Here is a 288,358-nt window from a genome sequence, read left to right on the forward strand (position 1 = left end):
TATAATAGGTCACTTGATGTATTGTAGACAATGTATGTGTTATAATAACATGCATAAAAAACTATGAAAATGATATTTACCAAAAGCCTTGGGTCAGTTGGTTTTTAAGAAGCAATCCTACTACAAGAGATAAAGTTGAGAAACAAAAGTCATCTATGCATCAGGTCCTCCTACCATTGTCAAGACTAATCATTTTGTCCAACATATATAGTAGGAAAACCCTATTAGGTAGAGGATAATTCCATGCCTCCAACTATTGATTTCAATTTCAATCTCTTAGAACTATTTTCTTGATTAATCACATCTATACCAATATTACTAGTAGGTCTATCTAGGGGAAACAATTCTATTATCTTGTTTATGCATACACCTTATGTAAGCTTGAATTATTAATTCATGTTGTCATGAATTGTATTTTTAAGTTGATCTAATAGCAAAAATTTATACTCCTAAGAGAGATGATATGGTTATGTCTTTATCTATTTCCTCTATTGGTTGTGGAGAGCTTGGGAGACTATTGGAGATTTTTTAATAAGAGTTGTTCTTGTAGGTTATTGGTTTATGCGTTGTGGATGTCCTTGAGACTACATGGATTCACTTCTTTGAAATGTTGTGAGTGGATTGGTTATAAATTTGACATTATATTTTGCAGTGGGAGCTTCTTGGTATATATGTGGTAGATATTTCTTTTGAGGCTTGTGATTTCAGGTTACAGATTGACCCTGTGCAATGTATACAATAAGTGGGAGATTGTTGAGATAATGGGTGTTGCACACATTGCATAATATTTATTATGTAATGTTGCACCTAGATGGACATGCAACATGTAAAAATTTCCATGGGATATAGTTGATGAGTCGTATTGTAACATTGTGATAATGTTTCATGTAATTATTTAATATTGGGAAAAAGAAATTAAATGTCCAATATTAAATGTGGGGTTAGTGGGTTAGGTAGCACATGGTTTATGCAATATCATTTGGTGGTTTTGTGGGACTTGCTACTATATAAGTAGCCACAAGGGTAGTTGTAGAGACAAGACAAAAGGCAAAAAGGAAACAGTCAAGCAAGACAAAGCTTGAGAAGTTAGCCAAGGGAGCATTTGTGAAGGTTAGAAGCATGGCATATGATGTATGGATTCATGCTTGTTCACATGGATTGCTTGGTAGTGGCTTTGGCTTTAAAAGCTTCTATGGTTGTATTGTAATAGTATTTTTGTTGAATAATACATTGTGATGGATGCTTTTGGAGGTTGGGTTTTTCCCTCAATGAGGGTTCCCCAGGGTATATCTTGTGTCACATTTTGTGGCTATGTTGTCTATTCTCTTGCATGTAGATTTTAATTGCATGTTTATTTATGGGTTATGTGGAAACAATTATATTCTTTGTTGCAAATTTCTTTATAGGGGATTGCCATCACCTTTTGTTACCTTGTTGTCCTCATTTTCCATGTCATCTTTCACCCCTGTGCTAACCTCTATCATATTATGCAGCTGTTTGGTATTATCATTTAATCCTTTGATAATATTGAAGCTCTGAATAATAGTGTTGTGGAGAGAGCTCTCCATACTTTCCATTCTTTTTTCCACCTCAGTAACCCTGATATCCAGTTTCCTTATTTTGCCAATCCCGTCTTCCCCTTCCTTCCTTTCCAAACCTTGCAACCTATTCTTTATCTCCTCTGTTTCATGAAAAATCCACTTGATAGATAGGAAGTTGTCCACCATGTTGTTTCAGGCATTGTTGAGGAGATTCATCTCCATCTCCCTGGCATTGTCACTGAGAATCACCATGGCTAGATCAATAAGTTCCTCCAAATGAATTATGCAATCGTTACCCTCCAAGACCTTGGGCTAGAGAGTTTCCCTCACAATGCCCATTTTTGTAATCCGAGTTTCAAAGTTTCTCCAAATTGTTTTCTTGCCTTTAGAGCTGACAATACAAGTGGTTTTTTTTGTGTCATAATCCTCATTTCTCTCCTCCTGGGCATGGAGAGGGGTCTCTTGTCCATTACCAAAATCCTAATCTACGTATATTTCATTGCCCCTTCTCCTCTTGGCTAGGCTTTCCACCTTCCTGCAAATTGGGGCCTTTCTAGTTCTCTCATCTTTCACATTATTCTCCTCCTTCGCTTCCATTCCCTCATCCCCTTCATTATAGTCCTCAGAAGAATTAACCTTAGACTTAGTAATATTATACGCCGAGCCTTTCCCACCCTTGATTATATTCTTTTTGGGATCACTTTTCTTCTTGTTTTTACCCAAATCCTTTATAATCTTGGCCACCTTCTCTTCATCATTTGAATGAAGCCCAATACTATCCTCAGCGTCAAACGAGAGATAGGATCTTTTCGTGTCCTTCGAGGTCTCCACTTTTTGGGCTATGGATCTGCCACGGGTTTGAGCCTTGAATTTTCTCATAAATCAGTAACAACATGCCCTCATGGAAAATCGAGTTAGCATAAGATTTCTTCTTATATCCCATAATATTCTTATTTATAGAGAATAAGAGGTAGTAGGGGATGGAGATCTTAGTGCTATACCTGAAGTGGTTAATGATGAAAAAGTGATGGGTACAAACTCTATCATACCTGGTATCCAACGTAATGTAAGATATGATCGCCCTAAGAACGAACCTCCATAATTTTTTTATTGAAGCTAGTTCATAGTATGCTCCCATCTTCACCAAATCCTTCATCTCCTTGGCATTCTTGGCAAAGTTGAGAAGGAGACATTCTTGCTCATATAGTTGAGAAGGAGACATCTTCATGAATGTTGGGATACTTATGCAATATGTTTTATTGATCTGTAATTATCAAATTTCAACATTTTTCAACTATGTAAGGGTGCTACCCCCCTGTTTGGTAGCACTTACCTATTACAAAAAAGTATAGGATGTTGTTATGCTATCTTAACTTCCTTACAAAAGTCACATAGTTTTTGTATGAAGCAAAATTATTACAAAATCATTTATTCTTCTATAGAATACTCCACATCATTATTGATTTGTGTATAACATATTTGATAGAGAATATCAGTTTGTTTTTATGTTACTACAAGAATATAAGAGGTAACTTGATGTATTGTAGACAATGTATGTGTTATAATAACATGCATAAAAAACTATGAAAATGATCTTGGCATTTATATATTTACCAAAAGCCTTGGGTTGGTTGGTTTTTAAGAAGCAATCCTACTACAAGAGATAAAGTTGAGAAACAAAAGTCATCCGTGCATTAGGTCCTCCTATCATCATCAAGACCAATCATTTTGCCCAACATATATAGTAGGAAAACCCTATCAGGTAGAGGATAACACCATGCCTCCAACTATTGATTTCCATTTCAATCTCTTAGAACCATTTTCTTGATTAATCACATCTATACCAATATTAATAGTAGGTCTATCTAGGGGAAACAATTCTATTATCTTGTTTATGAATCATACACCTTATGTAAGCTTGAATTATTAATTTGAGTTCTCATGAATTGTATTTTTAAGTTGATCTAATAGCACAAATTTCTACTCCTAAGAGAACTCTTTTTTATTGGATTAAGAATAAGACAATGAAATATACAACTTAGAATATAACAAGGGAACACAAACAAACACATGAAATTAACGTCCTTTAAAGAAATCACTCATCTAGCAACACTTAAGCAGCTAAAAATGGTTAACATTAAAATATTTATCACACACACACACAATCTTGGAATTTGACAGTCACCCATGCCTGTCATGTGTAATTTTTATGACGGTTTGATCATGTCAATGCCTTTCATTTTAAGTTTTATGATAAATATTGATTATCAAAAATCAATATTATATAAGTATGAATTAATAATATCTGTAAAAATCTCATATGACAAGTTTCTAAATTTATACATTTTATAAAATAATATAAATTTCTAGAAAGTAATTATAAATTAGCTATATATGTCAACTTAAGAAAATTTCCAAGTTTATACTTTGCATACTAATATGTAGTAAAGTTTATATACTATGTTTTAAAAATATTTGCTTATAATGAATTTTGATGTTTTGTTGATAAACTTAAGTATCATATTTACGGTCTCATAAAAATTTAACCTTTTAACCAGTAAGGTCCAACAAATTTGCTGCTTATCGTATATGATTTAAAAGTGAAAAAAACAGCCAATATGGCCATCAAATTTCAGGCCTATTTACACATCTTTTGCATCCATATAAACCACTTATAAAACCCAACAAAGTCAACAAACATCATAAACTATGATAGATTTTTCAAACCCTTCATTCTAAAGCAAGCACTTATGTTGGGTATAGCTTCATTTGATTGCATCCCTTGAAAAAAAGGAAGAAGAATATGAGTAAACCAAATTCCAAGCTTCTTTGAAGGGACCACATCTTGTTCTTCCAGAATCCATGTCTCTAGAAATACCAAGTACCTCATTCCCCACAATTGACGCCGTGAAAGATAAGGGAAAAACCTTATTTTCTTTTTTTTATTTTAAAAACTAGAAGAAGCGCACTGTTTAAGCCAGTTGCAGCCAACTGTCATAAACAAAGTACAGCCAACCATAACTATTGTGGTAACCACACGTCCTCTGCAGTAAGTGAGGTTAGGTAAAGACAAACTCCACGTACCAACCGGAAGATGAGCTGTCAAATGATGTCGACAAAAAACACGATGAATAAGTAATGCTGACGTGTCAGAAGTTCCCGACAAAAAACACGATGAACAAGTGATGCTGACGTGTCACGCGGCGGACCGAAGCCCGGAACGCCAACGGAACGGGAAACCGCGAAATCTAGCTGTTGGTGGGAACGGCGTTTTCAAGAAAGAAATCCGTTGGTTTGTCGGAAAGTTATAATGATTGCACGTGCTTTGCTCATTCATACGTTGGCCTTCACCATTAAAAAAATGGGTTTTCGGATTCGTAAGATTTGATTCAAATTTAGTTAATGTGGAAACGGTAAGTCCGCACGTGAAACAGCATCAATGCTTTTCTAACAAATCGGACTAATGATGTCTCTTTCAAATTTATTTATTTATTTTATTTCATTGAAAAATGTTTTTTATTCCCTCTTTTTCATGGATTCCCCAACTTTGGATGAATTTATAAATACTTTTTGACAACAAAGGTTTGAAGTATATAGTTTGTCGTAGGCCCAAAGTGAAGAGCACATTCTAACTTCCTAGGTGTTAGGATACACTAGAGAACAAATACATGTGAGGGGGTTCCCACCAAGGCCAACTACAGTGGTTTTTTTGGCTAGAGGGCACTGGATTGACAAGATGGGCTAACTTAAGTAGTTATTGATTACTATAGAGCACATCATGATTGAGTAGCTTAAGATGGGTTAACTTGAGGAGTTATAGATTATCAGAGGGTACATCATGATTGAGTAGGTCTAAAGTTTAAGAAGTACTACATCAAATAATGCTTGCTTCTCAATCAACTTACCAAACATCAACCAAGGTGGTAAAGGTGTCAAACTCCCACACACCCCAATATTCTCTTTTCATTAAAAGCAACAACTTTTTGTCTTTGAGTGTTCAATTTATTTGGCATTTCTTTGGTGGCTTCAATGTAAAGAAATCAAGACACTTCCTTGTAAAGGGAAAGCTTACCATGCTATATTCCTTTCAATGTTCCAACTCAAGGTCCTTTTCAAAATAATACTTTTGGGGCATATCTTATTTTATTAATAATTATTTTTTGTCACAACTACTTAAAGAGTTATAATCAAGTAGTGAGAATGTTTACTTTTTATTGTAGATAAAAGTTTAAGATTGTAATGTTAAATTTTATGGCAAAGTTAAAGTGGTGATTATTCTTTTTGTTTTTTGTTTTTAATAGTAATTTTTAAAATTGTTATATGAATAAAAAAATATTTTTAGTAAGATTTCAATTGCTAATAAAATAAGTAATTATGAGTGACATAATTAAGTATATAATTTGAAGAGTGTCATTATGAGTGGAGAGTGATAGAACATTGTAGTGGAGTTGTGCATCATGTACATTTGTGTCAAATCCACTATAGTTAATTGGGATCAAATGTGATCAATCTAAAATAAAAGTTCCAAATTTTATTAATAATAATTGTTGGTTACAACTTAGTGTTTAATTGTTGTAATTAAGTGATTTGAGTGCTGAGTTTGTATTATAGACATCTAAGTTTCAAGTCTATACTGATATATTTTAAGGTGGAGTTAAGTGATGACTCTTAAATTTAATATTTGTATTTTAGTTATTGTTCTTTATTAAAGTTTTAATCTAAATGAAACCACTTAGTAAGATCCTAATCTCAAGTGAAAAAAAGTGATTATGACTGATATAATTGTCTTTGCTTTGAAGAATGTCACTAAGAGTAGAAGTGCTAGAGTGTTGTAGTGGAGTTGGACATCATGCACATTTGCTTCCATTGAAGTTAACTAAAATTAGATGTCAACAATATAAAGTGAGAGTTCCTTTATGAATATGAAGTTCTCTTTGTAGAAGTTGAAGATACTTGTTATTTGCACAAAAAGACACGATTAAGTATTTAGAGTTGAACTTGAAATAAGTAAAGTATACAAAAATAAGTAACAATACATCATAGTTTTCACCAAAACAAACTTGAAGCTTTTTAAGGGGTTGAGAGAAAGTGGTTAAACTATTGGATTTTCAAAATGGAGATCTAAGTTTAAATTAGAAAAAAATAACATCTAAAGGTGAAACTTTAAATGGTAATTCTTGATCTTCTACTATTTGGCTTTTAGAAGTGATTTCTAAGTTATTACTCTTAAGGAGTTAAGTATTGAGTTATCGTAACTACCTAAATATTTGTATCAATTGAACCAATTTCTCAATCGAGTTATAATTATAGAGGAAAAAAATCAACAAATAACTTGAGGCCTAGTTGGTGGGAGGTTTCATAAACAAGATTATGAAATACTTAAAAAAGAGAGTAAGATGGGCTTACAAGTCCATTTATGGAGGAAGATATCACAAAAAGTCGTAGAGATGGTGAACCAAGGGAGACAATATAGTGAACATAATTAGAAATTTTTGAAATTTCCCTTTCATGATTTAACAAACTAGGAATGGGGAGACAAGAGGAAACAAAGTTGTTAATAGATTGATAGTTTGAAATGGGTAAACTTTTTGGCAATGAGTAAACACTACACAATAGCTTTAGACTAAAGTTTATATTGTATTTTGTTCTTAATTTACATTTAAATGACGTTTTCACATTTTATCATACTATATGATATTTTATTATGAATTAGCTATGTAGTAATACTTTAATCATTTTCAATCCATATTTCATGTAATGCCCCGCCAGGGAACCCAAAAAGAATTAACCTAAAGTTTTACTAAGTTTGCCAAACATTTTTTTATTATAAAAAGATAATAACTTAACAACAACAAATATAATATAGTAGAAGCAATAACATACACATAAACACATACCATAAAACATATTACATTTCTTAAGGTCCCATGACATTGAATCACATTTAAGTTTAATTAATACTAAAACCAATATACAACAATTCCACATTAAAGAATAACTACAAGTACGAAATCTATTTAAATAATATATAATTATCTCGAATGCCACTTGGCAATAATCAAAATGCGTAATCATCCACTGTACATGTCACAGGATATGAAAGGCTGAAAGAATATACATCATAAAATAGATTACATCATTTCGTAAGATCTATGAGATCAAATACAATACATAAGAGTACAACCATCCATCATACTATAGAAGAACAAAATGAAAGGAAATAGAGAATAGGAAACTCCAACCATGACATCAAACTGTCGAATCTCAATGGTAAAAGTAAAAAACACAACCACCCAACCTCATGAAACCTAAATGGTCGACTCCTATCGTGCTGAGGAGATAGTCCTCAAATCCCAAACAGAATAACAATCCCAAAAGTCAAAAGCAACATCTAGGTCAAGAAAAACTTGAAAGCAATCTAACTCAAGGTACCAAGACATAAATGACATCTAAACCCAAAGGCAAAAATGCCACGTAGGAAATTTTCTATGTAAGTGGGCAAGTGTCATCACATGAACCAACTTTAAGGTTACTTTGGCAGCCTAACTGGACTCTGACCCCCTAGTACTTTATGTGGCAATAGTATCATTTCATACTGACAAGGCATACTAACGAAGCAAGGTCACAACCAAGCATCCTCTCTACTCCCATTCTAGTCTGTACTAGCACTTGAGGCATGGGCGAGGAAAAATAATGACTCTTGTTAATTTAGTTTACTCTCATTTAATGAAACATTATCACTTATTAAAATAACCTACAATGCGTTACCTAGGTAGCCTCTTTAGGGCTCTGGCCTACATTGCAAGCCACTTCCCAACATGACATATAGATAACCTACCCTAAGATTAGTAAAAGTAGTAGGTCCCATATGACCATAAATCATACATCAGTTCTTAAACAATCAATTGGAAAGTACTGAAAACATCAGTGATCAAAATCACAGATTTCACCAAAACAATCATCCTAATAGGACTAATTCAAAATCAAGTACACGTATACAAAACCATGACATAGCCTAAAAACCATTACTCATAATCACCTCAATCCTATACAAGCAACTGGGAAGCAATCCAAAGATAACTGATCGAAGACTCAAAGGTTATATTAGAAAAGTCACACCATTCACCTTAGTTCCACATAAGAACACTAAAAAGCAATAACAATCAATAGATCAAACTCATCATAGAAACACGTGACATATCACCAAGGTTGGGTATAAAAAATCATACACAAAACATCATCATGACAAAACAAACTTCCTAAGCCTCTAGTAAACAATTCTGATTTGGTCAAGGAACTAAGTCAACCCCAAACCCAACACATAAGAAAACATACAATTGATAGTGTAATTTCATAGTTTTTATTTGGTTTTGAAAACACACAATTTTGGTTAATAGTAAGGTTCAAGTTTTCATTTCATTGTAATTTTTCATTTTGATAAAGTTTACCATTTCTCATATAAAAGAACCCATTTTTACTTTTAAATTATAACACATTATTACCATTAACCTCTGAAAATAAAAATGCCTCTATTAAATATCATAAAACATATCTAAATAATAGTTATTAAATTATTAAAATAATAATTATCAATTATAAATATAATACAAATTATCAATAACTATAATCATTAATTTAATAATATAATTAAATTAATTTACATTTATTAAATAACATTTAATATTAATCTAATAATTAACAATTATTTAAAAAGAACAATGTTAATTATATTAATCAACCATTACAATTTAAAACTATATTTAAACATTTATAAAATTTAATAAATTTTAAAAATATTATATTAAATAAATATTAAATAAATTAAAATTACTAAAAAAAAGAAGCGTTTATTCAAAGGCCTACTGACCTAGCCTTTAGGGTTGCCGGTACATGGCTAGTCATAGTAGCCTGTTGCGATTGCAACAATGTACTACTATGTCAGCAACAACACTTGCTACATGCACATTAGCATTGTTGTTGGCCACCGTAGCAAGGAGAAAGGTGGGTGGGGGGTTGGTGGCCCCGTCCACCAATTTATATATATATATATATTTTAAAAAATTGTTTATTGAAAGCAAACAAAACAACAAATCTACACCACCCCCCCACCCCCACAAATTTTTAATTTATATTTTTATAATTAGTAGAGTAATTATAAATTATTGTGCTATATATATATTGACAATTTTCCATTCCAATCTGATAGGGAAATTAATTGTAAACAATTAAATTTGCATTTTAGAAAATTGACTTCTTTTCCAAACCCTACCCGTTTTTAAAAAAAGCATCTTATTAACAAAATGAGGGTTTCTAAATTCTTAGTACTCATGTACTGATAATCTCAAAATGAAGAACAATTAAGATTTATGACAAGGGTTTCAATTTAATTAAATCGTTCATAGACGTATTTGAGAATAGAGAACCATAAATTTCAATGCAAGGGTTTCAATTTAATTAAATCGTTCACAGACATATTTGAGAATAGAGAATCATAAATTTCAATTCAAGGGTTTCAACCAAATCTACAATTCTGAAAATAGATTTATCTAGACATGAAGAAGATGAGAATTTGAAGAACTAAAAACCACTATACAAATAAATCCACAAGATCCTACCTAGATCTGATGCTAAGACGACAAATGCATAGAGCACACAAATAATCCCCTTTTTCTGAAACTCTTCTTCTCCAAAATTGCTCCTCCAAACCCTGATTTCTGAGAAATGAACTCTAAATTGCTAATAAAGAGTTTTTCCCCAAATTTAGGGCTTTGATTGTGCAATCACACCAAAAACATTTTACCTTTATTATTTAATTACATCTTAATTTTCATGCACAACCTTTTAGCCATTTAATTAAAATATCTTTATTAAATAATTTTCTTTCTCTCTTTAATTAATTCTCGAGACATTTTTGATAAAAATATTTATTGAGTAATAATAATATTTAGCATTTATTTAAAAATAAACTCTTAAATATATTATTATTAAATTAAATTAATATTATTACACGCAAAATTAGACTTTAACCAAATCTTTAAATTTAATTCTTTTATTTAATTAATTTCTCAATTAATTAAATATAATTAAATATCAAAATTTTCTTATAAAATATCCATTAAATTAAATCATTATTTATTCTTTTAATTTGATTTAATTATAAAAGAAAATAATCATAGACCCACAAGACTGAAATGAAAACCCAAAATAAAGTACAAAATACTAGATCAAGTTCAAGTGCTAAAATCATGAATTTATGTCACTTGACGAATTCATAAGGGTAGACAACTCATATAACTTGTCCTACTTTCTACGACAACTGGCTTAAGTGTAGGATTTGGACTCAAGAATTATCTCCCCTCTTTTACCATTGAGATACTACGATAGGGTACACTCATCCTGGCAATTCAGGAAAGTCGATGCACGGTACCTGCAATCTGCATAAAATCTACACATGTAGATACACATATATTCTAAACTAAACAGATAATGATGGGAAGTGGTGCATTGTGTGTAGTGCCTACCCCTAGTTTACTTTTCAGTTATTATTGCCAATCTCTTTAGGCTATCTTTATGATTATGCTTGATGATCAGTGACGTTGTTTTCTAGATTGTTGGATATTGTTTCATATTCAGTTGATACACACACGCACACACACACACAAAGGGAGAGAGAGAGAGAGAGAGAGAGAGAGAGAGAGAGATTTCAGTTATCTCATGATTGTTCGATGATGATATATATGTTCATGTAGTGACTTTCAATTATTTAATGATGTTAGTTAGATGAATGATTTATATGTGTTTTCTATGGATACTTACTCCATACTTGAATGTGTATGGTGTACGTGTATGTTTTCTTTATATTTGACATTTCTGATGTGGTTGAGGAAGGGAGTTATAGTTACCTGCTAGTCAGGATCTACAAGATGCACCGCTTCTGGCCATTGCCTATTTAGTTTGGAATATATGTGTTTGTACATGTGTGGATTTTATGTAGATTGCAAGTACTGGGTATCGATTTCTTTGAATCGCTGATGAGCGTATCCTATCGCAATATCTCAATGGTAAGAGAGGGGAAATAACTCTTGAGTCTGAATCCTATCCTTAAACCATTTGTCCTAAAAAGTAGGGCAAGAATCTGAGTTGTCTACCTTCTGAATTCGTCATATGATGTAAATTTGTGATTATAACCCTTGAGTTTGATCTAGTATGTTGTATTTTTATGATGGTTTTCATAGTTCATCTTGTGGGTCTATGGTGTTTTTCTGTTAATTAAATCAAAATAAAAGGATATTCAATGATTTAAGTTAATGGAAGATTATTAAGATAATTCAACATTGGGGAAATAACTCTTGAGTCTGAATCCTATCCTTAAACCATTTGTCCTAAAAAATAGGGCAAGAATCTGAGTTGTCTACCTTTTGAATTTGTCATATGATGTAAATTTGTGATTACAACCCTTGAGTTTGATCTAGTATGTCGTATTTTTATGATGGGTTTCATAGTTCATCTTGTGGATCTATGATGTTTTTCTGTTAATTAAATCAAATTAAAAGGATATTTAATGATTTAATTTAATGGAAGATTATTAAGATAATTCAACATTTATTATATTTAATTAATTAAAAAATTAATTAAATAAAAGAATTAAATTTGAAGATAAAGTTATAGTTCTAATTTTGGAGCGTAATAATATTTATTTAATTTAATAATAATATATTTAGGAGATCATTTTTAAATAAATGCTAAATATTATTATTACTTAATTAATAAATATTTTTATCAAAAATACTTCGAAAATTAAATAAAGAGAGAAAGAGAAATTAATTTAATAAAGATATTTTAAATTGTAAAAAGTGTGCATGTATATTTAAAAAGTAATAAAATATTAAAAGATATTGATCAACGAGTTCCCTCTCATGATTGCACAATCAGAGTCCCAAATTTAAGGGAGAACTCTTTATCAAAGATGGGGAGTTCATTTTTCAATTGCCAAGTTTTGGAGAAGCATTTTTCAGAGAAGGAAGTTTTCAGAAGAAAGGGGGTTTTCTTGCATTTTTCGTGGGATTGCATGTTTATGTTTTAGCATCAGATTCAAGTTGAATATTGTGACTAATTTACACTATAAGATTTCCATCTTCCAATATTCTATTTGCTTCGTGTTTGGATAGATCTGTTCTCAGATATTTGTAGATTCGTTTGATATCATTGATGAAATCTTATTGTGAATCTTAATTTATATTTGTATCGAAGTTATTTGTGTTTGAGGAATGAAGTTTTTGAAACCCTCGTTCGTTTGAATTTTAAACAGATGGATTTTGGATTAAAAATCAAATTCTAGAATGTAAATTCGAATGTTTTATTTTATTTTTTCTATCATAGTTTATTATCACGTTTTTATTAAAAATTAAAGAAAAAGAAATATATTTATGGGGAGGGGGGACATTTGTTTTGTTTATATAAAACAAAAAAATAAATTTATATTGTTTGGGGTGGAGCCACCAAACCTCCACTCCCTCTCTCGCAGCAGTACTCTGACGTGGTTGTAGCAATACTACCTGTAGTAGTGGCCATTAATGGCAGGCCAACAGGCTTTAAAACACATTGCCTTTAACTTATTTATTTTTTAATTTAAAATTTAATTATTTAAATTTTAAATTATTTAAATTTTAAGTTATATAAAATTTTAATTCATGTACATTTTAATTTAATTATTAATATATATTTTATTAATAGTGTTCTTTTAATTATTAAAGTATGTTAATTTATTAAGTATTTTCTTTTAAAAGATATGCTATTAAAAATTATATTAATTTAATTTAATTATTAATTAATTTATTTTTTAATATGATGCTAGAAAGGAATTGATGAATGAAATTGATGTTATTATTTAATATTGTTAAATGATCACTAGTTAATTATCTACTAATTATCACTTAAATTTATGATCCTTATAGAGATGTTGGTTTTTGTGTATTAGTGATAATTGGGTGATCGAATTTAAAAGTGAAAATGGGTTCAATTATATGGGGATTTTATGAACTTTATCAAATCAAAAAATTACATCAAAAACTTTCAATGAAATGAAATCTCGAACCTTACTGTAAACTCAAATTATGTGTTTTCAAAATCAAACAAAACTATGAAACTACAATATTAGTCATACGCTTTCTTGTGTATTGGGTTTAGGGTTGACTTAGAGTGTTGACCAATTTCAAGATGTTTGCCAGAGGTCAGGAGTTATTGTTTTGCTAATTACATATGTTTTCATGATTTGGTTTATGTATACTTTCTTGGATTAGCCCTATTAGGATGATCATATTAATAATACTTTTATTTTGACTAGTGCTTTTAGTGCTTGTCAGTTGCTTGTTTAAGAAGTGATGTACAGTATGTGGTCTTTTGAGATCTTTCTGGTTTTGTTGAAGCCTAGGGTAGGTTATTTGTATGTGATGTTGGGAAATGGCTTGCAATGGAGGCTGAGGCCCTAAAGAGGCTAACAAGTAACCCATTGTAGGTTATTTTAATAAGTGATAACACTACATTAAATGAGAGTAAAATGAACTAATAAGAGTCTTTGTCTTTCCTCGCCCATGCCTTGAGTGCTAGTATAGACTAAGATGGGAGTAGAGAGGATGCTTGGTTGTGACCTTGCTTAGTTAGTATGCCTTGTTAGTATGAAAGGATACTAGTGCCATGTAGAGTCACTAGGGGGCTGGAGTATTGAAAGGCTAGTTGGGTAACCTTAGAGTTGGCTCATCCGAAAGGAGAAAATTCAAGGTACCAACTCAAAATATTTTAATGATGATGAGACATGCTAAATCATGTTTTAAAAAGGGAATCATTTGGAGTTATGCGGAACCCCCACCGTTTCATAATAACATGTACGAATTACACAAGCAGAAGAAAGGCAAAGTTAAACCCAATAACACGAGCATTAAAGCTCTCATCCTTAGCAATTTTTTCATCTTTGAGCTCTACAATTCTATTAAGGGTTTAGGGTTAGAGAGGCATAATATCGCAATGGTGGGAGAAAGGATTAGAAGGGAGCCATGGGGAGAAACAGAGAGCTGGAAAGAAAAAGGGAAGGTTTGGAAAAAACTCCAGAAGGGCGGCATAACTAGCTTCATGGAGAGGCTCCATGATTTCAACGCGGGGGTTACCAAGATTATGGTTGATAACTAGCACAACGGAAAGGTCAAAATTGATGGTGTCTCCCACCAAATCACAGAGGGTCTCATCGCGGAGGTGACAGGCTTCTCCCAGGAAGGCATGAGCTTCTTCAGGGATAAGAAGATGTCTACCAATGCTGTCAACGCTTTCGTCAAGAATGACAAGGAGAAAAGAAAACTGGTAAAGATAGACACCTACTATGACATTGAGTCCATCAAGAAGTTCTGGGGGCTTGTTCTGAGGATCATCATAGAGTATGTCACTTTGGAGCCCAAGTTTGATAGAATCAGGACCCATCATTTTGTTTTGCTTAATCATTTTAGACATAAAGTGAAAATCTCCTTTCCTTTCTATATTTATACTTCTATGAATAAGAATAAAGAGGGTTACAAGAAATGTCTTGTCAATAACCTCGCCCTTCATGAAGGTCTTCTGCTCCTCATTTTTGAGTTTTTGAAAACCCAGACAAGAGTCAAGTCCATTGGGGTTTCGGGTGGCTCCTCGGAGGACACTGCCAGCTCAAACTCAGGGGAAGTGCGCGTTGTGAAGTCTGTCAAGTTTGAAACCCCAAAAGCCAAACCCTCTCCCTGCTTCCCTAGCAGGAAGAGCCCTAGGTGCCCTCCCCCTAACCCCCCTACCCCTCATCCTAAGGAGTCTAGTGATGAGTCGGATACGAAGTCGGAGGAGGCGGATTCGGTGGCAGAGAAAGAAAGTGAGTTGGAAGACGACAAGGAGAAAGATAATGACAAGAAGGAGGTGACCCCCTTGGTAACCCCGGATAACCCCAAGAAAAGAAAATTGGACTAGACCCCAACCCATGATCATCTCAGTGACTACGCTGATTTCCCCCCCAGCCTTATTGCGCCCACCTCCCCCCTGGAGGTCCCCATTTCGCCCCTAGAAGAGATGATAGAAATCATGGTTGAAAAGGGGGGGGAGGCCATCAGGAAAAATAAGAGAAGAGCCTGGAGAAATTTCAATATGGATAGTGTCAGTATGGGCATTGTTAGAGAACCTGCTAAAATCCAGGTGTTGGGGGATCTCAACAGTAGCACCCACTATGATGAGCTCCTTGACCCGACTCTTCTGGTTCTCTCTGACAATGTTCGTGAAACGGGTTTCAACTTTCTCAACAATGCAAAGAATAGCCTAATTGACAATTTTCGCTCCATTAAGTGGCTTTTTCAGGAAATTGAGACTCTGAAGAACAGGTCTAACCAGACCAACAATAGGGGGGATGTCAAGGATCATGAGGCCAGAGGTAGTAAAGACCAGGTGGGCAGCCAGGAAAAAGATAGAAGCCAAGACCCCAGAGACAATCAGGAGGACAGAATCACCCGGCACAAGCAGAAGGTCCAAAGGCTGGATTCCATCCACCAGGTTGTGACTAAATAGATTGTGGATACCCTCCATACCGTGAATGAAAACATTGTTAATTTGGGGGACTATCTGACCAATGCCGGTCTTGTGGGGAACGTGGAGTAGAGTACAGAGCACGGAACTAGCCGGGAAGATCCTCAAAAAGAGACTGGAATCCAGGAAAGTCAAGGGGACCATATGCATTTCCTCCCCACGATCTAGGAGGAAGAGGCCAACCAGAAGGAAAGTGACGCTGTAGAAACCTTGCAGGCAATGGAAAAGAAGGGACACTAGTCTGCCCGCCAGGCTCTGTTCTTGGCCTTTGTTTCTCAAGCTTCGGGCCTTTTTGTTTTTGGCCTTTTGAGGCAGGTTTCTTTTTTTCTGTCTTTTCTACTTTAAGTTGTTTTATGCTGTAAAACATTGGGTTTCAGGATCCCTGTAAAACCTATTTTCCTAATCAAAAACCTTAGAGTTGGCTCATGTGATGACACTTGCCCACTTGTATAGTAGATTCCCTATGTGTCATTGTTGCCTCTAGGTTTAGATGTCACATGTGTCTTGGTACCTTGAGTTAGATTGCTTTCAGGTTTTACCTTGACCTAGATATTAATTTTGACTTTTGGGATTGTTATCCTGTTTGGGACTTGAGACTATCTCTTCAGTGCGGGGGGAGTGGACCCTTTTTGGGTTACCACAAGGTTGGGTGGTAGTGCATTTTACTTTTACTATTGAGATCCATCAATTTGATGCCGTCATTGGAGTTCTTTGTTCTGCATTTCCTTTCATTCTATCTTTGTGTACTATGATGGATGGTAATACGTATTGTATGTATTTTATTTTATGGATCTTAAAGAGATGATGTAATCTATTTTATAATGTATATTCTTTCAATCTTTCATACACTGTGACCTGTACAATGGATGATTGTGCATTTTGATTATTGCCAAGTGGCATTGAGGACAATTGTATATTATTTAAATGGATTTGAACTTGTAGTTAATCTTTAATGTGGATGTGTTATATATTGGATTTAGTATTAATTAAATTTAAATGTGATTCAATGTCATGGGATCCTTAAGTAATGTAATATGTTTATGTGTTTCTTATGTATGAATGCATGTTATTGCTTCCACTATTTTATAATTGTTGTTATATGTTATCTTTAAAAAAAAATGTTTGGCAAACTTAGTGAAACTTTAGGCTAGCTCTTTTGGATTCCTTGGTGAGGCATTACATCATGTAGATCCCAACTAGTAGGTGACTATGAGTCCCTCCCCCAACCATATCATAAATATCACACATAAAGTAAAAATATAGGTACACCATACACATGCAAGTATGGGGTAAGTATCCATAGAAAACACATACAAATAATCCATCTAACTATCATCATGAAATAACTGAAATCACTGCATTCAATCATCATCGAAGAATAATCATGCACACATGAAATAACTAGTACCAAAGTAACTCATCATATAATCAAATGAGTATGAAATAATATCCAACGATTTGGAAATCAAATGCCACTAATCATCAAACATAATCATAAAGCTGGCCTAAAAGAGTTCAACAATAATAATTGAAACGTAAACTAGGGGTAGACACTACATTTCATCATTAGTGGTTTACAAGATATCATTTCTTACTATTCTACATGATCCATTTTACATTAATTGCATCTAAGTGATTCTCACCTATCTCTTATATATATTATTATCCTTAATACTCATTACATCTAAATGACACAAAAATATATATTCAATTTGATTCAAATATTCTTAACCATAACATTTCTCCCAAGTTCAAATCTAATTAACTTTTTATTCTATTTACAAAATCTTTAACAAATATTATACATTATAAAGTATTTAGTATAAGAGTCCCTAGGGGAGACACATCAATAATGGTCCAAGGTCCAAAAATTGCTCATATTGACCCCTCAATAACCATTTAATTAAATAATTTTACAAACACCAATAGTTGATCATTATGTACTCATAGTTGATCATTTTTTTTCAATTTTTGTTTCACTTTTGTGATTCATGATTGGCCCATTTGTGAACCACTACTAGGACATTTGTGCAAGGCTATTGGGACATTTGTCCACACATACTAGTATTTTTGAATGAATGGGTGTTGGTGCTATGGGGGTCACATATCAGTTGACACTTTGAAATGACCATTTTTTAGTTGCATTTAATGACTCCTACAATTTGCATCATTAATACCAAGAAGCTGAAGCTTTACCCTGAAGCAGTTAAATCACATACAGAGACAACAAATCATCAATATCTAATATACCATTTAGAAGCTATAAGCATGCAAAATTGGCTATAGCCACTATTAATACTTTTCTCCTATCTTTTATTTATATTCAGTAATATTTTATTATGAAAAATTGTACTCTGTTTTATCCATTCACATTGAATAATGTTTTCCTATTCACTTAATGCACCATAAAAATTGAATTATTACATTGGAGCCAATAAATGACAACCATATGACTGTTCCTTAGAGCACCTTTTAAAAAATATACATGCCCTCGTCATTAAAGCATTTCGCTAATTTTTAAATGGAGGATGTGAAAACCAAATGATAGTAAGGGCATTGGCCAAATAGCAAAATATTTGCACTCCTATAGCTAGTGCCACAAACATTTCACCCCCACTTGCTAGACATGTCAGAATAAGACTGTGCAATGATTTTTTATGAATGATTTTAGTTTTTAACTTTTATTTTCTTTTTTCATTTTTAGATTTGAAAGTTTTAATGTTAAAAATATGATTGTCTATTTAAAGATATAAACTTAGGAATGCAGATTTTTTTATTTTAAATTATTTGTTTAGTTTTAAAATTGATTATAAATTAGTTTTAATAGTTATGTATTCTAGTATATTAAGTTAATCTTTAAAATAAAAAATACAAATACAAATCCACAAATAAAATAATATATTTCTTAATCTTTTTTTAAAAAGGTAAAAAAATTACTATAATGCAAACATTAATGTGGATGGTTAGAAGGAGCAGAGGAGTAAATATAGGCAAAGAAGCGAATAACAATGGGCATAGCTATCCTCCCTACAAATTGCACCATTGACTAAATTTCAAGAATACAAAAACACAATGATTTAAAAAAAAAATTCAACATTTGATCTTCATGATCTGTATATTTTGTGATCGAAAACAACAATATTTTTGAGAAAATTTTGCTATGTTTTCGTGAATCTGAAAAAGAATCATGTTTGAATTTTTTAAATCTTTGGTACATTTTTTCTAGAGATTAGCCAACACCAATACCGACAAGTAGCAGAGATAAAACAACACAAACTTAGGAACCAAGTAGTGGGGCAAAAGGATACCCAATAGAAATGATCAAGGAAACTTCTAGGAAAACTGCAATAGAAACCAACATAAAGAATGACCAAATCATTATACAAAAAAATATAGGGAAAGAGAGAAATTCCCCATTAGAAGCTACAAGACAAAAAAAAAAAGGAGTAATTCCAAAATAGAAGGTGTTTGCCATCGAACAAAAGAATTTGGGCTGATTGGAATCAACCAAGAGCTACCACTCTCACCAAAATTTGTAGTCACACGATCCCTATCACAGATGTGTGCCACAAAATCCTTAAGGAAGAAGTAGGTGAGGGTTCTCAAGATTTTTTCAGAAATCTCAATGAGAACAGAAAAATAACAGAGGAAAAAAATCTGGTGAAAGGGAAAAAAGGACAACAACTGATTCCCAAATCATGGTCCAAGCTTGTACAAGGAAAAAAAATCAATATTATGATTGAATATGAGAATGGAAGACATCTGCTCAAAATCTCAAAGAGAAAGCCCTTTTGAAGAAGTGGGGAGGACCCTAGCCAACATTTTGGATAGACTCAAAATGGGGAGAGCAGGTGTTAATTAGAACACTCCCAAATGCCTTCTACCTAATCATCATGAACTCTTCACTTAGAAAAAAAAAAAAAGTGTTATGTCAGACCACTACTCTATGTCACTATTAATCCAAAAGGATAGATTTCCCCCTAGATGCCTCTTTAAATTAAAAAAATGTGGTTAAGAGATGACAATTTTTTTTACATGGTAAAGGATTGGTGGTCAAATACTTCTATACCATCGAGAAACAAAGCATTCATTAGAAAATATCAGAAGCAAAAACTCAAAACATGAAATTAGGAACACTTTGGAGACATCTTCAAAGAAAAGCATGTCCTAGAAGGGAATTTGGAAGATTTGAGCTATAAACTTTTAGCTCAAGGTATGGATGAATTAGATTGTGCCATAGAGAAAGATTTGATGGAAATAATAGGGAAATCCTACTTCAGGAAGAAATTCACCTAAAATAGAAATCAAGGGAAACATGGATAAGAGAGGGAGATTGTAACACTAAGTATTTTCACTATTTGGTAAAGACTTGAAGGTTGATTAACAAGATCCTCATAATAACTTGGGAGGATGGATTACTCATAGAAGACCTGAAAGAAATTAACAAAGAAGAAATAATCTTCTATAACAATTTGTGGAAAGAACATTCCACTGACAAAGATTTGGGGAATGAGGAAATCTTACAAGTCGTCCCAACACTAGTAGAATTCTGGCAAATAAATGACTACGTGACTAAAACTTTTAGTCACAAGACTAAAAATTTTAGTCATGTGACTAAAACTGATTAAATTTGAGTGAATTTTACTATTTATAAGTAACTAAATAAATGACTAATTTGGTCAAAGAAGCTGACAACAACAACTTGAATCTTCCAATTTCAATAGAGGAATTACGCAAGGCACTCTTTGGCTTAGGTGGAATAAGGCCCCAGGGCCAGATGACTTCCATGCCTATTTCTATCAAATATTTTGGGATGTAATGTCCAAGGAAATATTAGAAGTGGTTGAAGAATCAAGAAAAATTGGATTCATTCTAAAATATTTCAATAATACTATGGTTGTCCTCATTCCCAAAAAATAGAAATCCAATAAACTTGAGGAATTCATACATGTTTCCTTGTGTAATAAAGCATACATAATTGTTTCTAAGGTGGCTACAAATAGGCTTAAACTAATCCTAGGGAAGTTGATATCACAAGAGCAAAGCGACTTCACTCCAAACAAAAATATTGTTGATGGGATTATCGTGGCCCATGAAGTCATTCACTCTACTCGATCACATAAGAGAAGAAATGATTATGAAATTAGGCATCTGAAAAGCTTATGATCAAGCATATAGAGCCTTTCTCATTTAAGTATTGGAAAAATTTGGATTTGGCAAGGAGTGGCTGAAATGGACCAGAGGCATGATCAATATCTACAAGGCATCAATCTTGGTGAACATGAGCCCCCAATGATTTTTTGAAACTTCACGTGGATTACAACAAGGTGATCTAGTTTTACCCTTCCTTTTTTATTCTACTGGCAAAAGTTTTGGGCAGACAGATTTTTGCTGAAAGAGAAAGCGGTCATGGAAGGGGATCAATATAGCAAGAGGGATAAAGAGCGTTACTCACTCCCAATTCGCAGATGACACCTACTTCTTTGGATTTGCATCAATGGAGGAAGTGTGAACAATAAATTTTTTTTTGGATGCCTATAGCCAAGCTTTAGGTTAGTGCATTAATTGGGAAAAATTAGAGCTATATTCCTATAAAACATAAGCAAATTCCCAACAAAGCATTGCAGGACTTTTGGGAGCTAAAATTGGAAAGTTTCTCAACAAATTTCTTGGAGTTCCCCTCTTTGAAGGATCTTGCAAGCCACACTCTAGGAGGATTTGATAGAAATTTTTAGCTCAAATTTGGAAGGCTAGAAGAATTGGTGACTAACTCTACCAAGAAGAATGGTAATGATCAGAACTATAGTATTGGCTATGCGAATTTACTCCATGACATGTTTTTCGATTCCAAAGAAGGTAATTTCAACCATTCAAAGTGGTATTCAAAAATTCTTGTGGAGTTGAAGTCAAGATCAACATAAGATTGGTGGTTGACTCTAGCAAGCAAAATGCTAATGATCAAAACTATAGTATCAACTATGCCAATTTACTCCATGGCATGTTTCCTAATTCCAAAGAAGGTAATTTCAACCATTTAGAGTAGTATGCAAAAAATCCCTTTGGAGTGGAAGGCAGGATCAACATAAGTTGCTACTGATGGCATGAGACTCTTTGTGTCAACCTAAGGGATTTGGTGGTGTTGGATTTCACAACTGGAAGTTTCTCAACATGGCAATGGGAGCAAAATTTGTCTTAAAAATCTATTCCTGGCCTGAGAAAAGATGGGTGAGAATCCTAAAAGAAAAATATTTGGACAACCAAGAAAGAGAAAGGATCCTCACAATTGTGAATCCAAAATGGGGCTTGGTACTGTGGAACTTTCTTCTCAACTCATAGAAACTGATTACAATCCACATCAGTTGGGAGTTAGGAAATAGTGGTAAGGCTGAATTCTGAAGGGAGTCAAGGGATGGTCATGAGGTTTTAGATCAGAAAAAAATCCCATATAGTATTATCAATGCCACAACCCAGATATGGGGGACCAAAGCTAAAGACTTCATTGATCTAATGGTATCACCAATAAGCAGGGTTGTCTAATACAAAGACATGTTTACACTAGGATTTTCAAAAGAAAACCAAGCTATTCTAAAAAAAATCCTTGAAAGTTGATACTTTCCACTATCTAGGGATAAGGACAAAATATTTTGGTGTGGCCCTAAAAGTGATAAATACTTGGTCAAGTTTGGGTATACATTGTTGGACAAAAAACATTTCCATTTGGAGTGAGAAAAGTGTCTATGTTGGAATGATCAATGCCTTCCAAAAGCTGGTGCCTTCCTTTGGATTGTTGGTAACAAGTAAGCTCGCATGGGTGATAGGTTGAAAAACATTGGGTATGCTAGCCCCTTTAGGTGCTTCCTTTGCAACAAAGAAGAAGAAACAATCGATCACCTATTCCTCACCTGTGATTATGCTTAGAATGCACGGCATTTCATTTTTCAAAGACTCAATTGGCAAGGGATCATGCTACATAATATCAAGGATTGGCTAAGGTTTGGTCATCTAGGATCACAAGGTCAATATATTCCTCTATCTGGGAAGTAATTCTTGGTAGTGGGCCAACATCCCTCAAAGGATTGGTGACATGAATTAACCGCCTCTTGTGGTTCTATAAGACTATTGGTTGTATCGAGCATTGATAGGTAAATATTTTGGTGCAACGATAACCCTGGCCTTTCTAAAAATTGGTATCAGAGCTTGGTCATAGGTTTTAATCTTGCAAGCCATGACAAGTGATGCTAGGAGGGAGATTTTTGGTAGTGGCCAATATCCCTCATAAGATTTGTGACATGGCTTAACTACCTCTTGTGGTTCTATAAGAATAATAGTTGTATCGAACATTGACAGGTCGATCTTTTGATGCAATGACAACCCTGGCCTTTCTAACAATAATCCCATCAATCACAATATGGGACCTATGGAAATATTAAAATAGAAAATTATTTCAAGAAAAAGCTAAAGATTTGCAAAGGTTCTTAGGTAGAATTAAAAATGCAATCTCTAAACTTGTCTCAAATGCCACATCAAAAACCAATCCACTCAAATTTCCTTTCAACCTCCAAGATTCTCAGATACAATGAAGTTGGCCACTAATCAAATATAGACCCATTAATTGGTTTGGGGGGTCTAAATCCTATAAAAAAAGAGAGAAACTCTAACATGGATGGCCCTGGAATATGGATGGATCAAAGTCAACTTTGATGGTGCAAGAAAGAAAAATTTGGGACCATTGAGAACATGGGTAGTTTGAAGAAATGAGGAATGCAATATATTGGTAATTTCCATAAAAATCCTTCTAGATGGCACAAAAAACCAAGTTGAATGTGCAACAACAGTAAAGGCTATCTTTTTAGCTCTTAAATTGGGGCCCAAGAAAGTCCACGAAGGTGATTCTTGCTGAGCGGTCATTTTGCATGATGCTAACAACATCTCTCAAATCTCTCTCTTAGAAAACTTATCAATGACCAATTCCAAGGTTTTGCATGGCTATTTTCCAACCTCTTGGGTAACTCAATTAAAGATACATATGAATGTTCACAAGGAGGCCTTTGCTGGTACCTGCCAATTCTGCACAACTTTGCTAAAACTTAACCAGAAAACCAATATATTTTTGTATTTTTTATTTTATGATGAATATAGTTTCTAATCAATGCAACTATACGAATTCCTATTTTAACCAAATGTTCAAAAACTGAGTGATGAAGATAGAGTAACGAGATATTTAAAGAAAATTACTGAAAGGGAAATTCGTAATGGATATAAGCTAGAGTAACAACACATTTGCGAATTAAATTATCAAAAGGATATTGATAGTAAACCAATGAAATTAGGAGCAACTCTTCCTCAACTCCACTAATGCAATTGTTGATGAGAATTTCAATGAAAATCGAAAGATTTTTCACGATTCATCAAATAATCTAGCCGCAAAAAGTGTGCTCACATGAGACAAAATGCTATGTAAGAACAACAGTGATCCTTTCTCCAATTTGTTACAATAGAGAGATTTGATAACATAAGGCAAACACTATAATTAGAAGATCACACAATTATAAAAACACAATAAAACCATTAGCTCCATTATCCTTCATGAATATGAATTCACAAAAAATAACACACTCCAACAAGATTTACTACACTTAGAATGGGAGCACCAATAACATTTATTATTGCATCAAAATATCAGCCTAGAGTACATGTTACATCCATGTATTTCAAAGAAATCCTCTCCTCCTTTCATGTTAGAAGTGAGAGATCTTCTCATACAAACATTATATTAAAAACTAATAAAATAAATCTAATTACATACAAATTGACTCTCTAAATGGTTCTAAGTAGGTCTCCACCCTTTTTTATATCAATTCATGGGTGCATGAGCCTTTACATGGCTTAAAACAATAATGTGAAGAAGAAGATAAGAAGAGAGAAGTCATGAGATGATCTAAGAGTCACTGGGACTTCTAAAAACCTTGGCCTTCTTTAGGTGTTTTTGGGAGTTGAACTATCATCAAAAACACATTTTTGATGCATGGAATTCTCAAAAAATAGCAACTAACAGTTAACTGTTGGTGCACTACTTCATCTTCAAAATTTTTGACACACCTCTTGATTTTGTGCACCTTCTAAAAAGTACACCTTCTGAAAAGCACACTTCTAGAAAAATGCACCTTCTAACAGGATCAAAACATACCAAAATTTTACTAAGCATCAAAACTCAACTTCCAACATCTAGGCTTTCTTCCCTTCAGACCAAAATAATGTTTGGATGTTTGTTCTTGAACTTTTTGATAATCATCATGATTTACTTAGCTTTAGTAAACCCAACGACTCATACTTATCATGCACCACCTTGTGGTACTTACTTATCTCTATCCTAGTATCCACAAAATCTTCCAATTTGAAATATGACTCTAGTAATGCTTCTTTTGTCTTAAAGATCTATCTAGCACTGTCTTCATATGAAGCGACCTTGAATAATGCTTTGAATTGATGCATGACTATTTGTACTAAAGAGAGTTGATTCCTTGCCTCATCCTCAAAACTCTCTAGGCTAGCAGTATTATAATACTTATCCACCTCCAAAAATTGCACCCCCACTTTATTCTTTATTTCTTGAATATCCTCATATAATCCTTCCATAAATTTATTACCCATTGACACCTTCTCTATCCAATCATCTATCTTATCCACCTCTTCTACCATATATATTTCCATCAACATCCAGTACCTCTACCCTTTGATAGCCTTGCAGATCATCGGTCTAGGTACGTACTTCATCCATTAGCCCAAAATCTTGGTTTATTATTGTAACTATGACACCACCTTTTGCAAGTGTCCAAAAATGAATCAGTTTCTCCCAAGAATTGTCCAGTCTTTTTTCTCTCCAAAGAAACCCCTAGAGAAATCTATGGGTGATTGGGGTCTATCAAACCCACTATCTCACTTAATTATCCCCTAAGTAGTTCATTTTTTGTTCTCAAAACCAAGATCTTTGACTCACCTTTATCTATGTGTGAAAATACTAGATTAAGGTCTATGGTGATTTAAACCTTAGTTGTATCCACTGTGGGCTTTCCTAGGACTATATATTTCATCTAATAGTCTTTCGAAGTCAATTCTTCTATATCATCATGAAGAGGTGGAATGATAATGTGTGCCAAAAGATCTTCACTTTGATTCTTCATGATAAAGCTAATGTCTTGGCATCACCCTTGGGTGATTTAGGCTTTCTGACCACTTTTATTAATTCCATCATACCCTCTTCTTCAATAAGCTCCACATGTCTTATTTGTTGACTTAAAACCTCCCTTGTTAACCATGTTGGAGTTGTTCCCATAGGTGACATATTCTACATAGAAGACGTAGGTTCCATTGCTGGTCCTTTCCCTTTATCACCTCATTTTGGTGTTTTCTTGTGTTGAGGGAGGACTACAGACTAAAATTTTGTATCTATGTGAGTTGAAACCTAGCCTCTATTCTAAGATGAACTTGTTTCCCTTTCTCAATAATCTATCCTTCTTCTAATACTTTGTCAATATGTAACTGGACATACTCCCCTTCCTTTAAGGTTTGACTTTCAGGCTCTACTATCAGAGGAGGTAGGGCCACTGATTCTTTCTCCAACTAAAGAGCTACATACATGACATCTTGTGATGGTGGAGGAGGTATACCAAGAGGGCCTTTGGGTAAAGGAGGCAATTATTCCCAATCTTCTCCCAACAACTCATTTTGAGGGGTATCCTGTATCTTCTTGCCTACCATTTTGATTCCCATTGGCATGAAATCAAAGTCCAAAATGTCAAAGACATCAGTTCCTTCACCTCCCATCTTTGTTGTCCATCCCTCTCATTCTTCTTCTGAGGCCTCTACATGGACATGCTCTCGAGGAATAGAAGGTGGTGTTTGATTCAAACTCCTTTCTTCTTATGCATCCCTCTCTGAGAGGGTTCTCTTATTGAGTGAAACATATTTAATTTTCTCCCCCTCTTCTTTGTCTTGTACCTTGGGGATGGTTTCTAGAACCTGATGGGGAGGCCTCTTCTAGGGATGTAGGGTCTTCTTGTATGGGTACCCCTTCCTCTATGAGTAGAGCATCTTCTTGTGTGGTTGGATCTTCTTGGGCTTTCTCTTATTGGTCTCCTACTTGAGTAGCCCTCTTTCTATTCCTTCTCTTCACCCTTTTTGTTTGAAAGTATTCTACCTCCTGTTCATGTTGATGCACTATTTTTGGTCTTACCAGTGACTTAGAAGTATATGTAGGGAATTTGATCTTAGTTCCTTTTCCCTTCTTGGGTCAAGCAGTGGATTGTAGGGTTGGGGCTTAAGGAACTGGGTCCAAACGAAAAGGTTTCCTAATCCATTCCCTTGTCAACTCTATAACACGTTGAGCCCTATGATGAATATCATCATTCTCTTCTTGCTTGATTTCTATATTCATAATGGGTTGCTTGTATATCTTATCCCTGTTGTATAAGGGATCCAACACCTTAGGGGAGTCCTTGTTCCATTCTTTGAGGGGTATTTCTAGGTTAAACACCTTTTTTCGCAAGTTGTAGAATAATTCTACAATAGTCCCTAATTTGGAAATCGTAGTCATCTACATTATTCATCCAATGATCTTCAAGTACCATCTTAGGTATGAAAATTTTCCCTACCAAGTGTTGTACCATTCCAATGTTGTCAAAGTATGGGCGAGGTGATTAATAATCCTCTAAAGGATACTGGTCCCATTTTGAGTCAAAAGTAGAAATTTCATGCTTTTGTTTGACCTCAAAATCCCTAATGGTGATTGGCCAGACCCATGTCTTCTTATGTTGTTTTCTCACCCTATCATAAGTAGAGGTTAATTTCCTTGCTATCTCTAATAACAGTAGTCTATTTGATGGGTATCGTGGGAGCTTCTTTGGGCAGATGAGAGTACTAGCTACCTAGATATAAGAAAATATGTTAAACTAGATGAAATAAGCTCTGATTTGTGTTATATGTGTTGTTTTTTCTATCACCATCATCTTGGCATAGTCTCCTTCTATAAACCAAATAATGAAAAATATGAATCCATCATTGACCAACCTATATTCAGGACTTTTGAAGGGGAGCTTCTTCTTCACGAGTTGGGGATAGACTATGTATGACCAGGCATTTGCATCCTGCACATGCTTCCCTTCCTAACCTGTTGACATATCAGTCAAGTTTTTTTATTAGTGACACACACTTATTCAAATTTTGTATAGCTACCAAGCTCATTGAACAATTTATAGTTTTTTCCATGTAATTCAATAGCCATCGAGCTCTATAGTTGCTACCAAGTCTTTTGGACTAATCTTAGTGGTTACCAAGTAGATTCAATCAGTGTGAAGTTCATCAGTTCAAACCATGTATTTCAATGTATACCAAGTTTATCAGTGGTTACCGAGTTCACAGTTCATGTGATGCCAAGCCAATGTTAACCGAGCATTGTAGTATCTAATGAGTTTGCAGTTCATGTGATGCAAAGCTAGTGTTAACCAAGCTACTTCATGGTAACCAAGTAATTTAGTGTTTTATGAGTTTCACAATATCTATCGAGTCACTAGTGCAAATTGAGTTCAAGACTACTTGAAAGTGATTGGTATAGATCGAGCTTCTACGTTTACCAAGAGCATGATGATACCAAGCAATGTTAGTGGATGTCGAGTATCAAAACTTTACCAAGTCAGTCTTTAGAACCCAAGTATCTTCATGTGGGCCAACTCTGTAATATTTGTGTTAACTTGTATCATGGCCGACTTTGTGATTTTGTAATTTGGATTGGTATATATATGTAATGTATTGTATCATATCCATTGTCTGTAAGTAAGAGTGAGAATACGAATGTGAGCATATGTATTGTAATGTGAATTTGGATGCAAAAAGTTCAAGTTATGAATGCAGCAGATAAAGAATTATAAAGGCCATATCAGTATAAGGAGGAAGCAAATTAGAGATCTGCTACTTCATCCTAATAGGTGAACTAGAGAAAAACCTCTAATAAGGTAGACCTAACCATCTTTTATAAACCTCTAACCAAGTGCATACTTCATTGTGTGTTTGTAAATCCTCTCACAAGGTGGACCTAGCAATCCTATTTTCTCCTAACAAGGCAGATCATCATAAGTGATCAATGTAAGCCTTAACAAGCCAACTTGATGTTGCAGTACTAAAGTTTATGGGTATCATCCCTACCCCAGTTTTACTTTCTATTTGGAAGGTTTCTAGGTCATCAAATCATTGTGTTCAAGTGTTGTGGATGCTTTCATGTTTTCAGTTTCTCATGCATGCAATTAGATTAGATGTGATGAATTAAGTGCTAATTGATTTATTGGATTAAGAATTGAAATTGTTAAAGTTTTAGAAGTTACTAATTCACCCCTCCCCTCTCAATAACTTAGCATAGTCTTGAATATTTCCAACATAACCAACCCCAAGTAATTTGTGGGTCTTGCTGCTAGAAGACATACTATGTAAGAGGTCATTCTTTACTAAAATAAGATTTTCATCCAAATTGTCACTCAGAATCGTGGCCCAATCAATTGGCATATTTTGCCTTCTAATGGTCTCTATGAAGTGTACCATCCACATTTCTAAGTGAGCAGTTGTAGGGAGGACCATCGCTCTACTCATAAGGACTATAGAGTAGCCAATGTCAGTTATCTTGTAACCTCAGGTCATATCAACCTTTCCACTTCTCTAGTTCAAAGGTATCCTATCAATGAGGTACTTTCCTTATACTGGTTATTTTTCTTCAAACTCATTTTCTCTATACCATTTATCCTCCATATCATAAGAGATCTATAAGTATTGATCTACCTGTGGTAGATGGAAGACCTTCTTAATGTTTTGAGTCCTGATGTCTAAGACAACTTCCTTGGTCACACTTTTAACCACTTTCTCTTCTGGTACATAATGTTGTGCTAGAGTCATAATCAACTCTGATGACTGGATTGATATCAGATGAGAGGTTGCATTCACTAGTTCACTTTTGATCAACACAAATACCATAGTCGATCTCTCCTTGGGCTTTTTTCACAATAGTAGGAAGGAGATCTAATCAATATGTCCAAGCTTTGTGTCTTGGATTTCTGAGAGCTTATCCCCAAATCTAGATTTCTTGGGTTCTCCTTGATATTTGAAGGCAACTGGTTTCAGTGCAATCTTCACATCCATAAGGGATGAACATGATGACATTTTTGGCACAAAAGAGAAAATTTAGTATTTATTAATGACTATAAACTAATACGACCTTAGAAAGGTGACCTAACTTATAAAAAACTAACAAAAAATAGATCAAATTTCCAAAAACTCTAATAGTTTCTAAGATGCACACTTGTGCACCTTGCACACATGGTACACATACACATGTGCACAAGTTGTACAATGCACACCTTTATGATGTGTGAAGTGTTTCTTTTTAAATATAGTACGCATGTGTGCAACATGTGCACTTTGATGTGCATGTAGGAGGCTGTGTCTTTGTGCATAATGCCCATGTTGTGAGAGTGTGCATGTGCGCATGTGTGCACCTTCATTTTACCTTAGACAAAAGGTTGAATTGGTGGTGCAAAGTTGCAAAATTAAAGATATGTGAAGCTTGGAGGGGTGCAAAGGTGCAAAATTGGAGTGGCTTATGTGAACAAGTGAATAGTTTGATGGGAGGGGGGTCTTATTTATAGGTGGAGGCTCAGGAGCGTGTGCACCTCCCAGGTTGGAGATGAGTAAGCAAGTTGCGCAATCAGGACACATCTACAAGTGTGCAACTATGTTTTTTTAAACATTTGAAGAAAGTTTTTTATTTTTCTGTCCTTTTGGAAGTGCTTTTACTTTCTTGACTGGATCCATAGAGGAGCCTGATTAGGTGCTCTAAAAGGGGTCTCATGGTTCAAAAGAGGGGGTTCCCATTTGAGTCCAAAATAGGGCGTGTGTTTTGATAACCACAACAAATGCCCTGACAAAAGGGAAGAAATGAAAAATTCATTTCTTCATTAGCAAGCATTCTTCTAATTCATGTCAATTGATAGCTTGATTTTTGACATTACAACCAGCCTTTAAGTACTTGGAAACTAGAAACTCAGAATTTCAAATTTCCATGCTTAGTGTGTGTCTAGTGATTCAATTCCTTTTGATGGCTCTAGGTTCCATCCATCGTGAGTGTCTAGCAACATGGAAATAATCTTTCAGTAATTAGAAAAAACATTGGAAATCCCTATAAACCTGTTATTAATCATTGTATGACTAGATGAGAGAATCCGTTCAGAGGGCTCTTAACAAGTTATCAATTTCTTGTCTTTGAATCTTGGGTAATCTTCTTAGATTTTTTCGTGGAGCTTGCATGTTTCCACTTGATTCTTCCTTTAAGTATTTTGTTCATTATGTAGAATAGGATAGCAACTAACTTGCTTAGTGCTATATTTGATTACCCTTGCAAGTGTTTGGAATCTTGTGTATGATGCCATTATGATTTTTTCTTTTATTTTCTCATTCTTACCCCAACCACATTTAGATTGCGTTGCTGAGGCATTGGTGTTCCCTTTCTAGATTAGTTTGATAACTCTTGCATTCCTCTTTTAATGAAATTTTTGGGAGGACTCTCATGCCAAACAATGATCTGTATAGGTCTTTGAAGACACCCTTTATTTGAACTGGTAAGTTTTGAATTGTCCCTTGCTACCATCGACCTAGATTTGAAGACACCCTAGATGATCAATTCTTTAAATTTTTAAAGTGTTGAGAGAGATCAACTTAGATTCTAACTTATAAGGCTAGAAGTCCTTTATGACTACAAGTGACACTTGTATTTTAGTTGGTACAAGAAACAAAGTTATCCAAATACTTTAACTAAGAAATACCTCTTCCCAAAATAAAGACCAATTGGGATGGTCTTGGTTACCGAGGAGAATCCTGATCATAGCTTAACCCCAAAATAAAAAATAACCTAAAGCAAACACACATAACTTAAAGAAAATACATGACTAGAAGTAAACACATGTCACATTTTTTTCTTTTAGGATTCAAAATAATGTTTCAAAAATTGGCCATTAACTTGTAATGGAACCAATTCCCCTTGTAAACTACTTTTCCTAAAGGTGTTTTCCCTGAGAATCTCTGTAATCTAATAAGGACCAATCCACAAGCATTGAAACTTGGGGTTTTTCTTTTTCCTTATCCCACACAAGAACAAAGTTTGAGATTCTAAAGGATTTGATCATGGATCTCTTGTTGATTTGGAGGATATTTTGATAAAAATTTGAAGTATCTCTAGATCTCCCATAATTAGCACCATGTCAAAGTTCTCAGAATTCTAAATCTGACACAACTTGAACGGGCTAAAAAGGAGTCTGTATGCTCGAGTTATGGCCAATCAAAGTTGGGTCAAACCTTGGACCAGAGGCAATAAAAAAGGTGAAATTTGGAACTCTCCAAAATAGGGTCAGGTCAACACCAATTTGAAGATCTCATCGAGAGGTTTTCAAAAATGTTTGTTTTGTCAAAAATGGAGCTTGGACGCAAAATTTATGCCCAGTTAAAGTCGTGGTCAAATAGGCATATAAGGGGTTGACCAAAAATAGACATGAAATTTTAACCATCTCCAAATTAGTTGAAAATGGCATCAAGTTGAAGGTCTCATTTCCACGATTCCAACGCCGTTCATTTCGTCGAAAAAAAAGTTCGTTGGCAGGAGTTATGGATGGTCAAAGTTATCATGTTGACTAGTGATGTGGTAGGTTTGTACGATGATGTCAGCATGGTGTATCAAGTGAGGTGGCAGAGCATAGTCAGTAGTGACATGGCACTACATGGAAAAAGAAAAAATTGGTGGTGCCACGTATATGGCAAGCAAGCCCACGTGGCACTTCGGTGTGATGTCAGTGGTGTATATGTGGCACGTCAATAGTGCCACGTGGCACCTATGTGGTGAGACAATTTGTTTCATCAAAAAATTGCTCGGATTTGAACTCGTAACCTCCAAGCACTAAGTCTTCAGCCAGTGGCCGTTGTGTCATTGGAAGTTTTCACAACTATCTGTGCCTACATTTTATTTAAAGATATCTTTTGAGTGGCCCGACTAAAGGGGACTGTTGGTAGGTTTTGAATCCTCAACCGATAGTCTGTCTAAAATATGGGGGGTCGTCGTGCTATTTGTGTGATTTAAAATATATATGGCGTGGGTTATATTTAACCCATAACAAACCTACCCCCCTTTTAGAAAAATAGTTAATTTGTTAGGTGGTTATTATTTTTTACACCACAAATTTGATAAGGCCAAATCCCCTAAAATGACTAGGGGGTATTTTCAAAGGGGATTAATTAAAAGGCCTTATTTTTATATTTTTTGGTTATGGCCTATTTTAGGAAAAAAATTATGTATAAAAGAGAGGGGTATTTTTCTTTCAGGCCATTTTAGAGAGGCCATTCCAGAGGAGAGAATTTTGAACATTCCGGAGAGGTCATTCTAGAGGAGATTTTCTGAGAGCCATTCCGAAGAAAAGATTTTTTCAAGAAGCCATTCCAAGGGTACTAGCCATTCTAGGGGCACTCATAGTGCACTTGCATTTTATGTAATGATGTTCTATGTCTATAGTTAAACCTTTTTAGGCAAAGTCTTCCTTGCTCTTCAGTAACCAGTCTTGCACCTTGAGAGCTTTCATACAAGATGGTTCAAGTCGGCATATGTGCAATGACTTTGTGGATGGACTATAGCATGTTGTAAATCAACTTTTAGAGCATCAATTATACATCGGTCATGACTCAAAGACATAGTCTGCTTAGCTGGATGAACTCCAAAATCAAATTGGTTCTCTTCTCTCTCCATTCTCTATCTCTGGTGATATAATTCTCTTTTCTATTGATCATGTCATTTTTAATATTTGATGTCTTTTCAATTATACATTAGAAATTAAGTATTTGTATACCTTTATGCATTTTCACTAGTATATAATTGCCTAGATCATAATTAGATCAAGTGGTATCAGAGCTAGTTTGGCAAGTGGTATACAAAGTGATTGCAGTTGTACTTTTCACAATGACATTAGAAAGGGAAGAATTAACTCGATCTATGATGGAAATTATTCACTCCATCATAGAGAAAGTGGAACTACTCATTCAAGACCATCAAGAAGAAGATAAGAGAGTCTAGAAATTGGAAGAAGCTAATCACCATCTTCGATTAGAGAATGCAAATCTTTGAAGGCTTCTAGAAGAGGCTAATAGGCAGAAGCAAAGCTTGCATGAGATGTTTTGAAGGGAGAATATTGAAAGAAGTCCTCTTCATTCAAAAAGTGTTGGCATGTGGGCATTGAGCCTGTGATCAGAAGGAACTTCTTCATACTCTCCACTCACTCCACCTGGAAGTATGAATGCTTTGTCAACTATGAAATCTTCACCAAAGCAAGGATTCCCTTGTGGCCATAGAAAATGGCCTAGTTATGGCTTGAAGGAGAATGCAAGCCATTGTGCTTTTTGTGAAAAAATGGAGTACTTGAGACAGTTCCAAGCCCCTACCAACCACAGTGGTTGGATAGAGGTGTCTTCAACATCAGAATAGGAGTAGGAACTTGAACACCACTCTATCGGGAGATTTTAGAAGCACACTAAGGGCATCGGTAAGAAACTAATGTCCAAAATGGGGTAAGCGGCAAAGGCTTGGGCATCCATGAGAAAGGCATGACCCATCCTCTTGAGGCAAAGCAAAGACCTTGAAAGAAAGGATTGGGATACATAGGAATTGACAAGAACTTCGAGGCCTTGTTGAAGGAAAATTCCTTGGATAATGTGGAAGCTGAGTCTTCTCTAAAGAAAAAGGTCAATATGCATGAAAGGATCAAGAACTTCTATGACCATTTTCAGATAAGTGGCCATTGGATAGACAAGTGTTGGAAGTTGTACCTAGAACTTCGACGCTCTCTTAAGTTCATTGCAGAATCTAGTCAGGCCAAAGCAGACAACGTAGGATTTGAGGTGGTACCTGACACCACCACGCAAGAGACCAAGGCACAAGCAATGCTAGTAGTTTCCACCACTCCTGAGGCAATCCTAGTGGAAGCACAACAGAGTAGTGAGAAACCCAAGGAAGGAGGTTCCTTTGAACAACTCCATAGGAGTTGGGAACAATTTTCAGCTAACTAGTGATATCAACTTTTGGGTATTACCTCTTTAGTAGGGTAATTGTTGATAGGAAGCTAGTGTGTTTATGAGTATATGACTAAATAAATTTGTATGTAATGAAGTTGTATAATCCTAGGGATGAGATGTTTTTATGGCTATTTAAAGCCATGTCTCTTATAATCCAAAAAGGAGAATACTTTGAACTTCTTATTGCAGACTTTGTTTGGTGTGAGGCTCTCTAGAAGAAGCACCTATTACAGCTAATGTGAGTCAAAATTGCAAAGAACAACTAGCTAATTCCTTAAAGTTATTTGCTTTATGATTTGGTTAAAAATGGTCAGTTGATGACTGATGTTCCTATAGGTCTTTATCATAACCTTGATGCATATACAAATATTTGGAGCTTTCTAGTGATGTCATTGGGTAGCCATTCCAAAGAACAAAGGTGAAGGAATGTTTCAAGCTGAGGCTTTTTTACCATCGCTCATGCAGTTTCCAAGAAAGAAGAAGCATCAAAAGTGACTAGGTTGGAATGTAGACGTGAACTACCATTGTAAGAAGCACTGAGTGACAGGTTTATCATGCTCAGTTTTTCTTCTTACTTTATGGTTTTTTTTCAAGTTCTATTTAAACTGTATTCCTTTTCTTTAGAAGTCCTAGTATGACTTAAGTACGAGTCCCGACATTGAATGTTTTCATGATATTGTCAAAATGTAAGACCCTGAGAAGGTAGAATAGACAATATCGAGGCACAGGTGCATTTGACCAAGACCAAAGGCTAATTCAAGCATTGTAGTGGAGCTTCAAAAATGGCAACAGAATTGAGTTCAGTGACAGGGGAGTTAAAGGTTCTACTGTATACACTTTTGGAGGACCAAAAGCCTTTTCAGTGGGGAGGTTTGATCCAGAGGATATTTTCATCAACAAATGAAGTATCTCCAGATCTCCCATAATTAGCACCATATTGAAGTTCTCATAATTTTGAATCTCACACAACTTGAATGGGCGAAAAAGGAGTTCGTACACTCAAGTTATGGCCAGTCAAGTTGGGTCAAACCCTGGACTGGAGGCTATAAAAAAGATGAAATTTGGAACTCTAAAAAATTGGGTGAGGTTGACACCAATTTGAAGATCTCGTCGAGAGGTTTTTGGAAACGTTCATTTCTTCAAAAATGGAGCTTAAACGTAAAAGTTATGCTTGGTCAAAGACGTCGTCAAATAGGCATATCAAAGGTTGACCAAAAAAAGGTGTGAAATTTTGACCATCTCCAAATCAGTTGAAAATGGTATCAAGTCAAAGGTCTCATCGCCACGATTCCAATGCCATTCATTTCGTCAAAAACGGAGTTCGTAGGTAGGGGTTATGGGTGTTCAAAGTTATCAGGTTGACCAATGATGTGGCAGGTCCATATGATGATGTCCGCATGGCATATCAGGTGACGTGGGAGAACATAGTCAACAGTGACGTGGCACTACATGGAAAAATAAAAAATTGGTGGTGCCATGTGTATGGCAAGGAAGCCCACGTGGCACCTCGGTGTGATGTCGACAGTGTACATGTGGTATGTCAGTGGTGCCATGTGGCACCTACGTGGTGGGACAATTTGTTTCATCAAAAAATTGCTTGGATTTGAACTTGCAACCTCCAAGCGGTAAGTCTTTAGCCAGTGGCCATTGTGCCACCAATAATCTTCACAACTATTTGTGCCTATGTTTTATTTAAAGATATCTTCTGAGCGAGCCAACTAAAGGGGACCGCCGACAGGGTTTGAACCCTTGATTGGCGGTCAGTCTAAAATAAAGTGGGTCATTGCACTATTTGCATGGTTTAAAATATATATGGCACAAGTTATATTTAACCCATAACAAACCCGCCCCCCTTTTAAAAAAATAGTTAATTGGTTAGGTGGTTATTATTATTTTTAACCACAAATTTGATAAGGCCAAATCCCCTAAAATGACTAGAGGGTATTTTTGAAGGGGATTAATTAAAGGGCCCTATTTTTATATAGGGGGATTTTTCTTTCAGGTCATTTCGGAGAGGCCATTCTAGAGGAGATTTTTTGAGAGCCATTCCAAAGAGGAGATTTTTCTAAGAAGCCATTCCAAGGGCACTCAAACTGCACTTGCATTTGATGTAATGATGTTCTATGTCTATAGTTAAACCTTTTTAGGCAAAGTCTTCCTTGCTCTTTAGTAACCAGTCTTGCGCCTTGAGAGCTTTCATACAAGATGGTTCGAGTTGGGATATGTGTAATGACTTTGTGGATGGACTATAGCATGTTGTAAATCAAATTTCAGAGCATCAATTATACATCGATCACTCAGTTGAGTTAGACCCAGAGACATAGTCTGCTTAGCCAGATGAACTCCAAAATCAAATTGGTTCTCTCCTCTCCCCATTCTCTATCTCTGGTGATATAATTCTCTTTTCTGTTGATCATGTCATTTTTAATATTTGATGTCTTTTCAATTATATATTAGACATTAAGTATTTTTATACCTTTATGCATTTTCACTAGTATATAATTGCCTAGATCATAATTAGATCACTTGTTGAACCAATGCTTTATGAAAACTTGATGTTTTGACATATGTTCTAAAGTCGATGTCCTCTTCTCGTCCAATTCCAAGAGATTCATTAATCTGATTTAGATCTTGTCAATATCCTCAACATATCCTCTTGTAAATTTCAGCACTAGGATCTTGAGGTTGAGTGGAAATATTGTTTCTTGGCCATAGATTAGTATATATGGGGATGTGCCTAAACCATTCTTTATCCTGACCCTGTTATCAAATTCTTGTTGGTGGACTCAACTACACCGTTCCCTTGTGTATAATAATTGGATGAGAATTTGATTATGAATAGATTCTCCAATGCCCACTGAATAAAAAAATTGATACAAAAGATGACTCATTATCACATACTAGGAAGAATGGCATTCCAAACCTAGTTACAATGTGTTCTTCGAGGGTGTTAATGACCACTTCTGCTATACAATTTATGAAAGTTTCAGCTTTAGTCCACTGTGTGCAATAAAATATAGCTACTAGAACAAACATATTCCCTATTGATGATGGTGGCTTTACAGGCCCAATGAAATCTAGCCCCCACTTGGTAAAGAGGCAAACCTCAAAAACTAGTTGTAAAGGCATGGATGGGTTTCTTTCCCTGTTAGCACTTATTTGACAAACGTGACAAGATGGTACGTGTTCATATGTGTCTTTGAAAATAGTAGACCAAAATTATCCCAATCTCAAAATTTGATGGGTTGTGGCCTCCATCGATTCATGTCCAATACCATACTTGTCATGATATTACTCTAGTACTTCCCTTAGTTCTTCATGACCTAGACACTTCAAGTAAACTCCCTCATAAATTTTCTTGTAGATTTTTCTATCTTGAAGTATGTAGGACTCACATTTCATTTTTCCCCCTCTACGTTGAGAAGTTGTTCATCCATTCAGCATATTGATTTTGTAAGAGGTAGAATACAATGTCTTGGTACCAGATGTCTGTGATTACTCCTTCATTAGTGTCCATTTGAGACACTATGCTTTGTTCTTTGTTTTTGGATATCATCTTTGTTAACCCCTATCCTCTTACTAGCTTCATCAGTTTAAGTTCTAAATCAAATTCTTGTAAGATGGACATCCATTTTCCTCTTGTTTCCCCTAACATATTCTACATTAGCAATGATTTGACTACAGGATTTGGTACAATAGCATATACCTTACTCCTGAGTATGTAGTGGTGCAATTTATTGATTTCTTTTAGTAGGGAAAATGATTGTTCATCTAGATTGGGATAATTTAATTCAACATTTTTTAGTGGGTAACTCATAAATGTGATGGGTCTTTCATCTTCTTTATCTTTATTTTGTGTGAAGATACCCGCACATGAGTGTTCTAAAGCAAAAGAATAGACTTTGAAAGACAATTCATAATCAGGACTCACAAGTACTAGAGTAGTAGAAATGACTACTTTGATTTCTTCAAAATATTTCTTGACTTTTGGAACCCAGTCAATTTTTGCTCGTTTCTTTAGTAAGTCATTGAGGGGGTGAACTATTTCGAAAATTACACTAATGAACTTATGTAAAAAAAAATCTTATAAAGTAACTATGGTGGATAATGTTTATATTGAGATAATATATGAACTTATCATATTTGGTTGCAGCTATGTGTGCATGCCTAAAGATATCTCTCTTGCCAAGAGGGAGTGTTGAAGTTTGTAGCTATATTACAGATCATCATATCTAATTTCATGAGATAAAATATGTTTGTTATGACTGTTATGGTCATCTTCAACTCAAAGAGATATTTGTAATTATACTTAATATTATGCAAAAGACATGTCATATGTCATGTGTATGGAAATATGAAGGGTTGAATATGTGGGAATAAGAAGGGTCTTAATTTTGGGACTCAAAGTGACATTCGGATGAAAGATGAAGATTGTGATGCAATATATTTAAGTGATTGCTTAGTATATTGTAAATCAATCAAGTGAAATCCTTGTACTATGAATACTTATTGATCAATAAAATAGGTTTTTATTGGTGTGGTTGGGTTTTTCTGTTCAAGTGGAAATGTTTTCCCAGGACTTTTGTGTATTATTTTTCTCATCTTTTGTTGTTTCTTTCTATTTTAGGGCCAAAACATTAACACTACCGAGCGTATAAAACTCATTAAATTTTCACAAATTAGATGGAGGCAAAATTTTATATTATTATGTTCTTTTCTTTATGGTTTTAGATTAATTTTAATAATCTTACTAATATTCTCATCATAGATGGATGTTTGGGGAAATTCACTTGCAATATCTAAGAACATCATATATTCCACAAACCCTATTGAAATAATAAAAAGGACACAAACAATTAATAAAGAAATTATTTATTTGGCATACATGATACCTCAAACTATTGATATAAAAGAGAAGGAGAAACAATTGAAGCAAAGAGCATAAAACCTACATAAGGAGTCATGAAATCTTTAATTATAACTTAAGGTCATTAGTGGTTTATATTTTATACTTTTTTTATGTCATAAACTAAAATATGTGTTTTTTTACAAGAATTTGTATGTCCTCATGAAGTTGGTGTCCATGATCAAGGTAATGTGGGTAGTTCAGGTGATGGCCATATTCTACACATACACTAAATCATATTTTTACATGTTCTTGTCCTTTTGTTAATGTGTTATTGTTCATATATTTAATGTGTTTTTCTTTAGGTGGTGTGCATGTTCCTCTATAGTTGTTGCATTGTCTAATCCCATCATCCCCACTTATATTGCTGATTGCAATGTCGACAACACATAACATGCATACATAGACTGTTGCACATTATATTAACCCTAGAGTTGGTAGATCCCTCTTATTCTCTCTCTTTTGTTATGTATGTATTTCCCTTGAAGTGTTCTTTCTTGGGGGCATTCATAATGGAAACATTTCCTATAGTAGGACATGTACCTGAGGATGTAGAGGCCACTAGTGGTGATGTCATAGAAGCATTTCTTTCATCTTCCCATATTACTAGTATAGTAATGTTTTCAATACTTTAAATATTTTCTCCCCATAAAGATAGAAAAGGTTCCAAGTACTTTAAAACTATTATTATAAATAGTCTAATTATAATTTACTTATTAATCACTCATTTAAGACTAATTATCCCATTATTCTTTTTTAGGTAATGATATTTTTTTTAATAAAAATCTAAATGAAATTGCATTGGATTTCTTTGGGCTCATCATACATAAATAGTGGAGCGAGGAAGATAAAGTTAAAAGGGGAACTCATTAACTATTTGGCTATGTTGTAAAAAAATGACACATTTTACAGTAAAAAAGATGGGACATATCTAAAGTATGTGAGGGACCAATATAAGACACATGTAGAAAATAACAAAAAGTACGAGCATCACTCCGTGATTTCAGAAAGGGAGTGGAAGGACTTGATTTTAGATGCAAAGAAGAAAGTTGAAAGGAAAAAAGGGCATACACCACTAGGAACAGGAAGGTATGTGATACTATTAACAATGTAATTATGTACTAATTACTCTTATATCTATATAATATAACATATTTAAATCCTTTCATAGACTTCTCAACACATCAAAGGCAACTACAACTAGACTAGAAAAGCATAGGCAATACAAACTAGGCTCTGGCGGTAATACGAAAGTTTTCACATGAATTATAAGTATCAATAAATTAAATATTATATCAAAATAATAAAATTTCATGCTAATATTTAATATTTAATTAATAAAACCAAAATTCATGATATTAAGAAAAAAGAAGGGATTTGAATTGAATAGAGTGTCCATAGAAGATGGCATAAAAATTGCCTTTCAAGAAGGCTATGGAGTTGTGGTTGAATGCCTAAAAGGATTGGGTGGAAAAACACAAGATTCTGGTGCATCTTCAATTAGGTAAATAAGAAAAATAAAATTATTTAAAGTGAATACTTGAGCAATAATCTATTCATTGTTAATTTCCAATATAAAGTGACTATATTTATTGTAAATAATCAAAGCAATGATAAAAATGCACATGATATCAGACTGCAATATATTAAGGGTGGAACACAACTTGCACTAATGAAGGTTGTGGTGACCATCTAGATGCTAGAGGTATTCATGTGCTAATTACTTTTTTATGTAATTATAAATACACTTAAACATCTTTAATTGAAATTAGTATAGTAATTGATGTAACCTTTCTTATTTTTTTAGAGCATGTAGACTGTAGTGACCAAGTTGAGCATGAATCTGAGTAGGAAACATTAGGAACATGATGTGCTCTCATCAGGTAAAGAGGATCAATGTTATTTCTTTAAACAAATTTGATGGAATTGTATTGATTAATGTAACCTTTCGTGTTTCAACTTGAAAGGTTTTAGTAGAGGGTACTTAGCACAATGAGGATGAGGCTAGAAAAAATGATCAAGAAGATGGTGTGGCCTCATCAGGTAAAAAGTTCCCTTGTAATGTTCTTTTAAATAATGAAATACTTGTAACAAAAAAAAATGAATTTAACTCACTTCTTTGTTATTTTAGTAGACATCCTTTGCATATGCACCCTCATCATGAGTATAGGAATAGGACTACATTAAGACCACTAGAAGATGACAAAATAACTGAAGAGGGGAAAATTGGTGAAGAAAATAATGCCCCACTTAGTCTTTACCTAGCTTCAAAATAAAAATGATTCTAATATTATCATTTGTTAATGAATGGATTTTGTATTACTAAATGTAATTACGTGTTAATGAATGTTAGAGAAGGATACGAGTTAATGAATGTTGACGAATGTTACATGTTAATGAATTCTATGTGTTAATGAATGTTAATAAATGTTATGTGTTAATTATGAATATTATGTGATAATGAATGAATGTTATGTTTTATTAATGGATGAAAGAATGACTAAATGTTAGATGTTAATGGAGAATTTATAGTGATATTAGTGGGGGGAGATGGGCCAAATGAGCTTCCACCTTCACATGGTCGGTCTTGTTAAGTAAAGAATATTAAACTATTCTTAAAACAAAAAGAATCTAAACAACGTCATGCACTTTTCAATATTTCATTATGCTTCACTGTTAGTCTATTGAATAATATGTATTGAATCTTAATTACATGGTCAATCAAATTGTTAATTCCTAAGCTATATCATGCAAGTTAGTCTTGTGTTGATCAAGAATTGATTTACTCGATCTATAGATAAATATTTTGATATCTTTCTTTCTTTTGTGTATGCATGGATTCATTTCATTTTAAATAGGCCAAATAATATTATACAACATATACATAATCTCTTGTCATCAAAAAGATCATCCATGATTTCTTTAGCTGAAGGTGTTAGACAAGTAGGAAATATTTTGTTGAAGGGTTAATTTTGTTCAATATAACATTTGAGTAATATTCTAGTTACATGGAGATCAAAAAGTTGAGAATAAGCTAGTTTGTATGTGTGTTAAGAGAAAATTTGTGTACTTATCAACATGAAAATATTGGGTTGCATTTCTCATTTGGTTTTAATGTTTGTGATGAATTTTGAAAATTTCAAGATTTGTTTCAGAAAAATAATGCTACTAATACTAATGCATTGGGAAATATTGTTCTTCTAGATGTAGGTGTTTATCTTAAATGCTAGGTTTGACTCATTGGAGCATCATATGAAAGTTTCTATATCTTCTAAAAATACTTCCATGTTCATTTGCAACACACTTCCAATAAAGTATAATATCTACAATGCTTTAGAGAGTGAATAAATAGTCATCTATTTTGGCTAATATAAATTGATATGCAATCCTAAAACATTGTAATCTATGACACTGTGTCTAGAAAGACTTTAATTTTCTTTGTATGTTCTAGGGCCTCCTTTTTTAATGCTAGTATTGCTGCTAAGTTATTCAATTGGCCACAATTGTTTCTTCGTTATTTCATATTGATGGTGACCACTTGACTATCCAAGCTTCTATCTCTTTAAATGACTCCTTCTAAGATGATAATTATCCTCTTGCTTCTCTTATTACCTTCTTAGGAGTGTGTTGCAAAACCTCTCACCCTGTGCTTGCAAATTCCTTTGTGTAATGCTCATATTGAGCTCCACCCTTTTGTGGAGGATATTTACATTCTTCCTTGTCAATCTATTGCCTCTACAAATTCAAACAAAGTATTTCTTGAACTATTGTTGGTCGACAAAGAAAATGTCTTCTTCGTCATCTTTCCAAACTCAACCTCAAGTGCTTGAAAGTTCAACTCACTCTTGCTATGGGGTTTTTTTAGTTATTTAAATATAATGTAAATGGTTTGTCTAACAAATTGCTTAAGTAATCTGATATTATCTTGTATAACCTTGTCCTTGGGGCTTTTGTTAGGGAGTTGCAATGGGGGTGTTAATAATTTACAATTCATCTATGGAATAAAATTAGGCCCTTTCATCTTTCAATTTACAATGTGAAGACCCTAACTATAATGTCCATGTAAAGGTTTACAATCATTAAGTGTCAAAGTGCAAAAAGTTGCACAAATATTGCATAAAGGGAAGATGAACTGTCATTAGTAGTTTAATGGTTACAAACTCACAAGATATATTATAAAGAGTCTTGTTATTGTGGAGCATGTAAAGGATAGTCATTTTAAAGGTGCGCATGGAAGCAAAATTGAGACACCTCTAATCGTAAGAGAAGTTTCCAGTAGGAACATGGTGTAGATAGTCATGTTGCAATATATGTATAGACTGTGATGAGGAGAAAAAAAAAATTTACAAAAATCTTGTGGGATCATGGAGATCATATCCAAACCTTGCAAGGTAACATTCATTGCACCATGTAAACAAAATGTAGAGGCACAAAAATATCAAGAAAAATCAATTACCATACCCTTAAGGAAATATCGTAGTCACCATTCCTTTGGTCACACAACCTTTTACTCTTCTTCTACCATAATTATATTATTAGTAACCCTATCAATTTCATGCAAAGAAAATATGTAGTAACATGTTCACCAAGTCATACAATGCAAAAACCTTCCGATGTCTTGACCTATCATGCTCACCTCTTTGTCAACAACATTTAGTCCTAAATATACATATAAAGTAACAAAATTATCCTCCTACTGTTCTAACTTTCACTGACTTTCTCTTTACTTTTTCATTGCCACAATACACATTCCAACTCTTTCAATAGTTATAAAACATAGTCAACACATCAAAATAATTTTTGTTATTTATGTAATTTCAATGATAATTCCCTTCCTAAGCAAATACTTTATTATACTAATAAGAATTCTTTGTAATGTTGGGTACAAGAAGGTTATGAAATTCACTCATTTTACACAATCCTCAATCCCTTTATGAGACAACCTTCAATTCATGTTGTAGTGTCCATCTATATTAACTTGAATAGACTTCAACTTTATATCCAATTTACAAGTCATTTAGGGATTAAATAAAATCAAAACTTCCATGTATAAGGTAAAGACCATTAAAATCTATTGTCATAGATAAATAGGGAATTACTTTTATTGTTTATGATGTAACCATTAAGTGTGATACCAAGTGCTCTTGAAAGGTACATGAATATGCTTTAGAATAATTATCCTTTACTCGGTTTATGAGGTTTGAGTGACAATTTTATGAAAAAAAATCATTCTCTCACCTTAGTCCACGACCAAAGATATAAATGATTTCATTGCAGATTATGCTCATTATACTAAAATAAAATAATAATTTAACCCTTCAAAAAATTCTTTTACTAACAAACAATGCTTAAAATCAGAGGGAACTCATGATGACACAAAGCCAAGAAAAATGAAGAGCGAGAGAGAGAGAGAGAGAGAGAGAGAGAGAGAGAGAGAGAGAGAGAGAATGTTTACTTACTCTAGACAAGAACATGATGTAGAAAGTTTGCTTGTAATGCATTCATAGACCTTTCAAATATAGTTTGTTTCTTGTTGATTTAGTATGGCACATGGAAATGTGGCCACACCCTAGCTAATGCTATCACTCTTAACTTGTAACAAAACCATGATATCACATACCAATACTGAGTTGTGCATTTTATTAGGAAGATAATACTATGATTGAATCTTACAAACTCAAACATTCTCCTAGGATCCTAATGATCAAAATAATTTTCTATCATCTAGAGGAATATTTCATCTTATGAAAAACAATAGTCAATATGATCCATTGACCCAATCAGAATCTCATATGTTCAATCAGCCTTCATTATCGAACCTTAACATATATGATAGGCTCCTTAATCCTATCAAGTGAGGTAGTCATGTTGTATAACTCAATACATCATTCAACAATCATTAATCCTTGAAACAACTATTGATTTTTCATCAATAGGTTTTATCCCTTTGTCACAAGTTTGCAAGATAAAATTCCAACTCAATAGTCTAATGATCAATCAATTTAATGACATCATTACATGTCTATAACAAGTCTTAAAATATTGGATTTTTGTGAGTACCTTGTCTTTGGTTTAGGGCATCTGAGAGCTTGCTTGGATATGACCAAATACTTGAATGACAACATCCTTCTACATTACCATGTGAGTGTGGGGGAGGAGTTCCCTGTGGAGCCCAAAATGAGAATCATTTTTCCCATGAAGTATGGACATGAGGCATCCCTTGATGACAGAGAAGATAAGATTCAAACTACCTAATCTAATAAATTGTAAATGCATAAGTTGATTTAGATGAAGTATTTAGGGATTATGGTTATAAATATTTAAAAAGTTGACATAGATGAATGTAAGATTTTAGCATATTGAAAATAATAGAAAAATAATATTTTAGATATCAATAATTGATTTGTTTGGTTTCAAATTTGGAGGGCTATTAATGATAAAGATAATGGATTTTGGAAATTATTTTTATATCATATAATTTAAATTTTGATTAATATCAAAATTATTATTTTTAAAATAATTTTATGGGGTTTTAGAATTCTAACAAACGTACCAAGAACATGCATCGATGAGAGAGTTGTACCTACAACAAACAAAATGTCATAGGTATATAACTCTCATTGCTACCTATGCTTGGTTCATTCCTCAAAATTATAATGAACACCTCCACAAAATGGACAAGAGTGTTGAACTTGTGACATTTGTTTCATTGCAAGCACACCACTCTCGTTGGTGCCTATGCTAGGTAATCTTGTCGAAATTCTGATGGTTACCCATTAGATTTTGTTATTTTTTAATGACTTAAATCCTCCTTTTCTAACTCATTTTCAACACTGTACTCATCAGAATTGTGATCCATAAATGTTCATTAGACTTTTTGATGAAATTTTAGCAATGAACATCTTCGCAACTCATCAAAATTTTGACATTTTCCTATCAAAATTATGATTAATGCTCATAAAAAAAACTAACCCAAATGTGTTAGTTAAAGATGGGATTTGTTTGAATTCAAAGGTTGAAACTAAAGATGTCAATGGAGCTTGCAAAGGTGAATCTTGGGTTAAGATATGGGAGAAGTATTAGATCGGATTTAGAAAACTAAGACAAGGATTCTTGTATCCAGGCCAAACCTAAAGACAAGAACTGGATTTTTAGAAAAAAAATGAATGAAGATGATGAAGTGATTTAGAACAAAACTAGAATTATTTTCAAAGATTATTCATAGATGAAAGTATTTAGTTTAAGGATACTTTTTCTTTTGTTGCTAGAATTGAAGTTGTTAGAATATTTCTTGTTTATACAACTTCCAAAGATTTCAAAGTCTATCAGATGGATGTCAAGTCTACATTTTTGAATGGTGAATTGAAAAAAGTTTATGTTAGGAAACTAGATGATTTCCTATTCACTAATTAAATTAATATGGTTTTTCAATTGAAGAAAGCTTTGTATGTCTTCAACCAAGCCCCTAGAGCCTAGTAAAAAAGATTTGATAGGTATCTTCTAAGGCTTGGATTTAACAAAGGTATTGCTATTAGTAACTTATATTTCGAGATAGATCATGCTAATATATTGATTATTGAAGTCTTTGTTGATGATATTATTTTTGGTGGGAATGAATTTTGAGTAAAGAGATTTCAAATGAGATGCAAAAAAAATTTGAGATGTTTATAATTTGTGAGATGAAACTCTTTGTTGGTCTACAAGTTACTCAATCATAAAAGGAATTTTTATGGCTCGGTCCAAATGTGTGAGAGTTGTTGAAGAAGTTTTGTATAGTAGATTATAAACTAGTTGGTATGCCTATGTTGATTGTATGTGAGTTAACTAAGGTTGATGAACCCCCTAATACAAATCAAACTAGGTGCATATCTATGATTGGTTGATTTTTATACTTGACTCAAATCATACCTAATATTATGAATGTTCTTTGTATTGTTGTTAGATTTCAAGAAGATTCTAAAGAATATTATGTTGTAGTTATTAAAAGAATATTCATATTTTTAAAAGGGATAGTTGATTGTGGCCTATGGTATCCTAAAGATGATGATTCTACCTTTAGTGTTTTCACTGATGGCGATTCGAGAGGCAATTCAGATGATAGATAGGGTAAAAGAGGTGGTGCATTTTTCTTGGGAAAAATGTTAGTCTCATGGTTAAGAAAAAAACAATATTACATTTCACAATCTACTACAATGGTGGAATATGTTGGTGTTGTTTTTAATTATACACAAGTAGAATAAATGTAGCAGATTTTGAAGGATATCATAATTGAATATGATAAGTATTACCATTTCCTATGACAATTCAAGTGCAATTAATATGGCAAAGAATATAGTGTTGTATTAAAAAACAAAGCATATATGTGTCAAATATCATTTCCTATAAGAGAAGGTTAATAAAAAGAAATTCACATTAGAGTATGTATCTACTAAAGAGAAAAAATGCATATATCTTCACAAAGCTCTTGCCTAAGGATACTTTCTAATATCTTAGAGGTAAGCTAGAGGTGATTGCCCCTCATGATGAGAAATAAGATGTATTCATATGCATCATTCTAGTGATCTTACTGGGATATCTTAAGTCTAGATTAATGCTTTTGTGGCTACTACTCAAATGGAGTAGTTTGTCTTTGGGTTTATCAGTTTGTCCTGAGGCACATATGTTTGTTTAATTTTTTTTACCTTAATGGTTAAGTGCATATATGTGAATTTTTCATTAATGTCAAAAGGGGAGAAATATTCATGTGAAAAACATAGTGCGAGCATAAAACAAGATATATGGGACAGAATTGTTAGAGAGACTCTAAAAGATAATATTATAGATATTGATTGTAGTATCGTTGATTTTATTTCTTTGTGCATTGATTCTTTTTCACACCATATGTTGTCATCAATGTCAAAGGGGAATAGTTGGAATATTGTGCATATATGTGCTGACATTGATATTTTGTCATTGATGTCAACATATTCCTATTGTTTCAGACAATCTTCTTGTGATGTTCAATTAAATTATTTGTTTGGTGTGACTATTATATGAAGATTAAATGTTGCAAGCATATAATTGGATTTAGGGCTGTCTGTAGTTTATTCATGCCAATTTACGGAGGATCACACAATGATTTCAGTGAGCCATTAGTTTCTATGTTGACACTTGTATTTTTGGATGTCCAGTGGCGACATTGTTTTCAATTTTTGTTCCATGAGGTTCAACATAGCAATATTTTGGTATGCGGATCTATGTATTGTGTTTGGCAAGACTAATGTGTTTCCTCAATTTGATTGGTTCATGATTTTGAGGTTCGCAAGCAATATTTCTTGTTTAGCAAAGGTTTCCATTAGTGTTTTTTAATTATTAATTCAAAGATGGTGATGAAATCTAAGATGGAGTTATAGTGAACATTACTATGGCATTTCATGTTGCTTTATGATATTTCTAGATCATTTCCTATTTGTGTTGTTGGGTTGCATTGATTGGTATGATTGAATTTGATGATTTTTGAGATCTAATGTTCTACATGTTCTTGGTAGACATGATAATGTAGCATGTTGTGAAGGATTGAGACACAATTAATGGTAGTGTAGCATTTCAAGGTTGAATTATTGGATCATTTCTATGTTTTAGCCAACATACATTGGATTGTATTGAATATTGTAAGACGGCTTATACTTTTTTGATGACGTGGTGGTAGTTTAGCCAAAATTGCTTATTCTCTCAAGGTTGATTAGTTGTCTATATGCAAATTTCTCCCTTTGTAGATTGTGTGTGAATGTCTATGTATGTGAGGTCGTGTATGAGAAGAGGTATGAGTGGAATATACAATTAAGCCCAAGATCTGATGTATTATATAGGTACTTCAATGAAACTAACCCTAGCATATTGAAGATGATATTATTCAGCTTGTAATTTGTGGATTGTTGTCCATGTGGATTGTAGCCCATGCAATTGTTTTAAGGTGGTGTGCCTTCCTCTAGGTTGTAGCCCTTATTATATTTGAGTATTGAGCTCTAGGAAGTGTGCTCAAATACATGTGAATTTCATTGTTATACTCCTAATAGGGTATAGTTTTTTTAATTGAGTACATCATCTTGTGTGTTACATTCCCACTATGACTCTTCCCCTAACGAGGTTTTCCACACAAAAGATTATTGGTGTTATATGTTTCTAATGTGTTGTGGACCTATGATTTAATGTTTATTATTCACATTTGTGGTTTAAGGTTAAAAATAGTTATAGTTTCAAAAGTTGGATATGAGTGATTTACCACCACTCCTAGTTGTGTATGTTATCTTATATGTATCAAGATACTCTAGAGCTTTTGATCCCCGAAGATCAACTCACCTAATTCCAATAGACAACCTTTATTGGTCAATGTGTCTATGACACTATTTGTTTCCCTAAAGTGATGAAAAAATTGTGTGAGTCAAAAAGGGGGAGGAGTCCCCAGATTTCATTGGGGATGTAATTTATTTTCTAGCTAAAGTCTTCAATTTTTTTGAAGACTACGATAATATTTAATGAATCACCTTTAGTTACTAAGTTTGCAACCTTATGAGCAACTACAAGCTTAACACTCTCTAGTAGATCCCTAGCCTAAACATATGTCCTCTAAAACCCTAAATGCAAGAGTCCACAAATAAGACCACTTGAATTCCTAAGGACAACACCACAACCCAAGATGATTGGATTGCCTTTGGAGCCACCATCAAAGTTAAACTCGATATTTTTGAGAGGTGGAGGCTTCAATCTAATCTTTTTTCTCTTAGCTTTCTTGGCTATGTTTAAGAGAAAATTAGCTTTGAAAGTTAGTTGAATGTGTTCCAATCCAGAAAAAATATTAGAGTCTGAGGAAGTGAAACACGAATTTGGAAGACAATATACATTCACTGATTTAGATACATAAGCTACTTTTTTTTAGTTGTCACCTCAATGGAACAAAACTCATTATGAATCTTTCTCCTATTTCTTTCCCACCAAATGTTTTAATATAAAATTGATAGGGCTACTACCCAAATAGAAGAAGAAAACATCTTGAAACATAAATGGTCATGAATCACAAACCACACAAAGTTCATCACCAAGGAGGGTAAACCATTGATTTTTTCCTTTAAGTAACTCCCAATGGGATGTGGCAAAAGGGAAATGGAATAGAATGTGATTATTTGTCCTGACATGGATTTTACATAACATATAGTCAATTGCAATAGTTATACCTGTATATGAGTAATGTTAGTATGCTAATAGAAACCAAATTTAAATAAAGCTTCTACAAACTAAACAAAATTCATAAACTTCAAGATAGACTAAGATGAGCTCTCAATTGAAAATATGAGCCATTAATGGGCTCTCTCAATGAGAAGCTCTCTTGTTGAGTGGCTTTATCTAAATGGATAGGATGTATGCTCAATATGCTTCCAAAGGCTTCAATGGATGATTGTGGATTTTTGGTGTGGATAGATGGCTTTAGTATGGATTTGGCTCTCAAAATAGCATTATAACTTTACTTCATGGATTGTGTTATTTTGCAAAGGGGAAGGATCCAATTTATAGGCAAGAGGCTTCAGGGATTGAGGGCTAAGATGCAAGGATGGGAAAAAGCTCATGGAGGGCTCAGATTGCATGAGAAGAGAGCACATGGATTGTGCTTCCTTACAACCAATCAAGGAGTGACACATGTCACAGGGTGAGAGGATGGAGGAAAGGGGAAGGATGAGTCAACAAAGGAGGCTCAAGGGATAAAATCTTCATAAAGACCCTCATAATGACTTGTAAGAGCAATAAAAGGGCTTGGAAGAGTCATTTATGGCCTAGTGAGCTTCATAAAGTTTTGTGGTTGAAGATATTTGTGAGAGATACCATGAAATTCGAATTTGAGGGTTTAGGGAGGTTTTAAGCTTGCTTAGGGTTGTAAAAATGATTAGAGGAAGGGTTAGAGATGGCTTAGGACTAGGCAAGTGGATGGCAAGTGGATTGCAATTAATGAGGGTGGGTGAAGGAGGAGATATTTGTTAACTTTGGCTTGAGTTAGGAAGTCTTAACCCATGTTTAGGAAATGTGACAAGGTTAGGAGGGGATTAGGATTAGGGTTAAAGACATCTTCTAGAAGAGTCTAGGCTTTGGATGAGGATGAAGACTTTCTAGAAGAGTCTAGAACTTCCTAGGATAAGATTTTATAAAATAAATAAAGTTTTATTTATTTCAAGGGTTTGGGTTGAGGAGATATTTATTAAAATATTTTTAATAAACATGAGGATTAATATTTAATCTTGATTAAATATTTTGAGTTGGGATTAGGGGTAGGAAATGATGAGATTAGCCTTTAATCAAAATTAAAGAAGGATTAGAAGATTTTGGAAGAGGTTATTGGTCTTAAGGAAATTGGCCAACTTTTGGGAAAAAATAAATTAATTATTTATTTTGGGATTTTTGGTCAATTTATTAATTAAATAATTAATAAATAAGGAAATAATGTTTAAATAAGATTTAAACATTTTTGGGAGGGATTTCTTAATTAAATATTTTTAATTAAGATAAAGGGATTTAATGGCATAAAAATAAATAAATTAATTAAATAATTAATTAATTAATTAATGATGATGTCATCAAGAATTTTTTAGAAAATAAAAATACTTTATTTTCTAAAGGTTTTTTAGGTGTCTACATTTTGCCCCTCTTTGATGTGATGCCGCAAGTGGCATGACATCAAAGATAAGAAAATAAGATGCCCAAGGCTAGAGCAGAAGAGGAGAGAATGGACTGTGAGATGCCCCCTCAAGAAGGCGGTGGGGAGAGAAAGTGAGGCTCAACGACTTCTTGAAAAGTACAAGAATTCGAGATGAGCAAGAAGACTCAGATTTTCTTAAGAGAAGAGGTTTGGTTAGCTCAAACTCTCACTACGGGAGAATGATAAAGGGAGAATCAGAGGCACAAGAGGAAGCAAGCTTAAGATCTCAAGGATTGCAGAGGATGAAGGAGCGAAGCGCTATAAAAGGAATCCAGGATGGGGAGATGGATGAGGGGATTAAAAAAGCTGATGCAACAGGATTTCAAAGAGTCAGATTGGCAGAAGATGGGTTTCAGAGATCCCTAGGACTAGGATTGTGGATCTCGAAAGATGAGGCTTGGTCAATTGATTTGGATTGGTGGATCCCTAAGACTAGGGTTGTGGATCCCTAAAGCTAAAGGTGAGGAGTGATTCAAAGAGATATTGATGCATAAGCTGGGGTAGGAGAGACGGATGCTAGATATGGATGGGGGATAATGGAGATGAAGGAAAACCATTGAAGCTTTTTGAGTGGGGGGATACTTCAAAGAGAAGTACCACCATGTAGTTGAGCACTAGATTTTCTATAGGACTGTTGGTTAATTGCCAAGGTTACCAAGAACATCAAGGCCTTTTCACCAACTATCCAGAGGACTGACGAATTGACTCAAAACAAACACGCAAGGATTGCCCCAGTATCACACATGAATCCCAGAGGAAGCAGTGTGGAAACGACACTGGGTAACCCACAAGCAAAAAAGAAAACAAGCAAAAGACATGATCAAGACTTTACGCTCTGATTGCCCCATTCACAGTATACCATGATATGGAAGATCGTGGCAACCTTGAGGAGGGAACAAGGAGATTGCTTGGAAAAGATATTTCAAGACGCAATAGGGAAGAGTCCAAATCAAAAGAAAGCGAAAATCCAAAAGAGAACCGTTTGCCAACGAGATGGGTAGGATGAGGTACTAACGGACCAAGATCAGACATGAGGAAAGCTATATCCTGAAAGGACCTATCGGAGAGCACCTAAGCTGGTGGATTTGGATGAGTGATGCATCTGGCAAGCTGAACTAAGAAAGATAACACTTTGGTGATAGGAAATCTAGCTACAGGATGCATTGGAATAGCTAACCAAGGTGTGCGATGGGTGCAAGATGCTAATCAAGGACGAACTGACACGAATGCTGGATAGATGCAATGGTACTAAGCTAAAGAGGATGTACAAGTTGACAGACCAAAATATTTACAAGTGAGCTAATCAAGATATGGTACAAGCTAACGGACCAAGATAGTTACAAGCAGGCAAAAGCTCAGGATGATAGGATAGCGGGATGGTTCGATGTTGTGCAAGATGTGAAAGCTAAGGGTGGGGTGATAGCGAAAGATATGGATTTGGTAGGATGCATCCAATGATGATGAGATATTTTGTGACCAAGGATAGCTAGAGGAGCAGGATGAGATGGCTGGATAGGATGGTAGATAGCTAGGATTATGATGGATATAAAGAGATGACATTGGGTTTGCATGAGGATAGCCTAGAGCTAGATACTAATGACAAGGGAGGATGGACAAGACAAGATCTCCAAGGAATATAGTGCCCCCAATCAGAAGATAACATGCGGAAGGAGGTCTTATGATGGATGTGATAGGATTGAAGCTAGGATGGAAAAAGCTAAAGGGGCTAGGGAGATGGATGATAGTTGAGATGATTGGCTGAAGCTGCATAAGATTAGAGGATGGTGTGAGATGGAAGCTGGAGGATGGAGGATAGGTGGATAGATTGGAAGATGGAGTTGGATGTCAAGAGATGACCAAAAGCATGAGGGTGATAGGCTAAGTTGGGGATGGCGGGATTACGCATGACGCTTGTTTGCCAAGTTTTCATCATGGTACTTGTCCAAGGCGCTTGAATTGCCAAGTTTTCACCAGTGGACGCTTTATTTTTCTTTTCTTTTTTGACTTTTTGACTTTGGACTTAGCTGGAATGATTTTTGCTTTCTTCAGCTATTTTGGCTTTTTTGGGATTTTTCACTGGCTGTTGGAATGTTCAATTTTGTTGCTAGTTGTTGGTACACCGAATGTGTGATTTATGCAATAGATCGGATTAGATGGGATTGATGGTAGGAGATGGAGGGATGAAAATGCTGGAAAGGAGCATGAGATGGGGATGCTTGCAAGAGCAACATTGGCACATGTTGGAACGGGTGTGAAAAGAGCATATGGGGGATAGATGGTAGATGCGGGCGTGATGGAGGATTTGTGGAAGCATGCTTGGGGATATAGGCACCCAAGATGGAGTTAGGAGATGGGGGACATGAGTCACTAGATGGGGGATTAGCAATGGTGGATGCCATTATGCATTGGGTTTCAACTTTTTTCTTGGGGATCCACATGGTTTTGGATTTTCTTTTCATAGGCTTTTGCATTGTTTTGCATTCTTTGATTGGATTTTGCCTTTTTGGAGTATGTCTTTTAGAATAGACATATGATTGCCTAGGATGTGGATTTTTAGCTTTATGCATTTTGAAGTTGGCATTCACATTGCCGTGGTAAGCTTTGGGAAGATGGTTAGGAGAAGCTTTGTGAGATGGAGAGGATATGAAAGAGCATGTAGGGGGATGATGATGGATGATGTGCCCTGATATGTGCCTTTGTTGATCTTGCATAGAAATGGATGGAATAGGATTTTTATGATGGCTGATAGGAGGATGGAGGATGGTATATTTTGGGACATGGGGACCCAAAATGGATTTAGCGGATGAAGGGGGGATATGGTAGGTTGTTTTGGGTTGCAAAGATGGTGGAGGGGGGATAACATAAGATTTCTTGAAGGAGTGATGGGAGGCTGGCATGGTGGGCTTGGAGATAGGCTTGGTTTGGGGGTGTGGTGTACCAACACCTTTAGATGGTGAGCCTTTGGATACATATCCAAGACCATGAAATCCTAGATTTTTTTGCGCAATAATAGGCTCTCTGATTCCTTGCTCTTGTGGTCCTAAACCTTGACCTTGATAATGCCATCAATTGAGCATTTGAACAAGCTGAGGAAACTTTTTGCTTGCAGAAAATGGTAGAAGTGCTTTATTAGGTGTATTGCAATGGGGAGATACTGTTCTTAATTCTTCTGCTGAGAGAGGGCCACTGTGGATGAATGTAAGTGAACCAAGAGGGTAGATTATAGATGGTGGAATAGCTTGGATAGGTGGTAAGATGGAAGCATGGAGCGGGGGAGATGGAAGGATAGGATCTTGATGTAGCTGGTGGGATGACAAGATATCTTGTAGTGGAGGAGATATGGCTCGAGGTTTTGGAGATGGAGGAGATGGTGACTGCACTATGGATGGAAGACATGGTACGATGATATCTTCATTTATGCTTTGGGGGATGTCAACATGCTTTTGGACAGGATCTTGATAGGATTGGTTTGGAGTGGATGGTGAGATAGGAGGTGAAGGGATGGATTCTTCAAAGGCAGCGAATGGATAGATGGGAGATTCAGTAGTGGAGATGGGTGAGTAGAAGATGGATGCATAAGGGTCATTACGAGAGATTTGGGAAATGCTTGGAGGTGATGTGGATAGGATTTGGAGGGATTTGATAGGTGGTGGGATTTTGATGCTTGCGAGAAGTGGAAGGATTTTAAGCAATTTGATGGATGGTATGGGGATGATAGCTATGGGAGATGGAGGTGATATTATAGATGGGGAAGCTTCATCACTGACTACTTCACATGGTTGGATTAGATGACATGGCTTATCGATTGTTGGAGGCAACTTTTCTTGTATTTCCTCTAGGAGATTCCTTGGAGACTCGTGTGTCGAAGGTGGAGGTGGATTGACAGGAATAGCTAGTGTGATGGGGGTGGAAGATTGGAAGCTTGGTTGATGGGGTGATGGAGGGGAAGCTGGAATATCAGATGGCATGACTAGATAGTTTGGAATAACTCTTGGATTTTGGGGGATGCTTGGGGGAATGTTTCTAAGTCTTTCAATATACCCGTCATAGTCAACAAGATTTTCATCATCATTGGAATAGGAGGTGGCGGAAGCAAGGACAATGCGACCAAACACATCATGATAGGATTGGTACTTCATGCTTTGATGATGAGTTTGATGGGGATGGGGTCTTGCGTATGGATGAACACGGAAGCTCATGGTTGGATTTGGGTTAAGCACAGATTTTGGATTGGTTGATGAAAGATTTCCTAGGGAGAGTCAAAGTTGCATGACAGACCTAAGGAGGATTGGCTGGAGATTTTTGGCTTTCCTGTGGATGGAAGACTTCAAGGGCATGCTGTCAAAAAGTGAGATTTTTGCTTTCCTATGCGCTAGATTGGTGGAGATTGTGTCAACCTAAGAATAGACTAATGATCCTATGGGCATGACACGAGATTGATCACTTGTGGATCCCAACCTTTAGCTCAAGGTGATGAGGGATAATAGGTGACAAAGCTAGATTACCCTAGACAAAGCTCTATCAAAAGGATAACCGTGGTGAGGCTGGTGGATTGGTCGGATTGATTGGATAACAAATTTTAGCAGAATGACAACAACTCTCTAAAGGCTTGGGTGTGATTTTGGATTGGGTTTCTAGCTGGCTAGGGGGGGATGATTTGGAGAGACTTTGGATTTGGGATTGTTCTAAAGCAAGTAACTAGATAGATTTGGTTGCAGTGGGGGAGCTTGGATGATTTTCTGATGAGGCAGTGACTACGCTAAGTATGCCTTGAGGTGGGAGATTTTTTATTTTTTGGAATTTTGACCAAAGTTGGCAAACATTCATTCAAAAGCTATGAACAAATAAGCAGACAAAAGTTTTGAGCAAGCACGTCAAACACACCAACATCCTAGGAAGCTTTCTACAAGGATGAAATTTGTTATAGCTAGGGAGTCCTCGATATACGCAAGGTACGTGAGGCCCAAATCCGTAGATGAAATCAAAAAGATGTCACATAGCCGAGAGGAGCGGTAACCCACTTCTCCTCTTTCACTTCTCAAGGGTATAAAGTTCCTTGAGGCTTAGCCCGAGTGACAAAATTTTGATCCCAAGAGAGGTGTCTTTGGATTCACCTCCCGATCTTTATACTCCGTCGGAACACTGGAGTTGAGGTCATCCCAAGGGGTGATGAAATCCCCAAGCAGGCCTTCTAAAAATTGTAAAACAAGACCACATACATGATCTTGGGCTTTAAAAGACACGCGTTCATTCCAATTGATGATTTAAATTTTGTAAGCTATGATTGAAGACACTTGTGATTATGGCATACAATGTTCATTCCAATTTGACAGCGTCATTAGCATAATGAAAGTCGAGAGATCGTCAACATAAGAAATGCGAGAGCCATTGAAAATGCGTCAAAACCATGCGATGTTCATTGATTTTTAGGCATTCAAGATTGAGTGTGAGTTTATTTTAAGCCCAAAACAAAGATGTGTGAAACTCGATTGCCAAGCGCGCGCCCGGAGGCCCTCTACGTCAATAGTTGTTCAATTTTAGTGCCCAAACTTGAAGTGTGATCGATTTAATCTAGAGTTTTGGTCATTTAAATTTTTTGATAAAGTTAAAGCAAACGTTCAAAGACCAAGTGAGTGAGTTAGATTGTGAAACATTTAACACCTTTTTCAAGTAGACCACTCCCCATAAATGGTGCTGAGATTGCAACCAATGGTTGAATTGATGGGTGATTAGAAAAGAGGTGAGTCCAAGAAACTACTCAAATTGATTTTTGAAAATTTGTATTTAACTTAACAAAATCTCTTAAATATCCAAAAATCAAACTTTACCTAAATTGCATGTGGAAAAGAGATTTGTTTTGTTCAATTTTAGAAGCTCCAAATGAAGTGTTTGATATTGCAATGGTTAATTGATCCTTGGCATTCAAGATTGGATTTGTTGTTTTAATCATGCATTCAAAGAAAATTTGATTTTAATCCATGGCATTCAAGAGTGTGTTTAGCAACATGCATTCAAAGACAAGTGATTAAACATTCAAGTTTTTTCCTTTGAGCATTCAAGATTGAGATTTTGTGTGTTGTTTTAAGAACTTTGAAGTGCTTTGTTTTAACCTTAGATCATTCAAGATTGTTTTGGATTCAAAAGTGAAAATGACTCTTTGGACTTTGCTTTCCATTCAAGATTTTGTGTTCTAGTTTGCATGTTTTAAGCCCAAAAATGATATTCCTAGATTGTTTTGATGCATGAAAAACCTAAGAAACATTCAAGATTTTGCAACAAGACATTTGTTTGGAACAAATAACAAAAGTTTTAGGACTCTTAGTTTTCATGAGATTTTTAAAAGAACTTTAAAATATTTTCAAATGAGGTTCATTTTATCCTTGATTGATGCTTTGAGTTTGATTTAGATTTTAGTGTGCACTTAGTGTTGATTTTGAACCGTTTGAAATGGAAACTTGAAGTTCTTTTTAAATTCCCAAAAATGAAGTGTTCCTAACTTTGCATGAATGCATCTAAAACCTTGATGTTGCAAGGATGCAAATGATTAGATTGGTTTAGTTTCACTTGTTAAAAGATTTTTTTTTTTTGCAAATTTTTAATTTTTTAATGGATTTAAGTATGATTTGGGGGTTCATTTTAAGCACTAAAAAGAAGTGTGTATGATTTTTCTTCCTTAAAAAAAAAAATGGCCAAGATCTCCCACAAGAAGAAGAAGAAGAAGTAGATGGAATAAGAAGAATATAGACAAGAAGAGGAAGAAGAATTCCAAGTGCTTTGTCTACCTATAAGCTTGAAAAATCTGCAAATACTATGAGATAGACTATGAGTTCCTTTGTCTTCTTCATGCTCATGTGGACCTACAAAACCAATTTATACAATCCTACCAATCACAAAAATAAGCAAAATTAGCCAAAATCAGCAAATGACATACAAAACTTGACTAAAAAAGCTAATGAAGATGACCCATGCGGGGTCCCACCGGGCGTGCCAAAATGTATATGAGTAATGTTAGTATGCTAATAGAAACCAAATTTAAATAAAGCTTCTACAAACTAAACAAAATTCATAAACTTCAAGATAGACTAAGATGAGCTCTCAATTGAAAATATGAGCCATTAATGGGCTCTCTCAATGAGAAGCTCTCTTGTTGAGTGGCTTTATCTAAATGGATAGGATGTGTGCTCAATATGCTTCCAAAGGCTTCAATGGATGATTGCGGATTTTTGGTGTGGATAGATGGCTTTAGTATGGATTTGGCTCTCAAAATAGCATTATAACTTTACTTCATGGATTGTGTTATTTTGCAAAGGGGAAGGATCCAATTTATAGGCAAGAGGCTTCAGGGATTGAGGGCTAAGATGCAAGGATGGGAAAAAGCTCATGGAGGGCTCAAATTGCATGAGAAGAGAGCACATGGATTGTGCTTCCTTACAACCAATCAGGGAGTGACACATGTCATAGGGTGAGAGGATGGAGGAAAGGGGAAGGATGAGTCAACAAAGGAGGCTCAAGGGATAAAATCTTCATAAAGACCCTCATAATGACTTGTAAGAGCAATAAAAGGGCTTGGAAGAGTCATTTATGGCCTAGTGGGCTTCATAAAATTTTGTGGTTGAAGATATTTGTGAGAGATACCATGAAATTCGAATTTGAGGGTTTAGGGAGGTTTTAAGCTTGCTTAGGGTTGTAAAAATGATTAGAGGAAGGGTTAGAGATGGCTTAGGACTAGGCAAGTGGATGGCAAGTGGATTGCAATTAATGAGGGTGGGTGAAGGAGGAGATATTTGTTAACTTTGGAGTTAGCAAGTCCTAACCCATGTTTAGGAAATGTGACAAGGTTAGGAGGGGATTAGGATTAGGGTTAAAGACATCTTCTAGAAGAGTCTATGCTTTTGATGAGGATGAAGACTTTCTAGAAGAGTCTAGAACTTCCTAGGATAAGATTTTATGAAATAAATAAAGTTTTATTTATTTCAAGGGTTTGGGTTGAGGAGATATTTATTAAAATATTTTTAATAAACATGAGGATTAATATTTAATCTTGATTAAATATTTTGAGTTGGGATTAGGGGTAGGAAATGATGAGATTAGCCTTTAATCGAAATTAAAGAAGGATTAGAAGATTTTGGAAGAGGTTATTGGTCTTAAGAAAATTGGCCAACTTTTGGGAAAAAAAAAATTAATTATTTATTTTGGAATTTTTGGTCAATTTATTAATTAAATAATTAATAAATAAGGAAATAATGTTTAAATAAGATTTAAACATTTTTGGGAGGGATTTCTTAATTAAATATTTTTAATTAAGATAAAGGGATTTAATGGCATAAAAATAAATAAACTAATTAATTAATAAATGATGATGTCATCAGGAATTTTTTAGAAAATAAAAATACTTTATTTTCTAAAGGTTTTTTAGGTGTCTACAATACCAAGGCTTACAAGCCTATTACTGGTCAGTAATATTCCACAACCAGTCATCCACAAAAATGAGCCTCCCTTGGAGAGAACTTTAAAATCCCAAAAAAGCCTAAATCTTTTAGAAAATAGTATAAGATCATTGATAGCAATAACACGATAGCCTTGTTTAACTAAATGATCCCCACAAGGAGAAGGGGGCCATATAAGTTGATCCTAGTAGTCCTTAAAATGGATAGTTCTCTCTTGAAGTATCTTTGAAACCCTATATTTCTAATCCTTCAAAATGGGAGTGATTGAGAAATATTTCCATGCAGCTTGTGGAAAAAAATGGGTACTTCTAATAGTGAACTAGATTTTTATTTTAGATCCCTATAGAGTAGACATAACTTCTGACCTCAATTGAACTAAGAGGAGGAAAACTATTCCTAGAATCACCCCAGAAATGTGCTTTTGCACCATCATTAACAATTTGTCTAAGAAAAGAAAGAAACAACTCTCCATTTAATCACGAAGTTCCACATGTGGGAACTAGTAGAGGAGTTAGATATGGAGAAACTTATTTCCTGACAATTATCATCCAAGTACTTACTCTTTAGGATGGTACCCCACTTGGAATGAGGGTTTGAAAACATTTTCCATATTAACTTAGCACCCAATACCAAGTTTTGGCACTCAATCTTGTGAATTCCAACGCTCCCTAAATCCTTAAGAGTGCACATATTGTCCCAAGATAAATAGTGAATCTTTACTTGTAATTGTTTGGTCCCTTTCCAAATAAAGCCTTTCAATTTTGACTCGATGGACTATAAAATACACTTATAATTATGCCTACTTCAAATAGATTCAACGATGAGATCCCAAAATAAACCTTTGTTTATGCCTCCAAATAACAAAAACAATAGAACACCAAGATATGTACTAGGAAGGGGTTATCTCAAAACCCCAAATCTCTAAGAGAATATATCCAACCAACAAAGGACAATTCACAAAGAAAAGTTTAGATCTTTCAGCATTGATTTTTTTACCCAAACTAAGACATGTTTCTCTTAAACTGGTTTCCCAACCAATGAGGTATCATTTGCAAATAGGGTGTCACATTGATATTTGAATTTGAAAATTTAATACCTCTCCACATGTTATCATTATGAATAGCTACTATGAACCGACTTAAAGCATCTACTATGATAATAAAAATATACAAAAATAGTGAGTCTCCTTACCTAATACCCTGAAATGAAATGAAGAATCCACTTTTTTTCCATTGATGATAATTGAGAATTAAGCCCCAGATATGAGAGGAAGAATCCATTTACACCACTAATATGACGAAGGAAAGTTTTGTCCACTCTATCATATGCTTTGAGCATATCTAGTCTAGTGAGCATTATCTACATTTTTTTATGTTGTTTGATTGTATGTAGAGTATCATAAGCCACAAGGACCCCCTCCATTGTATCCTTACAATGCACAAACCCCCCTTGCTCTTGCGAGATAATTTTGGGAGGGCTAATCTTATAGAAATTTCCCTAGAGAAAATTTTGTATAATGTTACAAAGAGAGATGGGTTTGAAGTTAGTGAATGAGAGAGGGTTGTTTACTTTAAGAATGAGATCAATTACAACATTGATGATATATTTCAGCATATCCCCACTTTTCTTGGACTCTTCCAAAGCCACCCAAACTTCAAAACCAATCAAATCCCAACATTTTGAAAACAACAAAGGAAAAAAAGTCATTTGGCAAAGGGGCCTTATACATTCCCATTGCCAAAACCACAAACCTAATTTCTTTTATTGATAAGAGTCTCAAGGGAGCAACATTATCCAATTTTGATAGTAGGTGATGGATCTTTAATAGCAACTCATTCATGCTAACACCCACCAAGGCTTCATTTTGTTGTTTTGCAACAAATAGAGTGAAAAATAAAAGCAACCCCTCATTTTGTATTTCAGCAGGATCCGTCAAAATTCTACCATAGGGGTCTAAAATTTGGCATATTGTGTTTTAAGTAGCTTTCATTTTGGTTATGACATGAAAGAAAGAAGTGTTTCTATCTTCATCCTTAAGCCATAACTCCCTAGATTTATGGCTCTGTAGACACTTAAAATTGTCCTAAACACTATATTAATTCATTTAATATGGCCTTTGACATTATAATTAATTAATTATATTTTTCATATTCTGCTACTTATTTAATTAAATTTATTTAATTAAATAAGTTCACTTTCCTAAGGTGTTTAAATTTAATTTAAATACTTCCATCCCTAATGTGTTGAATTTATTTAATGCATGATCCTCCATAAATCCCCTTTTAAATAAATTCCAATTTATTTATTTCCCTTCATCTCATTAAATTCTCTAAACCTATGATTAAATTAATTCTTATTTAATTTAGTCTTAAACCTAGCCTAAGACCTAGTCTACACCCATCACTTTCATCCTACTAAGCCTACCCACTACTTAATCCCACTTAATTTTCCTAATCACCTTGCTAAATCCCCTTTTAATCCTAAGTGTGTGCTAACACATGTGTGAGGAAACTCACACTTCCCACACCCCTCACACTTCTCACACCTCTTACACATTTGTCCCCCTTCACATGAGAATCAAGGTGTCTCACACATGTGCAAGAAGCCTTGATCCTCCACACCTCTTACACCTGTCATTGAACCATCACATCAAAGGTTGCTCACACATGTGTGAGCATCTTCTCCCTTCAAATGGTCAAAAACCCTAATCCACATAGAGTCCACTTGGCCTCCACCTCATGGATACCTCATTGATCTTGAGAGATCCTAGCCCTTCATCTTACATTGAATTTGAACTGTCAATTTCATCTCATTTCCTATAAAAGAAGAACCCTCTCCTCATCTCCATAAGCACTATCTACTCCATTGTTGTGCTGCAGGATTTGTGAGCAACCACATACCCTAAACAACAACAACATCAACACTTCTTCATTTTGGGGAGGTTTGCATGTGTTGTATTGAGTATTTTAAGTTAGCTTCTTATTTTTATTTCAATACATTTGCATGAATATGTAGGAATAGGTTTAGTTGCTTATTGTTTATTCCTTAGTTACATTTTATGCAATACATTTTGGCATGCCCGGTGGGACCCACTTCACGGGTTCAAACTAATCATCTAATGTGTTTTTGAATTTATTTGTGAGTTTTCAAGCTTGTAGGTTGAAGAAGCACTTGGAGATCAAATTTTACGAAGAGCCTCTAAACAAGCAAAAAAGCTCACCATTGTGCTTAAAGCACACAATAGTAGTATTTCACCATATAACACTCTAACATATTGCTCGTTTTATCATTTTCAAGTTGCAAGAGTGTATATGCATTGACTATGTTTTATTATTTATGCAAAAAAAAAAAAAAAAATCTATGTTTGTTGAGAAATAAATAGGTAAAAAGTTTGTTTTATTTTATCTTATCTTATATATATATATATATATATATATATATATATATATATATATATATATATATATATATATATATATATATATATATATATATATATATATATATATATATATATATATATATATATATATATTAACAATGTATATACACACACACACACACACACACACACACAAATCATCAAAAAAAATGTTCTCAAAGTCTAAATAGGAAACAAATTTTTTTTTAAAATTAAAGTCATTTTTTTTGCAGGTTAGCACCGCAGGCACCACCACTAGCGGCACTCGCAAGTGCCACCCCACAAAACCTCAGCCCCCGCTCCCCTGCACCTCCCTTGGCCCTACACCTCCCGCGGCCTTACTCCTCCCTCGGCCCTACACCTCCCACAACCTCTGCCTCCACTCTCCTGCGCACGTCGTAGCTCCTCCCTCCCCACTCGACCGTTGAAACCCTTGCCACCTGCGCTGCTCGAATCCCCTTACTGCTGCCACTTGACTCCTCATGACTGCTTTGCTATCCGTGCCACCATCACTCAACTATCTGCACCTGCATCTCCCCTTGCTACCGCCCGTAACCCTTGGCTCGCCATCGATCCCCTTACCCGCGCTGCTCCCTTCACCCACCCTACTCCTCTACTCGCCCCTCCACCTCCACCCGCGAACCACCATCCATGGACCACCACCTATAGGCCTCCTATCATTCCACCTCCACCCACGGACCACCACTAAACCACCATCCATGTGGCCTCCTTTGATGCTGCCATGTGGCACCCACTTGGCACTTTTTCTTGATAGCTTACACGTGGATTCCACGTTGTAGATAGGGCATTTTTCTTTTCTTTTTTAAATAAAAAAATTTCCCTGTGACATCCATCTAGTCGTCAAATTTAAGCCTATAGGTTGCTAACATCATCACTGCATAAGTCTTCCACATGCTCTTCTAGACCATAAGGAGTAGCATTCAATTTTTTGCTCATAACTTGAGCATTCGGACTCTGTTTTCGAAAAATGAAATATCACTAAAAAGCTGATTCTAAGCTCGTCATGATGGTTTTGATTTCATTAGCTTTTGACATTGTTTAGATACTTTTTTTTTTCTGTCAAAGGTTGAACTTTGTTGTTAACATTTTCATTGTAAGGTTATTTCATGTTTGTCATACATTTTTGATGCCCTAACTTGTGGTTTTGCAGGGATATTTTCTCACTCGTGTATTAAAGGTTAGAGAGTTCTAGAAATCACTAACCATATTTCTTGCAGGTTTTTCCTTAAATTTGTTTTGGAATAAACTTGTATGCTTAAACACTTGTCTTTGAATGCATGTTGAAATTAAATTCAAAATCCAAACACACTCATGAATGGTTAAAGCTAAAACAATTGAATTCAATCTTGAATGCACTGTTAATTGAACAACACCTTTGATTTGAAATGAATGTTTCAACACAATCTTGAATGCCATAAGGAAATTGAACATTTTAGTGGAATGGATGATAGCACAATCTTGAATGTCTAAGGATCAATGAACATTGCAATGAACATTTCGATTTGGTGCTTAAAACAAACACTCACTCAATCTTGAATGCATAAAAGAATTGATTCTTTCCTTATCGAATTTTTTTATGTTGACGATGCTCGATTTAGTTATGTTGGCGAACTCTTGATTTTTTATGTTGACGATATTGTCAAGTTGGAAAGAACAATGCATGATTAAACACGTGTGTCTTCAAGAGTAGATTACAAAACTTAAAGCTTCATTGGGAAAGAAAAAGTGTCTTTTAAACCTCGAGGCCACTTACATATTCTCTCCTCTTGTGCCTTCAGGTGATCTTGAGTGCACAAGAAATAAGTGTTCTTGTTTTACACTTTTTAGGAGGCTTGCTTGGGGATTTCATCACCCCTTAGGATGACCTCAACTCTCACATTTTGGAAGAGTATAAATATTGGGAGGTGAAACGAAAGACACCTCTCTTGGAAGTAAAATCTTGTCACTCTTGGCTAAGCCCCAAAGAACTTTATACCTTTGGGAAGTGAAGGTGAAGATTTGGGTTACCGTCTCCTCCCGACTGTGTTGCATTATTTTCTTTCATCTGCAGATTTGGGCCTCACATATCTTATGTATATCGATGATGCCCTCTAGTTGATCCTTGTACATCCTAGTTGAAACCTTATAGGATTGTTGGTGTGTTTGATGTTCTTGAGTGTTTGAAACCCTCCCCAATTGACGGGTGTAATGCTCAAATCTGCTCTCAAAAATGCTAATGATAGCTCAAGAAATTTCATCAAACAATTCACATGCAAGGGACATATGACTGATATAGTATTTCAGCTAGCTTTAAATGACTCTTTCTTCAATTTGCATCAATGAGAATCTTGTGCTAGAAGACTACAAATAGACTACACAATGACCTAACATGAGTGTGCTACTAATTTTGACAATATTCAATGCATATAAATGATCTAAGCATGAGAAATGAATACCTACAACCAACTGGCATTTTTACAAACAGTTGGTATGCAAACTAACTAGTTGATAAATAATGATATTGAATTGCTTAAATGACACCAACAACTATTATCTTCTTAATTGCAATGAAATTTCAAATATAATGCTCATGAAATATAGCCAAGACTTTTGGCATTTACATGGATTACAAAATGACAATGCTGCTATAATGCACACTTACAGCTGAAACTTATAATACCCTAAAAACAATACTAACAAGAGAACCTGGTTATAGATGGGTGTAATAATTTTTTCCAATGCTGCTGTTTTGCTTTTCTGATTTTTTTTTTCGGATCTTCTTTTTGAACTGCTTTTACAGATTGCTTTTTCGGTCTGCTTTTTCAGTTCCGCTTTTTCAAACTACTTTTTTGTATCTACTTTTTCGAACTGCTACCATCTTAAATCTCAAGACCACATCTTTCAATAGCGTCAAGATTTCCAGCTTGAAGGGATTTCATCCTTCAAACTATTGAGACATAATCTCTAGAAAAAATTTCAATTTCTTTGATATTTCCAAGCATACTTAAAAGAAGCTCTTCCATTTCTTTTATAGTGTTCTCACAAGGGCTCCATCCTTCGTTTTCTTAATGTGGGATAAAACATAACTCCCTTTATGTAACTTATGTCTCCAATGTGTTATAAAATAAAGGAGACTCTTTTAATTTAAATATTTCCCACAAACTATAGTCTATGCATTAATAAAGTTAAATATTTAAATTTAACTTTATAAAATAGCTTTATCAATGCATAACAAATTTTATCAGTGATAAACAAGTCTTCTTGTCGATTTTAAACAATTACCATTGACATATCGTTGCCGCTGGATGTCCGCCCATGCCCAAGATGACTTACTATAAATAGTAAGTATGCCCAAAGTTGCCTCAAAACCCCTTAGAAAACCCTGCAACTAAAACTATCTAGGCCAAATGGCCTCTAAGTCTCTTTAATGTCCTAGTTAGCTTACGGGACCGTGGGGAAATAGGCTAATGACAATATCATGCTATGAATGCTAAAAAGGGGACATTAAAAAGGGGACACACCGTCTACACTTGTATATATTTCATTGTTTGATTTTGCATTCCAAATTTGAAAAAACCAAAAAACATCATCTAACATAAAAATCCAAAAAAATCATAAAAGTTGAAAAATCCAAAAAATCAAAAAAACAACAAAACAGGTCTTGTTTTAAGTCCTCTTAGTCAAGTTGTCCACATCAATTCCACATCACTTCTTCTATCCATCAAATTCATCACCATCATGCATCTCTTATCGTAATCATTCAAACCATTCCTCAAAGTCTTCATTTTCTCTATTCATCCAAATCATCTCCTCATCTTCTTACTCATTCAATCAAATCCATAATCTTCATCCTAGTCAAGATTCATAATCCAAATCAAGATCAAATTTCCTCAGCCAATCTCATAATTCATCCTTAAATCAATCCTTCAAATCATCATCCTTCTAATCCAATTCCTTCTCAAATTGATTCATTTCTAATCAATTCTTAATTCAATCCATTTACATCTTCACCCACAATCAATCTTTCTAATATCATCCATTCAAATCTTCTTCTAATTTAAATTTCCATAAAATCTTCTACTTTGGACTTAGGAGCACCATCATAATCCTTGGACTTTAATCCTAGTTATCTTGAATAACCCAAATCTTATCAAGGTTATCTCAAACCTTCATCAATATCAAATCAAATCAAATCCAATCACATCAAGTCAAATCCAATTCAAATCAAGTCAACCAAAAAACCAAAATTTGCTCCTAGTCCCATGTTCATATTTCATCCATCATCAAATATTTCATCATGCTTCATCTAAGTTCCATGGATACAAATTCGCTTAATCAAATGGTTGAAGATCTTCAAAGGAAATTTGGAGTTATAACTCCCATTCAACCTACATATCAAATCACTCCTCAAAACTTCAAATCCAATTCTAATCCATCTCATATTTTCTATTCTTCCTCTACCTTTGACAAGGCAAATCCACCTCATTATCCTTCATCCACATATGATTCCATCCATAGCCCACACAATTCCTCAAACATAAATGTCATTGCCAAAGAAATTGAGGAACTAAAGAATTATGTCTTGAGCCTAGCAAATCAAAGGAAAAAGTCCACCTTCCATGACATATGTCCTCTTCCCCCATGTTTCGAAGACCATAATCGTCATGTCCCATCCAACCCAAATCTTCCATGTAGTTCCTCATACTTCTAGCTTAATGTCAAAAACCATCATCCCAATCCCCTACCCATACCTCCACCTTCACACAATCCTGATCCTCCAAAATCAACATCATCCCCACCATGTTATAGGTTTATCTCACTAGAAACCTTGGCTAAGTACAAAAATAAAAATGAAGTGATCCAATCACCCAAAGTCATACACCCAATTTCATCTCAAGACCTTCCTTCAAAGCATGCCATTATAGATTCCCCTTCTCCTCTAGATCCAAGCATTTCTTCATCCCATTGTTCCCTTATCCCTCAAGATCCATTTATCCCTCTTAGTCCATCTCATGATCCCCTTCCTAATCAAGATCAAGACATTCCATGTAACACACACATTACCGATTCCACTTTGTCTCAAGAGTTAGCATCCGTAGATCCTCCACTCCATCCACTAATACTCCTCCATGTCAAGGTCAAATCACTCCATCTCATAGTTCCATTCCCTCCACTCCATTATATGATTCTATCCCATCTCATGAGCCACTCATTCCACCACGTGATCCTTTTTTAAGTCAAAATCAAAGTAGCCCTTTATTTTCCTTTCATGATCCCACTCCATCTCAAGATCCTATTATCCCTCATAATCCCCCTTGTGATCCTAATCCTCCACATGATCCTATCACACCTATCCAATCCACTCATGAACCCCATATACATAGACTCGCATCTTGTGTTGAAAATAATAAGTATCCCATTGAAGAAATAATGTCTCAAGATGTTGGTATGCCTTCCACTCCTTCCAAATCCAAAATTCCTCCATCCAAACCCAAATGTTCCCACCATCCATATTCTAAATCCATGTTGGGCCTTATAAGCATATTCTCATTCCTTTGTCATTACCATCCATTTTGGGTCCTTATGTTCCAAAGCCAAACCTTCCATCCATTTTGGGTCCTTACATACATCCATCTACCATGTCTAATTCTTTCACTTCATCCCCTCATATACCTATTAAAGATGAACAAAGGCACACATCCTTGAATTCCTTCCAATGTTCACCATCCATAAGCTCTCCATACCATATATCCTCATACACCCCTACCATGGCCAATGGAAGCAAGTTGGATGCCAACAATGAAGTGAATCAAGCCACAAATATGCAAAAATCGAAGGATCAACATGTCCCCTCTAAAAGAAATGTCCAAGAAAAGAAAAATATGATCCAAAACAAAACTAGAAGGCCACAAAGGCTAAAAATGAAAAATAAAAAAAATTTGTGGATCCCAAAGCTACTTAATGTAGCAATGAATCTCAAAGAAAGATTCAAAATAGCATCCAATTTTGCTAATCCAAAGGCTTCCCTCATTCATAAATCATCCAAACTTCCATCTTCCATCCCCATTTTGGGTCCTTATGCCCCAAAATCCACCATCCTAAATCCATCATCTCCTTCATCAATTTTGGGTCCCTATATCCGAAAATTCAAACTTTCTCCTACATATCCTCCAAAATTTCCTCCTTTCCATCACCCTTCAAGGTGTGTGTCAATGATGATCTTTCCACCTCCTTCATCCACTCATTCACAAGTCTTCCAACATAGCATCCATCAACCATATCTTCCTCCCAACCACTCCACCCCCTTAATCCAAACCTTTTCATAAGTTCTTAACCTCCATTTACCAATCCATTTCAATCCTTCTTTTCACTATCCTACCAACATCTATGAGAAAATAGTAAAAAAAATTCCTTGACAATAATAAAGAATGATAAATAGATATCAATGGATCCCATCCATGCAACTAGATGCTGGAGTCCTCTCTTTGTTTTCCTTATCATGTATCCATTATCTTCCAATTCCACTTATCCTTCCATTCACTTATCCTCTTCCACTTGCACTCTACACTGGGGGCAAGCTCCATCCATATCGCACTGCCTTACATACTTTCATCTACCATTCATCATCCTTTTCCATCTTTGATCCTGAATCTCACTTTCCTTTCATCCATCCATTTTCTCACTTGACATATCCCTTGCACATTATCCATACATTATGCTATATACTTCCATCCACTTTCACGTATTTGATCTTGACATCCTATCCATGTCTTGCATCCCATAGTCCTTGTCATGTTCATTTCCTCCATCCTCCATCCATACTGCTACATAATTCCATACTCCTTTCATATGTCTTTGGTCTTGGTTATCCCATACCTTTCCTCCACTTCATATCCCACATTTCATCCATACTCTTCATATCATTATCCCTATTTCATACCCTGTCTCCCATATCCCATATTCATTCCCCTTCCATGCCCATGCTCGTGATCCATACTAGAGACACAACAACAAACTGTTCATCCATGCTTTGGAGATCCATGTGCCTTCCCTTCCTCCATACAATAGCCTTCACACCATCTTTCCATTTTCATGCATCCTTTCCCACCCTATTTTCTTCCATTTTCCTATCCTTGGTATGGGGCATTTGAACTCCTTTGAAACATGGTCCTTGGCTCCCCATTGACTAATACCATATCCTTTGGTCCTCCATATTATTCCTCCATTCAGATATCTCCACCCTTACCATCCATTTACCATCCCTTGGTTATCCCTTGTCATTGGTTCTAATCTATTCCATCTTCCATCAATTTTTACTTCTTCCAATCCATTCAATCAAATTCATTTATCTTCTATTTCAATCAATTTTCCCTTTGTCTAATCCTTTCACATCAAATCAATTTATATTCTACTCTAATCATTCTTCATCCTATCAACATCATTCTTCCAATCTCATCCAAGTTCATTCTTCCAATTGCATTTCAATTCAATCTATTCATCCAAATCTTCATAAAATCAAAAACATCAAAAAAAAAAAAATCTCAATCAATGTGCAATCAATACTAATCCAATCAATTCAATCTTGCAATCCTGTACATCAGTCCTTAACCAATCCATCAATTTGACCCAATTGGTTGATAATCCATTGACCCTATTTGAACATCATCATGGGATGTTTCCTTCCCCATTCTTGGATGTGCATTATCGTTAACTTTTTCATCCTTAATCAATAATCATCAATCAATCCATTAATTGGTTTTCAGCTTGACTAGGGGCAAAATTTTGGTTTGCTTTTGGTTTATTGTGCATGATTGCTTGTTACTTGTATGTATTAGTATTTTCTACATTTATCATATTCTTTGCATCCTATTGTCCCAAGGAATCATGGTCTTCCATATCATGGTTTCATAAGGCATATGGTTGTATTAGACCCCTTTTTATCACGTACTTGACACATTGTCATCTTGGTTCCTCATACCTTGGTGCATAGTGTTGAATACAATATCAAACTTAGGTTATTCACACCCTTGCAACATAACTTTATCAATCTTATCATTTTCCACTCCTATCCATTTCAAGAGAACATTTGTGTTCTCCTAACCCGCATGTCCTCTCGAGGGGGCATACCATTCCACCCTCGTCATCCTTCTGTGACTGGGGCATCACGCTGCTAGTCTTATCCTTCCATCCACTATATTTTATTTTTCTTTGATATAACATTACCAATGCTATATAAAAGAGAGGCAAAATGTAGACACTTAAAATTGTCCTAAACACTATATTAATTCATTTAATATGACCTTTGACATTATATTTAATTATTTATTTATTAATTATATTTGTCATATTCTTCTACTTATTTAATTAAATAAGTTCACTTTTCTAAGATATTTAAATTTAATTTAAATTCTTCCATCCCTAATGTGTTGAATTTATTTAATGCATGATCCTCCATAAATCCCCTTTTAAATAAATTCCAATTTATTTAATTCCCTTCATCTCATTAAATTCTCTAAACCTATGATTAAATTAAATCTTATTTAATTTAGTCTTAAACCTAGCCTAAGACCTAGTCTACACCTATCACTTTCATCCTACTAAGCCTACCCACTACTTAATCCCACTTAATTTTTCTAATCACCTTGCTAAATCCCCTTTTAATCCTAAGTCTGTGCTCACACATGTGTGAGGAAACTCACACTTCCCACACCTCTTACACATTTGTCCCCCTTCACATGAGAATCAAAGTATCTCACACATGTGAGAAGCCTTGATCCTCCACATCTCTTACACCTGTCATTGACCCATCACATCAAAGGTTGCTCACACATGTGTGAGCATCTTTCCCCCTTTGAATGGTCAAAAACCCTAATCCACATGGAATCCACTTGGCCTCCACCTCATGGACACCTCATTGATCCTGAGAGATCCTAGCCCTTCATCTTACATTGAATCTCAACCGTCTATTTCATCTCATTTCCTATAAAAGAAAAACCCTCTCCTCATCTCCATAAACACTATCTACTCCATTATTGTGCTGCAGGATTTGTGAGCAACCACATACCCTCAACAACAACAACATCAACACTTTCATTTTGGGGAGGTTTGCATGTGTTGTATTGAGTATAGTAAGTTAGCTTCTTATTTTTATTTCAGTACATTTGCATGATTTCTCCATGTCTTTCATATTTGAGATTTGCATGAATATGTAGGAATAGGCTTAGTTGCTTATTGTTTATTCCTTAGCTAAATTTTATGCAATACAGGCTCCAATAAATTTCTTACCTCAAAAGAATCTCTTTAAATTCCTTTTGAAGTCTTTTATGCTTGTGATATGACTACGAGTGAATAGCCGGGTTGAGAAATCCTTTATTTGTTTGATCTAATTGGAATGCAATTTTAGGCTTGGCAGCAAAGATATTTTTTAAAACATATATATTCCATGCTTCGATGATTCTTGAGATAAGGGGTAGTTTCTTGTTAAGTTGAAAAAATCTCTAGCCTAGAATTACATGAATTAGGAAAAAAAAGAATATCTAAACCACATTTTTTTGAAATTTAAAGGATGTACATTGGAGTCTTTTTAAGGAAATTGTTGTAGAGGACATTTGAAGAGGGGAGTGACTTGGCCTGAAAAATTTAGAATTTGCGAGTTGCAAAGACCATAGTTTGAGATCCACTTTCGATTGACAAAAAACCAAACAAGCCTTTCAACAATGTGCATGGACTGGGTTCTTTTGTTTTTTTTCATATGAATTGACCATTATTTGGAATTCAATCCACCAACCCATTATTTGACACAAAAGCCTAAGATTCTAACACAGTGATCAAGTAAGGAATTCTACCACAAATTTTATCTCACTTAAGATGGCATTGAACTCAACACCCAAGAGAATTAAGACATCTGAATAAGCAACATAAGTTGAAGACAAGGAAACCCGAAGTAGTATTTTCCTCATGAAAGAGTTTGGACCAACTTATTCAATTAATAATAAGCTTTGAGAGTGTTGGTGCACCCTAATCATTTAAATGAAGAGACCTATTTGGTTTGTCAATCTCACAGGCACCAATGTGTTTTGACCCTTCCAAGTGTCTTACGTTGGAGATGTTTCTATAACCACCTTGTGAGCTTAGGTCTTTTGAACCTATTGTTGGTTAGCAGTCTGAGAGGGAGTGCAAAAGCTAAGAGTGTGATAACACACCACATTATCATGTTTTGCATACAACATCCGTGGGACGCAAAAGAGAAACTGAGAATATTTATATGTCCTCCATTTGTAGCCATAATATGAATAAGTGACATGCTAGACCTTTGAGTTCCATGCTCGGAAATAAGGCTATAAAATAAGGAGGTCGAAGATTGTTGAGTTTCTAAAAATTGTTACAAATGTAAAAGCACTATCAGGTTGGTATGTGTTTTCCAAATGTAACCTCCCCTTATATTTATAAAAGACTGAGAGAATAGAAATGTCCTTTCATGAGACATGTCTGTTCATTATCATAATTAAACTCTCACATACATACAGACATACATACATATATTGTTTATCTGAGTAAAGCTACAAAATATCAACACTCCTTAGCTAGGGAGGATAAACACAAGACAGATATCACACCATTGGTAATATTAGGAATGACAAACTTTAAGGATATCTTTGATAAAAAGATATCCACCATTTTGATATCACATTTGATATCATGAGTATTGGCCTTCAAAATATATGATATTCACCGAATACTCTAAGTAATGGTCTCCTTAATATCAACATATGATATTCACCTTTTTTATATCACATTTGAGTATTGGTCTATAGAATATCAACATATGATATTCATCAAATACTCGTTGAGTAATGGTCTTTAGAACGAGATGCAAGATGTTCACCAAGTATTGTGAGTAATGGGCTCCATAACATCAAGTTGTATGATATTCATCGCATACTTTGTGTAATGGCCTATAAAACATCAATTTGCATAACATTCACCATATAATAAAAAATGTTTATAATTCTCATAATGCTTACCATATAAACATCAAGCATACAAAGTATAATCTATCATGATCTGCATAGATATTGAAAGATATCCATCATAACAGAAAATAAAAGTTATTGTAAGATCGTCACCTTTCAATAACTTTTTGTAAATACAAATGACATCATTTGAATGTCCTCACTTCCTCATTAAGTACACAGGGGATAGGCCCATTAAAATGACATAGTCACAAGGTATATACATGAATCACAATCCTGTTGACTACTACAATTTATTGATCACAATCATCGAAGGTTTGACTAAATCACATTCTCTATCTACTCCCTCTCTTACAAGGTTTCCTCTACGAAATTGTCAGTGTCCCTCCGAATCTCAATCTCCCTCTTTCCTTTGGTAATGTTTTCTTAAGGCACTCTTTCCATGTGTTGACGTGTCTTTTCTATATTATTCTCTCTCCTTATCCATCAATATACAAGGCAAGGCGGGAATTCCCATAAACCACTTACCAAGTTATGTATTTGCTCCTAATGGGACACACCAATACTTCTCAGTTGGGCTCCAATCGTGCCACCTTTCATACTACACTCCACGTCATTTCCTTGAAGTTTATTTTAGGTCCACCCAATAAAAAATTGCTTCTTTTCTCCAATGGCTCTTCTATTTTGTGTAAATTCATGTGTTTGGTTAATCTAAAGAGACTATCATCTATAAACTTTTAATTTTATTGCCCAACTATATAATAATTCTTACTATAGTCGTGCAACCCAAAAATTGCTTTCTTAGCAATACGACAATGGTTTTAGTGCTATGTGTGGGTGAAATATATAGAGTTGTAGATTGATTTATGAGTCTATAATAATCGTTCATTACAGTGCATTGTGTTTCGTGATGTGCATCCGATTGTCAACTTGAATTGTAGGCTAAAGATTTTTGAAAACTTGCAGTCTTCTTTACACAAACCCTAGCTTCTATGTCTGACGACTTCTCCAACATCAATAGACATCATCCCTATGAACTGAGACTGAATCACCAAAGAGGTAAAAAAGTTGTGTCGGAGCAATTTGATGTTTGATAAAAGCTCACTGTTGTATTATATATGTTTCAAATGTGTCCCATCCAATGCACTACAAATCATTATATTTGTTACAAATATCTGCATGTTGGAAAGACCTGGTGCACAAAGGTGGACAGAAGATAATTCATTTTACTCGCTACATATTTCTAATTCTAAACTCAATATGTGTGATCGCTTTTTTTTTAAATCATGCCATCTTACTCATCCACGGTGATATTATAAAATTAACTCATTTCAGATTATCATATTCATCCATACAAGCATTTGTAATCTTTAAAGTCTTCCTGAAAGATATGACATTTGCCTCTACTTATTTGACTATTCAAGCAGTAGATAGAGAATCATAAACATTCCATAAATAATTCATTCACTTTTGCCCAGCAAACGACCTGCTCTAATACCATGTTGAGTTTCTAAGGAATGCTGAAAATGTAATAGCACTACCATGGTTGTATGTGTATTCCAAATGCAGCCTCCCCTTATATCTATAAAAGAGAGAGAATAAACATTGAAGGGACATGCCTACTCATTATCATAATTAAACTCTTATGAGATGTAGCAGGGCGACTAATGAGGAGGGTTTTCACGCTGAGCTCTTCAAGCTCGGTACCACGATCCTGGGCCCTTATCTCTCTACACTATTTAATAGAGTGGTTTGTTTTGATTTTCTCAACTCATAGTTGAGACACGTTATTCACCCGATCCATAAGTCTAGGCCGGCCTTCAATCTCGAAAACTATAAGACCATCATGATTGGGCATACATTTGCCAAACTTTATACTACAACATTGACTACTAGTTTATCCAGTGAGCTTGACAGGAGGAATTGCAGGGCTAAGGGTCAAGCAGGGATCAAGGTAGACTACCAGATCATGGATCATATCTTAACACTACGGGCTATTATCGAGGAGGCTCAACACCACTCAAAGAAAGTCTATTGTTGTTTTGTGGATTTTCGTAAGGCTTTTGATTCCATCCCCAGAGCGCACTTTTTAGAGACTTAGGGATATTGGTATTTCTAAGATCTTACTGACGGCTATCATGAGGTTATATGAGACAATGGTTTGTAGACTCAAGACCACAGAGGGCCTCTCCGAGCCTATCCAGAGCACCATTGGGGTGAAGCATGGCTGCCCTCTCTCGCCCAACTTGTTCAAGATCTACATTGATGAGCTCGAGGCTTTTCTCAATGACTCCTCACTTCTGGGTGATGGTTGTCGTCTACACTAGGTATTGATCTCCATCCTTCTCTTTGCTGACGATGTGGTTCTTCTTGCTTCTTCTGTTGAGGGTCTCCAGAGGCTTTTAGATAGACTTGCATCTTTTTGTGACATGAGACAACTGGTCGTGAACCTTAAGAAGACTCGTCTTATGGTCTTCAACGGTTTGAAGACCTCACATCTCCACTTTCCAGGGTCGGGAAGTTGAGATTACATCATCTTACACATACCTTGGGGTTAAGTTTTATGGATCTCATTTCAACTTGAGATCAACCATTCAGCCTTGGATCAGTAAAGGGTTGGGTTCCCTTGCCATGCTCGAGAGACAATGCTTCAGCCACCACTTTCAGGACACATCATCTAAGCTATCCCTCTTGGATTCCTTAGTAAGACCCACAGTGCTCTATGGTTCAGTGGTATGGGGTCCTTCCCTTCTAGACTCGGATTGGACCATGATCGAGCGTACCCAGACTCTATTCCTCTGTCGAATTATCAAATGTCATAGATCTACCCCCACAGTGCTATTTTGGCTGATTTTGGAGCTCACCCATTCAAGCTTGCAACCATTTTTTACTTGATCTAGTTTCTCCACCATCTTCATGGCTTTGCAAACTCGACTGAAGGCCAATACAGACACCCTTACTTAGCCTACTACTCTTCAGTTGCTATTGTAGACTCTGATCTAGCCACTAAAGCCCGGTGTTGGTATGCTTAAGCTACTATCCTGTTGAGTTCAGTTGGGATCGACATCGACCGTCTCCCTCCCTACTAGTTCTCATTGGATGCTTCTGCTCATCTCCTCCCCTCTCGACACAAGTTGAACGGGCATGTCAGACTTGACATCTACAGGCAATATATTATACAGACCCGAGTTGATCCTCCAAGGGGACTACAACCGAGGATGGCTTTCTACACCAAGCACTTCTTAGATATTCAGGATGGGATTATTGTACGCCCTAAGTACTTACACAGATATTGGACACACACCCTACATATCTCCCTTGGTTCCTTCAGGGTGGGCTCACGCCGACTCTGGATCCAGGTCAATCACCATATTGCTAGAGAAGATCGGGTGTGTAGTCTTTGTACTTTAGAAGAGGCACAATCTGAGATCCATTTCCTTATCAAATGCCCCATATACTATGAGATTAGAGGGAGATTTTATTTTCTATTTAGAGATTGTAGATCCCTCTTGGATTTTTTCAAGTACACAGATCAATGTTGCATTGCACTCTATCTCCATAAGTCATTACAGCTTCACAACCATACTTTACAACTATCATTTCCCAAGAGTCAAACCCAAGCACAGTTTATTACAACCTTCTTCTTGCCCTTAGCTCTAGCTCAAGGTGTGAAGCGACCATGCACTTTCCCTAACACAAGCCATTCCAAATATGTGATCTCTTCGCTAGTGACACTCCTCTCTAGCATTCAACCTCACCACAGGGCCTTTGGTAACTGCCAACCATATCAATTGTTGTTGGACTTTTTCCCTTTGAGGACGGATACCTAATCTTTTATGTGACGTCTCCTACTTTCTTCTTCATCTATTGTACTTGTTCTTTTGTGGACACCGTTTGGTGCTCCATTTGTCAACTATCTTCTTGGTGTAAGCTTCCAGTCCCATAGACCCAACTTGTGGTCTTTTGTTGGACATTAATAAAATTATCTTATCTTATACATACATACGTGTGTGTGTGTGTGTGTGTGTGTGTGTGTGTGTGTGTGTGTGTGTGTGTGTTAATGTAATTTCTCCGAGTAAAGCTATAAAACATCAACAAAGAGAAGGGAAAAATCTCCCAAGAAGAGGAGATGCTGACAATGTTGCTTAAGACCACTGATGGGGGGAGAACTCAACATTGTATAGGCAAACTCTTCATAACATTCTAATACCTTGGAGCCATGTTTAGTAAGACTAGGTTTCTCTTGGAAAGGGACTTGCATAGAGGGGCACCAGCCAACTAGGGAGGGAGTGCACAACTTTGCTTGTGCTGAGAAGTATTCACAAATTGGGATATTTTTACCCATATTTAAATTGAGAAGAGAAATGACCCAACAGATTTATGATCACATGGATTTTGATTGGGTCATCAATAAGTATCTTTTGTTTCTACAACCCATAAGGAGTAGAAACCAAAAGTTCCACAAGACATTTTTTTTCCAGTTCCAAAAGAGCACAAAATCTAATGGGCAAATGTGGTTGCTCAAAAGGTCTTAGATAGTGTTTTAGAAAGATACCTACTTGAATTGCCATTGTTTCAACCACCTCCATATCTCTAGGCTCTAGGGAAGATGAAGGTAGTGAAAACTAGAACAAGGCAAACCTAATACTATTAGCAAAAGGATCAAAATGTCGTGTCCAACATTGAGAATGAGAGCCAAATCCTGCCATAAACTAGGCTTTGTGGTTTTTAACCAAATCCTTGTCTATCTTGTTTGAGAAAACCACAATGAAAAAACTCAACCCATTGTCTACATAGAATACTTCATTAACATTTGACCACAAAGTAGAACACCATTCAAGAAGATTTGAGATAGGGGGAATCCAATTCGAAAACTTAAATATTAATGTTCTATCGGAGAACTCTAAAACTTAGGGCTAAAGGAGATATTTGGACAGTGTTAATCTCAAACTACTGTCATCAACAACTGACCCAATATTTTAAGTGGCACTTTTGATGGACCATGATCCCACTCTCAGGTGTATTTGCATGGAAAAAGGGCTTTCCTCTACCCTCTCCCATTTGCAATGATGATGCTTCTTTGATATCTTCCTCGATGTTTTGTTAAAACTCAAGCGATCACCAATCATCTTAGCATCCCCAGAGAGAGGCATAATCCCTTTAAAATATTTGGTAGGAGGCACCTGTCGTAAAAAAATGTACACTTGGAGATTTCCTGGCCCTAGGGATTTGAGGGGCCTCCATTATTTGAAAAGGATGGAAAGACACAAAATGCATGAGGGAAAGGAGCGGAACCCAACACACCTGGTGCATATGAAACATGAAAAGAATCCTCTAAGGAAGAACATCTGCTAGAGGTCATTTCCAAAAAGCCCCGATGCCCCTTTTGGTCTGCATACATCAACCCATTTCTTGTTTTAAAACGCCCATTGAGGTATCCAAGACCCATATTTAAACCCCGCGACTGGTTTGATCCTCTAAACACCCTCTGAACACAGACTGATGTCGAGAATCAGCCTAGAAATCACAAGAACTGCTTTGAAGCTTCATAGGGTATGCAAGTTTGCCCATTAAGGGCCCTTTCCACTGCCCACAAACCATTCTGAAATTGCTTGGGATATTTCAATGGTAAAATGAGTTGATAACACAAAACTGGGAAGAGAACATGATAAGTTTTCTTATCAACATGACAAGACTCCAATTCCAAACAGAGCAATGTATATTCTTAAATGTATAGGGAATATAATTGATGTTAAACATAAAGAATGATCACTCCTTGTAACCACCATGTCCCATGGAAAGACTTACTATTGAGTTACATGGCAGCCAAACATTCTGGAATGTCCTCTGTGCTTCCAAGAGGCATTGAACTGTGAAAAAATTAACCTGTGCAGATTTACTCTTTTATTAAACAAAATGGAAGAGTTGTAGATTGTCTTCTATGTTACAAATATCACCCGTGGATAAGAAGGCAAAAGCTGTTACATGAGACATATCCACATAAACCAATGACAAAAATGTTTTACTCATCAGTCCACTGGGATGAGATAAATGGATTCATCGCCTCGGGATTAATGAGAAAATTTGTGAGTAAAAGAAAACAAATATTATGTACATAACACCAAAGTAATCTGAAAAGATATCTCTAGATCTTAATAAAAATTTGCCGATGCAGATTACACTCCACATTTAATACATTCCCTTAAACACAGGATTTGTACGACAGATACTTGGCCCATATTCTTCATAGTCTGCCTTTGAATGGCAAGCCTGTATTACACACATCAAAATTGATCAAATTTCATTTGCATAGGAAATAGTCAAAGACTCTAGGTAGAACTTAAAAACTGTTATCCATATGCTCCTTAACATAATATAGACAGAGCATTAAATAATGATCTAGGAAATACCGTATAAAATTCTGGGGTAGAAGCAAGGACAGAACCTCCAAACCAAACTGCAAACCGCTGGATTGGATGACTGACAACATTCACTTCCACTGCTTGCGACTGCCACAGTATATCAAGAAGAAATTAGCACAGAAAATAAGCAAACAGTCTGATAGTAGCATGATAGAGAAAATAATGACTTACTCTCGATTCACCGCCAAGTTGAGCTTCTGATGCAGCAACTCGAGAGTCCACAATTTTTTTGATATCACGCTGCAATCGTCTTTGGAAATCCTTGAACATAGTGGAACCTCCTGATAATACAATATTCTGCTTCCATGCAGTGGGAGATTAAGTCAAGAAAGAAAGAAAATGAATTCAATACACATTAACCTTTCATATCTACGTCTACAAGAAAAAAGATAGATGTAGGCTTTACAACGAGTAAATTATATAGCCAAAAAAGGTATGTAGTTAAATCTTGAAGTCAGTTCATTCTTTCTGGCTAATGAATATTGACCTTGTACAAAGCACGTCTGGTGTCAATTGGCGATGATTGGATGCACCTCTCCACTACAACAGGCAAAGGGGTAGCAAAATCACTACTGTAGATCTCTGGATGAAAGAACACCTGCAGATTTAGATGAAAAAGTCATTCAATTTTAGATACATTTGCATGCCGACATTCTTAATTAGGGTTGAAAAGCTCCTACAGTACACGAAGCTGGAATAAAATCTTTTAATTATAAGCATGCCTTGTAATGTCCAAATCAAATCAAGGTATACTAAATAAAAACTTGTGAACTGATAAAAGTAAGTATTCTAGATAAGTCAGATAAAACCTAACACATTTTATGGTGTATTAATAGAAACATTCAACAAGATCTCCACAGGTTAAAATTATCAAAATTAATGCCTGAAAGGGAATCCTTAAAACAAGAAATGAGAAAACTATCAATCGTATTCAGAAAGCAAGAAAGATTCAGCGCTCAGTTTTACCATCTAAAAGCCTGGGCTCAAGCATTTGAGAATGCATCAAGACCCATAATAAAGCATTCATAGTTTCCCTTTATTATGGAACGACATGGACACAATATATCAAAATGCATCAAGAACCTTAACAACGTGTCAAAGATAACTTTGCTTAAACCCATGTACCATCAAGATATCTCCCCTTCCCTAATTGACTGTCCCATCAATTTTAGAGATATCTTATTTGCATCTGCATTATTCCTTCTGTCCTGAAAGCGTTTCAGGTTTATTTTGGCTTCTCGAGGACATGACCACTTTTAACTTATTTATTTAAGTAGAGGAGGACAAGTGGCATAGTAGGCCTCTGGAGGCTGACCTAGTGTTCCCATTGCATTAACAGGCATGTTCAATCTACTGATAATGTCACAGGGACATCCTCGTGTACTGTGATCAACATTTTGAATAACACAAAAAGAAATATTGTAAAGTAATTTTAAAATAGGAGACAGCCATTTCTAACATTATTTTCATGATCAATGGTAATAATAAATATGATTGCTAATACATAGGATACAATCCCCCTTGATTACATTTATCAATCAATACATGCACACACGATCCCATTCTCATATTTCAGTTTCTCACTCAACTTTCAAGTTCAATATTTGATGGTCAATGTCCAATTTATAGATGTTTACAGTATTTGAATGCTCAGGTGTTTAGAATATTTGAACATATTTTAAAAACTTAATTATATGAATGAAAATCTAAATTACCGTTCAAATCCCAATGTGGATGTGAGAACCCAATACATGGATATGAGGAAAAAATTGTGGGGGTTCGAATGCATTAGGATACGTGTGTGTGTGTCTGTATTTAAAACAAACACACACACACATGTATACAAAAAATTTAAGAAATATACAGAATTAAAACATTTGATAGTATGATAGTTCATCAATGCTCAATACCAAATCCCAAAAGTATAAAATGCCAATCGATAGTTTACAATTATTCAAATAAGCCATATCATATATGTCTATGTTCATGATTCCAATGAAAATCAGATAATTGTTACAATTACAAAATGTAGTTCATGATCATCAATCATCAAGAGGATTATCAAAAAAATCATCATATATTGGATTTTCATCTTGAGCAGCCGCAAATTCAGGATCATTTAAACCCAAAGCAGTTCTGGTCACACTAAATGCACCATGTGCAGGGATGTAGTCATCATCATCATAAGCTGTAGTGAGTCTAGTAAGATCCTCAATGGTTGCATCCAAGTTGGCACATTGAAGGGCTACATCCCAAATCTTTACTATCCCATCCTCGCAGTGTTCCTCTTTTCATGACAGAAGACGCAAGTTGGAATGAACATAAACCAAGTTTTCAGCTTTTTTTGAACCTAACCAGTTATGCTTCATTGAGTGTATAGAATATGTACTCCAATTCCACTCAGTGTTAAAAGAACTTACAATTTGGTTAGTTTGCACAAAATTAAAAAATAAAATCAGCAAAGTAAATTAAAGAATGTCAAGTACTAAACTGTAGAATGCAAGTCATAAAAAAGAAACCAAAAACAGTTAAAACTTACTTTATGAGAGGATCTTGATTGCAAGAGGTTAGAGGCACCCAATTTTTTTACCATGGTTAGAGGCTAAACCTTCTATAGTGTCATTCTCATGCTTTTGTATTGTAAGTTTTACTTCATCTAACATTGTGTCCATCCCATCATATACATCCCCCAAACAAGGTGCATTTGTATCAATGAATCAAAGCATGGTCATGATAAGCTCAATGAATTCCAATACATATTCCACATGAGCCCACCAATTGCCATCCAAGACCAACGACTTGACCTTTTGGCCCCTCTTTGAATGTGAAGCCTTCCATTCACCCAATTGGTTGCAAATAGCCACTTGACCAATGCCTCTCGCACCTTTAAAAGTTGTCTCATAACAATAGTATGAGATGCAAATCGGGCCTAAGAAACCTAAGTTAATAACAATATCAGTATGTATATAAAACAATAAAAATAATAAATACTAAGCAAATTCATATACAAATTGAGAAATGAACATCTCATAAATAAACTGAATTTAGTATTTACCTTAAACAAATATATTGATTGTGACATTTGGTGGTTCATTACAAACATCTAAATCTTCTTACCCTCTTTGTATCTTTGTTTCACCCACTTTATTTGAGTGCATCACCAAGTTGAGAGAGTGTATAGTGCATGGTGTTCAAAACATGTGCTCATATCTCACCTCAACCAAAGCACCTGTAACCCTCTAATTTTTTGCCTTGTTCGCGGTTACCTGGACCACATTCTTACTACCCACCATCTCTATGGACCCGTAAGAATTTTCGAAATAAATTGTGCATCTTTCACTTCCCCATCACAATCAACTGCCCTCAAAAACATCAATCAATGGAGGGTTTTTGGAATCTTGCTATCCATTGGAAACAATGGAAACTCCTGAATCAATCCAAGAATCTCTAATTGATTGAAGGCAGGTCTCTATAGAATTCCTCTCCCTTTGCAAAAAGGTGGTATGCACCTTTTCAAACCCAAGACTTGTGAAACCAGCCAGTGCACTATTGATTGCCAACACTATTTCCCACCAATATGGTAAGTGCACCAAGTTGAAAGAAAGACCATCAACACAGAGGCAACATGCAATCTCTTGTTCATCAATGCCTCTTGCCACTATTTCAAATACCTTGTGCAATGGACCTCTTTCAGAGGTGATAATTTGTACTTCATCTTAAACTTCCAATATAGCAAGAACGGTTGTTTGGATGCTGTAAATGGAATTAGTGGATATATTTATTATTTTTCTTTCCACCTCAACCACTATAAGCACTTTGTTTTGATCTTAGAACCAATTTATCAACCAAGACTTGTGAAACCAGCCAGTGCACTATTGATTGCCAACACTATTCCCACCAATATGGTAATCTCACCAAGTTGAAAGAAAGACCATCAACATAGAGGCAACATCCAATTTTTTGTTCAGCAATGCCTCTCGCCTCCATTTCAAATACCTTGTGCAATGGACCTCTTTTGCGGGTGATAATTGTACTTCATCACGATTGTTTGGAGGCTGCAAATGGAATTAGTGGGTAAGTATATTATTTTTCTTTCCACCTCAACCAGTGTAAGCACTTCGTTTTGGTCTTAGAACCAATTCATCAACCTCCTCTTGTTCTTTTATAAATTCTGCTATTTGTGTAGGAGACAACCTCTTCTTATCTAGGTCTGGACATGTTCTCATCCCTTTGCCAACAAGGCCACCCATAAAATGAAGTTTCACTCAAGAATATGAGCTATTTTTTAGTTTACTATAATAATTACACTTCCAAAAATATGCCCCACCTCTTAGAACCTATGAAATTTTGTGTGGAGATCATATATCATTTTTGAGTTTCTCATTTCCTTCCCCACCCATAGAACTTTCTCCAGCATTCCTTCTTCAAATCTGATTTCCTACTATTATAAGAAATTAACTAAATTTAAATTAGAAAAAAACTAAGAAATATAAGCATACATATGTAGAATAAATATACAAAAACATTAAGATGAAGAGCTAAACTTGTTTCTTTATTTCTTTCAAAAACAAAATTGGAAAAGCACTTGAAAATTTTCATCCCAAACTTGAAAAAAAATTATTAAAAGGCTCAAAAATAAGGTCAAATGCTTACCTTAGACACTTAGGTCTCCTTTGTAGAAGCTATCTAGCACCCCATGAATGACCCCCTTCGAAAATAATCACCTTCCCTTCAGAATGCCAAATACGGAAACCAAATGATAAGAGAGCACAATAGCATACTAAAAGATATGTTATAACAATGAATGTTAAAATATGATCAATTTTTTCATTGCTGTAATTTGTAATAGCACTGTGGATATTTTTTGTGTTTTCCAAGTTACCATACGAATATATATATATATATATGTGATATAAAGAAGCATATCTCTTGAAGGGATATGTCTCTTTAATATATTGACTTACATTAGTTATAGTTATAACACAAGTAATATATCCTCAATATATTATAATGATTATATAACAAGATATTATATATACATATATAGCACTCTTACTATAAGTTAATAATTCCATATATAATACTGGTCATATATTATTTATATATCTCATATATTTAATATAATTAATCCGACAAAATTATAACATTAACACTCCCTCTTAATGAAGACGAATAAAACACATAGATGTTACACCATAGGTAATATTTCAAAAATAATACATATAGGAAATCTTTGATCAGAAGATTTCCAATATATGATATCGTATAAGTATTGGCCTATCAAAATATCAACACATGATGTTCACCAATTACTATTTGATATCATATTAGGTAACATAAGTATTGGCCTAGCAAAATATCACTCAAATGATATTCACCAAGTACTCAATGTAGTAATGGCCTATCAGAATATCAAGGCAAGATATTCACCAAGTACCTAAAATATATCTATACAAACAACTTGTAGATAGTCAAATTAATGACATCTAACAGCTAGTTGTTGATTTATAAGATAAAGCCTTACATGATTTATTTCAACATTTACACAACATGTATATCATGATACAAGTTATTGTAGGGTCGTCACCTTTCAATAACTTCTCCAAATACAAGTGATAATCATTTGGAAGTCGTCACTTCCTCATGATATACATAGGGGAAAGACCCATACACACATGACATCGAAAGTTCACATGAAGTCACTATCATGTGGTGTTGTCATGACATCCACCATCGATCATATGAAAGAATAAGGTTTTCACATCAAACTTATCTCTCATAGAGAAGAATGTATGACAAGGGATTTCAAAACTCCCTCTGAATCTGAAACATATCCTCTATCTACTCCCTCTCTTTGTCCAAGGTTGCTTCTAATAAACTATTATGCTCCCTGGATCAACAAGGATCCATCTATCTAGTAATGTTACGGTCTAGATATCCTTGGTTCACATAAAACTTCATCCCATAAATCATAGTCCTTTTAACTATGATAATTTTCTGATTAGTGGAGAGACCATCTCAGCATAGTCTACTCCTTCTGAACCAATATGACCAAGATTCTTGGAAGCAAACTGAGACATGTCATCTATCTACTCCCTCTCTAACAGATGTGCCAAACTCTCTTTTGTTATAGAAAGGTATTCATATTTGGTGGCACGCCTAATGTGCCTTTCTTCTTTTCCTACAAGAACATCCTCAGAGACATGGGAAAAGATCAAGGCAAATGACTACTATAGCACAATATAGAAATCCAATTAAGAGAGAGAATACAATGAGAAGATAAATGTAATACTCAAGGCTAATCAATACTTAGCTGCACGTCCTTCATACAAGTTGCTTCAATAAAGAGCCATGTTCTCAAATCAAAAAATGCTTTCTTAGATTGTTTGAGAGACATCTCCTCTTTTGAATCATCTCCTCACTAAGGATAGCTCAAATTGGAACTCTGAAGTGTCTCTTCTCCAATTCTTCCCTCTGAAGATGGTTCAAGTAGGAATGAAACATATGTTATAGTTCCCCCACAATGTAAAATTCTCACTTATTTCATTATGCAGAGCTTTCTTGGCATCCTTGTGACCATAAAATGTTTGTTAAGATCGCAGCAAGCATATATTCCAGATGATAAAATATAACACTTATATTAGGAGTTTTGAATTGTCATAATTTTCCTTAATAGTATTGATGTATTTGAGCACTTATGCTAGGTAAGGAGATCAAAAACTCACAAAATTATGCATGCAGCTTGGTCATAGCTTGACAAAGGCAGGAATTTTCAGAGGCCAAAATCCTGCAAGTTATAATTATTCTCCAATTTCAACTCAGTTTCTTTGTCAATTAGACATCATGCAGTCCATAATCGATCCTCCTGTGAGCTGGCCCATGGAAAAACTTGAAGGACGAGTACACCAGCCATCCATAAATCAAACACACTGTCCTCAAATCATTATGAACATAAGCCTTCTTATCTCATATTCCATAATATCAAATCCTGACTTCTGAATATCACTATTTGCTATTAAATTTGACACGTCCTCCATTTAAATATGTATACATTAAATACATTTAGCTACTGTAACTTCCTTTGCTTTGAACCATTAATTTGTTCATGACTTCTCAAGAGTGCTCTCTCTGTCTCAAGCCTCGATATCTGGGAAGAGGACTCTGTTTACATCCACAATGTGCACTTAAGCAACAACTACTTCTAATACCTTATAATCATGGACTTTGTCAACTTTTTAAGTGTACCCACATGCTATGAAATTCAAGGCTTACTCAATATTTACGGATACTTATGTCTCTTTCTGATGACATGACTGCATGATATGGATGTGAGAGTTACTGCCATGTAATATATGATTTGTCTCTGCCTCTTTAATTATTTGTTCGATGGTTTCTGTTCTGACTCTACTGATTGTCAGTCACTCTTGCCTCATCTTATGGTTCTATCTACATCGCTCGTAATCAAACACTTGCTGACGCCTCTAATCGCTATCTTGTCCCATTAAAATCTCTCCTATGCGACATCAAAGATGATCCACTCCAGATATATTATGCACTACCCATCTCCAAATCGCAACATTGGTCATATCCTTGGAATATCATGCAGATCCTCAGCATCCCAATTCTGAGAGCATCCCAAGCAGTCCATGATTCCTCCAAATCATCAAGCATTCATTGCTTTGGCTTACCTAGTTTGACATGCACAAATCAGAGCAAGATGTGCCTCTCCAGTTGAGCAATTTAAATTTAGTTGGAGACTTCCATTGGATTCTCTTGTCATATAATGTTACATCTGCCTATTTGCAGGTGCCCTGAATATACTTTCTGACTTTCCAGGGGATGAAGATTACGAAAACAGTATCCAAATTACTTAATTAATTTTCTCCAAGATTAAATGCAGATACTTCAAATCTCTGTGATGTTGTTCATCTCAACTATTTCTCCTGTTACTATCTATTCTCACGCCTCTAAGAATCAATGCTACCTGTCAACGAAGGAAGTTTGTAAATTTTCTACAACAGTCGAGCACTGAAAATATGTGATTGGGAGCTTGATAGTAGTTCATGCACATTTTGCTAATATTCCTATCATTCTTGCATTAGTAATTCAACATCACAGTCGCAACCATAGATAGACATCACTACAGAAATAAAATATAGTCATACTTGAAGCATCTAAGAACTATGAAGATCATGGCATCATAAAAATATAGAAACAAAAACTCCCCACAGGAATTTGAGTGTTCGTTTATGGTAGAGCTTATGACGGGTTGGAAATTCCTTGATGTAACTCCTTTAATTATAACCACGGGTCCCCTCCTGCAAATCAAATAATGCATTTTCAATTGGAATATTCAATTTTCCTCCCAATTTGGTATGTGTCGACAATCCTCAATGTTTAATCGCTACCCTCTCTGTGTACTCTCTATGATTTTGTACACCTGTAGACATTTAATGTGTCCTCTAAATTGTCAGTGCGATAGTTCAATGTTGCATCCTCCAATGTAAAGCAACATAGGATTACATATTCAACTATGATCCCATCTAATAACAAGGTTTCTTTAACTCAGTTACTCCACATGTATGTAGATAATCCCATCAATGTTGATATTTCTGTAATAATAACTCTTCTAGGATTGCAACTCTACTCTAATACCATGTTAAAGTATGATCAATTTTTTCATTGCTGTAACTTGTAATAGCACTATGTATATTTTTTGTGTTTTCCAAGTTACTATACGAATAAATATATGTGATATAAAGAGGCATGTCTCTTGAAGAGACATGTCTCTTTAATATATTAACTTACATTAGTTATAACACAAGTTATATATCCTCAATATATTATAATGATTATATAACAAGATATATATATATATAGCATTCTTGATATAAGTTAATTATTCCATATATAATATTTGTCATATATTATTTATATATCTCATATATATAATATAATTTATCCAACAGAATTATAACATTAACAATGAATAACCTAACCTCATAAAGGGTCATTTTAGGGTTTCGTGGAAAAATATACAGAAGTGTTTTAAAATGCACATGTTTTAATAAAAAGGCATTGTTTTCACACCCTGTAGATGCATTTACTAGATGCATCCCCACTCCACATCTAGGTGTACACGAAGGTGTGAATTCGATAACGTAGGTATTTCTAACATATTGTATATAATTTGGCTTCCACAAAATCTAGGACAAATTTTGCTAACCCGGAAATTCATTCCCACCATCTCAAAACTCGCTAGAAACCAACTAGAGCTTCGTAAGTTAATCTACCAGAAGACTACCTAGAGTTAGGTGGGCAGATATAGAAGGATCAAGGGCCAGCCAAACTAGAGGGGAGGGAAGAGTTTACCGAGTCGCCCGTCTACAAGGGCTTCAAAGGCCAGATGGTTATTTGGAGATAACTACACTTAATTCTCTACATAACATGAAGAATCTAATAATAGCCCCCCAACCACCCAAAACTAATTGGTACAAGGTGGGCGGCCCCTCCATTAACTAGGAAGAAGTTCTAGTCACCCTACAATTCTATGGTACCCCCACCCAACCCCCCACTTCAATAGATGTTGTTTCAAGTGCCCAAAAGCCAAATAGCTGCCCTTCTACACTTGGAGGCCATGGGATTATGGGCACTACTGCCTAAGCTTTCAAGCCTAAAAACTTTCAAGCACATAACTTGGATAAAAATTTCTAACTCTATGAGCTATGCTAAACACAATTCATTACATAGGCAAGCAAAAAATAGAAAACTAACCCAAGTTAAGATGCATGTTCCCGTTTGTACTGTCCAAGATCTCCTCTTCCAAATAAGGAGTTTGCATTCCCAATGCATGGCAACATTTAATCGAGAAGCCAATGTGTACTTCCGTTTGTAGGTACATGTGTTCCATGGACAACTTCCAAAATATTCGGCACTAAATGGCTATTATAGGATCAATAAGGCTTGTCAAGGCCACATCAACTGAAGGGGCACAAAAATGTGTTCAAAATTAACTAATTTGATTTTCTTGCCTTCATTCAATAACTACAAATTACCTACATGTTTTTGCATTGTGTCTTGCAGCTTCTTAAACAACTATACCTGGTCAATCTATATCTCCAATTTCAGATTCAGGGTTGAGAGTCCATCATAACTTAAGCTTTTAAGCTTAGGATTCTTTTATGCTTAATCTTCTTTGCCTGTTTGCACTCCTTGCCACTTCATTTCTAATCAGTAAATCATAATTCTCTAAGTCATCGGAGCCACGGATGTATTTCACACAGCCCAAAGCTACTTTCTCTAGAATACTCAAAAGGGAGACAGTTAAAATACCACCTCTACCATGTATTGGCACAACCATTTTCCTCTTGTTTCTATTTTACGTCCCCTATTTTCAGCTACCCCAAATTTGATCTTCAGTATTAATTTATTACCTGACAAATTCAATACACTTGCAATTCTTGAGAGTTTTAGATTTGACAATCTTGTGGTTTCCATCGAAAGCTATCATTTTTTGATGATAGAGTTTCTCAATTCACTGTTCTTTTTGGAGACATACAACACATTGTCATCCATACATTTCACTGGCTTTTCTGTCAAAAATTTCACTATCCCGTATTTTTGCACATCTTTCATTTGTGCAATTACTGTTGTCCACTTGGTTTTCTCTTTCTCCCAGGAAACTATTTCTATTTCCAATTCTTTGCTTACTGTAACAGCATCCCCATATATTTTGTCCAGACCAGTAATGTAGTCAGCACCTTCTTGCATGACGGATTCCAACTAGTCATCAAAGATTTCTGCAATCATTGTGTTCCTTTGGATCTGATCTAGCATTTTCTGGTTTACTGGAGATTTGGGATTGAAGGGCAGGGGCATTTGAGTTAATGGTTGTGAACTAGGATGATGAATGGTGTCTATGTACTCATCATATACTGCAAAGCTTGCTTAAGCTCCTCCTTATCTCGCTCGTCCTTCCAAGTTCTAGAAATTATCTCCTTTGTAGAGGATTCCAATTGCTTAACATCAAATGCTCTTGACATGACCCCCAGACCAACTATTTCAACTACAAAATATTTGGAAGAAGCCTCTTTTGCATCCTTGTCAGTTGTGTGCCTTGCTACCTCTATTATCTAACACACTCAGTCTTCATCAGATTCCATCATGGCTTCCATTTGGAGTATTTTACATTTTGGTGTCTTCCCTAGACGCTTGCTTACCATGTCATCAATTGGTGTTGAGATAGGCACCACACTGTCTTTCTTACTTATAGAAGGCTCGAACCATTTCGGGGAACCCGAAGAATCCTTACAAAAATAACAAATGGAATATTACTCTCAATACAATTAAATCGCTCCCCAAGAGACACAATTGGTCAAGAAGGCAGTCATATATATCGTGAACCGAAGGTAGAGGGGAGGAAGAAAAGACAGGAAATTGATAAGAAAAATCACACAGACTTTGGCGGAAGGAATCGATTAGAGACTAGAATAAGGAATATCTGCATTGACGGGTATCATCACCTCACCATAAGACACTACACATCAGCAAGAGCCATTACACGCAAGTCAAGAAGATATCTCAGTGTCAAACGTTACTCATCGTGCGGAAGCCATCATACACAAATTAAAGGATTTTCAGATGAACCAAACAATAGAAGTTCTTATACGATTCTACTACCACAGGTGAAGGAAGGAGCCAGAGCCGAATATTCAGACACACATAAAGAAGTACGCTAGTAATCAAGATTTATTCAGCATACAAAGAAGGCTTTCACGCTGCTTGCCAACAATTCAAACTAATACACTAGTCAAAATTTGTGATTTCTAATTACACACCAACAGTAGAAGTCACGTAGGGAGAGAAACCAAGAAGATAAGCCAAATACATAACAAAGAGACTTAATGTCTGCATCCAAACCAAGACAATAGAACAGAGGTACATAATTTATCATTAAGAAACCTGGGAGCACCTGGGTAAGGAACATCAGAATGTCTAGTTTCTTTAGAGAGAAACTCAAAGTAAAAGACATTCAAATAGATGTTGAGATTCTGAATAGGAATTTTGAGAAGGATTCATTTTTGAATCCTTAGAGACAATATATATTGTAGTGGTCAAACATATGCATATGTCAGAGATGAGGGCCTTGGTAGAGGTGGGATCTTTACCAAGTGATTAAATCAAAGATCCCAAAAGAGGCCCTAGGAAGATACTCCTTTATGACGATTACTTAATCGGGAAGTAATTCTCACTAGAGGGTTAGGTGATTTGAAAGGAGTTTCTTCCAAAGGATTAGGAAGGGTTATACAGGGTAGTCTTTATATTATTAGTTTCATGTTTTGATGTAAATTTCATATATTTTCCATTATACTAACGATTTGATGCAAATTCCTACTTTCAATCCAAATCTAGACAAGGGAACATTACAGTGGTATCAAAGCATAATCCTGCCACCTTGTGGATAAAGGCTTATGCAAACTTACAAGAGAAGAACGAAGACAACACTGAATGATTTAGCAAATGAAGTAAGGTCATATATGGAGCAAACCAACCAAACCAATCAAACTCTATTAAACCAAATGGAGAAATCAAATCAGGCTCTCTTACAAGCCTTACAGAACATGGGAAATTCAATCAATAATTTAAGAAATCAACCAATCCTAGGGAGAGATGCTAGTTCAATCCATTCGGAAAATAATAATATAACTTCAAGTTCAAGTCTGCCCCAACCAACATTCCTACCTAGAAGAACAAACCTAAGAGAAGAGAAAGGGGTAGAGCAACTCTTAATTAGCACGGAAGATATCACAAGAGCATATACAGCCCTAGAGCCTCACATTCGAGAAGCAGTCTCTTTTAGGGAATTTTGTGCAGACAAAAGAAGAGATATACCTAGAGGTTACATAAATGAAGAACTTAAACGCAAAGTAAGCAAGGTCGCAATCCCAACCTTTAATGGATCAGGGGAATTGTCAACTCATCAATGGTTAGAAAAACTTAATACATTCTTCATCCTAAACCCCATGACAGAGGAAGAAGCCCTCCAATTCGCCATAATCCTTTTGGGATGAGCAGCCCTCCAATTAGGTCAATGTGAAATCTTATGATGAGTTGTCCCAAAAACTCATAAACCAATTTGATGAGAAAGATACTGAATGGTACTTCCAAGAGTCGACACAACTTAAGCAAATAGGAGCCCTACAAGAATATGTAAAAAAATTCTAAGAAATTTCAGTCATGGTCCTTGATCTATCCTAAAAGAGGCTCACATGGATGTTTCTAGAAGGTCTGAAAGAATCTACAAAAACTGTGGTAAAACTCCATGAGCCACAAAATCTAGAAGAAGCTATAAGGAAAACAAAAATGGTTGAATCTAATAATAAGGAAAGATCCCCAAATTTTCCCACCACAACATTCCTCCGAAGTGAAGGAATCAGTAAGGATTACCAAGATAAACCATGCTACTTATGCAACAAACCTTGGAGCTTTGGACACAAATGCCCTCAAAGAGAAGTACTAATCCAGAAGAATTTGTGCTTTAAATGTAGGGAGCCTTGGGGACGGGAGCACCGATGTAAAAGAGGACAAGTAAATCAAATTGAATAAACAAATAAGAAAGCCAAAATAGAGAAATCAGAACAAGGAGCACTGGCGGTCATATCTCAAGATGAGAATAGGCATTTCCATATCAAAGGTGTGCTTAAGGGACAAAAGGTGATTGTGCTAGTGGATATAGGAGCCTCTCATGATTTTATCAGCAAACACTTGGTCACAAAAAGAAGGTTAAAAAATCAAGACTTTTAAGGTTTTAGGGTCAAGTTGGCAAATGGCACCCTAGATCATTGTAGAAAGATGGTTACACAAGTGGAAATCACCACTAACAAACATGTAATTAAAAGGAACCTTTATGTAGCAAACATACAAAATGATGTCATCTTAGGAATGCCTTGGATCAACACCCTAGGACGTTTTATCATGGATGGGCCAAATCTAGAGATATGTTTCAAACATGAAGGGAAAGACATAACACTAAGAGGCATGGCCAATGGATCAGCAAGGGTAGTATCTTGTAATAAAATGGAGAAAATATTAAAACATTACCAAGGAGAAATGATAGCTCAATGTATGATCTTGGATAATAACACCACTAAAGAGAAAACATTCCATGTAGAGATTCAACCCATCCTTGAGAGATATAAAAAGGTGTTTGATGATATAACTCCTGCACTTCCCCCTAAGAGAGGTTTTGAACACACCATTGAATCGGAAGGAGCAAAACTAGTAATCACTATGCCATATAGGCATCCCTACAAATATAAAGAAGAAATAGAGAAAACTATCAAGGAACTCTTAGAAATGGGACATATACAACCAAGTAGCAGCCCATTTGCATCATCTGTGGTATTAGTAAGAAAGAAAGATGGAACTATGAGAATGTGCATTGATTATCAAGTATTGAATAAGAAGACTATTAGAATAGATACCCTATCCCTAGAATTGATGAGCTAATGGATGAATTACATGGCGCTTGTTATTTCTCCAAAATCGATTTAAGATCAAGATACCACCAAATCAGAATGAAAGAAGATGTACCAAAAACAACATTCAAATGCCACGACGGACATTTTGAATTCCTTATACTTTTTCTTTGGGCTCACAAATGCACCAACAACTTTCCAATCCTGTATGAACCATACCTTTAGACAGCAGCTACGCAAATTCCTTCTCATATTCTTTGATCACATTCTCATTTATAGTAAGACATGGGAGGAACACCTAGAACACATCAAGGAAGTCCTTAGTATTTTAGAAAGAGAATCTCTATATGCCAAAATCTCAAATGTGAATTTGGACTTAAGGAAATACTTTACCTTGGACATAAAATCAATGAAGGAGTAAGTGTGGATGAAGAAAAGATCAAAGCTATCAAGGAATAGCCAAAACCAAAAACCCTTACACAACTCAAAGGATTTGTGGGATTATGCAGTTACTATTGAAGGTTTGTTAAAGGATTCTCAAAAATTGTAGCCCCTCTTACAGACTTAACCAAGAAAGGAGCCTTCACTTGGGATGACAAAGCACAAGCAGCCTTTGAACAACTCAAAGTCATTATGAGTTCATGCCCAGTATTGGCCATACCAAATTTCTCCATACCATTTGAACTATAATTTGATGCCTCAGGAGATGGAATAGGGGCAGTACTAATGCAAAGGAAACATCCTATAGCTTTTGAAAGCCACAAACTCACAGGAGTTGAAAGACATTATTCAATTTATGATAAAGAGATGTTGGCAATAATGCATGACTTGGCAAAGTTTCGACAATATTTAGTTTGTGGGAAATTCATAGTCAAAACAAATCATAATAGCCTACGCTTCTTAAATCAGGGGATCTAAACGACAGACAACAAAAATGGGTGAGCAAAATTCAAGCCTACAATTTTGACATAGAGTATGTTAAAGGAGTGAATAACGGGGCAGCAGATGCCTTATCCAGAAGATCCCACATCAACCATATTTCTTTTCAGGTTGGAAAGATGATATAATAGTAGATTATGTAAAGGATCAAATTACAACAGAAGTAATGGAAGGGAAGATATCCAATTGAGATTTTAAGAACTCAAATGACCTCATCTTCTACAAAGGGAGGATCTATTTGACTCCAAAATCTAAGGTGAAAAAGATAATTATGAAGGAATATCATGACAATCCCTTGGCAGGCCACCCTGGATACTACAAAACGTATAAAAAAATAAGGGAAAAATATTCTTGGAAAGGATTAAAACAAGACATAAAAAAATATGTACAAGAATGTAAAATCTGTCAGCAAAACAAAGTGAAGCAATCACACCCTGCAGAGCTATTACAACCATTACCTATTTCAAATAAAAAATGGGAAAGTATATCTATGGATTTCATTACAGGGTTTCCAAAGGTTCATGGAAGAGATAGCATCTATGGAGTGGTAGATAGACTCACAAAATTTGCACACTTTTTCCCAATCTCTACACAATATAAAGCACCTCAAGTCGCAGAAGTATTCTTTAAAGAAATTTTTCATTTCCATGGATTACCCAAGAACATTGTAAGTGATAGAGACACCAAATTCCTCAGTAAATTTTGGCAAGAATTATTTAGACTAGCAGGGATTTCACTCACCCCTAGCACTAGCTATCACCCACAAACTAATGGTCAGACTGAGATCATAAATAAGTGGATAGAGGGATATCTAGAAATTATGTCACAAGACATCAAACAACTTGGATCAAATGGCTACACTTGGGTGAGTATTGCTTTAACACAACACATCATATGTCCATAGGGATGAGTCCCTTCAAGGCATTGTACGGATATGAAGCTACGAAATTTGGACACCTAATCATACCTGAAAGAAGAGTACCTAGCGCACAGGAGTCCATTCAAAGAAATATTGATATTATAAAAGAATTGAAGGATAATTTACATATTGCACAGAACCAACAAAAACTATATGCAGTTAAGAACGGAGTAGAGCGATCATTCCAGGAAGGAGATCTAGTGTACTTGCGATTACAGCCCTATTAACAATCATCTATTAAGAAGAATGGAAACGAGAAACTCATACCTCGATTCTATGGACCATATAAAGTAATCAAAAGAGTTGGAGAAGTAGCCTATGAACTAGAATTACCTAGCAAGAGTTGAATCCACAACATATTCCATGTATCCAAACTCGAGAAGGTTTTGGGCCAACAAATAACACCTTGTGTAGAACTTCCCCCGCTAGATAACGAAGGACAACTCAAGTTGGAGCCGGAAATAATTTTGGATACCAGAGAAAAGGCGCTAAGAAGCATAACCATTAGAGAATTCTTAATCAAATGGAAAGGATTGCCTGATGAAGATGCTACTTGGGAAAAAGAAGAAAACCTCAAATTGCTTGAGGACGAGCAAAATTGAGATGGAGGGATTGTGAGAACCCGTAATAATAAATGTAATTTCCTACATAAGAAATTCATATTTTGTAATAATCATTATAAATGAGGAAATAAGAAGAGTAATAAAAAATGAATGTAAATTCCTACACAAGAAATTCATATTTTGTAATAATCATTATGAATGAGGAAATAAGAAAATACAAATAATAAATAATATTACAATTCATATTACAAATAATACATAAGTAAATTCTAATGAACAAATAAAAATAAACAAAATACAAACACATAAGAACTAAAACTAATACCATTGACAAAAATAACAAATGGAATATTACTCTCAATACAATTAAATCGCTCCCCAAGAGACGCAACTGGTCAAGAAGGTAGTCGTATATATCGTGAACCAAAGGTAGAGGGGAGGAAGAAAAGACAGGAAATTGATAATAAGAATCACATAGACTTTGGCAGAAGGAATCGACCAGAGACTAGAATAAGGAATATTTGCATTGATGGGTATCATCACCTCACCGTAAGACACTACACATCAGTGGAAGTCATTACACACAAGTTAAGAAGATATCTCAGCGTCAAACATTACTCATCGTGCGAAAGCCATCATACACAAATTAAAGGATTTTTAGACAACCCAAACAATAGTTCTTATATGATTCTACTACCACAGGCGAAGGAAGGAGCCAGAGCCGAATCTTCAGACATGCATAAAGAAGTACGCTAATAATCAAGATTTATTCAGCATACAAAGAAGGCTTTCATGCTACTTGCAAACGATTCAAACTAATACACTAGTCAAAATTTGCGATTTCTGATTACACACCAATAGTAGAAGTCACACAGGGAGAGAAGCCAAGAAGATAAGCCAAATACATAACAGACTTAAAACGATTGTCTTCAAGAAGAATCCAAAAAACTAAAGAAAGGAAGGAAACTAAAAACAAAAGATGAACTGCATGTCCTTAATACAAACTCCTATAAGGGAAAGAAGAAGCATTTCAAGAAGAAAAAGGGAAATCAAGAGAATGGGAAACCTAAGAAAGATCTATCTAAGATAAAATGTTTTAGATGTGAAAAGTTTGGACACTACAGATCTAATTGTTCTAAGAATGCTAAACAACACGCAAACTGTACAAATGTTACTAGGGAAAAAGATACTTATAATTCTCAGAATCGTGTATTGTATTCATCACTATCAAATGAAATCTCAAATAAAGTATGGGTAATTGATAGTGGATCTTCTACACATATAATAGGATACAAAGAAGCACTAGACTCTTTATTAAAAAAGGTTAATGGCGAAGTTACTATTGATGATATTTTAGCACATTCCGTCAAAGGAATTGGAAATTGCACCTTGAAGCTAAAATCTGGAAATTCTCTTCTTCTCAAAGGTGTACTCTACGTACCAAGAATTAAATTTTTTTTAATCTCAATTACAACACTAGAAGATGATGGGCATAATGTTGCATTCATGGACGACAAAGTAATAACTTGGGCAAAGAACTCCTCAATCAAGAAAGCGAAGTTGATTGGTCAGAGAAAAGGATATTTGTATGAATTGAATACAGAATCTAGTCGACCTATTCAAGCCTTAATTCATGAAGCTGCAAACATAAATGAAATATGGCACAAAAGATTAGGGCATCTAAATTTCAAAACCCTATCAACTATGGAGAAGATGGTTACTGGGTTACCTAAACTAAATAAATGCCACTCAAGCATATGCAAAGGGTGCGCTCTGGGTAAGAACACCAAAAGTTCATTTCATGATAGCATTAGATGTTTTGGAATTATTTTATTCAAATCTATGTGGACCTACATCTATTCCTTCTCTTAGAGGATTCTAGTATTATATTTTGTTCATGGATGACTTCTCTAGGATAACATAGATTTACTTCTTAAAATGTAAAGAAGCAGAAGAAATCCTAAAAAGATTTAAAGAATTCAAAACATTAACTGAAAACTTATCAAGACATAAAATTAAAAACCCTTAGAATTGATAACAGAGGGAAATACACCTCAAATATGTTTAAAAGGTTTTGTAAAGAATCAAGGATTAAGAGGGAGTACATCGTTGCTTATAATCCAGAGCAAAACAGGGTAGCAGAAAGAAAGAATAGAACATTTATAGAAGTTGCTAGAGTTATGATTTTTGATCAAAATCTAGAATATTATCTTTGGGCAGAAGCCTCTTGTACTGTTATCTATATCCAAAACAGAAGTCTGCATTCTTAGCTTAGAGATAAAACCCTTGAAGAAGTATTTACTAAGGTCAAACCTAATATAAGTCATCTTAGGATTTCTGGGTATCTTACATATATCAATGTTCCAAAAGAAAAGAGAACTAAACTAGAACCCTCTAGGAAGAAAGGTATTTTTGTAGGGCATAGTGAAACATCAAAGGCATATAGGATTTTCATACCTGGATAAAAAAAAAGTATTGAACTTTGTAGGGATGTAATTTTTGAAGAAAATCTAGCATTCAAAAGAGCCCTAAGTTTTGAAGAACCTTCTCCTTTACCTAGTTCTGAAAGAAATAGTGAATTTGGGTCCCAATGGGAGAACTTAGAAGAAATTGAAGATGAAATTCAAAATCTAAATCTTGGAGAATCTCAAAATTCAAAGAAACGACCACTTTGGGCCATTAAAACAGTCGAGGCAGCTCAAGACTTTGCTGCACCTTCTGGAACAATAAGAAAAAGAAAAAGACCTAAAAGATTCTCTAGTTATACAATAAACATGAGTGATTTATCCAAAACAGAACCAACCAATCCTTCTAATGCTATTAAACATAGAGCTTGGAAAGAAGCTATGATAGAAGAATATCAATCTATTATGAAGAATAATGTTTGGGAAATTGTTCCAAGACCTAAAGGAAAATCTGTTGTTTCTTCCAAGTGGATATTTAAAATAAAGCATACTGTTGACGGTAGCATTGAAAAGTATAAAGCTAGATTTGTAGCCAGAGAATTTTCTCAGAAAGAAATGATTGATTATGAAGAAACCTTTGCTCTTATTGCCAGATATACCTCCATAAGAGCAATCTTAGCAATTGCAACATCGAAGGGATAGAAAGTACATCAAATAGATGTAAAAACAACATTCCTAAATGGAAAGATTATAGAAGAAGTATATCTGGAGCAACCTGAAGGATTTAAAACTCATGATCCTAACATTTTTGTTTGCAGGCTCAAGAAAGCTCTCTATGGGCTTAAACGGGCTCCAAGGGCCCGGTATGAAAGAATTGATAAGTATCTCACCGGCTTAGGATTCTCCAAGAATGAAGCCGATAGAAATTTATATCATAAAAGAGATAAAGATGATATGGTAATTCTGATATTGTATGTTGATGATTTACTAATAACAGGTGATGATCATCTTATAGATCAATGCAAGAAAGATCTAACTAGAGAATTCGAGATGAAAGACTCGCGACTCCTTCATTACTTCCTAGGACTAGAAGTACGGCAAAATTCTGACAGTATCATACTTAATCAAAGGAAGTATACATCAGACATTTTGAAGAGATTTGGAATGTGGAATTGCAAGTCTATGTCTTCTCCAATGGAGACAAATCTACATAAACTTAAAGAAGCTGCTAGAGAATCACCTTCCATAGATTCTACTCTCTATAGACAGATGATTGGGTCCCTTATGTACTTAGTAAATACAAGACCTAATATTTGCTATGTTGTTAATGCCTTAAGCCAGTTCATGTGTGAGCCAAAGGAGATTCACCTAGTTGTAGTTAAACACAATATGAGATACTTACAAGGCACTCTTAATTTTGGACTCAAATACGAGATAGTTGGCTTGGATTTACATGGATTCAGTGACTCAAATTGGGGTGGAAGTGTTAAAGACGGGAAAAGTACTTCAAGATGTTGTTTCAATTTAGGATCAGCAATGATATCTTGGATATGCAGAAAGTAGTCTTCAGTAGCTCAAAGCTCCACAAAAGTCGAATATATTGCAGCAGCAATGGCCTCTCGAGAAGTAGTTTGGCTAAAGAAGTTACTTGTGGGATTATTTGGACATGCCATGAATCCTACGATAATTCATTGTGATAATCAGAGTTCCATTAAGCTTTTAGTAGATCCAGTTTTTCATGACTGGTCCAAGCATATTGAAATTCCTTACCATTATGTAAGAGATATGGTAGACAGGAATTCTGTAAAATTAGAATACATTTGCACCGCAAATCCGACAGCAAATAGTCTCACCAAACCTCTATCTAGAGTGAAGATAGACCACTTCAGGAGAAGACTTGGTATGGCTGAATTGTAATCCATTTGTATTCTTTAAATTATTAATAAAATAATTTTATTTGCCAGGCTATTGACTGTTATCGGCTCTACCATTTGTATTTATTATTTGAGAGGTGATGCTCTCTGAGATAATGAACACTTGTATAAAAGACATTATGAGAGATGACGATCTCTTAGATAATGTGCTAATCAGTAGAGTTCTGTTGTAAAATCTAGATGAGTTCAAGATCATATTGTGATGTTGACATTGCTATGTCAATAAGTCACAAATTTGGATAAAGAAAGAATTTTATTCTCCTAGGTTTATCCTGTGTTCTGGTATATCTTAACTTAGGATCATGTTGTGATATAGGAATACCAGTATCTATGAGTCACAACTTGGATAAATGAAGAACTTAAATTAGTCTTCAGATTTATCCTATATATTATCACTAGAAACAGTGATTTGTCATATCACAGGTTTAGTAATATGACATTGTATCATGTGTTCTATGACACCACATGCTAAGAAGATTCAGGTAGATATAGAGTATCAATTCTTCCTTGTTCATCTTTATTGATGTTGCTAGATATGATATCTTTTTGTATGATTATCAAGTTAAGAGGGAGTGTTAGTTTGTAACATGATAATCTACAGGTCTGAGTGTGCAGACTGCACCTAATTTTCTCCTTTCTAAGTATCATATAAATGGTATTTAATATATACCTATATACCTCTTGTGATAGGCGGCGACTTCTTAGAGGATTGTTTTGATAGTTAATATTAATTATTAATAATCTTGCAGATAGCCGATTTTTGGGAGAGGATGTGTGCCAAATTAGGAAGGGACATGCCCTTTAGTCATGATATTTAGGAAGGGTATTATTGCAGTTTGAAGGACACACAGATACATCAAGTCTACTCCCTCAAGCAATAATACCCAGTCGATTTATTACAAAGATAAAACTACTTTCTGATCAAAATAAAGATTGACAAACACCTCAGAATTATATGAAGTTCATTTTCAGCAATCAAGGATAGATTAAAAATCTGATTAGAGGCACAGAATTTGCAGAAACTTTACACTAGATTCACAGAAGCCAAAACAAACAAAAGAAAGTGTCGACTTACATACACATAGAAACTAACAACTATAAACAAACTCACACAAAAAATTATGTAAAAATAGGGGACTCCTACATAAAGCTAATATAGTTTTAAATCCTGCCCATCATAGGACAGGAGAAGGATGGTCCCAGCTGGATATGAAAGCTTAGAAGAATTAGGACCCAATACCTAATGGATTACAAATGACCCTTTCCATAGAGAATCAAACTTTCCATGAGCTCCCTTTGGTTCTCTTCTTTTGTCCCAAAGCAATAATTTATCTCCTTACTTCCTTGGTCCAGTTCTATGACCAAATATCTTCTTCACTAGCGATGTGGTCAACCAATTCACTTCTTTCTTCTTTTATCTTTGTGAGGTACATAACTCTCTTTTCCAAAGCATTTGAAAGGAAACATTTTTAACCACTTTCTGTAAACTAGTTGCTGATAATTCTACAGGTAAGGATAATTGTGCCTCTACCCCATATACTAATTCAAAAGGTGTCATCCTTGTAGCTCTTTTGATTGATGTTCTATCTGCCCATAATTCCTCAAACAACTTTTTATGCCAATCCTTTGTACTTTCACCCGCCCATTTCCTCATAATAGAGATTACGTTCTTCTTGCTGGACTTAGCTTGTCCATTTCCCTATTGATAATAATCTGAACAATGACCTAATATAATGTTGTGATCATAACAGAACATACTCAACTCCCAGAAGAGAAATTAGTTGCATTATTAGCTATGATTTTTTGAGGGACGCCAAAAAATACCAAAATGTTCTGTTTGAGGAAGTTGCAAACTACTTCCCAAGTCATCCTCTTGACCAAGATAACTTCCACCATTTCATAAAGTAGTCAATAGTTGTCAGGATGTGAGTATGCCTTGCACTTGATGGAGGATTAAGAGGGCCAATAAAGGCCAAACCCCACTGTTTAGATGGTTCTTCAATAACAATCGGCCTCAAGCATAAGGCTGCTAATTGCGGTTTGCCAAAAGACGTTTTGCAATTTCACAATTGGCTACCCATTAATATGCATCTTTCAACATTCCCAACCAATAGTAGCAATTCCTAAGTATCTCAAAGTTGTAACCGTTGTTGAGTAATGGCCTTTGCAGGCTTCATTATGAAAATGTCTTTAATAATTTCTCCTGATATTGTTTGTCACTAAACGTTAGAAATGCTCCATCCAAGCATTTTTTGTATAAGACATCATCACCAATTACATACTTAGCCACCTTCAATCTTAAATTTCTTTCTTCTCAGGGGTTCAAATGTTCAGGGCATTCTCCATATGTTAGATAATATGCCACGTATAGAAACCAGCAGTCTTGTAAGATGACTAATGCGACCAATGGAAATTCTTCCTTTTCTTCCTTATTCTCAGCTATTAGCCGACATGGCCCTTGACCAAGAACCAATTTCATAGGCCTGATATCTAGATCAAATTCTTGGACATTAGAGATCCAAGTTGCTTGCTCAATATGTCATCACTCCGTTCATTCAACTTGTTAGGGGTAAGGAGGTGTTCGTTCAAACTTTCAATGTTATTAAGGCAATTCTCAACAACAATGTGCAAACTCGGAACCGTGTACTTAATGAATTCCATTGCCTCTTGCTTGTATGTTTGTGGAAATGGGGTATGTCTTGTTGTCACTTTGTATGTCATATCCTATGCATATAGTACCGTTGGTAGTCTCCACTCCCAAGTTTCTTCCATGCTACGAAACTTACATATCATTGAGCCCAAACCTTGTTTGTTGATTCCACCTGACCATTGGCTCATGGGTAGTACAAACTTGAGAGGATGTAAGAAAATTTAAACCAAGTTGCCATTAATCGAACAACATGGTTCACATAATTTAATCCCCAATCACATGTGTCTGAATTAAAATTTTGAACCTTGTGACTATCTCCTCATAAATGAATCTTGCCATACTAATAGTAGTATTGTCAGGCAGTGCCCTTGCCTCCACCCACTCCATGAGGTACTCAATCACTACCTGGATATATCTGCACCTATGTGTATGGCCTACCATTAATGGCCCAATGAAATCAAAATCCCACCTCTCTAAAGGTTCTTGGGGTTGAGAAGAAAAAAGTGGCATGAAGTCATGCTTTAATGGTTTTCCAACTCTTTGGCATGTATCACATCCTGCTACCCACTAGTTGTTAGGATTCTTGAGTACTGAGGAGGGGGGGTCAATTGATACTAACAGGTATTTTAAAGCTTCTACCACCAATCTGGTAACTTGATTTTGGTATACTAATAATAGTAAACTGCCACACAAACCTCACACATAACACGGAGATTTTGGTATAGTGGAAATCCTTGTTAGAGGGTGAAAACCACAGTAAGCTCATTAATGTAGTAAATGAGTTTCTCAGTTAGGAGCATACAATCGCCTCTTTTAAGGGTTCACGCTAGTAGGAGTGATTTGTACCTTGTTAGAAGTTCAAATAGATCTACTAGTATCTACCTTGTTAAATGATTTCAACTATTCTTTTAAGAACTTACCCAATCAAGGGATTTACAACCAGAACCCATTAGGGTTTACTTGATTCAAGGATTTAACTATTGTAACTGTTAGGCAACCACTAAATCACTGGCCTAACCACTAAATCACTAATCTAGATATGGAACTCCTTGCCTTTCAGATCCAATTAGCTCTCTACTCTTCTGTAACTGTTCTCTGCTCTATATCTTGATCACAATCCTCATATACTCCACAATCTTCGCAATCTACTCTCTTCTCTCTCTCACTCTCTTATAAACATTCCTTAAGAACTATTAAGTTAGACATAACTTTGCCTCTTAATTCTAACAATTTGTTCAAACCTCAAACTTCCCGCTCAATCTCCTTAAGCATATCACATATCTCTATCTCAATGTGATTTATTTGACCACGTCACCCTTCAACTGGATTATCCTGTCAATCACTTAGAATAGTCAAAATATATTACCTTTCCCAATGCACTGCTTTAGTGTTGCCTTGTACTAATCCAACGAACTAACTAATGTCAATACATCATCTCATGTCTTTCATACTTGATTACCACATTATCCAATAGGATCGTACATTTTGTACCTTTCATTAATCTCAAATCTTCAACTTTCCTCAAGTATTCTTCATTTGCTTGAAAACTAGAATAATTTGTTTACACCAGCCAACCAATTAGGTTGTGGTCATAAACATGCAATGAGATAATCACTGAGAGTCTATGCATGTGATCGCATCTATTGATTCTTCTTTCTCAACTGCTATTAAGGTGCTCTGTAAACTATCAATTGCAACGCTGTAGTCACCCATCATAGGCTCATTTATCGATTGTTAAACCTTCACCGATCAAATTCTGCCTTTTGTCCCTTTACCAATTATGGTAGATGTCAATAGTTGTCCTATTGCCATCAACGAAAACTATGTATCATTATGCTTTACCACTCTTACATCATATTATTCTTCATGTTTTATCATAATGCCAACATTAATGAGCATCAATGTGTAATGTTGGCTGACATAACCCTGTCAACAACACCTTTCGTGTAGTGACGTCTTGTCCCGTATGGCCGCCAACCAGGTGTCCATGTGCTTCCTTCAATACTCCTAGAATCTCCTCTTGCATGATGCATGGTTGTAGTAACTGATCAAGACCCATCTTGTAAAGCAACCCATGAATGAGCTGAAAAGTTTTACCCATTAGTGAGTTGAAAGTTTTACTTATAAGTGCCAACTTTCTCCTTTCGCTTGATGGCATCTCCCTCAGGAGGTCAAGGCGGACAGGTAGTCCCCGATGCTTTTGTTTAGTGGTGGTAGCTGATGGGTTCCAAATATGCCTTAAATTTTCCTATTATTGATCCTAAAGTTTTGCTTATTTAATCTCCCACTTTGCCAAAATGTCCTATGTTATACTATAGTTACTGAAGAAAAGTTGATAATAGACATGTGTAGAGGAAATGCAAATTTCTGGCGTTAAACCTATTAGTGAGTACTAATTCGGTGTTTTGTTCTAAAGCAGGAAACCACCAGTGACAAGGATGCGAAGTAGGGAGCTCGTGGCATATGACAGTTGACTTGGTTGGTTAATGAAGAACCGATTTTTGGCACCATTGTTTGTTTAGCATTTTATTTTAGGATAGTTATGATTTTATGGTTATGTTAAGACTGTTGTTCCTCACAGTATTAGCTGCTGTGATTTGTATTTTGTTGAAGGACTGTTCTATATATACTGAAAATGTCATGTACTGCACATCTTGAAAAAATCTTTAATATTAATCTGAATTCAAGACTACTGGAAATCTATTGTGCGTGGTAATTAAGCTTTGAAACTGATCGATTGGTGGTAGGAGAAAGGGCCCGCTCCCTTTGTCAATGATCAGTGTATGTGTGTGTTTTTTATTGTTTACATGTGTATTGCCTGTTTGGTTAAATCTGTAAGTCGAGAATCTCACTTTCTTATTAGTATTTGGTTAAATCTGTAAGTTAAGTATTTCACTTCCTTATTGCCTACATGTGGATTATTTTTATTTATGTGTGATTAGTAAGTTAAGTATTTCACTTTCTTTGTGTGGATCCGGCATTCGACGAAACTCATAAGTAAGATTCTTGTTAAACATTCCTGGATCCGTGTGCCCTCATTTTGTGTATGTGTTCAATTTAGGAAATATATGTGAGGCCTCACCCCGACCCATCATAGCATAGTTGATACTTTATTATTTTGATACTCGTGACTCGATATGTCGAGACACTATCGGATACATTGAACATATTATATTATTTCATGTTGTGTGATGTTTTACTTTCAGAGAATTGATTTCGTCATTTAATGCTTTATGAACATGTATATTGATGAAGTAAGTGAATGTAGAATTAGCACTTTAGTATGCAATTTTATTGATTAAGTGTATGAGTAGAACGAGATAAACAACTGATTATTTGAAAGATGAATGTTTTAAATTTATGAGATTTCCCTAATACATTATGTACATATGTGCATGTGATTTTCTTGAGCTACTGATGTGTGCAATGAGTGTGCAGGATATCTTAGCGGAGAAACCTAATGGAGAAACGAAACTGAACCCCATGTACCAATTGTGGAAACCTCGTTGTATGTATTTTATTTGTATCGTGAGATGTATGAATGTATCATTCCGTGATCAATAAATGTTAATGTTTCGTAACAGTGTTTTTTTTAGTGTCACTTGACACTCGTGAATTGTATATGCATTCCAATATGATATTTAGGGTTAACCGAGTAACCTTAAAATCTAAGTCAGGCTAAGTTAATAACCTTATTGCTAATCAGCTTATAATCGAGATTAATTACCCCTAATCTAGTTTAGTGTTTACTCTATTTTTTGAAGGTTGTTAGATAGTCTTAAAATTCCTAGCATTTGTTAGGTCCCAAATTAATCCCTAAGGTCTAAAAACATGAAATCTTAATACCCAAGGGGTATGGGTATGGGTTGGGGGCATTTTCCACCCCCCTAGCCCCTTTTGTTGACTTTTATGGTCACTCAAAAATCCAATTTTTGCTTTGTTGCGAAAATTGATTGTTTTCATCATGGGTTGGGAACTTTAACTCCACCTTGAGGTTAGCCTTAGGTCTAGTTGAGTTAGAAGCCCCTAGAACTTTTGGGCAAGTGGGGGGAGTTATTGCTTTTAAAGATGGTTGAGTTTAGGATCTTATTTAGAGGCAATTTTGAGGAGGTTTGGGTTGTTCACCCAACCTCTAGTTTTAGAGGGATTTTCAGAATTGAAGGAGGAGAGGAAAGCAAGCTCATCTCAAACTTGTTCATTTGCCATAACCTGATTTTTGAAGGTAGGAATACTTCACCTCATTTTGGGTTCCATGTTGTGCTTCATGTTTCAGTTTCATTGTTATCTATGTATGTGTGTGTGTTGAGTATGTTGGAAGGGATTGGAAAACAAGTTTTCTTTAATGTCTTTCCTCTGTGCTTTGTTTTGAATTTCGAAGTTTTTTTTTTATGGGTGTTTTGGCATTACTCACCCTCAGGTAGGGCAGAAGTGGCCCCGTAATTTGGGCATGACATCTTTAAACTACATAAGAATGTTACAGGGTATGATTCATTAAGTCTGATGAAAATGTTAAGTGTTCTATTTTGTCCTGTCGCCAGTACACCGTGACTGCTGTCTTGTCCACCAAATATATTTCATGTCACCAGAATTATATAAAAGGGGGATTTGAATTGTTTTACAAGGTCTAAACGAAGTTTTCTTATTCCTTTTAGAATAACCAAAAGTATTCAATTACAAGCCCTAGTTGAAACACTTCATTACATATCTGGCTAGCTCAAACTATTGATAAAGTGTGTTTTGGGCATGGATTAAGGAATGCATTTTTATGATTTCAATATAAACAATTTTGTCAAGTTTTGTAATTGTATGATCTATAGATTAAATGTGGGATTTTCTTTCAAGCATGAAGTGTGTTTGAGTTACTTTCATATAATTTGTTCCTTACTGTTAACTTCAATTCTAAAAGGTATTCTCAGCATTTTAGATAGGATTAATTCACTATAGGTTTTATTTAATACCCTTAGGAAGTGTGTTGAATTCTTAAGTACATTCATACCCACTCAACTTGCTATCTTCATCCCCTGTGCAAATAGCCATTATATCTCTCATCAGCTTACGAATCCCAAATTGACACATTAAGGTACAACTACAGATATTCAATCAGGTCAACTTCCAAACCAATTCGTAAAAGAAACTAGACCACAGTTTTACCCACAGTAGCATTGCAATTCAGAGGAGGTGAGAATCTAAGAAGTCTCCATTTGCCCCTTGATGCACATCTCATAACATGAATCATGATAATTGATCGATAATGACATTACTTCTCCCTAGACTTACGATAATCATGAATTTGAACTCTTGCAATAGAAGAAACCATCTGTTCACCTACCCTTGAATAATGGGCTTGTTTGCAAGGTAAATTAGGGCTTAAGAGTCCATATAGAATGTGAAACATGTCACTAGGAGGTAGCTGCAAAACTTCTATATGGAGTACACCATCCCCAATGTCTCCCTCCTCAATTGTGCTATAATTTATTTTAGCTTCCAAAGTAGGTGACTGGCCAAAAATATTGGTGGTCCAATCCTTGTATGACATCTTCGTGCACCAATGTAGCCCTGGTTGCATAATTACATGCATCTACATGTACATGAAATTCCTTGTTCCAATCTGTGTATGCCAATATAGGTGCACTCACCAATCTTGATTTTAGTTCATTGAATGCCTTATTCTACTCATTTCCTCATGTAAATAGTAATCCCTTCCTTGCCAACATGCCGAGAGGATAGGAAATTTGGGCAAAGTTTTTAGCAAACCTCTAGTAGTAGCCAATATACCCAATGATGAATTTAACTCCATTACATTCTATGGGGCCTCCACTTAGGTGATGACCCCTAGCTTGTCAAGGTTTGTCTTCAACCCTTGCTTGCAAACTATGTGGCCAAGCAATTTGCCTTGGGGTACCATGAATCAGCACTTCTCAGGTTTAGGGCCAACCTTTGCCTCCAACACCTCTCCATGCACTCACAAAGTGCAGTATCTTGCCCACTATATATTGACCAGTCATCTAGGAATGCCACAAAGTTCCCCACTATCCTGTCAAAAATATGTTGTGATATGTGTTGAAAGGTAGCCACGACATACACAAGCCAAATGACATCTTGGTGTACATGTACAACCCATCATCTACCATAAAGGTAGTCTTCAATTTGTACTTTGCAATACCTATTTGGTCATATCCTAAAATTCCATCCATAAAGGAATTTATTTTGTGGCCTACAATTCCTTCAAGTATAGTGTCAGTGAAAGGGATTAGAAAGAGGTCTTAGCTTGTCATTGTGTTAAGGCATCTAACATCCATACAGATCCTTATGTAGTTTGCCTCCTTGAGGAATATAACAATCGACAGACCCACTCACTTGTTTTCACCATAAGTATTATACCTGCATGAAAACATTTTCTCAATTTCTTCATGTACCTTGGCAACCTAGTTTTTCTTCATTCTGTACGGCCTTGTCCATCTGTTTTGTGCACCTGATACAAGGGGACTTTTATTTACACCAAAATATGGATGTATCCCCTTTAGATCCTTGTAGTCCACACAAAGATGTCCTTAAACTCCCTGAATATTTTGAATGTAGTCACCATCAACCAACATTTCCCTTGAGCTGTCCCCATCACCCATATTCACCTTCTCCACACTTGGCTCTTTGTCTTTTACGATTTTGTCTCTTTCATAATGGTGGGCAAGTGTCTTGTGCATCCTTCTATACCCTTTGTACTCTAGTGGCAAACATTTTGTACACTAGCCAACTTCCTCTATCTTCCATATCTGCAACATGTTACATTTAGGTTGGATAATGCTTCATTTGCCAATGGAACAATTCATTAAGAGAGCTTATTTCATCTTCGGAGCAATACTCCAACTCAAGCACCCATTTGTCATTCGATTCCATTTCTTTCCTCTAATCATCCATCCTGAAATATCCATCTTCAAATTTTGAGTCAAAGGATGCTAGTTTTTTCACTCACCACCTGATTCCTCAAGTCGATGACATACTTCTTTCACTAATGTGTCTTCCTTCCAATTATGGTTTGCCTTGACAATGATAAACCAACCCCTCTCATCATGAGCATTCTTCTCGAATGGAATGACTACGAAATCCAAGAAGTATTGTGTGCCAATTGTTACTTTTTTGGGCCATCAATGTCCCCAATGGCTTGATCCCATGCTGCACCCACCAAGTAGAAGGTTGGTCGTCAGAGTGTAGGCTTTTTCTAAGACATTTGCATGTTTCTTCTAGCAGCACATAAAATTTCCATCTTGCAAAAGTTAGCTTCTTCCTAATGCTCACAATCAATAGCACTTGATCACTAGCCACCCTTCACATGGTGGTTTCCCAACAATTTCTCTTGTGGTTGACATTGCTTCTCACTAGTTGTGCCACTACCAACTATATTTGTAATCGCCATTTTTAATTTTGGCATTACTTGTAGGTTTATTACCTTTCGTGGTATTGTGGTTTGGAGCATGTCTCTTACTATGTTGTTTTTAGACCTCGACCTTAATGGAGTATTGCGACTTCATTTGAGGCTCTTCTTTCGTCTGCTATTGTTGTTCCACGTCAGCTTTGTCTCCTCAAAGCCTCTCCTTCAATAGACGAGAATCGTCGTTTATTGTTTTCAATGATTGCAACCTAGTGGTCACCAATACTTCTTCATCTAGCTCTTCCATGGCCAGCATATTTCATTTTTGCTTTGAGCAATTAGCATCTTCACGGTTCACAGGTCCATGTCACTTGCATAGTAAGCTAGTGTCGTTTCAAACGTTTTGGCACTCATGGGCGAGGCAACCCCATTCATTGTATGTTTGGCACTGGATCATTGGTCTCCCCTTTTATCATATTGTATTTTACCCTGTGTGCTACTATTGTTATTATTGTAACAATGTAATTGCAACAGCTATCATTATTTCCTTGCCTGTTGTTACAATATCTGTCAAGTAATGCTTTCGAATTCGCAAGTGGTTTTGGTGGTACGGACAATAGAGTTTCTTCTTCTCCTTTTGTGAAGAGTACTTGTATGCTTGTGTGCTTCTTTGTTTTAGGTTGTAAGGGGGCATTCCTTCATGGAATGTTCTAGTATTTGATAGATGTCACAAAATAATTTCTTTTGACAAGTTGCGTCTGCCCTTCTTTGTTTTCCTTCGGTCCATCTTTCTCAACCTTAAACTCCTCCATCATTCATGGCATATTCCATTGGAGAGCTTTCAAGTTTTTTGATACACTATGATTGCTTTCATATTTTGCACTTACATCATAACTCATTTTTCCTCCCCTCACTGTGTTCTGTTTTCACATTCAATATCCATGACCCAAATGTAAGCATTTGCATACAAGGATAGAGCTGCTACCTTCATCTTCTTCTTTAGTGAAAAAAATCAAACCTTCAAAGAACCAATATTTCCCCAATCCATTGGCAGGTTGGTTCTCTATCTTGAATAGCGACTCCTCGAACCTATGATTGTAAACTTGTATATTTTCATTTTTCCCTTGTTAGGTATTCTATATTTTGGCTAAAACTTTCTATAGGAAATTCATCAAGAATTTCAGTCATGTGTGTGCTCCTATGCTAGACACTATCAAAGGAGGAAGGAAGAACAAGTTTGCATGGACAAAGGCGGCTAATGATGCTTTTCAGTATTTGAAGAACAGAGTTTCTCAATAGCCTATCTTGGTGCTCCCTGATTTCAACAAGGTCTTCACTGTTCAGACTGATGCGAGCAACTTGGCCATAGGTGCAGTCCTAAGCCAGGAAGGCAAAGCAGTAGCATTCTACATATGACCTAGAGTTATATGCTATGGTACAAGCCCTAAAGAAATGGAGACACTACCTAATCCCTAAGGAATTTGTAATTTATACTGATAATCATGCATTGAGTTTTCTTAATTCTCAAGAAAAGTTATCAGTTAAACATCTCAAATGGATGGAGCAACTAGAAGCATACAGCTTCAATATCAAACATAAGAAGGGTGTAGCAAACAAAGTGGCTGATGCCCTTAGCAGAAGAGTGGGATTAGTTGAAGAAGTTCAACTCCAGAGTGTGGGCATAGACTCACTAAAGCACTTTTGTGCAGGTGATCCAGATTTTGGAGAAGCTTTTGAAAATTGCACAAATATGGTAGGCAAGTACCATACTGATTTTTCTGAATATCTGGTTCATAATGGACTCCTATTCAAGGGGGATCAACTATGCATTCCTAAGTGTTCCATGAGGAAAAACATTATAAGGGATAAGCATTGTGGTGGCTTAGGTGGTCACTTTGGAATAGACAAAACAGCACACATGGTAAAGAGGAGTTATTTTTGGCCAAAGATGAGAGATGATGTCAAGAAGTTCATTGAAACATGTACCATTTGCCAACAAGCCAAAGGAGTATCCACAAATTAGGGATTATATCAACCTTTACCAATTCCCAAAAGGCCTTAGGAATCCATTTCAATGGATTTTGTAATGGGTCTGCCTAGAACAAAACTAGGATTTGACAGTGTGTTTGTCATAGTGGACAGATTCAACAAGATGGTCCACTTTGTACCCTACAAGAGCACTAATGATGCATCTCACATTGCACATCTCTTCTTTACAGTAGTCAGAATCCATGGCCTCCCCCAAACTATTGTATTAGACAAGGATGTAAAGTTTCAAGGGCATTTTTGGAGGACTCTTTTCAAGACTCTTTTCAAAAAGCTTGGAACTAACTTGACCTATAGCTCTGCATATCACCCACAAACTGATGGGCAGACCGAGGTGGTGAATAGGTCACTAGGCAACCTCCTAAGATGCCTAACTAAGCAACATGCTCAAAGTTGGGATCTGCTCTTACCCCAAGCAGAATTTGCCTTCAATGACTCCATGAATAGGTCTATTGGCAAAACTCCTTTCCAAGCAGTCTATGGCCTTCATCCCAAAGGTCCGTTGGATTTGGTAGAGTTACCATCAGATTTCAAGGTTAGTGCACAAGGAGAGGAACTTGCAAAGCTCATCACCAAGGTGCAGCATGAAGTGAAGGAAGCATTGCAAAAATCTACCTTGAAGTACAAAGAACAGGCAGACAAGAGAAGAAGGGAAGTCCATTTCAAAATTGGAGACAAGGTATGGGCATTCATGAGGAAAGAGAGACTTCCTAAGGGTAGATATACAAAACTTCACATGAAGAAGGTTGGGCGATGCTCTATACTCAACAAAATTAGTAAGAATGCCTATGAGATATCTCTTCCCCCTACCTTGCAAGTCTCACCAATTTTCAATGTTGCAGACCTCACTCCTTATAAAGGTTTGACAGGTTCAACAAGCGAACAAGGTCAGCAGATTGAAATGGATGAAGATTATGTCACTAACCTCCCTCAAAGAAAACCAATTGAGTTGGAGGCAATATTGGATACCAAGTTGCTGAAACAAACAAGGCATAACAAATACATGCAGCATCTAGTGAAATGGAAAGGACTCCCTAACATTGATGCAACTTGGATGACAGAGGATCAAATCAGGCAACATGGCACCTTTGTGGAGCAATTCACCTCAAGTAGGAACTTGAGTTCCAAAAGTCAAGGGGAGTATGGTGCAAGAGCACCCACATCAAATGAGGAATCTTATAAGTCCTAAGAACCTATAGGATAGATTAGATTTAGCATCTAAGCATTTGCACCTATTTGTAACACCTAGTTCCAAGATTGGCATAATTATAAGCCCTTGGTCAACTATGGTCAAAGGTGATCAAATGACTTAAAATCTTAGGATTTTTCATGTTTCATGTTTTTAACATGTTTTGATCCTAATTGGATCACTTAGTTAAGGTTTGAACATGTTTTGTTCACAAATTGCAAAAGTTGCATAAAATGCAAAGATTGCTCATAAGTTGTTTAGTTTGATCCCCAACAGCTAAAAATGGTTTGAAAAGTTGTTATGACCATTGGGGATGCCTACATAAGCCCTTTCAAGCAGGTGGTAGGGATCATGATGTACTTTTGCATTCAAATCAATAAAAATAACTCTGATTTCCTGCCAATTTGATGTTGTAGCAACGTGTACGGATGCACCAGGGTGTCAAACCTACATTTCCAGAAAGGTGAATGAATTATCTTTCCAATGCACTTGGTTTGAGGTCTTGATCAATCTCCTAACTCAAGATATTTGGATTTTTCTAGAGGTTGCTCTTAAAAGTTGTCATACTTAGGTTTTCAATGACAATTTGCAACATCTCAAGATTTCGCCATGGGAAGTTGATGGCCTCTAGTGAAATCCAAGTGTGGATTATATACTAGGCATACAAGACCCATGTGCATGCTCATAACGCTGATTAGCATCTCTCATAACTTGCTCCAGAAGTGACACCAAGTCTTGAAATCAGGTTTACAATCTTCTTATGCTTGCCCCTTAATGTTCCAATTGTTGGTTTGGAGTTTGGGCCTTTGCAAAGTTTCCTTCTTTGCATTTGGAGACCTAATAGGGCTAATTGCCTAGGGAAGAAATTGGGAAAAACCTAATTTGTTTGTAACTTCTAGTCCTGGTGTTTGGGTATGTTTAGTAAACCCAAAAAGGGTATTTGAATATATGATTTAGCCATAGGATTATGTGGAGATTGTTGAAATCAACCCTAAATTTCATGAAAAAGGGCTACAAGCCAAATATGGTGGATTTGTGAAGCAACCATAGGATAAATGATGCATAGTTTGGTTTTAACCATCAATCCATCTTATGTTAGACATAAGAAGACTACAAGTCCATCCTTGAGTCTCTCTTGGTCTTATTTTGTGTTCTGGGGTCTTGTGTCAAAAATTGTCAATATGTGTAAATTTGGGCAATTTGTGATAAATTGTCTTGTTTGAGAAGGTCTTCCTTGTGATTGGGATTTTTAGACCTAAATAGACTACAAGTCCATCCTTGAGTCTCCCCTGGTCTTATTTTGTGTTTTGGGGTCTTGTGTCAAAAATTGTCAATATGTGCAAATTTGGGCAATTTGTGATAAATTGTCTTGTTTGAGAGGGTCTTCCTTGTGATTGGGATTTCCTTGTTTGGGAGAGTGATTGTGATAACCTAACATCCTATTTGGGCACTTGTGATTGGTGCTTAAGCACATTTGGACAGGATAAAGGACACTTTTGTTTGGCATATCTTCAGTGAAGAGGATCTAAGGACTAGTTGTTCATAAAAGATCTACTCTATTAGGCTCCATTGCATCAATTACGTAGAGTAGATAGTAAACAGAATCATACCATACAACAATACAACATACAAATTTCAATAACAGCATACAGTCCAAAAACTATATCATTTATTCCAAAATCTATTGTGTACAATGAATCAATGCTCCCTTTCAAGAAAACAATGAAGTACATGCATAATGATTAGCAGTTGGTTAAATTAATCATCCGTTAGCAACTACCAAAGTCTACATGGAAGCAAAAGTCATTACACTGCAAACTACAACATTAATAACAATTATTTATGAACATGGCATAGCTGCAGACTGCCCAAATCAACAAGTTCACTAGACTCATGGTCCTACAATGTCAAAACAAACGTATTAGAAAGCTGTAAATATGATTTCTTCAATAGCATAACACTCGCAATTCAAATTTGAGGATTATGTTTTGGAGTCAACTTAACTCTATATGTAGATAAGATAGTTTCATTAATGTCCAACAAAAGACAAAGAAGAGGGACCAAGGGACTGCAGAAATAGGACCAAGATAAAGCCTATAGCACAAGCACCGAATGGTGTCCGGGGAAAGAAAACAAAAAAGCAAGAGCTCACAAACCAAAAAGAAACCAAACCACCCCACTAGCTACTTCGAGCAATTGAGAAGAAATCTAGAACAAAAGGATAGGCCGTAGGGAAGGAAGAGACCCCAAACAGTCGCTGAAAACCTTTGTACAAAGGGGAAGCAGATCGTAGCTGCGTGGAGGATCTGAGAGGACATACAAACCTAAGGGGACTGGAAGGAGGGTCGCACGGCCGCTTGGCCCCTTACGTAGGAGAGACTATCATGAAGAATGAGATGATGAGCTGATCTGAGTGTAGATGGATTTTATTATTATTATAAATATTAAGGGATGAATCAGAACTATAGTGGCTCAAAGTATGGATAAATATCTGCATAGACCACATTATTATTCCCTACCCAGAACAGAGTTTTTCCCAATGACTATTTAAAGTTTTCTTGCAGACTATAATGACGATGGAGATCTAAGATTATTACCAGCAAAGGTAACTCAGAGAATAGAATGGGTCATGGCCATGCTTGAAGAACTCCAGTGACATGTATTTCACTATAGACAAATGCCATCTAACTAGGATGATAGGACCCTATTACCTATACACTATTGGCATTAGCTTTTCAATAAAGGTGCTAAATAAAGTGAGCAAATGCACTTGTTTGTGTCATGGCATCAGCCATGATAAGATTTGACAATAGAATGCGCATTTATCTAAAAAGCAAGATCCCAATAGCCATTTACAGGAACTAAGTGGACTGTCCTCACTTCTTGGGTCCCTCAAAAGTGACTTTTGTCTCCCACTAAGAGATTTGAGCACAATAGCATTTTTTTGAGCTAACTACATCCTTCGAATATTAGTAAAATAAGACAAGTGTCAATCTACATATATTGTATTCCAAAATTATAAAAAATGAGGCAAAAGATTAGCAAGGTTTGTTATAAAGTCACCAAGACACCTCATTATTCCCATTTGGAGTTTAGAATCTAATCTAGAATTTGAGTCTTAGGCATTTAAAGACGTACGCTATTATTCTATGCCTAGTGCAATCAATTAATCAGAAATCTTTTAAGATTAGTCTGTGTGTAAGCCATTGTTATTATCACTTTGTAAAATTGAATATATGTGATATTTCTTCAATCCTCAATAAGTTGAATATAATATCTTCTCAGACTTTTAACAAGGAAATCAATGCATTTGTTAATAGAGACACATTCAAGGCTTGAGTAATGTACACTACAGAGAAAACCATTGTTTAATTTATTTGAGTTTATTGTGGACTCCCGACAACTCAGTTGCTGCCTACAAAATTCCTCTTTTCTGGAAAGCATATAAAAGAGAACAAGTTAACAAGATGTAATGGAGGTAATTGAAGAGACAAAAAGAGGTCATCTATGTTTCTTGTCCATATGTACTTCAAAATGGAAATAATTATAACAAAATATCCAATATTATGTATTTTATTTACCTCCCTGAGAATTTTGTTCATTGCACACTATAAAAAACCAAAGTAGATAAGAAATCATTTCATCATCATTAAGTTCTGCTATAATGAAATCCCAAAAAATAGCAGTGACATACCTCAGGAGCTAAAAAACGCTCATAACCGACATCGCATGAATACGGTGCTCCTGTCTTAGGTTTCTTACCAGTCCATTGTTTTATGTACTTAGATGGTTCTCGATCATGCTTACCAAATTCCTGTAATTACATAAAAAATTCTATCAATAAACTTGTTTAATAGTATGTATACATGCTAAAATGCCACCCATACATGCTGAATGTTGTGTTATTTGTGGACTGGAAACGAAAGTTTTAAACGGTAAGAAGTAGCCAACCAGTCATTTCAGAATTATTGTTCAAGCTTAAGCATTTTTTGCCTGTCAATCAGAATAAGCAGAACACTGTGTTGAAAGAAGAACATTTTTGTTTGTATTCCTGAATGCCACTAATAGCAATATGACCTGAAATCATTGTATGCTAGTTAAACATTGCGCTTGAAAGATGTGGCTGCATGAAGAGGAGCAGCAGCATAGGCTGGTGATATGGCAATTGTAGAGATGTTAGAGGAACCACAGAAATGTTAGATGCAGTCTTTGTCAGGCCATTTAGAGTATCAATTATGTTTGCCAAGGTAGGTGGATTGTTGTTTTAGAAGGAAAGGAAAGTATATTATGTTGCTTGCTGTGGTGTCTCCTACTAATGCCCCTTTCTGGTTTAAGAAGTTGAGGATGGAAAAGGATGGAAAGGGGATCAATTTTATGGAATGGTGGGGCTATGTAAATCAGTCCTAAGTTACCCTTCCTAGGTGACAGGCAGATAAGAAAAGGTTGAACTATCATTCAAGTTCCCATAGGTCAACAATATGGATAGAGGATAAAGGACTAAGTCAGAAGGTCATGAGGCTTTGCATGGGCTTTGTGAACTGTTTCAGACATTCCAATGGCAGATCCTACTTTTTAGGAGGTCTCTCTATATTTAGGGAATGGCTGAGAGTTGGTTCCACGGTGTCTACAGACCATTCTGGATAATTTGAGACATCCCCTAAATTTTAGGGACGCATCCATTTTTTAATGGAGGTCTGTCAGTTGACTGGTTGACCACCCGGAGGACCATAGAGCAGAGCAGGATCCCTTTTGAGTAGTTTTAATTGATTGGAGACAATATCCTACTTTTTAGGGAGAATCCCTATTTTTAGAGAGGAACTATCAATTGGCCTACATGACTCAGACATCATCAGTGATTAGGCAGCTTCAGTCAGTTTCCAATTTTTAGTCCAAATTAGTGTTTTATGATAAAACTGGGAAATATTTAAAAATATTTTCTAAGTTTCAATTATATAAGTTTATAATAAAGTGAGTATTATAATCACTTCATATTATAATAATAAATTATGGCAAGACCATGGGCCCATCTTCCTACATGGAATAACTTACAAGCTGTTTTTTGTTAATGATGAATAACATGCCTTGGAGGGTTCAAATTATTGAGAAGGCGTAAATTTTATCAGAAAGTCAATAAAATATAATATGAAAACCCTACAGCCATTCGAACTTAATGTAGAAAGGGCCAAGAAAAAGTTGGGCTTTCATTTGAGACATCCAGGTTTATTATATTCATTCCAAAATTGAGATTGGTGCTTTGAAATAAGGGTTTACAGAAATTTCATCCTTCAAGAACAAAAACTCTTGAAGAGGACAAGCTGGACGTACCCCCAGTTTGTCTATAGATTGGAGTCTCTGTGTTATATCAGCTGGTGAAAGGAATTTGAGCATTCTTGGAGCATTGACAGAATTGAATGTGCAGATCAGAATTGAGGAAGATAAATAATACTTGTTAAAGATATGATAGCATCGGTCAGAGTTCAAGGAAAAGACCTGGCATCTGTATGCATATGTGTGTACATGTATGTATACCAGTTCACCATGTGAACTGATATACATGCATAGACACACATATACATAGACAGTAATATTACCATTGTCATTATGATCAGAAAATCCTTGCAATTGACCAAATCATCATTATCAAACTAAGTATGAATTTTGAAGCATTCAGATTATATATTCTCTTGGATCATGTTTGATCAAGTAAATAAGTAGTGGTTATGATTATTACTTATTCCAGATCGAAGTTTGCTAATGATTAATTTAAACCTAATCATACCCAATTAGGATTGGGTCCTTTAATAATGCTCTTTATATATAATCGTGTCTCTTCATGAAGAGACCTATGGTGAATAGACTTGACTGTCTATGCTGTATCCCTTCCAGCAAATATAAATAAGGATTCAAACAAGGGTTACGATCATCGAAATTAATATATGGTTCTATCTCTCCACAATAACGTCAGATCAAGCATCAGAAATAAATCGCTGTAAGACTTATCTCTCAATTGGATAGCTAACTGATTCATATCTGTACTGACATATTATTACCTGCAAAACCAAAGTTCAGATCAGTATTATTACAGTCTGATATTTTTAGATCAATATTATCAGTCTGATATAAGTTTAACAGTCGTTTTCAATACTGATAAGTAGGAGATATTTCCAACGACAAGTCAAATTGTGATATTGCTATCAGCATTCAACTGTGTACTTTTTGAGTCAAACTCATTGACCCATGTTTCAATGAGTCAATCACTTACTCAAAACTGTGTGCTTTGTGAATCACTTACTCATGAAACATGAGTCAATGAGTTTGACTCAAAAACTACACAGTTGAATGCTGATAGTAATATCAAAATAAATAATAATGTTCACAAATTGCAGACAAGAAAATTGCAGTAGAATTCAGCATTTACTTTCCCTCCTATCATAGGAATCATAATTGTACATCACAGGAGAGGAGTGGGTGTCACAGAGAGAAGTGATCCCTTTCATTTCAGATCGGTTATTGGCTGAATTGGCAGATTTGGTTCAGATCGGTGGTATTGAGGAGTACATTCATTAATTACATAAATTTCTACACCCAGTTGTACAAGCCATGTGTACCCCACGTCATCTCCAGCTGCTACCATGGTTGCAGCAGCAGTATTTGCAAAAAAATCAGAATTTGTCATCTCCATCAGTAGGCATGAGACAGAAAGGAGCCCAGTTCAAAGGTTAACAGCCAAACATATCAATTTGGTTATTTATTGTGATTGCCAGCGCATACAGACAAGTACGGATATGTAGCTTTTGTCTTCAATAAAATCAGAAGTTAGAACTTTGAGATCAGAATTTCATTATTGTTTGTATCTTAATTTGCTTCAGAATTAGTTTCAGTTTGGTGTGTTGCATTCTTCATATAATCCAAGAAGCCAAAAAATATCAGAATATCAGAATACACAAAAAAATCAGAAAATTGAGAAAACTCAAAAAAAATCAAACTTCCTTCAAATCCTGATCAAAGTGAAAAATCAGAAAAAAAAACAGCTATTTGTTTTAATTTTTAAATCCTATTTTGGATCTTTCAAATTCCAAAAGAAAATAGAGGAAACTAGCAGAGTCAGGTAAAAGACCTGCAACATCATAAACTGTGTTGGGCTGATTGTTTGCAGAGATCGAACGGACAGAAATAAGAACATATGTAAAATGGCAAGAGAGCAATTTCTTCCCAGCATTTTGTTTCTAGATATAAGCAGCATCAGAAACAAGGATTGTGGACTTGGAGATACAGATATCAACTACAATTCTTCATCCAATATAATTATGATTTTCAGTCATCTTCTAAAAATTTGGAAGTGGTTTTAAATTTGAACAATTTTCATTGTATAGAGATATCTCTCTAGCCTATTTTTTTCTTCTTTCTACTATAAGTTTTGAATGGCTTTAAAGTTTACTAAAGATATGTGCTGTTATTTTTTATACTACTAATTTCCAATAACCAATGTCAATTCTAGAGCTGCCTTCTAACCTTGCCACATTCAATGCAGAAAATAGAACCAAAATGTGATCCTCATAAGCCATGCAGATTGTGAAAACTATCAGAAATGTTGGGTTACTTATCATTGCTTGATAACCTTATCCCTTTTGGATCAGAGAAAGAGAATGAGAAACCTATATGGTGGGAGACATTTTTGAGCTCGTCAGAATTAACAACATCAACTAGAAGCCACTCATCCAATTCTTAGGCCCGAACAAGACAGATACCTTTGTGAGCATTGTACCCCACGTCATCTCCAGCTGCTACCATGGTTGCAGCAGCAGTATTCGCAGAAAAATCAGAATTTGTCATCTCCATCGGTAGGCATGAGACAGGAAAGGAGCCCAGTTCAAAAGTTAACAGCCAAACATATCATTTTGGTTATTTATTATAATTGCCAGTGCATACAGACAAGTACGGATATGTAGCTTTTGTCTTCAATAAAATCAGAAGTTAGAACTTTGAGATCAGAATTTCATTACTGTTTGTATCTTAATTTGCTTCAGAATTAGTTTCAGTTTGGTGTGTTGCATTCTTCATATAATCCAAGAAGCCAAAAAATATCAGAATATCAGAATACACAAAAAAATCAGAAAATTGAGAAAACTCAAAAAAAATCAAACTTCCTTCAAATCCTGATCAAAGTAAAAAATCAGAAAAGAAACAGCTATTTGTTTTAAATCCTATTTTGGATCTTTCAAATTCCAAAAGACAATAGAGGAAACTAGCAGAGTCAGGTAAAAGACCTGCAACATCATAAACTGTGTTGGGCGATTGTTTGCAGAGATCGAACGGACAGAAATAAGAACATAAGTAAAATGGCAAGAGAGCAATTTCTTCCCAGCATTTTGTTTCTAGATATAAGCAGCATCAGAAACAAGGATTGTGGACTTGGAGATACAGATATCAACTACAATTCTTCGTCCAATATAATTATGATTTTCAGTCATCTTCTAAGAATTTGGAAATGGTTTTAAATTTGAACAATTTTCATTGTATAGAGATATCTCTCTAACCTATTTTTTTCTTCTTTCTACTATGAGTTTTGAATGGCTTTAAAGTTTACTAAAGATATGTGCTGTTATTTTTTATACTACTAATTTCCAACAACCAATGTCAAATCTAGAGCTACCTTCTAACCTTGCCACATTCAATGCAGAAAATAGAACCAAGATGTGATCCTCGTAAGCCAAGCAGATTGTGAAAACTATCAGAAATGTCGGGTTACGTATCATTGCTTGATAACCTTATCCCTTTTGGATCAGAGAAAGAGAATGAGAAACCTATATGGCGGGAGAAATTTTTGAGCTCGTCAGAATTAACAACATCAACTAGAAGCCACTCATCCAATTCTTAGGCCCGAACAAGACAGATACCTTTGTGAGCATTTATCTGCCATCTCGGTCAGCTTTCCCTCCCTTCATATTTCATGGGAAAGTCCACATTAGCACTAGACTTTAATGTAAACTCAGAAGAGATTATGGGTTGGAAATTTCAAAGTTCAGTGAGCCTATCTATAGAGATGAACAATTCTGGTATACAAAAGTTGGCCTCAGCATGACTTTGTGTGTCACCTGAAGAGAGATAAAAGAGAAAAAAAAGGAATAACATCAAATACAATTAAGTTTTACTAATGTAGATGAGAATATTATTGACTCCTAAAATAGTGAACAACAAAAAATAATAGCATATTAGCATTTTTTAGCAAAAACAAAGAATATTGACTGGTGTAATTCTTTGGCATTTTATTTTTGCTGACCAGATGAACTGCCATTATAAGCATGCATCTGTATATCCAATCTATGCTTTCAAAGCACATCTGCACTTAAAAACAAATAATTTGCATCAGAGTTAAATGATCATGTTAAAATAACATTTTCTATGTCACACAATGAGTCTGACAAATATAAAAGGTAAATACAAACTTCTTGGCAGGCAATACTCCAAAAGAATTTTGTCCCTCAATGCTCTTATCAAGCAAGGGCAAATGAGAAAATCTATTTGATTGAAAACATGGCCATGATTAAGGCCTGTTGATGTTGTAGCTCCAATCAGATTGAATTAATCTGGAGACGATTCCTCTATGGTTATTGGTCAAACATAATTGCATTTAATTAATCGTCAACTAGACATGTCTACTTGCACGCACGCGCACGCACACACACAAACACACACACACACACACACATAATTGTTGATATTGTCTAATAGCAATCAACTTACACTAACCAATATTGATTAACATATAGACATGTCTCTTCATGAGACATGTCTCTTCTATTCCTATATATATACATTCAGATCTGTGAGACATGTCTCTTCTATTCCTATATATATATACATTCAGATCTGGACTTGAAGAATACATACTTCACAAGCAGTTCTATTACATTTGCAGCGCTCTCAAAATTAACATGGTACCAGAGCCAGGCTGCTTATGCAAATTCTTAAAAGAAGTTTAAAATTACACGATGCACAATCCTGTAGAGGCTGTCCATAGTTGAATTGTACATTTCCTTGAGGCTCCAATATTTTTAGCAACTGTACCTAAAGGTGAGGGGACTAGGCCATCCGCACATAACTAGCCAGTCAGTCCATGAGAGTGAATAGGAAGCAATGGTCCACTTGGGTGCCGGTCTCCTGCTAAGTTTTTTTGTAAGTAATGTCAAAACATAAGACGTTTTTGTTATAAGATAATCCCATTAACTTCATACCAGTTTGGAGATAACTCATGAATGGTGGTGATCAGGCTTAAATATGTGTAGAATGAATACTGAATATGCAGGATCTTCCAGTAAGAACAAGCCAGTATTGTGTTGTCCTCCATTTTCCACCACAAAATGTAGGCAACAGTACGAAACTTTTCAATTGAGTTACGCTTTTCTCTGAGATAACTGTTATTTGATTGGCAAAGATTGATCAAATGATAGTTCCCAATTCATTAATGAATCCTTTTATTGAAGGCTCCCGTCAAGTCTTTTCCGTTTTTTCAGATTATTAGCCTATGCTTGATTTTTGAGGCCTTCAAAGTCCCTTTTGCATTTTTGAGTGTTTGTTTCATTTGTTTGAGTCTTTTTACTTCCTTCAATCTCTTGCTTTCGGTTTTCCCTTAGATTCAAGATATCTTGAGACTTAATTGGAGTTGTCAGTCAAAGGATATCATGGTTCAAGTGCCTAAAAAGTGGGTTCTCCAAGTTCAATTGCATATTTAAAATATCGTCCTTATTTTCTAATATTGAGTTGCACTTTTTGAAAAATATAACTTAAAATGACTTTATGTTATGTTTTTAAGTTACTTTATGACTTCAGACTTATCACTTAAGTAATTAAAGTCATTATAGTGCACTTTATGCTATAATTTGATATTGAGTTGCTTTTAAATTTATCACTTAAGTAACTTTCTTACTTTATAGTCTAATTTGATGTTGAGATTTACTTTAATGTTTTATTTTAAAACATTTAAGTGAAATATCACTTTTTGAACATATTTACACATAATATGTAAAATATATAGCGCAAATATGTATTTGACCCCTTTAAGTGATATTTTCAATTAGACATGTGCTCAATAGAAATCTTAAGTGATGCAACTCCATTACATGCTCTTTTTGAAATGATTTACATGTAATGCATCCAAGAGAACCCAATTTTGGCTTGGCCATCCAAATGCATTGCATATTTAAAACATGCAAGCACTTCTAGAGAACCCGATTTTCCAAAGAGGTGGAGTTTTGGTCAAAACACATGCAAATGCATGACATGTAAATGCAAGGCATAAAAATGCAGCATGTAATGGGATCTTCTAAACCCGATTTTGGTCTATGGATGAGTTTTATGTCTTTACATTGCACATTTAAAACTTGCATTTGAGTTTTATAAACCTGATTTTGTTCTTGCACTCAAAAATATCGCATGTAAATGCATCTACAGAACCCCATCTTGGCTTCTAAATCAAAACATGTGATTGCATTGACTATTTTATACATGTGTTTGGGCTGGAAGAACCCGATTTTGCTCTATAGGCAAACGCATGACATGTAATAGGCTTGAAGACCCCGATTTTTTCTCCTTGAAGAAAAATGTTTAAACTTTTGCATTGCCAATGTATATGAGTTGCATGCTAAAGCCTTCTCTAAACCCGTTTTTGGCTTATGGGGTAAAAACGTGGCATGCAAAAGCCTTTTACAAACCCGATTTACCTTAAAGGAATGTGTTTGCATAAAAAGCGTCACATGCATTTGCTCTTGGAGAACCCGATTTTAATTGCAACATGAGATGTATGTGTTTTTCTTGCCCATTAAAACATGTGTTTGCGTTCTCTAAACCCGATCCTGGGCATTCCAAAGCAAAAATGTACATCTAAAGAGCACTTCTAAACCCGAGTTTGGTCTTCTAAAGCAAAAACAACCATCTTCAAGGGCATTTAGAACACATTTTTACCTAGCAGCTTGGAAGGAAAGGAACTCTTGAAGCATTTGTCTCAAATACATGCACATGCAATACAAGTTGGACACCGCAATTTGCCAAAAGGAGACTTTTTCAAACCTTGAAATCCTTTCAAGAAGTGTGATCAGCACTTAGGGAGACATTTGCAAGATCACTGGCAACATCTTGTGTCATGGCCCCCACTTAGAACCCTAATTATAGTGTGCTCATCCTGAGGGGAAGGTTTAAACAATGAAGATAAATGGATGATATAAAATAATCTCAATATACACTATTAAATACATTACTATTAACTATTGATATAATGATAAATGAATATAATATATTCATTAAGTATGATATAAGATTATAAGATTATATATATCAACGTATTGATATAATAATGATATTATATTAATAAATATAATATAAAATAGCAATATATCACATATTATGATTGAAATGTATAGTTATTAGATGTTAAAGAATAAATAATATTTATGATAATTAATAATAAAATAACCAATAAAAATTATGAAAATCGTAATAAATAATAATATATTAATCATAGAAATAATAATTAAAATAAGGGCATTAGAAGAGTCACATCCCTTCAAACATATCAATTATATAAGGATATCAAAGTTTTCTTAAATATAGAGGAGGAATGAAAAACATATATATATTCAAGAAGATCAAATGTGGAACATCAGAAATGGTATCAGAGCATGTTCTTGCCATCCTAATGGGAATAACATCAATTGAAGAAATTAAGAAAAAAGGAAAAAACAGCTGATATCCAATGTAGAAAGAGAATGAACATACAGAAAAATAGAGGAACCATATCTTACAGATACACACATGGCTATATATACCTTGGGCATACTACGTGTAAATCGTATTTACCAAAAAGAGGTAGTTGTCAACATGGAAGATTCATAGACAACCGTTAAAATCAATGATAAGTGATGATAAGGGAAATCACCTTGACATAGAACAAATATCAAATCTACTTCTCTTAGGGGAAATCCCAATCAAAGTATTTTACGATTTATTTTTTCAAAAAGATAATATATTTCATAAATCAATCTTATGTCACGAGAATCAAGCGACAAGGATGCTTCTGTGCAAAGATTAGAAGAATTGGTATATAACATCAAAATTGATTGAACAAGCTATAGAGTATCAATGCGACAAGGGAGTCCATCATTATGAAGGAATGCATAAGGCAAGAGTAATTGCCAATATCAAATATAATATAGTATTGGAAAACATGGCGATCAAACTAATTAAGCAAACCATTTGCCCACAATCATATAGTCTATTCAATATATAATTAGTAAGATCCTTGAGCTTCTCCAATATTTAAAAATTTGAAGAAAACGAACTCGATAATGAAGAGTAAACTAATGATTGTCCAAGTACATGTTCTAAATCAAGAGTTGTATCAAAATAATAAGCAATTATGTGCAAAGAGACATAAAATTATCAAAATAGTAAAAGGGAGTAATGTATGAAGAAGTCAAACTCTATAATGACAATTTTCATGGTAAAGAGTTGGACAACGAGTATGTATAATTCAATGTTTGCATAAGAGAAATAGTAAAATACTTGTGTGGATTATTGGATGTTATACAATTTTGTATGGTTCTATATACAAAATGAGGGATATGATCAATTCAATAATCCACTCTTCTTTGCAAGTATTACTAAGTGTAATACAGTGAGTATATATTGTAAATGTTTGAACACTTAATCAAGTGTATCTTAGTAATGCGATACCATGTTCACTTAAACAATGAGAATGATTTCTTCATTTGTGGATCAGTTGATCAACTCTCGGCCTGGGGCACATAATAACTATTCAAAACAAAAAAATCTCTCGAACCAAGTCAGTCTACGAAAGTCATCTTGATGGGAGGAATGGAATTAGATACAATCAGCTATGTATGGATTTGCAGAAGTCGTGCACCATAAATCGCACATGATATGATACGAAATTGTCGCGAGAAGTTGACATAAAACTAGACATGATGCACTTCTTTGTGTCCAGAAGATATTGGCATGAGCATCACCATGGCAAGGAGAACTAGGGAACCACTTTACATACAATAGCACAGAGACCCCAACTAATCGGGTTGTGCTCATATTGGACTATCCAAGCCAAATGGTAAGGCATTAGGTGACCTCCCAAATGACAATGCCCATTTGTTCATATGGCCAAGTGTTGAAAGCATTCGCGAGCCCTAAAGTAAGAAAATTCAACTGAATTGTTAATGAAGATGTTATGTTACAAATGGATAATGGGAAAATATGATTTCCATTAGACAAAGACAAGTATCTTACCACACCACCACAGTACAAAGCCATATGAATGGTGTATAAACATATTTTATCATTGATGAGAGTGTGGAAAGGTACGTTGAAGGACAACATATAAGGCATGCATTATTCTCATTTCTTACTTCATTTACATGTAGAAATAGATATTATGAATTTCAAATATCATGCAAGGAAAATATTAAATAATTTCAAATATTATAGATGTTTAACATCTAAATGAGATTATGTTCATATTTTATGGAAATCAATATTGTTTTCAAGGCGATATAACTAATCCTAGGTATTATTATAATTTCTAACATTATTTGAAATGTGATTTCTAACATTAATAGAATATAATTGTGTTCAAATATATAAATAGGATTAGCGTCTTAAGAGACAAATTAATTTTTATCATACACTCTACCATCTAAACTATTATTAAGCTTGATTTGAGTCTAATCTATTTGTAATTAATGTTATTAGTAAACCATGGGTGAGTCAATAAGAACTCTTGTATTAATACGTAGTGGATAGGGAGTGTGCATAGGGAGAGGAGTAGATCACTCACATTGGGGCAAGGGAACCCCATGTAGATCGTGTCCAAACTCGAGCAGCTATGAATCTACCATCCATTATGAGATTTGATACATGGGAATATTGACATTATCCAAAATTACTAAAGGTATTTAGAATTCTTTATGATGGATAGGGAGTGTGCACAAGGGGAGGAGTAAACCGGTCGCGTTGGGGTAAGAGAATCACAATATGGATAAAGATCTGGGGGAGTCCCAAGTTGAGCGTGTCCATACTCAAGAAACAATAAATCTACCATCCACATCAAAATTAAACATGTTCCTAGTGAGTAGGGAGTGTGCACAGGGAGAGGAGTAAATCGGACACATTAGGGCAAGAGAATCCCAATATGGATAAAAATCTCAGAGAGCTCCAAGCTGAGTGTATCCAAACTCGAGGAGCAGTAAATCTACCATCCACTATGGAATTAGGCACCTTATTGTAGAACTAAAGGAATTTTGTTACAATTCACATCCTCAAGAACTTTTTCTAGACAAGGGAAAGGAGCACGACATTCACAGTCAAGTTGGTAAAACATTTCCTTCACCTTTTTAGACGATATAAAATAATCTCAATATATACTATTAAATACATTACTATTAACTATTGATATAATAATAAATGAATTTAATATATTCATAAAGTATGATATAAGATTATAAGATTATATATTACTATAAGATTATATATTACTATAAGATTATATAAGATTATATTTATCAACATATTGATATAACAATGATATTATATTAATAAATATAATATAACATAGTAATAAATCAAATATTATGATTGAAATGTATAGTTATTAGATGTTAAAGAATAAATAATATTTATGATAATTAATAATCAAATAAAGAACAACGATTATGAAAATGTTAATAAATAATAATATGTTAATCATATAAATAATAATTAAAATAAGGGCATTAGAAGAGTCACATCCCTTCAAACATTACAAATATATAAGTATATCAAAGTTATTTTTTCAAATAGAGGAGGAATAAAAAACATATATATATATATAAAAGCGAGAAGATCAGATGTGCAACTTCGCATCTTGCACATGCATTTACATCTTCTAAGCCAATTTGAAGCTAAGGTTTGAATCTTTCAAAGGCTTTGGATCATTGCATGCAAACACACGTGGAGAACCCAATTTTGGAGAGAACAAGTTCATCCTAACTTCTTTTTCTTCCAAATTTTGCTCATTGCTCTCCAAGTAAGTGTAAGGATTCGATTTTGCTTGCATTTCTTGCTTGCTTTGCTAATTTTCTGCATTCTTTCGCTCTTCATCATCAATTTGTTCAAATGCAGCCCTAGCTTTTTTCATCAAGTTATTAAATAAGTTTAAAACCTTCATTTTGTTGCAAATGCAAAAGGTTTTCCATCTCAAAAACAAAATTGCATTCAAAGTGAAGGTTTGGAGTTTGTCAAAGTTTGAATCAAAGCAAGAGGTATGATTTTCTTTTGTTTTTATGATTCTTTATATACTTTGTTGTTTCGTTTGGTTTGTTTTTGAAGAGAAGTTGGAGGTTTCCCCCCAAGAATGCAAGTGCATTTCCATGCTTCCATCTTCCATGTTCAATCTATTTTCCAAATACATCCAAACTCCATATTCCAACACATGTAATCGTATTCTACAAATCCGATTATATATTTACATAAGTAAAAACAATGGATTTTTACCACATGTAAAAGCCTCTAATAAACCTTAATTTCGTAAAATCCCCACATTTTAAATACCAAAACTCTCATTGTGCATACAAACATATAATTCCAACTTGCATTCTTGACCATTCAAAACAAAAGCCCCACTTTGCCTACATGTAATCCACCATCGTAAACCCGATTTTGGTCATCTTTGCCCAAAATACAAGTTGTTTCATTCATTTCTAGCCTTTAAGTTGGGAAACTTGTCCCTTTATGAGAGTTGGAAAGTCATCAAACACATTTCTTAGGTTTTCACATTGCTCCAATGGGGGAATAGTTGGAGTTGAGAAGAGATAGGCAATGTTGACATATTCACCTAAGAAATAAGAATGGTAGGCATGAATACGGTGGAAAATGAGTCCATGTCATGGTCTATGACAGCCAAGAATGGTTCCTCATGGGCAGACGACTCTTAGTTGCTAGGTGGTTGTGGAGGAGATATAATCATTATTTCACCCTCTTCTTCATCATTTGATTTTTGTGTTTGGAGAGGTGCTTGAGATGAATGTGAGGGCATAACAAATTTTCCTCCTTTGAGCTTCAGTTTGAAACTTTTACTTGGCCCCAAGGTGGATAATCCATCCTTTTTTTACCTCCACTTGAGACTTCCAATTAGTCCGAAATGAATGCAATCTACTCCAGCCTTCATATGGACTCTCTTTAGACCTTTTCTTTTCAGCCATGTGTTTGTGTTCAACAAAATAGACTGCAATCTTTCAAAGATAAAAGTCGCCTCTTTCTGTTGCCATTGGATGGGAATGGGGAAAATCTTTTCTAGTTGGTCCAAGATCATATCATCATCCTCAATCCCTTCTGGAATATGAACCATGTTGAGGTCAATGATTTGTTGCAAGGTAAACCCACAGTAGTCCATTCTAGCAATATTTACATCACTGCGTAAATCAACTCAAACATCCTCCATGTGATGAACATGGGTGAATGCCCTTTTTATCTTGGAATGTGTTCCTCTGTGATCAAAGTCAGATATGGGTCTGAACTTCTTCAGTGTGATGAGTTGAAGTTCAAATTCAATGGCTTTCCCTTTATACACTGAGATAAGTGCATATTTGCCAATCTGGAGAGGTTTGGTAGTGGAAATGTCGAATCTTGGCCTATGCTAACTAGTTTGATACAACTATAGTTCCATTAGTTGTCTTGCCAGTTCTATGAGAATTATCATATCAGTAGGATACCTTGGCAAAGTGTATGGTTCTCCTTCAAAATAACCAACTCTCAAGTAAGTGAAAGTTGGTAATTGTAGAAAAATACATCCATTATAATTTACTTTCTCTCATGCCTCAACTAATACTCTTTTTGTCGCTAAATCCTTCTTGAAAAGGCACTTGAAATGCTCAAAAAATGCATCCTCCACCCTTTTATAGTAATGCTTGCTCTGTGTGAGAATAGATTGATCATAGTAGTTCCAGATGGGAACCAAAGATTGGTCTACATTGGTAGAAAGTTTGGAGGATGTCCCCATAGTTGTAGTGATGTAGACCAAGTATATGAATTCATGTGGAATGAGAATGACTTCTTCACATGAATCAACTACTCACACAATATTGTGCTTGTGATTTCTCCCCAATAGATAGGTTCTCTGTGTTCGAAAATCTGATAGATGAATTTAAACATCCAAGTCTCAAAGTGATTGGATTCTTTGAGACCACAAATCATGTTTAGAAGAGTTATCAATATGTTAATTTCTTGAGAAAAGTCAGATCTGTGTATTGTCCTTGGCAATCTTGAGAAGTTTGATCTTTTACTAAACAACCATTTGTCGTTTGCATGCCTTTGATAATCCGTCTTGTTCTAATTCCACACAAGTGCAAGGATATTTCTTTGGATAGATCCACACAAACTAGAGTTGCAGGGACCTTCAATTTTTTTTTCAATCACATCCCGATCTAGGCTAAAAGGTACCTTCATATCTACATCATTAATCATCTTTGTCTTCTTAACATCAAAATGATTTGCGCATTCCCAAACAAACTCAAGTTTGAGGGCTGCCGTGGGAAAGGTAAATACTGGATGAATGTGACTTCTTTTGATACACTGCATATCATGACTAGATGATGTTTCAACTCTTTGCAAGAAATTAGTCATGTCAACATGACCAATCTCTGTATCTAAGATCTCATAAAAAATAGATGAAGGGTGTGATGGAGTTGTGTGAGTTAGCTCCTTCTCATACTGATACTTCATTTTTCCTTTGGCCTTTGAAGGTGTGGACATATCTCGTCCTACAACATGGCACCCATGGTTCCAACTGTGCAAACAGAGGCATGTACTATGACAACGGAATATAATCAAGATCAATGTCTGTCATAGCCATCATCCCAATCTCAACAAATGAAAGTTTCAGCTTGCTTGCATGGTTAGCAAATATTACCGTGAAAGGAGAAAATTCGAGTTGCCCCTAGACGATCTTCCTTTGAAAAAGAACAAGTCTAAACTTCCCATGCAAAGGGCAAAAGTTCTCTCAAGAATCCTTGTTGATTTTGAGAAAACTAAATATACTAAGATTGCAGAATCTCTAGTAGATAAACCAATTGAAGAGCATAATTGATGTAATTACAAGTTCACCAAAATTGAACTTGGGAAACAATCACAGTTGGGGTGTCAATGAGATGCCCATGATGCAGTTTCTTCCTTGTCAAAAAAGAATAACGAACTCTGGGAGAAGAAAACTCAGTTGGAGTTGGAGAATGCTCATCTTCACGAGATCATTCACCAACAATCTTCGCAGCCTGTAGTCATCACATCACAAACAACTTAGGTGAATCGGAGGGTTGAAATAGCTAAGGTCATCCTTTTTCCTATATACACAATACCCCCTCTTTGTAATCATCTTTTATATATGTAAGAGAGCTCTGCCAAACTTGTGCAAGCATAACTTTGATTGTGTGGTGTAAATTTGAAACAAAAGTGAATAGAAAGAACCAGTTGGATTTGAAACTATGTGTGATGTGCCCACTCTGGCATATAATAAATAAGTACTATATATAAAGTAATATTAATAATAATATTAAAATAATAATATCTTATAAAGTAATACTATATTATAATATCATATATCATATAATAATAATAATCTAATATAATAAATCATAATATTATGATTAAGATATATTTTAATATAAAAATACTATATTAAAAAAATGTATTACAATATAATAATATATACTTGATATATTAAAATAATATTCTTTATGACATTATTATAACTAACCTTATTAATTAATATAAGTATATTATTATTAATATAATAAAATATGTATAGTTGATATAACATAATTATTAATATAACATATCCTATGATATTAATTAATTTAATTAAGGTTATTAATATAAATATATAATTAATATAATTAACATTATTATTATTTAATTAATAGTACGAAAGGACATGACTCTTTCAATTAATATATATATGGATTTATAACCTTGATAATGGATTTATAACCTTGGTAAGAGGGCAGATTGAAAAAAATAAGGAAATCTATACAAATCAGAGAAAATATAATGCAAAGGATACAAATAAGAGATTAAGTCGGAAAAAAATGATGGACCCCCAAATCGGGTTCATTACACACTGACTGGAAATAATTGCGATAGAACAAATTGGAAGCTTTGACTATGATTTGTTTCAATTATCTTTCATTCGTGTTATTATTGTATGTTTACTAGACCATAGTGAGTACAAGTAACAATTGGAACCAAAGTTTTTACTAAGAGCAATTGTGGTAATATATAGACTAGAAGCTTTGACTATAGCTTATATTACTGTCTCATATTTACCCAAATAGTTAGAATTAAATTAGAGCTTAGAAATCCTCTACTTCTGGAAGTTTGTGCGCCCCAATGGTAAATATTTTTCTTATAAATTAGGAAGAGTAGACATAGATCTAAGCCAATATGCTCTCAATCAGCCTTTGAGTTGGTGTTTGATATTGGTATCACTCTTCTCAACTATTAGATATAAGTATAGTTACAGAGATTAAACCTTGCCCATTTCTCGCTCCTCGAGTAAGTGGATTCTTTCTTGTATTAAGAAAAAAAATATCGTTAACACCCCTTTAAAATATCTCTTTAACTTCTTGCTTACCTTGAGTTGATCCAAGGAATGGTTAGAAGTGGGAGCCTTCCCTTGAAGATAGGAGAGACTCTGTCTCACACGTTGTGGTTGGTCAACCTATTTTGTGACTGAACTTTCATAAACTGTCGGTTCCAAAATATCCACCCAACATATTGCATATATTTATCAGACCTATTTTAGTGTGGCATACATTCTTCGGATAGATCCTAGTGTTGTCAGTTTGTATTTAGAACCTTCAAACACACAAACTAGAACCTTTTTTTTGTGTCCTATCTTGAAAGAAAATGCAATTACATGTTGGGTTTGTAATAAAGGAAATTGTCGTGGCTACTAACATGGGATGCAGCCTGAAATGGAATGACAGAAGACAGTTTGGACACATAGCAACCTTACAGTAATCCGAATATGTTAACAACAATTAGAGGATGCAGACAATGATTTTGAAACATACCTAAGCATGAAAAATAATCAAGTATCTTGTATATATCCACAGGATATTTGATGATGAGAGGTCCTGTGACAAAAGTTTTTGACTACAGAAGATGCAGCTATTAGAAGGATAATTAATATTAATATTGATTTTATTATTTTATTTTTGCAACAAAAGGCCATAGGCCTATTATATATATATATATATATAAGGAGATTACATAGGACTGAAATACAGTCATGCTGTTCATACTAACTTCTTGTACCAGACCTTAACTAAAATGATCGAAGCAGGAAATCAATCAAAACTTTGACCAGACAAGCAAAAGGAAATGTTGACTGTGAGGGATTTAAACAATGGAGCATAAGCATCATCCTCACAACTACCCTGTACAAAAGTGTTTAAGCAAAAACCATTGACAGATATTGACAAAATGACTAGAAGCTAAAACCAGCGACTACCCCAGTATACATTCAAAAGACACAGATACCCAAGACACAAAATTGACTGACTGTGAACCATGTCAATTGATGTCACCATGAACATGCTTGCAACATTCGGCATGAGTACCACGAACAGAACCATGATGCCCATGGTGTCATCCTCATTTAGAAGTTGATTAAGGCATGTCCATCTTATCTGAATGCCCACCACAACCCATGGAAGTAGATGCCTCGGAATGGTTATATTACAATATAAGAAACAGGACACTCACCCTACCACGTACCTACTTTACCATTTCCTGTCCTATCTCATCTGCATGCTCATACAGGACACTATTAATATACCTGAAGTCTATTAATATTAATTATATTTTAAAGAGGTGCAATTTAGCTTTGACGAGAAGCATCTTTCCAAAGTGAAAAGTTATTCCATTAGTACCAATATATAAAGTTAAACAAAGAAAGATATTTAATCTATTATATATATAGAGAGAGAGAGAGGGAGATATTGAGAAGAAATAATGTAGATAAAGAGAGTTGTTAGTCTGTTGAAGACATTAAAAGGAAGGAGATTTGCAGTGGACTTAAAGCAGATATATATCTATATATATATATATATATATATATATATATTCTCCAACGTTTGATTCCAAAGGGAGTCTAACTCTTCATTAGGAGCAACCTTAGAAAAAGAGGGAGTTGATAGAGGATATGATTCAGTCAATTTTTTATGATCTCCGTCATATTGATTCAGAGGGAGTAGACCATGTCAAGATGGATTATCCATTGATCAAGAAACTGTAGTAGTCAAAGGACTATGAATCATTAATGTTATTTCATGACTATTTTGGGTCTTGTGTACATTATGAGGAAGTGATGACTTCCAAATGATTATCACTTGTATTTGTTAAAGTTATTGGAAGGTGGCGATCTTACAATAACTTAATCTTCTATTATGATGGACATCTTATGATGTCTAAGCAGATCGTGATCTATTATAACTTGCCTGGTGGATTAAGTTCCCTAAACAATCGCCTTCCATTGTGATGGACATCTAACGATGTTTAAGCAGATCAAAATAGGTGATAAATAAGCAGATCAAAATAGGTGATAACTTGCATGGTGGATTAAGTTCCTTAAACAGTCCATGGCCTTCTATTGTGATGGACATCTTATGATGTCTAAGCAGGTCATAATCGATAGTAACTTACATGGTGGATTAAGTTCCTTAAACAGGTCATGAATGTTTCTATGGTAACAATTATTGAGGATACATTCTCTATGGACATTTTTCGAGTACTTGGTGAATATCATGTGACTTGATATTTTGAGGCCATTACTCTAAGTACCTGGTGAATATCATGTGACTTGATATTCTGAGGTCATTACTCTTGATATCATGACATGATATCTACATTGTGAGTATCTTCTCATCAAAGATATTCTTAATCATGCCAACTTGATATTCCATTGAGGTAATATCTAACCATGTGTTTATCCTCCCTAGCTAAGAGGGAGTGTTGATGTTGTAGCTTCAGTCGGATTGAATTAATTTAGAGATGATCCGTCTATGGTTATTGGTAAAACATTATTGCATTTAATTAATCCTCAATTAGACATATCTACTTGTGTGTGTGTGTGTGTACACACACACACACACACACAAATATATACATTGTTGTTGATATTGTCTAATGGCAATTAACTTGGAATAACCAATATTGATTAATATAGAGATGTGTCTCTTCTACTCATATATATATGCATTCAGAATCTGCACTTGGAAAACACATACTTCACAAGCAGTGCTATTACATTTGCAGCAATCCCAAAATTAACAAGGCCACTATCAGCATTTCAAGTATGAATTTCAGTTAAGTCTTGCAGCCTTAATATCTCTGTCTTGCTCCATCATTTCATTGGATGATACAAAATTCTTTACAAGATCAGAAATTTCTAGAAGTTAAGAGTGCCCTTGGCAAATGCTGCAAATAAGTGCTAAGACACTAACATGCAGAATCTGAAAAGCATTCAACACACAACAAATCTACAAGATCATGTCCAAACTTTGAAGCAAACAAGAATAAACTACTGTCTTCCATCAAAAGTTTGACAAATGAAAAAGAAATGCAAAGTACAATAACATGTCACATGCTTAGTTATATTTTTGATTTTATTGTTAATGAATCTTCACTTTTGTATAACCCAGTGTCCCACAAAAAATACTTTGAAGGCCCAAACACTACAACCAGCATCCAGTATCCATGGCCTATGCCACAACTATACAAAGAGAACAATAAAAATAATTGGGTTTACTTAAGTATCAAATGGCTTTCCTCTAGTTGGCTTGCATATGCTTAAGCCTTATATGTGTATTGATAATTAACCAACCTAAGTTACTGAACCATGAAAAGCCATCAGGTACCTTTACAATATCAGCACAGGTGTAGCAATATGCTTCTTTCACCTTACGTGCCACTTCCAAGGAATCTTCTGGAGGTACATTTTCACCCCTTTCCTGCCAAAATGCCAATGTTAGCAAACATGACTGACTGATAAAAAAGATGAAAAAAAAAACTGTGCAAGCAGGAATGTAAGATGCCAAAACAGTTCACTTAAGGAGACCAGATTTCCACAATCCATGATAGTTATGGTGCTTAGCTTCTGGATTAGATTGTGTTGAGATTTTTACCATCAACGTTTCAAATCACACTATGTGATCCATCATCAGGATGAGAGAGCAAGAGATGTAAAACAATGTAGTGTGATTCGCAACATTGATGGTAAAAATCTCAACACAATCTAATCCGGAAGCTAAGCACCATAACAGTTCACTTGTCGAGATGCCAAAAAGCTTGTACAGAAAATTTGAGAAAATATTTATTATAATTAGTTATTGTTAAACTCTTTCCTAGCTCCAAATTCCAAGCTCAATGGTGTTGGTAACAATGAGAGAACCTATGTTACCCCAAGTTTCTGGGACGAGGGGATGGGGGGACAGGGAAACAGATTTCCGGGATGGTTTTTTTTTTGCAAGAATAGGGGACAGCAAGGGACGGCTATATATATATATATGAATTTTCAAAAATATTCATCAATTCTACATTCATCACAGCAACATAGTTAAAAATTATCAATTCCATTCATCAAATATTGATTCATCAATGATCATAGGGCATAGCAATCAGCATCTAATTGAGTCGTCATAGAAAATCAAAATTCTAAATAGCATCATTTTCAATTATCTAAGAAAATTCAAATAATCACTTTCAATCATCATCTAAGTACTTACAATACCATTAGTAAGTCATGAAATGAATCAAATGAGACAATGAAAAACATCGACTTTCAACAAAATGAAAACATTGAAAAGTTAAGACTTAAACAATTAAACTTTTAAATTAAACTAGATCTGTAATATAAATTAAACCATAAAAGATAAAGAGATCTGTATGATATCCGTGGGGATAATGGATCATGTAACAGCAGAAGTATACAGTTATTATTATTATTAATGGACGCAAGGTTATGATTATATATAATAAAACATTAAGATAGGAAATGAAAACATTGAGTTATTATTATATTAACAAACCTAAGTCTATATAAAAAACATTAAAAGTTTTATTTGTAATATATTTGAAGTTGCGGGGTCCGCAGGTGGCTTATTTAATTTTTGTGGTAAAAATTGGAAACTTTTATAAAAGTCCCGGAAACCTCCAAGAAATGAAAATGCAGTCCCCGGGATAGTCAACAAGTTTCCGAAACTCATTGACCGTTTCCTGTGTTTCGGGGACGCGTTTCCAATTTTCCTATCTAGGTGGGGACGGCTTGGAAACGTTTCCTGTCGTCCCCCCATCCTCGAAACCATCCCTGTTTCCGAAACCTAAGTCTTAGAGGTGGAAGCGCGTTTCCGGGTAACATAGGAGAGAGCAAAGTATTAACAATAATAACCATATTTACATCAAGCTAAATCATGTCAATGAGTTACACAATCACATGTAGAGAACATTATTTTCAGATTCCCTTGGGCACACGTCATATCCCACCTCCCCAAAAAAACACCAGTGGCAGGGATGTCCATCCAACTTGGAGATAGAAATGTAACACCCACCCACCCCCGCCCCCAACAGCCAACAAAAGTAAGACAACCCTACGACATCTGACTCTATTGGAGTGTAAGATCCCAACTAAATTCTGTACTGATTTTCTCAGTTTAAGTGTATTGACATTTTGTTAAACACTTGTAACGCAAGGTCACTGTATACTGAATTCTGAGTTTAGTGTTTGGTTTTGATGCTTGTTTAAGAAGGTTTTCACATATGCCAATATAAATTAAAGTTAAAACATAACCAATAACTTTGCATTCAAAGCTATTAAAATGCAAACACCAAATATGTCTTAAATATCATTATAACAAGTTTGCTTACAATGTTTATCAGCTCTAATATAAGTTTAACAGGTATTACAAATCCTAGTAAACTTAAATATTTAAATATCAAAACATGTTCCTCATATCCCGAATTGAGCACTTCAATTGTAGATAAGAATATAGATGTGTAATGTTCCCAATGACAAACCCGAGTTTTCTCGAGGGAAAACACCCGTAGGAAGCACCTAAGGGCGACGCCCGAGGGAAAGTACCCAAGGCCAATGCTTGAGGGAAAATGCTCGAGGAGAAGCACCCGAGGGGAACACCTGAGGGAAAGTATCCGAGTGCAGCACTCAAAAGGAAAACACCCGAGGGAAAGCTCTGGTACCACTATAATGTTATTGTGCGATCGGTGGTAAAGATTTGTCCCCACTCAGTAAACTTGGTTAAAGCCTGACGAAATAATGGCTATAGAGACATACTATAGGAGTGTCTGTGTGTGGCAGAGATGGTGTACGATGAGGGCAAAGACGAGGCACCGTACGATGCCCAGAGGAGATTGTATAGCAAGTGCAACATATGAGGGTCAGAGGAATATAAGTGATGATGGTAATGAGCCCACGGTGAAGGGACATTTCGTGCACAGTGGGTAAGGATATTGTCGTATAGTGTGGAATTGGTTGAGGCCATACATTGTGACTTGATGGTGTTGTAGAGTGGTGTGTTAACGAGCGAATATGCAAATGTCGTGAGGGAATGGTACCTAAACAACAATTGAGGGATGAGGGAAGGTTTTTGTATAATAATGAAGGAGTTTCCACTAGATGCCAATAATGAGGTGGTGTGCAACTGATGCTTCCAAACCAACTATCAAATAGATGGACATTAAATGCCAAACACAAAGATTCTCCACAAGAGAGAGTTATCAATTTGTCGCTCAGATAAATATTACAGCTGCAAACAAAGATGGTGCTCCAAATGTGCCTGATCCAAGCAAAGTTTACCAACAAGAAAAATAAGGTAGGAGTGAAACCCACTGAAACTAAAAAGGCCAAATAGGGAAGATCTTTCACTTTTGATTTGGCAAACAAGCAGAACCCCCAATGGGATTCATAGTCCAAATAAAATAAACCAATTCACATACCAAAAACATCCTACTTGTCGGTCATAAATACCATGTCAAACAAAAACTCTAGAGGTGCATAGCAAGTGTCGACACCACAACAAATGTCGATGACCAAAATAAAAGATGGGCTCGAGATATGCATAAATCAATCGAAACCCCAAATTAAATATTTTTGTTTTATTAATTTGGGCCCCATATCTATTAATTTAATTAATTAATTAATGGTCCTTCTAATTATATAATTTAAATTTTGGGACCAAATAATTAATAAATTTAATTTTATTAGTACAATTAAATTTGGGAACATCACAAATCCTTGCTAACCAAAGATTGCTTGTCCTCAAGCAATTCGCTATATGATCTACACCACCAACTCCACAATACCAAATCAAACATGCAAGCAGAACATGTGAGTTGACATCAAACCTCTATTGCAACACAATCATCTAACATTTGTTGCGCCAATCCAATATAAACATTGTTGTGCCCTTTACTAGGATCCCAACAACAAAAATTGATGAAATCCTTCACGTCATCATGTTCAACAATCTCTTCGAGTAAGGCCACAAACACGAACGATGACAATGACGCTAAGACGAACTTAGCCACAGACACGAACACAACCATAGATAGAACCTCGACAGCGAGAGAGCCTTACCGGGGAGAACCTCCATAGAGAGAACCTCGGCAACATGCAGAGCCTCAGTGGTGGGTACAACATTAGCAATAAGGAACTCGGCAGCAAACAAAGCCTCTACGGGTAGAACCTCAACGGCGAACAGAACCTTGGTAGCAAGCAAAGCCTCAACAGAGAGAGCCTAGGCAGAAAGAACCTTTGTGTTAAATAGAGCCTTGGCAACAGGTAGAGCCTCGATAGAGGGAAGCCTCGACAGAGAGAACCTCGACAATGGGCTAAGCTTCAACGGATAGGATATCGGTTGCAGATAGAGCCTCAACGACGAGCCAAGCCTTGATGATAGACAGAGCCTCGACGACAAGAAAAGCCTTAGTGGTAGATAGATCCTTGAGCTAAAGAGCCCCAGCAAAGAGAGCCTTCGTAAAGAGTCTCGACGAAGATAGCCTTGGCGGAGAGAGCCTCGGCGAAGATAACCTTCTAGGAAAAAACCTTAGTAGCAGATAAAGCCTAGGCAACAGACAAGCCTCCATAGAGAGAGACTCAGCAGAGAGAACCTTGGAGGACAAAGCCTCAGGGAAAAGAACCTTTGCAATAGAAAAAGCATCCATGGCAGGCAGAGCTTCGACAAAGAGAACCTCGATAGCAAGTAGAAGCCTCAGTGATGGCAGAGCCTCGACAGACAAAGCTTGTTGCACATAAGGAAGGGATTGATACTCAACAAACTAAAGGCTCAGTTTATGAAACGGGGTAGTGGTGGAGCTTATTTTGCCTTGATTGGTCCATATTGACTTTACAAGATCCATGCAAGAAACCTCTTCATTTTTAAGATATTCTCCACATGTAATGCATTACCCTTATTGTTGTCATCCATTTTCTCCCACGTGTGCAAATGAGATATTAGTTTTTTTACAAATGCTTGAATATAATACTGACCAATCTACATGCATCCATGAAAGGGACACATTCTAGATTATGAATAGCCCATAACATAAATATGCTAGGTTGGGATATTACATCAATCTCTTCAATGCATGAAATCATAAGGCTCTCCATAGCAACTGAAACCTAGTATCATGACACTCCTAGATTGTGACCAAGAAGTGATGAAACATATCATTAATCAATTCTTGCAACTCTAGATTTGAGAGGAGGTTACCCACTTTGACATTTGCACAGTTCTCCAATATTGTAAATCTCCTACCACATGGATCACCATTGAAGTCATCAAGGCTCTAAAAGTTGTCAACGATCAAATGCAATATCTCTATCATGGTGTTATCATCATATGGTGCTCTAGGAGTTGAGATTCTCAAGATCTCATTGAGACATGTTGCAACCTGGGTTGACTTAAGGCATCCTTAATCAGAGAAAGGATCCTTTGTATGAATCTTGAAGGTAATTGGTCCACCTTATACATACTTCTAGTATATCTAATGGATGATCAACACCCTCATTGAGTTCTTTGCCAATCTTTTGTATTGCCTTCAAACAACACTTTCCATCACTGTTGGGTGTCATAGTGTGATCCAAATTCAAAAATCTCCCAATCATCCCAAAAAGCTGGCAATATCATCAATTATGATACCACTATAATGTTCCCAACAGCACACCTGGGTTTTCTTGAGGGAAAACACTCGTATAAAGTACCTAAGGGCAACACCCAAGGGAAGTGTTAAGTAACATGGATCTTTTCTGCAAATCTAATAATATGGCCATTGTAATTGATATGTTCCAAATGTAGATCCCAATCTCTTATAAATATAAGAGTAGGAGACATGTCTCTATGATTAATCATTATTGGTTAATATATATTAACAATATAAATCACAATATAAGATATGTATTATATATAATATATATATAATATTCTATATGTAGTATAATTATAATATTATATATATATATATATATATCAATGTTGTATCTTATGATTAAATCAATTTGACTGTAGCTATAATCTTAATAGGAAGTACCTTAGGGAAACCTCCCAGGGGAAGTACCTGAAGGAAAGTACCTAAGGGCAACGCCAAAGTGGAAAATGGCCCGAGGATAACACTCGAGGGGAAGTACTCAAGGGCAAAACCCAAGGGAAAACAACTGAGGTTAACACTCGAGGGAAAGCTCTAGTGCCATTGTAGTGTACCCGCGCGGTTGATGGTAAGCATTTGTCTTCACTCAGTAAACTTGGTTATAGCTCAATGGAAAAATGGTGATGGAGGCATTTTGTAGGAGTGTTTGTATGCACTAGAGATGGTGTATGATGAGGGCAGAGAGGAGGGGACGTGCAATGTCTACAGGAGACTATATAGAAAGTGCAATGTATGGGGGTTGGAGGAGTATTCGTGACAACAAAAATGAGCTCACGGTAAAGGGAGGTGTCGTGCACGAAGGGTAAGGATACTAACGTACAATGTAGAATTGATTGAGGTCGTACGGTGTGACCTAACGGTATCGTAGAGTGGTGTGTTGACGAAATGTCACGAGGGGATGGTATCTAAACAATGACAGAGGGATGAGGGAAGGCTTTTGTATGATGAGGAAGGAGTTTCCGCTGGATGCCAATAATGAGGTAATGTGGAAATGATGCTCATAAACCACCTATCAAATAGATGAATATTAAATGCCAGACACATAGAGATTTGCCACAAGAGAGCATTATCAATTGGTCGCTTAGATAGAAATTACAGTTGCAAACAATGATGGTGCTCCAGATGTGCCAGATCCGAGAAAAGCATACAAAAAAGCATACCCACTGAAACTACACAGGCATATGATATAAGAGCCATAATATTACCCTCCAAAACACATGTTTCTAACTTCCAACGCTTGTGATAAATCTGAATATCAAATATGGGCATAAAATATGATCAAACAACCAAAAATATTACCTTCAAAACCCAACATCATCTTGTTGATACCCATTCGTACCATTCAGAAAAGAGTATGCAATTGAAATGATAAAATATCTTTGAAGAGTATCCAAATTCAAAAATCTCCCAATCATCCCAACTGGCTAGCAAGATCACCAACACTGATACCACTATAATGTTCCCAACAGCACACCTGAGTTTTCTCAACGGAAAATACCTGTATAAAGTACCTTAGGGCAATGCCTGAGGGGAATTACCTTAGGGCAACGCCCGAGCGGAAAATGGCTTGAGTGCAACGCTTGAGGGGAAGTACTTAAGGGGAACAAACGAGGGAAAGTACCCAAGGGCAATGCCCAGGGAAAGTACCGAAGGGCAAAACCGGAGGGAAAACAACCGAGGGTAACACTCAAGGGAAAGCTCTAGTACCACTATAATGTTCCTGAGCCGTCGGTGTTAAAGATTTGTCTTCACTCAGTAAACTTGGTTATAGCTCGACATACTAATGGTGATGGAGGTGTTTTCTAGGAGTGTTTGAGTGCAGAAGAGATGTACGATGAGGCCAGAGAGGAGGGGATGTACAATGTCTAAAGAAGACTATATAGCAAGTGCAACATATGGAAGTCAGAAGAGTATGGGTACAATGGTAATGAGCTTGCAGTGAAGGGAGGTGTCACACACGGTGGGTAAGGATATTGTCGTACAGCGGGGAATTGATTGAGGTTGTACAATGTGACCTAATGGTATCGTAGAGTGGTGTGATGAAAAATGGGTATGCAAATTTCGTGAGCGGATGGTATCTAAAAAACGACAGAGGGATGAGGAAAGGCTTTTGTATGTTAAAGAAGGAGTTTCTACTAGATGCCAATAATGAGGTAGTCTGCAAAAGATGCTTCTAAACTAGCTATCAAACAAATGAATATTAAACGTCAGACACAGAGATTTACAACAAGAGAGCGTCATCAATTTTTCACTTAAACAGAAATTCAGTTGCAAACAATGAAAGTGCTCCAGATGTGCCAGATTCGTGAAAAGCATACCAACAAGCAAAATAGGGTAGTACTAAAACCCACCGAAACTACATAGGCATATGATATAACATCCATAATATTACCCTCCATGTTACATCCCAATTTTTGACCTAGCTTGAAATATAGACGTTTAGGTTCACATGAAGTCAGTTGGCAGTTTAATTTGATATAATCTAGCGAAATGGTAAGATAGTTGGTCATTATGATTTCAAGTGCAGATGATATGTTAGTTGATCGTTAAACGCGAATTCATGGAATTAGGATGAAAGGTTAACTGTTATGATTATTTATGATTATATAATTTATAATAATATAATTATAGAGAAATTTTTTGCAGGGAGCATGCTGAAGGGGTGAAGCATTGTCAGAAAAGAATTAGGCAGGGCGTCACCATCAGAGTAACGAGAATCGCCATAAAATCGCCTGAATCGGCGATTCAGCGATTAGATTCAGCAATGGCGATTTTTTTGGAGTCGGAAATCGCCATTGCCGATTTCATCAGGTGAATCGCCTGAATCGCCGATTCAGGCGATTCATCCAAAAAATCGCATGAATCGCCTTTAAAAATCGACATGAATCGCCCGCGGCCAATAAAGTATAGACTTGTAAAATTTTAAAAAATTGCTTGTTTTTTTTACTTTATTTTTGACCTATTCTCTTTGTTATAACCCTAAAGGGCCTTCTATTTGTTTAACATGAGTAGAAGAGAGGAAAAGTGAGAGAGAAGAAGAGAAAAGAAAAGCCATAGGTTTCTAACCGGCAAGAAGAAAGAGCACAAAAGAGATCAGCAATCCATTTGGGGAGGCCATCAATTGCATTGGGAGCATTAAGGAGCCAATCTCAACACTCCTCAACTCATTTGCAAGAGGTAAGTGCTCTTTTTTTTTTTGCATGTTAGTGTATTATGCATTTTTTATTAAATTTTATAGTTTTCAAGATTTTTAGTTTAGATCTTGAATGTTCTTTATTTTTACTAAGTTGCAAACTAGGGTTTGTTGTTTTGTAGCTTTTATTAGCTCAAACTTTGATATTTTACATATAAATTTTTATTGCAGCAGCCTTTGCTTTCATTTTTCGCAAATTCGCAATGGGTAGAAAAGATGAATGTTGGAAATATAACGAAGAGTTTCCTAGAAGAACCAAATATCAAACAAAATGTATTTTTTGTAAAGAAAAAATAACTTTTGGGGGTATTTATAGATTGAAATACCACATTGTTGCTATACCTGGACACGATGTTACAATTTGCACTCACCAAACTCCTGAGGCAAAACGCACTTGCTTAATGGCATTAGAAAAAATTGAAGAAGACAAAGCCAATAGGAAAATGCAACTTGAAGGGTTAAGGGGTATTGGCTCCCATGTTCCCGCATCCGCATCCGCAGCCGCATCCACATCTGCATCTGCATCAGCTTCTGCATCTGTAGGTTGTGTTGGAGAGGGTTCTTCTAGGCCTCCTTTTTATCCTAGTTCTTCTGCTCGTGCTAGTGCTAGTCGGTCACATACTGAGACAGAGTCCCACACCAACCTATTGCAGCCTAGAGTGCGGAAAAACAGAATGGATAGTTACTTTGTGCCCCGCACTACTCCTGGTTCCCAACCCACGCTTGAGGGCATGGGTTTGAACAAGGAGATTCATGATGCTGCCAGAAAGGAGATATGCAAATTTTGGTACTTCTGCAACATTCCATTTATTGCAGCCAGGTAATTGATTCTTTTTTCATTGTTTTCTTTAAAGTTAAAATTAAAAGTAAAAGTAAAACTTTAATTATATTTACTTGTTTTATAATTTGAGTCTTTGACATCTAAATTTTTATTTGTGACAGGGCTCCTTATTGGCAGAACATGATAGATGCGGTTGCTATTTGTGGTCCGGGGTTTAAAGCCCCAACTGAGGCTGAGTTGAGCGGATACCTCTTGGATGAGATGGTAGAGGACATGAGGGCTGAGCTCGAGGAGAACCGAAAGGAGTGGATTGCAAAGGGTTGCACCATCATGACTGATGGTTGGACAGATAGGAGGAATAGAACACTCCTCAATTTTCTTGTATCCTGTAGAGGTAATTGATCATTCTACTTTCCTACATACATAATTGTAAATTTTGATTTGTTGAATTCTAATTTGTTGATGATCCATTTAATTTTAATATTCTAATTCGTTGTTTTGTTACTTGTAGGATATACCATGCTCATCAAATCCATTGATGCTTCTGCACATGTAAAAAATGCCACATACTTATGTGAGGCTATTGAGGAAGTCATAGCAGAGGTGGGAGAACAAAATGTGATCCAGGTGGTGACGGATAATGCAGCAAGTTATGTTGCTGCAGGTAAACTTTTAACTTTTCAAGTTTTGAAAATAAATTTATTTGAATTTCTAATTGACTTAAAATTGTTGTAGGTAAACTTTTGATGGAGAGGCACCCCACCATATTTTGGTCCCTTTGTGCGGCACATTGCATTGACCTCATGTTGGAGGAAATTGGCAAACTTGAGTTTGTCAAGTCATGTGTGGAAAGGGCAAAAAACATATGCAAATTCATTTATAATCATTCATTTGTCCTTAGCACAATGAGGAAGTATACAAAAGGCAAGGAGTTAGCTCGCCCAGGTATCACGAGGTTTGCCTCGAATTTCATCACCTTGCAGTCCTTGTTGACATCAAGGGATGAATTGAAGAGCATGTTTGTTGGGCGGGAGTGGATTTCCTCTTCTTATGCTACGACCACTGTAGGGATAGATGTGGCAGATTGCATATTTGATGAGGATGGTTTTTGGAAACCCGCTAGAGAAATCCTGCAGGTAAATTTATTGCAATTTAACATTTAGTATTTTACTTTTACTTTAAGTTATATTATTTTATATTTAAGTTTTGACTCAAGTTTTTTGTTTTACTTTATATGTAGGTCACTGAGCCCCTTGTAGCTTTGCTACGAACTGCTGATGGGGAGAAGCCCTCTATGGGCTACATTTATGAGGGCATGGATAGGGCCAAGAAGGCCATCAGAGCCCAATATGCAGGAGTGCAGGAGAGGTATGGCCCTATTTGGGACATCATTGATAGGAGATGCCAGAATCAGCTCCATCGACCCATCCATGCAGCAGCTTACTTTCTGAATCCGGCATATCGTTTCCGTCCTGAGTTCAAGGCGGATGTGGAGGTTCTCACTGGCTTATACACAGTGATTCAGAGGTTGAGTAGCGATGAAGATAGCGCTGCTGCGATTGTTGAGCTAGACCAGTTCAACAATAACGAGGGGCCACTTTTCTCTGGAAGTATGGTCATAAATGCTCAGACAACACTACAGCCAAGTAAAAATTAAATAATATATTGAATATTCAATGTTCATGAATCTAGATTCTAATCTTAAAGTTGATTATGTAATTTTAGAGTTAACTTGTAATTTGTAAATGAGACTAATTGTTTCTATTTTCAATTTTTCTCTTATTGCAGATAGATGGTGCCAAATGTTTGGGGCCACAACCCCAAAACTTCAAAAAATTGCCATTCGTATTCTGAGTCAGCCAAGCAGCGCTTCTGGATGTGAGCGCAGTTGGTCCATGTTCGAGCACATCCATTCGAAGAGGAGAAACAGGTTGACAGTGCAAAAGTTGAATGATATTGTCTTTGTTCATTACAACCTCCGTCTTAGGATCAGACAGATTTTAGGCACTGACTCCTCTCCGATCATTTTGGAGGAAATTGATCCAGAATCAGAGTGGCTCACAGAGGTTGTGGATCCAGTCTTCATTGAGGAAGACCGTGTGTGGGTTGACCAGGTGGATATAGAGGCTGAGGCAGCTAGAGCACGTTCTTCAGGCATTGGTAGACGCACACGTGCACGCACAAGCACAGGCCCTAGAGACGTTCATGAGCCCATCTTACATGCGGGAGATATGGCTCGGCAGTCCTCTAGGACCTACATTAGATGCCTTGCTACTAGGCAGACTGGATACTCAGAGGCTGAGACTGAGGCTGCAGCCGAGCTTCAGGATTATGTTGAGGATGATGATGATGACTATGAGTCTGAGGCTTGAGCTGGAGCCTTGTTTTTATATTTTGTTTACAGATATTGATACTGAATTATTGATAGACATATGTTTCAAACTTTCATGGATCTTCATCTTAGATTCTTACATACATTTATGATTTGATGTCTTATGGATCATCTTACATACATTCTATGATTTAAATCATTATGATCATTTGATTTCTATTTACTTCAGCTAGCCTGCAATTTACATTTTAGATAACAAAGTTACATATGTGATGGATTTTATGTTCCATGTTTATGTATGTTAAGTTTTAACTTCTATTTGATGATGTTATAGTGTGTTTAAGTTATATTCAATAAAGGGTGCATGAAATAAGTTTTAAATTGTTAAAATCTTTAAATTTAAAGGGTTTTTTCAAATTTGCTGATTCATTGCCGATTCACGATTCGATTCGGCCTTGCCGATTCCGATTCTTGTTACTTTGGTCACCATCACTGGGCAAGGAGACTTGGAATAGAATACATCTGTGGAATCGCATGAGTTATTTTAAGAAATAATTTAATTATAATTATTGTGTTATTTCATAAATAATTTAATTAAAATAATTTAATTATTTATAAAACGTATCTTAAAGAATTTTAAAATTATCTTTTGTCGTAGTATTTCTAATAATTGCTTAATGATCATTTAACTATAACCATGATTTGGCACCATTATCATTTAATAATTTAAAAGTTGTATTTTATAATAATGTTCGGATTATAATAATTATATTATTATAATCTTCGAATTTTAATTTTCTAATTCTATTTTCTTCTTTATTATTCTTGCTTCCAACTGATTATTGTTGGCATGTTTAATAATATTTATGTTTTTGAATTCATTTAGAGTCTTGGGGAATTCGAAATGAATCTTGTAACTGTAGGGAGACGTAGAGGCAGGCTTATTTTATTTAATAGCTTCCTTATTTGGCTGTCGGGAACCTTTCTTTCTCCTACGGCTTTTCTTAACATCTCTGCCTTCGGCTACCTCCTTACATCTCTGGCCGGGTTTCTTATTCCAGAATTCTGAAGCTTTTTAAGATAGAAATTAGTTCCTCTCTGAACAATCCAAAACCAGAACTACACATTAAAGATCTCAAGCATAAAGACTCAGAGCCAGGTAGGTGGACTTTCTCAGGTGTCGGATTTCCAAAGTGCACTGCCCAAGGAGTCACGTAAGGATTGATTATGTTATTTTTCTTCCAATAAGAATGCTAAGTCTGTGTAGGAGCTGAATCAAAAAAATACATATGTAATTTATTCTTGGTAATGAGAACCCGAACTGTGCATATGGATTCCATAATAGAATTAGGCATATGAAATTCCGTATTCCATCTGACTTGTATTTTATAGGAAAGTAATAAAGGAAGCCATCTGCCATAGTACATTTAAATCATGCAAGATGAATATGTCTGCCTTATTGAATTTGAATATGAGTCTGTATCATTACATATATTTCAGAATATGCAATAATTCGTCCTGGGATGGCTTTTCTCTTTCATGATCAAATTTAATATACAAATTCAATTAATGTTTAAGACTAAGTTAGCAGTTGGATCAAAATGCTCTATGGTTTGTGACATTATTTGAGTTTCCTTTGATTGAATGAAGTCATAAATCTTACAGTGCTTGGAATGGGGCTTACCATTGTCAAATTGGTCTCACGATGTTTAGATTGGGTTTCACTAGTTTATACTTTATGCTTTTTCTGTTATTCAAATATGAATAGGAACTCTCTCTTTTTACCTTGATTAAATGCTTTCTATTACTTGCTGTTTTGGTCTTTTACACTGAAGGTCAAACTAGGTCTGAGCTCTGTATTTTTATTTTTTTATTTCATGTATCCATTATAGAGTTAATACTGTCATGGAATTAGAATTCTGGACAAAATGTAATAAGACATAAATCCTTAGCCATAGCTTATAGGAATTCGTTATCATATTACTTGTATATTACCTATTTCCCCGAGGATGCGTCCCCCCCAAAAAAACCAGCATTTCGGGGACGAGGACGTCCCCGTCCCGAAAACTTCATTGGGGACTTGCATCCGTCCCCAATTTTTTAACACACAAAAAATTAAAAAAACTAAAAAAAAATGTCACTTTTGCCGTCCCCATTTGCCGTCCCCTGCCATCCCCAAAATTGGCAAAAAAAAATGCCGTCCCAGAAACCTGTCCCGCTGTCCCCTGCCGTCCCCGTCCCAGAAACTCGGGGGAACATAGTATATTACCAATAGTCATGAGAATGTCTTTGTTATCTAGAGGATGTAAAACTGTATTAGAATCCAAGAACCACAAATCCTGTCCATCATATTAAATTGCTTCCCATAATCTGATTTAAGACTGTCGTAGTTTTCTTTATATGGAAAAAGTTAAATATCTCTGATTTCCTTCAAAGATTCAAGACAAATGAGTAACAATCCAGTATTAAACCTTTATAGATTGATTGGCATATATAAATATCTCAATAAGAGAACACCAAGGAATTCACCAGGCGAATTGCCAGAGTATGGTGAAGAGGTGTGAAGTATCACAATGAATATAATTTGTTAGCATCAGGGAATCACTAGCTTGACAACCTAATATAGGTGAAGAGGTGCAGAGAATCTACAATAAACAAGAACGTTATAATAACAAGACAATTAAATAATGCATTAGCTCAAGCATGAAGAATGTTGTCAAGAATGTTGACATTTTGTGATCTTTTAAGAATATAATCATAGAATGTGAAATGATGGATGTATGAAATCTTCTTGAATAATTGTTTAAACCGTTCGCTCTGAGAATTCCGAATAACTGGGACTCACTCGGCTATGTAGTTGAAAAGATGGGTGATTGTCAATCATACGAACCAGTAACAGATAAGACATTTCAATATTTCTCGTTTAATATGAATTAATTAATAGCTCATGCATATTCCTGTCATGGTGATCTCCTGCTGCCAAGACATATAGCATGTTATATATCATGATGCCCAGTGGATGGTAAGATGATGTTCCCTATCAATTTCGGGTAGGGAGGGCCTTTCTCGTTAGAGATTGTGTGGGGATATATTGTGGTCCGAGGTTGGGTGGTTAAGCCCCTAACAATGTTTCACCTGTCTCAAGATGTTGGATATGCATCAGAGAGAGATAAGCCATGCATTCAATTGTTGATCAGAAACAGGTATTATCATTTTTGTTTATGAGAAGGTAAGATTTAATTGAAGTATTTCATTGTTATCATTATTTTACTTTCATATAAATGAATATTGAATATAAGTATTTATCTAATCTTGAGAAACTGTCACAGATAAGCAAATCAAAGGAAAAGGAATCCGAAGCCCTAATTGATTGTGTGACAGGTGGAACCTTAATTGATACAGTGGTATTGGAAGCCCTAACTGAATCCGTGGTATCGAAAGCCCTAGTTGAATCCGTGGTCGCGAAAGCCCTAAATTGAGTCCGTCGTCACAGAAACCCTAGATAGAATTCGTCATTGTGGATGCCCTAATTGAATTCCGTGGATGCGAAAGCCCTCAGCGGTAAAACGGTATCAGAAGCCCTAAATAAACTGATGGTAATTGATGCCCTAATTGGTAAGATGATATGTGATGCCCTAATTTTAATTATAGTTGTAATCATCGAATGATTTTTGAGATAGCAGTCGATTTGAGAAATTGTTATAGTGTATTTGTGGACTAACCCGAGTGGTTGCAGAAGAATACTTAGATGATTTTCAATCTCAGTTTTCCGAGGTATGTGATTTCAACTCCTGAAGTAATTTCATTAAAAGGTATTTCAAGTATTTAGTTAAGAAATTATGTTTAACTGGCTTTAATGGTAATCTTCTTCACATGAACATGAATGATGTAACTGCTTTCTTTATGCTTATGTTAGATGTTAAATTTGACCCAGAAAAACTGGTTGTTACACTCCAAAACCCATGTTCTCACTTCCAATGCCTGCAATAAATTTGAATATCATATCTAGACATGAAATATGATCAAACAGCCATGATATTACCTTCAAAAATTAGTGTTATCTTCTTGATACCTAGTCATACCATTCAAAAAAGAGTATGCAGCTGAAATGATAAAATATCTTTGAACCCTAGCAATAAAATCATTGCGAGTGGAATTACACAACACACAAACCAATCCAATTTGTACAACTATGGATTCTCTATGAGTTCAAGAAACTTTTGGGGTATCTATCCGAATGGTCTAGATCAATATGGATTTTTGTCCAAAAAATTAGAGCCATTAGGGTTTCTATCCTAGTGTCACTTGGTCAGGAAGCCAAAGCTCTCCACGATTTTTTTTATTAAAATCAAATGTCAAGAATGAATCTATTTTCCCCTTTCCCTTTATAATCTTCTTTCCCAATGTTGAGAGAAAAGCTTTATTTTACTTTAGTGTAACACCGACACTAGGGTATGTCGAGATGTCGGACAATCTCTCGAGACAATGGCACCAAGGCCTCAATTTCGAGATGGTGGGGAGGGGGGGTGTTGTATACTAAAGATTTAGAACTTGCAATGTTAGTTATGAAATAATGTTTCAATATACTACATGACATATCAAATCGAAATGCTTGAACATAGCAAAATTCCAACACGAACCAAAACCATTTAACAATCAACATAGTAACATAGTACATATCCAATAATAACATTCACAAATAGAAATTCAAATTATCATTAAACAGGATTTATATTAGTTCTATCAAATATCATAAAGATGATTACAATGAGTGCCATGATATGAATCATGATCAATATCAAAACGAGTACAAAAATGTAGAGTGGAAATATCACTCAAGTTTACAGAGATATGCTAATCATACAGAATAACACAATTGAGATATAAACTAAAACATAGAATGTATCATTAATACCACGATACCAGTAGGCGAGGAAATGGTTTCTTTTATTAATACCAAAAACAACATGAGTACAATGACAATCATCCAAGTACTTATAGAAGGATCGGTTGGTTGGAAACCAACCGATGCATTACCTCACCACCTACCTACCCAACCCAACTAGTTCTAATACGAACTAAACATAATAGTTACTTTATTCCGACTACAGAAATCATGTCAAAATGTAGTGGAGGGAGGCCTCTAATCATCTCACAAGCCGAAGTCCTCATCGTTGGAACTACTAGACTCCTCATGATCAAGATCCGCCAAAGGAACACCAACCAGCCCTACATTTGTATTTGTTGTAATCTTGTCCTCATCAATCTGAGATGGATCCTCTAGCTCTACATCTCATCGTGTCATTGGACTCTCCTTGTACACGTATATCTTACAATCTACAGTACGTAAGGCACTATGTGCAATAACTAACTTCTACACTCTCTTAGAGGTAAGTTTGTTTCTCTTAACAGAGTGGATGAAGATATAAGTAGACCAATTCCTCTCTATTGCTAAAGAACTAGCGACCTAAGATTGAAATCGAATGGTTGGTATGGTAATCTTTGACCTCTATAATCCATGGCAATTCCACCACAAAATTGGATGCTTTTGTCCCATAGTTCTGATATCCATCTTTGTCGCATCCGAGTAAACCGCAACATAACAAAATTCTAAATTCATCATGAACCAAAACCATTGAAGTTTTGAACATTCAACATAGTGACATAATGTCATAAACATACTCAATAGTAAAACTAAAGTTACTTAACACTAAATAGTAAATAAAGATTATTGAATTACTAATTACCAATAAGAGTGAAAAAATTTGTCCACTCAACGTGAATCTCACTAGTAGTATCAGCATCATACATCTCAGCAATGCACCTAAGAAACCCTACCTTCACCTCATCATCTTGAAGTGGTGTAACTCTACTAAGTCTAGCCATGTGCTACTTAGGATTCCATGCATATGCAGTCTTTTTTGAAGGACTGTTCATCTTCTCCCATCTACAATGAATGATTGGTTGAATTTGTTCATTGTAGAAAGCTTAAGTAGGGTTCATCTCACACGACAACCCTCATCCATCCAAGCATACAATTGATGCACTCATACCTATCCAAGTAGGTGTTTCCCCATGACCATATTTGATCACCTGGAAAACCGAGGTAATGATGTTAACTATGTATTTTGCATTACTCCAAAGTTGATCACTATTCACTATTTCTTCCACCCTCTTCCCTACTTTGTCATGGCCTCAGCCTACCAATTCCATTCTTGTGTCATAACCATTAGTTCACGGGCTCTTGCAACTCAAGCATTCTCTTCAAGAGAATGTAATACAATGCATATCTAGTCTCAACTGATTTCAAGAACTCCTCCTTCCTAATCAATCTTCATTGTCTCTTTCACCCTTTTCCCCTGCTCTCTCATGGCCACAACCCACCAATTCCATTCTTGTTTCATAACTATCAGTTACAATGGCTCTTACAACTCAAGCACTATCTCCAAGAGCATGTAGTGCAATGCATATCTAGTCTCAATTGGGTTCAAGAACTCCTTTGCAAAGCTCCTGAAGAGTGCATGTGAAGTGTGGTAGTTGTAGATAAACATTTGCACATCTCTTGCATCAAATTCAATTAATCTTCCACATGTCCTTGAGGGCATTGTTCATGGCATACACACAACATGGAGTCCACCAAATATGTCTTTAGGTTGGCTCAACAAGCTTCCTTGCAGCTCTGTACACATGTTGCATCTATCACAAATTGGACCACACTTCGTAGCCCAACCTCCTCAATAGCCCCCCTAAAGACATGAAACTGAAAATCAGCATCTTTGTAATGCCTTAAACAATCAAAAGCTCTTAGAAAGTATGGGCCCTTTGTGCAGGTAACCATGATGTGATGAGTGGACGATTGTTAATGTTCGTCCACCCATCCATAATTTTGTTGCAACCAAAATCTATCCAACATGCCTCCATTTGCTCCATCAAAACATCGATCTTGTTATATTGGTTGTCTAAAATCGTGATCATCAATTTGTGCCCACCTAGTGGCAAAAATGATACCCCCCCATTCGTCACCAAGGACACCATCTCCCTCTAATAAGGAGACCGAGCTACATGGAATGGTATGTCATCGGCAAAGAACCTACCAATGGCATCATCTAAATGATCCTTCACATGTACATTAAATGAATCAGCTATGGGATTACTTGAACTTCCTACCTTGTGTTTCCTTTTGATGCCCTCCCTTGCTGAATTCTGAATGGATGGAGGTCCCGAAGCTGATTCTGACATATTCCCTGTTCTTTGATGCATGATATGAGAAGTATGTGCCCTTGTGATTGTTCAATTGCCTAAATAGAATTTCTTGTGTAGCAGCACAAGACTTAGGCACTAGAACTGTACTATCATCAAGAATGACCCAAATATCTCAATTCTATAATTGACATTTGTCACATCTATCAAAAATAGACATGTACTCACATCATATCCTATCTAAAAAGAAGTGTGCATTAACTCTAATAATGCTCCAAAACCATTCTTCACCACAAAAATTGCATTTCCATTTTCTTGTGCCACCACTTCTTGGTGTTAAAATTGATACTCTTATTGCAAATTATTTTTTAGGAGACTTTTGATCACAAGGACCCCTAGCCAATTGTACAAAAATCTAAGAGAGGCAATCTAAAGAAGCTGGTCCTGCTGCAACATAACTAGATTGGGCTTCTAGATCAGCCCCATGGTCACTTGCCTCATGCTCAAGTTTATACTCTTATAGGCTTGCAACTTTGGAATTAGTTTCCATCTCATCTCCACTATATTCTTGACGATGAGAGGCAAAAAAAATTGGATTTACAAAATGAAAAAAATTCAGCCTAATTAGTAATTTTTATTTTTATTTTAAATGTTAAGAAACTAGTTTGAAGTTTCAGCTAATTTAGAAATTCAAATTTTAAAAAAATATATAAGTTATAAATTCAAAACACAAGAAATTTCAAAACAACAAAAATAAAAATATTTTCAATAAGAAACAACAAGGCATTCAACATTAAATTTTAGATATAACAATAAAAAAATAAAAACAAAGCAAAAAAATTCTGAAAACCCTACCTTGTGCTTGATGAATCTTCTCTATTGATCTTCTTGCTCCTCTTTCACTTGCAAATCACTCTTTGCATCCCTTTTCACTCTTTTCTTTCATCTGTAACAAAAAATGTGAGATAGAAATCAAGTTTACTAGGCTTAAGAAGACTTAAAGGGCCCAAAATGGGGCCTTCAATATTTTAGGGTTTGAATAGAACCAATTAAGAAAAATAAAAGTCAAAAAAATAAAAAATAAACATTTTTAATGCATTAGACGTCAGTTGTCGAAGGGGGTCACCAAGACGTCCCGAGGACAATCGAGGGACTCTTGGGAATTCCTTGGACATCTCAACAACGTCTAAGCATCCCTGAGTTCCGAAAAAGTCTCGACGGTGACATGGTTGTGGAGTGGTAGAGGTGGGGGTACTTAGGTATTCCAAGTACCTAACCCTAGCATGTCCCTACACCAAGTACTTTGCAGTTATGGGGGGTGTGCATCCCCAAGTTTCATTGTTTTATTTCTTCCATTTCATTTTTATATTATTTTATATGGGACGGGATGGAAAAGAATTATAATGGTGGTCAAGGCAAAACTATGTATTGGCCCTATGACCCAAGTTGCAGGTGGAAAGGTCAACAAGCGGAAAGGTGGGCTCATGGGCTGCAGGAGGTGCAAAAAGGATTGTTGATGCCCAAGGCAACTAGACTGATCCATATGTTGGGGACCCAAGAGGGAGACAAACCCTTGGATCTAGGTTGAGGAGGTCTTCCACGTACTAGGAGTAAACCAAGACTGGCCCAAGAGTCTTCAAAGATATCACGCCCATGGACTTCATAGTTCAGAGTTAGACCTACCGGGAAATCTTCATTTCCGCAGATTCATAATATTTTTGAGTGATAAGGGAAGTTAGTGATTTCAGTTCTTGATCCAATCGTTGATCATAATATTGCTCTTATGGCCTTGACATTGGTTGGGAAGTTTATGGATCCTAGGCCCAATACCGTCGTTAGAGTGTATGCTAACAAGTGGGATCTGAAGGAGCAAGTGAAGATTTATGCAATGTCAAAAGGTTTCCTCTTCTACACATTCTCTTGTGAGGACATGGCTAAGATTTTGTGTGGAGGCCCTTGGATGGTGGAAAAAATTGATCTCGCCCTTAAAAAATGCTCGCCTAAGTTGGACATTAATAACTCCTTATTTGTCCACGCTTCTCTGGATGAGGTTGTCGGGTCTCCCTTTGCCAAATTGGTTTGAAGAAATGTTCAATGTTCTGGCCATTTTGTTTGGAAAGCTTTGTTCATTAACCCAACGACGACTACTATAAGAAGACTCATATGTGCTAGAATATGTATGGGAGTCGAGAGTCATACAAGATGTCAGTATGCCCTCTATTGTGGAGATTATATGCAAACTCGGCAAATGGGGCCAACAGGTGGAGTATGAGGGTGTTCCCTTTACTTGCTTCCATTTCAAGAAGGTCGACCATTGGGAAAAGAAATGCCCTCAGCAAGCTGAGAAGGAAAGATCAGAAAAAGAAAAGAAGAAACAATGGAAGGCCAAAGACCCAGATGAGGAGGAAATTGGAGAGGTTGCTCAAAGTGGCAAGAGAAACAATGTTTTGGGGGAATGATTTGACTCGGTCACCCTAAAGTTGATGGTTGTACAAGTGTTGCTAAGGATTCTGTGAAAGAGGTTGTCCTAAGCTCTTAGATATTGAAGGAAGTTGGCGTAATGCTGGAGAAAATCTAGACCGGACAAGGGTTGAAGGAGGAGAAATCCAGGAAGGTTTCTCGACGGGTAGGGAGGACTCCAATTCGATCAACAAAGAAGATTGCAGTGGTGGATCCCCACCTAGGTTTGAAGATGTTCAACCCTGTCATATCTTAGGGATTAATTTGCCTATGGTGTCAGCATTACAAATGCTAGATGGAATTGTGAAATCCACTTTCCAGGAATTTGTATGGTTCGAGACCCCCCCTCACTATCTGCATTTGTACTATCATTGTCATTGATTTTCTTCTTCCCCTTAGATGTCTTTTTCTGACTCTCAATATCCATCGCCCGATTAGAAGCCTCTATACAGGAGGATGGGGGTGCCTCCATTATTTATTTTGAATCGACGGAGTTAGTTTTTCAATGAACATCTTTTCTTCAAGCCATATGTCATTTGATTGTCTAACTTGTCGATGAGTTCCTTTAGCCTACAATGGTAGGGTCGTACTGTCTCATTTTTTCCTTGGAGGCTATTACAAATTTTCACTACCACTCCATCATCATCATGAAGTAATTTGAATTTTGTCTGAAATGATTGATTCAAATTATCCCAAGTTCTTCTAGAACCTACTGGTAGGTCTGTGTAAAAGTCAATGACTACTCCTTGTAAGGTAGTCGAGAAGGCCTCCACCAAATAGTTGTGGTCATCTTGACCGTTTGTCTCCCATATGGTCATGCATGTTTTACAGTGGTGATTCGGGTCCTTCGATCTGTCCCCACTAAATTTGGGAAGGTTGTGCTTCTCTGGGGTGTTCACCATTTTTCTCCTACGATTGACACCTTTTGTGTTGTTAGATTCAAGTGGATTGGTTATTCCTTTGCATCCTCATGCTTCTCTTGCACCTTCGGCCACATGTGAGTTTTTGTCCCTTCCACATTTGTCTTATACACCTTGGTGACCTCCCCCATAGTATCGATACTCCCTTCTCCCAAGAGTTTCTAGTTATGTCCTCCCTATCCTTGGCTCCTCTGAAATAACCAGATTTCCTATGTCATAAAAGATACTTTCAAACACATCCGCTACCTCTCCAAGATTCCTTTCCTTGCAATTGTCTTCCTCGGACTGTAAGGATGGTTCGGTTGGTACCAAGTCACCCTCCCAACTACCTGCGTTTGACCCTTCTTATACCCAAGAAATACTCGGGAGTGGTGGTTCTCTTGCAATCTCTTCCCGCTCCTATCTCATGGGTTTTGTTCTACCTTCAACGTTCTACCAATATCACTATGGTCAAATTCTTTACCTAATTGTTTTCATCGTTGTTGCCTCCCAATCTGTTAAAGGATTCGCAAGGACCTCCTTATGGAAGCCTCTACTTCCTTTTTGTTTGTGTCTCATCCCGCATACCTTGCCTTCTATCCTTATTTGGCAGAAGGGGAATTAGTTATTGGAGTTGTCGGAGATGGATTGCCTACTTGTGTTGTGTGATTCCTCCTTCCTTTGATTCCTCTCTTCACACCGTTGTAATATTTGTTGTTTGCAGTATTCTTTCTCTCTTGTTTCACGTTGTTCTTGGATTTCCAACAATGTACGAGCTAACAATCTTGGAAGGCTACCCAGAAGATCATACATAGGAGCACTCACTGTGAGTTCAGCGCGTACTGTGTTAGTCGGGACAGCTCTCTCCCAAGCCTCTTGCAACATGTACTCGTAAACTGACCATCCCATGCCTGAACCAAATCTTGTGTCAACTAGCTTTCTCAGGTCACTTTGTTATTGTTCTCAACGTTACTATCAGTTACTACTACTTGTTGGTCGGAAGTGTGACCCATTATGCCACCATCCTACCTATTATCACTTCCTAGGACCTCCAGATTCAAGCTTAGGCCATGGCACAAAAATGTTAACTGCCTAACTCTAAATGTATTATTCCGTACAACGCATAGTAATCATTCAAACAGTCATGAATAACCATAGATCCCTGATGACATAACAAGAACACCCAAATATATCACAAAATAAAAAAGTGCAACAAATGGCAAAATGATATATCTTTCATAGCATAGTATTCTTGTGCAATGAACAACAATCTGAATTGTTCCGACCTTCATACAAATAATGCTCCGCAATTGGTTAAGTCTGCCAACTGCTGGCAACTAACAACATTTTGAAACAATTGTTTTATCATACTTACCCAATCAACTAACAAAAGTATTATTTAAGGCATGATCGCCATCTACAAATGCTTATAATGCTATGACCCACGGCATCATATTAAAACTCACAACATGATATTATTTTTCTGTTTAAGCATTTCACTTCGATAGAGCTGAATTTCATGGGAAAGGCCTAAGTCAAGAATGGGGACCCATGTTATTTGTCAAGCAATAATCTCGAAATGTTAATAATCCCAAAGTCTTTCTACAGTTGCCTGACAACAAACAAACCACAGACTTATTTAGGGCAAAAGTTTACAGCAATTATTTTTACATATTCCCAGCCGATATTATTCAGGATATAATAAATGTATTTCATAAATAAGAAATAGCGGCCAAATACTTTATGTCTGAAACTGTGAAGCAATGTTCCAATCTTACAGACTTGTCTTCTAAAGAAGTTGCAGATAATCTCAATAGTGAAAGCTTTTTTAGCTTCACCTCTGAAGATTCACTCCTTTGAAGTAAATGAACTGATTTGATGAACCTTCCAGACTTTTCCACATGAAGTAACTTCTGCAATAAGCTGGACTCTAATAACTAAGGTGACTTTATAATATATTTAATTTTAGTCACTTTTTAATTAGATTAATTAAAATAAAGTCATCCTTTTAATTTTAACTTATTTGGACTATTTTAGAATAATAAATTTTATTTATTTATTTTGCCAAATTTTGGGGACACTACAACCTCAATCTTATAATTGTTAGTACATTAAAAATGAGAAATGTAAGTGATTTTTGGTTTCCACTTCCAAAAGAGTGAAAATCATTTCCTTCCTCGGGATGTTGTAACCAGCTCCTATGTGAATGTGCTCTAGCATGAAAGTGAAGACTCAGTTTTTTCGGTTTAATGTCTGTGTTGTTATAAGGAATACATAGATATAATCCTCCCCTTTCATATGACCATATATGTGCATGAATTTGACAACACGCACAAGTAGAAAAAGAAATTGGCTATGAAGAACAAGTATGTGTGTATCTTTACAGGAATAAAGCACAAAATCTCAAAACAGTAGTCAACACTTATAGTAGTTGGTCTGATCTGTGTATTGTTCTAAGGAATAAATGTATACAGCACTCCTCTTTCATGTGACCATGAATATGCATGAATTTGACAGCATATGCATGAATTTGACAGCATATGCAAGGATAAATGGAAGTCTGCTGTGAAGACACAATAATCAGGAGTTATATTTCATTTCTAAGAGTATCTCTCGAGTATTTTTTCTACCTATAGATCATAGTCATACAAAACAATTTTAAAAAAAAAAACTTTCAAGACTCTCAGTACCCGCATGAGTTGTTGAACAAATGAAGTAAGGTCTCTTCCAGCAATAGGAATTGACTTGATGCTGCTTCCAATCACATACCCCTCTGCTACAGGTACAACATGTGTGGCCCCATCTCCAGCATCAACCACCACTCCAGTCATTTCACACTGACAAGAAAGAAAGTAAATATGATTAGAATGTTAAAGTCAATTGAAAAATGTTGTAGGAAAATGAATGATATCAAGGAAGTTCACTAACATTGTAAGAAAACAAATTATTTCAGAAAAGTATATCCATAAGGCAACTTCACATAATAAATGGCAAAACTTCACAGCCTCGGAATTGTAGCAGGTTAATCAGGATGTAGTAAACAAACAATAACAAAACATTTACAATTCCAATCACACATACCTAAAAAAAAAAAAAAAAGTCCAGAAAACGTGTTGGGCTTGTAGGACTTTGTAAATGAGTGTTAACAAAGACTATTCTACTTTAGGCTTTGGCCTGAGATTTATCACAATGACTATTCTTTCAATTAAAAAGAGATGTAATATGACTCTAGCCCTATTTATAAATAATTTTGAAACAAATTTTAAAAAGATGTAATTTGATTCTAGTATGCATTAATAGTTGATGGGAAGATATATGCTAAATCAAATGACAACAATTTGTGTTCTTAAGACAATGGGGTTGTAGATAATAAGCAAGAACACCAGGTCCAAAGCCATCCACGAAAGATCCAGTCCACCTGCAGTGACACAAGAGGAATGGGTACAAAACGAGGTAAGGCAGGGCAAACTACCCCATGATCAGCTCACTCACATCTGGGCGGTAGCGGAGATGCAGGAACTGCTGAACGCCTTTGAGCCTTCATTCCTCAGCAGAATAGTACACCTGAGCTCAAATAACAAAAACTACAGATTTTTGGAGAAATAAGATTTGAAGTTCTTTCTTTCCCCTTGGAAAACTGAAAAATTTGCAAAACTTAAGACATCATTGGTGCTGCCTTCAGACTTGTGCATAAGAACTCCTTTGATCAAAACACGCTTTACTCCACAAAGAGACTATTTCATTCATTTTTCTCATTTAGCTCTTTTGTCTCTAGCATGTGGAATAGTTATTATGGATCAACAAAGTTTCTCACAAATGGGCACATAAAAATGGTCCCAATGAACCCTCATGTTACACTTACAAAACTATCGGTAATGAGCCCTAAATAAATATCTTTATTAGAGAAAAACTCACCATGACAGAAACCAAGCATACATTACCACATGAAAATGTTAACGGTAATAATAAGGCAAGCCAGAAAGAAAAATTAATAGGGCATCAGATCCTCCCTGGACCATGTATGGTTTAGGTAGTAATTGCTTCCCCTTTGCTTTCTGCACTATCTCAGTGACACAAGTGATGGTTTTAAATTCGTTGACATCAGATCCATTGGGAAACGAGTGATTTCTGATTTATGGCAACTTTATAATCATCAAATATGATTTTCTGTTTTCAGTGTTTCACTAAGCAAAGGAAACAAAAATTGAATGGAACTATTTACCTTAGAAGTTGTATACCCCGCAGCCAGAGCAAGTACAGCCTGCACAGCAATATAAAGACCTGGAACATTAAATGTTTCGAACATTATTTCTCCTGTATATTCACGATTTTCTGGAGCAGTCAGAGGACTCTCAGTCAAGAGGAAATAGTGATCCTCAGGATCACATCGCAAATAATTGAATATACACTGCTGCCAGAATCTTTCCATAGCATCCCAGTTTTCTACCTATATTGATAAGGATCAAGCCAACTAAATTAGAGGGTAAGTACAATCATCATAAACTGCTACCCTAACCCAAAAATAAAGAAACATATAAAGCATTCCAAAAAAATTATACCTGACCATGGCGTATAGGATAACTGAGATTGTATGTATTGCTAGAATGAGATCGGGACAACGCTTCATCGCCAATAAAAAAATCAAGATCTGCCATGACACCTGCATTGTGTTGTGCTAACCAGCTTCCCTTTCCAGAGCCTCTAGACTGACTTAAAAATGATTCATTCACTGCCACAACCGTAGGGATGATGAAGCATGGTTCCACATTGCCAGCAAAACCCATCTTTGTGTAACTGAAACAAAATGATAATCATAGTGATTAAAAGATTCTCATCTTATCTTGACCATGAGTGAAAAAAAAAATCATTTTTATCACATTAATAACATTGTATATTATTTGTCTGGTTCGGAATCTAATGTCATCAGACATGGCAATAATAGCACTGTTCCCATATTCCCTAAATTCTGTACCATTTATGTATATGATCAAAAACATCAAATTGTATGATCACAGGTATTAGTGAAGTCCACATTCATGAACAAATAAATAACATTATAAAAACCTATTTTTTACAACCAAAAATGAAATACTAGCAGGAAGACTTACTAAAAAGGATTGTATGGAAAAACTGTGCAAATCATTCTTCGATAGAATTACTTGCAACCATGTGTCAAAACCCAAATTCCTGCCATGCATTACATTCTTTAAATTTTTAAAATATTGTGCTTCATATCACTTTGGGATTTGTATTTAGGCATGAGAATCTGAGATTGATTCTTTAATGTATCCTTGAGCGAGCAAGAAAAATGAATTAGACAGCGATTTTGTATTGCAGAATTGACTGGCTGAGCAATGTTGTCCTCTATGATCATTAAAATTAATGCAAATATTGATTACAATGCTAAGAATCCTTGAAAGACTGAAATCCCTCAGGCTCATCAAGTTATTATAAAAAGGTTGGTTGTAATTGTAGGACTTTCCAAATTGTTACACCTGTTGGATAATATTATAAATAAGATCAAAGAATCGGGTATCAAGAAACATGCTGCCAGCTAATCTAACTACTCAAATTTTCTGCAGACTAGTATCATTAATTGTTCTCCACATACAGGCTGTTTTACATATTCAACACGTTGAACACTAAGTTTGATACTGTTGCCCAATGTATTTGCATATTGATGATACAAATCCCAGTTAGTTGATTCAAGATTGAATTCCTAGTTCACCTGAAATATCTATACTTTATATTTAATTTCAACTAGCCTGAAATTCTGCCAACCGTGGAGAGAAATAAAGAGGATTTTATTTATATCGAACAAAAATATCTATGTTAAATGCTGGAAGCAATCAGAATTGCATGCCTAAAAACGGTTCTTCATTTTCTCATAGAAAACACATGATGTTGATACAGCTGACAGAGGCCCTTGTCAATGACTTGCATGAATTCTATATTACAGTTGCCTTCATGTAACAAACTAGGAAACAATGCATTCTCACAATTGTTATAACTCTCACACCAATCTGCAATCAGCCACAAACAAAGAAATGTACAAATTTACCTTCGTGTAAACTGCAGTTGAATTAATATTCCTCTAAATGGTTATGCATCCTTTTATTGTAAAAGTCTGCACCTTCAAAAGTTTATTAACAAGTCTCAAAGGTTGAGTGCGTACACTGAACCAAGATAAGCTGTCCATATAATTTGAAATGCCCAATAATTATTAGTTTGATTTACAATTATGTTGCTTAGCCCTGTATAGAATTAAGTACAACAAAGACACGATTAATGATTAGGCCTTGCTCAGTAGTTGATTAAAGAACACATTAGATCCCTCATATGCTGACAACGTTAATCTATCACCATCATGTAGACAAACTCTTTTTGCCCAGTCAAAGAGGCAACAAAATTGAAGTTTTACTGTTAGCAAGCAAGAAAGGTGCATTTGCTTTAGTGAAGTGCCCCCCGTTCTTTGCAGTTAGAGAATTCCCCATGTCAATGAGAATGTTCATTCTGAATGCAAACATTGCACTAACACATGCTGGGTTGGCGAGCCATCAAATGACCTTAGTCAGTCTCCATAGTGCCAAGGATTGAACTCAGGTGATGTTAGGAAGCTGGTGCAAGCATTTGATCAAGGCATGCATCTTCCACTCAGAAACAAAATGAAGTGGACATCAACAGCAAGCCCTTGAGGTTCTCTCGAAGTTATGATTCCTAATGTTTAAACTTTAAGACTTACATGAACATTCAAAGGAGGACTCAGAATTTTGAAACAATCTAATCTCCTAGCATCAATTATCAAGCAAATGAGCATGAATTTTTGGGGATTTTATTCTGCTCTTTTTAATGATTTTTCGATAAAATTGTGAACTTCACGATGCCTACAGTTTGTAACAGCTAGGGCACAAGTTTTCATTTGAGTTTTCAAAAACAATTTTGTTCGTTTTTCATGAATTAGGTTTGTGGGAGGGATGGCTTCATAACCAACATCATGCCGAAAGACAGCCAATGGTTCACTGGCCAAAAATTAAAACACCTAGAAACAAAGGATGCTCACGATCTTCAAATGCAAGTGCCTTGATCAGATTACCCTCGATATAGACACCTAGCAAATAATTGCATGTAAAGTCCAAGACACATTCAATAAGCATAATTGTCAATCATTTATGCTCATTGAATTATTAATCATTGAAGAAATGCTTCCAAAGATTTGGAAACACCTACCAAATCTGCATGAGATGTCAAATAAAGGCAAGGCTTCTTGCTTAAAAATATGTTCTCGATCATCATGGACGAGATGTCTTTGCAATATCATTTAAAAAATATATAAGACATTTGCGATCAAGTAGCTATTATTGTCATGTCCCCTCTTTAGCTCTGTCTAGCAATGACATGAAAGTTAGCCTATTATGGAGTCTCATAGGCTAGCAGTGGTAATCAGGGACTTAGTCAGGGTTTTCAGTGTCCGGATTTGGTATTTCAGGTAGTAGTAGATCAATTGAGAGCAATTCTTTGATTTTAGGAGGCTGTTCCTTGATCTTAGGAGGAGATTCCTACCTGTTAGGAGGTTGTGACATTTTCCAAAGTTGAGGTTTTATGAAATCACCCCTGGTATCAATTTTAGGAGATCTGGGTGTGTTCCCTATTTTTTAAGAGTATTCCTAGATTTGAGGGTGACACTGCGTGTTGGCCCAAGTTATTCGGCATTAGTCATAGACAGATGACAAACTCAGTTTCATGTCTTGGAGGTGTTTGGGTTGTTCCTTGGCTACTTGGGAAATATTTTAATATATTTAAATATTCTCCTAAGTTAGCATTTTAATAATTTAAATAAGGCTAAGTGTTTAGCCATTTTGGAGTAATAAGGAGTTTTTTGGCTCCATTTGGATCGATTTGCCTATGTGTGATAGCTCGCTCGAAAGAGCTCAGTCTCTATTATTTGATTATCACTTGTTGGGACTTATTTGATGCTTGGAGCTATGTGTCATTAATAAAGTAATGATTTCTTTCTATTTGGATGCCTTTATTAGGGAAAATAATGTTAAATTATAAAGTTCAAATGAAATCCTCTTTAGGGTTTGATTTTCTTTGGAGAGCGGACATAAGGAGATGGTAACCTAAAGGTGAGTATCTTTTATCATTTTGTCAACCTATTTTGGACACCATTGCTTTGGAAGAGCATTCCTCACCTAGGATGCAAACCCTAGTGCTAAGAGCAGATTTGTTGGGATGTAGCCCTCAACAAGATCAGATTCAAAGGTTCTTATGCATATAGTTTGATCAATGCAGAGGATCGATTTCTAGTATTGCAGTCACACTTTGCAGGCAATGAATTTTTAGGGAAGGCGGCCACTTTGGTTCAACCTGGCATTTCCTTATAGCAGCTCACGTGAGGAATTCTGGGGTGTTTATTTGCAACAAACTGGAGTTGTTTTACTGCAGCAGCTTGGGCTTTATCATTTGAACTTGTTTGGCTGTAGTTGGTTTCCATCTTCAGATGGCGTCAACCTTGTTTGAAGCACATCTATATTGGTACTATTCTGAAATAAATCAGACTCTACTGGTACGGTTTGAGAATCATTTCCAGATTAGTATGTATTGCTGCATATGATTTCTATTACTTCTATTTTATCAGTTACTGTTATTTATTCATTGCAATACCTATATTCTGAAAAATACTAAAAAGAAACAACATTCTTTTGCAACTTTTGTCTAGCTCTATAAGATCAAAGAAAAATCTACATGAAAATATAATTTATATAATTAAACATTATAGCGGCAGCAAAGCAAATATCCATTTGGGATATTTCAATTATGGTAATTGGATGTTTGAATAATGGAACTAAAGGTTACATTTATAACCAATTAAAGCACTATGTTTTTAAAAGAAACAATCGTAAACCAAACAAAATTAGAAACAATCTAAAGAAAACTAAAACCTATTAAAATACAATAAATGACAATTAAATAATCAAACATTACTTTAATACCCTCCCTTAATGGTCATCCTATCAACTACACCAAGTTGCTCCCTAAATTTTACAAACTCTTCCAAGCTAAGAGATAGGTGAGGATGTATGCACTCTAACCTTTAATTGTAACATATTGTAACTATACTAATCTATGATCTACAACCTTGCGAATGAAATGACAATGATCGTTTTGTCTGCTCTTGGGAGATTGGATTTTTAGCTAGTTTTAGGACCCTTGATTGTCATAGTACAAGGGTGAAGGACCCACTTGTGAGATTTGCAAGTCAAAGAGCATCTTTGAAACCCAAACTACTTCATAAGTTAACTAACAATTCCACGATATTCTACTCCGGTCGAGGAAAGAGCTACTATATGTTGCTTCCTATTGGTCCATGTGACTGGACCTATGCCCAAACCAAAGACATGCCTAGAAGTAGATGCTTTGTCATCAACAAAACCTATCCAATCTGAGTCTATAAAACCAATAAGCCTAGGATCATTGATTCTACTGTGCAGAATGTCAAAGTCAAGAGTGCCCTTCATATATCTCAGCACATGCTTTGTTGCAACCCAATGTTCAACTTTTGGAGTTGTCATTAAGTGAGAGATGTAACTCAACAGCAACTAAGGTGAGGTCCAATGGTGGTGAGACAGATGGGGCTTCCAACTAGTTGCCTAAACATCGATTCATTCACCATAGGTGAATCAAATTTGGCTAAAGATTTCATCCCTTTCTCCATAGGTATAGATGCAAGATTGCAATCATACATTTGAAACTTATTTAGCAAACTCAACATACTTTGAGTTAGAAATAAAAATCTGAGCATCCACTGCCAAACATCTACACTGAGACAATAATGCAAGTGTCCCAATTTTTTCATATTAAATGACTAGCACAAATTGTTAGGAATAACAATCTACACAACACAACTGAGAGAGGAGAGGAGGGAGTTGAATCAATTGAGTGCTATATTTATACACTTTATACTTTTCAATCAAATCACCAATGAAAGATATAGCAATGCAAAACAAGATGAACAAAATATAAGCCAACATCGTGAGACACAAGATTTTCGTTCTTGAGGAAACCCTTGTTAAGGGAAAAAAATCCAGTGGGGATGATACCCACAAGATCATGAACCAATATAATATTGTCCCTGTTAGAAGACCTAACCCTATGAGAAGTCAATATTGAACATCTAGTACATCTATCCTTGTTAAAGGACAAAACCGTTGTTAAAAGGTTTACAATCCTGTTAGGGGTTAATAAGAACAAAAGGCTCACTGCCTAAGCACACTGCTCAAAGGGTGGAAGTTAAAGCCATGTGTCTGAAAAAGAGATGATTAAATCAACCTTTAGTGACTAGTTTATGAAAACTCAATTGCCTTTATAATTCGAATGAAGTACACAGGGAATGATCACAGATTCCATTCATACCTCTATCAAAGCATTTGACCAACCTTCAGCAAGCCCTGATATCCAGCATCAAGGCTCACATGCATTCATTTTGTACATCTTTCTTTTTCTAACAAAGGAATTACTTTCCTTTATACAAGTTAAAACAAGCAATTAGGTCAACTTGTTAGGACTTCCCCAATGCACAAATAATTACATCAACCAATGCTAAGGAACACACAATACCTATTACACATGTATAACAATTACAAACATCAAAACACACGTCATGATCCATAGTCAACACTTGCCAATCCTTAATTCACGATACACCATCTAGTTGGCTCCCAAAAGAAAATATCCAAATGCCACACATTAGCAACCAACATAGCACAACTCAAGTGAATACCAAATCCCATAACATACTCTAATACAAGTCTTCTAGCATGCATTATGCTTGCATACTAAGATTCCACCTCACAACCAACTTATACTCAAAACACAGTAACCATCTCTGACATAATTCCCTATTACTAGCCTTCACCAAAACAACTATAACTCCCATAGATCAATAGAATAAGCTTTACAACTATAGACATAAGCTCTATACTCACTTTGAAACATATATACAAGATCGCTTATTAAGGAATGTCATACACTGACCGTACTACTCTGTCCAACTACTTGTAACATCCAAAATCATAATTTGTTCAACTCATTAATGAAACATGTGACCATATTTGACATCAGTGACAAAACCCGAATGTCAACATCCCATACAACAAAAATTCAGCCAATAATCTCTCCAATATCCAACAGTCTCCCCCTTTGGCATTGATGGCAACATATGTGGAAAAAACATCAATCCAAAAGTATCCTCTTATTACAACTTTCTGAATATCCTCAACAGAAACTCCCACTAAAACGGTAAGAGACTTTTCACATACACTCTCCCCCTTTAACATCAATGACAAAGGGTGCCTAAAATTTCAAACACTGAAATAATTTATCCTTCTGACATAGCTCTCTGCAATTCCTCGAATGCAAGCAACATACTTGCTATTAGGTGCAACCAAAGGCAGATCAAGTGCCACATAACATACCATTTGCTTTATTCACCAAATCTTCCTACCTTAAATTAATCCAAAGACCTCTAAGCTTAGCTCTGACCACAGTAACTACTCCCCCTGAGGAGCAACACCAAGCTTGCATCAAGTCTAGATGTATGATAATGCTCTGATAACTTCTAGACTAATGCATTCCCGTATCATTTAGTTCTCGCAAGTCGGGGCCATCACACCTCTGAGATACTCAATGGTTTCGTTGGGCAAAGGCTTTGTGAAAATGTTTGCTATCTATTCCTTTGTGTTTACATATTCCAACTTCACTTCTTTCTATGCAACTTTCTCTCTCAAAAAGTGATACTTGATTAATATATGCTTTGTTTTTTAATGCAATACTAAATTCTTTGACATGTTAACTATACTTGCGTTATTACAGTGAATAAAAATAGGCTCGTCAATAACAATCCCAATATTCTTCAACATTTTTTTCATCCATACTAAGTACAATTATTTGCAACAGCACCATATTTTGATTCAACAGTAGACTGAGATATAGAATCATGTTCTTGCTAAACCAAGAAAGAAGGCTCCTCTACTTTTCTTATCATCCACACTTCCTGCCCAATCAACATCAGTAAAAGCATGCAAAGTGAAATCATCAAATTTATCATACCACAAATCAAATGTTCCTTTCAAATATCTAAAGATTCTCTCCACAGGTGCCAAAGGATTATCTTTAGGTTCTGCTTGAAATCTTGTAACAATTCCAATTGCATTAGATATATCTGGTCTTATTTGAGTTAGATATTGTAGTCCACCAATCATTGACTTGTACCTTGTTTGAAATGTATAACGTGAATCATCAATAGAAGATCGATTGCAACTTGTAACCATAGGTGTTCCTATTGGCTTACAGTTTTGCATTCCAAACTTTTTCAATAAATCCTTAAGGTAATTAGTTTGAGATATAAAAGTTTCATCTTTAATATGAAGGATCTGCAATCCTAAGAAAAAATTCATTTCCCCTATCATTGACATTTCAAATTCATCTTTCATCTCATCAGCAAACTTGTTACTCATTTCATCATTTCCACCAAATATCATAGCATCAACAAATGCTCCAATAATCATGATACAATTAGAGTTAGTCCTTAAGTATAATTACTGCCTGCACTACCTTTCTTGAAACCAAGATGTAAAAAATACTTGTCCAATCTAGCATACCAAACCCTTGGTGTTTGTTTCAATCCATGCAAAGCTTTCTTTAATTTGCATACCATGTCTTCTTGATCAATCAAAGAAAATCCGTCAAGTTGTGTAAACTTCTTCAAACTCGTCATTCAAGAATGCAGATTTAACATCCATTTGATAAACCTCAAAATCCTTATGAGTTGCATATGCCAAAAACAATCTAGCTGCTTTAAGTCTAGCCACAAGAGCAAATGTTTAATCAAAACCAATAAATTCTTGTTGTGAATAACCTTTACAAACAAGTCTTCCTTTCTTCCTTAAACTTCACCAAGCTCTATCATCATATTTTTGAAAACCCATTTAGTTCCTCTAACATTCTTATTCTTAGGTCTAGAAACCAATTCCCAAGTGTTAGTCTTCTCAATCTGATCTAATTATTCCTGCATTGCCTTAATAAAAGCTTCATCAGTAGTCTTGGGCTCTACTCATTAATCAAACATTATTCATTTCTTATCTTACCTCTTGTCATCACACCTATATTTGCATCAACAATAATTTGATCTTCAGAATGATCCAGTGAAAAATGTCTCGAAGTTCTAGGAGTTTCTCTTGGCTCTTCAAAACATACTTGAATCCCATTATCAATCTCAAAGAATTGTTTTGGTTCCTATTCCTAATTTTGATTTTGATTCTGATTTGTGGTGCTTGATCCCCTTTATTATTTGAATCATAATCATATACTCTTTTCTATACCTGAAGTCTCTCATCAATCTTCACATTAGCACTCTCAATTTTCTTTCTCAGTCTGAAATTATAACATCTATATACCTTACTCTTAGTAGAGTAACCATGAAATATCCCTTCATCACTTCTAGGATCAAATTTGCCTATCTCGCCATCTCTTCCGATATAACATTTACTACCAGATATTTTGAGATACTTAACTGAAGTTACATGACCAAACCATAACTCATATAAAGTCTTACCAATGCCATGTCTAACCTAAAGTCTATTCAATGTATAGACTATTGTAGTAGCAACTTCCCTCCAATGAATCTGTGGTACCTTTCCTTCAAGCATCATTGTTCTTGCAGTGTCAACAATAGTTATGTTCCTCCTCTGTGCTGATCCATCATGCTCTGAAGTCCTAGGTGCAGATGTTTGCCTCTACATCCCACATTCTTCACAATATGCATTAAATCTATCTGATATAAATTCTCCACCTCTATCTGATCTTAAACACTTAATCTTCAAACCTGATGCATTCTCAACTTTTTCCTTGTAAATCTTGAACTTATCAAATGCCTCATATTTCTCTTTAAGAAAAGCAACCCACATCATCCTAGAATAATCATCAACAAAGAGTATGAAATATTTCTCACCATGGTATCAGCTTGTCTTTGTAGGACCACAACAATCTGTATGAACCAGATCCAATCTTCCTTTAGAAGAATAAGTCTTTCTCTGAAAGCTATTCCTGATCTACTTTCCCACAACACATTCTTTACACATTATGTCAGTAGGCTTCACTATTTTTGGCAAATCTTTAACAGCATTAGTGTTACTAATATTCACCATTTTATCAAAATTCACATAACAAAACCACTTATGCCATAACCAATTGTCATCTATCTTCAAAACAAAACAACTCACTTCTTATGGATTCAATTGAAACACATTATCTCGTCTCTGTAGCTGATGTGATCATGTTTTCTGATTGATCTTTGATTGTGCATTTGCCATCCTTAAATTGCATATGATAGCCTTTTTCAACAAATTGTCCAACACTCAATAGATTATGCTTTCCTCCTTCAACAAACAATACATCATCAATATTACTTTTACCATCAAGAGTTATAGAACCTCTTCAAACAAGGAGTATTGTCTCAAAATTTGACAACACTGCCATCATACTTGTTAAGTTGTACAGATTTATCTTTATCGTCTATCATATGATGAAAACATCCACTATCTATAATCCATTCTTATTTCTTTCCACATGTGAAACCAAAGCTCTTTCTTCATTCACAAGATTTTCATCTTTGATAGCAACAAAAATAATCTCATTTTTACTCGTCTTAGATTCGTTATCATAGCCATCCTCACTAGCATAATAATATTCCTTACGATATTTGGACTTACATGGTTTATCCTAATATTTTGGAACTCTGGTAAGACATCTAGAAGCAAAATGACCTATCCTAATATTTTGGAACTCTGGTAAGACATCTAGAAGTAAAATGACCTATCTCATTACATGAAAAACACATCAAAGGTAACTTGCCTTCATATTTCCCTTTACCTCTGTGTTCTCTTTTAGTGACCATTACTTCAAGTTCCTCTAATTTCCTTTCTTCTTCTTCTATCTTTTCCCAATCCTTAGCATATTCCCCAAGATGTGCATGTTTGCCACTTTTACTAGAACTTACATTGTTTATTAGCATCTTCTTATCCTTATGACCAATAGCCTCAAACATAGATTCAACTTTAGGTAAAGCACCTTGTAATTTAGAGGTTTCAAATGAAGATAACATACCAGTGAAAGTATACCTTGTGAAATCTTTTGTGAGTGGTACGATCTTCTCTATTGCCAAGATCTTGTTATCATATGCTAGTGTCAAGGATCTCAAGATCTTTGCATTGATCTCATCTTCAGTAGTAACTCCTATTGAATTCCTGATCACAGTAACAACCTCTGTTATTCTCTAAACATATGGTTTGATAGCCTTGTCTTCTTGCGTCTTCATGCTTTCCAACTTTGCTTTCAAATCTGTAATTTAGCCTACTTGGTGTATTTGTCTCCTTCATATAGTGCTTCCAACTTTTCCCAAATCTCATGAGCAGAATCAAGCTCTTTAAGCATTGTAAACTCTACCTCTGACAGTGCACTGATTAAAGCTTCTCTAGCAACCATATTGCAAAAAAAATCTTCCTCTTTGGCCTTTGTACTAGATTTCAATTCATCTTATGTCTTGATAACTTCCCTGTTCTTTGCAATCAACCAGTATTCAATCCCTAAGCAGATCAAATGATTCCTTATCTTGTTCTTCCAGTTGTCATAGTTCACACCATCAAACTTTTAATTTTCTTTCCTATAACTTCCCATTCTAGATCTCATCAAGCGGTTAAGCTTCCTTCTCCAAGAGGACCACAAGCTTTGAAACAAATTATCAAGAATAATAATCCACACAATACAACTTGGAGGGGGTGGGAAGAGAAGGGGGGCAAATCAGTTGTGTTCGATATTTATAAACTTCAAACTTTTCAATCAAATCACGAATGAAAGATATAGCAGTGCAAAAAAAGATGAACAAGATATAAGCCAACTCCACAAGGCACAAGATTTTTGTTCTCAAGGAAATCCTTGTTAAGGGAAAAAACCCAGTGGGGATAATACCCACAAGATCATGCACTAGTATAATAATGTTCCTGTTAGGAGTCGATACAATACATCTAGTACATCAATCCTTGTTAAAGGAAAGAACCCCTTTTAAAAAGTTCACAACCCTATTAGTAGTTGATGAGAACAAAAGGCTCACTACCTAAGCACACTACTCCACGGGTGTAGGTGAAAGTCACCTTCAAGAGGACTCATTGTCCAAAAAGAGAAGGTTAATCCACCTTTAGTGAACCGACTGATGACAATTCATTGCCTTTACACTTACAATGAAGTACACAAGGAATGATCACAAATTCCACTCATACCTTTACCAAAGCATACCAACCTTCAACTCTGCTCTCATATCCAACATCAAGGCTCACATGTATTCATTCCATACGTCTCTCTTTACAATATAAAAATCACTTTCCTTTATACAAGTTACACTACTCCACGGGTGGAGGTTAAAGTCACCTTCAAGAGGACTCATTGTCCAAAAAGAGAAGGTTAATCCACCTTTAGTGAACCGACTGATGACAACTGATTGCCTTTACACTTACAATGAAGTACACAAGGAATAATCACAAATTCCACTCATACCTTTACCAAAGCATACCAACCTTCAGCTCTGCTCTCATATCTAGGATCAAGGCTCACATGTATTCATTCCATACATCTCTCTTTACAACATAAAAATCACTTTCCTTAATACAAGTTACAACAAGCAATTAAGTCAGCCTGTTAGGACTTCTCCAATGCACAAATAATTATATCAACCAATGCTAAGGTACACATGCTACCTATTACAAGTGTATAACAATTACAAACATCAACATGCACGCCATGATCCATAATCAACACTAGCCAATCCTTAATACATTCTACACCATTCAGTCAACTCCCAAAAGGAATTATCCAAATGTCACATGCTAGTGACCAACACAACATGACTCAAGTGAATCCCAAATCCTATAACATACTCTAATCCAAGTCTGCTACCATGCATTATACTCGCATAACAAGAATCCAGCTTGCAACCAACTTATACTCAAAACACAACAACCATCTCTAACATAATTCCCTGTGACGGGCCTTCAACCAATCTTCACCAAAACAATTGCAACTCTAACAAATCAACAGATAAAGCTTTGCGACCATAGTCATAAGGTCTACACTCACTCTGAAACATATATCCAATCTCGCATATTCAGGAATGTCTTATTACTCTATCCAACCACATTTAACATCTAGAATCATAGTTTTTCCAACCCATCACTCAAATATATGAACATATGTTGACATCAATGACAAAACCCAAATGACAACATCCCATACAGCAACAATTCCAACCGATAATCTCCCCAATATCCAACACAAATTCTATTTAATTTGCCTGATCAAATGCGTTGCAGTACCAGTGTTAAATAGGTCATCAACAGAGATGACAAGAAGATTATCACCACCTATATTCTTAACATACACATTGCGATCAGAAGTACTCTTGTAGAAGCCTTAATAACTATTTACTTATCAATTTTTAGGTACCAAACCTGAAGAACCTATTTGAGACCATAGAGTGCTTTAACTACTCTGCATACCTCATGTTCTAGGTCAGCAACTTTAAACCAAGAGGCTACGTCATATAGACTTCTTCCTATAACTCACCATTGAGGAATGGACTCTCGACATCGATTTGACAAGCTTTCCATCGAAACTAGGTTGGAATAGCAAGGACTAGACAAATTGTACTCATTTTGGCTGTGGGGGTAAATGTCTCCTCATAGTCAATACCTTCTTTATGTGAAAACCCTTTGGCTACCAAGCTAGACTTGTATTTATCAAGAGTTCCATCATCCTCATACTTGACTTTATGTACCCATTTGCAGCCAATGGGTTTCTTCCCAAGTGGAAGATTGGACAAGTCCCAAGTGTTGTTTGTAAGAAGACTATGGAGTTCAACTTTCTTAGCTTGTCTCATAAACACTATGAATATTGGCCATAAGATCAAAGTTAACTACGTCCTACTTGCTCTTGTGCCTAGTTGATCAACCCTCAATAAGTTCATCATCATGAAGATCACCAATGGTTTTTGCCAACCATTTAGGTCAGAGAGTAAAAGCACCTACATCTAATCAGGAGTATTAGCATCACTTGGGGGCCCTTGAACAAAGTCATATGGATGTGCATCAAACTTTTCCTACGGAAACTCGAGTCGCACAATATCATGCCTCAAAAACTTCACAACTCTAGAGTCAAAGTCATATGAATCCTCCCCATCAAGTGGACCTAAAGGGAGACAAATACCCAAATCTTGAGTCTTTAGAGGCTTATCCTCAGAGCTCAAAATAGGAGAAGAGAGCTGAAAGGACCCACATTATTCTTCCAATACAACATCACAACTAAATACAAGGTGATCACCGTCCACACTTATCCATCAATAAGCTTTGCGATCATCAGTATAGCCTGTGAACATCAATCTCTGGCTCTTGGAATCTAATTTTGTGTGCTCAGAATCTAGAATCCAAGCATAAGCAATAGAGCCAAAGACCTCCAAATGACTAATTTTAGGCTTCCTTCCAAACAAGGCTTCCTCTGTGATCATCTTCTTAATGACCTATGTGGGAAACCGGTTCAGAAGATAGACTACAAAGTAAATTTTTTCAGCCCAAAGTTTCTTTGGATCATTTTTGTGCTCCAACACAGACCAAGCCATCTTGATGAACCAAGCCATCTTGATGATTGTGCGGTTTCCCTACTCAATAACACCTTTTTGCTGAGGGACGTAAGATGTGGTGAGTTGATGCCTTATTCCATGTTTCGCATACAAATTGGAGACTGATGGAGTGTTCATCAAGTTCACAGACATCTACATGAACCAACTACAAGACTTTGGATGCTCTCCAAGTGTCACCCTCTGAAAGCAAAGTTTGATGTTGCTTTCTAGCTTGACAAGCTCCACAAACTCCATGACTCTAAGTTTGAATCTCAAGTAACTCAATAACCAGAGCATTCTATACCAACAGAGAGAGATAGTGAACATTTAAGTGCCTATATTGTTGAAGCCAAAGCTTGTTGATTGAAGAACTCTTGGCCGACATGGCATGCTCCTAAGAAAAACCAGTATTAGCAAGTCTATAAAGACCATGATCCTCAAGGCCAAAAACAATCGTATTACAAGTCTCCCAATCAACAATGTTGCACTTGCGTGAACTAAAGATAACATCAATTTGTGGAGAATGACACATCATTTGAATGATTGACAATAGATTGAGCTCCATTCCTGGGACAAAATATGCATTGAGAAATATCAAATTTCTCCCACCGGATGTGATTTGTACATTGCCCTTTCCAACAATAATATACTCTTTCCTACCAACACAAATCACTCAATCAATAAAAGGAATGTTTCTATAAACCAATCTTAACAATGTGTGAAGAGTCAAGAGGTACCAAAGTCAATGTACCAGGTGGATGATTTAAAATGATTAGATGGGCATTTGGCCATGAACACATAGAAGCCAAACTCCTTTTGTTTAGAATGCATGACAGCATGAGCCTTCTATTAAGACCCTCTTTGTCTAGATTGCTTACATGCCAATCATTTCTTGCAATCTTTCTTCATATGGCCATACTTATGACAATATTTGCATTGAATATTCAATAGAGGAAGTGTTGATGTTGGACCCAAACTATTGTTTCCATTGATCCTGTTCTTGAAAGTTGCAAAGATCAAGAAACGTCAGATCCACATTGGGCATAAACATGACAAACTCTCTAGTGGAATGGCTACCATGTCCTCTTCTAGTGTGTAACCAATAGCCTCCAACTGGTTGCAAATATTCTTGATCTTAGTCGGATGCTCCTTCATAGACACTTTTCCACCCATCATGATCGAAAACAAACCAGTTCTTGAGAAAGAGCACTCTTCTTTTATCTAAGTTTTGATGGAGATCTTTTGAGTGAATCCAAAACTTTGCAATTGTCTTGTTGGATGGAACTTGAGGCAACTAAACATCAAATAAGCACGATTGTGCTCATCACATTTAACCTGGTCTTTTCCCTTCATCATGAGTTGAGACGAAGTAACTAGAGCAACTGCATCAAGACATCGATACCTCAAAGATCAATATGCATTGTTTCCACATGTTGTAGTTCCAGTTGTTGAACTTCTAATTGTTCTCCAACATGATGTTCATCAAAAATGCCACCATGAATACCGAGTTCAAAGCAAGTCAACCTTAGCCAGCAAGATCCCAAGGCAAAATAGTGAACTCAAAACCTTGGCACCAATTTTGAGGCATAATTCCCAATACATAGATGATTGCAAAAAAACTCCAAATTTTATACCAAAAAGCATCATAAAAATAAATCCCTAGTAACTAGGTATGCAGAGGAGCAAAACAAATTCCCCTAGACCAAGCAACAAGAAACCTAATAGATTGGTAAAAAAGCGATAGAATGTGCAGCCGGAAACCCTAGAAACTTTATCAAAGACCATTTTTGGGTAAAACGTCGAAAAAAATTGCACGGAAAAGCATGAAGCTTTGTAGACCTTGCAAATGCTGCCCAAGTAATAAGTTGCATGTTCCAAACAAATGGTGATAGGTCACTGAGAATGATGGGTTGTTACGGGTTAAAAGAGCAAAAAATCATAAGACAATATCGCATCAAAACACACATGGGCCATGACTAAAAATTGCATGGGAGCAATTCTAAGAAACATAGTCAACTTTGCAAAACACAAAAGGAAAACCACCTTCACAGCACATGAACAAGAAAAAATATGAAAACGACAGGAATTGCGAACTAAAAAAATCTTTGAATAACCTCCAAAATCATGCTCGATGGCACCTCTCTCATCGCAAAAAAAAAAAGCTAAACCAAACTCGTGATTTTTCCTTGAAAAATTCTATGATTTGCAAATTAAACAAACCTTGAAACATGGAAGACCTGCAAAAAATAGTTTTAATTCAAAAACACTAAAAAAACCTTTGAGCGATTTTTTTAATGAATTAAAAAAAATTCCTGCTCTAATATCATGTTATTGTAATTGGATGCTTGATTAATGATAATGACAATTACATTTATAACCAATTACCAGACAATGTTTCTAAAAGAAACAATTGTAATCTAAAGAAAACTAAAAATACAATAAATGACAGTTAGTTAATTATACATTACCTTAATATTGGCTGCTATTAGTCACATAATGGAAGAAGACATGGTGCTTATAATTACTAAAACACTCACCACAGTCCTATAAGGATATTATAGAAATGCTTTGCATCATGTCTACTAGTGTCAACCGGTAGTTGAGCAAATGAAATGGAAGAAAGAAGCAATTTGGTAGAAAACGCATTTCACTAAGTGTGGAACAAGTCTTTGTAACCAAGGACAAATGCAAAGGCAAGTGGCCTAAGAACAAAGGTCAATGACAAAATAAAGATGCTTCAAAGTATTTGAAGAATATCACATGTCGTTATTGGGGTAAACTTTCTCATGTGAAGGGGTACTATAGAAAGAACTTGAATACTCAAAAGTCCAGCCAAGGCAGGGCTCCATCAATGGCTCCTATTGCAAAGTATTTTTAGTAGAAAGACTTATCCTTTTGTGCTTTTATGGCCAAATGACTAGCAAATTGCTCCAAGTCTTTTGCATGGTACATCAATTCTAAAATATATAGACATTTTACACAATAGAAGGATTATTTCACAAAGTATACAACATACCAAGATTCAGTGATCTTTAGAGGTGGTAAGGAGTATACACTTGTCGGCAAAGGCAATATTCACATAACCTTCGAAAGGGAATCTCTTATTACTCAATATATAGTTTGCTTTGAGTATGGTAGGTGACTAAAGGATTCTCGCAAATAGAAGGTATTGATTATGAGAATGCCTTTTCTCCTACAACAAAGATGAGCACCATCTTATGGGTTTTGGCCATGGCAACGTCAAAGATTCCATCAAAAATAAAGAGTGATATCCTCAATGGAGACTTGGTGGAAGAAGAGTAAATGACTCAAACTTGGGGATTTCAAATTAGAGAACAAGAGTATCGAGTGTGTAGATGGAGGAGGCTCTTAATGGCCTAAAGCATGCTCCAAAGCCATGCTACATAAAGATTGACACATATTTGGATGAACAAGGGTTTCAAAGAAGTCCTTGAAATCCTAACTTGTATGTCAAAAGTGTGGGCAGTGGCATCATCCTTTTGGTCATTTGTGGATGATATCAACATGACAGGCAGTGAGGAAAATTTGATTGAGCAAATCAAACAGATTTTGAGCAAGGCTTCTAAAATGAATATCTTAGGCCTCCCACATTATTGCCTGGGTGTAGAGGTTTTTGAAGAAGTCATAGTATTTTCATTTCTCAATCTAAATATGCCAAGAGTTTGCTAGACAAGTTTAGAATGATAAAATGCAAAATTTCATCTACACCTATAATTGGTTGAAGCTTCAACCAAAACAGACTAAGAAGTGATTGGTGAGTCATCATTCCTGCAACTCATAAGTATCCTTATCTATCTTATAGCTACTAGACCTAACTTGATCAACATTATGAGCGACATTTCCAGATTTAGAACAGCACGTAATGTAGAACATTGGCTTGCAATGAAGAGGGTGCTCATATCTGTGAAAGGGGTACTCCACTTTGATAGATTAGGAAGACTTCATTGATGACAGAAAGTTGACTTCTGGTATGTTTTCAGACTTGCTAAAGGAGCAATCACATGTTCTAGTAGAAGCAACAAGTAGTAGCTCTATCCTCAAAAGAAGCGAAGTATCGAGGAGCAGCCAAAGCAGCACGTAAGGCAATATAGCATCCAAATATGCTTCTAGACATACAAATATCTCAACCAAGGCCTTCACCCTTGACTGTAACAATCAAGGGTTGGTAAAGCTTGCCAAGAAACCAATCTTCCACGAGTGTACAAAAACCTATGGAACTTCATTGTCATTTCATACACCAACTTGCAAAAGATGGATCAGTTATGTGGCATAATGTTCCAACAAAGGACCAAATTGTAGACATTGTTACCAAGTCATTGACTGTTGACAAATTTGTAAAATTTTAAGATTAACTTGGTGTAGTTAACAGATTGACCATAACGGAAGGGTAAGTAATATTTATAATATTTGCGTATACTGGTCCATTAAGTAGTTAGGATAGACTTTAGGAATGGTCTTTAATATTTTAGTTGTCATACTTTTCTTAGTTATCAACCTTACCCTTATCAAATGAATCGTCTGTAACTCTTATTTAAGGAGACTTCCACTCCTTTTTTAATGTGATAATAATGAATGTCTTGGTAATCATTCCCTGTGTTATTACTTTCACAATAGAAATCACAATAATTTTTTGTATGATCAACCTTGCAATTAATATCGAATTTGTTCTTGGGTCAATTGTTTACTCAAAAATCTCAAATAAAACAGCAATAGTTAGTTATAATGGCCAATTAAGTAGTTACAATAGACCTTAGGAATGGTCTTTATTCTTTTAGTTGTCATCCCTTTCTTAGTTGTCGATCTTATCCTTATCGGATGCATCATTGTAACTCTTATTTAAGGAGACTTTAAGTCCTCTGTATATCGAATATCTTGTATATCATTCCCTATGTTATTACTTTTATAATAGAAATCACAGTAGCCTATTGTATGATCAGCCATGCAATCAATATCCAATTGATCTTGGGGTCAATTTGGTGCAAGGAGGGAATGAAACAGCTAGGGCCAAAGGCACACCTAACTATCCAACCACCTTGTTGAGTAAACACAACGGAAGCAAATACACAAAGAACACCAAGGAGAGAGAGAACAAAACACTTTTATTGATTCATCAAGTTATCAGCATACATGCCCAGCTATAAGGCCTTTTAGGTTACGGCCAGATACAAAATATAACTTCAGAATCTATGATCCAACTTCAAATTCGCAATTCCAGAAACATTTGCTTTGACTCTCTAAGCCCCCCCTCTGAACTAAACCAAATACCTCTACTTATACTTGCCAAAACAGATTACAGAAGATTCTAGATCATTACATTATCGAAAGGCTGACCTTAAATCAGTCTACACTCATCCCAAGACACGATCCAAATTATATACAAAAGTCGGCTCACACTAAGAACCAATCATGACAAACTTGGTCAAAGGAACCGAGAAAGCAAATATCAAGTTCACTCGACACATGAACACTCAGTCAACACTAGACAACTCAGCTAACACCTCGTGTAGTCGGCTAACATTGCAAACTCAGTGAAAACACTACTAGAATGAACAAAAGAACAGGATTACAAGGTAACCCAAGATGCTCCTGCATTAGACAACTAGGGTTGAAAGAAATAATTCTCCTGAATCATGCAAGTGTCACAACCTAAGTTGAATCCAGCTCAGATCAAGAAATTCATGTAGCATCTTCAACTGGTCTATTCTTCCACTTTACCAAATATTCATAGTAAGCTTTTCCTCTTGTGCTCTTACCAACTCTCTGATCCAATACCTGGTCAACCTCTTCAATCTGCTTCTTAGGATAATTATCTAATACAACAACTTCAACATCTGCCTCGTGATACTTATACAAATCAACAACGTAGAATATAAGAGATATATCCATGTCATCAGGTAACTCAACTTCATAAGCATTTCAAGTGTCAAGCTTCCTCAAAATCTTACAAGGTCCAAATTTCTTCATCTTTAGCTTGTTGCATGTTCCAATAGGAAATCTTCCTTTCTTCAAATAAACCATCACCTCATCACCAACTTCAAAAACATGATGCCTTCTAGATTTATCAGCATTCTCCTTATACTTCTAATTACTTTGTTCCAACTTCAACTTCACTTCCTCATGCAAAGACTTCATAAAACCAACAAAATCTTCCCCTTCAGCACTTCTCTCCTCTTCACCAACAACATCCCTCAAATCTGATATTCCTCTGACTGTATTCTAGTAACAATCTCAAAAAGTGTTTTCCTTGTACTCCTATTCACAAAATTATTATATGCAAACTCAGCTTGTGCCAATACAAACTCTCAATTACTTGGCTTATCTCCAACTAAGCATCTCAACAACTTGCCCAAGCTTCTATTCACAACCTCTGTCTGCAGATGGAATGTAGACCTAAACTTCAACTCAGTATCCATCTTCTTCCACAAAGGCCTCCAAAAATAACCAACAAACTTACTGTCTCTGTCAGAAATAATACTTTTTGGTAATCCATGCAATCTAACAATCTCTTTGAAGAAATTTTCTACAACATGCGAAGCATCTGATGTCTTATTACATGGTATGAAATGTGCCATTTTAGAAAATCTATCCACAACAACAAATATGGAATCATACCCTCTTGATGTCTTAGGTAATCCAAGAACAAAATTCATACTAATGTCACTCCAAGGTTTCTTAGGAATAGAAATAGGTGGATACAATCCAGTATTCTGACTTACTCCTTTTGCAACTTGACAAACTCCACAACTCCTTACAAACTTCTGAACATCTTTATACATCTGTGGCCAATAATACTTATCCTTTAGCAAACTCAATGTGTTATCAATTCCAAAATGTCTAGCCAAGCCACTACAATGCTTTTCCTTAATCAAATTAACTCTCGTAGAACTTCTTGGTATACATAACTGAATTTCTTTGAACAACATACCCTCATGAATGAAACACTCATCATACTTACTCATGTGATCTAATAGATTTGGTGCTCTGCACTCTCTCCACACCATAGAAAAATCAAGGTCAGTATCATACAACTCCTTCATTTCATCAAAACCAAGAACTTCAACCTTCATCTCAGTCAACAAAGAACATCTTCTGCTCAATGCATCAACAACTCAGTTAGTAACTCCATTTTATGCTTAATCACAAATGTGAAACTCCACAAGTACTCAACCCACCTCATATGTCTCTGATTCAATTTATGTTGACTTCCCAAATACTATAAAGTTGTATGATCAGTATACAACACAAAGCCCTTAGGAATCAAATAATGTCTCCACTTCTTTAAAGCTTGAACAATAGCATAAAACTCTTGATCATACATAGAATAATTCTTTTTAACATCATTCAACTTCTCACTAAAGAAAGCAACACGCTTACCTTCTTGATTCAACACAGCTCCTATTGCACTGCCACTTGCATCACATTCAACTTGAAATACCTTATTGAAATCAAGCAAAGCCAATACAGGTAACTTGGCAACCTTTTGTTTCAAAGTCTCAAAACTCTTATCAGCCCCATGTGTCCACTTAAAATCATTTTTATCTCCTCTCATTGTCTCAGTCATAGCATTACAAACAGAACTGAAATTCTTCATAAAACTTTTGTAGAAACTGTCTAAACCATGATATTATCTTACCTCACCCACATTCTCAGGTGTAGGCCATTCCAAAATTGTTTTAACCTTCTCAAGATCCATTCTCAAACCATCAGCCAAAATCATAAATCTTAAATACACAATCTCCTTTTGCAATCTCTACAATACTTGTCTAACATGCTCAAGATGTTCTTCCTTAGTCTTACTGAATATCGAAATATCATCCAAATAAACAATCACAAACTTACCCAAGAATCTCTTGAGAACTTCATTCATGTGCATTAGTCAAACCAAAAGGCATTATCAACCATTCATACAAACCATCTTTTGTGTTGAAAGCAATCTTCCATTCATCACCTTCTCTAATTTTGATCTGATGATAATCACTCTTCAAATCAATCTTGGTAAAATACTTTGCTCCACTCAAACAATCCATTATGTCATCCATCCATGGCATAGGAAACCTATACTTAACTGTGATCTTGTTAATAGCTCTGGAATCAGTACACATTCTCCATTCTTCTTAGGTGCTAATACAACAAGTACAACAAATGGACTCAAACTTTCTCTGATCAAAACTTTCTGCAACAACTCATACACTTGTCTATTAAGTTCTTCATTTTCTGTAGGTGTCAATCTATATGGTGCTTTATTCAGCAAACTAGCTCCAGGAATCAGATCCATACAATAACTTATACTTCTTACTAGTGGTAATCCATCAGGTATATCCTCTGCAACAATATGTTTATACTCATTCAACAAACTTGCAAATTCTACTAGCACTCGGTCCAGCTTCTGCTGCCACTCAGTTGTCACTATCTATCACTCTGTTATTATTGTTTTCTGTCACTAGGTTACCACTTGCACAACTCAGTCTTCTAAGATTCCTCAAAAAATAGATTTGATTCTTCTTCATTTCCTTTTCAAATTGTTTTCCATTGACCACACAAACTCAAACAGTAGTACAATTAACCTCATCTGGACTTTCAATCAAAAGCAACAATACTTGTTTTCTTCCATTCACCCAAAGAGTATATGATTCAATCTTCCATAATGTATAGCATATCTATCACATTGCCAAGGTCTCCCCAACAAAATATGACAACAATCCATAAGCATAATATCACATAGAACTTCATCAAAGTAATTTCCAATTTTAAACTTCACAATACATTGTTCACTTACCAATATTTTATGCTCATCCTTGCTCTATGAAACATGATAAGGTTTAGGATGTTTTAGCCTCTGCAACTACAACTTTGTAACCAGCTCCTCTAATGCCAAATTTGTTGAACTTCCATTGTCAATGATCACCTTGCAGCATTTTCCAACCATCTTACATCTGGGCTTGAAAAGACTTCTCCTTGGAACAGGTTCCTCATCAATTCCCTTATTACACAAAGTTTTTCTCACCATCAGAGTTTCTCCAGCCTCAGGTCCACTTGGTGAACCCTCAATGTTTCCTTGAATCATAGCATTTATGTTACCTTGTTCATTGTCAGCTGAGGATCTACACTCAAAGGCTCTATAGCCTTCTTTTCCACAATTTGAAACAATTACCACGAAAACCACCTCTAGAATAAAAATTACCTCTTCCTCGGTAAGAACTAGTACCTCCTCAGTAAGAATTGCCACCTTTCCACTCGGTCTTGCCTTTGTTATCATTTTTTCCATTCAGATTTGCCCTTATCTTGCATAGAAATGTCAGATATGCCACCTTCTCCATAAGATCTACCTTTGCCTCTCTGGAGTCTACCACCTCTACCTCTTTGTCTTTATTTTTCTTCTTCGTCAAGATCTCCTCAGCCTTCAAGGCATATTGGTATGTTTCTTCCACACTTTCCAATTACACAAAACTTATTTCATCTTGAATTCCAGATCTAAATCCATTGAGATACCTTGCAACTTTCTCAACATCATCATCCACATGTCCAGATCTTATGTCCAATCTATAGAATTCCTCAATATACTTATTTACAGTCATGTCACTTTGTCTCAAATTTTGCATCTTTCTCAACAAGCTAACTTGGTAATCAGCAAGAAGAAACTTCTTCTTCACTTTGTTCATCATTTCCAGCCACGTCCTAATCATCTCCTTTCCTCTCCTTTGTCTATCAGTTTGCAAATGCTCCCACCACAGTGAGGCACGACCTTTCAACTTAGTGACTGCAATTTTCACCTTCCTATTTGTTGATGCAAGTTTTGTATCACTTACATAACATATTAGTAATTGGATATCTGATACGGAGTATCAAACATACAATTCCTCTCTTGAAAAGTTATTGCTCATGGGATATGAGAATAACTCCAATGTTCCTTACTCTTGTGGATACTCGCTCAGTTTTATCAATGTGATTTGCTGGTAATCACGTAGGCGGCCTTACGCTATTCATTCAAGGATGACTTGGGCTTTGGTGGAATGATGGTGATGGTGATGGGTTTGTGAAATATGCGGATGGCAGATAATGTTGATGGTGGTGATGATGGAGGATGTGTCTGCCAATGGTGATGTTGATAGAAAGTGGTGGTGGTGGAAAGTGAATGGATGAATTCTATAACTTAACTTACTTCTCTAAGCTTCGACTACCTAACTACTCACTATTCTACTCCTATTCCTATGAATGGAAGGTTAGCAAATGGACGGGGATCGAACCTAATGAGAGCTGACCAGCGGCCTCACTTCCACAGGTGCAATGATTCAAAGGAATAATAAACTAGTTTACCACACAAAGCTTCCCAACCAACCGCTAGGATGCTAGTGATCTAGTATTGATCCCTATCAAACATTTACCAATGCTATCATACAACTATCCATCTACTTCAACCTCACTTAAACAACTTAAACAACTTGAAAAGAAATCTAACTATGTGGAAGTAGAAAACATGCAATAACACCCAATATTCTTAATCAACATGCAAATCGCAACAATGAAAAAGAGAGCAATTTTAGTGTTATCGTCACAACAATTTCTCCAACACTTTACAAATGAGAGCAAATGGCCTTATATAGGGGCCAGAAATACAACGGACCATGGAGATCAAAACAAGATCAACGATCCAGATTGGATCCTAAAAACCCTAATTAGGGTTGCACCCCATCAGCCAATGAGAAGCTGCCACCTCATCAATGGACCAATGAAATAAGTGCAAAGAGTGGCAACCAATGAGAAGGCACCAAAATAGTGGCCAATCAGAAATAGACACTTGTCCTATTCTAGAAGAAAGAGAAAATGCCACTTGGGCTTACATCAAATGATCTTCTAATATAAATCTTCCCTTTTCTTTCATTTTCTTAGCTAAGGCAATGAACTTAGCTAGCCTTTTGTTAACTTCTTCCATAGGAGAACAAGGTGTGTGCTTCACCCTGAGTTCCGTTGACTTCACCACACTGCTCGTTGCTTGTAGTATCTTTTCGTAATCCTTCTCATATTCCTTCGCAAATCCAATAAAAGCACTAAGAGAGGAAAGGGTGCCCAAATGTTTTTTCTTGATAGCAACCTTTCCCAACTCATCCAACCTCGATCCAAAGTCTGTCTCATTGACATCCTCTTCTCTGATATCTTCAAAATCAAGTGCCACCCCATGTCGCTCATCATGGTTGAAATGGAAGTGTCGACACTTGGGCTATGATGTGCAACTGCCTTTTGTATATCCTTTTTATTATACCGCCATTGGTATCGGTTATTCGCCTCATTTTCAAGAAGGGTGTTTTGGGCATCATATCCTCTTTGTCTTTCTTAGTGTTTGTCCGCTTGGGATTCTTACTTGCACTAACATCCTCCATGCTCGTCGCCCTATTACGAGATAGTCGAGTGGTGAACCAAAAGGCAAGCAGAACCAAGGGAGGCAATCCTTAGACTAGAACGAAAGAGAATAATCCGCTTAAGGACCCCTTTCAACTCTAAATGATTTGAAACTACCTTTACCAATAGCCAAGGGGGATTGTCCTTCCTTTAATCTATCCCTCATCCGTATCGTATCGTGTCCACTATACCAATATTGGTGTCGGTTATTCTCTTCATTTTCGAGAAGAAGGGTGTTTTGGGCATCATATCCTCTTTGTCTTTCTTAGTGTTTGTCCGCTTGGGATTCTTACTTGCACTAACATCCTCCATACTCGTCGCCCTATTACGAAATGGTAGAGTGGTGCACCATAAGGCAAGTAGAACCAAGGGAAGCAATCCTTAGAGTAGAACAAACGAAGGATGTCAGCTTAAGGACCCCTTGCAACTCTAGATAATGAAAATTCACCTTATCCAATAATTGTATAGCGACTTTTCGGAATTAGGACTAGACCTCAAGAACTTTAAATCCACTTGCAAATCAAAAATTTATCATGTAATTCACCTCCAAATAAAATTACCCAACCTAGGGCAAAAATTGCAGCCCCTCTTAAAAATCAGAATTTTATCCTCCACAAATTTCGGCTCCCACAAAATTCACCAAGCAAGAAGAGTGCAGATCTGCTCTTGCAAAATCGCCAACACCTTGAGAAGGAGAAGTGAGAAGTGAGGAAGAAATGGGAGAGAGGCCTCCTCTTATACCCAACTTTCTTACTTCCTCCAAGCTAGCCGACTTGGACCCTAGGAGCAAGAAAAACAAATAATTAATTCCAAATCTGGCCCAACAATTAATGCTTAACCAGAATTAATTTTGCCATGATGAAAATCAACTTTTTAAATTGCCAATTAGCTCCAAATTGTAAAAAAAAATTAAATGGTGCCTTGGAGATGTTAAATATTTCCATTTAATGAGGATTTAATAATTAATGTCATTAAAATTGGATTTTGGCTAACCAAAAGCCATTTTTCAATATTAAATTACTAATTTCATTAAAGACTAAAAAGTTCTCAAGGCAATTTTAATCCAATTAAAGCCAAAGTTTGCAATTTTAATTCAAATCGATTTTGCTAAGCAATTTTAGCATTTTAACACAAATAAAATTATTTCTCTAGAGCCTAAAAATCGATTTTGCAATTTGACTTCACCATCACAAAAATTAATTTTCTTCACCAAAAAATAATTAAAATTTTTCAAAAGACCAAATTTAACAAAATTTTCATTTTTTGAAAATTATCCAAATTTTCAAAAGAAAATGTCTAAGTACAAAATTCACAATTTTATCCTGCCAAGTTGGAATTAACTTTGAAATTTGTTCGGCCTAAGGATAGAATTGGTGGCTCTAGAAAATCAAGTTAAAAAAAAATCGCGTGAAAATAAGCTAAGTCTCTCCCATTGGCCTGAAAGTGTCCAAGGCTCAAAATTCTCGAAAAATCAAAATTGTTAGACAATCCAAAAATTTGCCGAGGCGATCAAAAATAAGGGGGTCCCCAAAATTTTGGGGCGATGGTGTGAAAACCTCACAACACTATTATCATGAGTGTTTTCAAAGTCAAATAACTTCTCCATATCAGAGATCCAATCCAACATAACATTGGTGTCCAATTTTCCATCATAAGAAACAACTTCCACAACAGTCTTTGAATGTGCCCTAAACAATACTCTTAACAATCTTTCTTCATCTTGATCTTCTTCAGGTTTTGGATTAGGGTTTTGTGCTATTGCTTCATCATCACTCACATCATCAAGATGTGCTCCTCTCCTCTAGGTTGTCTCCTCAACATCTAATCTGACTGCAATTTGTCCAACATATCCATAATAGCAATGTCTGCATTTCCTCTACCTCGAACCATCTTTGCAAACAGGTCCCTGCAAGATTGTAACCCTCTGCAAGTTATAGGTCAAATCCGCAGATTTGCCAACCTACAACCAAATTCACTTAGGGTTCTACATGATCCAATCTCCACAAAGACGAATCTCAAGCTCTGATACCACCTGGTGCAAGGAGGGAATGAAACAGCTAGGGCCAAAGGCACACCAAACTATCCAACCACCTTGCTAAGTAAACACAATGGAAGCAAATACATAGAGAACAACACCAAAGAGAGAGAACAAACACTTTTATTGATTCATCAAGTTATCAGCATACATGCCCAACTGTAAGGCCTTCTAGGTTACAACTAGATACAAAATATAACTTCAAGATCTATGATCCAACTTCAAATTCGCAATTCCAAAAACATCTACTCTAACTCTCTAAGTCCAACCTCTAAATTAAACCAAATGCCTCTACTTATACTTGCCAAAACGGCTTACAGAAGATTCTAGATCATTACATAATCGAAAGGCCGACCTTAAAACAGTCTGCACTCATCCCAAGACACAATCTCATCATTAAATTCACAATCCAAATTAAATACGAAAGTTGGCTCACACTAAGAACCAATCATGACAAACTCGGTCAAAGAAGGAACTGAGCATCAGCAAATATCAGGTTCACAAAACACATGATGGAACACTCGGTCAACACTGGACAGCTTGGCCAACACTGCATGTACTCGGCTAACACTGCAAACTTGGTGAAAGCACTACCAGAATAAACAAAAATGCAGGATTGTGATGGTTGAGTTGTTGTGTTGTTCTTGTCATCAAGGTTCAAATATCATTGGGGATTAGGTCCCCCATTGGCCTCACCGGTTTACAGCTCTGGGTCAAAGCATTTAACTCTCAAAAAAAAAAAAATTAAAATCCAAAAATGTATCATACTTTAACCTTCCATTGTTGCTTCCCTCATGTATTAACTTACCATCTATTGACATCTTGTTGCTTCCATTTCTTCATGCAAACTATCACATTTCACCTCCCTTATATCTTCATTATTTCTTATTATCTTGTACATTCTTCTACATATCAAATATCCCCAATTACTTCTCCCTATTGTTCCCAAATGCTTTAGTTACATCGAGACCTTGCAGCATACATAGTCAATGTGCATAGAAAGTCAACACTCTACTGGTTCCTCATGACTCTTGAGCAAGCTCGCCGGATTTAGAGCTGATGCTAATCAAGTAAAGAGGGACACTAAAACTGATACAAAGGATCTCATGTAAGACATATCAATCAACAGGAAAGTAATCAAATGTAATCTAATTTCTGATGCAAAACCCTCTTCCTTGGCACAAGTATGGAGTATGGCCATGCAAACAAACCATTTTGCTAACCAGCTGCCTTATAAACATATTACCCATACAAGAATGGAATTCAAAAGCATAGTTGTCATGATTAGGGCAATTTTGTAAGGTTGTGTTCTTTACTAATCATCATCCTTCTGCTTTGAATTCACTATATATTAGTTTGAGGCTATTCTAAGATTTCTGGAAACTTAACAGTATCTAAAACTTTTTGAAACTCCTGTAAAGGATACCAGATGCTTGAGAAAACTTCACAATATTATCTATATGACAAACTCCTAGAGAGCCTTTGGAACCTAATTGAAACACTTCTAGGAGTTTCTATCATCTAAGCAAGAGTGTCTGAAATAATTTGGGATGTGGAAATAGTCTAGGTTTGCAGAAATGAGCATGCAGCCTACGAGAAAATGCTTCCGGGACAAAACGTCTTAAGGCATTTTATAAATCTCATCAAGCCTTGCTTGTGTATATCACAAGAATCAGAAGCAATAATTTGCAAAAAATCCCTATTATACCCAATTAATCCTAAATCTTAAAGCCAGTAGATTTTTCCCTTGAAAAAATTCTAATTCATGAAAAAATTGTTGACCTAATTTTAAATGACTATTTTGCATATAAAGCACATTAAAATCATATTAATATCCCTATAAAATGGCCAAAGACGTAAAACGTTGCAAAAACCTAGGAAATCCTAGATCATCTCACAAAATTGAGGAAGCACTCGAAAATAGGGTTAATTCCAACATAGAAGCTAAGTCAATGTGGAATCGGCATGAAAGCAATTTGTTTTTGTCCCTTTAGTTTTCTTTCTAACCTCTAGAAAACCCTAAACAAAGGAGCGGAAGGAGCAATGGCAATCATCAACCAAATTTGAAAGGGCCTCAATCATCCTAAATTGTGGGGGCATGTGAGATATTGTCAAAGCAACTAATGAATTTGCTCTAAATCATAGTTTCAATATGACCCGAGCTCTTCGCACATCTTGCCCCATCAATCATCCTAAATTGTGGGGACATGTGAGATATTGTCAAAGCATAATGAATTTGCTCTGAATCACGGTTTCAATATGACCCGAGATCTTTGCACATCTTGCCCCATAGATTCTAATGCAATCAAATATATAATTAATATTATATGCTGATTTTAAAAATATTACTATTATAAATGGCCCTTTAACCAGCAAGCAATTAACCCATATAGTTTTGCGATTAATATTATATAGTTTCAAAATTTAAATTATTATGGACTATTGATATATTAATAGTTATATAAGAAATTGGCCTGTTCAAGGGCTTGCAAGGGTTGATCATTTACTCGGGGTTGATGAACAATCTGACTCTCAAGATAAGATGGGAGAAGGATGGGTTAAAGTATAGTTCGATGGAGCACCTAAGGGAAACCCGGTAAAGAGTGAAGTGGGTTGTGTTATCTTGGATGATGAGGATAACATACTAACGATTGGAGCAAAATGGAAGGTACAAATAATGTGGTAGAATGTTATGCTGTTATCTTTGCATTGCAAGTGGCAAAGCGAAGTGGATGTAAGAAAATACACCTTTAAGGAGACTCACAAATTGCAATTAATGGGATTGTAAAGGGTAAATTGGAGACATGGTTTTTAGACAAGCACGTTAGATGCATCAGAAAATGGTTGGAAAGTTTTGAAGATTATAAAGTTTCCCATACTCTACGTAAAGGAAATTATATTGCTGACAAAATGGAAAATTTGGGAGTACAACTGAACGAAAAAAATGTTTTCTCAAATTTGCCTTTTTAACCTAATGTACCTCAGAATGATTTAGTAACGAAGGAAAAGCCCTATTCAAGGTCATGTTGTGGTGTAAGCTTGAGGCGGGCACGTGAGTGCTAGGCCAGCAGAGATTGTAGTGGATATGATGAATCCAGGCATTTATTTTTTGGGTGGTGTGCCTACAAAAAAAATTCTAGACGTAAGGGGCCTTTTTATACAACGCACTGTTCACATTTCATACCATTGAATGTGAAGACAAGTTAGGTGCAAAAACTAGGATGGAGACGAATTTCTTCCTTCAAACGCCCAAGAAGAAGCAAACGCCAGGCTTCAGAAGTGAGATTACACCGCATAGGTTGGGGAGGTGTTCGGAATTGAGGACAATGAGTTCATTGGTCTTTTAAACAAATTGTTTGGCAAAGAATTCATTATTGGAGATTTCCATCCATGCACCAATGTGGACATCTCATCGCTTTTTTGTGCATGGCAATTTCTGCTTGCTCAACACAAGGAGGAGGCTCGGTGAATGGCAGAACTTTGCGTGAAGCATGAATGGCAACTTGGCTTCATGAGGTGGTTGGACTTGTTTGAGATTGGATCAGGCTTCTGAACTAATGTGGGTTGGTGGCGAAGTGTTGCAGGGGCGATGGAAGGCTTCCAGCCTTTTATGGTTTTTGGAACCTCAACACTCGTGGTGCAAAGGGTGGGTGAAGCAAGGACTACTTGGATAGGGTTGTTGGGGTTCATGGATCGATGGGAGGCTAACCAAAGGCGGTTGGCAGAGGAACACAAGCATAAGCATATGCCAAGCAAGGTGGAGATGCGGGAGGTAGGGGAGTTGTTGAGGGTGGTGCCGCAACCTATGATGGGTAGGAAGAAACCCAAAGGAGAGAAGAAAGGGGCCAAATAATGCTCAATAAAACCAGGGAGGAGATGCTAGCGAAGTGGGGTTTCATGGGGTAAGTGTACGATGGGGTTGGGTGTGTCTGTGTGTCCCTTTTGTTAGTAGGGCTATTGTGCTAAATTTATCTCAATATAGTTTTGGGTGGTGATGTGTCAATGGTAGATGTCTAGGTTTTGGGTGGATTGTAAAAGAACATACAAGCTATAGGCCTTTTTGCGCCTTTTTGTTGATGTAAACCTTTACTTATTGAAGAAATAAAATCATTGCTTATCAATAAAGAAATAGTTATATAATAAATTATAAAATTGACATAATGTAAAACTTATCATTTATATATTTATTTTTAATATATAATTTAAATATATTCAATTTTTAATATGTTTACATATGATTTTAAAATTATAATTAATATATTTAATTTTATCATTAGCATTGGTCTCCAACTAAAATAATAGTTCCAAAAACATGGCTTGCTACTAAGCTGATGCAGGGGCATCCGAGGGTCAAGGCTATTGACTGAGATGTGGGTTTTGGTCAAAATTTACTTCCGGGGGTCATAACTTTTGACTCGGATGTGGGTTTTGGCTGAAATTTTACAGGCAGTTGCATGAGGAGTTATTTGGATTGTTGATTGAGCTCAGCTTGATAGGTAGCCATTTCAACATTTTCTCGGGTGCTTGAAATATCGTCTTGACCTCCAAAATTGGCTTTTCGTGTTTTTTCCCATTTTTTTAGAAAGTTGTTTTTGTAATAAATCCGAAATCAGTTTTCTGATTTCGTCGATTAGTTGGCAATTCATCTTCCCTTAGTTGGGGGCTTTTCGTGGGAAAAAAGGGGATTCGTAGGATGGGTTTTAAAAATTACCAAAAATGGAAAAATCTGTTTTTCCCGAAAAACTATCAAATACGGTAATTTTTGAAATTGTAATAAGTAGGTGTTTTCTGGAAGACCTTATGGAAGAAGATGGGAACAAAGTTACAGTTTAGTAGTGCTTACCATCCATAAACTGATGGACAAATAGAAGTTGTCAATCGCAATTTGGGTAATCTATTGCGATGTATCGTTGGAGAGAAGCCCAAACAATCGGATTTGGCATTGCCCCATGCTGAATTTGCTTATAACAACTCAGTGAACAGGTCAACTGGTAAGTCACCATTTCAAGTTGTTTATGGTCATAATCCTCAAGGTGTTCTCAATTTGGTGCAGCTTCCCTTGGGTGATAGAGTAAGTGATGATGGAGAAGCCTTTGCAGAGCAACTCTACCTGTTACAAGAAGATGTGAGACAGAAGTTGCAAGACAGCAATGAGCACTACAAAGCTTCCACAAATGCTACTCGAAGGTATCAGGTTTTTAGTGCAAGTGATCTAGTGATAGTTTATCTCAAAAAGGAGAGGTTTCCTACCAAGACTTATCATAAATTGAAATATAAGAAGATTGGGCCACACAAGATTCTTAAGAAGATTAATGATAATGCCTATGAGGTAGAGCTCCCCAGTGGTCTTGATATATCTCCAGTGTTTAATATTTCTAATTTATATACTTTCCATGGTGATGATGCCTCTGTTGAAAAGGAAGATGTGGTAGACTGGACACACACCATCCCCATCAAGAAAACGGAAAAGGTTGCACAGATTCTAGACAAGAGACTGTGCAGACTAGCCAGGGTGACTACAACAAATATCTCGTGCAGTGACAAGGGTTGGCACCAACAGATAGCACCTGGATTATGGAATCGGATTTGCAAAAGCTAGATGAACCTAAATGGAAGCAGTTTGAGGACTAGAACTTGCAGGAGCTGTGTTCTTTTCAAGCAGGGGGATGCAGGGGCATTCAAAGGTCAAGGTTGTTGACTGAGATGTGGGTTTTGGTCAAAATTTACTTTCAGGGGTCATAACTTTTGACTCGGATGTGGGTTTTGGCTGAAATTTTACAGGCAATTGTGTGAGGAGTTATTTGGATTGCCGATTAAGCTCAGCTTGATAGGTGGCCATTTCAACATTTTCTCGAGAGCTTGAAATATCATCTTGACCTCTGAAATTGGCTTTTCATGTTTTTTCCAGTTTTTTTAGAAAGTTGTTTTTGTAATAAATCCGAAATCAGTTTTTTGATTTCATCGATTAGTTGGCAATTTATCTTGCCTTAGTTGGAGGCTTTTCGTGGGAAAAAACAGGATTCATAGGATGGGTTTTTTAAATTACAAAAAATGGAAAAATCTGTTATTCCCGAAAAACTACCAAATATGGTAATTTTCGAAATTGTAATAAGTAGGTGTTTTATTTCATGGTAGAGGTAGAGTAGAGTTGCAAAAGTTTAATAAAAGATTATGGCATTCTAAAACTTCCATGTTGTGATTTTCTGATTTATTCTTTGAAAAAATTACCATATTTGGCAGTTTTTCGGGAAAAACAGATTTTTCCAATTTTTGTAATTTTTAAAACCCATCCTACGAATCCCCTTTTTTCCCACGAAAATCCCCCAACTAAGGCAAGATGAATTGCCAACCAATCGATGAAAACAAAAAACTGATTTCGGATTTATTACAAAAACAATTTTCTAAAAAATTGAAAAAAACAAGAAAAACCAATTTCGGAGGTCAAGACGAAATTTCAGGCTACCAAGAAAATGTCGAAATGGCCAACTATCGAGTTGAGCTCAATCAGCAATCCAAATAACTCCTCACACAACTGCCTGTAAAATTTCAGCCAAAACCCACGTCCAAGTCAAAAGTTATGACCCCCGGAAGTAAATTTTGACCAATACCCACATCTCAGTCAACAACCTTGACCCTCAGATGACCCTGCATCATAAGCAAATGTTATTCCTTGAATTCTACCCCATATAAAGGATTTACCAATTGCCATTATGGAATATAAGGCATTGCAATTGTGGAATATAGTTTGATAAGCTTTCTCAAATAGTGAACTACCCCTACAAAACTACTTGCATCAATCTCAATGAAAGCTTTAAATCACTTCAAAATGGTTTCCACTTTAAATAATTTCCCAACAATGGCTAGATTGTTCTCTGATAAATTTTGATCTCAGTCACATCATAGACTTAGCTATTTTATCTCAGACTTAGACAACTATTTGGTGACTGCCCTCTTAAGAAATCTGATAAGTTTTGAAATTAGTTACTTCACAAACTTAGCTAATATTTGATCTCAGACTTGGACAACTATTTGGTGACTGCCCTCTTGAAAAGTCAACCGAATATTTGCCTATGTAATCAGCAATATTAATGTAAATGACAAAATCATATTTCTACAACTCACTTTGATCTCAGTTACTTCAATGACTTGGCTAAATCTCAGACTTAGGCAGCAATTTGGTGACTGGCTTCTTAATAAGTTAACAGAAGATTTGCATGTGCAATCAGCAATATGAATATAAACAACAAAAGCTGTTTCCTACAATTTATGAGTGCTCTATTTTATTTGCTCTCTATATCTCTATGTTATGGAAATGCACTTAAGTTTTTTTTTTAAATAGTTTTTGTCTCTTTTTCTACAACTCTTTGCAGTTTTTTGAAAATAGATATTTTCCCCCATTTAAATAAAAAATATTTATTTTTCTGATTAATTCCCAACCCATTTTTACTCCTATGTGTATAAAAACAATAGTATTTAAACCTCTGCCCTGTGTCCTCGCTTCTATGTTGACTTCTTCTTGGTAATGCACATCACTGCGTCTGGATAAGCAATTCTATTTGTCATCTCTACTGGTCTTTGGAAACCAATATTACAAATAAATTTCATCTACCTAATATTTTCTAATATAATTCATTTAACTTTTCTAAACCTCAGGTTCTTTTCACACTAGCACTTTCCTAATGTAACTGAATGTTCTTTCAAGTGTCATTGACCAAGTTAATGTTAATGTTTTGCCCAGAAAATGATGATAAACAACAATAAGAAAAGTAGAATACAAAAACACAAAAAACACCAAAGATTATCCTGGGAAAACGCTTCCACTTGAAGAGAAAAACACAGCCACACCAGAAAAATATCTCTTTTAATGATAATAAAAATTGTTCAAGTACAATGTTTTCACTTGATTTATTATATATAACACACAACGCAATCGCATATATATAGAGTTGAGAGACCCTTCATATTACACACAAAGGTCTCTTTAATTTCCAAATACAAGACTCTTCATGTTTCCAAACAAATGAGTCTTCGCATGACACGTCACTCCAAATAATATTATCATAAATCTATTCTTCAGCTGTTAAAACAGAATCATCTTTATTTCAACATATGGCAAAATCAGATATCACAGCTACAATCTTCAACAGTTAGATCACTTGCACAATGCCCCAGAAGGCAAATGGGATGAACACGTTCACACATGAACCATGATAGGGTGCGTACACTCTGTATGACAGTACAACATTTCGAAGCCCTATTGCCAACACATGGTGGACACAAAAGAAACATGGGGTAATCTCATTCACACATTGAATGCCATTAAAGAAAGAAAGAAATTATTTTAAGGTCCACAGAGCTAAAGACAGCCGGAACAGATTACTTCACACATTAATTTCTGCATTTCAGGCCTTTTTTTGTGCAACTTGGTGATGAGTGCCCCTAGCTGCTCAACGGTCCCTTCATTAAATTGATCTATCTAAGATTTCATTGTCAAGATAGTAGCAAAACTTTCTCTGCTGTCCTTGAAGGCATCACACTCTAAAATGAAATGTTTTTCTGTTTCCACTTTTCCAGAGGTGCAAAAAATACACTCTTTGCTCCCAAGCTTCTTTCAGTCTTTTCCAACACCCGATTTCATAGCAAAGTTGATGAGAGTTGGTCCTTAACTGAGCAATAAGAATTTTGGCTCTCCAAGTGATATTGGCCCGAATGTAATCTTTTTGATGATGATTATGAGTTGGATTGAACTCTGCAATATAGCACTCTCTCTTTCTCGTTAAACGTTTATCCCAAGAATGCTTGTAATATTTATTCATAACAAAGATCTTTATCTCTTTACTATCTGTGGGGCATGAGTTCAGGTAAATATCTCATTTATTATATCATTTGTTGTTTTGCCACATCCAAGTCTTCTTTCTTTTGCACAAAGTGTCACTAAAGACAACCTTAAGCCATCTACCCTCATCCATTTGCTCAATTCTTTTTAAATATCCTATGAGTCGCACTATAGCGATTGCTTTGATAGGAGCAGCACCCCCCCCGCCTCAACATGATATCACAAAAGACTAAACTTTTAATTCTGAACTTGTGTGAAATCAAACTTTTTTGAATTTTTTCAATTTCCTTCCACTGTAAATCAGACGTGCTGCTGGCCCACAGTTCACAGCCATAGAGAACCACTGGAATTACTAAAAGTCTAAAGGAAGTTTGGGTAATTTTCCAATCCCATAGCTCTGCCTCTCTACATCTATTTTGAATAGCATAAAACGTATTTCAACCTCCCAAAATACGCTTCTCTCTGCACCCTTCCAAACTTAAAATTTATTAAAAGTTAATTCCGATATATTTGTAATCTGACACTTCTTCAAGAGTACTACCTTCCAAGTGACACTTCTTTTATTAGAAAAAGCCATCACTTTGTCTTGCTGACCATTCTACAAAAATGCTCAAGGGAGTATAGGTGTTTTTGTAAGCCAAGAGCCCAATATACTTTTAACATTTTTGTTTATTCTCTCTACATCCTAAATACTCGAAAGCTGCATTGCACGGCTCGGTTTCTAGTAAACTTCGGAGCCCGACTTACCCCCCTTCCATGCCATATAAGTTTGCATTGCAGGGCTCTACCTCTAATAAGATGCAAAACCAAGATATCCTCGCCTTCAACCTTAGAACTGTAGGAGATAATGACTCACATCTAAACCATGTTAAGAAACCTACAAAAAAGCCTGGCCATAAAGGGGCTCGTACCCTATCTCAGGTATCTAGGCCTCAGATCAAGGACCCTGGTGTAAATGTTGGAACGCTCTACTGATGCTAGCCCTTTGTGGTTCCAGTTCCTTTTCTGTTCAGTGGTTTAATATCTTTTGACACCTACTTACGCCGCAATTCGTTACTGTCTCTTTTGCATGGACAGTTAAGATTTGAAACCACGACACTATATCTCCATGCTGGGGTGCTCTGGCACAGACCTACCTGCATGTATGTGACTAGGATTTTCTATAAACTAATTGATATGGTTAGGATGCGACTCATTCCCTGGACCAAACAGCATTTGCTCCCCTGAAGATTAAATATATTAGACTCTACAATTCAAGATCCATGTTGGATGAATGGATAAATTCCGATCGACTCTTCGTCTTGCGTAGTATTTGTTCTCACTCCGTTCATTTTCACTTCGCAATCTTACTAACATTCACAAGAAGTAACCCTGGTTGTGTTCAAGCTCTTAATCTCACGCCCTCAAAATTCAAGATCATGACATGAATTAGGTCCATCTTCTTAAAGTGAAGGCAAATATGAGCGTTTCCACAAACACCTCATACAAAGTTGTGGCAGTTGTTTGGATACAGAAATATGCAGAGTGAATGAAGTGAGAGAAAAAATGTGCTGTCAAAATGCATATCTAAAAAAATCTAATGCAATACCCGGTGCCATTGTCGATAACAACTGCAGGGCGCGACGTCGCGTCCATGAAGCCGGACTGGAGCTCCTAAGCTGATGCTGCCCAGATTTGCTCTTTTCTTCACTCCAATTTTTCTTCTAATCAGCCTGCATCTCCATACGATCAAAACAACTCTCAGCAAGAGGCTCCTGAATTCCAATTTCTTTTACGTTAACCTTTCATTTCACATAAATTTCATTTGGCCCCGTCCACTTTTTTGAAATTTTTACTTTTTATTTCACGGTTTTATTTTAATGAAATGTTGATTTTCATTTCATTTATTTGGCCGTATTGTACCATATCGCCTGCTTAGGAAGCATGGGGAAGGGTGGGTTGGTGAAGAGTATTTGTTTTATTTGTTGTTTTCTACCTTCGCTTGTACTCCAATTCTAATGATGTTTCACTTCTCTCTACTTTCCTTTTGTTTTGGATTGAGGAAGATTTGGTTATGACGACAACCCTCTTTTCTCGCGAGGTACATGAGGTTTTTTCTAAATAAGCAACCATGTGTAACCATGAAGGGTTGAGCTCTCTTAACAAGGGAAGTAAGCATACTTCCAATCTAATTAATTTAGGTTTGAAGAGTTAAGAAAACAAAATAAAAGATCTTAATAGTTTTTATAAGAACAAGAAGTTTATTGGATTGCAAGATAGAATTTGTGTTAGAATGCATTAAATGTCTTATATAATGAGCTAGTTATAATATGTATAGTTTGTATTTTTTTTATTTTTTTTACTTTGAAATTTCTTTTATGAATCTTGATTAAATAGTTTATGATTTGTGTTGTTCATTCATTTTCAAATAGACTATTTAGTTGGTGTTTATTTCCTTTTCCATCTTGGGTCTTTTTCTGTAAATCTTCATCAAATAGTTTATAATCTTTATTAGTTATTCAAATAAATGAATTGATATTTAAAACATTAGTGTAATTGATCAAGATATTTGTATATACTATGATTTAGTGCCCTTCCATTTTCACGAATTGCAAAGTGCAAAAATAGCATATTTTATGTGTCCACTCTTCTATAAGCGTTGTCAACCTCTAAGTCTCACAACTAAGAGTATATGAGCAACTCCATAGTTAAATATTAGTATTTTTGCTTCCTTTTTTTGTTCATATATAATATGTGTTCATGTGTATGTAGCAATTAATTGTGTGAGTAATGTATATTCTCTTTTTCATATAAGTTGCTTTGTAATTGTATTACCTTTCTCTCTCGTATCTTTTGATATTGACATTAGTTAGCTTGTAGATTTATATCATGCTATTATATTCCCACAATCCATGATGTGAAATGTTTGAATTTTTAGATTGATTGTGTATGAATTGTTTGCATCAACCTTTCAAAATCACAGTATTTGATTCATCACGAAGGTGTTAGAGAGCATGAGAAGTAGAAGGATGGTTAGTTGCATATCCAAGTTAAATAAAAGTAGGCAAAAAGAGGAGGGGAAGAGTGGTAGCATGTGAAATAAGGTGAAGTAATGAGATCCAAATTGATTTTGAATTCAAAAAATATAATATCAAATAACCTTAAAATCAACATTAATTACTCTTCAAACATTTGCACTTGGATAAATAATTTTAATAAATTATACAACACCAATACTGTAAACAATCTATATTTTTTAAAATAAAAATATATATAACTATGTAATAACAATATGTGCTTTTAGGTTTTCCAAGTTAAAGGTGCTTTCATAGTTGATTCTACCTCTTTGCCAGCTAAAATGACCTAGCTACCACCTAATTTGGGATGCCTAAAATTAAATCTTGATGTTGCCATTTAGGGCAACCCAAGACAACCTAGCACAATCTTTGTTTTACAAGACTCTTGATAGAAAATGTTTTTCTCCTCTCTCTCTCTCTCTCTCTCTCTCTCTCTCTCTCTCTCTCTCTCTCTCTCTCTCTCTCTCTCTCCAATTCAAAGAACCAATAACAACTTGTGACTTTAAGCCCTTCTTTATGGTTTAAAGTTATGTGAGACATAATAGATCACTGAAGGGGATTTTTCGGTTGCCATCAATTCTATCAAGCATTGTTCTACTCCTAGTTGGATGCTACAAAGCATCTTAGAGGAAATTTGCACCTATCTCAAGCATATCCCTATTCATTTAGCAAACCATACATTTTATGAAGCCAACTCAATAGCGGATGCCCTTTCCAATATGGAAACTAATGGGGTGGCTCCTTCTACACTAAACCCTAGGAAAAAAAGGATTTTAGTGGTGTAAGGGTGTAAGGGAGTAATATGGATCTGAAAACTAGGGAATTTTTTCATCTCTTTGCTCAAGAAAAACATTGTAACACTCTTGTATCATGGCATTAATTGCCATGTTGACTTGTAAATTCCAAGTACGTATTGGTTGCTTTTAAGACTATTAGGTACTTCAAACCTAATACCAGAATACATAAGACAAAAACAAACGTAAGGATTAGCTAGATCTTATATTCAGTATGATCAGTCTCAACTCTAGACCAACTTAATAGAGTACAAAATACTCCCTACTCTCTAGGCTCTACAAGGCCAAGGTGGGTAAACCTTAGGGATATAAAGGTGATTGATGATTTGGATTTTTTCTTCAAACACTTACTTATTGATACATTTTCCTTCAAACCTATCTCTTATAGAAGATATTGGTCAAAATTTCTTCTTAGATTTGTAGTGAGCTTCTGGATCACAATGGCTACTTATAATCAAGCGAAAAACTATTACAAATAAGGGTTGACCAACAACTTTAGTTCTTTATTACATAAAATGGAAAATTGACTATGATTGATATGTATATTTTGCAACTGTATAAAACATCAAGTTGCAACTAAAATTATTTGATCAGTGCGATATCCATTATTACATAAAGTCAATACCAACGATCTTAGACCTATTTAATTGACTTGCAATCAAATTTGTCAATAGTGAATTCTGAATCTCATTCTTATCATATCCCTCTCATATACCCAAAACCCTACCAAATATTGAAAGCAACTACTTAATTCTTTGAACTAAAATCAATCAATAAGAGATATACAATCCATCTAAATTGTATTAAATTGAAAGAACATTTCTCATTTCAATCTCAAGATCACAAATATGCAAGGAAGGAGACAAAATTCATATACATAAAATTTTCTTTGAAATACATACAATATTGAATATAGACTCACAGTATAACTCAAAACTTGGCAATTTGATCATTCATATTCACTATTATTTCAAACTCACGAGCTTGAACACATCCATACAATCTCAAAATACTGGATGGGTTGTAAAGTAACATAAATTGAAAAATATATAGACTTTCGACCTCTACTTCACATCTTGAAAATCCTTATAAAGGGTTGCCACAAGCTACAGATGGGAGAAGGACACGTGTCATCGCCTTAATGAAAAAGAAAAAGGCAAGATATATACAAAAAGATAATCAAAAAAATATTATTCTTCACTTGATCCAAAATCAGGAAGGTAGTTGAAAAGTCAACAAGTGGCACTTTATTGCAGCAACTTTAACTTTACTCCGCTTTGTCTTCTTCCACTCTCTGTTTTCTCAAAAGTCTCAAAATTTGATACGTATATGTAACGCCCCACTCGGGAACCCAAAAGAAGTAAACCTAATATGTTACAAAGTTCATTGAACTATTTTTTTAAAGTTTAAACAACATCAAAGTAACAATAATGTTGAAGCAATATATACATACACATCAAATACACATAAGCAATTGCAAATATAGTTTTGATTCCTCAAGGGTTCCTTCACATTAAGTCACATTTAAGAAAGTTTTATTAATGAGTTTAAGTCTCAATTACAATGTCCATAATCATAAAATGAATAAACACATACATAGTCATATAAGCAAATGCATAAGTACAACTAATAATATGAAAGCACATATAATGAATAACATCCACGACACATATCATAGGGTATGTAAAAATAGATACAAGTACATCAATATACAATACAATATCCCGTAGGATCTCAAAACACATGATACATAGATACATCAAATGAATAGAAGTCTTCAAGATAAGAGGAAGAATGGTAATGGTACCACTATATCAAGGAGCATTCAACATCTGTTAATCTGAGGGGGACCCAAATGGTAAAAATACACTACCTCCCGACCACGTGGTCACCTGATCAGGCTCCCACTCCCACCGTGCAAGAGAGATAATGTACGATCCACACACAAATAGTCAAATTATAAAATAATCCTAGGTAAGGAATCTTGATAACCAAAAATACCTCAAGGGTAACATAAACTACTCAAAAAGAAAAGATAACCAAAGTTAAAATAACACTCATCCAATACCAACACCACATACCAAGTCAACATCCAGTTACCAAATATAAATCAAGTATCAAAACCCAAAAAGACACGACCACCTCCAAAATAATGTCAAGTGTCACAAGCACAATAATCAATAGATAACAATTAGCGTCAATAAAATAAACTACCAATCACTAACTCCAACAATAAAAAAACACCACTAATGAATAATTGATCATTTATTAATAAAAGTCAACTGTCAACAATAAATGACATCCAATCAATAAGTAACAATTCACAATAAATACACCATCAAAAGTAATATCCAACAAGTACACCGCTAGAGGCAAATATTAAAAAACCATGTAGGAGACTTGGGCTATATACTATGGAGTGTCATTACATGAGCCAACTCTAAAGTTACCCTGGCAGTCTCTTAGGACTGCGGCCCCCTAGTGACTCTATGCAGAACTAGAATACCCTCTCGTGATGACGAGGAAACTAGTCATACCTCTCAAGGTATCATCTCCATCTCATCCTTAGTCTATACAAGCACTCAAGGCATGGATGAGGAAAAATCTCTAACTTATCTTTTTAATGTATCTCAAGGAAAAGGGCTAGGCAAGATATTTTATTTACTATATTATCATTTGTTACACAACTTACAATGAGTTACCCTAGCAACCACTTTGGGCCCCTGCCCCCATTGCAAGCCACTCCTATAGACATGCACCTAGACTACATTCCCAAAAATTACAAACCACAATAGTGTCCCATACCACGAAAGTAATATTGATCAAATTTGGTTCCTTAACAGACAACCCAAAAAATAATATCAGTTCTCGAAACCCAAGTTCCCATAAATGCTCAATAGCATAAAGCTCATAAAACATAACTCTCAATTCAAATCATAAAGTTCAACATGACATCTAGTCAAATAATCATAAAAGAAATCTCAAAGACGCTTCTAGTGCACATCCTAACTTGGCCAACTAAACAACCCACAAAGAAAACTATTAAGAAAATAAACATCTCAAGACTATAGATAGAATATTAGAAAACACATAGTTTTCAGCCACATGATTTAGTTCTAGTATTTTCTCTTGTTCAGTCTGGGTCATAAGGATGTGTTTAGAAATAAAGTAAGAATATATATGTTAATATAAATATTTATGTTGATATACTTATTTAAAATAATAAGTATTTAAATATCCAATCTTATTGTGCATATAAAATATCATGCAATATTATCATGTTATTAACTTAAATAATCTTAAATCATAAATGATTTAATTAATAACATAAATGTACATTATCATATTTAAATATTGATATTAATTTCAATTTCTAAAATATTAATATGACTTTTATTTAAGTCTAATATTAATATTTATTTTTCCTTTAATTCATAATGCAACTAGAGATGAAATTATAAATATTTAGTTATTAACTTCCCTCTTGCATTAATAAATATTAAATTATTTATATGTAACTAAGAGTTTAATTAGACTTAAAGAATCACTAATATTACTAACATTCACTTTAACTAAATGAATAATATTTATTCAAATTTTTAGAAATTAATAAATAATTTTAAAATTTTAATTTTAATTAACTAATTTATTTTTAATTAATTTTTTTATATAAATACATTTGAAAATTAAATTATATTAAATAAAAATACACATGCAATTATTATTTTTGCATGTCTTTGATCTCTCAAATCATGCAACCATACTATACTTATTTTTCTATTTTTAGCATATTTTTTTTCACATGAAACCCTACTGTACTTAGCTTTCTATTTTTAGCATATTTATTTTCACATGCATGTAACCTTATTATACTTAGTTTCTATTTTTAGCATGTTTGTTTTCACATGCATGTAACCATACTATACTTAGCTTTCTATTTTTAGCATGTTTATTTTCACATTAGCTTTCTATTTTTAGCATGCATGCATAAGTTTGGTTACAACATGTTTTCCTCTTAATTAATCTTTTTTTCCTTTTTTCCAATAATTTTTACAATTAAATTATTTTAAATATAAAAATAATATTTATCTATATTTAGAAAATTCATGATAATCTCTTGGTTCTAATGACAAATTTAAAGTTGAAACTCTAACTGTTCAATTTATTGTCTTTTTTTCCAATTTTTAACAATCAAATTTTCGTTATATTAAAAAGAGGTTTATAAGAATACAATCGCAATAATTTCATACAGTTTTTCTATAAGTTTTCATAGTCAAGTTTTCTTGATTAATAAGTTTTCCTTTTTCAAAATCTACAACATAATTTCTTATTCAACAATGACTATAGTAAATTAATAAGCAATAAGCAAACACCCAGGAAGACATGAATTAAACAGATCTTTCAATAAAATTCTACAATGAGTTTTTAAACCCTACCTCAAAACCATAGTTAAAATTTGAGACAACCTATGAATGCATGCAAATCCAAACCCTTTGAAACTTTCAACAATTCTTTTGGTCCAATTCTGAATTTTGCTCTCCAAAACTTGTGTGTCTAGAAATGAGTTCTAATTTTCTTAATAAAGAGTTTTTCCCCCAAATCAAAGCTTTGATCATGCAATCATGTGAAAACCCTTTATCTTTAATTACTATATTTCAATTTTCATACACACACTTTATGCAATTTAATTAAAATAAACTTCATTAAATTAAAGTTTTCTTCTCCCTTATTAAATCATGTGCCCTTAATTAAATATTTTTTATAAAAAATGGTGAGATTTGGTAGTCGCACACAAAAAGCAGAGCAGATATGCGAAGAGTCTCGAACTTACAGGGAATGAAATACGCTGTGAAAATTTTGAACAGATTCTCCCTGTTAACAAAGAATGAAGATGTAAAGGAATAGAGGCGGCATCCTAGCAAATCAATACCCCATCTGAAAGTAGCTCACAAAAGTTGGGCAAAGCCAAGAAATTTGCAAGACAATACCTTTCAATCCATACCAGTTTTTGATGGACATCTTTGGCCTCAGTCATTTTTCACCTTAGAAAGTTTGAATGATCAATTTAGGGTGTTCAGCCTAACCAAATATGCACTTCCCAAGCATTTCAATTTGCCTTCTTTGGAAATTGATAGGGCTGGTCTTTCCAGTCCTTTTTATCTCTATACCCCTAGTTCGACTAAAGCCCTAGACAAATCTTCGTTCCCCTATCTCCCACCTCATCAAAGATCTACAAAGAAGGATTACAAGGATACCTTAAACTCACAAAGGAAGAAAGATCTTAATGCTAAACCTGTCCATGAAGAAAACTCCATTTTCATTCATAACGAGGAAGTTGAAGCAGCATGGATCGAATGCCAAGAAATGGGGTTTTTTGTGGTATGGACTAGCCCAAGCGAAGATTTGTTCTTTCTCTCAAACTGGTTAGAGGAAATCTATCACGATCAGGTAAGTATCTCTAGCTTTTCAGATAAAACCCTTTACTTGCAATGTATGAGTGCTAAAATAAAAAAAGATTTCATGAATGTTTTAGATTGTTACTTCAATGGGCATATTATTAAATTTGTAGAATGGAGTCCAAATTTTAGGTTAGATTGGATAAAATTTAGATGCCCTAAATGGTTCAAAATTCTAGCTTTATTGTCGGAATTGAAACAAGTGGAAACTCTAAAAATAAATAGCATATGTCATAGGAGAAGTCATAGGGATAGATGCCTCCTTGCAGTACTCCAATAATGTGAAATTACTGATTAGAACAAATTTTTATCAACCTTCTAAAATTATCAAAAAAGTAGTAACAAAGAAGGCTTCATATGAGATAATTTTTCATGCATATGAAGGAGAGATATTTGAAATCTTAAGGGCTAAGGATTCTTATAATTCAGACTTGGGATATCTTCCTTGCATATTAGATTTGTTGAGTATGGTTCCAAGGTTAAGCATCTAGAAAAAGGAAATGAGGTCTAGATTGACTGAGTCAGTCATATCCTCAAGACATGATGAGTAGGATTCCCATTCGGATTCTTGATGTATTGAATAGGATCATGGCTATAGAGCAGAACCGGAAAGCAGAATCAAATCCATCATTGTGGTAAGACACAAAGAAAGTGGGGAAGGAAGAGATAAGAAAGAGGCTTCCACTAAAAGAAGATCTAAAAAGAAGCAGAAATCAAAGAGCAACTCAGGGTAGGAAAGTAACATAGATAAGAGAAAAGATAGATCAAATGATATGAGTAAGGTAGAAAGAAACCAGGAACAGGACACAGATAGAGGAAGAAGAGAAATCCTAGACAAATCCAACAAGAGGGATCAACACTCTGGAGATATCTCAAGTAGCAAAGGTCCAGTGAAACAAGCATGTCTGACAGATGAGAGGTACCTAAGCAAAGAAATCCAAGTACCAGGGCAAAACCCTGTGGCAAAAGATATTGGGAAAGACAACATAGAGAGCTTGGAAAACTCCTTACTTTTTGAAGTAAATTATAATATAGCAGAGGGAGATGGTCTACTAAAAGTTGAGAGTCACATAGAACAGAGTTAGAAGGAAGTCTCAGTAGAAAGGATCACTACTCCCAGCAGGGAGGTTAGTGTAAGAACCTCTAAGTTTGGGCAGACTCCAGTAGCTAATGTAAGTTCCCCTTTCACTCCAAAAGATAAACAAAAAGAGCGAATCACTAAAGGTATAAACAGATCCTTGGCAGAAGAAGAGGAGAAATTTTTAAGCAAAGACATTAGTCTGGAACTCGCAGTGGATAACAGAAGCTCAGAAGATAAAGATCTAGATAAACTATATGAAGAGTTACTCCAGGTGTTTAGTTGGGACAATATTGATAACATCTTAGTGGTCTAGAAGGAGGAATTAATCCATAAAATCCTTAAATTAGGAGGTGATAATTATTTGACTGAAGATTTAAGAAGGAATCTACTAAAAATTGAGGTTGAGGACAATTTGGGGGAACAGTTTTCGACAGGTGAGAATGGGACGGAGCATGAGGATAGAGAAAACAAAAGAGATAACAAGGAAGGTATAGATGAGGAACAACCAAACATAGTTCACCAGATCATTAGTGAACTCAAGTATGAAAAATAGGAAAGGCAAAGTGGATTATTGGCTTCAGTTGTTCAAAATGAATCAAATAAGTTTGAGCACCTTGGGATATAGATGAACCAAGAAGGTTTGAGTTCGCCAAAATATGGTAGAAGTCAAAGGCAAAAGATGTAGGAAATCATTGAAGGAACTCAGAGAAGCAGAAGGAATGTGCAAAGAACAGAGGAAGATAGTTTAGTTAATGAATGTTGGGAAGGGGAAGTGCCTTCCCAAGGAAGCATGAGGATCACGTCATGGAACGCTAGGGGCCTAAATGCCCCTAGCAAGAAAAGGTTATTAAAGCAAAATCTTAAAACCTTTGACTCAGATATTATTCTACTTCAGGAAACCAAGCTAAGCAAAGCAAAAGGCACCAAGTTAAATAAGATGTTAGGTTTTTGGGATTCCAACTTCCAAGAATCAGAGGGGGTTGCGGGAGGTCTAGGTTTGATTTTGAACCCTAGGAAGATAGTTTGTCATTGTTTGATATCTAGGCCTAATTGGATGAGTGCAATTATTCAGAGTCTTAAGTTGAATCTATAGTTGATTCTAATTAACATTTATTGTCTTATTAATATAGTAAGGAAAAGAGTAGTTTGGGATGAGATTAGTTCTTTTATTTTTCAATTTATAAATAAAACCTATTTAATAGGAGGTGACTTCATTACTATTCTGAATCTAGAAGAAAAGATAGGTGGCATTCAAAACCTCTCTCAAGCATCGTTAGATTTTAAAGATTGGATAGACAAGCATAACATGATTGACATTCCATCAGCGAATGGTATTTTTACATGGAACAATAGAAGAAAAGATTTTGCGTACATAGCTTAGAAATTAGATAGGTTTTTTATAATAGGTGACATAGATGAGTATAATTTAAATTTCTAGACCACCATTCTGCCCATCGTTGGGTCTGACCACTACACAATTTGCTTTGAACGGAGTGAGCCCGCAAAACCTGCTAGAAATCTGTTTAAATGCGAAAAGATGTGGTTTCAAGATCCTAACTTCATTAAAAACATTGAAGATTGGTGGAAGCTAAATAAATTTGAAGGTTCCAAGATGTTTGTTTTTGTATCTAAACTTAAAATGCTGAAAGAAAGGATACTTAGATGGAATAAAGATCATTTTAATAACATTTTTAAAGAAAAAATGGAGATAGAAGATAAAGTGAAAGAACTAAACATATAAATTATTAAGAATGGCATGAATAATGATAGTTTTCTTCTAGAAAAAGAACTTATTGCGAAACAAGAAGACATTCTTTCCAAAGAAGAATTTTTTTGGAGACAGAAATCGTGAGAAAAATGGCTGGAAGAAGGAGATTGGAACACAAAATTCTTCCATAACTCCACCCTATATAATAGATCAAGAAGTAAGATTACCAATGTTAAAAATAATTCGAGCATTTGAACTAAAAACCCAAAAGAAATTGCAGACATATTCATATCACATTTTCAGAAACTACTGAATAATTATGAAGGAATGAATAGAGAGGCTCAAGCTAAGATGCTTAGAGTTATTCCCAAGTTAATATCTCTAGAAGAAAATAAATCTTTAATTAAACCTATTTCATTAGAAGAAGTGAGAGTGGTAGTCTTTAGTATGAATCTGGACAAATCACTAGGTCTAGATGGATTTCAAGCCTTCTTTTTCTAGAAATGCTAGGATATTATTGGGGAGGATCTATGGAAAGCCATAGAAGCCTCAAGGAATGGAGGAGCACTACTAGTGAAATTCAACTTCTCCTTTATTACTTTGATCCCCAAAAAGGATGTGTTGGAGGACCCAAGGGACTTCCGACCTATTGCATTATGCAACACAATTTATAAGATTTTCTATAAGATCCTAGCTAATAGGCTTAAAGGAGTATTGCCAAAGTTAATCTCGGAAGAACAAATAGGATTTTTCCCAGGTAGATCCATTCTAGATGGTATCCTAAAACTCCAAGAGACCATTCATTCTGCATCTAAAAATAGAGAAGTGTGCATGTTCATGAAATTGGATATACAAAAAGCATATGATATGGTAGATTGGCGCTTTTTATACAAGGTCCTCGAAGCCTTTGCCTTCTCTCGGCAATGGATAAATCTAGTTTTTTAATTTATCTCTACCCCTAAAATCTCTGTTCTCATCAATGGATCGCTTGAAGGCTTCTTCGATATATCTAGAGGTTTAAGGCAAGGAGACCTGCTATCCCCTTCCCTATTTATTATCATGGCAGAAGCTTTTGGGAGAGCAATTTCTAAAGCATACCACAATCAAGAAATCTCGGGGATCACCGTGGCCAACAACATGCCAAATATTACGCATTAGCAACATGCATATCACACAATATTGCCTAGAAAAAGTATAGTTTTGAAAGCCTTGGGTTTCAAAGCCATCATCAAGTCATATATGGATGCCTCGGGTCAGAAAGTGAATGAAAACAAGTCAGAGATATATTTTCTAAATACTAAGTTTGAGATGGAAGATAGGATTTGCAAAATTATGGGTTATAAAAGAGGTTAGTTTCCATGCAAATATCTAGGAATTGAACTGGAGAAGGGCTTAAAATCAAGTAAGATTTGGAATAGCACAATGGACAAGCTAGAGGCAAAAATTGGAAGCTAGAAAGATAAATGGCTGACTAAAGCAAGGAAGATCATTAAGATTAGTTCAATTCTATCTGCAATTCCTACCTTCCCTCTTTCTTGTTTGCCTCTCCCTAAGAGTTCTCTTCAGAAATTCGAAGCCAAATTGTGGAATTTTTTGTGGAAGTATTGTGATGAAGATAAAAAGTTAGCACTCATCAAATGGGAAAACATATGCAAACCAAAGGATCTAGGGGGATTAGGGATTAAGAATCTACAATGGCAAAACAAAGCATTAGGTGCAAAACTCATTTGGCATTTGTATAAAGAGCATGAGCAAAAGTGGGCTAAGATATATTATCACAAATACCTCAATCTGGAGGATCCACTATCAATATTCAAAATGATCAACTCACCCAAAGGATCAGAAAGCTAGAATTTTATGACTAAATGTCATCTCTTAATTAGCAACTTTCTCACTTGAGATGTGGGCCTGGGAGACAAAGCCTTATTCTAGGATGACTCTTGGGAGGGCCTCTCCCCAATTTCGGCCAGTCCCCTTCCTAAGACTCTCAAGGAGAAATTGGTCTCTCTTTGGGGGGGATAAAGTGGGTAATTATAAGACTAAAATTTCTTTGGAAGGTTCTCAACAATGGGTTTGGAAATCAATGGAAGGGTTGGGGTTTGACGCTTTATCTAGAGAGGCTTATGAGAAGATTTTGTCAACCAGGAAGATTAAGGAAATAGAGAGGCAAGATAATCTAATTTGGGCTGCCTCAAATGATGGAAGTTATAGTGTGAAAAATGGATATCACACCTTGATCCATTCTCACAGATTAAGTGTTGGGATTCAGCTTGTCTTTTGAAAGCTGGCTTCTTTTTATGGTTAGCTTCCTAGAATAGAATCTTGACAGCTGATAGATTAGCTAAATTTGGTATTCTAGGTCCTTCTAGGTGTGTATTTTGTAAACAAAACTGCAAGGACACGAAACATTTATTTTTAGATGCCCCTTTACCCGGGCCTGTTGGGACTAGCTTAGAAATAAGTTAGGATGGTCCTCTTCGATGTCAGAATCCTTCACAGATTTTCTTAAGGCATGGCCCACAGGCATATGTAAAGGAGTATATGATAAACTTTGGAATTTATGTCCATCTATTGTGGCATGGGAAATATGGAAGAAAAGAAATCGTTGCATTTTTCAAGATGATGAGTTGAATTTAGATAAGCTCCTACTAAAGTTAGAAGCATATATAGTGGAAGTAATGAACTCCCACCCTAGGAAATCCATGAAAGAGGAAGGATCTTTCTTGATTTGGGATGGCAAAATGAAGAAGAATTGGTCTAACTTGATTAATCCTCCCCTAGTTTACTATAAGAAAAGTAAGGAGCAAAGGAACAGTTGTAGATGGGCTCCACCCCCACCCGATTAGTTCAAACTCAATTTTGATGGGGCTACTTGAGGTAACCCTAGGGTGGCAGGGATAGGTTGTATCATCAATAATGATACAGGTAAGTGGGTAGAAAAGCAAGCCTCGTCCATTATGCCTACCACGAACAACCTGGCAAAGCTAGAGGCTCTGGAAAAGGGGTTGCATTTATGTCTTAAATTAAGTTTGAATAGAGTTATCATTAAAGGCGACTCACGAATTATCCTAAAAATGGTGAGGAAGCATGCTACTCCCAATTGGGTCTTGAACTCCAAATTATGTGAAGTTCTTGGTCTTATTGATCAATTTGAGGAAGTTCAAATATGCCATATTTTTCAAGAAGGAAATCAGAAAGCGGATGGCTTAGCCAACATTGGAGCTGATGGGGTAAATATACTATATTTTAATGATGATCTACCTCATCCTAAGTGAGATTATCCTTAGTCTCCTCCCTCTCTCCATGATGGGTTAATACGTTTAATTTTTACTAATTATCTTTTCTTTATGACCTAACTTATAATCTTAGGCTGATTAACTAGGTTTTGGTCTTAGTTTGTTGAATGTCTCCATTGGTATAGATTAACATGTTTTTATGGATGGATCGAGATGTGGTAATAAACCCATCAGTTACATTTGTCTCACCATCATTAATAATGGTGGCACCCCTTCGGATAGTTGCTTGATCTCTAAGTCACAGTAGAATACAACTTTTGGGATTTCCCCATGAATGGGAAGGCTTTCGTCAGCTGAATGAGGTCATAATAGGTGGAATTCTAGAGAATTCCCCTGGTGTTTTATAGTTGTCATTTTCTCTGATCTCTGGCCAATAATGACTGGTGAATATGGATTCGAATGTTTATGTATTCCACACCACCAAATCCTGGACAAAGGCATTTTGTGGGAACGTCAAACCAGAAAGGTAGAATAGGATTTTGAATCCTATGGACGACATGGCAAGAATTGTTGTCAGCAAAGCAATGGGGGAAGGGGCCTTCGACTACTCGTACACTGAGAGAACCAATAGTGACATCATTGATTCATTCATTGGATGTTTGGCAAGGGTAAAAGTGAATATAGAGGATTCTATTCATCTTTGCTGAAGCATCTTTGACCCCACTTGGAGGAAAGGGCTAGAGCAAGCAATTTGTAGTATTGATGAAAAACTAAGGATCCCTCTACCTAAAAAATATATGGAATTCCTACCAAGTTTTCTAGAATTGAGGGTTGTTTTTAGCCAGCCATCTCTGATTGTCCGAGAGAATTACACCTTCTACAAGGAGTGGCCTAGAATGGAAGAATGTATTCAATTTCTTTTGTGTTGGAGGGGCATAGTGGAGGACGAAAGCAGAGACTAGTTAGTCAACTACCTGAAAGCAGTTAATGTTTACATTCAGCCAGGGGTGTCCTTTGAAGACCTTGAAGCCCTAGAATTTTGCACATCAAATGCTGAAAAAACTAGCAGGGCAAAATTCGATTTTGAATTTCCCCCAATTACCATGTTGAGAGTCCAAATGACATCTCTGAAATTATCATGGTTTACAAGAAATAAGATATGTTTACAGGTTTTGGTATATTTAGTAGTCTATAAGAGTTAGTCATAGATTTCTAGGTCTAGCATTTTCGGTATAGTCTCATGCCCAATTTTGGTATGTATCGAAGGATGCCTATATATGTATTTGGTAAAATGAAGTTGGCAGGTTGTATATAGACTTTACTTCGATAGATTTTAGATATCATGAATGCTCCTAGATAATGTATTGCAACTAGTTATTTGGTTATATATAAATAGCTATGATTATTATGTTATGAAAACTCCTTATGTTGGTTTTTGTTTGGTATTATTGTTTCGGGTATCAGCTTGCAGAGGATGTTGTTATTCATAGCTAATATAGGTGAAGTTTTGGTTGGCGGCTTAATAGTCCATGTTGTGGTATCCACAACACACGCCCGATTCCTCACTAGGAATGGGGACCCCCTACTTTTCTTCCAACTCTTGAACTCATAGTTCAAGAGTTGGGAGAAGGTATTAAAAATTAGAAAAACACAAAAAAAAAAAAAAAAAGAGAAAAAATCAAAAAATTTAAAAAATTATAAAATCATTCAAAAATAAATAAAAAATCAAAACATGCACAAGTGCGCGTGGTCATGCGAAGTGCACGTCACGTACCGGTGCGCGTGCCAAGGTGCACCGCACACTTCGCAAGTGTCGTGGGGGGTTATAAAACCCCCACCCCCCTTCTCTCTTGGCACTTAACACATTTTTTTAATTTTATTTGAGGCCGCAACACATAAGGTAAGCACTCATTGTTGTTTAGTGTGGAGCCTGATCAGTCCCCAAGTGGGAGATTGTTAGATTGTGGTGACTGATCAGGAAAGTACTGTACATACTTCATAAATAGTGGGGTTCGGGGCATCGCCCCGAAAATTTTTTTTTTTGGAAGTAGCCGACATCGACATGGTAGCCGACATATTATGGCCGACATATGGCCGACATGTTATAACCCTAAAGCGGTTTAATACTTGTATAAAAAGGGCTTAGGGTTGGGTATTTTTGATATGTGGTGATACGAAATTGGTTCTTGCGGCGGTATTGAGCTGTAAGGGATTACGGATTGTAATCAGGTTGTAATCACTGGATTGTAATAAGATCGGACTTGCTGTTTGGTGGACGTAGCCCAGGGATTGGGTGAACCACGTTAAATCTTGGTGCCTTGTGTTCATTTCTGTGTGTTCTATTATTTTCTGTTATTGGTTATATTTGCATGTAGTTTTTTATTTCTGTCCGTGGTTTATCCTAACACTCATTGTGCTCTCGGCACTTGAAGTCTTGTGCTGCGACACCCAACTCATCGCCCGCTGCGGCACCCAACTCACTTAACATAGCGCTTCGCGTGCTCACAATGGCACACAAACTTGCATCCACAATGCTTCGTGTGCACGTGATGGTACACAAACTCGTGTCCATAGTGCTTCATGCGCTTGCGATAGTGCACAAACTCACCACCCACGGTGCTATAAACCATATGCGCCTATGGTGCTTAACTGCTCGCTAAGGTGCTCATGCATGTGTCTTCTGCACGCTCTGCTACACGATGCTTTAAGCACACACCATCATTCTCCAAAACCATATTCGTTCACCTGTAATCCATTACGCTGCCACACGTAGAATTCTCCCATGCATGCCCACCTCCGATCTCCCCGCGCGTGCAGCGCTTCGTGCACCCACTTGACATCAAAACCTTAACTACCCGTGCACCTCTGTGGTACCCTCCTGCTTGCACAACCTAGGTGCCTTCATTTTTTTAAATTAAAATCTTTTTTCTCTTTTAAATTTTAATTTTTTTTAAAAAAATAATTAATTTTTAAAAATAATAATAATAATAAATAAAAAAGGGATAAAATGAAAAAATAAATGAAAATAAATAAAATGCCCAAATGGGGCATTTTTTTCTTTATGTTTATTTTAATTCATAATTTTTATGTTTTATCCTTTGACTAATAATGTTTTTTTTCCTCACAATGTGCAGGTAATCAAATGGCGTCCACATCCAGAGTAGCACCCAAACCTATCGTGTTCAAGTTCCAAGGTGTACCTGCAAAGTCGAGATTCCATGATGACCACATAGAAATTCAAGATACCAACCTGGGGCATACAGACTTAGGAGAATTCCTGAGAATTTGTAACAAGCCAACAAAGAGGTTAGCCATGATGTCTACATTGATCCGTTCTAGATTGGTAAATGTAGCGTCACATCCTATGTCAGTACAATCAGCAAAACTAATCATGGCCCTATCACAACATTTTGTTCCTAAAGAAAGGGTAGTCAAAAGTGTCATTGAAGAGGTGGTGTTGGATCTTCGACCCAACAACATTGAGGGAGTCTTTCACCTTCCTAGAGCAGACTAGTTCATTTGGCTCTCGTATGAGGCAACTGAGAGATAGTATAGGGAGCATCGACAAGAGGCAATTGACATAATATAGTCTTCATACCTCATTGAGAAGCCTCCTTGGAGAAGGATAACGAGCAAAGTGGATATGACTCGGGGATACATGAAAGAAGACATTAGATACTCTATCATTCTCCTGACCAGAGTCATGGGCTTACCTGTAATGGGCCACCTCAGCACTTTTCAACTTTATTGAGACCATCAGACAGGCAAAGATACCATTTGACTGGGCCACCATACTAAGTGAGAACTTGTATGAGCAACTAAGGACGGTGAAGGATAAGAAGAGGTTTTACATGACTTCTTACATGGTATACCTGCTTGTAGTAAGGGCAACAAACTATCCTGGTTTGTACAAAAGAGGTAGTATGTAGGACCCCAATGCCTGGCCATACATAGTCTATCCCCAGCTAGTGAAGAAGAAGCTCTCAGGGAAGAGCAAAGAATACAAGATTATGAATGATGCATTCATCTTTGTGATCATTCGATTCATTGAGGGAGACTATTGGAAGAGGTTATCTGATGAAGCTAAAGCACAAGTCACAACTCTTGGAGCCTACTTCATCTAGTTCAAAACATTCACCTATCTACGGGTAGCTGGTGCATCCATCAATCCTAAGAAGCTCCCAAGATACCCAAGTGACAAACTGGTACTGTTGGAGATCTCCTGATAAATTGAGTCAGCCTATGAGAAGATAAAGAGGCAACAGAGACCTTGATGGGCATGGCCATTGGTCATTGGACCATATCAGGTGAAGTGGAAGCAAGAAATTTCGTCCTTCGAAATGGAGTGGGAGAACTATCCTCTTCAAGAATACAACTCTTCCTAACCATATTTTGGCAATGTTGGGAAAGTGGAGAGTCTAGCAGGAAAGGACTTCCATCATGAGGATGTTGTTGAGGATCACTGGATGAACGCCATGAATGACTATGATGTCCACATTAGGGACTATTGTAGGATGACTTTGTACCTAGCAGAAAAGGCTCTCCAGTTGAACACCCCAAAGGAGATAAGGCAACATGATTCAAAGGAGTTACTGGACCCCCTATTCAATGCTAACAAAATTAGTGAAAGACCCATTATGAATGCTGAGGTTGACAGGAAGGAGGCTGATGATATTAATCATCAAGCGAGGCATGTCATCAGAATGAAAAAGGATTGGATTAAGAAACCTTTTTCACTTGATCCAATTCCTGATATAGTAATCTTCCATGCACATGCTCAGCCAGAAAGAGGTAGAGAAAAGAAAGTAACAATTCCTACCTTCGTAGCTCAGTCTCCTATCAGGCCAGAAATAATATACCAGCTTGATCACCCTGTTGGATATTATCACCCTCCTGAAAGGAAAGGTTTGGAGCTGGCAGTTAACTGTCGGTGGAATTTTTTTGAAAATGCGCACCTGCAGAGTTGTAGACCTATGAACCTGCGGACCTCGACAGGGTCAAAAATCTCAAAAATTTACTGTGTCAAAACTGAAATTTTGGCATCTGGTTTTTATTCTTCTTCATTCCAAAGCTATGTTTGGATGTTTGCCCTTGAATTTCTCTATCACCTTAGCAATTTTAGCTGTATCTGGAAGATCTAAAGCCTTATACTTGTCTTTTATCTTCTGTCTATAATTGTCTACCTCAATTTGGGTGTTAGTGAAATCCTCAAGTTTGGTATCCAATTCTAACAAGGCTTCTTTTGTCCTAAAGGCTTCTCGGATGTCCTCATCATCAGCAACCTCCACAAAAATCTTCCTAAAATTCTCCACTACTGTCTCTACAGGTAACAACCTCTCTCGTTCCTCATCTTCAAAAATATCCAAGCATGCATCATTGTAGTGTCTCTCTACTTCCAAAATTCTCTCTCGGGCTTGTTCCTTGAGTCAATGGATCTCCTCGTGTAATGTCTCCATTACTTTATTGCTATCCACTATTTTCTCTATCCAATCATCAATCATGTCTAATTTTTCCCCGGTATATACATCGATCAAACCTCGGTATCTTTGGCCCTTTATAGCTTGTAAAGTCTGCAAATCCTTACTCCAGGCCCATACTTCATCCATGATACTGAAGTCCTACTTCAAAATTTCTATGATCTTATTCATGTTCTCCTATGTAGCATGTAGTAAATTCAAATTCCTATGATAATTGTAACAACTTTATCCTCAAAACTTTCTCGCCATTCCTGACAAGCCTTAAAAAATGGGTGTAATTGTACACCTCCCCCTTCTCTAAGCACAATGTTCAAAGTATGCTCAGGGTGTTTAGGATCAAGAGGACCAACGACTTCGGCTAGATATTCTTTTAAAATCTCAACCTACCTTTGAAGTGCTTGGAGTTCAATCTCCTCTTGTTCCATGTACTTGAGGACATCTTTGACTCCCATAGTCATCATTTGTCAAGCTGAATCCCATGTAGGCCTTCCCAACATAACATCCTTTAACTCATAATCCTCGAGGCTAAGGCCTTTTGCATCTGTGCCTTCAGGAGGGAGAGCCACTTGTGCAAACAAATCTTGGTTCTTTATGCTGGTGACAAATGTCAATGGAGTTTCCTCGTGTGATGGAGACTCGGGTTTGTTCAAGATCTCTATAATATCACAAATGTCTTCCTCTGAAGCATGGAATTGAGGCTTAGTACTCCTCATTATCTCCTTTCAGATCCATCTAGGGATGCGTCCTGCTGAGGACTTGGGCTCTTGATCATGAAGGGGTGTGTTCTGCAACTTCCTTCCCTTTGTCTCCCTTGCTGGGAGTTGTATCCTGTTGGGATGGCTCTTCTTCTGTAACATTAGTCTCAATAGACCCTGTAGCCTGAACCTCAATGTCTTGGGAAAGTGGTTGAGAATATTCCACCATTTGTCCTTTTGACACTTTATCGATCACCATTTATTCCAGTCTCTCCTCTGATAATGGTTCACTCTGAACATGCTCTTCCTCTGAACTCTGAGGTGGAGAAGTCATTGAACCCTGTTTTACCATTGTAACTCATGGTGGAGATAGAGGAGTAAGATCAGGACCCTTTGTATCTAATGGCATTTGCGTCCAGTCTTCTTATTGAGCTTCTCCTATAGGAGTGCCCCTGATCTTATCCCCAATCAACTCTATGCCTACGGGCATGAACTCAAAATTTGACATTGAGAAAACATCATCACTTTCTTCACTCTTCTCATCCACCCACTACTGTACTTCATTTTTTGAGGAAGAGAGTTCTAAGGGTTCTGCCTAAGTGGATGGCGGGGTACCCATGGCACTCTTTCTCCTTTGCAACTTTGTGGCTCTAGCTCGCCGAGTTCTTCCCTATAGGGGCACTTGTTCCTCTTCCTCTTCTAATTCTTCTTCTTCCTCCTCTTCATCTCCTTCTGGAATACTTTTGGGAATAGATGGATTGGGCACTAATCTTCTACTGATCCTTTGCCTTTTCTTCATTCAAATCTTAATCCTTTTCTTATGTTTATTGGAGGTAGAAGGAGAAGCTGGCTCTTCTTGCATAGAAGGAATGGAGACTTGCAGAATCTCTCCCTCTTCTGGTTGGCTAGACACAAAGGGAGGCAACTACAGTTCATAGCTCCAATATCCTGGGACCCTTGTGGACTCTGTTCTTGCTACTGGGGAGGCGTTTGTTTTGTATAAATCCTTCGAGGAGAGGTCCTCTTTTTTTTTTGTTCTTAGAAATGCATTCTGACGGTAGTTTAACTCCTACAAATGACCTATGAAGGATCACCTTCTATTTTTGGCACTTCCAGACACTCCCACTTTGACTTGGAGCTTTCTCATTCTTTCCTCTATCATAATTTCTTTGTTTTTGACATCTAAAGGCTCATGCATCCAATTAATGAATATAAAATGGATAGAGTCCCTCTAAGCACCAAATTAATTGATACTCTATATCTATTTAGTTTGTTTTAATGTTTTAAAAACATTTTATTGCATGAAGATATCTCTCACTCTCAACACAAATTGAGGAGACGATTTCTTATAAATAACCCATTGTAATATGTAACAAGGGCCTCCATTATTATGCAATAAAATTATGCTTTTGGTGCTCGCATTTGGAGTGTAGTGATTCTTGCCTGAATGTGTCATTGTTTTGTGAATTTTGTTCATGAGATTGTGATTGAGCCAAAGGTTTATTGCATTGTTTTTGGTTGTGCAATCTTTTAGTTCTGGTGTTTGCTACAGATTTATGAATTCCACTGATGTAACGAGCTTGAGAAGAGATCATCAAATTGTGTCTGCATAGCTTTTTGTCTTGCATGAGTGCACTTTCTGTGGCCTTGCGATTTGATGAAAGGTGAAACATCATTCGGTTATTGAAATTTCCCATCGATGATTACGTCAGTGGATTCTAGGAAGTGCTACTCCTATTTTCATTGGTTTCCTACTAATTTATTTGAAAGTTTAACTCGCAACGTGTTGTTTTTTGTAGCTTATGTCCATTTTGGATCTCAATTTCATGTTATTTGCTTTCAGTTTCATTATTTTCTTTGCTAACCCCTTGTTAGAATAGGAATTCATTTTAGTTGCACTGTTAGAATTGCATCTATTGAAAAACTAGAAAATAGAAAAATATTGTTCTTTTGTGTATTATTTTGAGACAATGAACATATTTACTTCATTTGGAGATCATAATAGAACTAGTAAAGGCCTCCTCATGAACAATCACATTTAACTTCAACTGAGTGGATTTTGGTACGTCGCAAGACAAATACTGAACCTTAGAGTTGATCCCAAAAGATTAGCTTTTCAAGAGAGGAATTGCATAATGGATTCCTGTCGTTGACCTCATGTAAAATGACTACCCAACAATCCATTTTTATTTTATGACAATTTTATGGATGCAAGGCAAGATTGTAGTTTTCCTAAATTCTGGTTGCGTACATGGTTTCTTTGTTGTAGACGTGTTAAAGCAGGACTACAGTAAATTTGTAGATAATTGTTGTATTTGTGATTTTTTGCATGTAATCATTCCATTATGAGGGTCTATGTTAAGGCCGTGTGGTTGATCTCTATAGCTCATTTGAGTCTCCTCCCCTTTTCATTCATCTCTTCCAGGATGATAGGAGTTGGATGTCTTCTATATGGACTTTCTGATTTAATTTCTTAGGGCAGAATTTTGTTTAATTAAAGATTATGGTATGGAGTGAGAGAATTTCCTAAAGAGTAAGCTGAGGGGATGACTGAGCTAGATTAAGTTTAGATAGCTCTTCTCATTTTGGGAGCTTCTATGGGGTATTGGTTGATTTTTTTAAGCTCTGTAAATTTGCAGTATCTTGATTTAATAGTGTGTTACGAAGTTGTTATCATTAGATAGTAGAATGTTTACTTCATCCTTAGATTATATGGTTTCTAGTAGCTAGTTTCGATATCTTGATTTCATTAGTATATTTATAGAAAGGTATGTAGATAGTTGGATTCCCTCTCTGCTTTTTCTATCCATGTAATTATGCTTATGTTTATCCTTGATGGTCAGATTAGGATATGCATGTTCATTAAAGGTTAAGGAGAGGTTTAGTCGGTATGATATCTTGGTGGTTTTTGGAATCTTCTTTAGTATAGTCCTGTCTTAGTTTAATGCTACCTTTGATGGATGATTTTTAATTTATTCCCGATTATATTGGCTAATAATTAACTTTATTTTAGCTTTCAGTATATCTTGGTAATTTCGTAAGGTGATTTTATCTATGTTCTTTATTATCGTTATCTAACCTTATTGATTGCTTAATCAAAAGGAGGGTTAATTACTCTGTTATAGAAGTTTGCAAGCTCTTTAGTGGTTCTTATCTCCAGTTCATATGGATCCAGATAATTGTATTCATTAACTGTAGTCAATCGAATGGCAATTGTTAGGGGTATGCCCCTCATTATGATGTAATTACTACGATGTATTTAATAGAACAAGATCTCACTAGGGTATGCCCTTTTAAGATGTAATTATATTAGGACATTTGTCCCGAGCTAGACTGGAGGTTTTCTTCTCTGTTCTTTCCTACCAGTGCCCGTTTGAACGGAGAAAAGCTGATGTAACTTATTTATTCAAATTAATAAAATTAATCAAAGCCTTTGGCCGTAAACTGATTAAAAATAAATAAATAAAATAAATAAAAAATAATGCACCCTTTTTTTAATATAATATTAATTAATTTAACTAATAATATTAATTAGAGTTTATTAAAAATAAAACTCTTAAATAAATTATTATTAAATTAAATAAATAAAAATATGCCTAAATTAGAACTTTAATCAAATCTTTTAAATTTAATTCTTTCATGCACATTTAAAGAACTTTTTAATTAAAATATTCTTTTATATTTTCTTTTCCTACACTTATTAATTAGTGCAAGCACTAATTAAAGCATAGTTTATTATTTAAATTAATAATAATAATCAAAACTCATTTTTTAAATATAACTCTAATTTAATTATTATTAAATAAATAATTATAATAAAGTAATATTAAATCTTTAATATTTTAATTATCTCTTTTTGTCCAACTTCTTAAATTAAATCTTTTAAAGTGAAGTACATATTTAATTAATTTATAATTAATTAAATTGTAGACGTTTAAAATTGTCCTAAACACTATATTAATTTATTTAATATTTCCTTTTACATTATAGTCAATTATTTACTAATTAAATATATTTGTCATATTCTTCTACTTATTTAATTAAATTTATTTAATTAAATAGATTCACTTTCCTAATGTATTTAAATTTAATTTAAATACTTCCCCCTAATGTGTTAAATTTATTTAATACATAGTGCTCTATAAATCCCCTTTTAAATAAATCTTATTTTTTTAATTCCCTCCACTTCCATTAAATTCTCTAAACCTGTGATTAAATTAAATCTTATTTAATTTAGTCTTAAACCTATCCTAAAACTTAGTCTATGTTAGATTTTGGTGACTGATCAGAAAAGTACTATACATACTCCATAATTCTGTAAAAAAAATTTGGTACTATTCGTAGATTCGCCACTAAAGTTATGGCTAATTTATGGCCGACATGTTATAACCCTAAAGCGGTTTAATACTTGTATAAAAGGGCTTAGGGTTAGGGATTGTTTGATAGTGTGATGCGAAATTGGTTCTTGCGGCGGTATTGAGCTGTAAGGGATTACGGATTGTAATCAGGTTATAATCACTGGATTGTAATAAGATCAGACTTACTGTTTGGTGGACGTAGCCTAGGGATTGGGTGAACCACATTAAATCTTGGTACCTTGTGTTCATTTATGTGTGATCTATTATTTTATGTTATTGATTATATTTGCATGTAGTTTTTATTTCTGTCCGTGGTTTTATACTAACAGTCTACACCCATCACTTTCATCCTTCTAAGCCTACCCACTACTTAATCCCACTTATTTTCCTAATCACTTTACTAAACCCCTTTTAGATCCTAAGTGTGTACTCATACATGTGTGAGGAACCCTCACACTTCTCACACCTCTCACACCTTCCACACTTCTTACACCTTTGTCCCCCACTCCTTCCTTCAAGCTTTCTCACAAATGTTTGAGCAAACTTTGAATGTTGACTTTTGCATGACTTGTCTCCATGTCTCCCTTGTGGCACCTATGTGGATGCTACATAGATGTCACCTCACCAAGGCCTCTCTCAAGCCTATAAATAGAGCCATTGTCTCAAGCATTTGACATCTCCCTCATTTGCATTGTTATCATGCTAGTTTGTTGTTAGAGCTCTTTAGTGATTTTTAGAGTTACATTGTTACTAATCTTTGGTAGTTGCCAGATTGTTATTTCATGTGCATTGTTAGCTTAGTTTGTTTCTTGCATCCACACTCATATCCTTTGAATGCTCTCAAGCATGGTTGATTCCATAGCCATTGTTTGAAGCATTTTCTACTCATTTAGCATAGTATCATTTTCATATTGCATTTCATATCAAGGGATTCACATAGTTGTGTTTTGGGAGAGCACACCAAATTCCTCCAATCTAAAGCACACCAACAAGGCCTCTCATGGGTGCCTTTGTTGAGCTACTTTGAGGTTGCATGAGGACTTTCTTTTTTGTTGCATTGAGTTACAAAACTCAAGCATAATATTAGTTGCATTTGTTTTATTTTGAATATTTCATATACCAATGCAATGAATGTGTACTTGTTTACTCTTGCTCCCAGCAGGTTAGGTTTTCATGTATACATTTTGGCACGCTTGGTGGGACCCACGTCCTTGTTTTCCCTTCAAAAAATTGTCAAAAAACCATAGCTCACTGTCAAAAATCTGTGCATTATCGTTTGCGCTAAACGCAGTGTCATTTGCAAAGCCATCGTCTCTACAGATTAGCATTTGCACAGACCAACATCAATGCAGATTAGCATCTCTGCCATTACCAATTTTTTTTTTTTTTAAATTTTGTTTTGTCATCTCCATATATTGTTGTCTCAACAATTTGGTGTCTCCAAATATTGTTGTCTTCGTAGTTTGGTGTCTCTACCCGTTTAATTTTATTTTTTTAATTCTATTTTGTTTTCTTCGTAGTTTTGTTATCTCTGAGTTCTAGTCTATTGTCTGTGCAATTTCATTACTTTGTCATCTACGTTGTAGGTGGCCAAAAACTAGTCATTTTGATAAACTATCGTCTCCATTATTGAATAGGTGTCTCTGCCTTTGAACTAGCATCTCCACTGTAGACTGTCATTTGTACTTTTTTGGTGACCTATTTTGTTGTCTGCACTTTTTTGGTGACCTATTTTGTCGTATGCACTTTTCTGACGACCTTCTATTTTGGCGTCTATAATTTATCGGTGACCTTCTATTTTGTGGTCTGCATGGTTTAGCGTCTCTACTTTGCTTCTTATTGTTTGTGATCTGCGAATATAAATAACAGATTGGAGCATTCTAAAAATAACTTATCATGTTTCTTGCAGGTTTTCCTTAATATTTTATTGCTCTTGTGAATGCACTTGAATTCTTAATCACTTATCTTTGAATGCATGTTGCACTTAATTAGATAAATCAAACACACTCTTGAATGCCTTGAAGCTAAAACAATCCAAAACACAATCTTAAATGCCTTAAGGAAATCCACAAATATTTTTTGGAATGAATGCTTAGAAGTCAAATGCACTCTTGAATGCATAAAGGTCAAAGTACAATGCTATGATACACATTTCAATTTGGGTTTAAAATGAATATCATCAAGTCTTGAATGCTCAAGGATGAAAGAACATTGCAATGAACCTTTGGATTTGGTGCTTAAAACAAACACTCACTCAATCTTGAATGCATAAAGGAATTGAATCTTTTCTTATCAAATCTCTTATGTTGATGACACTTGATTTTCTTATGTTGGCGAACTCTCAATTTTTACTATGTTGATGATGTTGTCAAGTTGGAAAGAACATTGTATGATATAAACATGTGTGTCTTCAAGAGTAGATAGAAAATCTAAGTATCAATTGGGAAAGAATAAGTGTCTTTTAACCTCAAGGCCACTTATGTATTCTCTCCTCTCGTGCCTTCGGGTGATCTTGAGTGCACAAGAAATAAGTGGTCTTGTTTTTTTTTTTTTTTTTTAAAGCAGGTTTGCTTGGGGATTTCATCACCCCTTGGGACAACCTTAACTCTAGCGTTCTGGCAGAGTATAAATATCAGGAGGTGAATCGAAAAACACCTCTCTTATAAGTAAAATCTTGTCACTCTTGGCTAAGCCCCAAAGAACTTTATACCTTTGGGAAGTGAAGGTAGAGATTTGGGTTATCGTCTCCTCCCAGCTATGTGGCATTATTTTCTTTCGTCTACAAATTTGGGCCTCATGTACCTTGCATATATTGAGGACACCCCTAGCTGAGCTCATATATCCTAGTCAAAGCCTTGTAGGATTGTTGGTGTGTTCTACGTGCTTGAATGTTCAAAAACTGCCCCATTTGAAGGGGACACACATCATCTAAACATAATTTCATTGTATGCTTTGCATGTTATGTTTCAAAAAAATCATAAAAAATCATAAAAGTTCAAAAATCAATTTTTTTTTAAAATCTCAAAAACAACAAAAAAAAGTCTTGTTTTAAGTCCTCTTACTCAAGTTGTCCACATCAATTCCACATTACTTCTTCTATCCATCAAATTCATCACCATCATGCATCTCTTGTCGTAATCATTCAAACAATTCCTCATAGTCTTACTTATCTCTATTCATCCAAATCATTTCCTCATCTTCCTATTCATTCAATCAAATTCCTAATTTTCATTCTAGTCATGATTCATAAGCCACATCAAGATCCAATTTTCTTAGCCAATTTCATCATTCATCCTTAATTACATCCTTCAAATCATCATCCTTCCAATCAAACCCCTTGTCAAACTCATTCATTTCTAATCAATTCTTAATTCAATCCATTTACATCCTCATCCAAAATCAATCTTTCTTCATCTATTCAAATATTCTTCTAATTCAAATTTCCATAAAGTCTTCTACTTCAAACTTAGGAGCACCATCATAATCCTTGGACTTTAATCCTAATTATCTTGAATGACCCAAATCTTATCAAGGTTATATCAAACCTTCATTAATATCAAATCAAATCAAATCCAATCAATATCAAGTTAAATCCAATCCAAATAAAATTAAAACAAAGTCCAAAATTTCTCCTAGTCATAAGGTCATATTTCATCAATCATCAAATCTTTCATCACTCTTCATCTAAGTTTCATGGATACAAATTGGCTTAATCAAATGGTTGAAGATCTTTAAAGGAAATCTAGAGTTATACCTCCCATTCAACATACATATCAAATCACTCCTCAAAACTTCATATCCAATTCTAATCCATCCCACATTTTCTATTCTTCCTTTACCTTTGACAAGGGAAATCCACCTCATTATCCTCCAAACACATACAATTCTGTTCATAGCCCACACAATTTGTCAAACAGAAATGTCATTGCCAAAGAAATTGAGGAACTGAATAATTCCATCTTGAGCCTAGCAAATCAAAAGGAAAAATCCACCTTCCATGACATATGTCCTCTTCCCACATGTTTCAAAGACCATAATCCTCATGTCTCATCCAATCCAAATCTTCCATGTAGTTTTCCATATTTCCAACTTAATGTCCAAAACCATCATCCCAACCCCTACCCATGCCTCAACTTCCACATGATCCTAATCTTCCAAAATCAACATTATCTCCACCTTGTAATAAGTATGTCTTTGTCCCACAATCATTGGTAAAAAGCTTGTCTAAATACAAAACTAAAAATGAAGCAATCCAATCACCCAAAGTCATACATCCAATGCCATCTCAAGAACCTGTTCCAAAGCATGTCATTATAGATTCCTCTTCTCCTCTCGATCTGAGCATTTCTCCATCCCATTATTCCCTTATCCCTCAAGATCCATTTATCCCTCTTAGTCCATCTCATGATTTCCTTCCCGATCAAGATCAAGACATTCCATGTACCGTGCACATTACTAATTCCATTCTGTCTCAAGAGTTAGCATCCATAGATCCTCCACTTCATGAAGATTATCCTTCCACTCCATCTAATAGCTCTCCTCCATGTCAAGATCAAAATTTTCCATACCATAATTCCATTCCATCTACTCCATTATATGATTCTATTCCATTATATGATCCAATCATTCCTTCCATTCCACTACATGATCCTCTTTTAAGTCAAGATCAAATTACCCCTTCATTTGCCTTTCATGATCCCACCCCATCTCAAGATCTTATTATCCCTCATAATCGTCCTTGTGATTCTAATCCTCCACATGATCCTATCACACCCATCCAATCCACTCATGAATCCCATATACATGGACTCACACCTTGTATTAAAAATGATAAATAACCCATTAGAGAAATATTGTCTCAAGATGTTGGTACACCTTCCACTCCTTCCAAACCTAAAATTCCTCCATCCAAACCTAAATGTTCCCATCATCCATATTCCAAGTCCATTTTGGGCCCTTATATCCATATTCTCATTCCTTCCTTATTTCCATCCATTTTGGGTCCTTATGTTCCAAAGCCAAACCCTTCATCCCTTCCATCCATTTTAGGTCCTTACATACATCCATCCACCATATCCAATTCTTCCACTTCATCCCCTCATATGCCTATTAAAGATCAACAAAGGCACACATCCTTAAATTCCTTCCAATATTCACCATCCATAAGCTCTCCATAACATTTATCCTCATACACCCCTACCATGGCCAATGGAAGCAAATGCGATGCCAAAGATAAAATGAATCCAGCCAAATATCCACAAAAATCCAAGGATCAACATGTCCCCTCTAAAAGACATGTCCAAAAAAATAAAAAAATAAATGATCCAAAACAAAATAAGAAGGCCACAAAGGTTGAAAATAAAAACACAAAAATTATGTGGATCCCAAAGCTACTCAATGAAGCAATGAATCTCAAAGAAAAGTCCAACATGACATCCAATTTCACTAATCCAAAGGCTTCCCTCATTCATAAATCATCCAAACTTCTATCTTCCATCTCCATCTTGGGTCCTTATACCCCAAGATCCACCATCCTAAATCCATTGTCTCCTTCCTCCATTTTGGGTCCTTGCATTCCAAAATTTCCACCTTTCCATCACCCTTCAAGATGTGTGTCAATGACGATCTTTCCACCTCCTTCGTCCACTCATTCACAATTCTTCCACCCTAGCATCCATCACCCATGTCTTCCTCCCAACCACTCCACCCCCTCAATCCAAACCTTTTCATACATCCTTAACCTACATTTCCCAATCCATTTCATCCTTATTTTCACTATCCTACCAACATCTATGAGAAAATAGTAAAAAAAATCCTTCAAAATAACAAAAAGAAGAAGAAGAAGAAGAAAAAGATATCAAGGGATCCCATCCATGTAACTAGATGCTTAAGTCCTCCCTTTATTTTTCCTATCATGTATCCATTATCTTCCAATTCCACTTATCCACCCATTCATTTTTTCTCTTCCACTTGCACTCTACCCTGGGGGCAAGCTCCAGCCATATGACACTTTCATACATATCTTCCATACTTCCATCTACCGTTCATCATCCTTTTCCATCTTTGATCTTGACTATCATTTCTTTCCATCCATCCATATGCTCACTTAACATATCCCTTGCACATTATCCATACATTATCCTATATACTCCCATAATCCTTTCATATATTTGATCTTGACATTCTATCCATATCTTGCATCCCATAGTCCTTATCATGTTCATTTCATCCATTTTCCATTCATACTCCTATATACTTCCATCCTTCTTTCATATGACCTTGGTCTTGGTTATCCCATCCATTTCATATCCACATTTCATCCCTATCCTTCATATCATTACCCATACCATATTCATACCCTCCCTCCCATATCCCTTATTCATTTCACTTTCATGCCCATGCTCATGATCAATACTAGAGGCACAATAACACAATGTTCATGCATGCTTTGGACATCCACATGCCTTCCCTTCCTCCATACAATAGCCTTTACACCATATTTCCATTTCCACACATCCTTTCCCACCATATTTTCTTCCAATTTTCTATCCTTGGTATGGGTTATTGTTGGTTACTCCTTTGAAACATGGTCCTTGGCTCCCCATTGTCCTATACCAGATCCTTTGGTCCCCCATATTATTCTTCCATTCAGATATCTCCACCCTTCCCATTCATTTATCATTCCTTGGTTCTCCCTTGTCAGTGGTCCCAATCTAGTCATTTTTCATCAATTCAATCAATTCATTTCTCCTCTAATCTAATCATATTCCCTTCTTCTAATCCTTTCATACAAATCAATTTCCATCATCAATTCCTTCATTTTTCCATCTATTTACATATACCTTGATCAAATTTCTAGTCTTCCATTAAACAAGCTTTCCTCTAGAGAACATTTATCACTTTGTCTCTCACATTCCCCTTCCATTCCAATTTAATTCATCCATTATCTTATCATATCTTATCCAAATTCTTCTATTTATCTCATGAAATTGAGCTTCACCCATCAAAATGAGCTTATCAAATAGTGATTGCAAATAAACTTATACAAATTCACATTGAGACTAAATGATTTCAGAACATTGTTCCTTTCACACAATTGCCAGCAAACAATCACAAACATTTCAATGCAATTCAATCAAACAATCAATTTTTGCCTTACAGGATGCATCCTTCCTATACAGGCTTAACAAATTCACCATCAAAATAAAGTTCATGGCAAGAATTGTGGACTGGATGACTACTTGGCCATAAAGTCTTTTTGTTGAATTTATCTTTGTGTATCAATGATAGCCTTCTCAAGTGTGCCTCTATCTTCAATATCTTGGTATCATTTGACTGACTTAACATGATTACACGTGTCATTTTGTGATATGATCTATTTTCATGATTCTTTAGCACATCTATGTCAGTTTCAAGTTATGGTTATGCATTGCTCACTAGGGGCAATGTGTTAGCACATTTTCCACCAAGATCCCTAACAAGAATTTGGGTATGCCCAGACCTCTCCAGTGCATATCTGTCATATTTTCCCTCATGACTATGAAACCTACATTTGTGTTCCTAATGTATCCATTATGTTGAGAGTCTAGTCCATGCAAAGAAATCTTCTCATCTATGTTACTATAGCATTTGATGCATAACTCCTCTTGCAATATCAAACTAGGGTATGCTCTCCCATATGAACATAATTGAATCCCATGCATTCATGTAGTTAAGTTACATTTAGATTAATCATTATCCAACTCACCTCGCTTCATTCTGATCTTACCAACAAGTCATGCAACGTCATTTTTTTTTAGCATTTTTATTTCCCTTTTCCTTCCTAATCTGAAAACTAGGATTTACAAGTTTTATAACTTTAATCCAAATATAGATTTAATCCCTGATCCAGGCAGTAATTGCATGGTATGTATTTTAAACCATTGAAATCACAAGAAGATTTATGCTTTAAACACTTAAAATTAACAATGTGTTTAATAACATAAATTAAAGAACATAACTTAAAAAGAAATGAGAGAAATAAGAAAGAGATAGAAGAGATGTAAACGATTTGATACGGAGTTCATCCGGGTAGGACTACGTCTCTGGATCTTCTTCTCAATTCGGGGACCGCTTTATTAATGTCACTAGGCAAAACATGCCTTCTTACAACATCCAAGCTTCAACCTTTACAGTCTCTCTCTTTCGCACTTGAAGATAATAACTTTGTGCTTAAAATAATCTCTCATCTACAAGCTCTCTCAAGAATTACAAAACTTCTCCAAATTCTCCCAGGAGCAAATTTTTCCTTCCAAGCTAATTGTCCATCTCTTCTAAATTCCCCTTCTTTTGTACATAAAATTTCCCTTATTTGGTATAAAACCAAATAACAAAATTTACAACCATATCCCCATCTTAAAATAACAAGTAACCTCATTTTTGGCTTTTATAATTATAAGTCTTACAAAAAAACGATAATAAAGTTAAGACCTCCATAATTTTAGGGAACATAATGACAAAATATTTTAAGAGGGAGTTTGTATAAAATAACTTACCGTACAAATTCTAAATTATATTTGGAATTGATTTTCCAATAAAATTAAAAATTCCTCCAAAATTCTAATGACATAATGATGACATCATCAATACCTTTTTTTTTTCCTGAACTTTGAATAATGATAACTTTCGCATACGTACTCCAATTTTGACGAAACGAAGGCCATTGGAAAGCATTTGATGAGCTCTTTAATTTGACACCCATTGTTGAACACTTTCAAGATAGTCAAATTTCACCCCTAGTTCACCAATTTGACTCAAACTTTGACAAAGAATATCTTGAGCAAATGGGCTCCTTTTTCACCCATTCAAGTTGCATCACGTTTAATTTTCCAAGCTCTTCACAATGTTGTCATTTTTGAGAGATTTGAAACTGTGGAATTTTTATCTTTTTTGGATCGACCTAGATGATTCCTTTCCACTGAGAAGCTTTTGGACCTCCAAAAGTTTATTTTTACATAAAATGAAAATGAGGGCATGTTTGCCTCGCTTCTCCAGTATCACCTGTACAAACTGCTAGAATTCTGAATATCTGAACCATCAAACACATTATTAAGAATGACATAACATCACTAATACAATCAACCATATATCCACCAATTTTCACTATTATATCCATCACCCACATAGTACTAATTAGTAGAAATAGAAGCAACAAAACTGAAATAACTGATGAAATGGAAAAAGTATCAACATTTTGGACCTCTCGTATAGAAACATCATTAGAAAATGAATCCTTCAAATCATCTTTTACCATCACGACCTAAAGACTTGATTCTGCTTGCATCTAATCCTCACTAGCTGCTGCAGACATGAGAGTCAATTTACTACTTGCATTTACTATCATTTTCAAATGTCCTATGTTTACAATTGATCCTTTATTCTTCATGCAATGAGCTCTTATAATGTATACAATTCCATTTTTAAACAAATGATACTTGTTATGCTTTCTTATCATATAAGTATGGGCTACCTAATACAATCCCATAGATATCAAGTGGTACCACATCAAATTCAACCTCATCTATGAACTTGGATGTTACTGCAAATCTTAACTTACATTGCTTAGTGACTTGCAATCTGTTATCATTGCAAACCCAACCTAATGGATAAGGTCTCTTATGCGGCTTGGTTTCCAATCCCAACTGTTTAACAATTTCCTTTGAAATAAGATTAACTTGTAAACCACTATCTATCAATATGTCAATTTTAATGTTCTTAGAAATCACCCTTATATGAAAAAGTTCACACATTTTACTATCTTCAAGAACAACATGACTTTTTGAAGTGGAAGCATATGAAACATTAGTTGTAGAATCAACAAAAGTTTTACCTTTCAAACCTATAGCCAATATTGTTGCTTCATCACTAGAATTTGATCCAAGATCCTGAACAACAACTGCAGTCTTTTGCTTTCCTTTGTTATTATTCTTAAACCACTTTGGTTTCAACTCTGGATGCAATTTCCAACACTTTTCTTCTACATGTCCTTTCTTTTGACAATGTGAACATGTAGGCTTTTCACCTTCCTCTTTCTTCACTGTGGTTGCTTTCTTGCCCTTCTTGTGTCCTTTAGGAGGAACAAATTCCTTCTTTGAACTGAAACTTGTGTTTCCTCCACCTGCTTCAATATGGGTTGCTTGAACACACACTGCATCAAAGTTAGAAGGACTAAACATCAATATTGTATGCTTCAAATATGAATGCATTCCACCTATATACTTTGATAACGTATCTTGCATGTAAAGAGGAATTCCAAGAGTTAATGCCTTCTTCCTAAACACCTATGTATACTCTTGCACAAACTATGCTTTACCTCGCCTTAGATTTTGCCAATCCATAATGACTTGTTGCATATAACCCAACAGATAAAACTGTTTCTTCAAAGCAAAAGTAAATTCATACCAAGATGAAATGATTTTACCATGTGCAACAAGATCATCTTGGATCTTACTCTCCCATTAGACTAATGTGGTACCTCCCATTCTGAGAGTAGCTAGCTAGATTTTGGAAGAATCATCCAAAATCTTCTAAACCCTGCAGTACACTTCAATCTACTTAAGCCAATTATCTAGTTTCTTAGCATCCAATTCACCACTATATATAGGCAAATCAAACTTAACATCCAGTTTTAACAATGGCACATCAACTTGCTCAAGTTTCTTTGAAGAATAAGTAAACAAAGAAGATGAAGAAGAAGACGAAGGAGACGAAGGTTCAGGAGGGTAACTACCACCTCCTACTCCTTTACCTTTCACATCTTTTGATGAGGATTTTGCTTCCTCCTTCTTCTTAGCTTTATTCTCTTTCCTCAACTGTCGTTTATGTCTCTCTTGAAGAAGAATGTCCACCAATGTTGAGATAATGAGTGTTGCACACATTGCATAATATTGTTATTTTATTATTTTATTTTGTTATGTAATGTTGTGCCTAGATGGACGTGCAACATGTAAATATTCCCATGGAATATTCTTGATGAGTTGTATTGTAACATTGTAAAAATATTTTATGTAATTATTTAATATTGGGGAAAAGAATTAAATGTCCACTATTAAATGTGAGGTCAGTGGGTTAGGTAGCACATGGTTTTAGCACATGGTTTATGTAATACCACTTGGTGGTTTTGTGGCACTTGCTACTATATAAGCAGCCACAAGGGTAGTTGTTGTATAGAGAAGAAAGAGTGACAAGGAGAAGACAAAAGGCAAGAGTCGAGCGGGACAAGGCTTGACAGGTTAGCCAAGGGAGCATTTGTGAAGGTTGAAAGCATGGCATGGGATGTGTGGATTCATGCTTGTTCACATAGTTTGCTCGGTTGTGGCTATGGCCATGAAGGCTTCCATGGTTGTATGGCAATGGTATTTTTGTTGAATAATACATGATGATGGATGCTTTTGGAGGCTGGGTTTTTCCCTCAATGAGGGTTTCCCAGGGTATATCTTGTGTCACAATTTTGTGGGTATGTTTCCTATTCTCTTGCATTTGGATTTTAATTTCATATTTATTTTAGATCTATTATGGGTTATGTGGAAACGGTTATATTCTTTATTGCCAAGTTTCCTTACAACCAAAGCTTTCAATTCCACAAAAGCTCTCTAGAAGGCTTCTACATCAAACTTAGAAAGATTTTTTTCAGATGCCATGACTCGTGAAAAAATTCTTTTTCCAATTTTTGGATCAAACTCTTCAAGTTCACCTTCTCCTTGTTTCAACTTCAACCTGGTTAACATTCACCACCTGCAATTTCACTGCAAAAATAAGCTTTGATACCAAACTTGATCTAAAAACTAGGATTTACAAGTTTTATAACTTTAATCCAAATACAAATTTAATCCCTGATCCAGGCAGTAATTGCATGGTATGTATTTTAAACCATTGAAATTACAAGAAGATTTATGCTTTAAACACTTAAAATTAACAATGTGTTTAATAACATAAATTAAAGAACATAACTAAAAAAGAAATGAGAGAAATAAGAAAGAGATAGAAGAGATGCAAATGATTTGATATGGAGTTCGTCTAGGTAGGACTACGCCTCTAGGTCTGCTTCTCAATTCGGGGACTACTTTATTAATGTCACTAGGCGAAACATGCCTTCTTACAACATCCAAGCTTTAGCCTTTATAGTCTCTCTCTTTCACACTTGAAGATAATAACTTCATGCTTAGAATAATCTCTCACCTACAAGCTCTCTCAAGAATTACAAAATTTCTCCAAATTCTCCCAGGAGCAAATTTTTCCTTTCAAGCTAATTGTCCATCTCTTCTAAATTCTCCTCCTTTTATACATAAAATTTCCCTTATTTGGTATAAAACCAAATAACAAAATTTACAACCATATCCCCATTTTAAAATAACAAGTAACCTCATTTTTGGCTTTTATAATTATAAGCCTTACAAAAAAATGATAATAAAGTTAAGACCTCCATAATTTTAGGAAACACAATGACAAAATATTTTAAGAGAGAGTTTGTACATAACAACTTCCTCTGCAAATTCTAAATTATATTTGGAATTGATTTCCCAATATAATTTAAAATTCCTCCAAAATTCTAATGACATAATGATGACATCATCAATACTTTTTTTTTTTTTTCCGAACTTTGAATGATGATAACTTTCACATACATATTCTGATTTTGACGAAACGAAGGCCATTGGAAAGCGCTTGATGAGCTCTTTAATTTGACACCCATTGTTGGACATTTTCAGGATAGTCAAATTTCACCCCTAGTTCACCAATTTGACTCAAACTTTGACAAAGCATATTTTGAGCAAATGGGCTCCTTTTTCACCCATTCAAGTTGCATCGAGTTTAATTTTCAAAGCTCTTCACAATGATATCATGTTTGAGAGATTTTGAAACTGTGGAATTTTTAGATTTTTTGGATCCACTTGGATCACTTCCCGTGTCTATTTTTGAGAAAATGGGGAAAAACATATTCCTTTTTTCACCCCATTTCCTCAAGGGGCACCCTCCTCCCCTGTCATCACTTTTACACCACTCCGAGGACTCCTATCCTTTCTGGGGCAACCTATATTTTCTTTTCTTTGATATAATGTCATCCCAACATCACATCAAAGAGCGGCAAAATGTAGATGCTTAAAATTGTCCTAAACACTATATTAATTCATCTAATATTTCCTTTGACATTATAGTTAATTATTTACTAATTAAATATATTTGTCATATTCTTTTACTTATTTAATTAAATTTATTTAATTAAATAGGTTCACTTTTTTAATGTATCTAAATTTAATTTAAATACTCTCCCCCCCCCCTAATGTGTTAAATTTATTTAATACATGGTGCTCCATAAATCCCCTTTTAAATAAATCTTATTTATTTAATTCCCTCCACTTCCATTAAATTCTCTAAAACCTATGATTAAATTAAATCTTATTTAATATAGTCTTAAACCTATCCTAAAACCTAGTCTACACCCATCACTTTCATCCTTCTAAGCCTACCCACTACTTAATCCCACTTATTTTCCTAATCACCTTACTAAACCCCTTTTAGTTCCTAAGTGTGTGCTCACACATGTGTGAGGAACCCTCACACTTCTCACACCTCTCACACCTTCCACACTTCTTACACCTTTGTCCCCCACTCCATCCTTCAAGTTTTCTCACACGTGTGAGCAAACTTTGAATGTTGACCTTTGCATGACTTATCTCCATGTCTCCCTTGTGGCACCTATGTGGATGCCACATAGATGCCACCTCACCAAGGCCTCTCTCAAGCCTATAAATAGAGCCATTGTCTCAAGCACTTGACATCTCCCTCATTTGCGTTGTTATCATGCTAGTTTGTTGTTAGAGCTCTTTAGTGATTTTTAGAGTTGCATTGTTACTAATCTTTGGTAGTTGCTAGATTGTTATTTCATGTGCATTGTTAGCTTAGTTTGTTTCTTGCATCCACACTCATATCCTTTGAATGCTCTCAAGCATGGTTGATTCCATAGCCATTGTTTGAAGCATTCTCCACTCATTTAGCATAGTATCATTTTCACATTGCATTTCATATCAAGGGATTCATATAGTTGTGTTGTGGAAGAGCACAACACATTCCTCCAATCTAAAGCACACCAATAGGGCCTCTCATGGGTGCCTTTGTTGAGCTGCTTTGAGGTTGCATGAAGACTTTTCTTTTTGGTTGCATTGAGTTGCAAAACTCAAGCATAGTATTAGTTGTGTTTGTTTTATTTTGAATATTTGATATACCCATGCAACTAACGTGTGCTTGTTTACTCTTGCTCCCAACAGGTTAGGTTTTTTCTGTATACATAAATATCATCATATTCTATTCTCTTTAACCAATTTTCTAAATTAAGACTTAAATTAAAGCACATATTTAATTAGTTTTTTAATTAATTAAATATTCTCATGTTTTAATATTTTCTTTTTAATCAAATAATATTTAATAATTCTCAATATTATATGATTAACCCAAATATTATAATTAAATCCTTTACCAAATAAATCACAGCGAAATCAACATAAAAACAACATTACCAAAACAAACCGAAACTCAAAATCAAGCAACACAGACAAAGATATACTCACGCGTTTTAAAAAGGGTGGAAAGTTAGTTACAAGTCCTCCTTGCAAGACAAGTATTTAGGCTATGGCTAGGATTGGACTTGAACATTATCTCTCCATTCTTACCATTGAGTTTTTGTGATAGGGTACACTCATCCTGGCAATTCAGGGAAGTCAATGCCTGGTACCTACATTCTACATAAAAGACAAGCATGTACATGTATATAAATATATCTAAATGAAACAAGCAATGGTAGGGAGTGGTAGATCGTGTAGATCCTGACTAGCAGGTGACTATGACTCCCTCACTTAACCACATCAAACATGACAAACAGAAAGATAACATAGACACATTCACCATACACATGCAAGTATGGGGCAAGTACCATAATAATTATAAGTCAAACATCAAATACTCAAATAAAATTATGCATCATTACAAATATGAAGTAATCATCATTAAAGCATCATTTGACATTTCTATGAAAGGAATCACATTTATTATTTACAAATCATTAAATTATCATTAATGCACGATCAAGCATAATCATTAAACAACACATGAAATATAGTCAACTAAGTAATCATCATTGATATATCTCTAGTCCAAGGTATGAAATAATATCCTTGAAACTAACACATCCATGAAATAGGCTTAAAAAAGTTTATTAAATATAATAGAAAAATAAACTATGGGTGGGCACTACAATGTATTTATGAGAGTTTTAACCTTCTAATGAATTGCTCAGTTTATCTAATCTTATTGCTTTTAATCTCCATTATTTCTCAACTGCATCCTACTAGTAGAGCCTTTATTTCTCCCATTGCTTCCCAAACATAAATCTCTTGCTTGGTAGGCCACTTTGTGGTTCTAACCTCTTCTAGGTCCTTAGTGGCTTTTGTTCACCTGACATCTGTTATGGCTTTAGAGTCCAATGAAAACTTATTTAAATCTATTTCAACTCTAAATAGGGAGTCAGTCAAATTATGGAAAAGGGCATCACTGCTATCTTCAAAAAATGTCATTGTGGCCTCTTGATTAATATGGCACTGAATGCATTGAACTACTCATGGCAATCTCTCAACATGTTGATAGTGAAGAAACCAATTAATTCCTTGACTACCTCGAGGCTTTCCTTCACTGTGATTATCTTATTAGGCAAATCTGGCTTTTTAACCATCAACATAATAAGCCTCTCTAAGAACTAAGTATATCGCCCCCACAAATTGAATGTAGGTGATAGCCATAAAAATGATTCATTGCAAAATTGTTTAGCCTCTTGTAAAGAAACATATAATGTATGAGCCTATTGTGATATACTCTTTAGAGTTTCAACCCTGTGGCCAATCATACAACTAAGGAAAAATGTCCTTACCTCATCTCCTTGCTAAGTTGGTGCAGCATCAATGCTCATTCTTTTGGGTTCATTGCATCCTTTGCCTCCAACTCATATGTCTATGTTGTTGTCTCTACTGTGACCTTGGATGGTTTCTCTTGTCTATCCTATTCTTTTCTCTATTTTGTATTAGCCACTTGCTTTGCATTTGCAAGTTTCTCTCTAAGAGATGCAACCTCAGCCTCTAGCACTTGGACCTTGGCCTCAAGCTCCTCAATCCTCTCCTTGTAGACATGGTTCTTCCTAAACTCATCCTCATAGAGCTTCCTTGCATCAATGTAGTCATGCATAGACTTGGCAAGTCTTATTTCTATCTCCTCAACCTTGGCCTCATTCATGAATGAAAAATGTTTCATGGCCTTTGAGATCTCTGTACCTAAAGTACCTTGCAAAGTCCATACAAACAACCATGTTATCCTATTCTGTGCTCTGCATATCCATCATCTTTGGTTTGTTTGATGAAGGAGTCATGCTCCATACTACTAGAGACTTCATGTCCATGTTGAATCCTGATCCTCTCTACAGTCCATCAACACCATATGCCTCATATGAGATGGCATTTTCTTGTTTTTTGATTTGATCAAACATAAATGCTTGCTCCAAATCCCATTTGGGCACCAAAAACATCCCACTCCTTTGCACAAGGTCTCATGCCTCCTCCAGAGTCATGACCTCACTCTCAGGATTATAGGCCTATAATTTCTTAACCAGTTCTAGTTTATGTCCATCTGATTCTCCTGGTTTCATCTTCAACACCAAAACACTCTATTTTACCTTATACAAAAAACTTTTGAACTCTGCTGATTTGATGAATTCATCATCCTCTATAAATTGTTGGGCTTTAATGATCCTATCATCCAACCTTGTTGCAACTAGTTCCAGGTTAGTGAGTGTGTTTTCAGTTGCAATGACCTTGTCTTATATATATCTTTGTCTTAAGTCAGCAAAGTACTGACTCCTACCTAGTAGGATTTGTAGTGTCCTCTATTTGACCTTTGTAGGGATATGGAAAACCTTTTGTATCTTGTTTCACTACAGACCCAAGATGCCTCAATAGGGTCATCTTCTTCTATTTTTGGAGTCACATTAGGTTTAGGATTGTTAGGACATACCCTCTCTTCTTCTCCTAAGGGTCCCTCTAGCATTTGGGCCATAATTTCAGCATGATTAGTGACCATCTTCCTAATCCTATGAGGATAGGGGACATCCATATAAAATCCCTTGAAATTGGGATCTACTATCTCCATCTCCCTTTCTCCTCTCTATACATCATCAAGTTTGGCCAGTTTGTCTATTGCCTCCCCCTCTGCAACAATATTAGGGATAACATCTTCATGGGGTAGCTCCTTGGTATAAGTCAACACATAGTTCCTAATTTTTTTGAGAGTGATCTTAATCCAATTATCGGATCATACATCTTGTAAGGACTAGTTGACAAGTTGTAGTGGTGGAGGAAAGAATGAATCTGATATAGGTCCTCTTTTCTAATTAAAAAGTCCCCCATGCTGAAACATCTACACAAAAATGTGCCCCTATGAACCTTAGGCCCCAAGTACTCCCTTTTCACCATAAATAATTGCCACATAAATTCAATAATGGCCAATTTGGGAGGGATGAATTTTTGAAATATGTGGGGTGATTGGGGATAACCATATATTTTCATCATGGAAAAGGTTGGAAAAAGGAAAATCTCTCCTAATTATGTTCTAATCTTTTTCTCTCAAGGAGCAGGGCTAGTCTTAAAAGACTCTTTAAGATCTCAGGTGTCCTAAAGTAACCTGGGTCTAACATTTTCATAATGACTGTACTAAAATTATTGAAGAAAGATACAAAATCATACAAGTGATATGAGTTATCCCATACCTATGTTCATAATTGAATTGGTAGCTCTCCAATTGCATCAGAGGTGTGATCAATGAAATCATGGCTTATGTATCCCATGTTCTTGTATAGGATCGGGTGCATCAATAATAAGTAGTGATGGAATTTGAAATCCTCCATCTCTTCATTCTGAGCCAATGTAATGTTTTCCTTCATGACTTCCATAATATAATTAATATATTCATATTCCTCTCCATGGTATAAGTCTTGCACATCTCTGACTATGATAAACTCTGCTCCATACACCATATCTGTTCCATCCTTGCTAACCACCTTGTAGACAACATACATTATTTTTACAAAATAATTCTTAAATTTGTCCAAAGGCATCATTTTCTCCGCATTCTTAGGGTAATTACCCATACTCTTTAAGTCCATGGGAATATGTTGTAGCATAAATTTCCCTTGTAGGCTTTTGTGTTCCTCTCAAATATCCTCTATAGATCCTCCAAGTCTATAGGCTGGCCCATGGCACCATTCAATCCAAATGCTTCAATGAATAAGGCATGGTCCAGTGTACATAGAATATTTTTATCTCTCCTACGGAATGATTTGGTGGTTGGATTGTATGAATTGATTAGGGTTTTTACTAAATCAACATCAATGAAGACCTTTGGAAAGATTAATTTTGCCAAGTTCTTCTTCCATAGATTGCATATAGGGATCTTTTTCTCTCTGTTATGATAGAAATACTTGAAAAGGTCAGAACCTATGACTCCAAGGCATGTAGCATCTCTACATAGAGAATACAGGTCCACAAAAGCATGATCATCTGTAACAGTAGCATTTGAGGATCTTGGAAGAAGCTTAATCCATTCCTCAGCAAACCTATTAGGTTTCTTTTGTCTTGTTTTTCCTCACTTAGAAGTGGAGGTCTCTGCAATTTCCATGTCTATTGTTTGAATCTCTTCTACTTCCTTATCAGACATTCTAACTGTATGTTGGAAAACATTGGGCACAACTATACTTAGGCACTAAAAATGATAATTTGTATGCACTAAAAACTCTGCAATTGCTTGGATTCTATTCTCTTTGTGAATGGTAAATTGTAACAGATCAACTAATGACTTTATAGTTCAATGTACATCATCAATGTTTCTTTGTATTGATTTTTAGCATGCTCGAGCCTTAAGCTTAGTTTCTTTTGTCACCTCAGGGGAGTGTCGTCATTACTATCCAATGTTACATTTTATGTATATTTCTTGAAGCTCATTAGTTGAAAGTCTTTTATTGTTTCTAGCTCAAAAAATAAGAAAACACATTTTTAGGTCAAAACTAGGCTTTATGATCTTACGATCGACTTAGAAGTCAAACCTTTAGTAACATCTTAGGCAGGGAAGAAATGCTCTATGATCTTACAATCCCTTAAAACCAAATCTTTATCGCACTATCATAGATCTTGAGAAAAACTTTTATGATTTGACGATACACTAGTTACCATGACATCAGAGCTTCCCTTTAAATTCTTTACGACCTTACAAGAGGTGACTTGCACTCACTAGCATAGCATCTTATTTCACTTCTCTTAGCCTTACGATCTTACGATTGTAGTTTAGTAAACCATTTCATATCTTCAAAAATCATCCTTCTTTCCCTTATGATGTTACAAGAGATCATTACCTTTCTTCATCATAGCATCGCTGACATGAACTTTCAACTTTACGATCTCCTGATATATTGCCTGTCGTAGCATTATAACTCTTTATCACTACCCTTGAGATCTTATGAAACATCATTTTTTGTATAATTAGAGAATAGGATTTATCATATTGCCATAAAACTTATGCAAATACATCTTTGGCCCCATCGACCAGATGTGGCATCCAATTTTTATGTGTTGTAGTTCTGATCAATCATGATAGAACACATGTCCTTTTTCTGACACTAGATGACCACCTTTCTTTGTCATTTGTCACCTTACAATCTTACAATTGTCATTCCCCGTAGCATCGTGAGTTTCAAAATTTTCTCCCTCGATCTTATGACTAGGGCCTTATTGTAACATCGAAAGACTTCAAAAAGATTGTTATGATGCCTCAACCACTCCTTTATCATAGGATCAAAACTATTTAACTTGTTCCTTGTATTTTCACACTTCTAAATCCTACGATAAGTTATTCATTATATGGTCGTGATCCTTCTTTTCTGCCTCTATGATTCCACGATTGTCTATTTGTCATAACATCACATACCATGGTTAAAAAACCTTTTCATTAAAACTTACGATGACACGATACGAAGGGATCATATTATCAAGAATCTCATTCTTTACTTTTGTGATGCTACGACCACATCATATCTTAAGATTGGGAGACTGAGATCTTAACCCTATGATCACCCACCAACTCCTTTGATTGTAAGATTGTAGGAGATGATTCAAATTAAAAATAATCTCTTGATTGGAAATAAAAACTAGGGTAAGGGCTAGATTGTGAATTGTTTATGAAATTTTCACAAGAAAGATGAAAACACAATCCTAGGGCATCATTTTATCACACTAGGACAAGAATATATTATTGGGCTGGGGAAAAATACCATGTTATGACAATTTTCTGGAAATGAAAGCAATAAAACATGAACCCTAACAACACAACTTTCTTTAGGAAAACATTTTTACCATAAATTTTTCAAAATTTAGCTCAATGAAAATAAGGGCTATCAGTATGAACATCGTATCATTGTTGCCACATTTGAACAAAAGGTCATTAGCATTAACTTTTAGATTGATTCCTATTAAATCTTCCTTGTATTTGTGCTCCTATATTAAAATAGATAGATTGTTATTGCATTCAATAAGTGTGGGCTTTTGGATCATTTATCCCAGTTTTATGTACAAAAACCATTATTCTCTCTTTTGATGGTTGTAATGGTTCACTCAACTCATGTGAACTGCAATCAGGTTTGGTTATAAAAGGCCATCAAAGACAACTTTGAGGAATTTGAATCCTATCTTATGGTGAGGTCAACTTAGGTTCATAGATGAACATTCTAATTTGCTTTTTATTTCTCCTCGAAAAAAGACAATTTATGGTTAAACGTGGTATTTCTAGATCCTAATAGGTTAATGTTGGAGTTCATTAATATGGATCTATAGACAAGATTAGTGGTTGTGGAGGACAAACAATGGGTACACATATAGATCTTATTGAGTTGTATTGCTTCCCTTATGGACTTAAGAGAGACAAATGGGAAGGTGATCACATTGGCTAAGATAGTGATTAGAGTTGACTTCCTACGCAATCTAGACTTAATGCTAGCAATAGACTAGTTAGAGGTTAGAAGACTTAGCCTAGAAAACATCCTACACTTCCTTAATTAGGTGACCTAATCATTTAGCACACTTCTATTGGAAAAATTTAAAGTAATTTAACTAATGGAACATCACAGTCGTTTGATTGAAGGTTGATTGTTCCTTAAACAACTCACAAATATCAAAAAATTTCCTTGCATTAATTGGATTAATATTTCAATGAAGAAGGTAGTGAAAGAACGCTAGCTAGATCACACTAATGAAGACTCAATTATTGAGATGAATATCCAAATTAGTCATACAATCTCTATAATAATTTGTTCTGTATCATTGCTTTTGGGTCTCATCCCTTTGCATTTTGTTTGTGATATAAATTCTGTATGAATAATGTATTTATGTAACTAGCTCAATGAAATGATCCTTTAGTATAGTTTAGTCTAGTTTCTCCATTTTACAATTTTTAGCTCATGGTGTGAAAATAAGGTGATATTATTTTCTATATAAGTACATCCTTACATTAAGAAAAACTACTATTGACCTATCATGTTTGTTTGTATGATTATATATGTATATGGGTGATCCCACAAAAGTGTGTCCCACTTTTAGGGATGAATAAATTTTAGATGTTTGCACAAATATGGGATCTTTGCACAAAGTACCATGCACAAGGTAATTCGTACAAAAGGGAGCCTTCACATGAAGTATCCTACATAGGGTACTTTGTGTGAAGACCTCCTTCATGTAAAGGACCCCTCCACATGTGACAGGTTTTCTTTAAATTTTCAATAGAAAGGTCATTTTCACAATTCATTATTATTATGCTTGTGGACCACTGGTGTTGAAGCAAACCCCTTGACAACATAGAGAGACATCATCATATTTGGATCATGTTCGACCATCCTATATTCCAACAATACGTATTTTTCTCTTTTCAATTGTAAAAACATGTTTATGACTTGTTTTAGTTAGATTTTCATTTGTACATAGTTTTTTTCATTTCTAGTTAGTTTTTCATTTATAGATAATTATTTAGTTTTCTAGTTAGTTTTTTGTTCAAAATTATTTTTAATTTTAAAAAGTAGATTTAAATTAGAAAATGGTAGTAAATATTAGAAAATGCTAGAAAATTTTAATATATTTTAAAATTCTAGAAAATGTTAAAAAATGCATAAAATGTCAGTTAGTAATATTATTGCTTATTTTAAAAATATTTTTATTTGGTAATTTTATTTTAAAATATGAAAACCTTTGGTAAATTTATGAAAACCTAAATCCTTAGGAAAATTTAGAAAAATTTGAAAGCTTAGGAATATTTAGATAATTTTAAAACCTTTGGAAAATTTTGAAAATTATTATAAAATGTTAGAAAAAATTAAAAGCTTAGAAAAATTTAAAAATCTCTCCCCACCCTTGAAGACCCTCTCACCAAACTCCTTAAGATTCTGTCCACACCCTCTTAAGAGCCTCTCTCTCTCTCTCAAGACCAATAAAGAATCTCTCACCAAACCCCTTAAGACACCCTATCCCCCTTAAAAATCTCTTTATACCCACCCCTTAACATTGTTTTTGGCCCCCTCAAGACTCTATCTCACCTCTCAGTCCAACTCTCTCCCCACCCTTTAATACTCTTACTTTCTCCCCTTAACTCTCTCTCTCTCTCTCTCTCTCTCTCTCTCACTCTCTCTCTTCCCTTAACATTATTTCTCCTTACACACACTCTCTCTCTCTCTCTCTCTCTCTCTCTCTCTCTCTCTCTCTCTCTCTCTCTCTCTCTCTCTCTCTCTCTCTCTCTCTCTCTCTCTCTCTCTCTCTCTCTCTCTCTCTCTCCCTCCTCCTACCACTTATTACTCTCTCTCTTTCATTAACATTTTTTCTCCCCATGCCTTAAGGCTCTCTTCCCCCCTCTCTCCCTCCATCCCTCCCTCCCCCCTGCCCAAAACTCTCTCTCCCCCACCCCTTCAGTACATCTCTCTCCCCACCTCTTAAGACATATTATGTATATAGTTTCATTAACCTAGATTAATTTAGAAAATTGTAGTCATATAATTTTAGGTCTTAATATTATTTTATACTTAAAATGGAATAATTTTATACTAATTTTTTTTATGATTTTATATATATTGTTAGAATGCTTAGAATAACAAGGAGGGGTGTGAATTGGTTATCCAAGATCTAGATGTACCAATTAAACAAACAAACACTTAAACAACTTCAACTTCAAATCTTAACATTCTAGAACTTGGTCTCTATAGTAAACTTCTAGTAACATCAATCCCTCCTTCTCTCTCTTCGCCCCCCCACTTAAGAATCTCTCTCCCCCACCCCTTCAGTACATCTCTTTCCCCACCCATTAAGACATATTATGTATTTAGTTTCATTAACCTAGATTAACTTAGAAAATTGTACTCATAAAATTTTAGATCTTAATGTTATTTTATACTAAAAATGGAATAATTTTATACCAAATTTGTTATGATTTTATATATGTCATTAGAATGTTTAGAATAACTGGGGGGGGGGGGGGTGTGGTGAATCAGTTAGCTAAGGCCTAGATGTACCAATTGAGCAAACAAACACTTAAACAACTTTAGATCTTAACATTCCATAACTTAGTCTCTATAGTCAACTTTAATTACATAAACTAGTTGTCCACTATCCTAAATATAATAGACTTGCACAATCTAAACATTAATTAGTAAAACACCATAAATAACATCCAAACAAGTTTGACACTAGGATTTAACGTGGAAACCCAATTTGGAAAAAATCACCAATAACATCTCACCAACTTTTCACTCTTTTGAAGTGAGCTCTGTTAGGGGCCAACCCTATTAAAGGTTACAAAACACAATGTTAAATGTGACCTTGTTAAAGGATTTAATCACCCTATTAGGAGTGACCTTGTTAGAGGACTTTAGAACATTCCATTAGAATGCCACCTTGATTAAAGGATTTCAAATACTAATACAGTGGTTAGAAAGTAACAACAGGTTTTGATCTGTCAAGTACAACTCACTTTGCAAATACAAATCTTAGTTCGGCTCTCAAGTTGCTTCATTATCTGGCCCTCATTGTCATCTAAGTCTCTAATTTTCTTGGCAACCCTTTAAGCAATCACTCTTTACCTCCACTCAATTCATCTCAACCTTCTACTTAAATTTGCTAGCCAATAACATAAGCAACTACTCCAACCTTTTTCTTCACTCTCACTCTTAAAATTAGCCCTTGTACCTCCTTAAATAGGTAATTTTGGTCTTTTTCCACTTAAACACCACCATAGATCTTAGGGTTTATGATTAGAATGAACACATACAATGAATCTATCCACCTTCTTGTTCATCCTCTTATTTTCTATAAACTTCTCAATGAATCCTTACATAGAAATATGCAAGCATAGTTTCCCTTTATTTAAATGTTCAAGGTCATCCATCCTCATCTTCAATATGCTTTCCATATTCCAAGAAATCAACTATGTCGGTTGGAAATTATGATTTCTTGTAAACTATTTAAATGTTTTTCCTTAGCCAACACTATGTTCTGACACTTGATCATCACTGGGTTACTTGGTTACTACTAAATTTCTTACTCAGCACATAAACTTCCACTCAGTCAATATTGATGCTCGGTCAACACTAATTTTTCCCAACACTGTGGCTCAGTCAGCACTAGCATCACTCGACTTATACTTCAAATTCTTTAATCTTTTACTCTGTTTCTTAGTCAAGCCTATGCATTTAGTTTGTCTTTGATATCTTCTTCAAGGCTTTAGTGTAACTATTATCTCCACTTGCAACATGATTTAAACAATCACTTTATCTTGTCAAAGTCCAACTAATCAAGTGTCCATTTGTAGTTTCCTCTTCATAATACAACCTATCCTCTAGATACTTTTGGTATGAAGAACTTCTCAAATCCTCTTCATCAATCAAATAGATATGACACTTAGATCAAATATAAAACTGTCTCACCAATAAGTTTTGACATCAATGACAACATAATAATTGTTCCAATTGTAGTTTCCAACATGTGTAATCTACTTAATTAAATTTTAATATTTAACATATGTTACCCCCTAGATGGCCACACATGATCATGGTAGTGTACCTTAGGACGAGCTTCCTTAGAGTCACACACCTTAGGGTGACCTGATACAAGGTGTTGCCCCTTATGGTGACCTTGTACAACCTAGAGGTGCACCTTAGGTTGTTGCACATTAGACACCTCACGCTCATAATGTGGGTGCTATATTTCAAATTTCTACCCATAAGATGTATTGATTATGGGATTTTATTACTATATCTTAGAAGAGAATTCATGGATATTTATACCACGATTTTGAGGAGTCTATAGGATTTAATCTCACATGTGGGTTAATAGACTACATACAAAATTGAGACTATAGATGTTATTTTTGAGTGTTGAGAGTCATGGTCTCGGGTGATGTACCTTAGTTGAGGTTCACGAGTGGGTCTGAAAGGATATCATCAAACAAGACGATGTTCCTTACTATTGAGATATGACTAAGGTGAGGGCATATCAAGTTACATGGTGTGTGATTCTAGATATTGCATGCATAATATATCCTTGTTTCCTTTATACACATAATCATATTTCGATAATGACATATGTTGAGATCTATTTGGGTCTCAACATTAACTACTGAGATCTTACACATTCAAATAGGGGAACAACAAAGTTGTAAAATACAATTAGTATCATAGGGTTGATAACCTTGTATGTAGTCATAGATAATTGTTCCAAAAAAGGGCTCCCATAGTGGAATCATCTATGGTTGATACTTCTGATATAGTTATCATTGCTTTCTAGAGAGAAGTAATTGATAGGATTGTATATATTGAAACTATGACCACCAACATCACATCAGACACACTTAGTTAATATATTATTACTAGACCAAGATGATTTTAATCATCTTTATAGGCATCATCTACTATTGCAGGTGTGAGTAATGAGGCATACAGAGTTGTCAATCTCCCCACACCACGTGATGTAGGAGATCTTATTAGACAACAAGGTCACCTCAATATGGTACTTTATTTTTTGGAGGACATGTTGAAGTCATATTTTTATATTGCTTATTTAGAGAGGGTCCATGTATAGTATATCAAAGATAACATTACATACTTTCAAGGACCTCTAGTTCCACTACCTCAAAGCACATCATCAACGTATACACCTCATAATTCACAACACTTAGTAGCTATAGAGGGAGGGATATGAATTGGTGATGTTAGGATCACAGTGAAGGGCCTTAGGATTTTGAGAAGTAGTTAAAGGGATTGATATATATCAAAATTGGTGGTGACACATATTCATATATGGAGATGCTACTCAATCCTTTTAACTTTGCATTGTTCCCCTCTTAATTACACACTCTACTACACTACTCATTACTACAAAAGGTTGGGACCAAAGATAATTTGTATGATGAAGCTTTTGTAGATAATACAATGGTGCATTTTGATGATCTTCTTGCTTCTAAGACCAAGGTATAAATTTATTTTGATTTATTTTTAGTTAATAAATTGATTACATATTCAACACACTCTCTAATCCCACATTAGAGGTAATACCCGTATCTAACTCTGTGTGTGTGTGTGCGCGCTCGTGTATCCACTATAGGAATAGTTAGCTAAGTGTATTACCTCTACTGTGGTTTTAGAGAGTGTGTACATGAGATGTACTAAATGTGACAACTTCTAGTGCTCAAGTAAGTTTTAAATATTTAAATACATGTATTTATATATCTCAAATACTTAATTATATATATAAATGTGTGTGTGTATGTGTGTGTGTGTGTGTGTGCGCGCGCGCGCGTGTGTGTGTGTGTGTGAGAGAGAGAGAGAGAGAGAGAGAGAGAGAGAGAGAGAGAGAGAGAGAGAGAGAGAGAGAGAGAGAGAGAGAGAGAGAGAGAGAGAGAGAGAGAGAGAGAGAGAGAGAGAGAGAGAGAGAGAGAGAGAGAGATCACTTGTTTTACTAAAATTGTAGGGGTTCATTGTTGTTAAATTATGTATAGAGGATTCTTAGGACACTCAATCAAAGATTTTCTCTGTATGTATGTAGCTTGACAAGTTTAGGTTACCTTAGGTCATGTGTTGTGCATATTTGAGTTGAGACTTGTATAGATTCCATCATTATATGTTTGACATTTATATGTTCTAGACCTATGCATAGATGATTTATGTGTTTATGGTAACCATGTAGATGACCCGTGTCTTACATTTATGATGCTTCACATTATATGTAGATGATTTGTTTTTTTATGTTTGACATAGTTGGATGGTTAAATATTATTTGATTTGTTGAGTATACATCTAGATGGAGTTAAATGATTTAGATATCCTAATAGGTGCTTATGATTTAGATTTATGATTGACATCTATAGATGATTTCACATTATATCTAGATTTGTGATTGACATCTAGAGATGATTTATGCATGTCGTTTATGATTTGACATGGATTTATATATATTTTATGTATCAATGGTTTATGTATTTATGTTTGACATAGATAGATGGTTTTATGTTTTGATTCAAGCTGATTATACATATAGATGAATTTGAATGATTTAGATGTCTTAATAGACATGGTTATGAAATTAAATCATACAAGTAAATTAAAATTAATTAATCTCATTAATATCACAAGTAATCTAATTAATGTCATAAGTAATCTAATCAATGTCATTTAAGTAATCTAAGAAGATGTAACTAATATCTTAAGGGAATGACCAAAAGGGATATCTAAAGGGTATATAAAGTTGTGTTGTCTTAAAGAACAATTTATTAAAGGGATGTCTTAGGGGGGTACAAAGTTAAGTTATCTTAAAGTAATGTCATAAGGGGATATAAAGTTAAGTTATCCTAAATCATGATGTTTTAAGGGGGTGTCTTAATGTAATGTCCAAAAGAGATGTCTTAAGGGTGAAAGAAAGTTAAGTCCATAATAACCCTTCCAAATGCTAAATATAATACAAGATATGATGCATAAGTTTTTCACAAATCCTTAAGCTATTAAATACTAGATAAACACATATAGAAAATAGATTTAAATAAATAAACACATAACACAAGATATATGTGGGAAAACCCTTTCACAAAAAGCCCCACCACTGCAAAGCCACATCCAATTGTATTATCAGCAAAAAAATGGCTATGAAAAAATATCAAGAGCCAAATCTCTCCAAGAGTATTTAGTTGTGAAATCCAAAATAATTTCGGCAACATAACAACACTTCAAAATACTTATCTCATACAATTCTCTTCAAAAAAAATTGTATTTTAAAAGTTTTTGTACAAAAGGAAACAATTTATAAAATATCTACATTAAATTTATTTAAAACTTATTTTAGAAACTTCCTTTGTGCACAACTCTTGCATAAAAAACAAATCCAAGAGAAAATGCCAAAAAGATAGACTCTGTTTTTTTGCTCCAAGTATATCCCTATAGAAGATTTGGTCTCATTTAGCATCTTTTTAAAAAATGCATACAAATTTAACCAATAAAATTTTATAAGGTTGAGTCACCTTATCCCAAAAATCTCCCACTTGATGAACACAAGTCATTGTAACATAGCCTAGGCCCCAAGGCCCATAAAATCAACACACCATCTGAACTTCTTAGTGCTCACTATCTTTGTCAATCCATTTGAAATATTCTTCAAAGTAGCAAACGTTTCCAATTTCATCTTTACATATTCCACCATAAACTGATAAAAATGATATTGTACATAAATATGCTTTGTTATGGCATATAAACTAGCATTCTTTGCTAAACATGTAGTACTTTGGGTGTCACAATAGATAGTAATATGTCCTACAACACAACCAATATTAGTACACAATCTCTTAAGCCAAATGGCCTCTTTAAAATCATGAGTAGCTTCCATATACTCTACTTTGATAGTGGATGAAGCAAATATAGCCTTTTTCTTACTCGTCAAGGTAATTACACTACCAAACATCATGAAAACATGTCCATTGGTGGATCTTCTTCTGTCAATAGCACCTACCAAATCTGAATCCACATATCCATGAATACAAATGGAGTTTTTATATCTAATAGGATTACCATGAAACATAAGCAATACTTAAATTTTCCCCTCAGATACCTAAACACTATCTTAATTGCATCGAAATGCACCCTTCCAAGATTAGCCATATACCGAATAAGAAATATGATTGCTTGGGCAATGTTTGGCCTTGTACATACCATAACATATATAAAATTTCCAAAACAATCACATAAGGTACTCTAGGCATGTTCTCCATCTCATTGGGAAATTTTGGAAATCCTCCTTAGAAAGATTCATTCCCTATAATATTAGAATAACTAATTGCCTAAAATATGTCATGTTGAATCTCTCCAAACACAGAGTTAACATACTTCCTCTTACTTCCTTTGGCCCATCCAAACTTTTTAGATAGCTCTATAAAATGATCTCAATCCCAAGAATATATCTATCTATACCTATATCTTTTATTTCAAACTATGATGCTAATTGAGACTTCAAATTTGAAACCCTTCTTTTACTATTCCCAATAAACAACATATCATTCGCATACAAGACTATGATAAGAATGTGACCATTTTTATATTTATAATATACATAATGGTAAGATTTAGATCTCATAAATCCCAAGGACAACACATAGGTTCAAACTTTTCATACCATATTTTAGGAGATTGCTTCAAACCATATAGATATTTCTTCAACTTACAAACAATATTTTCTTTACATTTCTCATTGAGATGATCTGGTTATTGTTCAAAATATACGAGAGTAGTTGAGAGGGGACAGTTGAATCAGTTGCCATATAAACAAATCCTTGTCCCTTAGATGTCAAAATAAACTTCCTCAAACATGCAATACTAAATATCTTGGTTGACACTAGAATATTATTGATGCTCGATTAACAAAGCAATCTTAAGATTATTAAACTATTTTATCCTTTAGTAACTTAGCTATAGAAACATAAAGCATAAACAACTAAAATAAACATAGATGACACTAAGATTTAACATGGAAACCCAATTTGGGAAAAACCACCTTGCAACTAGTCACAATAATCTTCACTCTTCCAAAGTGAATCCTGTTAGGAGCCAACTCTGTTAAAGTTTACAAAACATGTTAAGCATGACCCTATTAGAGGATTTAGATTACCCTGTTAGGAGTGGCTTGGTTAGATGTCTTCAAACACTTCAATCCTGAAATGTTACCTTGTTAGAGGATTTACAAAATGATTGTTAAGTCATCTGTATTAAGATATTTCTTTATTGCTACAATGGTTAGAAAGCAACATCAATTTGACCTGATTTACGAAGAAACTTTCTTTATAAATTTAGATCTACATTCTTGCTTGACATCTGGATCATTCTTGATTAGATGTTCTTTGTATCTTATCTTCCACACTCTCCTATGTTGCCTTGCCTTTGTTCACATATCCATCTTATTTCATATTCCACTTACTTACATTTATCCTCACAACTTAACCTTTCTCATATATCATAAGCTAGGAAAAGTTGGCTTTAATACCCTTCTAAAACATTTATAAACATCCAAATAGTCAACCTCAGTTAATAAAATATTTGACAATTATATTTTGATGTCACTCAGCCAACACTAGGACTGAACACTCAGGTTACACTGTGACTTCTTCATCGCCTGACCACTCAGTCAATACTGCAAGCATGTATCCATTTATTAAGAAACTACTTAGTTAATACTAGAAAGTCTTCTTTACCTAATTGCTCAGTTAATACAGAGATATACAAGGTTAATATGACAAACTCTACATTGCTTGGTTAATAATGATATTTGTGTAAACATCAATGACAATATACAATTGAAAATTATTTCCAACAAGCTCCTCCTTGGCATTGATGGAAACACAACATGTCAACATAAATTGAGATAAGTATGAGCAGTTAAACAATATCCCTCGTTTCATTCTGATTCTCATCCATGCTAACTCCTTCTGAGATTCTACTTGGATTTATCTCTGCTGCTTTTTTGACAATACTATGATGTAATTTTCTCCCTCTTAATTGTACATTCCATTATCTAAATATCATGACTCTCTCTCTTTCTCATTAATACTAAACTTCCCACAATCTTCCATGTTGACACTAAAATCTCCCTCTTTGACATCAATTGCCAAAGGATACAAACTCTAAAATTACAATGTACCTTTTGTATAGATTCATATGCAATATGCTTTGTATTACACTACATCAACTTGATTGATCTTCAATGGAGCTTGGTTAATGTTACACTATCATTTTCTTTAGTGAGCATTAGATAGGAGAATAACCTCTATTTTACCTCTTAGATACATAAATGTATCCTTAGGTAAAGCCTTAGTAATATATCTACTATCTGCTCCCTGGTGTTCACATATTCCAATGTCACCTCTTTGTCTTGAATCAATTCCTTTAGGAAATGATATTTTACTACAATGTGTTTTGTCTTTGTGTGCATCACTAGATTTTTTGATATATTGATTGCACTTGTGTTATCACAACATATAACTATTGATTCCTTGATTTCTTCCTTCATTCTTGACATCAATTGCTTGATCCAAATTATGTTAGAACAATTAACTACTACAACAATATACTCTACCTTTGCTATGGATTGAGAAATACAATTTTATTTCTTACTTGTCCAAGACACTAGCCTCTTTCCAAGAGTGAATGCTCCTCCACTAGTACTTTTTTTGTCATCAATACTTCCTACCCAATCTGCATCAGTAAAGGCTCTCAACTCAAGATTTCCTCCTTTGTTATGCCATAACCCATAATCTTCAGTTCATTTTAGATATCTCAAGATTCTTTTGACTTCCATCATGTGATTTTCTTTGGGATTAGTAGAAAATCTTGTAACTATGCCAATTACCAATGCAATATCAAGTCTAGTGTGAACCACATATTGGAGTTTCCCAATCATTGATCTGTAAGTAGTCTGATTTACATCCTTTGAATGATCATTCTTTTAGAGCTTATGTCTAGTAGACATAGGTGTTCCAATTGGTTTGGAATCTTTCATTCCAAATACTTTCAATGTTTCCCTAGTGTATTTTGATTAAGTGACGTGTATCCCATATTTCATCTGATGAACTTGTATACCCACAAAGAATTTAATCTCTCCAAACATAGACATTTCAAATTCTTTCCTCATTGCTTCAAAAATTCTTTGCATAACATCTCATGTCCACCAAATATGATATCATCCACAAATATTTCTACAAGCAATATCTTGTCATGTGGTCCTTCCTTAATATACAAATTGCCATTATCATTTGTCTTTTTAAAGCCAATTTTTACTAGATATCCATGCATTCTTTCATACCATGCTCTAGGAGCTTGTTTTAATCCATACAAAGCTTTATGAAGTTTACATACCATTTTTATTTGGCTTGGATCAATGAAACTTTTAGTCTGTTCAATGTAGACTTCTTCTTCTAGGACTCCATTCAAGAAAGCTAATTTAACGTCAATCTGATATACTTTGAATCCCTTTTGTGCTACTTATGCTAGAAGTATTCTAACTCCTTCAAGTCTTACAATAGGGGAAAATGTTTCCCCATAATCAATACATTCTTCTTGAGCATAACCTTTTCATATAAGTCTTTCCTTGTTCCTTGTGACATCTTCTTTCTCATTCAACTTATTTTTGAATATCCATTTTGTATCAATCACATTTTTGTCCTTAGGTCTAGGAACAAGAGACCACATTTTATTCTTTTTCTATTTGCTCAATCTCTTCATTCATTGCTTCTGTCCAACTTTTATTTTCTAAAGCATCTTTTACAAATGTAGGCTCAAATTCACTAAGCAAACATGTAACTTTCAATTTGTTCCTTGTCAATATGCCTTCTGTCTCTCCTCCAATTATTTGATCATGTGCATGATTCCTTTTGAAAAATTTAGGAAGTCTTGGATCTTTCTTACTTGATTATAAACTTGGTTCACCTGGTTTCCCAAGATCTTCATCCTTATGCTTGGGCTCCTCTAATTGATCTAGCTGCAACTCGGGTTGTACGACCTGAGGCTCGAGTTGCATTACTTGAGGCTACAACTCGAGTTGAACTACCTATGACTTGGATACCTTTTTTTGTGACTCAAGTTGAACTTCTAAAGAATTACTAGGTACACTTGGTTGTTGATTGGCTTCAATATTTTGAGATAAAGTTTCAGGTTCCTCATAATAGACAAATTTTCTATAATCTTCAGGATCTTTGCTGCTCTATTCTTCACTTCTTTCTACAAACTCATCAATCTTTACATGTGCACTTTCAATAGCTTTGTGAGTAGTAAGATTCAAACATTTGTATGCCTTGCTTCTATTAGGGTACCCTAGGAATATCCCTTCATCACTTTTTGCATCAAGCTTTCCTTTGCTTACATCTTTTGAGATATAACAAGTGCTTTCAAATATTGTGAGATAAAAAACATTGAGCTTCTATATCCATACCATAATTTATAAGGTGTTTTGTGTGTACCTTTCTTGAGTTGAACTTGGTTAAGTGTATGAACTACTATGTTGATCACCTCTCTCCAATATTTTGGTGCAACATTATTTTGTATCATTAGTGTCCTTTTACATTCCATGATGGATTTGTTACTTCTTTTTGCTATTCTATTTTTCTATGGAGTTCTAGGTGCTAATACCTATCTTTTGATTCATATTTCATTGCAAAACTCATTGAATTCATTTGATCTTAATTCTCCTCCTCTATCTGATCTTAGGCATTTCAAATTTTTCCCTATTTCTTTCTCAACTCTAGCCAAATACCATTTTAAATTTTGAAAAGCATCAAACTTATCTTTTAAAAACATTACAGTCATCATCCTAGAATAATCATCAACAAATAAAATGAAATATATATCTCCATAGTAGCTCTCCACACCTATTGGCCCAAAAAGATCTAAGTGAACTAGTTCCAAAACTTCTTCAAAATTGTAGGACTAACTTTTGAAACTTCTTTTACTCATTTAGCAATTTTACATTGTTTAATGCCCATCTTAGGTTTCTTCGGATAAGATATGCCTCTTACTCTTTTGTTCTTGCTTATGGTGATTAGGTTATCAAAGTTCACATGACACATTATTTTATGACATAGCCAATTTTCTTCAATCTGAGCTAACAAACATGAACTTTTAGTGAGATATAGGTAAACCAAATTTCCTTTTGTCTGATTACTTGTTCTAACTAGCTTTCTGTTTCCATCCAATAGTTTAGCTTTATCATTCATGAATTCAACATTGTATGGAATATATTGTTCAACTATGCTATATTGAGTACATTATGTCTTAATCCTTTAACCCAATAGGCATTCTCATATTTGATTCCATCAGTTAATGCTATGATTCCTTTTCCTTTTACATAACATGGTTCATTATTTTCAAATCTAACACTCCCACCATCATAGTGTACCAAAATGTTCAAATTTAGTTTTATCACTAGTCATGTGATGAGAACAATTGCTATCTATGATCCATGTATCATTTTTTCTAACATGAGAGATAAGTTCTATTTCTTAATTTTCCTCATCATCAAATTCATCTTTAACATCAATATAAACTACTTCATCTTCATCATTATTACTATCATAATCTTTTGCAATGTAATATGATTTCTTACCTCTCCCTTTTAAGTCCTTGAAGCTTTTGAAGTCTTTCTTGCTTTTGAACTTGTTGAACCTTTTCTCATCTTTATCTTCCTTGTTTGGAAATCTTGCAGCAATGTGGCCAACTTCTTCACATGAGAAACAAATCAATAGAATTTTACCTTTGAACTTTCTTTTTCCTTTTGTTGCTCTTTTTGCGAGAAGGGCTTCAATGACTTCAAGATATTCATTTGAATCATCATCTTCTTCATTGTTAACTTGTTTGAATTTTGATTTCCCTCCTTTTCTACCAAAGGTTAGTTTTTCTTTGAATGTAGATTTAGTATTGTTGTAAGAAGGAGCATAGTTGTCAAAGTTATCCAACTCAAAAGAAATCAATCTTCCCACAAGAGTATCTAGGGTTAAATCTCGTGTTGGATTGTATCTCATCTCTTGAATGGCTGAAACTCTAATTGCATAAATAGAAAGAAGAGTTCTTTGTACCTTGTTGATTATTTTTTCATCATCAATTTTTTACCTTCTACATCTCTGATTGTACTTACACTTTCTTTGACCCTTTCACTATACTGGGTAATGTTCTCACCTTCTTTCATTTTCAATTGATCAAACTTACCTCTTAAACTTTTTGCCTTGGCTCTTTGCACATTTTTGTCACCTCCAAATACTTTCTTTAGCTTTTTCCACATGTTGAATGCAGTAGGAAAATCTTCAATTTCAAATTCAAAATGGTTCAAAGAGGATGCAATATCAATCATCATAATATTGTGATCCTTTGCTTCTTTTATTTGCGCCACAATCATAGGTTTGGGTGGTGGCACATATTTATTCTTCAAGTAGAACACACCATAATCATTGATGCTTGATATATATAGCTTCATCAACTCCTCCCATGCTGAAATTTTTTCTCTGTTTAGCTGAGCAATCTCCCTTCTGTAAGACATTCTAATCTTTAGCTTAGGTCCTTCAAACCTTTTTCTGCAAGCACCAACTTCTCTAATACCAATTGTTGAAAATGTAAGAGAGTAACTAAGAGGGGAGGGGTGAAATAGTTACCACATTAACAAATCCTTGTCCCTTAGATGTCAAAACAAACTTCCTTGAACATACAATACTGAATAGCTTGGTCAACACTAGAATATTATTGATGCTTGGTTAACAAAACAATCTTAAGACTATTAAGCTATTTTATCCTTTAGTAATTTAACTGTAGAAACATAAAGCATAAGAAAATAACATGAACATAGATGACACCAAGATTTAACATGGAAACCCAATTTTGGAAAAACTGCCTTGCAACTAGTCACAATAATTTTCACTCTTTTGAATTGAGCCCTGTTAGGAGCCAACCCTATTAAAGGTTACAAAACATACTTTTAAGTATGACCCTATTAGAGGATTTAGATCACCATGTTAGGAGTGGCCTGGTTAGAGGTCTTCAAACACTTCAATCTTGAAATGTCACCTTGTTAGAGGATTTACAAAATGACTGTTAAGTCAACTCTATTTAGATATTTTTGTACTACTATAATTAGAAAGCAACAACAATTTGACCTAATTTATGAAGCAACTTTCTTTGCAGATTCAAATCTCTATTTTGGCTTGACCTCTAGATCCTTCTCAATTAGATGTTCTTTGCAACTTATCTTCCACACTTTCCTGTTCTGCCTTTCCTTCACTCACATATCCATCTTATTTCATATTCCACTTACTTATATTTATCCTCACAACTTAACCTTTCTTATATATCTTAAGATAGGAAAAGTTATCTTGAATACCCTTCTAAAACATCAACAAACATCCAAATATTTGGCCTTGATTGATAAAATATTTGAAAATTACATTGCGTTGTCACTCGATCAACACTAGGATTGAATACTCGGTTGATACTGTGACTTCTTCAATGCCTGGCCACTCGGTCAATATTGCAATCCTTTAATGCCCAACCAATCAGTCAATACTTTAAGCCTTTAATGCTTGACCACTTGGTCAATACTACAAGTAGGAATTCATTTATTGACCAACTACCTGGTTAATATTGGAAAGTCTTCTTTACTCAATTCCTCGGTTAATATTGAGATATACAAGGTTATTATTGAAAAATCAACATCTCTCAAGTAATACTGAAATTTGTGTAAACATCAATGACAAAATACAATTGAAGAATTGTTTCCAACAATTATAACATATACATTTTCTTCTTCAAAACACCATGAAGGAATGTTGTCTTCACATCCATTTTCTCAACTTCTAAATCATAAGTTGTTACAAGTGATAACAAGAATCAAATAGATTTCAGCTTCACTATAGGAGAGAATATGTCATCATAATCATTTTCCTTCACTTTTGAATACCCCTTCATGACCAATTGTGCCTTATACTTCTCAACACTATCATGTAGATACAAAATTTTCTTGAATGCCCATTTACATCCAACATATTTATGTCCTTTAGGTTAAGGCACTAGATCCCATGTAGCATTCTTCTTCAATGATGTAATCTCTTCATTTATGGATTCTATTTTATATCTGCAACATTCATACCCATAGCCTCTCTAATAGTCCTAGGCTCATCAGTATTAGCAATCAAAGCAAATATACAACTGACATGCAAAAAAAATCTAAACCTTTTAGGTGAATAACCATGTCTATTAGGTTGTTTCCCATCATGATTAGATTTCCTATTGTGATTAGACCTCCTCAAAGTTTAAGGTTGAGGTTCTTTCTCTTCTTCAAAATTTTTAGAGATGCTTGAGCTCTCTTAATTTTCAGGTCCACAAGGAGCTCACAACTCTTCTTCTTTAGGGGTACTAGGAATATGAATAATTTCCTTTTCCTATTTCTCTTCCTTATCTGACTGCAAATAAACTATGGAATGTTTCAAATCACAAAATATCACACTTCTACTGTATAGAACCTTCTTTACAACTAGAACCCAAAGCTTCAAACCTTTCACACTTACACCATAACCAATGAAGATACACTTAACTATCTTGTTCTCTAATTTCAATATTTTCCCATTTAGTACATGAGAATATACCTCAAAGCCAAAGACTCTTATATTTCTACATGTAGGCTTCTTGTGAGACCATGCATCCATGGGTGTCTTCTCAATGATTGCTAATGTGGGAGATTTGCTGATTAAATAACATGCAATAGCCACAGGTTCAGAACGGAACAAAAACATACTCCTTTGCCCCTCCATCCATGTTTTATTCACCCTCTTTATAACTCCATTTTGTTGTGAGGTTTATAGAGTTGTCTCATGTCTCTTAATTCCATGATCCTTACAAAACCTATCAAATTTTATTAAACACAACCCACCGTCATTGTCAGTCCTCAAACACTTAATTCTCCTACTAGTTTGATTTGCATGTAAGGATTTAAATTCCTTAAACTAACTAAAAAGTTTAGATTTACTTATGAGGAAATACACAAATATCTTTCTACTATAATCATCTATGAATGAGACAAAGTACACAGATTTAGATGTCGAAGGAACATTAATTAGACCAAACACATTTGAATGAATATAATCCAAAACCCCAAAAGAGTTATTAGAATTGGAATAAAAGGAAACATAATGTTGTTTACCATAAATAAATTGTTCATGGAAGTCAAACTCCATATTACAATAATTAAGGCCTTCAACAAGGCTCTTATTTTTTAGGGCTGTAAGACCCTTCTCACCAATGTGACCAAGATCATGGTGCTATAAATTTTTCTTCTCAACATTGAGCTTCATCTCCAAAGCATTTATACCCTTAGGTAAACAAAAATCATGATAATCAAATGTAGAAATAACAATATTCTTATTTCTTGATATAGTGGTGAGGATAAAGAATTTAAAGCTATTTTTGTGGACTTTATAGAAGTACTATTGCACTAAACCATGCATGAAACCATCCCATACAATGTGCTATTCATAACACCCTTATAAATAACCATAAAGCCTCTTTCCATATTTCATATACCACTCATGAAAATAACCTGCACACCCACATCACCAAGATTGCTAATTGAAAGTAGGTTCCATGCTAAACTAGGGATCTGCAAAACACCATAAATCTCCTACACGCTATCAGTGGAGAAAATTATCTTGCCTCTACCATGAATATTGTATGCATGAAAGCCTAACCTATTGGGAGCATGCGTAAACAATAAAACATTAGTAGCATGTGCATATCATAACATCGAAATCAAGAAAACTACTAACTAATATTGTGTTTTAAAATTAATGCAACTAATAGACAAGAGTCCTCACACAACCTCAAAGCATCTCAAAAAAGGCACCCGTAAGAGGCCTTGTTGGTGTGCTTAAGTGTGACGGATATAGATGTGCTCTCCCAAACACAACTAAAAATGAATCCCTTCAAATCGATACAAATGAATGCAAATATGCAAATGTGAATCTACAATAAAATGTATGTCAAATGCCTTCAAGCAAGGGCTATGAGTAAGCCATACTCAAAGGATTCCATGGATTGGAATATGAAATGGAATAAAGAAATGAAGAAAACTAGCAATAATAATCTAGTATGAGATGCAAGCATAAGTGCAATAAATCTAACATCTACCAAATGGGGTTAGTAACATGCAAATCTCTAAAACAACTAAAAAGCTCCAACTCTAAACTAGCATGATAATAATGCAAATGAGGGAGATGTCAAATGCTTGAGTCAAGGGCTCTATTTATAGGTTTGATGGGGGCTTTGAGGAGGTGGCATCTATGTGGCATCTATATAGGTGCCAGAAGGGAGACACATGGGATAAAGGACAAGCCATGCAAAAGTCAAAAAGAGCCTTCATGGTTAAGAGGCTCAAGGTGTGCTCACACATGTGTGAGAAACCTTGGAGAAAGGAGTGGGGGACAAAGGTGTAAGAGTACCTTTTTGGAGAGTTTAATGACAGAAGGCTCCTTGAGCCTTGTGTTGCTCACACATGTTTGAGCAACCCCTTAGTTGCTAAAGAGGTGATTAAAAGAGGTTTAGGATAATAAAGTGGGATTAATTAATGGATAGGCTTAGAAGGATGAGGGTGATGGGCATAGACTAGGTTTTAGGATGAGATTAGGATTAAATAAAATAGGATTTAATTTAATCATAGGATTAGAGAATTTAATAAAGTAGAGGGAATTAAATAAATTATAATTTATTTAAAAGGGGATTTATGGAGCACTATACATTAAATGAATTTAATACATTAGAGGGGAAGTATTTAAATTAAATTTAAATGCATTAGGGAAATGAAGCTATTTAATTAAATAAATTTAATAAAATAAGTAGAAGGAAATGAAAAATATAATTAATTAATTATAATTTCAAAGGAAATATTAAATGAATTACTATAGTATTTGGGACGATTTTAAGCATCTACAACTATAAATATTGAGGTGATAGTTATCACCCAAATGCACCTTCCCACCATCAAACTCTTCATACTTTCAAAACCAATCTTTGTGAGATATCATGTGGAAAGAAGCACCTAAATCTATTAACCACACATTTACTAATGCATGTATTGCCAAGGCTTTTATTTATTAGAACTTCCTAGGATGAGGATAAATACGGTTTTTAGGAAATAAATAAAGTTTTATTTATTTCAAGGGTTTGGGTTGAGGAGATATTTATTAAAATATTTTTAATAAACACGAGGATTAATATTTAATCTTAATTAAATATTTTGAGTTGGGATTAGGGGTAGGAAATGATGGGATTAGCCTTTAATCAAAATTAAAGAAGGATTAGAAGATTTTGGAAGAGGTTAGTGGTCTTAAGAAAATTGGCCAAGTTTTGAGCAAAAAATAAATAAATTATTTATTTTGGGATTTTTGGTCAATTTATTAATTAAATAATTAATAAATAATAAAATAATATTTAAATAAGATTTAAACATTTTTGGAAGGGATTCCTTAATTAAATATTTTTAATTAAGATAAAGGGATTTAATGGCATAAAAATAAATAAATAAATAAAATAATTAATTAATTAATAAATGATGATGTCATCAGGAATTTTTCAGAAAATAAAAATACTTTATTTTCTAAAAGATTTTAGGTGTCTACATTTTGCCCCTCTTTGATGTGATGCCACAAGTGGCATGGCATCAAAGATAAGAAAATAAGATGCCCAAGGCAAGAGCAGAAGAGGAGAGGGATGATGGGATGAGATAAAGCTAAGGCAATAGGATTTCAAAGAGTCAGATTGGTAGAAGATGGGTTTCGGAGATCCCTAGGACTAGGATTGTGGATCTTGAAAGATGAGGCTTGGTGGATTGATTGGATTGGTAGATCCCTAAGACTAGGATTGTGGATCCCTAAAGCTAAAAGTGAAGATTGATTCAAAGAGATACTGATGCATAAGCTTGGGGTAGGAGAGACAGATGCTGGAGATGGATGGGAGATAATGGAGATGAAGGGAATCCATTGAAGCTTTTTGAGCAGGGGGATACTTCAAAGAGAAGTACCAACATGTAGTTGAGCAGTAGATTTTCTATAGGACTGTTGATTAATTTCCAAGGTTACCAAGAACATCAAGGTTGTGTCACCAACCATCCAGAGGACTAACGAACTGACTCAAAACAAACACACAAGGATTGCCCCAGCATCACACATGAAACCCGAAGGAAACAACGTGGAATTGACACTGGGTAACCCACAAGCAAAAAAGAAACAAACGAAAGACTTGATCAAAACTGTACGCTTAGAGTGCCCCATTCGCAACATACCATGATATGGAAGATCATGGCAACCTTGAGGAGGGAACAAAAAGATTGCTTGAAAAAGATACTTCAATACCCAAAAGGGAAGATTCCAAATCAAAAGAAAGCAAAAATCTAAAAGAGAACTGTTTGCCAATGAGATGGGTAGGATGAGGTACTAATAGACCAAGATCAGACATGAGGAAAGCTATATCCTACAAGAATCTATCGGAGAGCACCTAAGCTGGTGGATTTGGATGAGTGATGCACTTGGCAAGCTGAACTAAGAAGGATAACACTTTGATGACAGGAGATCTAGCTAAAAGATGCATTGGAATAGCTAACCAAGATTTGTGCGATGTGTGCAAGATGCTGATCAAGGATGAACTGACACGAAAGCTGGATAGATACAATGGTACTAAGCTAAAGAGGATGTACAAGCTGACAGACCAAGATATGGTACAAATGTACAAGTTGTTTTGGACAAGATTGGATATACAAGCTATGATACAAGGTATGATACAAGCGTTGGATACAAGATTATTTACAAGCTGTACAGGAGCTCCAGATGATAAGATAGCAGGATGGATCAAGTTGGTGCAAGATGCAAAAGCTAAGGATGAGGTGATAGCGGAAGATATGGATTTGGCAGGATGCATCCAATGATGATGATAGATGTGCGACCAAGGACGGGGACAATGCTAAGGTTGGTGGTAGCTGAGCTGATAGATGGCGCTAGAGTGAATGGATAATGAGAGGATGACATTGGATTTGCATGAGGATAGCCTAGAGCGAGATACAAATGACAAGGGAGGATGGAAAAGACAAGATCTCCAAGGAATACAGTGCCCCCAGTCAGAAGATGACATGCGAAAGGAGGTCTTACGATGGATGTGATAGGATTGAAGCTAGGATGGAAAAGCTGAAGGTGCTAGGGAGATGAATGATAGCTAAGATGATGGGGTGGGGTTGTAGAAGATAAGTGGATAGTGATAGATAAAAGCAGGAGGATGAAAGATAGGTAGATAAATTGGAAGATGGAGCTGGATGGCAAGATGTGACCAAAAGCATGAGGATGATAGGCTAAGCTGTGGATGGCTGGATTACGCATGACGCTTGTTTGCCAAGTTTTCATCATGGTACTTGTCCAAGGTGCTTGAATTGTCAAGTTTTCATCATGGATGCTTTATTTATTTATTTATTTATTTTTGACTTTTTGACTTTGGACTTAGCTGGAATGATTTTGGCTTTCTTCAGCTATTTTTGGGATTTTTCACTGGCTGTTGGAATGTTCAATTTTGTTGCTAGCTATTGGTACACCGAATTTGTGATTTATGCAATAGATCGGATTACATGGGATTGATGGTAGGAGATGGAGGGATGAAAAGGCTGGAAAGGAGCATGAGATGGGGATGCTTGCAGGATCAACATTGGCACATGTTGGGATGGGTGTGAAAAGAGCATATGGGGGATAGACGGTAGATGCAGGCTTGATGGAGGATTTGTAGAAGTGCACTTGGGGATATAGGCACCCAAGATGGAGTTAGGAGGTGGGGGACACGAATCACTAGATGGGAGATTAGCAATGGTGGATGCCATTATGCATTGGGTTTCAACCTTTTTCTTTGGGATCCACATGGTTTTGGATTTTCGTTTCATAGGCTTTTGCATTGTTTTGCATTCTTTGATTGGATTTTGCCTTTTTGGAGTATGTCTTTTAGAATAGACATATGATTGCCTAGGGTGTGGATTTTTAGCTTTATGCATTTTGAAGTTGGCATTCACATTGCTGTGGTAAGCTTTGGGAAGATGGTTAGGAGAAGCTTTGTGAGATGGAGGGGATATGGAAGAGCGTGTAGGGGGATGATGATGGATGATGTGCCCTGATATGTGCCTTTGTTGATCTTGCGTAGGAATGGAGGGAATAGGATTTTTATGATGGCCGATAGGAGGATGGAGGATGGTAGATTTTGGGACATAGGGACCCAAATGGATTTAGCGGATGGAGCGAGGATATGGTAGGTTGTTTTGGGTTGCAAAGATGGTGGAGGGGGGATGACATAAGATTTCTTGAAGGAGTGATGGGAGGCTGGCATGGTGGGCCTGGAGATAGGCTTGGTTTGGGGATGGTGTGTACCAACACTTTTAGATGGTGAGCCTTTGGATACATATCCAAGACCATGAAATCTTGGATTCTTTTGTGCAATAATAGGTTTTCTAATTCCTTGCTCTTGTGGTCCTAAACCTTGACCTTGATAATGCCATCGATTGAGCATTTGGACGAGTTGAGGAAACTTTTTTCTTGTAGAAAATGGTATAAGTGCTTTATTAAATGTACTGCAACGGGGAGATACTGTTCTTAATTCTTCTACTGAGAGGGGGCCACCATAGATGAATGTAAGTGAACCAAGAGGGTAGATTATAGATGGTGGAATAGCTTGGATAGGTGGTAAGATGGAAGCATGGAGTGGAGGAGATGGTAGTATAGGATTTTGATTTAGTTGATGGGATGAAAAGATATCCTACAGTAGACGAGGTATGGCTTGAGGTTTTGGAGATGGAGGGGATGTTGATTGCACTATGGATGGAAGACATGGTACGGTGATATCTTCATTTATGCTTTGGGGGATATCACATGCTTTTGGGCAGGATCTTGATAGGATTGGATTGGAGTAGATGGTGCGATAGGAGGTGAAGGGATGGATTCTTCAAAGGCAACGAATGGATAGATGGGAGATTCGGCAGTGGAGATGGGTGAGTAGAAGATGGATGCATAAGGGTTATTACGAGAGATTTGGGAAATGCTTGGAGGTGATGTGGATAGGATTTGGAGGGATTTGACAGGTGGTGGGATTTTGATGCTTGTGGGAAGTGGAAGGATTTTAAGCAATTTGATGGATGGTATGGGGATGATAGCTATGGGAGATGGAGGTGATATTATAGATGGGGAAGCTTCATCACTGACTACTTCACATGGTTGGATTAGATGACATGGCTTATCGACTGTTGGAGGTAGCTTTTCTTGTATTTCCTCTAGGAGATTCCTGGGAGACTCGTGTGTTGGAGGTGGAGGTGGTGGATTGATAGGAATAACTGGTGTGATGGGGGTGGAAGATTGGAAGCTTGGTTGATTGGGTGATGGAGGAGAAGCTGGGATATGAGATGACATGACTAGATAGTTTGGAGGAATGCTTGGATTTTGGGGGATGGTAGGCAGAAGGCATCTAAGGCTCTCAAGATACCCGTCATAATCAACAAGATTTTCATCATCATTGGAATAGGATGTAGTGGGAGAAAGGAAAATGCAACCAAACTCATCATGATAGGGTTGGGATTTCATGTTTTGATGATGAGTTGGATAGGGATGGGGTCTTGCATATGGATGAACACGAAAGCTCATGGTTGGATTTGGATTAAGTGCAGATTTTGGATTGGCTGATGAAAGATTTCCTAGGGAGAGTCAAAGCTGCATGATAGACCTAAGGAGGATTGGCTAGAGATTTTTGGCTTTCTTGTGGATGGAAGACTTCAAGGGTATGCTGTCAAAAAGTGAGAGTTTTGCTTTCCTATGTACAGGATTGGTGGCTTTTGGTGTCAACTTGAGGATAGACAAATGATCCTATGGGCATGACATGAGATTGAGCACTTGTGGACCCCAGCCTTTAGCTTAAGGTGATGAGGGATGACAAGTGACAAGGCTAGATTACCCTAGACAAAGCTCTGTCAAAGGGATAACCTTGGGGAGATTGAGGGATTTGGATAGATAGATTGGATAACAAACTCTGGCAGAGTAACAAAAATTCCTTAAAGGATTGGGTGATTTTGGATTGGGTTGCTAGCTGGCTGGGGGGATGATTTGGATGGACTTTGGATTTGGGATTGTTCTAAAGCAAAGAACTAGATACATTCTGTTGCAGTGGGGGAGCTTGGATGATTTTCTGATGAGGTAGTGACTATGCTAAGTATGCCTTAAGCTAGGATTGACCGAGTTTGGAAAACATTCATTCAAAAAGTAAAAGATCAAGCAATAGATAGGAACAACTAGATAGAAGTTTTGATTCTCAGAAGACAGTAACTACGTCGTGGAGTGTGTATATTCTACAAATGTTTCGATCAGTCACTTCAAACACATTAACATCCTAGATGGTTGTCTACAAGGCTGACAGTTGGTTCAGCTAGGGAGTCCTCGATATACCCAAGGTACGTGAGGTCCAAATCCGTAGATGAAACTAAAACAATGTCACACAGCCGAGAGGAGCGGTAACCCACTTCTCCTCTTTCACTTCTCAAGGGTATAAAGTTCCTTGAGGCTTAGCCCAAGTGACAAAATTTTGATCCCACGAGAGGTGTCTTTATATTCACCTCCTGATCTTTATACTCTGTCGAAACGCTGGAGTTGAGGTCGTCCCAAGGGGTGATGAAATCTCCAAGCAGGCCTCCTAAAAGCTAAGACAAGATTTTGGATCCTAATCTTATGCACCCAAGATGGCTTCAAAAGACGACAAGGAGAGAGAAGACTTGGATGATCTTGGGCTAAAAGACAAAGTTCTTTTCCAACTGACGCTTTAAGTTTTCTGATCTAGACCTTTTGAAAACACACATGATTTAAGATGCAAAGGTTCAATTCCAATTTGAAATGCACCAACAAAAGAGAAGTGATCAAAGAATGAATACACCAAGAAGATTTAGGGTCAATAAGAAGTAAACTTGCGCGCTCGGAGGCCCTCCACGTCAAGTATCGATTGATTTTCTTTAAGGCATTCAAGATTGAGTGTGAGTTTGTTTTAAGCCCAAAATAAAGATGTGTGTAAAGCTCAATTTCAAGCACGTGCCCAAAGGCTCTCCACGTCAAGATTTGTTCAATTTTAATGCCCAAATGAAGTGTTATGGAGGCTAATGTGCATTCAAGAAATTTTCTATCTTAGAAAAACCAATAAAAACTCAAGTGAGTGGAATTTGATTTTTGTGAAGCACTTAACACCTTCTTAGGTAGACCCATCCCCATATATGGCGCTGATATTGCAACCAATGGTTAGAATGATGGGTGATTAAAGAGGGTGAGTCCAACAACAAATTCACTCAAAGTGTCTTTATTTGTTTTCATAACTTAGAAAGTTTTTAAAATGTAGATTCTTTTTATGCCCCAAAAGATGAAGTGTGAGATATTGTAATGATTAATTGACCTTTTGCATTCAAGATTGGATTTGTTGTTTTAATCATGCATTCATAAAAAAAACAAACTTGATTTTAATCCATGGCACTCAAGAGTGATTTTAGCAACATGCATTCAAAGACAAGAGATTAAACATTCAAGTTTTTTCCTTTGAGCATTCAAGATTGAGATTTTGCGTGTTGTTTTAAGAACTTTGAAGTGCTTTGTTTTAACCTTAGATCATTCAAGATTGTTTTGGACTCAAAAGTGAAAATGACTCTTTGGACTTTGGTTTTCATTCAAGATTTTGTGTTCTAGTTTGCATGTTTTAAGCCCAAAAATGATATTCCTAGATTGTTTTGATGCATGAAAAACCTAAGAAACATTCAAGATTTTGCAACAAGAGATTTGTTTGAAACAAATAACAAAGCTTTTTAGGAAAATTTTGGCAACCATTTAGGACTCTTAGTTTTCATGAGATTTTTAAAAGAACTTTAAAATATTTGCAAATGAGGTTCATTTTATCCTTGATTGATGCTTTGAGTTTGATTTAGATTTTACTGTGCACTTAGTGTTGATTTTGAACCTTTTGAAATGGAAATTTGAAGTTCTTTTTAAATTTTCAAAAATGAAGTGTTCCTAACTTTGCATGAATGCATCTAAAACCTTGATGTTGCAAGGATGCAAATGATTGGATTGGTTTAGTTTCACTTGTTAAAATATTTTTTTTTTGCAAATTTTTAGTTTTTAATAGATTTAAGCATGATTTGGGGGTTCCTTTTAAGCACTTAAAAAAAAGTTTGTATGATTTTGCTTCTTTAAAAAAAAAGAGGCCAAGATACCTCAAGAAGAAGAAGAAGAAGTAGACAGAATAGAAGAAGAATATAGACAAGAAGAGGAAGAAGAATTCCAAGTGCTTCGTCCACCTATAAGCTTGAAAAAATTGCAAACACTATGAGATAGACTATGAGTTTCTTTGTCTTCTTCATGCTGATGTGGACCTACAAAACCAATTTATACAATCCTACCAATCACAAAAACAAGCAAAATTAGCCAAAATCAGCAAATGACATACAAAACTTGACTAAAAAAGCTAATGAAGATGACCCATGCGGGGTCCCACCAGGTGTGCCAAAATGTATATGCTACTTTAGTATGTTAGAAACACTAAATTAAAAAAATCAAAAGCATTTGCATACTAATTTAACATAACTTCATGAGAGACAAAGTGAAGTCCTCAAATGAGAATATGAGCCATGGATAGGCTCTCTCAATGAGGATGATCACTTGATGTAGAGGTGTGTCTAATAGCTAAGATGGCTTGATTATGTATGTATTCTCAAATGCTCAAATGGGCTTCAATGGAGGATTTTTGATAGATTTTGGTGAATGGATTTGATGTAAAAATGGCTTCTCAAAATGGCATTATGCTTTACTTTCTAAATTGTGTTAAAATGGCTTGGGAGAGGATTCCTTAAATAGGCAAAGGGCTTGAGGGACCAAAGGCTAGGATGCAAGGATGAGAGAAAGCTTATGGAAGGTTTAGATTGAATGAGAGGAGAGCACATGAATTGTGCTTCCTTACAGCCAATTAGAGAGTGACACATGTCACAGGGTCATTGGTTAGAGCAAGAGGGGTTGAGGGGTCAACAAAGGAGGCTCAAAGCTCATAAAGACCCTCATAAGGGCTTGTAAGAGCAATGAATGGGCTTGTAAGAGTCATTTATGGCTTTGTGAGCTTCATAAAGTTTTATGATTGGGATATTTTTGAGAGAGTTGAGATATTTGACTTGGGTTGGATTAAGAAAGTCTTAAGCTTGACTTAGGAATGTGCAAATGATTAAGGTTTGGATTAGGCTTGGGTCAAGATTAGATTAGGCTTGTTAGAGATGGGCAAGTGGATGGCATTTAATGAGGCTGGGTGAAGGAGGATATATTTGTTGGCTTTGGCTTGGGTTAGCAAGTCTTAACCCATGTTTAGGGAATGTGACAAGGTTAGGAGGGGATTAGGATTAGGGTCAAAGATAAGGATTGACATCTTCTAGAAGAGTCTAGGCTTTGGATGAGGATGAAGACTTTCTAGAAGAGTCTAGAACTTCCTAGGATGAGGATAAATAAGGTTTTTAGGAAATAAATAAAGTTTTATTTATTTCAAGGGTTTGGGTTGAGGAAATATTTATTAAAATATTTTTAATAAACATGAGGATTAATATTTAATCTTAATTAAATATTTTGAGTTGGGATTATGGGTAGGAAATGATGAGATTAGCCTTTAATCAAAATTAAAGAAGGATTAGAAGATTTTGGAAGAGGTTAGTGGTCTTAAGGAAATTAGCCAAGTTTTGGGCAAAAAAAAAAAAAATTATTTATTTTGAGATTTTTGGTCAATTTATTAATTAAATAATTAATAAATAAGGAAATAATGTTTAAATAAGATTTAAACATTTTTGGGAGGGATTCCTTAATTAAATATTTTTAATTAAGATAAAGGGATTTAATGGCATAAAAATAAATAAATAAATAAAATAATTAATTAATTAATAAATGATGATGTCATCAGAGATTTTTCAGAAAATAAAAATACTTTATTTTCTAAAGGATTTTAGGTGTCTACAGCCACTAGTTTTCTTTCTCGACTAAGAACAACCCCTATTGCAACCTTGCTTGCATCACATTCTAGTTGGAAAACTTTGTTAAAATTAGGTAAAGAAAGAATTGGCTGCTCACTAACCTTTTTCATAAGCAATTCAAAAGCTTCATTTTTTGATTGACTCCATGAAACTTACACTTCCTTCCACCTTTAATAGTTTCTAACATAGGAGCACATATATGACTGAAATTTCTTATGAGTTTCCTATAAAATGTAGCAAGACCATGAAAGCTTCTAACATCTCCAACTAATTATGAGGTGACCAAGATAGTATAACACTTACCTTATCTTTATCCATCTTCAAGCTACCTTAGGAGATCACAAAACCAAGATATGTCAGCTCCTCTTGCATGAACAAGCATTTTTTCAAGTTTTCACCAATTTCTCCTTGTAAAGTCTTCTCAAAACCATGTCAGTGTGCTTTAGGTGTTCTTCCTTTGTCTTGCTGAAAAGTAATATGTCATCCAAATATACTATGATGAAATTAGCATTGAATTCTTTGAGTGCTTCATTCATAAGTCTCATGAAGGTACTAGGAGCATTAGAGAGTCCAAATGGCATTACCTTCCACTCATACAATCCATCACTGGTTTTGAACATTGTCTTCCACTCATTTCCAACCCTTATTCTTATTTGATGGTACCCACTCTTTAAGTCAATCTTGGAGAAATACTTTGCACCTCCCAAGCAATCAAGCAAATCTTCAATTCTTAGCATTGGAAACCTATATCTAATTGTAATCTTATTAATGGCTCTTGAATCAGTGCACAACCTCCATGTTCCCTCCTTTTTGGGTGCTAAAACAATAGGTACAATGCATGGACTTAAACTTTTTGCAATTAAACCAAGATCTAGCAAATCCTTCACTTGTCTAGCAATCTCCTTATTTTTTTGAGGTGTCATCTTGTATGTAGCCTTATTTGGTAAAGTAGCTCCAAGATTGAAATCAATACAATGATTGATGTCTCTTATAGGTGGTAAAGACTTTGGCATACCTTCTAAAATCAAACCTTCATACTTATCCAAAAGTGCTTTCACTTTACTAGGAATTGCCTTCTTTGTTTTAGCCATCTTCTTGTCATTTTCAATTGATCCTTGTGTTTGTGGTTTAGCTATCAAAATAAAACAAGGCTTAGGTTCATCCTTCATGTCTTGTAAGAACTCCTTATCAACCATCATAATTTTGGCTCCACTCTCTTTATTCTCTTCCACTTCTTCAAGATCAGCAAATGGAATCAATCTAATCACCTTGCCATCCTTCTCGATGGTGTATACATTAAATTATCCATCATGTCATGCCTAAAAATCATATTTCCAAGGTCTACCAAACAATAGGTGGCATGCATCCATGTCAACTATATCAAACAAAATTCTGGCCTTATACTTTCCAATCTGAAAAACAACCCATGCTTGCTCATTTACAAGAGTTTGTTGACCCTTTGTTAGACATGAAACCTTATACGGAAAAGGATGAGGTACTCTCCTAAGTTTTAACTTCTAAACCATCTCAAGAGAAACTAAATTTTCAATAGATCCCAAGTCAATAATGACTTTACATACCTTACCTCCTGAGTTGCAAGTAATCCTAAAGATGGTCTTCCTTTGTGGTGGCTCCATGGTAGTAGGCACCTTCAAAAGTGTTCTTCTTGTCATCAAATTTTATCCTCTTTTAGGTACACTATCTAAATCAGCCATCTCCTTCTCTTGACATTCATCATCTTGTACCAAATGCATTCTACTTTCACCTTGTGAACTTGAACTAGCTCTATCCGGGCACCTAGATGCATAATGTCCCTCCTTATTGCAATTGAAGCTAGTTATTGGAATTTCCCTTCTACCACCAAACCTACCTCTTGAATTTCCTCTTCTACCTCTAAAATTACTTCTAAAATTTCCTTCACTTTGACTAGTTTCTTGCTTTATCTCCTTATGATCTTCATGGATTTGTCCTCTTCCTTGGAAGTTTCCTTTTCCCCTTTGGTTTCTTCCTCTTCCTCTGCTATTTTGCTCTTATCTTCTCTTTAATTTGGCTTCCACCTTCAATGCTAATTGATAACATTTCTAAACTGTATCAATACACAACAGATTAAGTTCTTCTTGAATGTTCAACCTCAATCCATTGAGGTATCTAGCAACTTTTACACTTTCACATTCACTTTGTTTTTCCCTTAGGCTCAATATTTGGAATTCTTCAATATGGGCTATGACATCTAGCTCCTTTTGTCTTAAACTTTGTCTTCTTCCATGTAGATAGATTTCATAATCCTCAAGTAGGTAATTTTCTCTTACCTTGGCACTCATCCCACCCAATGAATTTATCATGTTCTTACCTTCTTTGACCCTTTCTCCTTAGGTGAAATTCCACCAAGTGAGGGTTGCTCCCTTCAACTTTGACTTGGCAATATTTACCTTATCTTTTTCTACTAAATTTTCACATTCAAAGTTTTTTTTCAAGGATTCTATCCAATCCACAATGACATAAACATCCATCTTTCCTAAAAAGATGGGTAGGTCACCTTTGGCATCCTTCTTGTCAACTCTTTCAAGGGCTTCTATGAAGTATATCTAGTCTTCAGTCAAGTTAACTACCTCCCACTCAGGGGAATTTTATTCTTCCCTTTCTTCCTCTTTCTCTAAGGAAACCTTTACTCTTTTCTCCATCTAGCCCTTCAACTTCTCAAGTTCATCCAATAACCACTTATTGGTTTTCTCATGTTCTTGCATCTTCTTTGCCAATTCAACATTGGTGACCATGTTTGATGTTTCAGCTTTAGAATCTAATTCTAACTTAAAACCCAATTGTTTTAGGAGCTTTACCCAAGCTCTAGTACCAATAATGATGCAATGATATCAAAAGCAATAAATTTCTTTGTAAAACCCTTGGTTTTCAAGCAAATTTAGACCTTCTATTAAAGATTTTATCATATCTCACACCTCCTAGTATTTCAAGACTTTAAATCTAATTCATTTGAAAGATATTACAACCCCATAAAAATTTATGAAGGATTCAAACTATTATCCTTCCACACAAACACGTGAGAAATCTAGAAACAAGAAAAATAATGTGAAGAACAATACGCAGAATTTTAACCACTATTTAGTAAATTTCATTTTTCTCCCTCATATGGAAGAGTTAGAACCTCCAATTGGATTCATTGGAAAGATAATTTGAATATCTATCCAACCATGTAAGTTTTAGACCTTAACCAAGTTGCATATACAAATAGGAATAGACAACAACAAATGTTTTTTCAAAAATAAAAAAACCTCTCTTGTTTCTATATCCAAACTTGTCAAAAAAACCCCTTTTTGCTGTTCATACATTTTCCGTATGATATAATTCAACCAAAAAAGCATATATAAATGTGAATCTTGGCCTTTGGAATTCTTGTGTATTTAAAAGACTCTTATACTTCTAAATTTTTTAGAATTTCCTAGTTTTAAAAGTGTAACTTTGTATTATGCAAGCAATATTAAACTACCATGCATTTCTATTTATGTGACCCCTATGAAACACTTAGATGATCCTAATATTGAATAAAATGAACTAATTACATGCTTATAGGCTAGTTGACAACTTGAACATGATGGCTTATAGGTGTGCCAAATCATATAAGTGTCTTACACAATAAACCTTTATTATAACTAAATGCAATCAAAAGACTAGATGACATGAACACAACCTATCAAACATGAATAACATGATCCATCCTAATGCATGATGGATATATGTACATGTGGAAATGAAATTTAAAAACTCTTTATGTAGGTGCTCCTACACCACTCCATGTCTAGTTTTTGGCTTGTTTTTTACTCTATCCAAGTCAAGAAGTTTAGACTGGGTTGGTTTGAGACCTTAGAAGGTCATTTTCTATGTGGCCTAAGTGAGTTAGTCATTAGGACTAAGGTCACACAAATAGTTGTTTTTAGTAGCATTTTAATTTCTTAGGCTTAGAAGCTCAATGTTGGATTAGAGTCTTAAATGTGTTCTAAACACATATGAGTGGTGAAAAAGATGATTAATGACCATAAATGGTGTTGGTTCATCATAATATAGAGGTTAGAGGTCCTAAAAAGTAGGATGAATGCATAATGGAAAAGATGCCAAATGTTGTCAAGAAGTTGTCATGACAACATTTGCAATTATTGCAAATGTTGCATGCAACTTAGTTACCTTAGATTCCCTTAAGGATAGGGAGTGGGAAATTGACCAACATGATCTAGAATGGTGGAGATGACATCTAAATATGAGTAAATACTCAAATCTATAGGAGAGTGCATGCATTGTAATAGTTTTGTGTGTGAAATATAGCTGTGGAATAACATTTTTAGGATTTTCTTAAGTTTTAGTAGTGACAGTGCATTAAGATGGATTGAAAGATTCATTTTGATGATCATTTGTGTTCTTTGATTATTTTAGAGAGCTTTTCATTTGATAAGTGAGTTGGTTAGAGTAGCTATTAAGGGTTGAATACATTGTTAAGTTCTAAACATCTTATTGGTTTTGTGCTGACTAGTTTGTATAGATATGGCTCCCCCATGAAATCTAGCCAAGGAAAATACCTAAGGGTAAATGAAAATGTTTGGGGAGTAAGTAATGTATATATATTTTAGGATTAGGAATCATGGAAGTATGGGAAGCTATTTTTACTACTAAACCCTAGGCGAGTAGACAAAGTCTAGTTAGAGGCTTAGGATAGGAGAAAGTGAAGATTTATTGTAGGATAAAGAAGTATAATATTGAACAAGTACAGTTCCAAGTGTGATATGAACATATATTACTATGTTAGAAGGATCCAAGGATTATCAATCTATTTGAGTTGATTTTTAACAAGGAACTAGTGAGTTCCTGAGAAATAGGCCTTTTTAGCCTTATTAGACCTAGATAGTAGGAACCCCCTATATGGATAGCTTAGGAGTCTTAAACCTATAGAATGTTTTAGAGAATTGAAATGATTTTTTGATTTTGGGATTAGTTTTGCAAGTTGTTTGGAAAGTTTTGGCAAGAAAGTGGAATTAGTCATTTTCAAGAGCTAATTGGAACTAGGCCTAAATAGGCTTCTTAGAGACCAAATCTTGAAATTGATAGGAAAAAGACTTGAAGTTCTTCCAAAAATGATTCAAGTGGAAGAAAATGGAATGTTCTCATGTTTATGGATACCTCTGCAATGAATAATGGAGTTTGTGAGAAAGTAGTGCTTAGAGCTTTCTAAGTGAGGTGAAGGATTGTACTATCTAAAGGTATTAGTCTTTCAATGTTAAGCACAAGGGTTGAGAACTCTTTGAGAAGAGTTGGAATTGGACTTAGTTAATCACCTAAGTTAATTAGGACCTAGAGGAGACTAGGTTCCTAGAAGAGACAAGCTAGGTATCTTAGTAGTAGTGCAAGTAAACCTTGGAACACATACACCATATTGGTATCAAAGCCTAGTTTTGATTAGGCTTGTGGTGGATGTTGGAGTATACTAAATCAATGGGAGAAAATACACCAAGTGGAGAAATAAAAGACACATTCATGGTGACTAAAATTGAGTTGGCCAAGAAGGTTGAGGAACAAGAAGAAGATAACAAGTTGCTAAGAGTAAGATTAGCTCAAATTGAGCAACTCTTGGGTGAAGTCCAAAACAAAGCTAATAGGGTCAAAGAGAAGATTGACCTAAAGGAAGAAAAAGAAGAAAAGGGGAAAGAATTAGAGTTGGAGGAGGAAGCACCAACACCTGATCATGTTCTTCCTAAAGAGCCACTCCTAAAGGCATTAAAAGAATTAAGTGACAAAGCTTTAGAAGGAGTGCCACTATTTAGTGGAAAAATGGATCTAGATTTAGTTGTGGATTGGATTGAAAACATTGAGAACCATTTTGAATGTGATGGTATCTCTAAGGCACAAATAGTTCTAGTGGCCAAGTCTAGATTAAGAGGTTCAACTCTTACTTGGTGGAAGTTTGTGCAAAATAAAAGAGAAAAGGATGGAAAAGGTCCTATAGTTACATGGAAGGACATGGTAACCAAGGTGAAGCATACCTACCTTCCTGATGACTATGAAGTTTAGCTTCATAGGAGGAGACAAAATCTTAGACAAAAAGATTTGGATGTCTAAGCATACACAAAGGAGTTTCAAAAGTTATGTTTGAGGTCCAAGGTAGTTGAAGATGAAAGCATTAAACTTGCAAGATATTTGAATGGCCTCAAATGGTCTATTCAAGAAGAGATGAGCCCAGTGAACTTCAAAACCATTCACTAATGCTATCAAATGACCTTGAAGATATAAGAGAAAAGCAAGAGGAAACAAGAAACCTCTAAAGGTAAAGCTGAGAGCAAGGATAGTAGAGGGAAAAGAGGTGACTATGGTGGAAGAAGTTCATATTCAAGGGCTCAAGGTGAGATAAAATTTAGTGAACAACAAGAAGGAAGCTCAATTAGAGGTGGTAGAGGAAGGAACTCTAATCCTAGAGGAAGGAATGGTCGACAAGGAGGAAGGGGTAATTACTTTTCCAATATTAAGTGCTACCATTGTATTCAAATGGGACACCCTGCCTATAGATGTCCATAGAAAGGTGGTTCATTACAAGGGAATGATAAAAGAACCAACCTAGTCCAAGAAGAGTCTAATACAACAATGAAGTATGCTAAGGTACTATTGAATTTAGAAGAAGGGAAGAACCTCATGATGAGGAGAACTTTGATAAAGGAGCTAGTGAAATAAAAGCCACGGTAAAGGAGGTCGTTATTTAGAATAAAGTGCAAGATGATGGGAAAAGTGTGTAGAGTCATTATTGAATTAGGGTCTACTACCAATATTTTGTCAAAGGAAGTAGTCAACAAACTGAAATTGACAAGAATACCCCACACCAATCCTTATAAGGTCACATGGCTCAATAAAGGCCAACATATGTTTGTAAATGAACAAGCATGGTTGGAGTTCTCAATTGGAAGGTACAAGGATAAAGTTTTGTGTGATGAGTTACCTATGGATGCATGTCACTTTCTCCTAGGTAGACCATGGAAATTTGATCACCAAGCTATTCATGATACTCCTATACTTAAAAAAAAGATAATGTGACTTTTAAAATTCAGTCACTGTTGGATGATGCTGAAGTAAAGACAACAGGTCCAAATGTACTTATGGTGAGTGAAAAGGAGTTCCTAAAAACTATGGAAGAAAGTGAAGGTGTAGGCTTTGTATTGGTGTTAAGACCAAAAGAGGGAGATAAAGGTAAGGAGACTAAGAAGGTAGAGTCACCTAAAGAGATTCAAGATATGTTGTAGACTTACCAAGGTATTGTAAATGACAGAAAACCATCAATCTTACCCCCTAAAAGAGCCATAAGCCATAGGATAAACCTTATCCCAAGAGCTACCCTACCTAACAAAGCCTACAAGATGATCCCTCAAAAAAATGAGGAAATAGAAAGACAAATACAAGAACTCCTAAACCAAGGCCTAATAAAAAAGAGTATTAGTCCATGTGTTGTACCCCCTATACTTGCACCTAAGAAAGGAGGAACTTGGAGGCTTTGCACTAATTCAAGGGCTATCAATAGGATAACCATAAGGTATAGGTTCCCTATCCCTAGGATTGAAGACCTAATGAATTACCTAAGTGAAGCTAAATACTATAACAAGATAGATTTGAAGAGTGGCTATCACCAAATAAGGATACATGAAGGAGATGAATGGAAAACAACCTTGAAGACCAATGAAGGGCTATATGAATGGCTTGTCATGCCATTTGGATTATCCAATGCCCCCTCCACATTCATGAGGCTCATGAATGAAGTTCTCAAAGACTACATAGGCAAGTTTGTGGTTGTATATCTAGATGATATACTAATATATAGTAAGACAAGGAGTGAGCATCTACAACATCTTGACATTGTTTTCAAGAAGCTACATGATGAGAAGTTGGTGATCAAATTGTAGAAGTGTAAGTTCATCAAAATAGAGCTAGTGTACGTTGGTTTTATTTTATCACATGGAAAACTAAAAATGGATGAGAGAAAAGTAGAGGCTATCATAAATTGTCCTACTCCAAGGTCAGCAATAGAGATAAGGAGTTTTCATGGTCTTGCACAATACTATAGAAAATTCATAAGGTAGTTTAGTGCAATTTGTGCTCCTATGTTAGATACTATCAAGGGGGGAATGAAAACTAAGTTTGTATGGAATGAGCATGCTAACAAGAGCTTTGAGCTACTAAAGGAGTAGATATCTACTCAACCTATTTTAGTGTTACCAAGCTTTGAGAAGCTTTTCACTATTGAGTGTAATGCTAGCAATGTAGCAATTGGGGCTATTCTAAGCCAAGAGGGAAAATAGTAGCTTTTCATTTAGAAAAGTTAAGTGAAGCCAAGAAGAAGTACTCTTCATATGACCTTGAGATGCCTTGGTGCAATCTCTAAGGAACTGGAGACACTATTTTCTCCCAAAGGAATTCATTATGTATTTAGAAAAATCAAGTACTTAGTTTCTTGAACTCACAAGATAAGTTGAGTCACAAACACATGAAGTGGGTTGAATACCTACAAGCTTATACTTTTAATATCAAGCACAAGAAATGTGTCTTCAATAAAGTGGCAAATGCATTGTCTAGAAGAGCTCTCATAATTCAAGAAATTTATTTGAAGAGCATGGGTATATATCACTTCAAGGATCTATACGATCATGATGAGGATTTTGTAGACATTTACAAGGTATGTGCTGAATACAAGAATCATTTTCATAGAAGATATGTTGAATATACTTTGCAAAATGATCTTTTGTTTAAAAGGAATTAGTTATGTGTCCCTAGAGGTTCTATTAGAGAGAATTTGATACAAGAAAAGCATAATGGTGCTTTGAGTGGTCATTTTGGGATCACCAAGACCCAATAACTTGTTTCAAGGTTCTATTATTGGCCAAGGATGAATCTTGATGTTAGGAGGCATGTGCAAAGTTGTGCTATTTTTCAAAAATCGAAAGGCACTTCTTCAAATGCAAGCCTTTATCTACCACTACCTATTCCTACTAGGCCATGGGAATGTTTAAGTATGGATTTTGTAGTTGGGTTACCCAAGACAAGAAAAAGTATGGATAGTGTTTATTTGGTTGCAAACAGATCTAGCAAGATGGCTCACTTTGTATCATGCAAAACCACCAATGATTCTAGTCAAATAGCCTCTCTTTTCTTCAAATAAATATTGAGAATCCATAGGTTACCTAGCAACATTGTGTCAGATAGAGACACTAAGTTTATGAGTCATTTTTGGAAGACTCTTTGGCAAAGGTTAGGTACTAACTTATCCTTTGGATCAACCTACCATCCCCAAATTGATGGAAAAACTAAGGTTGTCAATAGAAGCCTTGGGAATCTTCTAAGATCCTTAACTAAAGAGTATGGTCAACAATGGGATCAGTTGATTAGGCAAGCTGAATATGCCTATAATGATACTATCAATAGATCAACAAGGAAGAGTCATTTTGAGATAGTTTATGAACTACA

General features: G+C 35.5%; 2 protein-coding genes across 2 annotated transcripts; one reads left to right on the forward strand and one right to left on the reverse strand.

Annotated features, from left to right (window-relative positions):
• Window positions 1–81,603: 81,603 nt before the first annotated feature.
• DIS1 (Actin-like ATPase superfamily protein) lies at window positions 81,604–205,619 on the reverse strand. The gene is made up of 10 exons (XM_089822670.1): window positions 205,350–205,619; window positions 167,317–167,551; window positions 166,980–167,204; window positions 165,448–165,594; window positions 140,594–140,686; window positions 120,337–120,456; window positions 82,642–82,752; window positions 82,326–82,451; window positions 82,143–82,241; window positions 81,604–82,002 (listed from the first exon to the last, which is right to left on the reverse strand). Exons 1-10 carry the CDS (start codon window positions 205,394–205,396, stop codon window positions 81,922–81,924), a joined length of 1,284 nt encoding a protein of 427 aa, XP_089678796.1. The 5' UTR covers window positions 205,397–205,619; the 3' UTR covers window positions 81,604–81,921.
• On the forward strand, window positions 148,602–150,558 carry LOC149570009 (uncharacterized). Its single transcript, XM_089817852.1, has 3 exons — window positions 148,602–149,069; window positions 149,260–149,905; window positions 150,028–150,558. Exons 2-3 carry the CDS (start codon window positions 149,289–149,291, stop codon window positions 150,266–150,268), a joined length of 858 nt encoding a protein of 285 aa, XP_089673978.1. The 5' UTR covers window positions 148,602–149,069; window positions 149,260–149,288; the 3' UTR covers window positions 150,269–150,558.
• Window positions 205,620–288,358: the final 82,739 nt, after the last annotated feature.

This window comes from Cupressus sempervirens, chromosome 3 (assembly GCF_028749045.1).
Source record: "Cupressus sempervirens isolate cs-2001-9-10 chromosome 3, ASM2874904v1, whole genome shotgun sequence".
Lineage (NCBI taxonomy): Eukaryota > Viridiplantae > Streptophyta > Pinopsida > Cupressales > Cupressaceae > Cupressus > Cupressus sempervirens.

Bases quoted from the DNA above. Each gene is read 5' to 3' on its own strand.
- LOC149570009 (XM_089817852.1), top strand. From the start codon at position 149,289: ATGGGTAGAAAAGATGAATGTTGGAAATATAACGAAGAGTTTCCTAGA. The intron at 149,906-150,027 runs GTAATTGATTCT...TATTTGTGACAG, and splicing joins ATTCCATTTATTGCAGCCAG to GGCTCCTTATTGGCAGAACA.
- DIS1 (XM_089822670.1), bottom strand. From the start codon at position 205,396: ATGGACGCGACGTCGCGCCCTGCAGTTGTTATCGACAATGGCACCGG. The intron at 140,687-165,447 runs GTACTGAGAGTC...GCATTTTGGCAG, and splicing joins TTGTTCAACAACTCATGCGG to GAAAGGGGTGAAAATGTACC. The intron at 120,457-140,593 runs GTACCTGATGGC...ATGTAATTACAG, and splicing joins CCTGTGCTGATATTGTAAAG to GAATTTGGTAAGCATGATCG.